Raw genomic sequence first — 279,716 nt, forward strand, 5'->3', positions numbered from 1 at the left:
GCCCTGTGCTGTGAAAACTGTACACTTGGTTAGAAACTGTGCTGTACGCATCTCACAAGCACCAGGTAGAACTGCCACTGTGGAAATGGGCACTATGCTGGGGTGTCTCCGTAAAGCCATAGTGGACTCGAACCTTCCAGGTCAGAGGATAAAGCAGCCCTGCTCAGTTCGGCCCCCGAGGGAGAAGAGCTGTGACAAAGTGGGAATCTTCTGTAATATTTTTATGAATCTTGTGTGCCTCAGTTTCCCTCTGTACTCTGCGTTGCTAGCCAGTTTGGGAGTGAAGAGTTAAATCTGCTCTTGGGGGGCAGTGTGGGGCAGGAGAGGGGTTGTATGTGAGAGACCTTTCTGACTGGGCCCCAATGAATAGGGTCATCAGGGAACTGGTTGAAACTGACCCAGCTCAAGAAAGGGTCCTGAGGGACAATGGGAAGCCCTAAGGACTGGACACTGGACAGCAGGCAGGACTGTGAATTCTGCATGGCCTTGCCTGGAGCCAAAGGATTGGGAGGTGACCAGTGGAGGACCAAGAGTAGGCTTCTGGAAGAATTGGCCCGACTAAGGATGCCAGAGAGAGACAGTGCCTGAGATGGAATCCACTATAGCGAGGCAGGTGGGTCGCTTGGGCTTGGCCAGAGGGATTGTGCTTTAACCTTCCTTTCTCTGGGCTACCCTCAAGACTTGGAAAGCCGTGTGCCAAGGGACTAACCAACCCTTCTGTGGTTGGAAAAGCTGCCCTGTGTCACTGCAGACACCGGCTGGGGTGCATCAGAGTTACACATCCCTAAGAGGACGTCTGGCTCAGTTGGCCTCACTGGCCAGAGCTCACCACATGAGGCAGGAAGACTGGAGCCCAGAGGCAAGTGAAGTTGTGTGGCCAGCCCTGGAGGAAGAGTGGGACCCCCTTGGGGGCCTGGTCCACTGAGCAGAGTCCCCCAAAGCATTGGTTCCCAATGTTTTTCTCTGCCGTGGTGGCACAACTTGATACCATCAGTGACTCCTGTAACGTCAAGTTCACATGACCGTGGTGTAACATTGCGTCTATCATAGGCCACTCTTAATTTTGACTCATGAATATTCAGGAACCAATCCAGAATGAGGCTAGTAGGGTTAAAATCAAAACAAACACTTCAGCTAGTGTTAGATCGCGATCTGTTGTTTGTGCCAGAATAATGTTTTGAGATGACAAGCAATTAATAGTTAATCATTTCTGCTCATTCCCAAAATAGTCTTCCCAAGTGCGTGTCACTTTCTCCACTGTTTTTAATGCGATATAATTACTTATAATGCTGTTCCAGGTCTGGCTCGTTCCAGCTATTACCCTAAGTCAAATGTAAATTTAAAACTTAGGCTTAAATTCTATGTCTTTGTTTATGTGCATCATCATCAAAGACTCATTGCAGCACACTGCATTCATCAGGGCATGTCTGTCTGTGTTTACTTTTTCTCCCTTAGCGTTACTTTGGGGAATGGAATGTGAGCTTTGCATAGTATTTGAAAGGGGCCTCGTCCCGGGAGCAAACGTACAGACTGCCATCCAGCTCCAACGCTCATTAGAATACAAGGGAAGGTTTTTTGTTCTCACATGCCAGCTGAGAAAAATTCCACAGCCCAGCTGCCAGCACAGCAGTGTGCCATGGCACACCGGTCAGAAAACACTGCTCCAAGGGATTGTGGAAAAGCCAGGGTGTAACGCCGATCCTGTGGATCCGTGACGGAGGACAAATGGAAACAGCACCACTGTTAATGCTCTGTCATCGCCAGGCATTTTAGCAGAGCCATTCAGTGAACAAGGGGATGGGGTGGAGCTGGAGTAGTGAAGGGTTGGATGGTCTCCCCCACTCCAATCTAGCCACTGGTGGGGAGGGGGGATTTCCCTGACTTGGGGCAGGAGCAGGAAGGTGGGCACCTAGGGCAGCTCATGGCCTGGGCTGGAGGCGGAGGCCAGCACAGCACAGCAGCAAAGGCGAGCTGCGGGGACAGTCTGATTGGGAGTGAGGGGAGATTATCTGGGATCCCAGCTGGGGAGCAGGGCCTGGCCTAGTCAGAGCCTTAGCAGCCCCCAATGGGGTTGCCAACTGGGCATTCAGGCCCTGCCCCCTGGCAACGCACTGTGAGGGAGAGGGGCCAGCAGAGGGGCAGGCAGACCCAGAGGGAGGGGTCTTCTTAGAAAGGCCCATAAGGGAGTCGCGAGGGAACTTCCTGCTGACAAAGAAGGGGGGTCACCAGCTGTCAAGAAGCGGGGATCCACTTGGAGCTGCTCTGTCGCCCTGGAGGCTGGAACGGCGACGGTGATGGGGGGTGAGGACTCCCCTCCCCCAGGCCTTGTTAGCGGGAGGACAACATCATCACAAACTCTGAGAGAGACATAACGTGGGATCTGGAGTGAGCGAATACCAGTGCCTCCCTCTGCACATCCGGCACAACACAGCCTGACTGCACTGTCCTGTGCTGCCCCCCACTGCATCCCACTCCTCCACCCCCTGGACTGTACCCCCAGCCACGGCTCCCTCTACTAGGCTTCAGGATGCTGCAGCCCACCCCAAGCAAGTGGAGCTTCCGCAGCAGGGGGCAAGGGGCTGCAGGGGGGCTGTGGAGAGCAGGGCGAGGGCTTGGAGCAGCCAAAGGGCAGGAATCATGTCCCCGGGAGGCAGGATGCTGGGGGGAGATTGTCCCCTCCACCCCCCAGCCATCACTGCCCCTCCTCTCATCTGCCCCTCCCCAGTCCTAGCTCTGGCTCCCTCCCCTGCTCCAGCCAGTCCCACAGCAGGTAGCTCTGCCCCAGGCACCACCCACCCCAACCCTGTGAAAAAACAGCCCTCCTGGGGCTGCAGAAAGTGGGGCTGAGCCTCACCCTGTTCTGGAGGGGGTTGGGGGTGGCTCTTTAGCCCAGGGCCCTAGACCCTATAGCTCTGGGTTAAGGGCCCAGCACACAACTAAACACAAGGGGGAGAGCACAGACAGGACTGGGGGCGGGGAGTGTCACAGGAAGACACTGGCAGGGAGAGATGGGGGAGGTCTCTGCAGGGATGAGTCCTTGCTGCGGGGGCAGAGGAGGTATCCCCAGGTATCAGTGTGGAGGGAGGTGGGGGGGTCTCTGGCACCAGTGGGTGGGAGGCAGGTTCCCAAAGGCCAGTGCAGTCAGTGGGGGGAGGGGAGTCCCTGGAGTCAATGGGTGGGGGCTGCAGAGCATCTCTCACCGTCAAAGTCCACATGGCCGTCCCCATTGAGGTCAACATCACGCAGGATCTCCTCCACCTCCGGCAGCGGGACCTGCTCCCCCAGCAGGGCCAGGAGGGCGTCCTTCAGCTCTGTGCTGCTGATCTCCCCGTCCCCGTTCCTGTCCAACTGGGGGTGGGGGAGGAAGAGAACGGGGTGAGTGTGGGATGACCCGGCTGGATGGGTGCCAGCCACATCCTCGCCCTGCTCCCCCTCCCCCGTGAGCCCATGTTCCCCCTTCTTCCTACACCCCCATACCTCACGGAAGGCAATCTTGAGCTCACGCACCCCCACCATGTGGGCTGTCTCCTCACGCAGCTTCGGCCCCATCATCTCCACAAAGTCCTCAAAGTCCACGCGCCCACCCACTGTGGGAGAGACACGGAGATCAGTGCCCAGCCCCCGCAATGGGGAGGGGTCCCATGGAGGGAAGTCATGTGAGGGGAGGGGAGTCTCTCTGGGACAGAGGCAGGGTCCCATGGGGGAGCAGTGAGGGGGCAGAGGGGTCTCTCTGGGGCTGGGGTGGGGTGCCATGGGCTCTAGGTTTTTTGCCGCCCCAAGCAAAAAAATTTTTGGCTGCCCCCGACCCCAGCCCTGGGCTCCTCCCCAACACCCCCAACAGTGCCCTCCCCCCACCTGCACCCCCCTGCCGCCCCAGCCCTGGGCTCTCCCCCCTACCTGCACCCTCCTGCCGCCCAACCCTGGGTCACTGGTAACTCACTCCCAGGGCGGGTCATCAGCATCCCGCTCATGACACTAGCAGAGGCAGAGGCTGCATCCACTGGACTCCTTCCCGGCGCCCAGGGGGGCCCTGACTCCACCCGCTCCCCCCTCGCCTCCAGCCAGTCCGGCGCTGGCAGGGTCGGGGTAAGCAGCAGGGCTCCTGGGCCCCGCCTCAGCCCAGGGTCCCTCCAGCCGGGACTCCTGCCCCCAGGACCAGCCGGGAATTGGGAGGGCAGAGCCGGAGAGACCGCACCAGCAGGGGGCTGAGGAGCCGGGGCAGGGCAGCCTCAGAGGGAGCAGCCGGCGGGGAACAGAGCCGCAGAGAGCGGGATGTGGGCCTCGCACAGCAGCGCCCCAGGCATCGGTCCCCTCTATGGCCCCGCTGCTGCTCCTGGCCGCCCTGCCGCAGCCCCTGGGTGGCTTGGGCCACTTCACCCAGCCCCAGTGAGGTGCTGGGGGGTGGCTGCAAGCAGCCTGCGGGTTGAGAACCACTGCACTAGATACTACTATCAGCCTGGCCCTTCCAGTAGGGTAGGGCTCAGCCCAGCACTGCATATTGCACGTGGGTTCTAGCCAGCCTTGCAGTCTGCTCTGCTCTCCTCATGCCCATGGATTCCTGGCTGGAGGCCCCAGAGGATTCTGGATCTGTGCTTATGGGATCCCTTACTCTGCAGATGCCGGATAAGGAGCTGCTTCTGCCGCCTTACTATCTCCTGTGTCAGCTACCCTCTCTCCTGAGCTTAGCATATTCCCCTCTGAGCTACAGTGATAAGGGGAAACCACTAACAGATAGGGCCAGGGTGTTGTGGGACTGCTTCCTCTTTCACATCTGATAAACCCCACTGGCACTTGTTCTAGGTGGCTGATAAGCTGTTCACAGCCCCTGGTGATCTGGCCTTAACAGATCTTGGCTTTTTCTGTTGAGCAGAGCCGGCTCTAGGTTTCTGGCCGCCCCACACCTGCACCCCCTGCCGCCCCAGCCCTGGGTCACTGGTAACTCGCTCCCAGGGCGGGTCATCAGTATCCCACTCATGACACTAGCAGGGGTGGAGGCTGCATCCACCCGACTCCTTCCCGGCGTCCAGGGGGGCCCTGACTCCACCCGCTCCCCCCTCGCCTCCAGCCGGTCCAGTGCTGGCAGGGTCAGGGTAAGCAGCAGGGCTCCCAGGCCACACCTCAGCCCAAGGTCCCTCCTGCCCCCAGGACCAGCCGGGAATTGGGAGGGCAGAGCCGGGGAGACCGCACCAGCAGGGGGCTGGGGAGCCGGGGCAGGGCAGTCTCAGAGGGAGCGGCCAGCGGGGAACAGAGCCCCAGAGAGCGGGACATGGGCCCTGCACGGCAGCGCCCCAGGCATCGGTCCCCTCTATGGCCCCGCTGCTGCTCCTGGCCACCCTGCCACGGCCCCTGGGTGGCTCGGGCCGCTTCTCCCAGCCCCAGCTGAGGCGTTGAGGGGCGGCCAACCTGTGGCACTTGCAGGTGGCTCCATGTGCCCCGCAGGGCAGCACCCAGCCCAAGTGTCCCGCGCTCCATGTGTCGGAGCCTGCTGGATGGCTTGGCCATGGCCGGCAGCACAAACCACAGTGGCCCCAGGGCGCCCCCATGCATGACTCGCTGCTGCTGCTGGACCCCAGTCCCGGGGCCAGCTTTGGCCACCCGCTGTGGCTCTTCCACCTGGACTTCCGCGTCAGCTTGGGGGCCGGGACAACGTCTACCTGGGTGAGCGCCTGCAGGACCACCCACAAACAAACAAACAAACAAACAAACAAACAAACAAACAAAACAAAAACAAACAAACAAAATAGGATGGCCCAAATGCCACCCCTGCAAATGTGCCGCCCCAAGCACCTGCTTGCTTTGCTGGTGCAGAGAGCCGGTCCTGGCCATGGGGGGAGCAGTGTGAGGGGCAGGGGGGTCTCTCTGGGGCCGAGGTTGGGTGCCATGGGGGGGAGCAGTGTGAGGAGGGGGGTCTCTCTGGGGCAGGGGCAGGTCCCACGGGGGGAGCAGTGTGATGGGAAGGGGTTTTTGTGGAGCAAGGGCAGGTCCCACGGGGGAGCAGTGTGAGGGGAGAGGATTTGTGTGGGGCAGGGGCAGTTCCCACAGGGGGAGCAGTGTGAGGGGAGTGGGGTCTCTCTGGAGCTGAGGCAGAGGCAGGTCCCACGGGGGGGAGCAGTGAGGAGGGGTCTCATGGATGGGTGGGATGCTATGCGGAGAGGGACCCCTGGGGGTACAGCCATTCCCCACACTCACTCCTCATCTTGATGTGCTGGGAGATTTCGATGAGCTCCATCTCGGTGGGCATGTAGCCCATAGTGCGCATGCAGGCGCCCAGGTCCTTGTAACTCACAAAGCCATCCTGGTCTGTGTCGAACTCCTTGAAGGCATCCAGCAGCTCTGCCGAGGGGAAAACCCAGAGCCGCTCTCAGCACTGGGGTGCCTATCCCAGGCGTCCCTAGGGGGGCTCCAGGGAACCCGGCCACAGTGGGGTGAGGGTTGGGTCAGAACCAACCTAAACTGGCAATAAGTGTGTGAGGGGTGACCCCTTCTTTGGCTGCTGCACTGATGCCACCCAGTGTCCATGACCTTCCACCAGGACCCCCAGGGATGCACGGTGAGGGGTTCCACCACTAGCCGTGGTACCAGCCAGGGCGCCCCCTAGTGGTCATTCTAATCATAAAGTGGACAATGCCAAGTGGGCTCTGCTACCCTGAATCTTCTGCTGCAGGCTGAGCGTGCCTGGGTTTGCACAGATACGTTCTAACCCAGGACAGGGTTACAACTGGGAGAGTCTAAAAATAAATCCAGACCCACCTCCCCGGGCAGCAGGCACTGTGCCCTTCCTTGTGTGCCTGGTCTTCGACCCACAGGGGGCTGGGCATGGCTGAGAGACGGGCACAATCCATTGCCCCACCTCTGAGAGGGCAAACAGACATGCCCAGGCCCAATTCCCCCCTGCCAGAGGCAGCCCCCCACTCCTGGTCGAGAGCCCCGCAGTCACCAGGGCTCCTGCCAACTCACCATCCAGTTCTACTGGGGACAGATCCCGCTCCTGGGGGCAGAAACAAGGGCAGGCAGTTAGACCCCAGGAACATGGGGTGGACCCTCTTAGATAGGCTGCCCCAGTATGGAGCTTGTTCTAGGGAAACCCTCCCCACAAAACCCACCCCTAGGAGCCATGCAGGCAGGGCAAGCGGGGTCAAGAGCCAGGGTGGGCGACACCAAGAAAGTGCTAAATAGGTAAAACTGCCCCCATCCCAGGGCAAGCAGGGATTGAACAAGGCAAGTGGGGGAGGAGGGCAGAGCAGCCCCCCAAAGCAAGCAGGGGTGGAGGAGAGGGGCTCCATGTCCAGGGTGTTTCCGTGGCTCCCAGAGATGCTGGGAGCTCAGTGCGAATGCCCCCACCCGCTGCCCTTTGTAACTCAGTCCCCATCAGCTTCCCCACTAGGATGCCAGCCTTGAACAGCAGAGCTGCATGCCTCCAGCCCCACAGCACAGGGAGTGCCCCATGCCAGCCTGCCTCATCCAACTGGCCCCCCACTGCCCTGCGCCTGAACCTGCCTGTGCCCCCGCCCCAGGGCCGGCGCCCCCTAGAGAGGAAAGGCCCTGTGTTCCATTCGCTGCCCCCTGAGCCAGGCAGTCCCCCTGCCCCGGGGCAGATCAGAGACAGCACCCCCTAGAGGATTTTGGGCTGGGCAGTGATATTTTATTGGAGAAATGTGGGGAGGGGTCTCATCTCTCTCAGCGCACACCTCATTATGGGGAGGAGTGATGTGAAGGGGACAGCGGGGGAGGGAGGGCACGGGAGGTGCTGTCAGGGTGTCAACTTCATTTAGAAGTCACAGAAGTGGGTGAGAAATCCCAGCCAAAATTAACCTGCTGAAACTGAGATTAAGGAGATTGTGGGCAAAGCTGTGATCTCCAGCCCCAGCCTGGCTCAATGGCCAGCTCCCAGTGTCCCCCACCCCACCCCACCCACCCACCCACACTCCAGGCCTCCAATGGTTCCCGTTCAACCCCTACCCCACTCCCCCCAGTAGGGCCCTGCTCCTCCCTCCATCCCCTGAGGGCCCCTACTCCCACTCCCCTGCAGGGGACTGACCTGCTCCTCCATCTCTGACTGGCCCCAGCACTGGCCGCCCCACGCCCAGGGATAATGGGATTGGCAGGCTCCCAGCAGGGAGCTAAGAAGGGGCTAATTATACCAGCTAATCGGGGTGACAGGGTGCAGGCAGCAGGGCCATTGTTAAGCCCCATAGGCGCCATGCCATGCTGCAGCCCACTAAGCCACTGGGGCAGAGAAGGATCCGGAAGACAGGGCTCCATCGCTCCAAGCTCTTGGCCCCAGGAAATAATGAGCATCGGTGGGGCTTCCCCATTTCCCATCTGGGAGTGGGGACCACTGGCCCACCAAGGACTGCAGTGCCCCATTCTCCCCTGCCTCTTGGGCCTTCCAAGCCTGCCCAGTGCCTCCCCTCTCTAGAGGAGCCTGGGGGCAGGGTGCCTGCCCCCCAGCACCGTTCTGGGCATTGGAGAGCTGTACCCGCTGCACAGACACCCTGCTCAGCTGCCCCCATCCCACCCTAGCATGCCCCCACCATGATCGTGCCCACCCAGCCATGGCCTGCCCACCCCACCCACACAATCCAGCTAGTCATGTCCCAACCCACCCCCAAAGTACCCCCAACCAATACCATCCAACCAGCCATGACCCCACTGCCTCCCTGCTGCAGCTGCCCCTCCTCTCCCAGCCCACCCCCACACAGCAACCCCCAACCTCACGCCCACCCCTTCTCTCACCACTGCCTTGTCCTCTCCATTCCCACACTCCCCTGGCACCTTTTTGCCCACCTTTCCCCCTCTTCGTAGCCATGATCCACCCTCTCTCCTAGCGCCCAGCCCCCCCCGGCAATCCATCTGCTCCTCCTGCCCCCACACACCCATACCCCACCGCCGCACCTGTATCTCTGCTCCCACCCCCTGTGCCTCCATGCCCTGCCCCATCCCACCCCCATGTCCTCATCCCACTCTGCTCCCACCCCCCACCCCAGGCCAGCGCACCCTGCCGAAGACAGTGTTGAGGAAGGGCGAGTAGGCCTTGGTGGCGTCGGCATGGGCGTCAGCGTGATGCTTCTTGCCGTGCTTGCGCCCGTGGCTGGAGTGGGAGCTGCGGCGCGACTCGGAGCCGGGGCTCTTGCTGGCTTTGGGCTCCTCTTCCTCCTTAGGGAGTGCCTGCCCCCTCTTATTTGGGTCCTGTCCTTCTTTGCGTGTCTCCGACTCGACCTCGTTAGGCCTCTTGTGGGGCATGGGGCTGGGCACCGGGGCGCGGCAGCCAGCTCTGGGACAGGCAGCTCCAGGATGGGCACAGAGCAAGGGGATGGGAGGGCAGGGCCTTAAGAAGGAGTCAGAGAAATCCTCTTATTTCCCCACCTCCACGAGTACCAGGGCTGGGGGGCAAAGCCAATTAGCTGGGATTACAGGCAGGAAACTGGCAGCTCAGCTGCTCCAGCACCAGCCCCACTGGCACAGATCACTGCCTCCCACCAGTGCCCCCTGGCACCCTCCAGCTCCCTGTCCCTCCCCACTGCCCCCCACTGCTCCCCCCTCCTCTCCTCATCCCCTCCCCACCACCTCCCGTGGTTCCCCTTCCCCTCACTACTGCCCCCCAGCTCCTCTCCCCTCCTTATTCCCTCCCCACAACTCTCCAGCTCTCCTTCCCCACAGCTCCCCCTCTCCTCACTACTGCCCCCTTCTCGAGGGTCCACTCTCTCTTGGGGTCAGGCCCCTCCACCTCCTGGAGCCGCATCTCTCTGGGCCTTAGCACACCTGTTTCTTGCCGTGGGCCCCCTCAGGGAGTCCACTCGCTCTGGACCCCAAAGGGGATGATGCAACCCTGTTCTCTAGACTGCAGTGACTCTCTGCCAGCATAAAACAGGAGGGTTTATTGAGCATCTGAACACAGCATAGGAAACTCTCAGGGCCCTCAGACCTGGCCTCCCTCAGCACAGTACATCCATGTCTACACTGCATCCAAGAGGGCTCTGCCTGCTCCCCCTCTCCAGCCCAGAGTCCCCCTGCTTCCCAGCTGGTCATCTGATAGCACCTCCCCCAGGCCCCACCTCTGTCCATTGTCTTCTTTCCAAGTAAACAGGGTCTCCTGGGCCTCCTCTCCTCTCTTCTGTCCTCTGGCCCCTCTGGCTGGAACCGGCTGGTTAGGTCACCGGGGTCCTCTCTTTGCAGCCCATTGTCCTCCCACTGGCCAGAACTGGCTGCATCTCCTGAGCTGGGCCTCCAGGTCACCAGTCACTGGGATATTCATTCTCCAGGCCATCAGCCGGGATCCCAAGTTCCCTCACTGGTCCTCTGTAACAACAAACTCCCTCTCCCATCACCTCGTTAAACCAGTAACACCCGGGGAAACCGAGTCCCTTCCCCTCTGCTGCAAACCATTGGAAAAACAAGGAAAACACAAGACAATCCCCCATTTCATCACACCCCCTACCCCCAGCTCTCCTCCCTCCACCCCCAAAACTCCCCTTCCCTCCCTCCTCACCCCTGGCCCGCCCTTCCCCGGCTTCCCTTCCCTTACCATTGCACTACCCACAGCTCCCTGTCCCCTTCCCACTCTGCTGTCTGCCCAGCTCTCTGTCGCCTGCCCACTGTCCTCCTCTCCACACAGCTCACCTTCCCCTCAGCACTGCCTTCTCCCTACAGTCCCTCTGTTGTGCCCATCCCCACCACTCTTGCTGCCCCGCTCCTCCCTCACTCTTCCCAGCTTTCACAGCCAGGCCTAGAAGCTCAGTTCCACACCCCTGGGCCACTACCCAGTCCAGCCTGGAGAAACTGGGGGTCCCCTGCTGGGGAGGGCAAGCTCGGCAGTGCAGGCTCCTCCCCTTCCCTAGTGTCACCATACCCCCTGCTGGGGAGGGCCCCTGTGTTAGAGCCACTGCCTCTGGATACTCAATGGCAAATCCACTACAACCAAGGTAGTCTTCCCCCTTTGGTTAGGCATAGGACCCACAGTATCCAGTGCTCAAATGTGTCTTGTGTCAGCAACAAAGGGTGCAGAGGAACTCGCTGGGGTCCTGCAGGTCTCTCACCGCTGGCATCTGTCCCATGATCTGCAATAGTCTCTCACATCACCCTCCATCTCTGACAAGTAAAAACCCATCCTTCTTTAACCTCTCATGGGTCCTCTATGCTCCCACGTGCCCAGCCAAAGGGCAGTTGTGGGCCTGCAAGTGTTCACCACCACCCAACCGGCGCAGGGCAGGCACAAGTCTGCTTGTAAGGTTTCCCAGGGCTTTTGTTGTTCCCCAGGAGCTTCCCTGTACAACCTTCCTGCCTCTTCAGAAACCCTTTCCCTGTTTCCCCTCCCTGGGGTTCCCGAGGGGTGGCCCCAGATGCTTTCTAGATTTGGGGCCGCTCTCTGCTCCAGGCTGGTAGCTGCTAGCTGGGACAGTGTCTTCAGTTACAGGGGTTAACTCCCCCGCCCAGCCCCAAGGCTATGCTGCTTTCTTCTGCTACTTGGCACTTGGTATCAGCCTCTGCCACACCTGAAAGCACACTGCTTTCTCCTGCTGAGTTGAAGCTGGCTGCACCCTCCCCACCTCTGCCAGTGGTTTCTTGGTCTTTACCATTTCCTTCTGGGATCAGAACATTGCGTTTTTGCAGCAGGTTACGGCATTAACAGCTTTCGTCAGCGTTCAGCCATCCTTTCTCACCAGCCCTTCTGTTGGAACACAATCCAGCACCCCCACTTTTAAGGTACCCACCAAACCTTCTCATTCCAAACAAGAGCAGCGGAAACTATCTCAAAGTAGGGGGGACCATGAGCACCCGAACTGTGTTTCCCCTCATGCCAGACATTGCCACTTCTCCCCAAGCCTCATCCTTGTGCCACCCCATCTTCCCAAGCCCCCAGCCTTCACTTGCTCCTCTCTGCAATGCCGGCTCCAGGTACCAGGCGAGCAAGCTCGTGCTTGGGGCAGCAGATTCTACGGGGCGGCATTCACCCAATCCTAGGGCGGCACAGCAGGTGTTTTTATTTTTGGTTCCCTGATCTGGCCGCCCTGTAGGGGGCGGAGGAGGGGAGCGCCTTGCAGCAAACTCGGCAAGGCAGCCCGTGTCCTTCTCTCACAGCCAACCGGAGCAGCGCAGAGGCCTCCCGGCAGGCGGCGCAGCAGTTGGGGCCATGGGGTGAGTGCCCCGCTGAAGCCCTGGCCAACACCCTTCTTTCTCTCCCCCCGGTCCCTCCCCGTCCCCCTCATTAGACTGGGCGTGCACTCTGCAGCACAGGCAGTCCCCCTGCACCCTGGCTTTGGCCGCCTTGTAGGGTTTTTTTGTTTTGTTTTTTTCTCCCTGCTTTGCCGGCCGCGCCATTTCCCCCGCCCCGTTTGCCACTCCCGCTGCGCCATTTTTTGGTCCCCGCTCCGCCCCCCCCCCCCCCCACTTTGCCGCTCCGGCTGCGCCGTGTTATTTTTTTTTCCCCCTGCTTTGCCACTCCGGCCATGCCGCAGGTTTTTTTTTTCCCATGCTTTGCCGCTCCAGCCGTGCCGTGTTTCCCCCACTCCCCGCTTTGCCGCTCCAGCCGTGTCGTCTTTTTGTTTTGTCCCCCCCACACACCCCGCTTTGCTGCTTCAGCCACACCGTGTTTTTATTTTTATTTTTCCCCTGCTTTGCCGTTCTGGCCGCCCCACCCCCCCCCCTTTTTTTTTTGTTTGGGGCGGCAAAAAAGCCAGAGCCGGCCCTGCCTCTGTTCCTCCTTCCTCCTCCCCATCACTCCCCCTTATGGCTGGTAACAAGTGGTGGGTCCATGGCCCCCTGATCCCCCTGAATCCAAATGCACTCTAGCAAAAGGCACAGGAGTTTTCTATTGCCCTAGTGCCAGGAGATCTACACTTCCTCCCTGCAGTTTGTCACAGTCCCTGACCATCCTTCCTTTGACCAGAAAAATCTGGGCCCCACTGTCTCCACCCTCAGCATTCTTTACCATTCACCTTTCATAAACTCCAGTGGTGGAGACCTCACAAAATTCATCAGGCATCCCTCAAGCACCTCTGTGTTAATGACAGCTGTATTAACCTGGGCCGAACAGGACATAGGTGTGACACACAGACCTGGTTGTGGTTCAAACTCTGTCAGCAACTCTTGGCACACCTGACACTCTCGCTACACCTAATGTACAGTTGTCACGCTTTAGAGCCAAAAGGTGGCATGTATGATATCACTGGAAAAACAAACAGCTCACTGGTCATTAATATCCTTGAGTGATGTATGTCTGGGTCTGGAGAAAGAGTTATAAATATAGGCCAGAATTATGTTCTCAAAATATGTTTGGCTAGCAATGCGTAAGCCTAGTCTGCCCTGGACAAAGAAATGGGTGTTTCTGTGTCTGACCAGCCTCATGCTCAGGCACAGTCAACGAAGGCACCTTTACATAAAAAGTAAACAAAGCCGTCAACCTAGCAAGTAGGGGAGATAGCATCTTAGCTGTAAAGACAGGGGGTCCGGACCTCAAATGAATCAACTGATTTTCCACAATATTACTGTATTACCAAAGCGGATCAACAAACGTCTTTTATGAAAGCTAATGACAAACTGGTGATTAATATCATTGTGAGATGTCAGTATTAACACTCTATGGGGAATTATGGATGCTCACTGATGATATGCTTTAAAATCTGTGACCACATAAAGAGAGAAACAGGTATTTTTCCCAGACAGTAGGGAAGGCAGCTGGCTACCTGTCACCAAGAAAATTAAGCAATATATGACCAAAAGCAATAAAAACCCAATTTACATATGAGCCAGCAGGGGGATGAGAAAACCACAGGACAGGGAGAACAGCATGAGGTCATCCTGAGCCGGGGGCAAAAACAATGAGTTTAGGAAGATCTAAGGAGACAGAAGAAGCCAACATTGCATCCATCACTGGACAGACACAAGGGGCCAGAACTCCTGCAAGCTGAGAAAGATAGGCCCTTCCAGGGGCGGCTCTAGACCCCAGCACACCAAGCGCGTGCTTGGGGCGGCATGCCGCGGGGGGCGCTCTGCCGGTCGCCGGGGGGGCGGCAGGCAGGCAGGGTGCCTTCGGCGGCACGCCTGCGGGAGGTCCACTGGAGCCGTGAGACCGGCGACCAGCAGAGCGCCCCCCACGGCATGCCGCCGTGCTTGGGGCGGCGAAATGTCTAGAGCCGCCCCTGGGCCCTTCAACCAAGGGGGTTGGCTTCTCCTGGGAATTGAACATAGGTGAGAAACCTGCTTAGTCAAAGATATTTCATCTAGGAAGACAAGGGACACCAGCCCCTTGTACTTCAGTGGAAGGTCCTGAGAGAGAGAGAGAGAGAGGTGGCTGGAAAGAAATACACCATGAACCAAGGCTGTAGCTCATTAAGTCTTAGCCACTGGAAAGTGTATTTTACTTTTATGTGCTTGTATCCACTTTGTCTTTATCCGTTGTACCTGAACTCACGGAAAACCTCTGTCTCTTTGTTAATTAACTTGCTTTACTTGTAATCTGAACAAACCATGTGCTGTGCTCGAATTGAAGTGATTGCTAACACTAGTTAAAGCACAAAGCTGAGCTTTTGTCTTCTCCTTGGAGTGTTCCAGGAGAGGGCCGGACATTTCAGGGTAGATGGTTTGGGGGAAATTTGGGACTGGGAGGCACTGGGGTCACCCTGCAAGTAGTAACCAAGGCTGGTGGAGACCAGGGTGGGGCTGTTGTGTTACAGGCAGGCTGCCAGGGCCAGAGTGCTGAACAGGGCGGCACAGCACAGACACTCAGGGAACTGCATGCTTGCAGCAGAGCATTTAAGGCACCCAGGGTTACAGGGCAGGCAGTGACAACCTCTCGCTGGTCTGGGTTGAACCCCCTAAATATGACAATGGGCTTAGTTTCTTTTCACTTAGAGCAAGCGTGTCTCATGCGCTCAGTCACTCCCATAGGTAACACATTCCCTCATACAGATGGTCTACGAGTGAGATTCCCAAGGTGAGTGCCTGGGCTCCCAACCATACTTCTTTTTCCCCAGAGGTAAACCAGGCTCCCCCCTTTACATTGGGCTTCTGCCCCTCCCTTTGCAGTTTGCACTCGCCGGATGCTGTAGCTTGCACATAATCATCAGTGAGATCGGCTGCTTCTTTGATAGAATCCAGAGGCTTATCCCAAATGGCTTGCCTGATCTCCTCAGAACAACATGCTCAGGAACTGTTCCTGGGTGAAGAGGTCAAACAACTGGTCCTAATTCTCTGACCCTGTCCCCTTGGCCCATTTTCTCGTCAAATTACACTATTTATACACAGTATCAGAGCGGTAGCCATGTTAGTCTGGATCTGTAAAAAGCAACAAAGAGTCCTGTGGCACCTTAAAGACTAACAGATGTATTGGAGCATGAGCTTTCGTGGGTGAATACCCACTTCGTCAGACGCATGCGAAAGCTCATGCTCCAATACATCTGTTAGTCTATAAGGTGCCACAGGACTCTTTGTTGTTATTTATACACACATTCCCTAAAACTCATCTTGTCATTTGTTCTGAGGCCTCAACAATTCATCTAAATGCTTCAGGAGTAATTCACATCCTTTGCAATGCACCCTTTTAAAATTCATCATATTTCAAAGCTTGGTCAATTGGCATCTCATTAAATACATCCAATGCTTTACCGGAGAGCTTAGTAATCAACATTGCGTTGTTCTTCTGCTCTGGACCTTTATGGACTTCACAGAGCCTTTCAAAAGTAGTAAGGAATTCCTTAATACGGTCTACTCCTCTGTATGCTGGGCACAGCTTATCCCAGCTGGGTATCCCTTGGGGAGAGAGCACCTGTGGATTGGGGGAATCTGTCCACGCCTTTCCTGCTCTTTCAGCTCCATTGCTCATTGGTGGGCAGCCGCTTCCAGTTCCAGGGCCCACCGATGTGCTTCTTTGGCTCTTCGCTCCACTTCCCATTTTGGGTAATCACACTTGCTCTCTCATTGTTCAGCTTCCCATTCTGGTGTCCTCGTGCTGCTTGCTCAGCATCTCTTGTCAGAGCTTATTCCTCCTTTTCCAGGCTAGCCAGTTCTTCTTTGTCGTTGTTTCACTGTCACTCATTTGAAACTTCCTTTGTTCTATTTCCACACCCGAAATAAACAGAAAATAATCAAACTGTAACCATTCTTTGATTTGTACTTGGGCATCACTTACAACTATTCTACAAAAAAAATGGCCAAACAGACCAATGGTCCATCTAGCCCAGTATCCTGTCTGCCAACAGTGGCCAATGCCAGGTGCCCTGGAGGGAATGAACATGTAAGCAGAGTCAGGATGAGCCCTACCCTGACATCTGGTGGTAAATTATGAGGAGTGGGCAAAGGAATTTCAGGAATGCACATTTGCATTGGTAAACCCACTCCACTTAGCATAACACACAGCAGCATGGGATGGTTATTTTCACAGCTGTGGAATCCCCAATTTCTTTGTTATTGGGGCAGGAAGGAAAAAAACGGGCTGTTACCTTAATTATGTGAATGAGGAACTATGAGACTGCTTTATGACAGAAATGACTCAACCTACATTAAATAGTACTTGCTAGACAAGGGACAGGGGTCCCAAAACCCAGTGAAGGGAGAGAGGTTGGGGACTGGTGTGTGTACCTCATGGTATGGGCCCCTTTTGAGGGCCTGGAACACCAATTGCACTTCCTCCTCTCTCCACTGTTAAAGAGCAGAGCTAATTTTTAATCCTTTAGGAGTCCATTTAGAGGTTGCTGACCTGAATTCATGTTGGGCCATGTGGCACTGGGGCTCTCCTACTACAAGTTGAAATCACTAAGAGCTGAAATCACTAAAAGAGCTAAGCTTACTGAGCTGAGATCACTGAGTGCTGTGTTAAGTAGTGGGAGAGCCTGAAGATCTATCACCAAGCAGCTGGCAGAGCGGAGCAGTCTGCAGCACGTTGGAGCAGCCCATGGAACAGTGAGCAGTGTGGAGCGATTTGCGGGGACGGCTGACGTGGTTCACGGGTCTGCTGAAGGAGCGGCACAGCTGGTGGAGTGGAGCCAGTCGTGGTGAAGGCTGCAGCAGAACTCCACGGAGAAGCGGGGCAGTCGGCCCTGGCCCACGTAAGGTGTCCCTTAGCACCTTGTGTGCGTGACCCCTCTCCCCCCATTTCCACCCAGGCTGGGGGGGGGTAAAACTCTGCAGATAAACTTTTGAACTCTGGGGTGGCACTGACCAGAGACTGAGACTTTTGGGTTGTTGGACTTTGGGGTGATTGGACTTAAGACCCTAAGGACAGTGCCAAATGTACTTGGAGGTGGGTTTTGCTTATGGTTTGTGTATAGTCCTGTTTGTGGTGTCTCTCCAACGTGATGCCGCATTGTTTCCCTCCTTTATTAAAAGGATTTTGCTACACTCAGACTTCGTGCTTGCGAGTGGGGAAGTATTGCCTCCTAGAGGCGCCCGGAGGGGTGGTAGGTAATTGTCCCAGGTCACTGGGTGGGGGCTCAAGCCGGTTTTGCATTGTGTTATTGAAACGGAACCCCTGGATACTGAACACGGCCCTTGTTGCTGCCAATTTAGAGGGGCAGAAGGGTTACAAACAGAACAGTGCAATTATCCAGTGACCCATCCGCTGTCATCCAGTCCCAGCTTTTGGCAGTCAGAGGCTAGAAACACCCAGCACATTGGGTTCCACCTCTGCTCATCCTGGCTATTAGCCATTGTTGTCAGATGTTACCGGTGTGGTGCTCTGCTCTATTCAATGTTGATAACAGTCGGCTGCGTGTGTGTGTTCCCCAGGGATGTTTCACGCCCTAGGCAAAACTTCCACCTTAGAATCATAGAATCATAGAAACTCAGGGTTGGAAGGGACCTCAGGAAGTCATCTAGTCCAACCCCCTGCTCAAAGCAGGACCAAACCCAACTAAATAATCCCAGCCAGGGCTTTGTCAAGCCTGACCTTAAAAACCTCTAAGGAAGGAGATTCCACCACCTCCCTAGGTAACCCACTCCAGTTCTTCACCACCCTACTAGTGAAAAAGTTTTTCCTAATGTCCAACCTAAACCTCCTGTTCTGCAACTTGAGACCATTACTCCTTGTTCTGTCATCTTCTACCACTGAGAACAGTCTAGATCCATCCTCTTTGGAACCCCCTTTCAGGTAGTTGAAAGCAGCTATCAAATCCCCCCTCATTCTTCTCTTCTGCAGGCTAAACAATCCCAGTTCCCTCAGCCTCTCTTCATAAGTCATGTGCTCCAGCCCCCTAATCATTTTTGTTGCCCTCCGCTGGACTCTCTCCAATTTATCCACAACCTTCTTGTAGTGTGGGGCCCAAAACTGGACACAGTACTCCAAATGAGGCCTCACCAGTGCTGAATAGAGGGGAATGATCACATCCCTCGATCTGCTGGAAATGCCCCTACTTATACAACCCAAAATGCCACTTTCCCCTCCTTTAAGTGGTTCAGAATTGATTCCTTGAGGACCTGTTCCATGATTTTTCCAGGGACTGAGGTGAGACTGACTGGCCTGTAGTTCCCTGGATCTTCCTTCTTCCCTTTTTTAAAGATGGGCACTACATTAGCTTTTTTCCAGTCATCCGGGACCTCCCCCGATCGCCACGATTTTTCAAAGATAACGGCCAATGGCTCTGCAATCTCATCGGCCAACTCCTTTAGCACCCTCAGATGCAGCGCTTGTGCTCGTCCAGCTTTTCTAAATAGTCCCGAACTCCTTCTTTCTTCACAGAGAGCTGGTGACCTCCTCCCCATACCTTGCTGCAGAGTGCAGCTGTCTGGGAGCTGACCTTGTCTGTGAAGACAGAGGCAAAAAAAGCATTGAGTACACTAGCTTTCTCCACATCCTCTGTCACTAGGTTCCCTCCCTCATTCAGCAAGGGGCCCACACTTTCCTTGACTTTCTTCTTGTTGCTAACATACCTGAAGAAACCCTTCTTGTTACTCCTAACATCTCCGGCTAGCTGCAACTCCAAGCGTGATTTGGCCTTCCTAATTTCACTCCTGCATGCCTGAGCAATACTTTTATACTCCTCCCTGGTTATTTGTCCAATCTTCCACTTCTTGTACGCTGTTTTTTTGTGTTTAAGATGAGCAAGGATTTCACTGTTAAGCCAAGCTGGTCGCCTGCCATATTTACTTTTCTTCCTACACATCGGGATGGTTTGTTCCTGCAACCTCAATAAGGATTCTTTAAAATACAGCCAGCTTTCCTCGACTCCTTTCCCCGTCATGTTATTCTCCCAGGGAACCTTGCCCATCAGTTCCCTGAGGGAGTCGAAGTCTGCTTTTCTGAAGATCAGGATCTCTGTTCTACTGCTCTCCTTTCTTCCTTGTGTCAGGATCCTGAACTCGACCATCTCATGGTCACTACCTCCCAGGTTCCAATCCACTATTGCTTCCTCTACTATTTCTTCCCTGTTTGTGAGCAGCAGGTCAAGAAGAGCTTTTCCCCTAGTTGGTTCCTCCAGCACTTGCACCAGGAAATTGTCCCCTACACTTTCCAGAAACTTCCTGGATTGTCTGTGCACTGCTGTATTGCTCTCCCAGCAGATATCGGGGGGATTAAAGTCACCCATGAGAACCAGGGCCTGTGATCTAGCAACTTCTGTTAGTTGCTGGAAGAAAGCCTCGTCCACCTCATCCCCCTCGTCTGGTGGTCTGTAGCAGACTCCCACCACGACATCACCCTTGTTGTTCATACTTCTAAATTTAATCCAGAGACTCTCAGGTATTTCTGCAGTTTCATACTGGAGCTCTGAGCAGTCATACTGCTCTCTTACATACAACGCAACTCCCCCACCTTTTCTGCCCTGCCTATCCTTCCTGAACAGTTTATATCCATCCATGACAGTACTCCAATCATGTGAGTTATCCCACCAAGTCTCTGTTATTCCAATTACATCATAATTCCTTGACTGTGCCAGGACTTCTAGTTCTCCCTGCTTGTTCCCCAGGCTTCTTGCATTTGTGTATAGGCATGTAAGATGACTCACTGATCATCCTGGTGTCCCAGTATGGGGCTGGAGCCCTCCCCTCTTGCACTCACCTACTTGTGCTTTCTCCCGATATCCCACTTCCCCACTTACCTCGGGTTTTGGTCTCCTTCCCCTGGTGAACCTAGTTTAAAGCCCTCCTCACTAGGTTAGCCAGCCTGCTTGCAAAGATGCTCTTCCCTCTCTTCGTGAGGTGGACCCCGTCTCTGCCTAGCAATCCTTCTTCTTGAAAGACCATCCCATTGTCAAAGAATCCAAACCCTTCTCTCCGACACCATCTTCATAGCCATTCATTGATTTCCACTATTCAACGGTCTCTACCCTGGCCTTTTCCTGCCACAGGGAGGATAGACGAGAACACCACTTGCGCCTCAAACTCCTTTATCCTTCTTCCCAGAGCCACGTATTCTGCAGTGATATGCTCAAGGTCATTCTTGGCAGTATCATTGGTGCCCACGTGGAGAAGCAGGAAGGGGTAGCGATCTGAGGGATTGATGAGTCTTGACAGTCTCTCCGTCACATCATGAATCCTAGCCCCTGGCAAGCAGCACACCTCTCGGTTTTCCCGGTCAGGGCGGCAGATAGATGACTCAGTCCCCCTGAGGAGAGAGTCCCCGACCACCACCACCCTCCTCCTCCTCTTGGGAGTGGTGGTCGTGGAACCCCCATCCCTAGGACTGCGCATCTCATGCCTTCCAGTCAGTGGAGTCTCCTTCTGCTCTGTTCCCTCAGATGTATCATCCACTCCACTCTACTCTCTGCACTAGTACCTGCGGAGAGAACACGAAAACGGTTGCTCACCTGCACCTGTGTTTCTGGTACATGGACGTTTCTGGTACTCTTTCCTCTTCTGGAAGTCACATGCCGCCAATTATCCTCACTGGCCTTCTGTCCTCGCTGCGTAGCCTGCTCTGAATCTTCAGAACATTGTGCCCGCTGAAGCTGATCCTGACGTCTATCACCTTGCACCCTCCCCAAGCCCCCACCCTGAGGCGCCCCCTGCGGCAGCTCCCCCCCTCCGCCCTGAGGTGCCCCCCCTTCAGCAGCTCCCCACCCTCCGCCCTGAGGCGCCCCCTCTGCCCCAGCTCACTCCTGCTCCACCTGAACCCCGAGCACGCCGTGGCTGCTTCACTTCTCCCGCCTCCCAGCCTTGCGGCGCCAATCAGCTTAGGCGCCGCAAGCCTGGGAGGCGGGAGAAGTGAAGCAGCCACAGCGTGCTCGGGGAGGAGGCGGGGCAGGGGTGATCTGGGGCGGGTAGTTCCACTGCGTGCCGCCCCCCCCCCCTTACTTGCTGCAGGCGGCCCTCCCTGCGCTCCCCTGCCCCAGCTCCCGCCGCCTAAATGCCGGCGGCGACCGGGGCAGCTGAAGATCCGGCCACCGCGGTCGCTGCCAAAGAAAATGCCGCCCCCCAAATCCTAGTGCCCTAGGCAACCACCTAGGTCACCTAAATGATTGCACCGGCCCTAGTGTTCCCTCTGTCTGATGCCCCAGCTCTGCAGATCACTGGCACAGCAGACCCTGAGAGAACCCTCAATGACCACAGATTCTGATAAGGTACGAAGGCACCCGGCCAGGTTTATTGCCAAATGAAACACAGTCTCTAGCTCCCCAGATCAGATATCTACAGTTCTGCTAGTACATATGTGCTCCCTGACAATGGACACAACTCAGTCAGTGGCGGGACACTCCACTGCCCCCTAGGCTGGACAAAGACACTGCCCCAGGCGTGCATTCTTATACACAGGTACAAACATGTTACATATCACTCCTGACGCATAGAGGTACAACCCCTGTACGTGTGAGGGTGTTGCCGGCACAGAGTGCCCGAGGGGGGGCAACAGCGGGGTTCGTTGCCCGGTGTGCATCGCACTAATTAACACACCAGGGTGGAGAAGCTAACACAAGTTTATTTGAGCTCAAATAAGGTGCAAGGGAGAAATAGCAATCTCAAATCCTGCACACCCGCACGCAGGCAGGGTCCCAGTATTTATACCCCCCTTTGTTTTGTTTTGTTTGTACTTTTTTACTGTGTGGGCTATTTTTTTATGCATATAACCTTGATTACAGCATTTGCTTTTTGCCTATTTTATTTAGTATTGGCTGCATCTAGTGCTAACCGGCCTTGGAGCTGCTAGCAGTCAGCACATAGCACAGGAGGTTACAAAAGTTTAGTAAGGCTAACAGAAGCGCTTAACATGGAGGTACTTTGGTTCACATAGGCCTAGAGCAAGAAGTCTTCATTGACACTCATGGTCTTCCATCCTCCCGAGTTACCTAGATTTATGCCTAGTGACACCAACAAGGGTGCCGCCTCTCACACAACAACTCTATCATATTACCTTCCTGCCCCTGTCTTTAGGATAGGTCAGCCTGTTCCTGTTATCTGTGGGGAATGTGCTCTGGTACCATCCTGACATGTGTTTCCATAACTAGTGCCCAGTACCTTTTAGATATGTGTATTTTTGCAACATCAGCCTCCTTCTTGCCAGATTCTGTGAGCAGGGCCTGCCTCTGGACCACTGCTTAACTTTGCTTTATGTTAACAAAGTCTTGATCATTACTTTAGTTCAGGCCTTAGGCTTTATACCAGGCCTCTGAAGCAAGAGTTTATGTTTCAGGGCCTCATCTTACTACAGCCATTGATGAACCAATCCTCCATGAATTTATCTAGTTCTTTTCTGAACCCTATTATAGTTTTGGCCTTTACCTCATTGCCAGGGGATGTTTTCCACATGTTGATTGTGCATTGTGTGAAGAAATACTTTGTTTGTTTTTAAACTGCTGTCTAGTCATTTCAGTGGGTGAAGTTGCTTAAATTCATTGGTATGTTATATGAAAGCATAAATAACACTTCCCTATTCACTTTCTCCACACCAGTCATGATTTTATAGACCTCTATCATCTCCCCTCTTAGTCTCTTTTCCAAGCTTCACAGTCTTTTCCATCTCTCCTCATGTGGAAACTGTTCTAGACCCCTCATCATTTTTGTTGCCCTTCTCTGTACATTTCCCAATTTTAACATTACTTTTGCATTACTTTATATTTAACATTTTAAAACTCTGAACCAGAGAAGTATTCAAGATGTGGGCACTCCAGGGATTTTACCAGTGCTTGAAGTGCAAACCCCAGTCAGATAGCAAGCTGTGTGTGTAAATCTTGTTTGACTACACTAATGTGATGCTTGGGGGGTTCAACCCAGATCAGTAAGGGGTTTTGTCATCACCTGGGTAATCCTGGTAATCCTGGGTGCCTCTGTTTTGCGCAGCTTTGAATCAGTGCCCTGACACCAGCAATGGGTATAACCAGGGCCTCCAGCACATCCTCTCCCAGGTCCCCCTTCCCCACAGCATTCTCTCCTATGGGATTCAGGGGGTGGGGCCCTGGAGCAAGGGGGGGGGGAATTTCTCTCAGGTGCCACCTCCCCAGACTGTGGTTAATGAGCTGCAGAAGCAGATTTACCATAAAACAACCCATGCGGTGGCACAGGGCCCCCAACAACAGAGGGCCCCCAAAATGCAGGACAAATCTCATCTGACAACCTGTCCCTGAATCCTGGCCGGCAGCGCAGAAGGGCTCAGGCAGGAGGTTGGGGTTCAGTATGGGGTGGGGGGGTCGGTAACTTTATTTTCATTTACTTCCCATTACTTATAATATAGGAGGAGGATGAAGAAAAAAATGAAAAACTGGGGGGAGATAAAAGAGAATGTTCTTTTTTCTAGGCTGGTTCCTGAGGGGGGCCCCCAAAAATGAAGCTGTGCACAGGGCCACTAACTCTAAATCCGCCACTGATGAGCTGACACTCAGATGCAGCAAGGATGGGGCTGGGGGTGCTGGAGTACAGTGAGGTTCACAGATCCTTATATATCCCATTGCTCCCCTCACCCCAGAGGAGACCCCAGAACTTGCCCTCTCCAGGGCCCATCCTCCCCTCCGCCTCTCTGCTGGGGCTGCCCCTGGGGAACAGTTAGTGGTTGCTGTGGTGGTGAGTTCTCACCCTCCCCTCCAGGGACCACACACCCAAAGCCCTGCACCCTCATGCCCAGCCTTGCTTTGCCCTGGCATCCTGTCCAGGGCAACAGACCTCCCTGGGTGATGGGGCCAGCCCTGCAAGAGCCTCTCAGCTGGGGTCTAACTGTGGTCTGGAGGGTTACAGCACTAGATTGGGCCTCAGGTGGCCTGGGTTCAAGCCCAGATTGGCCAAAAACTCCCTGTGGGACCTTGGGCAGGTTCCTGTATCTCTCTAGGCCTCGGTTCTCCAGGTGCACGGGGGAGTCAGGGTTGCCATGGGTGGGTATGGGTAGTAGCACACTAGATCAGTGGTTCTCAACCTATTTACCATGGGGACCACATATGCAGCTCCCTAGGTGTTATGTGGGCCACTTCCACACAACATATATACTACCTGTATGGCTGTGAGGATGTCACGTGGGCTGTGGCTGTGTGCTGATTGGGCTGCAAGCAGCCTGCAGGTTGAGAACCACTGCACTAGATACGACTATCAGCCTGGCCCTTCCAGTAGGGTAGGGCTCAGCCCAGCACTGCATATTGCACGTGGGTTCTAGCCAGCCTTGCAGTCTGCTCTGCTCTCATCATGCCCATGGATTCCTGGCTGGAGGCCCCAGAGGATTCTGGATCTGTGCTTATGGGATCCCTTACTCTGCAGATGCCGGATAAGGAGCTGCTTCTGCCGCCTTACTATCTCGTGTGGCAGCTACCCTCTCTCCTGAGCTTAGCATATTCCCCTCTGAGCTACAGTGATAAGGGGAAACCACTAACAGATAGGGCCAGGGTGTTGTGGGACTGCTTCCTCTTTCACATCTGATAAACCCCACTGGCACTTGTTCTAGGTGGCTGATAAGCTGTTCACAGCCCCTGGTGATCTGGCCTTAACAGATCTTGGTTTTTTTCTGTTGAGTTGAATTTGTGACTGGGGTAGGAGATGCCAGATGGGCTGGCTAGGGAGTGGGGCTGTGACCGGAGTCCCAGGGGAGTCAGCTGAGGTCACTCATTTAGGGTGAACGGCAAAGAATGGGGCAGACAATCCCCAAAGCTAGTGGATATTCCAATACTTAGATTTACCAAACCAGCACAGAACAGCTTCTATAATATCTCACTGGTTACCCAAAAGCCAACTGTGATGGGTTGGATCACAGAAACCGTCGTGGGAGCTGCCACCTAATGTGCCAAGACTACTTCTACCCCTGCTTTCCCTGCCAGCTCAGGACCCCAGCACCCTGTCTTGCTGAGCCAGACATGCCCATCTGCTCCAGCACAGACCCAGGGTCTGAATTACTTGCCCCAAAGCTGCAGACTTAACTGAAAGCAGATAACAGAAGTGTTCTTGTCTTTAACACTCGGATGCCCAAATCCCAATGGGGTCTAAACCCAAATAAATTCGTTTTACCCTGTATACAGCTTATACAGGGTAAACTCATAAATTGTTTGCCCTCTATAACACTGATAAAGAGAGATGCACAGTTGTTTGCTCCCCCAGGTATGACATACTCTGAGTTAATTAATAAGTAAAAAGTGATTTTATTAAATACAGAAAGTAGGATTTAAATGGTTCCAAGCAGTAACAGACAGAACAAAGTAAGTCACCAAGCAAAATAAAATAAAACACACAAATCTATGTCTAATCAAACTGAATACAGATAAGATCTTCACCAGTGCCAGAATGCTCCCCTTTTACAGGCTAATCTCCTGTTAGTCCAGGTCCAGCAATCACTCATACTCCTTACAGTCACTGCCCTTTGTTCCGGTTTCTTTCAGGTATCTTTGGGAGTGGAAAGGCTCTCGCTTTAGCCAGCTGAAGACAAAATGGAAAGGTCTCCCCTGGGCTTAAATAGACTTTCTCTTGTGGGTGGAGACCCCGTCCTCCTTCCTATGCCAAGTCCAGCTACAAATGGAGTTTTGGAGTCACCTGGGCAAGTCACATGTCCATGCATGACTCACAGTCTTTACAAGCAGAAGCCATTGTCCACATGGTATCTTGTATGTCCCCAGGAAGATTTCTTATGTGGATTGGAGCATTCCAAGCTGCATTGTTCCCCAAGTGCTTCCTGATTGGGTACTTAACCTTGTGAATTCCTTTCTAAAGAAGCTGACCAAATGCTTAGGCCTTGGCTACACTTGTGAGTTACAGCGCAAGAAAGCCGCCCACAGCGCTGTATCTCACTCCCCATCCACACTGGCAAGGCATGTACAGGACTGTATCTCCACGGCTACAGCGCTGCTGGTACTCCACCTCCCCAAGAGGAATAAAGATTATTGCGCTGCTGCTGCTGCGCTGTGGCACCAGTGTGGCCACCCAATGCGCTCTGATTGGCCTCCAGAAGTATTCGGCAGTATCCCACAACGCCTGTTCTAGCCACTCTGGTCATCAGTTTGGCCTCAGGTGACCAACCGTCAGACCCGCCCTTTATATTCCCCAGGAATTTTAAAAATCCTCCTCCTGTTTGCTCAGCCAGGCGTGGAGTGCTATCAGTGAATCTTTCCAGGTGACCATGTCTCCATGCGCCAAGCAAGCCCAAGTATGGAACAATGGCGAGTTGCTGGACCTCATCAGTGTTTGGGGGGAGGAAGCTGTCCAGTCCCAGCTGCGCTCCAGCCGTAGGAATTACGATACCTTCGGGTAGATATCAAGGGCCATGATGGAAAGGGGCCATGACTGGGATGCATTTCAGTGCAGGATTAAAGTGAAGGAGCTGTGAAATGCCTACCACAAAGCTCATGAGGCAAATAACCGCTCCGATGCTGCTCCACGACCTGCCAATTCTACAAAGAGCTGGATGCAATACTTGGGGGTGACCCCACCTCCACTCCGAGTATGACCATGGACACTTCAGAGCGGGGGAAGGAAGAGGAGGTGGAGGAAAGTGGGAGTGAGGGTGCTGGGGTGGGGGGAGACACCCTGGAATCCCTGGAGGCATGCAGCCAGGAGCTCTTCTTGAGCCAGGAGGAAGGAAGCCAGTTGCAGCAGCTGGTACTTGGTGGAGGACAAACAGAAGAGCAGGTTCCCGGTAAGAGGCTTTTTTTTTTTCCGGGACGGAATTTTTTTGGTGCAGGCTCTTTGGGAGAGAAGGGTTAGGGCTGCATACATGCCTAGATGTGGAATAGCACATTGATGTGGTCTATCACATCGCGGTAATTGGCCTCAATGATCTCTTCGAAAGTCTCATCCAGAACGTGGGCAATGCGCTCGCGCAGGTTTCTTGGGAGAGCCACTGTGGTCCTTGTCCCAGTCCGGCTAACATGTCCACACCACTGTGCAGTGAGGGGCAGGGGGATCATTGCTGCACACAGGCAAGCTGCATATGGGCCAGGGCGGAAGCCGCATTGCAGTAGAAGGCCCTCCTTTTCTTCCCAGGTCACCCTCAGCAGCGAGATATCTTCCAGGACAAACTCCTGTGGAAAATGTTGGGACAGTGTTCAGTGTATGTGCCCCCTGCAGCTGTTGGCTCTCCCCAAGGCACAGAAACCCAGAGGACAGTACAACCATGAAACGAAACCCAGAGGACACTACAGCCATGAAACAATCAGTCCCCCTTACTCACCATTTTGTGGCTCCCGTGGGTTATGTGTGCTCTCTTTGGGATGGGAAAATTATGCTATTGTGTAGCTTGTGTGTGCCCTCCTTAAGTGTGGGGGAATCATTACTCTGTCTGGTATAAACAATGCTGCTTCTGTTAAGTGTTGCATTTTGCCTTTACAGATGCAACCTTGAGATCTAAGCAGTCCGTGTTATCACCGGCTGAGAGACTGCAAAGACTCAGTAAGAGGCTGTGAAAAAGCAAAGAGATGCTGCAGGAAGTGATGCATCAATCTCTTAAAGGGAATCAAAAAGCACAGGAGTGTAGGGAGAACGAAAGCAGGATCCGCCAGAAAAACGCAGCGCACCGTCAGCGAAGCACGAAGCACCAGCAGCAAAGCACAGATCGGCTGATAAGCATCATGGAGTGCCAAGCAGACTCTATCCAGGCGTTCGTAGCCAGGCAGGCAGAGCACTACCCCCACCCCCACCCCACAGCCCTTGTCCCAGAACTCTTTCCCTTGTGCCCCCATGTCACCCTAACCCACTTTCCCCAACATCCGGGTTCTTACCACCACCAGCTGCCTCCAACACCTGTATCTTCACCACCCAGCTCTGAAAACTACGACACTTACCCTCCGCGCTCAACCCCCATCACCATGCAGTATAGCCATCCTGAAGTGCAGCACACATTGCACAGCACTCCAGACAGGACATACGCCACCCCACCCCCTTGCCCTTTCTGATTCCCAAGAAGTTGTGTTTCTTTTCAATATTTGAATTTTCTTTTCAATAAATGGATTCTTTGGCTTTGAAAACATTCTTTATTATTGTATAAAGTAAAAGATACCTTAGCCCAGGAAAGAAACAGGCACTGCAAATAAGCTTAGCAAACACAGATTCCTACTAACATTGTAACCACTGCACTTCACTCCCGTGCAGGGCACCAGACATTACTGCTGGTATTCAGCCTCAAATTACTCCCTCAAGGAATCCCTAATCCTTGCAGCTCCGCGTTGGGCCCCTCTAATAGCCTTGCTCTCTGGCTGTGCAAATTCAGCATCCAGGTGTTGAACCTCGGAGGTCCATGCCTGACTGGAGCTTTCATCCATCCCTTCACAAATAATATGGAGGGTACAGCACATGGATATACCCACAGGATGCTGTGTTTGGCCAAGTCCAGCTTCCCATACAGAGATCGCCAGCGGCCCTTTAAATGGCCAAAAGCACACTACACAGTCATTCGGCACCAGCTCAGCCTGTAGTTGAACCGTTCCTTTCTGCTGTCAAGGCTCCCTGTGCAGGGTTTCATGAGCCACAGCATTAATGGGTAAGCCGGGTCTCCAAGGATCACAATGGGCATTTCGACTTCCCCTACTGTGATCTTCAGCTGTGGGAAAAAAGTCCCAGCCTGCAGCTTCCTAAACAGGCCAGTGTTCCAAAAGATGCGTGCATCATGCACCTTTCCAGGCCAGCCTGCATTAATAATGAAATGCCCACGGTGATCCACTAGCGCCTGGAGAACCCCTTCCAATTAATGATGCTAGGTGGGGTGGTGCCAGAATAGGAATATGCATCCCATCTATCGCCCCTCCACAGTTAGGGAAACCCATTTGTGCAAAGCCATCCACAATGTCCTGCACGTTACCCGGAGTCACAGTTCTTCTGAGCAGGATGTGATTAATGGCCTTGCAAACTTGCATCAACATGATTCCAACGGTCGACTTTCCCCACTCCAAACTGGTTCTGGAGTTGCCAGCTTCCAGATTGCAATAGCCCACCCACTTCTTCACCGGCAGGGCAACTCACAATCTCATGTCCTTGCGCCGCAGGGTGGGGGCGAGCTCCTCATACAGTCCCATGAAAGTGGCTTTTCTCATCCGAAAGTTCTGCAGCCACTGCTCGTCATCCCAGACTTGCATGACAATGTGATCCCACCAATTGTTTCCCGAGCCCAAAAGCGGCGTTCCACAGTGCTGAGCATGTCCATGAATGCTACAAGCAATTTAGTATCGGACGCATTAAGCGACTCGATATCATCATCAGACTCCTCACTGTCACTTTGGATCTTAAGGAATAGCTCGACTGTCAAACGTGACGTGCCGGCGAGACTCATCAGCATACTCCTCAGCAGTTCAGGCTCCATTTCCCACAGACCAAAACAGAACACAGATCGCACTGCACAGAAACCATTGAAAGATGGTGTTGAATGTCCAAATGTGGACGGAAACACAGGGATTGCTGGGATGAGAAGTGATGCATCATGGGGTGTTGGGACAGGACCCAGAATGCCCCGCACCCCCCGCACCCTTGCCACAACCCACGGTGCCAGAATGGGAAGAGGTGCTCTGTGGGATAGCTGCCTATAATGCACCGCCCCCAATGCCGCTGCAAACGCCTCAAATGTGGCCACGACAGTGTGCTGGCAGCTGTCAGTGTGGACAGACTGCAGCACTTTCCCTCCTCAGCTGTACGAAGGCGGGTTTAACTCACAGCACTGTACAGCTGCAAGTGTAGCCATACCCTTAGAAATCAAGCAAATATACAGCCAATATTCTTAACCTCACGTACAAAATGGATATATGTGTACAAATAGGATGAATAGATATAGTAGACCATAATCTTTACAGCGAGATGTTACATGGCACAGGCAGCACAAAACATATTCCAGTTATGTCATATTTCCATAAAGCATTATGGGGTACAGCGTCACATCAACAACACAGTTTCCGTAAAGTAACCCAGTCTCAGGCCTCCACCAGGACACCCAAGTCAGGTATGATAAGGATTAATGAAAATTGTATTCATCATATAAAAAAGTTCTACCAATCCCAAAGGATCGGACACATTACCTCCCAGGTTAATGAATATTCCAGATCTTACCCAAATACATGCTTACAGCTAATTCTTATTAACTAAACTAAAATTTATTTCAAAAGAAAAGAGAGAGAGAGTATGATTAAACGATCAGCATACATACAGGCACGAGTACAATTCTTGAGATTCCGATTCATAGCGGAGGTGGTGAGCTTTGTCGTTGCAAAGAGTTCTTTCAGAATTAGTCCATAGGTTATTGTCCAATGTTTATATTCACAGTGGTCCAGTCAGTACTGGGATCTCAGTCCTTGGGATTGGTAGAACTTTTTTATATGATGAATAGGATTTTCAGTAATCATCATCATATTTGACTTAGTTCTGTCTCATTATCTATTCCTTTGTCAATGGTTCCTAACATTCTGTTAGCTTTTTTGATTGCTGCTGCATGGTTTAATGGCAGGAGTATTTCAATACACCTAGAACTGAGAGTCATTGTGTTACCCCTCTTCCTCAGCAACAGTGAGCTTTTTTGGCAATGAGACCATGTGTCAGCTCCCAGCCTGTCTGCTCTCCCAGCAAACTCCTCAAGAGGCTGCCAGTCCAAACCTTGCCTTAGTAACAATCAGTCCACCCCAGTCCCTGCGTTCCCCAGGGATGTCTCCCTGCAGCGTCCAGTCCCTCTCCCGGGACACTCACTGAAACCGCTATGTTTGCTGCCTGTAGAGAGACAGAGCACACACCAGCCTCATAGGTTAGCTGGGGACTCACACCTACGTTGGTACAACAGCCCTGAGATGGTTTATGGGACAACGAATATTAAGTTAAAGAACAGAGGGTTAAGTCAGGGGTTCCCACTCTGTGGGATGCGATACAGTCCTGGGAGGTCTGCTGGCAAGGGTGGAGATGGGGGATGGGGCATGTAGGGGCATTGCCCCCCCCTCCAAACTACCCTGGCCCTTCAGCACGGCTCCAGGGCACACAGCCCTCTCCACCTGCCCTGCCTGACAGAGCCTGCCTGGAGACCATGTGTGGGGGGAGTTTGAGGGGAACTGCCTGGAAGAAAGGGATTTTACAGGGTGGGAAGCTGGGGTCGGGGGAACAACAGAGGTGCTGCTGGAAGGTTTCCTCCTCCCTTCCTCAGCATCTGGCTTGCAGGCATCGGGGCAGGGGGTGGCTATTTTGCAGTGGGGAGATTTGGGGCTCCCCCTACTGGTGCACCGAGCTGTCCCCTCCATCTCGGTTGCTGGTGGTAGGGAGTGAGTGTAATGTTTTGCAGTGGGGGGGGGGGTCAGGTATCCCCCTCCCCAGAGCACTGACCTGTCTCCTTCCCCCCTCCCATCTCTGCTGTCCGTGCTAGGAGGCACTCACCCCCTCCATTGCAGGGTTCCCTCCCCACCCATCCATCTCTCACCAGGGTGGGGCATCCTCAGTCTGTCCTCCTTCCTGTTGCAACAACATGTCTTTGTGAAGCTGGATTTTCAGCACCAGCAGCTATCAAAAAAGCAAGGCTGAAAATTGAAGAGGAGATCAGGATGAGCCTCACTTACACACACACCCAGCTGGAAAAGCTGTGCAAGAAGAAACAGGCATGTCCACCCTATTAAGAAGACTGCTGGTCCGTGAGTAATTTTATACTTTTATTGACAATCTTGGGCAACAACTCTTCTGTTTTAAAAATCAACAAATAATTACACAATGTGTTTTGTTAACCATGTTGTTAACATTGTTTGGTTGCTTATTGTTCAGTTTGGTACGAACTTGTGTTTCCCCTGTTTGAACACCATATTTTGCGCTCAACTGGTTTTTTTAAAGTGTAGTCTGACTAAAACTGGTTTCAAAGATCTTGAAGCATTTCTCAGGGGCGTATTACTAAGGACTTCTCTCATTACAAGAGCTTCCATTGAAATGAAGAGGAAACACGTATATTGTTTAGTTACAGCAGGGATTGGCAACCTTTGGCACGTGGCCCATCAAGGAAATCCGCTGGCAGGCCTGGACGGTTTGTTTACCTGCAGTGTCCGCAGGTTCAGCCAATCACAGCTCCCACTGGCCACGGTTCACCGTTCCAGGCCAATGGGGGCTGTGGGAAGCGGCTTGGGCCTAGGGATATGTTGGCCACCACTTCCTGTAGCCCTGATTAGCCTGGAATGATGAACTGTGCCCAGTAGGAGCTGCGATCGGCTGAACCTGCGGTGGCTGCAGGTAAACAAACTGTCCTGGCCTGCCAGCAGATTTTCCTGATGGGCCACATGCCAAAGGTTGCCGATCCCTGCATTACAGCGTGAGAGTAATAATTAACATTCAGAATTTCCCTCCAGAAGTGCCAGTAAGTGAGCTGCAGGGAGAGAGGGCCCATGCCTGCCAATAGTGGAGGGGGAGGGCAGCATGAGGGCAGCCAGCTTCAGCAGTGTCACTGAGCATGCTCAGTCCATGTGAGCATGCTCAGTTCAAGCCAAGCAGCAAATTGGGAGGGGGAACATGACCCCACATGCATCACCGTGCCTATTGCAGTTGTACCGGTGGGTGTCAGGGAAAAAATTTGGGGAGCCCTGCTTTTAATGATACTACGCTAGAGGAAAAGACAGGGCACAAGTACAAAAAAACAAAACAAACCCGCTTCCTAGGGTCCAAACCTTTGTTTTGGCCAGTCACAATCTTTGTCTAAGCAGTTTTCTTACTCACACCAGGTTGCCAGCATCTCTAGCCCCACAAGCTAATGGCTCCAGCTTTCACAGGCTCTGAAGGCGCGTTACCCTATGCCTCTGAAGTGATGGATAACTAGGGGGTCTCTCCCCTTCTTTTTCTAGTCCAATAAACATTTTACCAGTATTCTTTGGAGGGTTTTCTCCCCTGTGTGTGTGTTTCCTATGGATTTCCCATCCCCCTGCTGCCTCATATGTAATTGGGGCTTCCATTGTTTAGGGTCCACAATGACCCATGTCCATTAGAGACAGGAAGACAGCTGCCCTCCCTGCCCACCTGCGGGAAAATCTGTTTCTCCTTTTGTTTGGTCACAGACTTTAAAGCTTAATGTCCATGAGTATCCATGATTCCACATGCAGTGATATTACAGACTGTGACCCGAGGTGCCTAGAGTAGCCTACATTGAAAATGCCAGGGTCAGGGCAGGCAGCCAAAACTGGTGGTTCACAGTGACATTAGATTCACCAACCTGTCACAAACTGCTCCTGATTTCCCCCACGCTGTTTATCAAGAAGCTGCAAAAAAGAAATCAAACAGATCTCTTTATTGCATTCCAGTTCTCTGGCTCCCAACTGGCTCATAGATCCGGTAAAGCAAGAAGTTACTTAAAACTCTATTCATTATACAAAATGTTAGTCTGATCCCAAAAGGGCAAGCTACATTACCAGATCAGTAATACTTTGGATATTACCCAAAATACCACGCTGCCAGCCAATCCTTTGGTATCTAAAACCAAAGGTTTTATTATAAAAGGAAAGAACGAGAAGAGAGTTGTTAAATGGTCAAAGCAATCAGATACAGACATATGACTTCAGAGTCCATATATCAGGTTTTTAGCAGCATTGGTGAGTTTGCTGGCTTGTAAAGTCCCTCTGGAACACATCCAAAGCTTGGATGGGTCTATCAGTCCTTTGTCCAAAACTTCAGTTTGTAGAGAAATTGCTCCGAGGTGAGACGCAGGATTGAAGACAAAATGGATGTGATGCAGCTGCCTTTTTATATCCTTTGTCATGTGGCTTGTGCATCCTTGGTCCCAAACACAAGCTCACAGCATATGGGCATGGAAAAGTGTTTGCAGTTCCCTGTCCACAGGCATGTCCCTACATGTCCTGCTGTCTCATAGGCTTGATAGGCCATCAAGCAGGCCAGATAGTGCTGATGCTAATCTGTCTGGGAGTGTCACCCAGATACACAGCACAAGTTTGAGATATCACATATTTGCACTCATTATACAAAGATGATACATACATATAAACAAGCTTATCATATTTAACAAATTGTACCTGTTCCACTGATCACTTACATCGCCTATCCGGTATAAGATTCATTGCAATTTTGTGATATTGGTATTGATAATATTATAAATGGTCACCCATATTCCATACAGTGTCACACAGACATCTCACAATTATATTAATCACCAGGGTGTCCCCAGCTTCCTTAAAAGACCTTACTCACTACACTTTTATAAGTACAATGATATTGTAGACAACCAGTTGATTCAGTTGCTTATTCTTTGGGGTTTAGATCCCCGCTGGGGTGCCTCGCCCCGATTGTCACTTATCCTTTTATGTCATGATAGCTCATGACAATAGAAGCCACCGCCCAAGGCAATCAGTCACCAGGCAAAGCCTGAACTGAGTTAAGCTGTGTGGTTGGAAGGGTTTCCCTGGCTGGGATTGACGGCAAATACAGGGGGGGTTGCTTGGCAAATTGTGTGAGAGGCAGAAAGGCAGCAGACAGCAAGGGCAGGAGTTGTGAGCATGGATGTGAGGAGCTGAGCTCCTTGGGGCACAGGACTGGTTGGAGAGGCAGGTTTTGGGATTTCTGAGCAAGGAAATGGCCAGCTGCTGATTGTTCCTGTTGGTGCAGGAGCACAGGACTGTGTGGGAGAATTCAGTAAATAAACAGGACTGCACCAAGGAAATGAAATTGGAAATAACCCAGCAAGGCCCCAAATACTGGAGGGTGGAGCAAACTCTGGGACAAATCTGGTCTCATGGTATTGCTGTCCCCCCGCCTGTAGCAGTGGTTTCTAACAGGCACTAATCGAGGATCCTGTGGGTTGAGCTTCCCTTTGATTGCTCAATTAATAAACCCACCTGCTCCCCCCTGGGATCTGATTCTCTGAAATGCTCCCTCTTCCTTTAACCCAAACCCACATTTTCCTCCCCAAAATGACCCCTTCTCGACCTGCCTCTCTCCATCACTGGTTGCTGAGCAACACATGTTTTTTCTCCTCCTTTTCTCCCTCTGCTCTCAGCCCACAGCTCAGATCAGCGTGCTCCCCGGGCCAGGGACGGCTCCTTTGTTTAACCCCACACTGATCACCTGGAGCCAACCCCTGGCAGCTGATCAAAACCTCCTGCCATTTCCCAGTCTCGCTGGTTGGCAGTTTTGTCTAACCACATGCCTGCTGCGTGATATGGACAGAGTCGGGTGGCAAATTTTAACTCACCTGCCTCAGGACCTCCAAAGGAGAGGAGAGGAGCAGGCAGCAGACTGGCAGCACCTCCAGGACCCATCTGAGATCAGTCCCATTCCTCCCCTCCCCCATGCTGGGTGCTGTACAGCCATCCTGTGAGACAGCCGCTGCCCCAAAGAGCTTACAGTCTAAACAGACCAGCCAGAAACAGAGCGGGAGAGGAAAATGAGGCACAGGGCAGGGAAATGACTTGATCCTAGTTACCCAGTAGGCCCTGGGCAGAGCAGGTCTCCTGGCAGCCAGTCCAGTGCTCTATCCACTAGGTGACACTGCCTCTTAACTCATGTTATTCCCCAACTCTCCCAACCAAGACACTTGGTCCCAACATGCTGTCCCTGCAGACACACTCCTAACCCCATGAATTCCCCACCCCAGACTGGCAGGTGCCCTGTCCCTGTCCACAGGGGCCATCCTTGGGCTTTCACTAGACGGAGTCTGCAGCCATGGGTGAAGCTAGCTGGACATGTGAGCACAGGATCCCAGGCTGGACGTCAGCTCTTCCCAACCCAACTGGACCCAGGGGGCCTGAGGCTTGGGGGTGGGGCCTGGAGGTGGGCTGCGGCAAGCGCTAGCTGGACTACCACAGTGTTAGATGGTATCTGCCTCCCCTCCTCACTGGTTCACACCATCTGTCTCCACCCCACACCCCTCCCCTGCTTCTTCCTCCCCTGCCACCGATATAAATCAGCGTCCTGCTCCTGCTGGCTTTCCTCCTTCTCCAGTGACCGGGCAGCAATTGGACACCAGGCGGGGGTTCACTCCATCCTAACCCCTGCCTGACTCTCGCTGCAGACACTTCAGGTATGTCCTACATTATCCCCCCTTCCCGTGAGTGACCTCCCAGCCTTTGGTGGCAGGTTGCAGGGGGGATTGAGACTCACACTTCGTTAATGGCACTAATTAGCTGGCACCGGACCCTGCCTGGCTGGCTCTGCAGCCTTGTCCTGCTCTGACAAGTCATGACCAGGGAGCGTGTGACTGATGCCCAGGTGGCCCTGCCCATGGTCTCCATCTCAGGGCCAGACAGTGCATCTTGGCATTGGTGGGCACTTAGAGCCAGGGGGCGACAAGGCTGGGGCCAGGGCAAGGGAAGTGGAGCAGCCTGGGGCTGCTTTGCACTGATTCCTGCCGCCAGTGAGTGCGGGGGGCGATCCTTTCCCTGCACTCACCGGCGGCGGGAAGCGGAGTGCCGCAGCTGGGAGCTGGTGGAGTAGAGCGGGCTGGGGCCAGGTTGCTCCGCTTCCCCCCACTGCCGGTGAGTGCGGGCATCACTGGGGGAAGAGGTGGAATGGGGGCGGGCCGGGGCAGAGCAGGGGGAATGGTAAGAGGCAGGGCAGAGGGAGTTGTCTGGGGCCCCACATCCTCCTAGGGAAAGCCCTGCCACTTGCAGGAGGGGCCGGCTGAGGGATGGGGCTGGTCACCGGGACTGGTGCTGGCACGTATGCAGCACGCATCTGGCTAGGGCATCGTGAAATATGAGGCAATTTGGTGCCCTACGTAGCTGCATATGCTGCGTATGCCTAAGGATGGCCCTGGATGTGGGAGGGGAGGAGGGGAAGCCCCATCCCAACCCCTCCTGCTCTGGCTCAGGAAGGCGGCCCCCACCCCGAGATGGGGAACCCCTGCAAGCCACCTTTTGGCACCTCTCCACCCAGGACCTTGTGCCTCCTGCTGCTGCAGTCCTCCCACCCACAGGAGACCTCACTCAGCATGGGGGCAGGGCAGCCCCTGCTCTCCAGAGGGGGAAACTGATGCACAGTGCTCATCTGGCCCATCAGCAGCAGAGCTGGGGATAGGACCCAGGAGTCCTGACCACACCCTCCCCTCACTCCTAACACCACTGCTCGCTCACTGTTAGGGGCTAGGTCTCTCTGTTCTCCATACCCTGGGCACCCCCTCACTGGACCAACAGTCCCTGATTGGCAGGTCTATGCTGCCCCGCAATGGGAGGGAGGGAGTGGGTCAGAGCCATTCTGTGCTGTCCAGCTGGGAGCTAGTTAGAGCAGCCCTGAGGCTGGCACAGCCTGGCACACCTAGGGCAGGTCTCAGATCAGAGCCCCGCTGTGCCAGGGGCTGCGCAGGGTAAGAGACAGTCCCTGCCACAAAGAGCTCATGGTTTAACTAGACAAAGGACGGCTCATCATTCCCTATGGTTGCCTGTGGGAGAGGCAGACATTGAAGCCAGATCTCCTGGGTTCCACCCCAGTGCATCAGCCACAAGCCCAGCTGCCCCCGTCACGCTGTCTGGAATGGCTCATGAGATTGTGAGTGCCAACCTCAGGGCAGGCTGTCAAACACAGGGCAGACACCCCAAACTGGTGGAGTATCTATCATTAGATTTCACCAACCAAGTTTCAAATGTAATCTCCTGGATCACTATACCAGTGTTCCCCCAGAGTCATAGACAGTCCCTCAGACGCTCCACTCTATCTTGTCACCCAGACAAACTGAACTTAGTGATAAATGGACACTTACACCAAAAATCACAGGTTGCTCCCAGTCCCAAGAGACCAGTCACTTACCCCAGATCAGTTGGTACCCTAGATCTTACACCAAAGACAACGCCCTGCAATAAACTATCTAAAGGTTTATCAACTAGGAAAGAGAAATAAGAGAGTTATTTACAGGTTCAAGCAAAGCAGATGTAAGCAGAGTCTGAATGAGCTTTCCCCTGACATCTAGTGGTGAGCTGTGGAAAAAGACTTCAGAATCTGATCTCGTTTGCATGGACACACCCACCCTGCCAAGGCGCTCAGCATGATGGGATTGCTTCCCCAAATGATCACTTGATGGTGGTGTTGGATCCCCAGTCTCCTTGTTATTGGGCAGGAATAACAGGGGCAGCTCTAGCGATTTCACCGCCCCAAGCAGGGTGGCATGCCGCGGGGGGCGCTCTGCCGGTCACCGGTCCCACGGCTCCGGCAGACCTCCCGCAGGCACGCCTGCGGATGCTCCACCGAAGCCGCGGGACCAGCGGACCCTCTGCAGGCACGCCTGCAGGAGGTCTGCCGGAGCTGCCTACCGTCCTCCCGGCGACCGGCAGAGCGCCCCCCGTGGCATGCCACCCCAAGCACATACTTGGCGTGCTGGGGTCTGGAGCCGGCCCTGAGGAGTAATAAAGAGTTGTTATCCTTATTGTGTGAACCTGGCATAGCCCAATGGAGGGACTCACCCTCAAATTAAATAGCATTTGCTAGGCAAGGGACATGGGTTCCACAGCCCAATGAATTGAGAGTGGCTGCAGGTGAATGTTTGCCTCTAGTGCTTTGGGTTGTGTGTAGGTTGATCTGACAACAAGTGTGAAAAATCAAGAAATGGGCTGGGGGGTAATAGGAGCCTATATAAGAAAAAGACCCCAAAATTGGGACCATCTGTATAAAATTAGGACATCTGGTCACCCTAGTTGTGTGTAGGAGTTGTAGGTAATGTTTGGCCTTTTTTTTTCTCTTGATGATGTAAAAAGGGTTAATTGAGTGTCTTGTTAACACTGAAACACCTCTACCTCGATACAACACTGTCCTTGGGAGCCAAAAAATCTTACCATGTTATAGGTGAAACTGTGTTATACCGAACTTGCTTTGATCCACTGGAGTGTGCAGCCCCCCTCCTCCCCCAGAGCACTGCTTTACCATGTTATATCCAAATTCATGTTATATCGAGGTAGCAGTGTACTTTAGACCTAGTTTGGGACAGTGTCTCTATTGTAAATGCCTATCCAGTATGCATTGACAATGAGGCTCCCCCAATAACAGCTGAAATCACTGAGCGCTGAGTTAAGGGGGAGCCTGAAGACATCTTAGCAAGTGGCCATCTGAGCAGTGGGGCATGTAAGGTACTTCTCCCCCTGCCCCCTCCCGAGTGTTGGGGAGTCAGGGCCTTGCACCCCCCACTTCCTGTGATTCATTGTGACTCTCAGCCAGCCAGTAAAACAGAAGGTTTATTAGACGACAGGAACACAGTGTAAAACAGAGCTTGTAGGTACAGGGAACAGGACCCCTCAGTCAGGTCCATCTTGGGGGTAGGGAGCCCAGATCCCAGTTCTGGGCCTCCCTCCATTTCCACAGCCAGCTCCTAACTGAAACCCCCAACAGCAGTCTCACCCAACCACACCCCCTTTGCTCCTCCTCCAGACTTTGTCCAGTTTCCTGGGCAGAAGGTGTCACCTGGCTCCAACCCTCTCCTGGGCTCAGGTTACTTGCTCAAGTATCATCCCTCAAGTGAAGTCACACCCTGATATCCCACCATCATCTAGTATCAATGCAGACAGTAAACTAGTAAAATTCCCATGCAACATTCCCAGGTTAATACTCCCTACTCCATCCCCCCCCCACCACCACCTCTCCCCGACACACACACATACAGATAGGGTAGCAGGTGAGCTCTGCAGATGAACCTCTGACCTCTGGGGCTGCACTGGCCAAGGACAGCAACTGCAAGTGGGGTACAGAGAAGGGATGGGCACGTTAAAAGGACTTTTAGGTTGCTGGACTTAAGAGCCTGAGGACACTGACCAACTTACTTGGGGGTGGGTTGTTTGTGTTTATGAACCCTAGTTGCAGTGTTTTCCCAAATTAATGCTGAGTTATTTCCCTCCTTTTATTAAATGTTTTCGCTACATTCAGACTCTGTGCTCGTGAGAGGGGAAGTATTGGCTCTTAGAGGCGCCCCAGGGGTGGTGTGTAATTGTCCCAGGTCACTGGGTTGGGGCTCGAGCTGCCTTTGTGTTGTATTGTTGAAAAGGAAACCCTAGTTACTGAACCCGGCCCTTGTTGCTGCTGGCTCCACCTGGCAGAAGGGTTACCCAAACATGTACACACCAATGAGTTACGATTAAATCCTAAAAGTGACAGAGTTGTTGAGAGTTGTCATTTCCAGGGCCGGCTCTACAGTTTTCGCCGCCCCAAGCAGCGCACCGAATTGCCGCCGCAAACGGCGGGGGCAGTCCATGTGCCCTTAGGGCGGCAGGTGTGTTTCCGCGGCGGTGGCAATTCGGCAGCAGCTTCTATGTTTAGCTGAAGCCACCGCGGACAGCTAAACATAGAACCTGCTGCCGAATTGCCCTCGCTGCGGAAACGCGCCTGCCGCGCTAAGGGCACACGGACTGCCCCCGCTGTCCACGGCGGCAATTCGGCTGCTGCTTGGGGGCAAAACAACAGGGACTGCCACCCCTTGCAGATTGCCACCCCAAGCACCAGCTTGGAATGCTGGTGCCTGGAGCCGGCCCTGGTCATTTCAAAGGGTCTTTCAGGGCAGATCCAGGAGGCAGCCCGAGGGATCTCTGACTTCAGAGTTCAAACAGCTTAAAAAAAAAAAAAAGATGGAAAATTTTCCTATGGCTTTTATTTTTTCCATTCAGCTTCCAAGCCCACATGACCAGCTTCCCGGCACATAGCATTTCCCAGGTCTGACAGGGCCATTAATGAATCATTTGTATTGCGAGGGTCCATGATTTCCCCATCCCGGGGGGGGGGGTGGGGGGGCTGTGAGGACAATTCCCAGGCCTGACTGCACAAGCTCAGACCAAACATTTTCAAGGTTATAAAGTAAAACTTACATATTTCCCTATAGCAAGGAATGCTGCCATGGCAAGTGAGATGAATGTAAGCAGCGACTCACAACCATTTCACAGAGTCTAAACACTAAGTCTATTCTTGAAAAACTAATCCCTGTTTTGAGCATACTGTACAGGTATGACCTGATCTGGGCTCCAGTTGCGAGGGTGTCAGTTCTTCACTAACATCAGCAGCCTGGGCAAGAGCTGGCATCTGGCCTGCCAGGGTCACACCCGCTGGCATTTCTGCGACAGTGGAGTGGAGGGGCTGTTCTCGGCGTGTGGTGAGGAGGGACAGAGGATGCAGGCTCTGGGCCCCCATGGTCTCATGGTCCCCATGGAAAGGCAAAAGTGGGTGCTGTGATCATCCAACCGAGACCCCCTGGTGACACAGCCTGGGAGCTTCCCGCACATCAAGGCCAGAACTCCATGGCAAATACCCCAGCCTCTCCCCGGGCTCTGGCGGTTCTTCCCCCAACAGCCCCTGCTTCCCCTCACCATTTTCCCCAGCCCCGTTGCTTCCAGGCAGCTCATCAGGGGCAGCCTCCCAAGGCATGAGGCACATTCTGATCCGCCTGAGGGACGGGGAATCTTAGCTGATAGCAGAAGCAGTGGCGTGAGGCCAGGACCACCACAGATTAGCCTGCCTTGCCCCACCACAGCCTGGGAAAGGACACCTCCCCCACACTGGCGATGAGAGCTAGAGAGCTCCAGTGAGGTCTCCCCCCACTGCTGGGATACAAGGCCTCTGAGGGGCTCAGATTAGACAGATCAGTCACTGCCTTGGGGAGAAATACCTCGATCGGCTGCCAGGCAGGCGGGCATGGGTCTATCTAAGCGTGGAAGGAGGAACTGAGGAGAAACTGAGTCTCCAAACTAGGTTCTGCACACGGTCAGGGGCAGCTCCAGCTTTTTTGCCGCCCCAAGTGGTGAAGAAAATAAATAAATAAATAAATAAATAAAAGCCATGATCAGCGGCACTTCGGCGGCAGCTCTATCACGCTGCTTCATTCTTCAGCAGCAATTCAGCGGCCAGTCCTTCCCTCCAAAAGAGACTGAAGAACGTGCTGCCAAATTGCCACCGAAGACCCCAGACATGCTGCCCCTTTCCATTGGCCGCCCCAAGCACCTGCTTCCTGCGCTGGTGCCTGGAGCCGGCCCTGTACATGATGAGGCCCAGAGTTCCACATGTCCAGTGGCAGGAAGTTCCACTGGATCCATTCACAGTGCCGTCATCCTACGGGACCATGGCCGATATGTGTTGGCATCTCTCTGGGATCCCTGGGGGTACATATCCTGTGAAGGTTAGGGTGATGCATTTGCAGTGATCTGTGTGGCTGTACAGCCAGGCAGCTGTGCTACAGCTGAAATCTTTTCACATTGTCCCCCAGTCAAAATAAGCCAGGCTGCAATGGCTGGATCCCTCCAGACAGGTCCATATCCCTAGGATGGGGCGACCTCTGCTGGCCAGGGAGTGTTTTGAGACAACATGGCTATTTGAGTACCATAATGAGAGGGCTGTGGGGTGGCAACGCGGCCCAGTGGATCGGGACTCAGGGACCCATCTCTGCCACCAAATCAGTGGGTGATCTCAGGTAAGTCGTTTCCCACCTCTCTGTGCTTCAGTTTCCCCTCTCTAACTGTCTCTTTGGGTTGTTGAGAGTTTTTAAGGGCAGGGACTGTCCCTCTGCACAGTGCCTGGTTCAGTCAGGTGCAGATCTCAGCTGGGGTGCTAGCACAATGCCATTGACAAGGTAAACATTTATTCCTAATCCTGACTGCCACCCTGTAGAGGCCCCAAAGGGGCTGACAAACCAGCTAATCCCACAGGCATCAGAGTGAAAAGGGTGGCGCTGTTGGATGGAAATCCCTGTGGTGCCAAAGCTACACAGGATCCATGACAGGAGCAGCTGGCTGCAACGAAGCACCCGGGAATAGGACCCAGGAGTCCTGACCTCCCCAACCCCCAATACCTCCCTTCTCAGGACATGTGCCAGCCTCTCCCTGATAGTGAGTTGGGGAAAATTCCCCTGGAGACAGGGGTGTGATTACCAGGGGCGGCTCTAGAGCCCAGCAGGGCAAGCACCCGCCTGGGGCGGCCATTTCCCAGGGGGGCGGCAGGCTGGGCCGGTGGACCTGCCGCAGTCATGCCTGCGGGAGGTCCACCGGAGCCCCGGGACGACCGGACCTGCCGCAGGCATGACTGCGGACGGTTCGCTGGTCCCGCGGCTCGACTGGACCTCCCGCAGGCATGACTGCGGCAGCTCAACCGGAGCCGCCGGACCAGCGAACCGTCCGCGGCTGCGGGAGGTCCAGCTGAGCCGCGCGACCAGCGGAACCTCCGCAGTCATGCCCGCGGCAGGTCCGCTGCTCCCGCGGCTCGGGGGCGCCTCCCGGGCATGATTGCTTGGGGCGGCCAAATTTGTAGAGCCGCCCCTGGTGATTACTATTCCTAGCACTTGGAAAGCCTGCGATAGACAGGCCCTCCTGCAAAGAGCTGTCAAGGTATATAGACTCAGAGTGAGGAAGGGAAATTGAGGCACCAGGGGGAAGTTATAGGCTTAAGTGGCCCAGGCCAGTGGCAGAAATAGGTCTCCACCTGGTGATCTAGCCACTAGACCACACTTCCGCTGCAGGAGATGAAGCTGGCAGTGCCCATGTCCTAGGGGCAATGGTTGGGTGAGAGGCCCTGCCCTGATTCCTTCCTTGTCCCTTCCATTAGCAGGTTGGCCTGCCTGGCGCTGCCCCCACTGAGACTGCTGGGAGCGGGATGGAGCCATTTAACACCTCACGCTCCAACCAGACGGAACCCTTTATACCGGCATCATGGCGAGCAGCCTTCCTGATCGCCACGCTGGCCATCGGGCTGCCAGCCAACGCCTTCATCATCTGGCTGACAGGGTGGCGGCTGCGGCGCCGGGGCCTGTCCGTCTTCATCCTAAGCCTGGCCACCTCTGACTTCCTCTTCCTCTCCACCACGGTCATGCAGATCATGGAGACCTTGCTGGACGACAACTGGGTGCTGGGCACCCCCATGTGCCGCCTGCGCTACTTCCTCTACGACTTGACCTACCACTGCAGCCTCTTCCTGCTGGCTGCCCTCAGCGTGGACCGCTGCCTGCTGGTGCTGCTGCCCCTCTGGTACCGCTGCCACCGCCCCCTGCGGCTCTCCAGCTACATCTGCTTGGGGGCCTGGCTGGTGGCCGCCCTGCTCAACATCAAGAGCTTCATCTTCGCCGACGTCATCCGGTATTCAGACGGGATGCTCGTCTGCTCCAGCGACCGGGGCAAATACGAGTGGCCCCTGCGCCTGCTGGAGGTGCTGGTGGAGGGACTCTTCCCCTTCGTTGTCATGGTGACCACCCATGCCGCCACCTTGTCCCGCACCTTCCGGCGCCACACCCGGCCCCCCAGCAAGTTCTACCGCATTGTGGCCGCCACCCTGTCAGCCTATGTACTGCTCAACCTCCCCTTCCAGATCGTCCAGCTGCTCTTCCTGGTCTCCTGGGAGCATGAGGAGTTCAACAATCGCATCTTCCCCTTCATGGTCTACTTTAGCTACCTGATCAACCTCAACAGCAGCATCAACCCTCTCATCTACATCTTCTTCGGCTCCAACATCTGCACGGGCTGCGGCCGCCACACAACCTCCTCCCTTGCCACGGCCCTCACCGAGGAGCAAGGGAGGAGCCCTGGGAACACGCCCAGCACGTCCTTCTCAGCCTAGCCTTGCCAACAAGACCCTGCTCTCCTCTCCCTCCATGGCTCAGCCTCTGCTCTGGCACAGCTCCAGTTACCAGTCAAGTGATCACTGGCTCCCCTCACAGGGCCTGGCCACAATGCAGGGGGCGGGCTCTGTGCACGATTGTAGGTTCACTAGTGCAAAGACTTGTGTAAATTGGTGCAAGGTGGGGTTTGGTCAGGAGCAACCAGCTCCTGGAAGCTACCAGGAGAAGTCACACCAGTGCCAAGGCCCAGTTTGCCCCATTTCCCCAGCTTAGACAAGCTCTAGCAGGGACAGATCCTCAGCAGATGCAAAGCAGGCCCATCTCCACACAGGTCAATGGCCCAGGAACACCTGGCCCTAGGCAAGGCAATGTAAACACTGACGTGGCTGCAGCTGCCAACCCACAGGTGCCAGGAGACACTGCGGTGAAGGGGACTCTGCCCCTTTGGGCCTATTTGTGCTTAGCAATCTTGCCTTTAGGTGTGGCTCCAAGGTCACTGTGTTCTAATACAATGGCTGTTCTGCACACTACAGCCAGATACCCAGCGCTGAGGGTACAGGTGCCCCCCTAACTCTGTCCCCTTGGGCCCCTGCAGCCTGACCGTTCTGACCTGCTGAAAGCAGGCCCAGGCTCCTCTTAGCACACATGACCATGACACAGAAGCTGCAGCCCAAGTGTATGTTGGGAGAGGGGGCTGCAGCTTTCCAGGTGAGTGACCGCAGGTAGGGGCATGGGGGATCAAGGGGAGAAGGGTTCCCCCTGCTGAGCAATCTCAGCCACACTGACACTGGGCTAGGGGGCTGAGAGCTGCATCACAAGGTGTTGGAGGGGGAAGTGATTTTTCTCCTACCCCCAGCTGGGGGCTCACCCACATTTCCAAGGAACTGCCCAACTGCATGGCAAAAGGGGATCCATCGGGGGCCTTAGGATCCAGACCCCAATTAGTCTGGATCTGCCCAGTGACCCCAGTAGGACGAGACAGGAGCTGCAAATTCATTCCTGGAGTGAAGAATGAGGAAGCAAGACAACAGCCCCTCTTTCCCACACAGGCCATTGGCAGGAGTGATTGAACCTGTGACCTTGGGAGCTAAAAACATAAACCTCAACTGCTTGAGCTAACCTCCCCACTCTAGGAGGGGAGGGGTTGCTACTAACAGTAATTTTCCCTCTGCTGATACTCACCCCTTCTTGTCAACTGTTTGAAACGGGCCACCTTGATTGCATTTGGCCTCCTTAGCACTACAAAAGTAATTCCCTTCTCCCCCTTGGTAGTCACCCCTTCTTGTCAACTGTTGAGAATAGGCCACTTCCACCTTAATTGAATTGGCTTGTTAGCACTGACCCCTCCCCCCCCAGGCAACTCCCATCTTTTCATGTGCTATTATATTCTGCTTACTGTATTTTTCACTCCATGCATCTGATGAAGTGGGTTTTAGCCCACAAAAGCTTATACCCAAATAAATTTGTTAGTCTCTAAGGTGCCACAAGGACTCCTCATTGTTTTTGCTGAGACAGACTAACACAGCTGCCCCTCTGAAACCTGCCCCCTGCTCTGTTAGCACAGGTGGAGCAGGCCCAGCAAGCTGTAGCTAAGGCCCAGGTACCCCAGCAAGAGCAGAGCACCATGCAGAACGGGCCTGAGTCACAACAGCTCCCCACAGTCCAATTCCACTCCCCTCCTTGGGGCCACATTCTGCCCCCACAGGCCACCAGTCGCCTGCTACAGTCACAGTTGCTGCACTTTCACGGCCCCATCTCAGGGTTCCTTTTACCCAGTGATGCCAAGCTAAGGTGAGGACCCCATCTGTGCGTGTCCTCCTGGTCTGCAAGGAGACTGGGATCGTCCATTGCATTTGCTGTGCTGCCATGTCCAGCACCAGTGGATTTGGTAGCCATGTGGCTCGGAGTGACTGGTACAGATGCTGCTTGGCCACCTGCTGCACCCCATATGTTAGTAAGCTTTTGCTCTGCTCTGAGGTGGCTATGCCAGTCCAGCTAGGGACAGGGTAGCGATAAAGCTGCTGTCACCCCCAGGGAGGAGGCATCACACACCAGTCTTGAGAGGGACATCCTGTGTCTGACAGCCCACAGCGGGTCTGCCCCCTGTTGGCCCAGGCTCCACGGGTGTGATGTTGTTTGTCCTCTTTTTGGTTTTATTAAATGTGTTCCTGGAGAGGGTGTCCTGTGCTTCTTTGGGGACCTCCGCAAAGGGACGTGGAGAGCCATGTATCTGGATTGGAGCCAGTGTCGCCTGGAGGGGAAAAGCCCTGGCTCTCATTTCCTGGTTCCTGGAGCCAACCAATCCCCATCACACACTGGCCTCTCTCCCCCCCGTGGTTTGACAGAGGGAGCCCAGAAGGGGATGCTCCATCTCCTCAGTCCCTGGGGTGTGGGGCGGTTCACAGCAGTCAGGCCCAGCCCCTCATGGGTGTCTGAGATGACAGGATCCATCCTCACCTCCCTGTGGCTCCCCTGAACTGGCCCATCCCCCACATGTTGACCCATTGCTCCTGGTCCTGACCCATTCCCCCCATTCTGGCCCATCTCCCTCCCACTGTCCTGACCCATCCCCCTATGTTGGCCCATCCCCGTTCCCCACCCCTCCTGCTGGCCCATCCCCATTCCCTCCGCCCTGCCCATCCCCCTCCTACTGTCCTGATCCATCCCCCGCTCACTGGCCCATCCCCCTGCCACTGTCCTGACCCCATCCCTCTATATTGGCCCATCCCCATTCCCTGTCCACCCCCATCCTCCTCCTGCTGTCCTGACCCATCCCCCCACGTTGGCCAATCGCTGTTCCCTGCCCCTCCTGCTGGCCCATCCCCATTCCCCGCCCCGCTGGCCTATCCCCACCTCCAGCTGACCCCCCTCTTCGCTGCCCGGGCCGGGGCGGGGCGGGCCGATCTCGGCGCAGCCAGTCCCAGACCCGGCCCGGCCCACGCAGGTGGAGGGAGCGGCCTCCCCCGCTACTTCCTGCCGGCCTGGCCCGGCGCCTCCATCCGCCAGGCAGCGGCCCCGACCCTCAGCCCCCCGCACGGCCGGTGAGTGCGGCCCCCAGGGGAGGGGGGGCGCTGGGGTTTTGGGGGGCCCTTAATCCCGCTCCGGGCGGGGTCGCCGAGCGTTCCGGGGCGGCCCCGGCCCCGCGGGGGGGTGTACAGGGAAGTGGGAAATGAAATCCTGCGGGTAAATGGTGAAACCGGGGGGGGGAGCGCAGGTTACAACGTGCTTCCTCCCCCACCCTTCAGTTTCGCTCCCTCTGGCCGGGCAGAGTTCATGGCATTTTGCCCTCCCGTCTCCAGGGTGTGCCCCCCCCCGCGGCTTTGGCAGGGGCGGGGTTTGCCTGGCTGGCTCTGGGGCGTGTCTGATTTCCTGGGCATCGGTTTCTACTGCGGGTGGGAATCAGGCTGGGTTTCAGCCCGGACCCAGCAGGCCCCTTTGCCCTGCGAAGCTCTGGGCTGGTAAGGGAGGAATTCGGGGTTATTTTGTGGGGAGGCCTTCACCCCTTGCCCTTTCCCATGGGCCCCATGCTCCTGACTATGCCCCAAGTAGTAGGATTGATGCTCCCCCCCACACACACACATCCTGTAGATCAAAGTTGGCGGGACCTAGCCCAACCGTACTGCCCACACAAGGCTCCAGCAGCAGTTTCTAGGAGACCTTGTCTCCGCTTCCCGATTCCCCCATACTGTGGCACCAGATACTCCATTCACTTCCTGCTCTTTAGACTCTTGTATAATATGGCTGTGCTGGTACAGCTGCCGGGCTTCACCCCAGAGGCAGCTGCATCTGGCATTGAGCAAGGGATCCTGTATATAAAGCAGTTGCACTCCACCTCAGAGACAGCTGCCGCTCAGCGTTGGGTGAAGGGTCCTGTGCTTATAAATCGACTGCCGTGTCCTACCCCAGAAGTGGCTGCATTTCAGGCCTGGCCTCTCTGACTCTTGCCCCCCACCCCCACCCCCAGCCATGTCGTTCAGGAAGGTTGTGCGCCAGAGCAAGTTCCGCCATGTCTTCGGGCAGCCCGTCAAGAATGACCAGTGCTATGATGACATCCGCGTCTCCCGCGTCACCTGGGACAGCAGTTTCTGTGCCGTCAACCCCAAGTTCGTGGCAGTGATCGTGGAGGCCAGCGGGGGAGGGGCCTTCATGGTGCTGCCAGTGCTCAAGGTGACTGGGGTAGCGGGGGGCAGGAGCTGAGTCCTACCAGCTCATTGCACTGGTGACACTAATGTGCTTTAAGCCTCAGGAGAGATGGAAATGGGGAGAACTGCGGTTAGCAGTGTGGGTGGAGAATGGGTCTGTGAGGGACTGTTCTCCCCCGTGCCTCCGGCTGTTTGCCCCTGGCATTAAGGGGACAGTGTAGTTGGGAAGGTGATGTCCTGGAATTTTGTAGTTCACAGATGTAATGAGTTTGTTCTCAGCTGCATCACATGTGCATCCCTGCAAATACGCCCCTCCCCTCGACCCTCCCCCCCCCCCCCCCAAAAAAAAAATCAACAGGATTGCAAGTGTATAGGAGGAGTCCAGGGCTGGATTAGTAGGGGACTGCGGGTCAGGGTGGAGGGGCTCTGGCTGTAGATTGGGAAGGAATCTCCTGTGACTCTGCCCTTCTCCCCCAGACAGGGCGCATCGATAAGTCGTACCCCACAGTGTGTGGGCACACGGGCCCTGTCCTGGACATTGACTGGTGCCCGCACAATGACCATGTCATCGCCAGCGGCTCCGAGGACTGCACCGTCATGGTGAGAGGGCTGAGGGCAGGGGTGGCCCTATGTGGGAGAAGGGTTTGGGGCAGGGGCAGCCAGCTCTGTCTGGATTCGGTGTGATTAGCAATCTGTCTCCTCCCCATGTGTGTCAGGGCATGCCCGTGGTGGCAGGTGGAGCAGATGCTTGTGTCAGCCAAGAGCGTTCTCTGGTGGGGTGAGGGGGCACAGTGGTGGGGGGGGGGGGTGCAGGCTTCCCACAGGCCCCCTCTAACCTCTGTGCCCTGACAGGTCTGGCAGATCCCAGAGAATGGACTAACACAGCCCTTGACAGAGCCCGTGGTGGCCCTGGAGGGGCACTCGAAGCGCGTGGGCATCGTCACCTGGCACCCAACCGCCCGCAATGTCCTCCTCAGTGCAGGTACAGCCTCCCCTCCCCATGATTCTGTGTGTGGGGTGGGGTGGGGCAGGGTCCCTGCAGGGGAGCAAGGGGAGCAGGTGGGGCTGTATGTGGAGGGCTCTATACCAGATGACTGGCGGATAGTTAATGTAAAGCCTTGTTTGTTTGCTTTGGTTTTAAATGGCTTTGAAGCAATAAACCTAACTTCAATCTCAAGCAAATTAAGGATTAGCAGACGCATAGATGTTAGAGATATGTTAGGGAGAGTCAACACTTTGTAAAGGGAAATGATGCCTCACCAATCTATTAGAATTCTTAGGGGCGGGGGTGTCAACAAACATGGACCAGGGTGATCTAATGGATATAGTGTACTTGGACTTTCAGAAAGCCTTTGTCAGAAGTCTCTCACCAAAGGCTCCTAAGCAAACTGAGGAGTCATGGGATAAGAGGGAAGTTCCTCTCATGAATCAGGAACTGGTTAAAAGAGAGGAAGTAAAGGGTAGGAATAAATACTGTTCTTCACTGTGAAAACTGACTAAAGAGCAGCCCCCCCCCCCATGCATCTGTACTGTGTTCAGTGCTGTTCAACATGTTCATAAGTGATTTGGAAAAAGGGATAAACTGAAGTGGCAAAGTGTGCAGACGATACAAAATTACTCAAAATAGTTAAATCCAAAGCAGACTGTGAAGATTTACAAAAGGATCTCTCAAAACTGGGTGACTGGGCAACAAAATGGCAGATGAAATTCAATATTGATAAATGCAAAGTAACGTCCATTGGAAAACATACTAACTATACGTACAAAATGATGGGGTCTAAATTAGCTGTTACCACTCAAGAAAGAAATCTTGGGATCATTGTGCATAGTTCTCTGAAAACATCCACTCAATGTGCAGCAGCAGCCAAAAAAAGCAAACAGTATGTTAAGAACCATTAGGAAAGGGATAGATAGTTTGTTTTATCATAATGCCTCTATATAAATCCATGGTATGTCCACACCACGAATACAGTGTGCAGCTCTGGTCTCCCCATTCCAAAAGAAAATTAGAAATGGGAAAGATACAGAGAAGGGCAACAAAAACGAGGGGTCTGGACCAGCTTTCATATAAGGAGATATCAAAAAGAGACAACTAAGGGGGAATATGATAGTGGTCTATTAAATCATGAATGATGTGGAAAATACGGACGTGTTACCAACTCCTTCACATAACACAAGAACCAGTGGTCACCCAGTGAAATTAAGAGGCAGCAGGTTTAAAACAAACATAAGGAAGTGCTTCACATAACACAGTCAAACCTGTGGAACTCATTGCCAGGGGATGTTGTGAAGGCCAAAGTACAGGTCCATCAATGGCTATTATCCAAGATGGTCAGGGACACAACCTCATGCTCTGGGTGTCCCTAAACCTCTGACTGCCAGAAGCTGGGACTGCACAACAGGGATGGATCCCTCAATAATTTCCCTCTTCTGTTCAGTCCCTCTGAAACATCTGGTCACTGGCAGTGGCTAGGATACTGAGCTAGATGGACCATTGATCTGACCCAGTGGCCATTCTTATGCTCTCTGGAGTGGGGACAGTGGGGGTGGGTAATGCGGTGGTCGTGTGGAACATGGGCATGTCCAAGGAGTTGGGGATGGGGGGGAGCTGTCTCTGGGGGTCGAGGTGTGATGGACTGGTCCCCGCAGGCTGTGATAACATGGTGATTGTGTGGAACGTGGGCACGGCTGAGGAGCTGTACCACCTGGACAGCATGCACCCCGACCTCATCTACAACGTCAGCTGGAGCCACGACGGGAGCCTCTTCTGCTCCGCCTGCAAGGACAAGAGCGTGCGCATCGTGGATCCCCGCCGAGGGGTGGTCGTGGCGGTACGGACCCCTCCAGGCCCCCCCCCCCCCCCACAGTGTGGGCTGTAGATGGTGGGACATATCCACCCTGGACCCCAGACCCCCAGTTCCTGCATGATGGCCTCTGGGTTCTCCCTCACCCTGGCAGCATTGCCTGGGGGTTCCCCTCCCTCCTGTGCTCTGCAGACCCATTCTGCCCCCTGGCTGAATGTGGGGCCCAGAGGTGTTAGAAGCCTGATCTGGGGAGCGGGGAGTATTTAAAGGCACCAGCTGCTCCCATCAATGCTGAGGTGGGCAGTAAGTTTGTCATTGCCCCCTGGTGGTGGGGGTGAACCTGACTCCTTTACCCTAGTGGAGCTGAAGTTCTGGGGGGGTGGCCCCAGCACTCTTCTTGCCATGCAACAGTTGGCGGGTGGAGGGGGAAGCTGGTGGTTGGCGGGGGGCAGTGTGTCAGTCCGTCCCTCACCCTGCGGTCCTCTTGCCCCCCCCCCCCCCCTACAGGAGAAGGAGCGTGCACACGAGGGAGCGCGGCCCATGCGTGCCATCTTCCTGGCTGACGGCAAGATCTTCACCACAGGCTTCAGCCGCATGAGTGAGCGGCAGCTGGCGCTCTGGGACCCGGTGAGCTGGGGGCTTCGTGGATACAGGGGGCAGGGGTGCCCAGGAGGGGAAAGCAGTGGATGTTTTATTCCTTGACTTTAGCAAAGCTTTTGATATGGTTTTCCACTGTATTCTTGCCGGCAAGTTAAAGAAGTATGGGCTGGATGAATGGACTATAAGCTGGATAGAAAGCTGGCTAGATCGTCGGGCTCAACAGGTAGTGATCAACGGCTCCATGTCTAGTTGGCAGCCAGTTTCAAGCAGCGTGCCCCAAGGGTCGGTCCTGGGGCCGGTTTTGTTCAATATCTTCATTAATGATCTGGAGGATGGCATGGACTGCACTCTCAGCAAGTTTGTAGATGACACTAAACTGGGAGGAGTGGTAGACACGCTGGAGGGTAGGGATAGGATACAGAGGGATCTAGTCAAATTAGAGGACTGGGCCAAAAGAAACCTGATGAGGTTCAACAAGGACAAGTGCAGAGTCCTGCACTTAGGACGGAAGAATCCCATTCACTGCTACAGACTAGAAACCGAATGGCAAGGCAGCAGTTCTGCAGAAAAGGACGTAGGGGTTACAGTGGATGAGAAACTGGATATGAGTCAACAGTGTGCCCTTGTTGCCAAGAAGGCTAACAGCATTTTGGGCTGTATAAGTAGGGGCATTGCCAGCAGATCGAGGGACGTGATCATTCCCCTCTATTCGACATTGGTGAGGCCTCATCTGGAGTACTGTCCAGTTTTGGGCCCCACACTACAAGAAGGATGTGGAAAAATTGGAAAGAGTCCAGCGGAGAGCAACAAAAATGATTAGGGGGCTGGAGCACATGACTTATGAGGAGAGGCTGAGGGAACTGGGATTGTTTAGGCTGCAGAAAGAGGAGAATGAGGGGGGATTTGATAGCTGCTTTCAACTACCTGAAAGGGGGTTCCAAAGAGGATGGATCTAGACTGTTTTCAGTGGTACCAGATGGCAGAACAAGAAGCAATGGTGTCAAGTTGCAGTGGGGGAGGTCTAGGTTGGATATTAGGAAAACCTTTTTCACTAGGAGGGTGGTGAAGCACTGGAATGGGTTACCTAGGGAGGTGGTGGAATCTCCTTGCTTAGAGGTTTTTATGGTCAGGCTTGACAAAGCCCTGGCTGGGATGATTTAGTTGGAGGTTGGTCCTGCTTTGAGCAAGGAGTTGGACTAGATGACCTCCTGAGGTCCCTTCCAACCCTGATATTCTATGAGAGTCCCCTGGGATGGGAGGTATGCCAGTTTGCACCAACAGGGCTGCATGGCACTGCCCCAGGGCAGAGTAGTGATGTCCTGGCTGCCCTGCAAGGTCCTGGATTGCCGCACAGATGCTGACCCGCTGTCTCCTGCTACCAGCAAGGCCAGGAGCCCAGCCCTGCCCCTTCCCAAAACCACTTGGAGCCAGGGATCCATCATTGGCAGCTATACTGGTGATAATGCTGGAGAGGGGCTGATGGACTCCCTTTTGAGGGGGGGAGAGAGAGGGGGGACAGTGATCCTAGAGGTAGGGGGAGTTGTTTGGGGGAGGGCAGTGATCCTGGATGTAGGGGACTGGAGGGGGAGATGGGGGGGTGGGGGGCTGCAGTGATCTTGGAGATGCTGGCTTCCCCTAGCCTGTCCTCCATAAGGATGAGATCCCTTCCTGACCCCAGAGCCCTGAAGCATGTCTGTAGGTAATATCTTGGCTTTGACGGGAGGGAGGGGGTCTCAGGACGGGAGGAGTCTGGAGGGGCTTATCCTCTCCATCACCATCTCCTCCCTTCCCCATTCCACTGCAGGAGAACCTGGAAGAGCCCATGGCGCTGCAGGAGCTGGACTCCAGCAACGGAGCCCTGCTGCCCTTCTACGACCCCGATACCAATGTAATCTATGTCTGTGGCAAGGTAGGAGTCCAACTGTTGGGGGATGTCATGCCCCTGCCAGGCTAACGCTGTTAGGAGCAGCCTGTGGCCCCACAGGGAAGGGGCTGGGACCAGCGAGTGCTGATCCTTACAAGTAGAGGATGGGTGGGGGCAGGTGGCACTGCCAGTGTCCATGGGGATTGGGTGGTGTGATGATGCCCATATGCCGCCGCCCCCCACCACCCAAACATGCATGTACACTTCTCTCTGCCTCCCTCTTCACCCACAGGGGGACTCAAGCATCCGGTACTTTGAGATCACAGAGGAGCCACCCTACATCCACTTCCTGAACACCTTCACCAGCAAGGAGCCCCAGCGTGGCATGGGCTGGATGCCCAAGCGGGGTCTGGACGTCAGCAAGTGTGAGATTGCCAGGTGCGGGCTCCCGCAACAGGGCATGTGGGGTGTGGCTGGCAGTGATAGAGGGATGGGGGGTGGCAGTGATCCTGGATATGGGGGAAATCTAGAGGAAATGGGGGGGGGTGACTTCTGCTCCGCTAACTCCTATGCTCCCCAAATGTGCAGGTTTTACAAGCTTCACGAGCGCAAGTGTGAGCCCATCATCATGACAGTGCCAAGGAAGGTGAGTTCCTGGCATGGCAGGGGGAGGGGAATACTGTGTTTGGGGGTCAGACTGGGTGGGGGACATCCCTGTTCTGTCCCCCTTGGGAGCAGGGCTGGGTGCAGAGCAGTGGCTGTGGCAGGTCCGGTTGGAATGCTACTGCTGCCCCTCACAGGAAGGAGTTAACTCCCCCCCAACAAAGTCCTTTTCCAAGCCAGCGTCTTGGAGCTGGGAATCCCCAGCCTCAGCTCTTGCTGGCATGGGGCTGCCCATAGTAGGAGGGCTGCCTCCTCCCCAGTGGCTGGGAGATCCACAGGCTGGTGCTGTGTATGGCTGACCCTGTGTCTCTCCCCCTTGCAGTCGGACCTGTTCCAGGACGACCTGTACCCAGACACGGCTGGGCCAGATGCAGCCATGGAGGCCGAGGAATGGGTGGCCGGGAAGACAGCAGGTCCCGTGCTGATCTCACTGCGCGAAGCCTACGTGCCCAGCAAACAGCGGGACCTGAAAATCAGCAAGAAGAATGTGCTGCATGAGAGCCACCCAGCTCCCGCCTCCAGCACCGGCAGTGCCACACGCCTCAGTGCCACGGCCGCGCCCGCCACGGTGCCCAGCATCAGCATCAGCACTGCCCCCGGGGTATGTACAGCATCCCACTGTTGTCCTGACCTGGGTTCGAGCCTGCCCAGCCCAACCCTGTGACATGAGCCTGTGCTGTCTGGCCCCGCTCTGTGACGCCGGGGCTGTGATGCTGACCTGGGGCCGCTCCAGCCACAACCCTGGGCCTGTGCCTTCAGAGGCGGGGAGGCCAGCCGGGGGTCTGGGTGCGCTAGCCTGGGGCAGGGGCCAGCGGCTACAGTGGGGGCTGGGCTCTGGTGGGTATAGAAGGGGTGGGGCCTCGGGGGCTGGGGGGCTAGCCTCCCCATGTCTGGTTCACCCACTGCCCATGGGGTGGGGTCCTGGGCTTTGGCCCCATGGTTGATAGTCGGTCTGCAGGGAGGCGGGCGGATGGGGGCTGGGCTCTGTCTCCATGGCTGATGGTCGGTCGGTCTGTCTGTCTGCAGGGTGGCGGGCGTCTGGAGGAGGTGCTGCAGGAACTGCAGGCACTGCGGCTGCAGGTGAAGGAGCAGGGTGAGCGCATCAGCAGGCTGGAGGAGCAGCTGAGCCGCATCGAGAATGGGGATGTCTAGGGTGGGGGGGGTGCGGTGCTCCCTCCTTAAAGGGATCACATAAACCAGGGTTTTGACTCTTCACCTCGGCGTTGCCAGTAACTGCCCCCCCCCCGAGATGGGGGGGGCGGGGCCTGGGCCCCACTCCCACCTCTTCCCTTTCTGCTCTGCCATGGGGAAACTTCTCCCTCTTTTTATATGGCTGACCAAAACACCCCACCTCTTAAAGGAGCGGTTGGTTCTCTCTCACACCCCCTGCCTTAGGCAGCATCGCCTGCTCCTGGAAGCTCCTCCCAGTGGGCGGGGTCACTCACCCCAAGAAGCTGATGTGCTGGGGGGTGGTTTCCTGCCTCTCAGCCCCATGGTGGGGGATGGTGCTGGGTTCAGCTCTGTCCTTTTCTTCCCAGCCCCATGCAGGGGCCCCTCTCTGCTTGCGCAACCCCCTCCCCTCCCAGCACACATTTAGGAGAAACAAACGCTAAGCTCCACCCCCATCCGCCCATGCTGCTGGTGGAGGTTGGGTGCAGCCTGGCTCCGCCCCCCTCTTCCTGTGCCCATGGGAGCGCAGGGGGTGAGATCGATGGGTCGCTGTGCTCAGCCCTCCCCCTTAAATCAGACTTGGGTCTGCAGCTGCCACCACCATGCCAGTGCAGTGGGGTCAGAGCATGGCACGGGCCCTGGAACCCACCCCTGTTTTTATGTGACTGTGCCCTCTTTAATAGCCACAGGGGGGCAGTCATAGCAGGGACCATTCAGACCCAGCAAAGTGGCTTCTGCCTAGATGCAATTAAGGAAAAGAAAAAATCCACACACAGAGCCCTGTGCAGGGCCAGATCTATATTTTCATTCCAAATAAAAGGTCTTTATAATAAACACTTGGGCTGGGTATGTCTTACTGTGCGCCTGTGGGCCCCATGCTTCAGCCACTGTGCTGGGGGCCAAGAGCTGCAGCAGCTAACCAGGGCCCTGCAGGGAAACCGGGGCAGAGGGGGACATGAGCAGGAGAGCTGGCTGGGGGGCAGACAGTGGGTATATACAAGGCAGGAGGGGAGACCTTTGTACCAGCAAGGGGCGTCTGATGCCCCGGGAAGGCAGCACCCATATAGCTGTGCTGAAAAGAAATGGTTTGCTTTGCCCATGTGGGCATGTGTAACTCACTGCCACTGGACAGCACTGAAGTGCTTAGCCAGTTGCAAAGGCCTGCTCTGCTGGAGAATGAAAACAGGCAGTGCGTTGCCAGGGGCAGCCCCCCTCCTGCCACAGGTGAATGCGGTGGGGGGAGGGGGGGACTAGATCCTTCCTGCAGGGGCTGGTTATCCCAGAAGTGCCCACTTGGGGGCATGGGGCAGTTGGGGGCAGCCCTCCTGATTTCATTTGTTACTCAGGCTGGGCTGTTCCCCAGTCCCTAGGAGCTCTGGCACCATTTCCCCCTTTGGCTGACTTGTGTCTGTTGCAAGGAGAGCTCAGCTCCAGCCCCCAGGGCAGTGTGCCCCCACCACTGGGGCTGGCAGAGATGCAGTGGCTGGCAAGCACATCGTCCCCCTTTCTTCCCCTCCACCCCAGCCCCTCAGGGCCATGAGAACAAGGGGAAGAGATGGCTTCCCACCCGCGTGCTGAGCTCAGGGTCCTTCCTGTCACAGGCGCAGGCAGGGGCTGTGCAGGGGAGACAGGAAACCAGTGGTTGGGGCTAACGAGCCGATACGGCAGCAGGGCTGGGGCAGGCAGGAAAGGAGGCTGCAGTGAGCATAGTGTGGTGCTGGGAGGGTGAATTCAGGGCCCATCTGCCGAGCACTGTCTCTAAGCAGTAGCCCATGCCTCCCTTGTGGCACCCGGACAGAACCCAGCCATCTTACTTCCCTGGGGCAGCTACAGTTGTTTATCCCCCTGGGCAAGTCTGTCCTGTCCCTCTCCTGGACCTGTTAGACTAGAGGATAACAGCCTGCTGCTGCTACCCGTGCCTGTTCTGTGCCCAGGGGAAGAGGTGTGGTGGGGGTTTGACCAGCCTAGGAGGGGAAAAAAGAGGAAATGAGCATCACCTCCCAGCTTCTATCTGTGGGCACCATCCGCCTTGCGTTTCCCCCTCCCCCCCATGGCAGCTGTCGGTCCGGAGGGGAGCCTGTGGGCGTGAGCTGATGGGAGGGCTATGGGGCTCAACTACCCACAATCATCCCAACTCCCTGAGAAGTGTCCTGTGCTCCACCCAGCAATTTCCCAAAGGCAGAACCTGGAGGATACTGGGCTTCCTCTGTGCCCTGTCTTTCTGCAGCTCCACCTTCCCCACATGGGCCAGACTGGGCTGGCAGAGGCCACAGCAGATGAGTTGTACCCCATCCCCTGGCAGTCACTGGTTTGAATCCAGCCCTGCTTGGGTGGTAGTGGAGTGCCCCTCTACTGGCTTTTGGGAAAACCCCTTACATATGAGGAGTTGGGTGGGCCTCAGTTCCTACGCTCTCAGCCTCAGGCACTGCCCAAATGGGTGGGATGGGCAAAGATGCCAAGGACCAAGCCCCCTTGCCCAGACCTTTGGGGGGGGGGGGAGTTGGCTGCCTTCCCTGGAGGTGAATGAAACCTGTGGTCTATCAGCAGTTGAGGGCTCAATGCAAATCAGGGCTGCACAGCCCTTGGCCGCTGTTGCAGCCGCTCCTCAGTGCAGCGGGCTGGATGGGCTGGCAGGAAACGCCCGCCCACGCCTGCGCGCCTCTGCTGCTCCCCGCCAGTTGCACAGTCCCCCACCCTGCCAGGAGCTTCCAGCTGCCATCACCTCACAATGGTAAGGACCCTCTCTGGGGGCTGAACACCCCCCCCCCCCCGCACCACCCCCAGGGTAGGAGGGGGGGAAACTCCAGGGGAGATCGGGAGCAAGAAGTTAGATGAGGTTAATGGGCTTCTTCCCCTGGCTGGGCCAGGTATGTTTGGAAGGAAACTAGGCAGGGGGCTGGTTTCAAGCCAGGAATGGTCCAGGCGGGGAGGGTAGAGATGGGCACTCCCCACAAACACACCAACCAGCTGGGAACTCAACAGGGGCAGGGACTGGCCTGGGTCTGTGTTGCCCCAGACTGAGAGTGACAGCTGGGGCGGGGCCATCCCCATGCAGGAGTATTGGCAAAGGAGCACAGAGGCTGCCACCTGATTGCCAGGCCTCTCCTTTGGGTCAGGAGGCTGGAGCTGGAACTCTAGGGCAGTGGGGTGGAGTATGGGGTATCCTAACTCCTCCCCCATCCCTGCCGAGGCCCTGCTCCCAAGGTCTGGCACTCAGCCCAAAGTTTGTCCCCCCTTCCCCCATCTAGGTGAAGGGACCATGTACTGGGGGGGTGGAGGGGGTTGCCTTTGCTGTGCCTCAGTTTCCCCTCTTTAAAATGGGAAGGAGATCCATTCCTGGGTCTGTGGAGGAAAGAGCTGTGTAATGGCCACTTCTGCCCCTGCCATTCCCTGTGCCTCACCACAGCACGGGCTGCTCTGCTAACACCAATGGGCTCCCACCAAACCTACTGCTCCCTCCCCTCCCCTGCTCGCTGGTCTGCTCCTCTACCCCCTCCCCCAGCTCCCTATTAACTGTCCCTCCCCATGGGAGCTGCTGCTAGCCCTCCGGAGCTGCTCTGGAAGTGGGGCGAGGGGACTGTAATCTGTAGCCCTTAAACATGAGGGGACGGTGCCTGTGCTTGTGTTGTGCTTCCCAGCTTTCACTAGAGACGTGCAGTCTCTGTGCTGAGGGGGGGTTAGTTGGAGCAGCTTGGCAGGCTGTGATATGTCCCTGAGGTACCCTGAGCCCTGCTCCCCCTCCCCCTTTCAATGCATGTGTGCCTGGGGTGCATGAAGGCACCAGTCTGCCTGGTTTCAGTGCTGAGTTCTGCAGTAGCTGGGCAGTGGGTGTCTTGCCCCAGGGTCTGGCCACTCTGTGGTGCCATAGATGCTTCAAGGGAATGGGCCAGGCAGGGAGATAACAGCCCTAGCATAGCTGAGCGGTGGCACAGCAGCCAGGGTAGGCAGCTCCTAGTCGCTGTCCTAAAGAGAAGCTGTTGGCCTGAGGCCCAGCGAGCGCCGACCTGAGAGCAGCGAGCACCAGCCCGGGGGTCCTGGGGCATTGCTCAGAAGGCAACTAGTTGGTTGCATGGCAGAGAGGCAGGTACCTTGGTGCTTCTGCTCCTGGTTGGCAGTGGCTGAAGTTTAGTCTCTCCCTGCCCAGGAAGAGCACAAGCCAGCACGGGGCACCCTGCTCTTCAGGCCATTTCCGGCCCATGGGCTGTAAAGACTCATTTCTCAGCAGCCCAGCCCAGCCCACCTCCTCCCCTGCGCCCCCAGCGCTGTGATGAGTTAGTGCCAGCGCTGCCCCTGCCTCTCGGGCTGGCCGCACACCTATTCTACTTGGCCCAGCAAAGGACCGAGCCACCTAAGACAGGCCAGAGCCCCAGCCAGAGTCACCTGCCCCACTGAGGACAGGGCTGCTGTCCACTGAAAGCAGAAGCGGATCTGGGCAAAGATCAATTGCCCCCTCTGCCAAAGTTCCTGCTAGCCCAGCCCTGGTCTCACCCCATGCACAAGGCGGCTGCCCAGGAGGGAGCTGGAGGCAGAGACAGGCTGGGGCATGGGGGCAGTCGAAGTTAAGGTGATAAAGCTGCATTAGAGATAGGCCTTCTAGGCTCCCAAGTGTTACAATAGACCCCCTGCAGCCCATTCTGCCCCCACTGGGCAGCCCCACCTCCTCTCCTGGCCTCCCCCCCCCACCCCAGCCCTCAATGTTAGGGGCTCCTGGGCCTGCCCTGGGGCAGCTGCCCTCCCATCCCAAGCAGCTCAGCTTTTGGCCCTGCTCCCTCCCAGCCAGCTGGGATCTTCTGCCTCTCTGGGCACTGGCCAGGGCCCCAAGGGGCTAGCTGAGCCCCAGTGGCTGGCAGTGCGGTGGGCTTGGGGGCCACAGGAGCTCAGCAGAGCAGCTGCTAGGTGAGGAACACCATCCAGTCCCACCAGGCCTCCCAGCACCTGCACTGTTGGGCACCCCCCAGGCCCAGCACGTCAGGAGGAGAGCGGGCAGTTACAGCCTCTCAAATGCAGGTCTAAGGAGGAGCAACTACACACATACACACACCCTCCCCTCACTCTTCCCTACTGCTCCATTACATTGCAATAAGCTCTCCCAAGGGTAAATGCCTGCAAGCAGTAGGGGAACTATATCAAACCTCCACATGAGCAGCTCAGACTAAACGTACACCCCAATGCCACAAAGTCAGTTGAGGGCCAGATGAGCAGCCCCATGGCAAAACAGCAGAGTCAAGGAGGTGTCAGCAGCAAAAAGGCATCCTTTATATCAAATCATAGTGAGGTTAATAGGAACGAGCAAAATGTTAAGTGTGAAAGTGTAACTAGGCTGGCCAAAAATTGAGCCACAGCTTGCTAAAGAAGCAAAAAATAACAGCACGCATTTTTTTGAAGTACGTCAGAAGCAGGAAGCCTGCAAAACAGTGAGGAGATGAGACAGGTGCTAAAGGAGAACTCAAGGAAGACAAGGCCATTGCAGAGAAGCTAAATGAATTCTTTGCATTGGCCTTCACTGCAGAGGATGTGGGGGAGATTGCTCCATCCTGCCCTGGGAGCTAGCCTTTTGGGGGGGAAATCTGAATCATAGAATATCAGGGTTGGAAGGGACCTCAAGAGGTCATCTAGTCCAACCCCCTGCTCAAAGCAGGACTAATCCTAAAACAGATTTTTGCCCCAGATCCTCAAATGGCCCCCTCAAGGATTGAGCTCACAACCCTGGGTTTAGCAGGCCAATGCTCAAACCCTGCTTCCTCCTACCCTGAAGTACTGTCCCAAATTGATGCGTCAGTAGAAAAGGCTTTGGAACAAATTGGTAAATTAAACAGTAATATGGCCCCAGGACTGGATCTTATTCACCCAAGAGTTCTGAAGGAACACAAATATAAAATTGCACAACTACTAACTGTGGTATTGCGTTAATCATCCTCTGTAGCAGATGACTGGAGGATGGTTAATGTAATACCGATTTTTAAAAAGGGTTACAGAGGCAATCCTGGCAATTACTGGCCAGTAAGCCTAACTTCAGTATCGGGTAAATTGGTTGAATCTGTGGTAAAGAATAGAATTATCAGACACATAGATGAACTCTGTATGTTGGGATAGAGTCAACGCAGCTTTTGCAAAGGGAAATCATGCCTCAGCAATCTATTATAATTCTTTGAGGGTGTCAACAAACACGCGGACAAGGGTGATCTAATGGATGTTGTGTACTTGGCCTTTCAGAAAAATCTTTGACAAGGTCCCTTCACCAAAGGCTCCTAAGCAAACCAAGCACTCATGGGATAAGAGGGAAGGTCTGCTCATGGATCAGTAACTGATTAAAAGACATGAAACAGAGGGTAGGAATAAATGGTCAATTTCAGAATGAGGCAAGGTAAATAGAAGGGTCCCCTGGTATTGGAGCCAGTGCTGTTGAACATATTTATAAATGACCAGAAAAAGAAAGTGAATGGTGAGGTGGCAAAATCTGCGGCTGATACAACATTATTTGAGATAGTTAAGTCCAAAGCAGACTGTGCAGAGTTACAAAGATATCTCACAAAACTGGGTAGCGATTGGGCAACAAAATGGCAGATGAACTTGAATGTTGCTAAGTGCAAAGTAACGCACACTGGAAAAAAATAATTCCAACTAGACATACAAAATGAGGGGGTCTAAATTACCTGTTACCATTCAAAAATGATCTTGGAGTCATTGTGGTCAATTCTCGGAAAACATCTGCTCAATGCACAGCAGTGGTCAAAAAGGCTAACAGCCATTAGGAAAAGGATAGATATTAACACCAAAAATATCGTAATTACTAAATAAATCCATGGTACACCCACAAATCTCAGAGATGATATGGTTGAACTGGAAAAAGTTCAGAGAAGGTCAACAAAGATGATGGAGGGTCTGGAACAGCTTCCGTACTAGGAAAGACTAAAAAGTCGGGGGCTGTTCTGCTTAGAAAAGTGATTACTAATAGGGGATATGATAGAGGTCTAGAAAATGAATGATGTGGAGAATGTGACTAGAAAAATGTTATTTACCCTTTCCTATAATACAAGAACCAGAGGTCACCCAATTAAATGAATAGGCAGTAGGCTTAAAACAAACAAAAGGAAGCACTTCTTCAGACAATGCATCAGTGGAATTCATTGCCAGGGGATCTTGTAAAGGCCAAATGCATAACTAGGTTAAAAAAAAGAAATAAGTTCATGGAGAATAGGTCCATCAATGGCTATTAGCCAAAAGGGTCAGGGACACACATCCCCACGCTCTGGGTGTCCCTAAACCTCTGACTGCCAGAAGCTGGGATTGGACAACAGGGAATGGCTCACTGGATAATTTCCCTGTTCTGTTCAGTCCCTCTGAAGCATCTGGCCCTGGCCACTGTTGACTGACAGGATATTGGGATAGATGGACCATGGCCTGACCCACTATGGCAGCTCTTTATGTTCCTATTCCTTGCTTCTCAGAGCCCCCTGGCAACATGGGTGACCCTGTGCCCGCTGGCAGGGCCCTGCTGCCTGGCTGGCTGCAGTTCTAGGAAGGGCTGCTCTCTGGGGCAAGGACAAGTGGGGCCCAGCTCCGCAGTGGTCAGTACTCTGGCCTGCTGCTCCAGGGAGCCAGGCTCAGCTCACACTGAGAGCCCGGGATTGCTGCGCTGGGCCCAGTACCAGCCCAGAGAGCTGGAGCTCGGAACAAGCGGGGCTGGGCCCTGCAGCTGCTGCCAGCTGCAAAGCCACCTCTCTCTCACTACTGCTGTCACCTGCCTGACCGCAGCTTCCTGTTACCCTTGTCAGCCTGGTGAGACCTGCACCCCCAGGAGACACCCACACAGGCCATGTAGCATGTGATACACACCACCCACCCCTACCCCCCAGACACACACACGACAGGGTGGGGAAGCCACACCAGAGCGAGACTCACAGAATGAGCTGAGCAGAAACCGCTCCCCTCCCCCGACACACACGGCCTGGCAACTGCCTGCGAGGGGCATGGGACCCAACAATGCACCAGCCCGACCTGCACCCATTGCCTGAGGACAGGGGGGTAAGGCACCCCATACACTCACACAGCCTGCCTAACTCCCCACCCAGTGCCAACCCACAGCCCCCTGCACCCAACTCTGATCTCCCCCTCAACCATGCCTAATGCCCCCCTACCCCATGCCAACCAAAGTTCCCTGTAAGCTACATGGCCACAAAGCAGCCTATTTAGCACCACACAGGCACCCAAGGAACCCCCACACTGGGACCTGCTGTGGCTGGGGGAGGGGCACCTCTACCCCGGCCCCAACTCAGCCCTGGACCTCCCATGGCTGGGGGGGGCAGTCTGAACCTGCAACAGCTGGGGTGCCCCTCCCGCAGCCCCAACTCAGCCTTGGACCCAGCCCTGGCCCAGACCTGCCGTGGCTGGGGCACCCCTTCCCTGGCCCCTACTCAGACCCAGACCTGCCGCAGCCAGGTAGGGGATCCCCTTTCTCGGCCCAAACCCAACATCCGGCCTGAATCTGCCACGGCCCAGGAAGGGTGCCTCTCCCAACTAGCCCAGGTGCTGCTGTGGGGGGGAGAGATTGCTGAGCGGAGTCCTCTCTCCCCACCATAGCCTCAGACCACCCTCCTCCACCTGAAACACCTCATCCCCGGCCCCACCCTAGAGCCCTCACTCCAACCCTCTGCCCCAGCCCTGAACTCCCTCCCACACTCAGAACCCCTCAGCCCCACCCCCACCACATGAATTTTGTTATGTGCACCAATATGGAAGTGATGTTTTAGGTAAAATATAAAACAGATTTATTTACTACAGAAAGATAGATTTAAGTGATTATAAGTAGCAGGCATAGAGATTAAAGTTGGGTACATAAGAAATAAAAAATCTCACAGTCTAAATTCTACAGACTAAACAAGATTTGACTCAAGCAGTTTCTCACCCCACTGGATGTTTCAGGCAGTTTACAGTTTTTATTACAGGAGGGAATTTGATTCCCAGCCTGGGACCAATCTCCCCCATTCAAAGACTTTGCTTTGCAAACGAGCTTCCAGGTGTTGAGATGGGGGAGGACAGAGGCCAAGTGGTGATGTAATCGACTCTCACTTAGACTTTCTCTCCAGGTGCTAGAAAGATCCTGGCTGCAACACTGGGGTTAGGCAGCTCCCATTGCATACATGCCCTCTCTGAGGAGGCTCTGGGAGAGTGGCTTCTTCTTGATGGGCCATTAACTCCTGTCTGGCTGGGCCTGATTTAAATCTGTCTCACTAGGTACTGCTTTGATACCACTGAAAGGCTGGCTGTGGGCATGTCCCGCTTACCACATATTTCAGTACCAAACATATAGCAATACTTCATGTGCCATGACAGTACAGACAATCCAACCGAATAGCAATGTTCAATGGATCAAGACTTTATAAATGGTACATCACAAAGCATACTTTGTAAAAAACATATCACAATCACATCACAGTGGTGAATATGGGGATCCAGGGTGCTACTTTGAGATACAGAGTGTCATACCTCCCCCTACTGCAAGAGTGTTAATCCCTAAAGCAGAGACAGTGTGGCCATGGTCCTCTTTAGGTTTTGACAATATAATGCCCATGTGTTGCTAAACATTGTAGTATTACCCACATGAGCTCTTGCAAAGTTCAGTGTACCTTCTAATACTTTGTGGATCTGTCCAGTGATCTCAAAAGTTAGCAAGTGTGCCTTCTCTGGGTTGCTAGAAAGCATCTATTTGTATTTTTGCAGCATTGTTAGCCCTTCTGCTTCTCCCATTGGTGTTAGCTCAATGTAGATATTAATGTGTTCTATAGCATAGATATTTTGGCATTTAGCTATTAAAAAGATAAAACTTTGTCTGTTTCCCCTTCCATATAGCAAAACAGGTTTATTATGGTTTCTCTGCTGTGACAAGCTCCAAGTCTGTTTACAGGTATGAGCTCATAGACTCATAGACTTTAAGGTCAGAAGGGACCATTATGATCATCTAGTCTCACCTCCTGCACAATGCAGGCCACAGAATCTCACCCATACACTTCTATAACAAACCCGTAACCTATGTCTGAGTTATTGAAGTCCTCAAATTGTGGTTTAAAGACCTCAAGCTGCAGAGAACCTCCAGCAAGTGACCCGTGCCCCATGCTGCAGAGGAAGGCGAAAAACCTCCAGGGCCTCTGCCAATCTGCCCTGGAGGAAAATTCCTTCCCGACCCCAAATATGGCGATCAGTTAAACCCTGAGCATGTGGGCAAGACTCACCAGCCAGCACCCAGGAAAGAATTCTCTATAGTAACTCAGATCCCAACCCATCTAACATCCCATCACAGACCACTGGGCATACTTACCCAGTAAGTATGAAAAGCAGCATTGCCACAGAGCTTCTTAACACACGGTTTGATCTTATTTACCACTCCGAGCACGTTCAAAAGCTTTCCCCAAAATCATGCATATTGTACCTTTTCATCAGGCTTACCATCAGCCCCAAATTCTTCTTCACAAGGTTTAACATTAGCATAAAAAATTTTATCAGGAGGTTTGAGTAGCACCAAACCCTTTACCACAGATGGGTGTTTACAAGTAGCTTTGTCATACCATGTTCTCTATTTAGACAGTCTGGTTTGTTCAACACCCATTGTGTCTTTCAACTCCTTCCTGAACCTTAACATGTGTTCAGTTCCTGGCTTTTCTTTCCCTTCAGTATGGGTTCTCAATCCATTCATATCTTTGGGGCTTTGGTACTCCACAGTCTAGTGAGGTAAGGATGTAAGGGGATTCTGCATTTTGGCTGGTCCTGTGTGAAGCTGTCTCCCAATCCCAGTATGTCCATATGCAAGAAATCCATCTCCCCTTTTGGGAGCTTCCCCACCCCCCTTTTTTAGAGGCTCATGATTTGTATCTCTAAGTTACAAGTGCTTGCTCTTTAGTCAGACACACCTTTTTCCGGCAGCTCTCTGTCAGCTGCTTTGTGTGTCTTACCAGCTCTCCTCTGCCAGCTGAGTGATTTGCATGCTCACAGACCACCATTGCCTGGAAGCTTCCTGGACTCAGCTTCTTGGCTGTTACAGGCATGGGAGCTATATCTTGACTGGACTTTTCACAATCATATAAAGATGGTGTCCTAAAAACCTGGGACCTGGATTGGAGTACCTCCATCACCCCTTTCCCTGATAAATTAGCTACATGACTGCTACCCTTCAAAAGGTCCGTTACACAGCCCCTTCTTTGAACCTAAGTTGCAGGCGGCATGCCTAGGTGCACAGATGCTGAATCAGCCACTCAGTCCTGGGCATCCTCTCCCAAGTGACCAGTGAGATATCCGTGCTCCCACTATTCTTTCCCCATTTTCCTTCTCTGGGGTCCCCTCTAGGACACATCTCTCTAAGCTCTCTAGAACAAAAATCTATCCCTTGTTTAGCTGCAAAGGGTTCACAGCTAATAGCTGGAATAGTTTTCTCACTGCCAGGCACTCCACCCCTCTCTTCCTGAAAAGGTGTCTTCAGCTGTGGTGCAGGAGTTGGTCTCAATCTCCCCCCCACACACACACCCCTGGAATAATATTACTTCCCTTTGCTGCAGAGGAATCAAAGAGATTTTCTCCCTTTCCTTCAGCAGTTTCTGGGACTTTACCCTTTCTCTCTGGGGTCTCAGCAAAATATTCCTTCTTGCTGCAGGCTACAATAGAGCTATACAGAAAAAATAATTCCCAATAAACATATCAATGGGGATATCGTCCACTACTCCCATCTTTAATTCACTTTCTAACCTATTAGTTTTACTGTGCATTATGGCCAAAGGCACAAGAATCTGGAAACCTTCTACTAATAAAAGCTCTGCCATCTGTCCTGGCAATGTGTCACCTTCTTGAATTACATTCTACCTAACCACCGAAATCTCTGCACCTGTATCTTCTTATCCTAAAGTTTCCCTGCCATTAATTTTGACAACCTTTGAGTTCCATGTCTGCTTCTTCAGAGGCTAATCCCACAAAACCAATATAAGAAGTGTCAGGTGCCTCAGAGGATCCTGTGCTGAGGACAGTAGCATTAACATAGGCTACTTGTTGCCTTCTTCTCAGCATAGGGCATTTATTTCTCAGGTGATAGTAATTCCACTGATGATAGCACCTTTTGGGCTCTTCTATTTTCACAGGAGGTTTGGGATGGGGATTAGTAGAATGGTTTTGGGGTGGTGAGTGCCCAGCCTCCCTCTTTCTTCCCCGGGGCAAAATGGGATTCTCCTTTCCCACCAAAGGTTTAACCTCCCACACCACCCCCTTACTCTCAATAGATGCCTGGGTCTGCTCAAAGCCATCAGGTAGAGATACCATCTCATCTACAGTTTTTACATTTTTATTCCATAGACACTGTTTTACATCATCTTTATATACTGAGCAACAAGGTCAAACATTTGTTCAAAACTTTCAACACCTTTCTCCCTCACCCATTTTCCCATTAGATCTTTCATCCTGTTTACATATTCCCCATTACTCATATCAGCATTGCTCTTACAATTTCTAAATGTCACCCTCTGTGTTTAAGGGGTAATCTAAAATAATTTCAAACAGGGTTTTTTTTTTGTTTTAATTTACAGTAACCTAAAGCATCCTGAATTGGCATTTCATTGGAGTACATTAAGAGCTTTACCAGCTAACTTTGCAATCAGGTTGGGGACTTTCTTGTCATCAGGAATCACATGAGCTGCACACAGCCTCTCAAACGTAGTAAAATATTCTGATATACCCATCTCCTTATGTGCAGAACATAACTGCTCCTGGTTATAGATTTTTGGAGAGAGAGGAATCAGTGGGGTGAGATGGTTCTGGTTTTGCTTTTCTAGTAAGTCCAGTTGGTGTTTTCAATCTCTCTCCTTCCTCAGCCTTCTTGGTTTTCAGCTCGTCACTTGATGTGCTGTCTCCTCTCTGGCAGCCTTTTTCCCCCTCTCTTTTAGCTCCGGTTCTTTCATTTTCAGCTGATGCTCAGTTTCTCTCTTTTTCTGCTACCTGCAGTCTGTACAGCATTAACCTGGCAACTGTGTCACTCACTCATTCTTATGCCTTTCTCCTCCTGTTTCCCTTTCCCAAAATATGCAAACACAAAATAATAAAATTGTAATTCTTTCTTGACTGCATTGAGGCAGCCCACTTAAAATCTCTACACCAGTGTAAGAATTGCAAATCTCGGTCAGAACAAGCTGTGCATTTCATCCTGCTCATTGTGCCACTGAGACAGTATTCCTGGGGTACAACCTGGAACTTTCGGACCACTGTGCCCCCTTAACTCTATAACATAGGCTGTTTCTCACAAGGCTATGACAGTGACAAGCAGCAAACTCCTCCAGCTACTGTGATCACTCAGCCAACAGCACGTGGAGACCTACATCCAGCTAAACTGCATGAATGCTAAGTCACTCATGAATTGTACAAATCACCCTAGGCCTCAGCTTGCACCCCAGAAATATAGCATCTTACAAGCTCAAGACTTCCTTGGACAGTGCAAGCCCATTAATTAGTTTGCCATTCCAATGAAGGAATGCACCAGCCCTTGTTAACCTGAGATTTCCCCAGCACTTCAGCCGAAAACAGTTTTAGGAAAAATCTAAAACAATTTATTTACTACAGAAAGATAACATTTAAGTGATTATAAGAAGCAGACATAGAAATCAAAGTTAGTTATGTAAGAAATAAAAAAACTCGCAGTCTAAATTCTACAGACTAAAGCAAGATTTGAATCAAGCAGTTTCTCACCCCACTGGATGTTTCAGGCAGTTTATGGTTCTTATTACACTGGGGGAATTTGCTTCCCAGCCTGGGACCAATCTCCCCATTTCAAAGACTTTGCTTTCCAAATGATCTTCCAGGTGCTGACATGGGGGAGAAGAGAGGCCAAGTGGTGATGCCATCAACCCTCAGTGGCCTGATGTAAATCTGTCTTGTCAGTTGCTCCTATGTTACCACTGAAAGGCTGACTGTGCGCATGTCCCACTTACCACATATTTCAGTACCAAACATATAGCAATACTTCATAACTTCACATGCCATGATAGTACAGACAATCCAACTGAATGGCAATGTTCAATGGAACAATGATACCTCGCAAGGTGTACTTTGCACAGAACATATCACAATCATATCCCAGTGGTGAATATGAGGTCCAGGGTGCTGTCTTACAGCAGCACAAAGCGATTGTATTGAGCACGGGGAAGGGGTATCCATGCAGCGCCAAGGTCCCTGGCATGCCCACAAGCCTGGAACATCTGCAGTCATTAACCTCATCCCCTTTCCCTCCTTCCCCAGCACTCTGCCATTCGTGCCCCATGGGGCCTGCTCTCTGCAGGGCTGGCACTCCTGGTGCTTCCGGGACCCGCGCTGGGCTCAGACTCCAACCCAGACAGCAACTCCGTGGCTGTGGTCTTCCTGGTCTTCCTGCTCCTGCTGCTGCTCCTGGTGCTGGCCCTGGCCTGGCGCAAGCTGAGCCATGATTCAGATGGCAGGTATCACCCACGCCACCTGTGCCAGCCACACCACCTGCTAGCAGCCCTGGCCAGGCGCTGGCGTGAGCTGCGAGGGCAGGTGCCCCCTGAGAGGCACTGGCAAGGCAAGGAGGACGACGAGGATGAGGACGAGGAGGAGGAGGAGGAGGAGGAGACCCTTCAGCGGGATGAGGAGGAAGGTGGAGGAGGGCAGGAGCAGCAGAGCGAGGAGGAGGGCACTGCTGTGCCAGAGGGGACCCCACCCCGCGATGCCCCTGAGGGAGCCCTAGAAGAGGGAGGGGAGGCAGAGGGTGCCAGCGCCGGAGGCCTGCTCAGTGACCTGCACTCCTTCTCCGGGACGGCTGCCTGGGAGGACAGCGCCGCGGAGGGAGGCAGCCGCCAGCATGTCACTGCCCTCTAGGGGAGCTGAGGGAAGGACACAGACTACGGGGGGACTGCAGCCCCCCACTCACTGGGGAGCAACTGCAACTGCTCCCAGCCTCCCTGCAAGGAGCTGGGATGAACTGCTCCCCACACCCCACCCCACCCTGCAGAGCTCTTCACCCCTCGCCATGGGGCTGCAATGGCCCCCCCTGCACCCCACTTCTCCCCACCACCACCCTCACACCAGGAGAGCCAGCCCAAGCAGAGCAGGGAGAGCCCCCTCCCCCGACTCTGCACTGACTCTAGCACTCCTCCTCCCCCCGCCCCCACCTGCACCAGGATATAGGGTGTGACACCATGGCATGAGGGCGTGGCTCCACCCCCATGGGGAGCTGCTGATTGGCCCACAGGCAGCGCTACAGGCACCAATAAAGGAGCGACATTGCTCATAACCTGCCACAATCTGCAGCTTCATTTACCCCAGAGGGGAATGCTGGGGGTGGGGCTGCATGGGAGGGGCAGAACCCACTGTGAACCACACTCCTGGAAGAAGGGGAAGGGAGGGTGACCCCAGCCTTCTGGCCTCAAGGAAGGCTCGCTAGGCCCCCCTGCCCTACAACATGGTGGGAGCAGAGTATGAGGCTTCCCCATTGGACAATCTCCACAACTGGCTACCCACCAGCTGGAGTGACACCCCTCCCCCAAACACCATGGAGCAACTGGCAAGGGGGTGGTGGCAAACTACCTCCTCTCCCCCAGCAACAAGAAGGGAGGGCCACAGCACAGCCATATCCAGGCTTTAATTGGCACAGACCCAGCCGCAGAGAGGGGCTGTCTGCCCCCCCACACCTCACAAGGTGACACAGTGTACAGCAAACAAGCCAGCAACTCTCCCACCCAGAGGGGGCAGAGCATGGTCACTTCCCTTATACTCAGTACCCCCACTGTCCCCACCCCGCACCATGCCTCTCGAGGCTCTGCCCAGACAGACTCCCAGGGCTCTGAGCCTCACCCCCTCACTCCAGCACCCTAACCCCTACCACATACCCTGCATGAGGCCCTTCTTCACACAGGCCCCCCAGCCATGCTCTGCTCCCCCCCCCCCCCGACAATGCCTCTGCCACGCTCTACCCCCCACGCTCTGCTCTCCTCTCGCACTGACACACACCACCGTGCTCAGCCCCTTGAACCCGAAACATGATTTCGCACTGACACACACACGCATACACACACCCCGCTGTGCTCAGCCCCTTGAACCCGAAACATGATTTGTAGCAATAAAAACAGAGCACCAAGGAAGGGTTAAAAGCCCCATGGGTGGGAGCTGCAGCCTGGGGGCCATGGGGCCGCTCAGAACATGCCCAGCACCCCCTGCCCTCCCCAGCCGGGGCTGCCCCACCCGCTGGAATTGCAGCCCTGACAAAGCATCTCCTCCTGAGTCCATCCAGGCTGGGGACCCCGACACCCCCCAGCCTCACTCAGCTGTCAGGGGGCTATGTCCACCCCATGGGTCACCGACAGGCTGGGCACCTCCACGGGGAGCCTCCCGCCGGCCCAAGCTGAGTCTCCTGCCCAGGCAGGCGCACCATGCCTGCCTCAAGCTACCTTGCCACCCGGCCCCGGCCCCCCTTCTGCTTCTTGGTGCCTGTCGGCGTCTTGATGGGCAGGGGGGCCGTGCCCTCTGGTTGGGGCGGCAGCAGCGGCAGCCCTAGCTCCATTGGCTCCACCGCCAGGCTGGGCTTGAAGGCCTCGAAGGGAGAGAACTTCAACGGGCTGAAAGCAACAAGGGAACTGGGAGTGAGACCCCCATAGAAAGGGAGTGAGCTGGTCCCATCCCAACCTCCGTAGGGGGCCAGGCCTGAGAACCCTGCAATCAATAGCCCCAAGCTTTGGCACTCAACTCCCACAAACCCCAATCCACAGCCCGCATCCCAACCCCTCCACGGGAACCCTGTTAGCAACCCCACATCTTGGCACTGCCTCCCTGCCCACCCAGCTCCACATGGCAATACCATACAGAGAGAGGGGTATCTACTGTTGGGAAATCCCAGGAAGGGAATGCTAGAGCCACTGCCCCCTAGAGGGGAAAGGCCTCATATCCCACTCCCCATGCCCGAGTCAACCAGTTCCCCCAGCCTGGTGCTGGATTGGAGCCAGCGTCCCCTAGAGGGGAAAGGAGCCATGCCTGTTGGTCACCTCCTTTGGAGGTGCCCCTAGCCGTACCTGACGGGCGTTCTGGGGCTGCTATTGAGGCGGCGAGGGGAGCGCACCTTTGGCTGGAAGGAGAAGCCCTCCTTAATGCTCTCCAGCACCGACGGGGCCACATACGTGAAGCCCTGCAGAGAGCACAGAGGTCAGAGCAGCAGGGATGCCATAGTGCAAGCTCCACCCCCTCCCAGCTGTGACAGCACCCCCTGCTGGGAGTCCTTACCAGGAAGGCCTGGTTGGCACTCTCACTAATGGAGGCATCATCAGGGCTGTCCACGGGCGTCTGACGAGTGAAGCGGGTGTCAAACTGGCTGACGTCATCATCCGATTGCTGCAGGGCAGGAGAGAGGGGACAAAGAGGGGTCAGCCCAGAACAGGAGGGGCAGCCTGGCATCAGCGCCATCCACCAGCAGGGGGGGTGGCAACCAGGCTTGCCACATAAAGGATCTGGCTTCCCATTTGCCATCCAGGTTTTCCTCCCCCAAGGGGCTGGGAGCTGCAGGGCCTCATGAGGGCTGAGCGCCTTGCACAGCTTTCCTGGACATCTGGGTCCCATTCTCCAACACTGTGTCAGTAGGGCTGGGCTGCAAGGAGCCCTAGGTGCAAGTGCTCTGCACTGCCACCCGGGGGAGGGTGCTGGGAGCTGCAAGGCCCCCTAGGGGTGAGACATCTATTGCCACGTGGGAGAGAGCAAGGCAGGCCTGTTCTGAGCTCAGGCTGGGCTGGGCAAGGCAAGCAGGGAGCAATGGGCTGGCTCTCTCCTGCCATTGGGGGGTGGCTGGGGGCAGGGCAGTACCAGGCAAGGCCTGAAGGGTGGGTCCAGCTTGCGCGCCAGCAGTTCATCCCAGTTGACTTGGCGGAAAAATGGCTGCTTCTGTAGGGACAGATACGTAGGCAGGAAGTCAGAAGCCCAGCAGCTGCTCCCTTCTCCCCCCTTGCCCAGCTCAGGCCTGTGCCCTCTCCTGGGCTCCCCATGCAGATGCCCTGTGGTGCGGGGAGTCCTGGTCCCAGGAAGGCCATGGCAAGGCAGGGCTCGAGACTGTGCCCATGTGGAAAGGAGGCTCCGCCCCGTGCCCAGAGCCATGGAAGGGAGCCGCCTCCTGCCACCAACTCCAGTGTACCCATGGGTGCAGCTAGGGGAGAAAATCCCCCCTTCAGAGCATTGCATACTGCCCCTCCCCCACCTCCAGAGAGCACCCTCCCACCCCACCTACCTACCTGCACATCAGCTGCATCGCCCGTCCCGCCTCCAATCCTCTGGCTGGGGTTTCTTTTGAGGAACTGAAAAGAGAGAACGGAGTCAGGGGGCCCTCAGGAAACACAGCCTGACGGACATGGGACAGAGCGTTCTCCCCGCCCCCATCCTGATTCCACATCTAGTGGCAGCCATTTTGGTGAGACCCACACAAAAGCCCTGATTCAAGATCATGCCCTGCTGGTTCTGGAGCTGATGGGTCAGCAACTTTGAGGAGCAGAAGTGAAGGAGATGGCAACAGTGTCAGACAGGGGCAGATGCTGGTAACCTATTAGGGGAGTGGCACCTCCTTGCACAGGTCAGGAGCGTGAGGCGGTATCCTAGTTTGGGGCGGGGGAGCGCATGCAAGTAGTACCTTCTTGAGTAGATCCCGGGCATCAGGGGTCAGGTAAGGTGGCAGCACCAACTTCCCCTTGAGGATCTTGTCGATGGTTTTTTTCCGGTTCTCAGCTGTGAAGGGCGGCTGCAAAGGAAGCACAGAGGGGGCTGAGCACAGGGATGGGGCAAGGGGTGAGCACCAGCAAAAGGGGGATCCGGGGCAAGTGGGGACAAGGCATGGCTCAGCATCGGGGGGAGGGGCACTGAACCTGGTGCAGAACAAGGGTCTGGGCTGGGGCAGAGGGTGCAGAATGAGGGACTGCGCTGGTGTGAGGGAAGGTGCCGTTTGACAGAGCGACAGCCAGGCCCAGTACTATACCTGGGGAAAGGGGAAACACTCGGCCTGTGGCTCCGGCCCCCCACCCCCACGTTAACAGCATGAGCAGGACTTGCCGATCCAGTGAGCATGTCGTACATCAAGGCCCCGAGGCTCCACCAGTCCACGGCCCGGTTGTGTCCGCTCCGCATCAGGATCTCTGGAGCCCTAGGGGCAGCACAGACACCCTGAGCTGCGGGGCCAGCCACTGACCACCCCAAGGCCCTCCAGGGGAGCAGCATGAGGGGAGAGGGGATGTCTCTGGGGCCAGGTCGCATGGGGGAGCAGTGCGAGGGGAGGTGGGTGTCTCTGGGGCCAGGTCCCACAAGCAAGCAGTGTGAGGGGAGGTGAGTGTCTCTGGTGCACCTACATGTACTCAATGGTCCCACAGAAGGTGTGGGTGACGGCTCCCTCATGGATCGACTCCTTGCACAGTCCGAAGTCCGTCAGCTTGATGTGTCCTGAGGGAGACAAGACTCCATGGATCAGACCTCCTGAGCCAGGGCTCTCTGCACCCCGCATCGAACCCTGCTGCCCCCGGGCTCCATACCTTGGCTGTTCAACATGATGTTCTCCGGCTTCAGGTCCCGGTAGATGATGCCGTTGCAGTGCAGGTGGCCCAGGGCCAGCGTGATCTCGCTCAGGTAGAAGCTGTGGCACAAGCAGGAATGAAGCAGTCAGTACCACTGACACCCGCAGCTCATGGGGGCACTGCTCCCTAATGTGCCAGCCATGCAGCTCCCCCAGCAGGAGCCGCAGCTGACATGCCCGATCAAACCAGTGGGATGGCTCCCACCGTGCCAGAGAACTGGGCACTGCCCAGGGGCTACAGTCAGGCCCTGGGAAATGCTGGTGGGCACCCCCATGGCACAAGAAGAACCTCTTCACCACTCACAGACCAGTACGGTCCCCCTCTCCCAGGCTGGCTGGGCCCCGGCTGGCACTCCTCTCTGCCTTCCTGCGCCCTCCCTCCTGCTTAGCTCTGCACCTGTGCGGCCCAGTTCCTCCCCCCGTACCTGCCTCCCCCTTGCTGGGACCCCTGCCCCCCCCCAGCCCACCACTATTCTCCCTTGCTGGGACCCCCATGCTCCCCCCAGACCCCCACTACCTCCTCCCAGCCCTTGCTTGTCTCCACCTGGAGGAGACTGGCTGCCATTCGAACCAGTGGTGACCGATACTGTGTAACCAAGGGCTGTGGTGTTGACCATGGCGTCAGCAGGTCACAGTAAGCCCCGGGCTGCCCCTGGCAGTGTGCACACAACATGGGATGCTAAGTTATGCCAGTTATTATGTATTCCAACCTGCCCCCATTCCCTGCTGCACACAAACCCCCACCTCCCCTCAGGTCCTGGCACCAGCAGGTTGGCTCTGCCTTGGTGCTCTGGCACGGAGGCACCATCTGGTTTTAAACACAGCTCTGCACTCAGCAACAGCTCAGCGATCCCTCTGAAGAGCCCCGCTCTGTGGTGTGTTTGCACAGTGGGAGCAGGTCCTTTCCACACAGACTTTGGTCAACATAGCAAGGGTGGGACGGGCACTGGGCTGGAGATCGGGAGCCTACAAAAACATTACAACACAGCCGGAGCGGGGGTGGGGGAACAGTGTGCTCCCAGCTACTCCAGTCACTGACCATGCTGTGTCCTCCAGGAAAATGCCCTCACGCTCCAGCTGCATGAAGAGCTCGCCACCTACAAACCCAAAACAAAGAGGTACCTGAGCTCCCCACACAGTTCCTGGCTCCTGCCCCACTCCCCACTCCCAGAGAGGTCATGAGGGTAGAGAGGGGCCAGATCTGGCCAGATTGCAGGCCGACAGCACTATACAGTCTCTGACAACACTGTTCTCACATAGGTCACTCACATGCAGCCTGGTCTCTCCCCCAACCCTTGCCAGGGCTGAACCCTCCCAAGCCACCCCCAGCTCAGCCCTGCCCCGTACCACTCAAGCACTCAAGGATGAGGTAGAGCTTGCCACCCGTCTGGAAAGCGTAGATCAGGTCCACGATGAAGGGGTGTTTGATGGCCTCCAGGATGTTCCTCTCAGCCTTGGTGTGAGCCGTGTCCTTGGCGTTGCAGGCGATTTTGGCCTGGGGGGAGGCAGACAAAGAGAGGGGCATTAGGGTACCAGCAGAGGGTAGCTCCGAGCTCAGCAGCAGGAAGGGCTGGCCAGCTAGTTACCTTCTTCAGGACTTTCATGGCAAAGATCTTCCCAGCGTTGGTCCCCTGCACCTTCCGTACCTGGAACACCTGCAAGGGAAGAGAGGGATCTTTAGGGCAGGCGGTTGTACAGCTAGATCCCCAGTGCTGTGCCAACGGCAGGCAGGCAGCTTCCTCCGGCAACTCAGGGGACCATCTGGGAGGAGATGCCCCGATGGAAACAACATGACAGGATTCAGAAATGCAGCCATGGGGCCTCATGGGAGTTGTAGCTCAGTGGCTTTATGCAGCCCCTTTATAAGCCAAGCTCCCCAACCACACTTCATTTCCCATGATGCACTGGGGCCACACAAGAGCCACTTTGCACCGCCTGTCCTCCACAAGAATTGAGTTCATGGTGCATCCTGGGAGAGGTAGTCCAGCTAAGGACCCAAGTCCACAGAGGAGAACAGGGCCAGGAAGCATCTGAACTACACTACCCATGTGGCACTACAATGGCATGTCAGAATTTAAATTTCTGACCAGTTCTCTCCACCAGACAAGTTTTCCCCAATACAGAGCCCTAGAGCAGATCCTGGCATGGGTCCCAATCCCTCCCTCCCACCCTTCTCGTTCTCCTCCATAGAGGTTTCTGGCTAGCAGGGGTCCAGGAGAGAAATAGGGGTGAGTCAGTCCCACAGTGGCATCCCCCAGTAGAGAGAGGTGGAGTAGTAGGGACATGTGAGGCACACACCCTTGCCCCCCGCAGCTAGCCCCATCAGTCCCATGCACCTGTCCCTTCCCTACCTTGCCGTAGCCACCCTTGCCTAGGACGCGCAGCAGCTCGAAACAGTGGGGCCCGATGCGCTCAGGGCCATTGTTGACGCTGCTCTCTGAGATCTCGATCTCCTCATAGTGCCCCACCGGCCTGAAGGAGATGGGCAGAGACGTGAGCAGGGAGCACATGCTGGAGATGCCGTAGGGAACAGGGAGGAAGAGCCACCCAGGGAGAGGGCATACTGGGCCAGTGAACAGCTGGGGGAAAGCCCCTGGGAATAGGGCAGGTTCTGGCTCCTGAGTGCCCGCTCCCTCCACCCAGGGAGGCTGGTTCGATTCATCAGCTCCCCAAAGAAAGAATGACATTTGTCCAAAGCCCCTTCACCCACCCAGCCCCTTCCCTAGGCTACTTACTCCAGGCCATTCCCCCGCAGCTCCAAATCCATCTCCTAGGACAGAGGAGGGGAAATCAGACAAGCACATGCTGACAACCCCCACAAGGACAAGGGGTCACAGGGGTTAGGGGCAGTCTCCCAAGTGCACAGGGGCTAGTGGCATCAGAACTAGGATCAGGCACTTGGAGTCTAACGGGGCACCAGGGCTAGGAGCAGACAGCCAGAGGTTGGCCATGGGGCAGAGAGGTGAGGTGTGTACCAGGGCTAGGAGCAGTCTGCCAGAGAGTGCTAATGGGGTGGGCAGTACCAGTTTTCAGGTCTGGCTTCTGGGAGGTGCCAGGCTTAAGGTCAGGCTGTGGCATAGCAAGGGGACAGGGAGATGACAGCCTCCCCAGGGGCAGGGTGAGGTGCTGGTTTCGCTGGGGTGTTAGTCACAGGTAACAAGGATGCTCCGTGATCAGGGTGAAGTCACCTTCCAAGGACATTGCTCATCATGCTGTCCAGAGTCACAGACTGTGGGGAGATGGGACAAGACGCAGGGGGGCGAATTGCTCGCACCCCTTCCTTGGGGGGTGGGAAAATCACATGCTACCCAGACACTGGGGGCAAGCGCAGAGGGAGATCTTAAGGGGCGGGGGGGAGAGGAGCCCAGAAGCCCAGCGGGTGGGGGCAGGTGCAGGGCGGCTGGGGACTCTGTAGGGGGAGCAGGGTTGAGAGGCAGATGAGGGTGCCGGGGGCAGAGGGGGAGCTGAGGAGCAGGTTGCGGGGCCCAGAGGTTCAGGCAGGGGATACATGGGGGCCCTGGAGCACCAGGTTGGGGGCCAGTCAGGGGACAGGTGGGGGCCCTGGGGGGCAGGTGGGGGGTCCCGGGTCCGTGGCTCTGTCCATTCCCCGCTCTCACCGCCCCCAGCTCGGGCTCGTCCCCGTCGCTCCCCTCCTCGGTCTCCAGGTCGATGTCAAACACCCCGGCCATGGCGGCGGCGGCGGCCCCGGGCTCCCCCGGCCGGGCCCCGCCCCCTCCTTCCTAGTGCTGCGTTACAGCCCCGCGCCCGCCACCGTCCCGGGCCCCGGGCGTAGTGTGATGACGTCCCCAAGGCTTCTGGGAACTGTAGTCCTGGCTCGCTGAGGGGCTCGGAAAGGGAAGAGACCCGGCCGCGGGGGCTTCTGGGAAACATGACCTCGGGGTCGGAGTGTGTGTAGCTGCGCGCTTAGCCCCCTGCCGCAGGGGTCCCCCCACCCACCGCTGCCTCTTCCCGTCCCTGGGCGGGGCTCGCTCCGTGTTTCTGCCCCGGCTGAGAGCCCGGCCCGCCACGTCCTGTAACGCGGGCTGCATTAACTCTCCTGGGGCCCGGGGCGCTTCGGTTTTGTGGGGCCCCTGGGGCTTGAGGGCAGTGGGGTGGGGGGGCAGCTCTAGCTGGGGGGTGGGGCCTGGGATGCGTCAGCGGGGTTGGGTGTGGCAGGAGGTTTGAAGTGAGGGCTCTGGGAGGGAGTTTGGCTGCGGGAGGGGGCTCAGGGCTGGGGTGGAGGTGCGGGGGAGGGCTCTGGGAGGGAGTTTGGCTGCAGGAGGGGGCTCAGGGTTGGGACAGGAGGCTGGGGTGCAGGTGGAGGTGAGGGCTCTGGGAGGGAGTTTGGCTGCAGGAGGGGGCTCAGGGTAGGGACAGGAGGCTGGGGTGCAGGTGGGGGCTCTGGGAGGGAGTTTGGGTGTGGGAGGGGGCTCAGGGCTGGGGTAGAGGGTTGAGGTCTAGGGTGCAGGCTCTGGCCAGGAGGCACTTACCTTGAGCAGCTCCTGGTTGGTGGCACAGCAGGATCCCTACTTGCCTTGGCTCCATGTTGCTCCTGCCTCAGGCTGTGGGGGGTGTCGAGGCTCAGGGACCGGTGTGCGGCCTCTGGCATGGAGACTTGCCACAGTCTGGGTGAAAAGAAGCCACGGACCGCATCCTGGCCTGTGGCGCTCCCCCTTAGCCTGAGGCTTTGGGCTGCAGCCCCTACATTAATCCGGCCCTGCCTGTAACAAAAACAGATGCCCTGGGTGCCAATGCTGTGAGGCTTTGCTGGCCTGCCTATCTAACCCAGCAAAAGCCTTGACTGAGCAAGGGGTAAACTGTGATATTCCCCACGGTACAATCTGGGTCTGAACAGCTCTGCCCTCTCAACTCTCCAACCTGGGGTGCTTCACTGTGAGAACAACCACTCCCGGTCTGCGCACGCACAGCCTCCAACATGTAAAATCACTCCCCGCTGCATTATGTGAGAGCTTCTAGCCAGCCACTCCTGAATTATGTTACAGAGCAACACCAGTAAATTCCCAGTCCCAGATTTGTGCATCTTGTACTGTCCATCTCTTTCCTTCGGGGCAGTACAAGCTCATAGAAAGTCTGTCATTTCATTCATTGAAAATGATATGCACAAACCCTTTTATCTCAAATGGAGTTTCCCAAACCATTCAAACAGATGCTGGTTTAGATAAAACAATAAAGCAAGTTTATTAACTACAGGAAGATAGATTAATGATAAGTGATGAGGCATAAAAGTAAGAACTGGTTACAAAGCAATAAAAAGTAAAACACAAACTAATATGTAACTTAACAAGCAAAGTGAATTTAAAGCAAAAGATTTCCCTCACCATATGCTTACAGTGGTCTGGCTGGATTCCTTCAGCCCTCCCCCAGTTCAATGATGCTTCTTTTGTCTTTTAAACATTATTGATAGAGATGAGGGGAGAGAGGTGATTTGAGGCCTCTGTTCCTCATTTTTATATCTTTTCCTCTATGAGAATCATCTCCAGCTGGGGTTCAGGGACAGCCAGTCTGTCAAGATGTAAATTTCTCACTCACACCCTTCTTCCTACCAAAGAATGGCTGATTTAGGTGAAAGTCCATTTGATTGTGTGTTCTATCATTATATGTGAAGTTATGAAGTTTTGCTATGTGTGTGGTACTGAAATATGTTGTGACGTTGGGAGATGCCCACAGACAGCCTTTCAGTGGCAACAAAGGAGCAGCTATAAGGCAGATTTACATCAGAATCAGCCAGACAGGTGTTGATGACTCCTTCGAGAGGGTATGTACGCAATGGGGGCTGCTTAGCCCTCAAGTCACAGCCTGGATCTTTCTAAAGCCCCTGGAAAGAAAGTCTAAATGAGGGTTGATGACATCACTGCTTGGCCATTCTGCTCCCCAATGGAATCATAGGACTGGGAGGGACCTTGAGAGGTCATCTAGTCCAGTCCCCTGCACTTATTGCAGGACTAAGTATTATCTAGACCATCCCTGACAGGTGTTTGTCTAACCTGCTCTTAAAAATCTCCAACAATGGTGTGATAAATGGGGTGGGGAGGGACGGTTGTACACCCAGTCAGCCAGTTAGCTACAGAATCCCTGTTAGTAGCTATTCTCTACTTGCTTTACCTATAAAGGGTTTAAAACAAAAAAGCCCACAGGTAAAAGGAAGGGAGTGGGCACTTGACCAAAAGGGCCAATGGGAGAGCTAGAACTCTTTAAAATTGGGAAAAATCTTCCCTTTGTCTGTCTGTTGTTGCTGTCTTGGGAGAGGAGATACAGACCAGCAGTGCTGTAAGAAGCTTGCGCCAGGTATGAAAAAGCATCAAATCATACTTAGAATTATTCATTTGAAACCCCAGCTATGTAAGTAGATCAGGAAATGTCTAGGAAGATGTGATTAGGTTTCTCTTTTTTATTTCTGTAGGGCTTGTGGACTCCTTTGTACTAACCCCCAAATGCTTTTGTTTTGCTGGTAACCATTAAGCTGGACCTCAAGAAAACCATTCTTGATGCTTAATTATTATATTTCCTCTTTTAAAATCTAGCAATAGCCTAAGTTCCAGATGTATTTTCTTTCTTTTTGTTTTTAATAAAATTTACCTTTTTAAAGAACAGGACTGGGTTTTTGCGCCCTAAGAGGTTTGGGCATATGTTGTGTAATTAGCTGGTGGAAAGCTGATTTCCTTTGTTTTCTTTCTCAGATCTTCCCCAGGGTGTGTGTGTGAAAGAGCTTGAGGGTACCCCACAGGGAGGAATGCCTTCCTGGATTCAAAGGGTTTTGTTGTTGTTTTTGCATTTGGGTGATGGCAGCATCTACCATCACAGGTCAGAGAGAAACTGTAACCTTGGGGGTTTAATACAAGCCTGGTGTGGCCAGTATTAATTTTTAGAATCCTTGCGGGCCCCCACCTTCTGCACTCAGAATGCCAGAGTGAGGAATCTGGAGATCCCACAATGTCCCTAGGCAATTTAGTCCAGTGCTTAACTACCCTGACAGGAAATGTTTCCTAATGTCCAATCTAAACCTCCCTTGATGCAATTTAAGCCCATTACTTCTTGTCCTGTCCTCAGAGGTTAAGGCGAAGTTAAAAAAACTTTTTATGCACACGAAAACTTATCATGTCTTCTCTTAGTCTTCTCTTCTTCAGACTAAACAAAGCCAATTTTTTTCTGTCTTCCCTCATAGGTCCTGTTTTCTAGACCTTTAATCATTTTTGTTGCTCTTGTCTGGACTTTCTCTAATTTGTCCACATCTTTCCTGAAATGTGGTGCTAAGATGTTTGCTTTTTTCGCTTCAGTGTTACACTGTTGACTCATATTTACCTTGTGATCCACTATGACTCCAGATCCCTTTCTGCAGTACTCCCTACTAGGGAGTCATTTCCCATTTGGTGTGTGTGCAACTGATTGTTCCCTCCTATGTGGAGTACTTTGCATTTGTCCTTATTGAATTTCATCCTGTTTATGTCAGACCATTTCTCCAGTTTGTCCAGATCATTCTGAATTTTAATCCCGTCCTCCAAAGCACTCACAACCCCTCCCTGTTTGGTATCATCCACAAAGGTTATAAATGCAGCAAAGAATCCTGTGGCACCTTATAGACTAACAGATGTTTTGCAGCATGAGCTTTCGTGGGTGAATACCCACTTCTTCGGATGCAAGCAGTGGAAATTTCCAGGGGCAGGTGTGTATATATAAGCAAGCAAGAAGCAAGCTAGAGATAACGAGGTTAGATCAATCAGGGAGGATGGGGCCCTGTTCCAGCAGCTGAGGTGTGAAAACCAAGGGAGGAGAAACTGGTTCTGTAATTGGCAAGCCATTCACAGTCTTTGTTTAGTCCTAAACTGATGGTGTTAAATTTGCAGATGAACTGGAGCTCAGCAGTTTCTCTTTGGAGTCTGGTCCTAAAGTTTTTTTGCTGTAGGATGGCCACCTTAAAATCTGCTATTGTGTGGCCAGGGAGGTTGAAGTGTTCTCCTACAGGTTTTTGTATATTGCCATTCCTAATGTCTGATTTGTGTCCATTTATCCTTTTCCTTAGAGACTGTCCAGTTTGGCCGATGTACATAGCAGAGGGGCATTGCTGGCATATGATGGCATATATTACATTGGTGGATGTGCAGGTGAATGAACCGGTGATGGTGTGGCTGATCTGGTTAGGTCCTGTGATGGTGTTGCTGGTGTAGATATGTGGGCAGAGTTGGCATCGAGGTTTGTTGCATGGGTTGGTTCCTGAGCTAGAGTTACTATGGTGCGGTGTGCAGTTGCTGGTGAGAATATGCTTCAGGTTGGCAGGTTGTCTGTGGGCGAGGACTGGCCTGCCACCCAAGGCCTGTGAAAGTGTGGGATCATTGTCCAGGATGGGTTGTAGATCCCTGATGATGCGTTGGAGGGGTTTGAGCTGGGGACTGTATGTGATGGCCAGTGGAGTCCTGTTGGTTTCTTTCTTGGGCTTGTCTTGCAGTAGGAGGCTTCTGGGTACACATCTGTCTCTGTTGATCTGTTTCCTTATTTCCTCATGTGGGTACTGTAGTCTTGAGAATGCTTGGTGGAGATTTTCTAAGTATTGGTCTCTGTCTGCGGGGTTAGAGCAGATACGGTTGTACCTCAGTGCTTGGCTGTAGACAATGGATCTTGTGTGTGCCCGGGATGGAAGCTGGAGGCATGAAGGTAGGCATAGCGGTCGGTAGGTTTTCGGTATAGGGTGGTGTTAATGTGACCACCACTTATTTGCACCATGGTGTCTAGGAAGTGGACCTCCCGTGTAGATAGGTCCAGGCTGAGGTTGATGGAGGGGTGGAAGCTGTTGAAATCATGGTGGAATTTTTCCAGAGTCTCTTTCCCATGGGTCCAGATGATGAAGATGTCATCAATGTAGCGTAGGTAGAGAAGGGGCGTGAGTGGACGGGAGCTGAGGAAGCGTTGTTCCAGGTCAGCCATAAAAATATTGGCATATTGTGGGGCCATGCGGGTGCCCATAGCGGTGCCACTGATCTGGAGATATATATTGTCATTAAATTTGAAATAGTTGTGTGTGAGGATAAAGGCACAGAGCTCAGCAACCAGTTGTGCTGTGGCATCATCAGGGATACTGTTCCTGACAGCTTGTATTCCATCAGCGTGTGGGATGTTGGTGTAGAGAGCCTCTACATCCATGGTGGCTAGGATGGTGTTTTCTGGAAGGTCACCAATGCATTGTAGTTTCCTCAGGAAATCAGTGGTGTCACGGAGATAGCTGGGAGTGCTGGTAACATAGGGTCTGAGTAGAGAGTCCACATATCCAGACAGTCCTTCAGTGAGAGTTCCAATGCCAGAGATGATGGGGCGTCCAGGATTTCCGGGTTTGTGGATCTTGGGTAGTAGATAGAATAACCCTGGTCGGGGTTCTAAGGGTATGTTGATTTGTTCCGGTGTTAGTGTAGGGAGTGTCCTGAGCAGATGGTGCAGTTTCTTAGTGTATTCCTCAGTGGGATCTGAGGGAAGTAGCCTGTAAAATTTGGTATTGGAGAGTTGTCTGGCGGCCTCCTTTTGGTAGTCAGACCTGTTCATGATGACAACAGCACCTCCTTTATCAGCCTCTTTGATTATAATGTCAGGATGGTTTCTGAGGCTGTGGATGGCATTGCGTTCTGCACGACTTAGGTTGTGAGGCAAGCGATGTTGTTTTTCCACAATTTCTGCCTGTGCACGGCGGAAGCATTCAATGTATAGGTCCAGACTGTCATTTCGACCCTCAGGAGGAGTCCATGTGGAGTTCTTCTTCTTGTGCTGTTGGTGGGAGGGTAACTGTGTATCAGTGCGCTGTTCAGTGTTGTCCTGGAAGTATTCTTTGAGTCGGAGACAGCGAAAGTAGGCTTCCAGATCGCCGCAGAACTGTATCATGTTGGTGGGGGTGGCAGGGCAGAAAGAGAGTCCCCGAGATAGGACAGACTGTTCTTCTGGGCTGAGTGTGTGGCTGGATAGATTGACGATATTGCTGGGTGGGTTAGGGGTATCACGGTTGTGGCCCCATGTGGCAGGTAGGAGTTTAGACAGCTTACAGTCCTTTTTCCTTTTTAGAGAGGTGAAGTGGGTAATGTAGATCTCCTGTCTTATTTTAGTGAAGTCCGTTTGTATGGAAGTTTGGTTATTGATGAGAGTCTCTAGGTTGGAGAGCTCTTTTTTGATGTTTTCCTGTTTGCTGTATAGGATGCTGATCAGGTGGTTCCTCAGTTTCTTAGATAGAGTACAGCATAATCTCTCACTGTGGTCTGTGTAGTATGTAGATAGCAGTGGATTTTTTACCTTTAGTCCATTAGGTATGATGTCCATCCGTTTACATTTGGAAAGGAAGATGATATCCGTCTGTATTTCTTCATGAGGTTGATGGATTTCCACTCCATACGGCTAAATGCAGTGCCTTGCATGGTGTCAAGTATCAGAGGGGTAGCCGTGTTAGTCTGATTCTGTAGAAGCAGCAAAGAATCCTGTGGCACCTTATAGACTAACAGATGTTTTGCAGCATGAGCTTTCGTGGGTGAATACCCACTTCTTCGGATGCAAGCAGTGGAAATTTCCAGGGGCAGGTGTGTATATATAAGCAAGCAAGAAGCAAGCTAGAGATAACGAGGTTAGATCAATCAGGGAGGATGGGGCCCTGTTCCAGCAGCTGAGGTGTGAAAACCAAGGGAGGAGAAACTGGTTCTGTAATTGGCAAGCCATTCACAGTCTTTGTTTAGTCCTAAACTGATGGTGTTAAATTTGCAGATGAACTGGAGCTCAGCAGTTTCTCTTTGGAGTCTGGTCCTAAAGTTTTTTTGCTGTAGGTTATAAATGTATTCTCTATGCCATTATCTAAACCATCTCAACACCTGGAAGACTCTCTGGACGACAAAGACTTTGAGAGGGAATGCAGCCTATATATAAAGAACTGTAAGTTGCCTATAATCTCTCTTAGGCCTTGTCTACACTACAGGACTATTTCAAATCTACTTAAGTCGAATTTGTGGATTCGACCTTAATAAGTCGAATTTGTGTATCCATACTAAATACACAAATTCGAACTTCTGAGTCCACATTCACGGGGCCAGCTTCGACTTTGGAAGCGGTGCACTGTGGGAAGCTATCCCACAGTTCCCGCACTCCCCGCTGCCCATTGGAATTCTGGGATTTCCCCCCAATGCATGCTGGGGGGAAAAATGTGCCGACGGTGGTTTTGGGTTAGTGTCGTCATTGAACCGTCAATCACGCCCTCCCTCTCTTCCTTGAAAGCGCCGGCGGGAAATCTGTTCGCGCCCTTGTCTGGTCGGTTACAGCGCGGACGCCACAGCACTGCGAGCATGGAGCCCGCTGCGATCATCGCTGCACTTATGGCCGTTGTCAACTCCTCGCATCTTATCGTCCACCTCTTCCATAGTCAGCTGCTGAGAAACCGGGCGAGGAGGCTCCGGCAGCGTGGTGAGGAGAGTGGCACAGACCTCTCAGAAAGCAGGGTATGCCACGCAGTGGAGATCATGGTGGCAATGGGTCACGTTCATGCTGTGGAACGGCGATTCTGGGCCCGGGAAACAAGCACAGACTGGTGGGACCGCATAGTGCTGCAGGTCTGGGATGACACAGAGTGGCTGCGAAACTTCAGGATGCGTAAGGGCACTTTCCTTGAACTGTGTGACTTGCTGTCCCCTGCCCTGAAGCGCCAGGACACAAGGATGCGAGCAGCCCTGAGTGTGCAGAAGCGAGTGGCCATAGCCCTCTGGAAACTTGCCACGCCAGACAGCTACCGGTCAGTAGCGAACCACTTTGGCGTGGGCAAATCTACCGTGGGGATTGCTGTCATTCAAGTAGCCCACGCAATCGTTGAGCAACTGCTCTCAAAGGTAGTGACTCTCGGAAATGTCCAGGTCATCATAGATGGCTTCGCTGCGATGGGATTCCCAAACTGCGGTGGGGCTATAGATGGGACTCACATCCCTATCCTGGCACCAGCCTACCAGGCCAGCGAGTACATTAACCGAAAGGGCTACTTTTCAATGGTGCTGCAAGCACTGGTGGACCATAGGGGACGTTTTACCAACATCAACGTCGGGTGGGCGGGCAAGGTTCATGACGCGCGTGTGTTCAGGAACTCTGGTCTGTTTAGACGCCTCCAGGCAGGTACTTTCTTCCCGGACCACAAAATAACGGTTGGGGATGTGCAGATGCCTACAGTGATCCTCGGGGACCCGGCCTACCCGCTAATGCCCTGGCTCATGAAGCCCTATACAGGCGCCTTGGACAGTGAAAAGGAACTCTTCAACTACCAGCTGAGCAAGTGCAGAATGGTGGTGGAGTGTGCTTTCGGACGTCTCAAGGGGAGATGGCGGACCTTACTGACTCGCTCGGACATCAGCGAAAAGAATATCCCCGTAGTTATTGCTGCTTGCTGTGTGCTCCACAATCTCTGTGAGAGCAAGGGCGAGACCTTTTTGGCCGCTTGGGAGGTTGAGGCAAATCGCCTGGCTGCTGTTTACGATCAGCCAGACACCCGTGCTGAGAGAATATCCCAGCGGGAAGCGATATGCATCAGGGAGGCTTTGAAAGCGAGTTTCCTCGCAGAGCAGGGTAACCTGTGACTGTCCACTTGATTTTAAGAGAGCCTGATCACAAACCAAGTTTCCCCCACTTCCAAAGGACGTTTTAAAACTAAGGACATGTTTCAGTAATTAATAATAAATCTTTTGTTGACTTTGCATTTCTGTTTCTTGGTTGAAACATGGAAGCATTCTGTGCTGGGTAAGGTGTGCACTGATGGGTGGGTTTGCAGGAAGGGGCGAGGGGTGCCGTCTTTGGATAGGGGTTAACATGACGGCTGTGGGTTTGGGCGTTGGAAGGGGTGAGGGGTGTGGGGGAAGGGTGAGTATCTGCCCCTGGATGAGGTCTCTTTTTGGGGCTCAGGGCACCGGGGAGGATCGTGGCTACGGTCCAAGTGCATGTGAAGGGAAGCCTGCCTTTACATTCGGGGATGGCAGGCACCAGGACCCTGGACAAGCATACACATCAAGGAAAGACCCGGGGCAGCATACACCACACAGACTGTCCCTGGTGCCTAGTGACTGCAGTCTGTGTGTGCCCTGCAGTTGACCCTGCACCCAAGTCTGTACCATGGCACTGTGGGCTATGCACTGAAATTACAATTCAACCCCCCCACACACACCCACAGAAAGTCTTCTGACACCAGAAACGTGACGGAAACAGTGAGTAACACCAAACCGCTTTTAATAATGTAGTACACAGTGGGGGGTTTAAACTTGGAGTTGGGACTGGTTGATGCTGTAAGGAAAGAGCTTGTACAAATTTACAGCGCCAGAGTTGTCTCGAACATTATCGGTCTGCTGCGGTGCAGGGACAGTTCTCACGGCCCCTACCGCCCCTCCTTCTTGTAACTTTGGGTGAGGGGGGGACAGGACTTCTTGGCGTTGGAGGGCGGTTGCAGATGCACTGCAGGGGGGCTCTCTCCTCCTGACTGCGGTCTTGCAGAACATCTACAAGGCGCCGGAGCGTGTCCGTTTGCTCCCTCATTAGACCAAGCAGCGTTTGAGTCGCCTGCTGGTCTTCCTGCCGCCACCTATCCTCCCATTCCAGGTGTGTGCGATGCTGCTGACACAGGGTCTCCCTCCACTGTCTCTGCTCTGCCGCCTCCGCTCTGGAGCAGGCCATCAGTTCCTGGAACATGTCGTCCCTAGTCTTTTTCTTTCGGCGTCTAATCTGAGCCAGCCTCTGCGAGGGGGATGCCGGGGCAGTCCGGGAAGGAGCCGAAGCTGTGTGATGCGAAAAAGTAGGTGATTTCCTTGAACACATACATGTTTGCCAACAGTAAACACAGTCTAGTCAGTTTCAGTTAACAAGACCAAAGAGGGAACCAAGTCTCAGGAGATCTCAGAACTAGTCCGAGATTTCGGAATACGCTCTCATTGGCGGCGCCATTGCACTGGATAGCGCACAAGCGAGGAGAGACAGCTGCATCCCTCTTGCACAAAGTCCTGGTAAGCCTTACAGTACATACTGCTTATCAGTTACTGGTTAGCTGTGCTCTCCTGCTAAAGGCAATGTGCAAAGCAGAAAAGATGACCCTTTTGCAGCCCCTACCGCCAGTGCACGGGAAAGATCACTGTATGCTTTTCCTCTGTGGCATCCAACACGTGGCTGTTAAGCGAGGGTCATTCTTATGCAAAGGAAAAGTCTGTTAAGCGAGGGTCATTCTTATGCAAAGTAAAAGTCTACCATTCACAATAGTAACAGTACACTAATTCCCCTAATTAGATGCAGCACTTCCAGAACGACATTACCCTGAGGCGTGTCAGGCGGACTCAGAGAGAGCGGATGCTAACAGAAGCCCTGCACAGACCAGGACCATACGCTGCCATGCTCGTAGAGGCGATGCTTCCCCTTTACCTTCGGATGGCCTGGCGCGGAAGAGTGTGCTTCCACGGAGCACCCAATAAAGCACCTCTCCCAAGAAACCTCCTGCTGAGGCTTTTCCAGCTGCTCTCTGAGAGCTTTTTTGAACTGTCCCCAGAGGATTATTGCTCGATCCCTATATGTGTAGACCTACTGTTTGTATAGTTTGATATTTAAAAATTTTTATATAGTATTTCTATTTTTTATATATATACCTGTTTCTTAAAAAATAAATGTTTCCCTGTTTGTAGCACTTACTGCCTGATCCTTCCCCTGATTCTGAGTCCGGGTTCACGGGCGGGGACGGTTGGTAGGGGATCTCTGTGAGGGTGATGAAGAGATCCTGGCTGTCAGGGAAAGCAGGAGTGGGTTCGATGTCGCCTGCGCCATCCTCAAAAGACCCTTCCTCATCTTCCCCATTGGCGAACATGGAGGAGGAACTGTCCCGGTACACTATTCCGTCCTCGGAGTCCACCGTCACTGGTGGGGCAGTGGTGGCAGACCCACCTAGAATGGCATGCAGTGCCTCGTAGAAGCGGCATGTCTGTGGCTGGGCTCCGGAGCGTCCGTTTGCCGCTCTGACTTTTTGATACCCTTGTCTTAGGTCCTTCACTTTCACGCGGCACTGCATCGCATCCCGGCTGTATCCTTTCTCTTTCATGGCTTTAGAGACCTTCTCAACGGTCTTCGCGTTCCGCTTGCTAGAGCGCAGCTCCGAGAGCACAGACTCCTCGCCCCACACAGTGATCAGATCCATGACTTCCCTGTCAGTCCATGCTGGGGACCTCTTTCTATTCTGGGATTGCCCGGACTCCTCTGCTGGAGAGCTCTGCATCGTTGCAAGTGCTGCGGAGCTCGCCCCGATGTGCAACCAGAACGTCAGATTCAAACCGCCCAGACAGGAAAATGAATTCAATTTTTCGCGGGTCATTTCCTGTGTGGCTGGCCAGAGAATCCAAGCTCGGACTGCTGTCCAGAGCGTCAACAGAGTGGTGCACTGTGGGATAGCTCCCGGAGCTACTAAGTTCGATTAGCATCCACACCAAGCCTAATTCGAGCTAGCAAGTGCGAATTTAGCGTTACTCCACCTGCCGGGGTGGAGTACCAAATTCGAACTAAAGAGCCCTCTAGTTCGAATTAAATGGCTTCCTGGTGTGGACGGTTGAGCGGTTAGTTCGAATTAACGCTGATAAATTCGAATTAAAGTCCTAGTGTAGACCAGGCCTTAGGGTGAGAAACTGCTTGATTCAAATCTTGCTTAGTCTGTAGAATTTAGACTGAGTTTATTTTTATTTCTTACATAACCAACTTTAATGTCTATGCCTACTACTTATAATCACTTAAAATCTATCTTTCTATAATTAATAAATCTGTTTCCTATTTTATCTAAAACAGTGTGTTTGTGGTTGAAGTGCTTAGAGAATCTCAGAACAGGTTAACAAGGGCTGTTGCATGTCCACTACCCTTTGTCAGAGTGGCAAACTAATTAATGAGCTTGCACTGTCCAAGGGAGTTTTGAGAAGTGTAAGATGGTATACACCTCTACCTCAATATAATGCTGTCCTCGGGAGCCAAAAAATCTTACCGCGTTATAGGTGAAACCACGTTCTATCGAACTTGCTTTGATCCATCGGAGTGCTCAGCCCCACCTCCCCAGAGCACTGCTTTACTGCGTTATATCCTAATTCATGTTATATTGGGTCGTGTTATATCGAGGTAGAGGTGTATTTCTGGGGTGCAAGGCTGAGGGCTGGGGTGATTTGCTGATGCCTCTGTCTCTATAATTCATGAGTAGCTTGGAGAGCCTTCATGCAATTCAGCTGGGTGTGGGTGTCCACATGCTGATGGCTGAGTGATCACAGTGCCTGGAGGGTTTTGCTATTTGTCATGGGCATAGCATTGTGAGAGACAGCCCAGGCTGGAGAGTTAAAGTGGCACAGCAGTTCCAGGTTGTACCCCTGGGGATCCCATCACAGTGGCACAGCAAGGAGGGTGAAATTAGGGTGACCAGATGACAAAGATGAAATATCAGGACGTGTGGGGTGGGGGGAGTGGAGGGGAAAAAAAGCCACTGGAGCGCACACACCCCCTGTCGCAGCCGCTAGAAGCTGGACTGGAGCAGTTCGCAGGGTGAGTGCTGGGGGCCACCCCCTCCCTCCAGGCTTGCGCTGATCAGCTGTATGGTGGCGCAAGCCTGGGAGGAAGAAGGAATGTGGTGTGCTTGGGGAAGAGGCAGGGCCAGGGCAGGGATTTGGGGAGGGATCCAATGGGGCCGTGATGGGGTGGGGCTGGGGGTGGGGCCAGGGCAGGGATTTGGGGAGGGATCCAATGGGGAAGGAAGGGGCAGGGCCGGGGCGGGGGGCAAGAGCCCCTCTGGGCTCTGCCTCTGCCGGAGCGGAGGGCAAAATTGCTTGTTTGTCCAGTGTCCCAACCAAACATCGGTCGGGACGCGGGACAAACAAGCAAATATCGGGACAGTCCCGATAAAATCGGGACGTCTGGTCACCCTAGGTGAAATGCACAGCTTGTTGTTCTAATCAAGATTTGCACTTCATACACTAGTGTCCATATTTTAAGTGAGACTTTAAGTGGGTTGCCTGAACACAGTCAAGAGAGAATTACAAGTTTGTTATTTTCTCTTTGCTTATTTCAGGAAAGGAAAATAGCAGCAGAAAGGCATAGTGATAGTGGTGAAGTTGCAAAGTTAGAGCTGTACTGCAGGTAGAAATCTTGGAGCTAAAGCAGGTGGAGGTAGAGAGAGAGCTGGGCAGAAAGGAAGCAGCGCACAAATGAGCCCTAGAACTCCAAGCCAAAGAAGCTGAGGAAATGGAAAAAGAGCGGAGTCACCAATTAGACTTGCTAGAAAAGCAGAACTAGAACCATCCCACCCTAATGATTCCCATCTCTCCAAAAATCCACAAATGGGAGCAGTTATGTCCTGTACATAAAGAGACAGGTGATGTCACAGAATATTTTACTACTTTTGAGAAGCAGTGTGCAGCTCATGTGATTCCTGATGACAAGTCCCCACCCTGACTGCAAAATTAACTGGTAAAGCTCTGAATATACTCAGTGAAATGCCAATTCAGGATGCTTTAGATTATTGTAAATTCAAAGAAACAGTTTTGAAATGACTTCAGATTACCCCTGAAACAGGGTGACATTTAGAAATCTTAAGAGAAATGCTGGTATGAATAATGAGAAATCTAATGGGAAAATAGGGGAGGGGAAAAGGTGATGAAAGTTTTTGAACAAATGTTTGACCTGGTTGCTCAGGAGCATTTCCTAAGCATATATAAAGATGATGTAAAACAGTGTCTATGGGATAAAAATTTGAAAACTGTGGATGAGATGGCATCTCTGCCTGATGGCTTTGAGCAGACCCAGGCATCTATTGAGAATAAGTCACAGAAAGGGGGGGTTAAACCTGGTGGGAAGAGAGGATCCTGTTTTTCCTCTGGGAAGAAAAAGGATGGCTGGGCTCTCACCTCCCCAAAACCATTCCTCTATTCCACATCCCAAACTGCCTGTGAAATAGAAAAGACCAAAAGATGCTAACTAATTCTACTGATCACCTGCTGGGAGGAAGCAGGCAACAAGTAGCCATGTTAATGCTGCTGTCCTCAGCACAGGAGACCCTGAGGTGCCTGACACTTGTAATATTGGTTCTGTGGGATTAGCCTCTGCAGAAAGAGACATGGAACACATAAAGGTTATCAAAATTAATGGTGGGGAATATTTGGGATGGGAAGATACAGGTGCAGAGATTTCTGTGGTTAAGCAGAGTGTAATTCAAGAAGGTGACACATTGCCAGGACAGATGGCAGAGCTTTTATTAGTAGGAGATTTCAGGATTCTTGTGCCTTTGGCCAGAATGTGCATAGAAACTGGTGTGTTAGAACGTGAATTAAAGCTGGGGATAGTGGATGATATCCCCATAGACATGCTATGGGAAATGATTTTTCCCTGTAGCTCAGGCTGTTAAGGTGTCTTCCTGCAGCAAGAAGGAATATTATTCTGGGGCCCCAGAGGGAAAGGGTAAAGTCCCAAAAACTGCTGAAGGAAAGGGAGAAAGTCTCTCTGATTTTTCTGCAGCAAAGGGAATAAGCATGCCTTGGGGGGTGGGGGTGGAGTTTGAGACCAGCTCCTGCACTGCACCTGAAGGCAGTACCTCCTCCAAAGGGTGGGGAGTGCCTGTCCCTGAGAGAACTGTTTGCAGCTGAACAAAGAGAAGATCCTGCTCTAGAGAGCTGTCCTAGATGGGGGCCCAGAGAAGGAAAATGGGGTAAAGGATTTCTGTGGGAGATAAGCACGCCTTTTAGCAATTGGCATTGTCTAGCCAGTAACATGGGGAAAGAATAGTGGGAGCACATGATCATAGACTATCAGGGTTAGACAGGACCACATCTAGTCCAACCTACTACTCAAAGCAGGACCAATCCCCAGACAGATTTTTGTCACAGATCCCTAAATGGCCCCCTCAAGGATTGAACTTGCAACTCTGGGTTTAGCAGGCTAATGTTCAAACCACTGAGCTATCCCCCCCATGATGGTGCCTCACAGGTGACTTGGAAGAGGATGCCCAGGACTGAGTGTGATTCAGCAGCTGTGCACCCAGGCATGCCACCTCTAACTCAGGTTCAAAGAGGGGACTGTGTAACTGACCTTTTAGAGGATAGCAGTCACGTGGCTAACTTCTCAGCGACAGAGAAGGGGGTGATGGAGGGTACTCCAATCCAGGTCCCAGTTTTCCACAACACCAGTCCTAATATGCTTGTGGAAATTAACTGTCTCTCTTTAAGACAGGATGCAGATTCTACTGAGGAAGTGGTGGTTGTCTGTGATCATGCAAATGACCAAGCTGGCAGAGAGGAGGGTGTCTTCCTCCAGTCTGGTAACTCATAGAAAGCAGCTGAGGGAGAGTTGCTGAGAGAAGGTGCATCTGACCAAAGAGTGACACTCTTAACCCAGAGAGGACAGATCACAACCATCTAGAAAAAGGGGGCTGGGAAAGTGCTAATGCTGGGACTGGGGAACGCAGGGTAACCTCAGGAGGGGAGATGGATTTCTTGCATATGGGCAGTCCTGGGGTTGGGAGACAGTTCCACACAGGGCCAGCCAATATGCAGAATCTCCCTACAGCCTTACCTCTCCAGACTCTGGAGGACAAAATCCCCAGAGATATCACTGGATTGAAAACCGACACTGAAGGGAAAGAAAAGCCAGGAACTGAACACATGCTAAGGTTCAGGAAGGAGTTGAAAAACACAGTTGGAATTGAACAAACCACACTGTCTAAACAGAAGGCGTAATATGACAAAAGCTACCTGTAAAGGCCCATCTGTGATACAGGGGTTGGTGCTACTGTTAAACCTCTTGATAAAAATGTGGATGCTAATGGTAAACCTGATGACAAAAATTTTGGGGCTGATGGTAAGCCTGGTGAAAAGTGCAATATGCATGATTTTGGGAGAAAGCTTTTGAATATGCTTGGAGTGGTAAATAAGATCACACTGTGTGTTAAGAAGACCTATGGTAATGCTGCTTTTCAGCTAATACCTGTGAACAAAGTTGGAGCCATAGTAAACCTTGTTTGCTGTGTGAAAGGGGAAACCTAAGCATACCACCAGGGGCGGCAGGTTTGTATAATTTTTGGTGGTGACCAGAACCGGTGGTGCAAGAAGGGGTTTGGGGTGCAGGCTCTGGAAGGAAGTTTGGGTGTGGGAGAGGTGCAGGCTCTGGACTGGGGCAGGGGGTTGGGGTGTGGGCTCAGAGGGAGTTTGGTTGCAGAAGGGGGTTTGGGATGCAGGCTCTGGGAGGAAGTTTGGGTGCAGGCCCTGGGGCGGGGTTGGGTGCTGGGTGCAGGCTCTGGGCTGGGACAGAGGGTTGGGGTGCAGGAGGGGGTGCAGGGCATGGGGCTGGGCCAAGGATGAGGAATTTGGGGTGCAGCACACAGGCTGCCCTGGGGCTGGGATGTGGGGCCAGAGAGAACTCTCCCCAGCCCTCTCCCCACTGGCAGCAGCAATACTTACTCAAGTCCCCCAAGGCTGTTGCTCAGGAGGTCCAGCCAGGATAAGACCTCCTGCCCCCGGAGTCACCTCGAAGTTGCCTGCTGGGGGGTGAGGGGGTTGCCATGCTCAGCCTGCCCCGGGCGCCACTCCCTTGTAGCCAGCCGCAGTAGCAGCCAGCGAGGGACCACAACACAGAGCTGCCTGGGGCAGCTGCCTGCTGCCTGGGGCAGGCAGGGATGCTCAGGGGAGGCATGTGGGGGTGGCAGGCAGGGCCAGCCCCCCAAATTTGCTGGAGCCCAGGCACCATGGGCCTATACAACTCGCTGTCCCTGCACACCACTTCATTGCTTTGATGGCTAAATGCCAAGGTATCTACACTTTAGAAAACATTAGTAACTCAACGTAGATAACACCAATTGGAGAAGCAGAAGCGTTAACAATGCTGCAAACATACAAGTAGAAGCTTCCTAGCAACTCAGAGAAAGCACACTTGCTAACTTTTGACATCACTAAACAGATCCACAAAGTGTTAAAAGGTCCACAGAACTTTGCAAGAGCATATAGGTAACAATACAATTTTTAGCAACACTTGGGAGTTATATTGTCAAAACCTAAAGAAGACCTTAACGAGGGTTGTTGCATGTCCACTACCCTTTGTTGGAGTGGCAAACTAATTAATGAGCTTGCACTGTCTAAGGGAGTCTTGAGCATTGTAAGACAATATATTTCTGGGATGCAAGGCTTAAGGCTGGGGTGATGTGTGGTGCCTCTCTCTGTATAATTCATGAGTAGCTTGGAGAGCCTTCATGTAATTTAGCTGGGTGTGGGTGTCCACATTCTGATGGCTGAGTGAGCACAGCGCCTGGAGGAGTGTGCTGTTTGTCACTGGCATAGCATTTTGAGAGACAGCCCAGGCTGGAGAGTTAAATGGCAACAGCGGTCCCACAGTTCCAGTTGTACCCTGGGGGTCCTGTCACAATACCTCACAAGGCCTACTTCGTACAAGATTTATCATAGTCCTCTAAAAGTGGTGAACATAAGGGTGCAGACTGTCACAGTAAAACACCCAGCTTGGGGCTGCATGAGGCTTGGGGACTAATCCCCTGTATGAGCATCACGGCTCTCCCAGCTCCTGCTGACTCGAACTGGTAGCTTGGGACTCAGTCCCTGTGACTCTCAGGGCTGGGGAGAATGGGTCTGTCAGTCCAGCCCACCCCATCTCCCCCTCACTGCCCCCAGCTTGGGCTTGGCCCCTTTCCTTTGACCCCTGAGCACACTCCCCTTGCTTTGGGGCCAGGGGCAGCCTTTGAGGGACATTGCTCATTGCACTGCCTGGGATCACAGACTGGCTGCATGGGGGACTGTGCTGACATGGGGATGGACCCACAGGAACAATGGGTCACTCATCCCCCTTGCTGGGGGGGCCTGAACACACTGCCCCTGCACTATTCCCTTGCCTTCACTTCCCTGGGGTCAAATTGCACCATCATCTAGATGTAATCGTGAGGCGGCAGACCCCTATACCACCTGTGATTTCCCAGTAGGGCCAGCTGTATTCAGGCCTTTGGAACCTAAACGAGCCTTTGTGAAACACAGCATCACTTCAGCTCAACAGCAGGGTGGAAGTAGAGCAAGAGTCAGGCTAGCTGTAACCCTAATAACGTGAGATTTGTAGAAGCGAGGATTGTGTGAGGCGAGTGGGAAAGAACTGTGTGAGAAGTTGTTGGGACCTTGTGTCGATCATGAGGAATGTAGACTAGCATCTAAATAGAAGTGAGAAAAATAAGATATCAGGATGGCCTATGTATAAACAAAATGCAGCTGTTGCTTATTATTGTCTGTAACAAAAAGTATAAATGCTGCTGGAATTGTTTACCTGTAGAGAGACCTGCCTAGGAGGGGGAAACCGTGTGTCCTAGCGCACTCTCTCCCTCTATGCAATTGCTTGAGAAAATAAAGTATCTGACTTTGCTGCACCCAACCAAAAAGCGAGAACTAAGCTTTTCTCTGACAACTGGGGGTTCGTCCAGGATGGCAACGCCCACGGAGACACAGGCAGCTGCTATGGATCGTTCCCCTTTGAACCCCATGGCACCACAATAGAGGTATGAGACCCCAATAGAGATTTCAAAAGGTATCAGAGGAGGACTGTCCGTGGGGCCGTCTGTCCCTGTTGGGCTTATGCCATCTGAACGTATTGACTGGGCAGCAAGATCAGATGCAGAGCGGTGCTGGGGAACTGTTTCGTTGCCCCCAATAAGGTTAGTTTATGTGGTGCTGGGGAACTGTTAGTTTGGCTGCCCCCAATAAGGTTAATGCATAAGGGAAATGCATTAGGTGCACTAGTGCTGAGGGGTTTTTACCACCTCAAGAGGGGTTGTTACCACCTCATAAGGGAAAGTGTATTGAGTCTGGACATAAGGTAGAGATGCATCATGGTATTTAGAATAGAGGCCTTGGTGTGTGTCTGTGTGTATACAGTGTGAATGAGAGTTGCCAAAAGACGCCCAGAGTATTCTATGAAGCGTAAACTCATGACTGTGTTCCATAAAAGAAAATGAGGATTTCTTGGATAGACGTCAGGATCAGCTTCAGCGGGCACAATGTTCTGAAGATTCAGAGCAGGCTACGCAGCGGGGAGAGAAGGCCAGCGAGGATAATTGGCAGCATGTGACTTCCAGAAGAGGAAAGAGTACCAGAAACGTCCATGTACCAGAAACACAGATGCAGGTGAGCAACCGTTTTTGTGTTCTCTCCGCAGGTACTAGTGCAGAGAGTAGAGTGGAGTGGATGATACATATGAGGGAACAGAGCAGAAGGAGACTCCACTGATTGGAAGGCATGAGATGCACCATCCTAGGGATGGGGGTTCCACGACCACCGCTCCCAAGAGGAGGAGGAGGAGGGTGGTGGTGGTTGGGGACTCTCTCTTCAGGGGGACTGAGTCATCTATCTGCCGCCCTGACAGGGAAAACCGAGAGGTGTGCTGCTTGCCAGGGGCTAGGATTCATGATGTGACGGAGAGACTGCCGAGACTCATCAAGCCCTCAGATCGCTACCCCTTCCTGCTTCTCCACGTGGGCACCAATGATACTGCCAAGAATGACCTTGAGCGTATCACTGCAGACTACGTGGCTCTGGGAAGAAGGATAAAGGAGTTTGAGGCGCAAGTGGTGTTCTCGTCTATCCTCCCTGTGGCAGGAAAAGGCCAGGGTAGAGACCGTCGAATCGTGGAAATCAACGAATGGCTACGCAAATGGTGTCGGAGAGAAGGCTTTGGATTCTTTGACCATGGGATGGTCTTCCAAGAAGAAGGATTGCTAGGCAGAGACGGGCTCCACCTCACGAAGAGAGGGAAGAGCATCTTTGCAAGCAGGCTTGCTAACCTAGTGAGGAGGGCTTTAAACTAGGTTCACCGGGGGAAGGAGACCAAAGCCCCGAGCTAAGTGGGGAAGTGGGATATCGGGAGAAAGCACAAGTAGGTGAGTGCAAGAAGGGAGGGCTCCAGCCCCATACTGGGACACCAGGACAATCAGTGAGTTATCTTACATGCCTATACACAAATGCAATAAGCCTGGGGAACAAGCAGGGAGAACTAGAAATCCTGGCACAGTCAAGGAATTATGATGTAATTGGAATAACAGAGACTTGGTGGGATAACTCACATGATTGGAGTACTATCATGGATGGATATAAACTGTTCAGGAAGGATAGGCAGGGCAGAAAAGGTGGGGGAGTTGTGTTGTATGTAAGAGAGCAGTATGACTGCTCAGAGCTCCAGTATGAAACTGCAGAAAAACCTGAGAGTCTCTGGATTAAATTTAGAAGTATGAACAACAAGGGTAATGTCGTGGTGGGAGACTTCTACAGACCACCAGACCAGGGGGATGAGGTGGACGAGGCTTTCTTCCAGCAACTAACAGAAGTTGCTAGATTACAGGCCCTGGTTCTCATGGGTGACTTTAATCACCCCGATATCTGCTGGGAGAGCAATACAGCGGTGCACACACAATCCAGGAAGTTTCTGGAAAGTGTAGGGGACAATTTCCTGGTGCAAGTGCTGGAGGAACCAACTAGGGGAAAAGCTCTTCTTGACCTGCTGCTCACAAACAGGGAAGAAATAGTAGAGGAAGGAATAGTGGATGGGAACCTGGGGGGCAGTGACCATGAGATGGTCGAGTTCAGGATCCTGACACAAGGAAGAAAGGAGAGCAGTAGAACAGAGACCCTGGACTTCAGAAAAGCAGACTTCGACTCCCTCAGGGAACTGATGGGCAAGGTCCCCTGGGAGAATAACATGATGGGGAAAGGAGTCGAGGAAAGCTGGCTGTATTTTAAAGAATCCTTATTGAGGTTGCAGGAACAAACCATCCCGATGTGTAGGAAGAAAAGTAAATATGGCAGACGACCAGCTTGGCTTAACAGTGAAATCCTTGCTCGTCTTAAACACAAAAAAACAGCTTACAAGAAGTGGAAGATTGGACAAATAACCAGGGAGGAGTATAAAAGTATTGCTCAGGCATGCAGGAGTGAAATTAGGAAGGCCAAATCACACTTAGAGTTGCAGCTAGCCGGAGATGTTAGGAGTAACAAGAAGGGTTTCTTCAGGTATGTTAGCAACAAGAAGAAAGTCAAGGAAAGTGTGGGCCCCTTGCTGAATGAGTGAGGGAACCTAGTGACAGAGGATGTGGAGAAAGCTAGTGTACTCGATGCTTTTTTTGCCTGTCTTCACAGACAAGGTCAGCTCCCAGACAGCTGCACTCTGCAGCATGGTATGGGGAGGAGGTGACCAGCTCTCTGTGGAGAAAGAAGTAATTCAGGACTATTTAGAAAAGCTGGATGAGCACAAGTCCATGGGGCCGGATGCACTGCATCCGAGGGTGCTAAAGGAGTTGGCAGATGAGATTGCAGAGTCATTGGCCGTTATCTTTGAAAAATCATGGCAATCGGGGGAGGTCCCGGATGACTGGAAAAAAGCTAATGTAGTGCCCATCTTTAAAAAAGGGAAGAAGGAAAATCCAGGGAACTACAGGCCAGTCAGTCTCACCTCAGTCCCTGGAAAAATCATGGAACAGGTCCTCAAGGAATCAATTCTGAACCACTTAAAGGAGGGGAAAGTGATCAGGAACAGTCAGCATGGATTCACCAAGGGCAAATCATGCCTGACTAACCTAATTGCCTTCTATGATGAGATAACCGGTTCTGTGGATGAGGGGAAAGCAGTGGATGTGCTATTTCTGGACTTTAGCAAAGCTTTTGATACAGTCTCCCACCGTATTCTTGCCAGCAAGTTAAAGAAGTACGGGCTGGATGAATGGATGGTAAGGTAGATAGAAAACTGGCTAGATGGTCGGGCTCAACGGGTAGTGATCAATGGTTCCATGTCTAGTTGGCAGCCGGTATCAAGTGGAGTGCCCCAAGGGTTGGTGCTGGGGCCGGTTTTGTTTAATATCTTCATTAACAATCTGGAGGATGGTGTGGACTGCACCCTTAGTAAGTTTGCAGATGACACTAAACTGGGAGGAGTGGTTGATACGCTGGAGGGTAGGGATAGGATACAGAGGGACCTAGACAAATTAGAGGATTGGGCCAAAAGAAATATGATGAGGTTCAACAAGGACAAGTGCAGAGTCCTGCACTTAGGACGGAAGAATCCCACTGCTACAGACTAGGGACCGAATGGCTGGGCAGCAGTTCTGCAGAAAAGGACCTAGAGGTTATGATGGACAAAAAGCTGAATATGAGTCAACAGTGTGCCCTTGTTGCCAAGAAGGGTAATGGCATTTTGGGTTGTATAAGTAAGAGCATTTCCAGCAGATCGAGGGATGTGATCATTCCCCTCTATTCAGCACTGCTGAGGCCTCATTTGGAGTACTGTGTCCAGTTTTGGGCCCCACACTACAAGAAGGATGTGGATAAATTGGAGAGAGTCCAGCGGAGGGCAACAAAAATGATTAGGGGGCTGGAGCACATGACTTATGAGGAGAGGCTGAGGGAACTGGGATTGTTTAGCCTGCAGAAGAGAAGAATGAGGGGGGATTTGATAGCTGCTTTCAACTACCTGAAAGGGGGTTCCAAAGAGGATGGATCTAGACTGTTCTCAGTGGCAGAAGATGACAGAACAAGGAGTAATGGTCTCAAGTTGCAGAGGGGGAGGTTTAGGTTGGACATTAGGAAAAACTTTTTCACTGGTAGGGTGGTGAAGAACTGGAATGGGTTACCTAGGGAGGTAGTGGAATCTCCTTCCTTAGAGGTTTTTAAGGTGAGGCTTGACAAAGCCCTGGCTGGGATGATTTAGTTGGGTTTGGTCCTGCTTTGAGCAGGGGGTTGGACTAGATGACCTCCTGAGGTCCCTTCCAACCCTGAGATTCTATGATTCTATGATTCTGTGACTAGAATTATTCTAAAGCAAGCCTGGTAACTCCACCTAGAGGATCTGTAGAAGATCTGACCCACAGTGGGCTGACTCAGCCTGGCATCGTCCGGTGAGGAAGCTACCTGGGTCTAGGAGTGTGTGAACCCATCTTCCCTCCCCCTTCTTCTCTCCGTGTGCCTCTCCTGTGCGAGTGCCCTGTAGGGTGAGATCCTTAGTTTATCAGCCGCTAGCGAACAGGGTGTTTTCCCTGTGTGGGATTGGAAAATGTGTGGGGGAACAGTCCAAGGATTCTCCCTCACCGCCTAAGGGTACCCCAGCATATTACATGTACATACATTATGGTCCTAAAACCTGCAGGTATTTAGACAATTGGAATCTTTACACACATGAAAATCCATCTAAACAATGTCCACTAGAAGGTACCTTCAATCTAGATAAGATCATACCTCTCAAGGGAGTTTTTAATCACCAAAAAAGTCTCTGACACACAGTGGGAGCAATTTGTCTATTGAGGAAAGGAACGGGTTAATTTGAAATTCAGCTTGGCCCAGAGATAGAGAAAGTTGCTCTGCGTTCAAGGTCAAGAATCAACGCAGACCATCCTAAGTACAAAGAAAAACTGCTTTCGGCCCCAGCTGGCTATGAAAAATATAGACAGAGGCAAACCAAAGGCAATACAAGTTACAGGACTGAGATTACATTTGCAAAGCTTAACTGTCCAGTGAGATCCAACAGTGTGACTTTGCGACCCTGGAGCCAGTGTGGCTTGGTGACACTGAAGAAGCCACAGGCAGCTGACCTGGACTGGAATCTCTGAAAGAGACGCTGCAGGAAATCCCAGGGTGTAAAAGAACAGCCCTCCCAAGAGCAGAAGCATGTTGGAAATTCTGGACAAGCTGTATACAGGATAATCTCCCGTCCACCTCTCCCCCTTCACTGAACATTATATACAGACATGGCCAGTCTGGACGTACGTGTGTGAGTATGAAAGTGGCTTGTGGCATTAATGTTTTTCCTGAGTGATGTGGGAGCGTTCCCAACACTCTCTGTTGTTGTTTTTTTATTATTATTAATGAAGCTTTAAAATTCAGTCATATGGTGTGTTTTCTTTATCTTCCCCCAACAATCCTGCAGTGTCAGCCTGATCACCTGGCACGAGAGATAGATTGGTAACAGAAATTTGTCACAGTTTGGTGGGCAATTGAGAAGGGGGGAGCCCTGCAGAATTCACACCAGCTATTTGTTTTGCCCTTGTTATTTTATGTTTGCTTTGCTTGGTACTGTTGGTGTTATATGTTGAGGATTGCATGATTAAAGGTGTGCCCACTCTCAGCTGCAGTAAGTCTGAGAACTGGAGAGGGGTTTAGCATTCCTCTCTCCACCCCGGTTGACCGGGAAGGATAGCAGGACTGGGCAATAGAGAAGCTGGAGAAAAGGGAAGAGATGTGTACTTGATAACTAGAATTGAGCAATTAAGAGCATAGATCATGAACCAGGCAGCAACTCAAACCTACGCCAATGGCAAGTTGCAGGCCTTGAGGCAGGACTTCCAGGTAGAAAAGGAAGCACTGGCTAAGCAAGTACCAGTCCTTCAGGGGCTTGTCAAAATTTAACCATTTGTGCTCAGCATACACCATAAACAGCTGTGTGTTTGCCACAAGAGGAAATTGAATAGTTAAATGCCAATTGGCTGTGCATTCTGTCCAGGTGGCAAGCCTCACGAAGGAGGACTTGGGTAACCTTGTGAGTAAGAATGTTTAAGGGAAGAGACCAGGAAGGGTGGGGGCTAGTTGAGAAGCCCACCCTCCTAGCTAAACTGGTAGTGGAACAAGCACATGGGAGGGACGGTTCAGCGAGAAAAGCAGGATCGGGCCCAAGCAGTCAGGCAACAGGTAGAGCGATTAGAAACCAGGTTGGAAATTTTGAGGGCATAGTGGAAGGAAGAATAAGTAAGTATAAGCATGAGGATTTCAAATACCCAGGACAATACTTGAAATGGTGGTTTGAGTTGATAAAAAGTGGCCATTGGGAGACAAGCAAGTGATTTAAGGAAAGAGTGAGAAGTTAACTCTGTAGTTGCTGGAGGGAACAGCAGTTGAACTTAGTAAAAATGCTAAAGGGGAAAGTTCTTGGTGTCTTTGAAATGTTTTGTAAATAAATCCAGGCAAGAAATTATTTGATTGCAATCATTTGGCTATGAACAATTTAGATGAATTAGCTAAAGAAATGTATACAGTGCTATGTAATTAAAACCCTGTTAGGCTCTAAGGGGCTACAATAAGTAGTGTTTTCTTTCAGATCACTATGTGTTTGAAAACAGAAGTTAGAAGTAAAAAGCCATCAAAATTCTGGTAAAGTTAATTATGTTCCTTTTAAAGTAAGAATCTTTAAGCTGTGGATAGCTTTGGCTCCAGAAACAAGCCAGAAAGCATCTGTATTAATGCAAATTATCTAACTGATAAGGTAGAAGCCACTGAAACCTGGAGTGTCTATGAAACAAATACAAGAAAATATGGGGTAATTCCTCTATTTTGCCTGAAATCAACAAGGGTATTTGTATCTTTTAAGCAATGACTGACTGCCCAGAAGGGGTAGACCTCTGTTCTTTTTGTCTTTCAGATAATCAGAGAAAACTGATGCCAGCTGAACAGCATTCAACGTACAATGCATTTACTGGCACAACAGGAATTATGTTCTGTGTTCTAGGTCCTGTCTTGTGGTGTTTGTCTCATGGCCAGAATTGTTGTGTTTAATATTTTCATCGGATAGTCTAGTTTAAAATCAAACAGAAGGGTTAAATCAAAATGCAGATACTTGTTTTATTCAACTTGAAATACAAAGTGTTTGGATAAATCAGGAAAATGTGATATACTAAAGTCTAATACATTTGCTTAAATAAGAAAAAGAAACTTCATTGGCCAGATCTTTTAATAAAGTTATTTTACTGGAAAAATTGTTGTTAAATTTGCATACCAACAGTCTTTGGAAGCAAGGACATGAAAAGTTAACCCACTCCCCATATTGCACATGGGATCCTTCTGGCTACTTCAGATTTCTAGCCAGAGGGCTGGGGAGGGTGGGAAGCTATTGGACACCAGAGGTTGTACTGAGTGGACTCCTCAAAAGTGGGTGTGCTTGTCCTGGCTTGTTGCTCCAAAGCTCTGTAATAAAGTTATTTTACTGGAAGGGTATATGTGGCATACATTGAATAATAAGACTAATGTACTGTATAATGGCAATGTTTATGTGTTCATTGTTGGGATAAAGTGTATGAGTGAAAAGTGGAAGTTTTCTTTGTAGGTTAAAAGAAGCCAAGAAGGGAAAAGAACAGACCGAATTAACTGGAAAAAAAATAGCTAGCAAGCTCAGTCCAAAGATAAGACATTGGCCCCATTCAAGGACACTGCTCACAGCTAAGGCTTAGCTGACAACCAAGAAAAGTGCGGGGGGCTTGAATGTGCCCAAGCAGCTATGAGATATGCAAAACACTGCCAGGCATTAATGAAATGTGTTAGGTTTCTTTTCTCACAGGTAAAGAAGCGCTGCCCAAAGACCCTAGCAGCCCTGCCACTCCTTGGAACCAGGAGACTGGATCTATGTAAAGGTCCATCAGCGAAAGACTGCTCTGGCTCCACGCTGGAAAGGCCCTTTCCAAGTCCTGTTAACCACCAACACTGTCGTGAAGTGCCAAGGACTGACTGCCTAGACCCACGCTTCTCACTGCAAAAAGACCCCTCCACCTTGGGAGGATTCTCCTACCGATGATTGGCCTATTTCTCCTTCTAGCTCTGCTGTGCCTTCTGGACAGCAGTGAAAAAGGACAAGGTGAAGTGCTAGTAACCTCTCCCTTGTCCACTGACAGACCTACTGTGCCTTTTGGATTTTTCTAGAAGATGCAAAACCATTAAAGGGTGATGTGCTGATAACCTCTCCCCTGTAGGATGCTGAACCATGATTGCTTCAGGAAAGAAGGAGGAACACTCGCTCCACTGAAATTGCCAAAGTCCAGGAATTCCTGACTACAAAAGACATTAAGAACTGACCCTGGTGAAGAAACAAAGAATTATACACTGGCAGGAAGAAATTTGTGGGACCCTTGCTTGGGAATGTGGTATTGATTGGATGTTGGGGTTTATTCTACAGGCTGTGCCCTGTGTTTTGGATAAATCCTTCAGCATGTATTGCCCTCCCTAATTGGATTTTAAATGACAAGTACCAAAGGCACCTTGTTGCCACTGCCCCCGCCATCTCCTCCATTACACTATTATCCCTGTAATACATCCAAATACAGACAATGCCATATATTTGGTAAAACCAATGGCCAAGGCCTTCACACTTTAGTGATTTGTTTGGAAAAAGGGTGGGTTTTTTTGTTTTTTTTTAAAGTTCAGGATATCCCACATAAGCGAACAATTGAGTGGAACAAGAATGGATCAGTGGAAATAGAAATCTATGATATCACTACAAATGAACCCTAAGAATCTGTAATTGAGATTGACGGGTTCCATAGTGAAGTAGATATGATGGCTGTTCCTGGAGTTTGCAGTGTGTTAGACGAAAGAGGCCCTTATTGTTATTTGGTCACCCAATTAGTGAATAATTAAACGAATACCCAAAGAGTTTGTTCTGCCACCGGAAATTTTACCTGTATTGAAATTATTCTAGTAATTAATAATGTAACCTGTACCTTATTGCAATACACCCTCCCCCCGCCCCCCAAGCTATTAATGTTAATGCCTCTTGAAAGTACCTGAGAAAGTTAAATAACAGATGTGGTATAGTACTACACCAAAGAGAGATGTATTAGGATATTGATGGACTGTGATTAATACAACACTAGGGACTGTCAAATTTACATTGCCCTTATCCAGTTTTCAGATCACCTCTACATACCCAAATTGCTCACAGGGAGCTGCCCTTAGATTAGCACAACAGAGGGCCTGGGTTATTTTCTCTAGAAAAAGAGGGACTTGACTGGATCCTTATGGGATGGGGCCAATGGTGCAGCAGCCATTTGGAATATTTTTAAGAGCCAAGAACATGATGAGAAATTGGGGCAACTAGAAAAGGCCACTAGCCTTGTTTCTGGAGCTCAGCTAACCCAAGTACAGGCTGGAGTGGGTGAGTTGCATGTTATTTCCACCCTTAGTTCAATGACCCAGAAGTTGCTAACAGAGATGGTATTGAATATCACTGAGTCAATGGATATTTTGGCCATTAGAACCCCCACGGCTTCAGTGTATACATAAACTAAAGCCAGGGGAAGTTGTCACTGTTCATGATTAACGTTTGCTGGGAGGATAGGGGACAAGGAACTACCCTGACAGGACCAGGGGTGGCTCCAGGCCCCAGCACGCCAAGCACGTGCTTGGGGCTGCATGCGCGGGGGGCGCTCTGCCGGTCTCCGGGAGGGCGGCAGGCGGCTCCGGTGGACCTCCCGCAGGTGTCCCTGCGGAGGGTCCGCTGGTCTCGCGGCTTCAGTGGAGCATCCACAGGCACGACTGCGGGAGGTCCACCAGAGCCGCGGGACTGGCGTGCCGCCATGCTTGGGGCGGCGAAATGGCTAGAGCCACCTCTGGACAGGACACCTAATTTTTCAAGCTAATGATAGCTGTGTGTATGTTAAAACCACCACATTGCAAGATATACATTTTAATCTCACTACTGCTGCAGGCAATCATATTATTTACTGGCCTGCAGATAGAATTTTACAAGTAGCCCTTAGGTTCCAGATACCTTTTAAATGGACTAGAGTAGTGCTTGATTGATTTCAAGATTTGCTCTTGTTACCAGAGGTTTAAAGAATCTCTGAAGTACAAGGGCAAATTCACATGCTTCAAAATATATATCAAGTTGAAAAGAATGCCTTTCATACAGCTTATAGAATGTCTGCTTTATGTACTAAGTATGATGTATTGTGCTTTGTGACTAAAATTGAACAACAACCCCATCATACTATTGCCATGGGAATGTTATTGCTTGTATTGTTGTTATTTAGTTTAGGATTATGTTGTTGTTGTTGTAAAGGATGTGATAATAATACCTTTCATGTCTAGGCTAATCATGCATTGTCATTACATCCAATTAATACCCCTAAGGTTGAAACATCTGATGTAGAATCTGAAATCCATGACTTAATGCAAATGGAGGTTTAAAAATGTTAGTTGTACTAGAAGTACAAAAGGTGGGGGGGTTGTGGAAGTAGAGCAAGAGTTAGGCTAGCTGTAACCCTAATAACACGAGATTTGTAGAAACGAGGATTGTGTGAGGTGAGTGGGAAAGAACTGTGTGAGAAGTTGTTGGGACCTTGTGTCAATAATGAGGAATGTAGACTGGCGTCTAAATAAAAGTGAGAAAATAAGATATCAAGATGACCTATGTATAACCAAAATGCAGCTGTTGCTTATTATTGTCTGTAACAAAAGGTATAAATGCTGCTGGAATTGTTTACCTGTAGAGAGACCTGCCTAGGAGGGGAAAACCCTGTGTCCTAGCGCACTCTCTCCCTCTATGCAATTGCTTGAGAAATAAAGTATCTGACTTTGCTGCACCCAACCAAAAAGCAAGAACTAAGTTTTTCTCCGACAGCAGGAACCCTACATGACAAGAGAGGATTAAAGCAACACAGGTCCTCCCCGAAGGACTTGTCTATGGAATGAGTGAATCAGAAACAGCTAGACAATCTTTGAACTCCATGTATGAACACTTATGTGCTGGAATAACAGAATGTGTTCCTGCTTAGTTTATCCCACATGGGGAGTTGATCAGGAATAGATATTGCACTTTAAATTCCCACCTTACCTTAATCCAAGTCAGCTTTCAAGTGGAGTCGAGATCTGAGCTGCTTAACTTAGTCCAAGACCCCAATTTTAGAGTTGGAGGGGGGCAGTCTGTTTCCCTATAATCCCTGTGTCTCTCTCTTCTCCTGCCAGCAGAGGCAGATCTTTTACCCCTCTCCAAGTTCCTTTGTCTGTCCCAGGCATCCCGAACCCAGTCAATCCAGGAAGGGTGTGGATAGACTTTCCAGCAGTTGTTCTTTGCATTGTCTTTTAACCATTGGTAAATGGGGTGAGGGGCTCTCTCCAGCTCAGTATTTACCTGTTGGGATGGGACATAGAGCAGATTGCAACTGTCAAATACTTGGGCAGCATTATGGCCAGTGCTGAAGGATTCTCAAAAGATGTGACCGTTCATACAACAGCAGCGACTTCCACATTACTGCAGGCCCTTTGGCAGCCTCTTTGGAGACCCCAGGACATCAAGCTTGCTATGTAGCTGCAGATCTATAGAACCACAGCAGTGAAATGTGGGTGCTGAGGAAGACTGAAGAGCAGCAGAAGCATTATTTAATTTTCATTGTCTCCATCAACTGCTCCATAGCAGCAGGTCAAGATCAGCAATGAGATTCATAGCTGAACCCAAGCAACTGCCTCCATCAGCACAGGTTTCTCTTTCCTGGTGCAGACACATTCTTAGGATGGAGAATGAGCGAATTATGAAGTGTGTTTACCCAGGAGTGCTGCTACCTTGCCAGCGATCACCATAAACCCAAGATCTTAAGGACCTAGCTAGAGATCAATCGGGGTGGCACATGATCTGTGAGGAGGCCACGTCCCTGGGGATTTGCCGGGGTGATGATGTGGGGGCTCTATGAGGTGTTTGCTTCTCTTGGAATGAACCACCTTTGTAATCACAGAAAGTAACACACAATTGAACGAGCAGAGGAATGTATAATATTCATAAAATACAGACATCTTCCCAGGGAGGCCACAGCACCAAAGAAATCTCCCCTCCTATTTCTGTTCCACAATTGCTTTGCAAGCCATGCTACGTCCCTAGCAATTTGGTGGCAGAGAATTTCATGAAGGATGATCAGAAATCAGTTCACCCTGTGGCACCCTTCCTCCCTGGCTCCCTCCTTTCCATGATCTTTAATCTGACCCCCCCCCCCACTCCTGCCTCTCCCTGTCAGGTGCCTGTAACTGGATCTCAGCCTGGCAAGGGCTCCAGAGAGCCAGCCACATGATACTGTGGGGCTGCTGGCAAGAACAGCTGGTGTCCTCAGGAATCCACTGAGTAGGACAGTTCTAAGCAAAGCTGATCCTGCTGCCTGTGTGTGTGTGGGGGGGTGTCTGCTCCTCCCTCTTCTCTTTAATCCTTCCCCTGGCGTATGTGGGGCAAGTTTCCCAGGGAAGCTGGGGGACCTGCCCTCCTTTTAGGATATTAGCAATCTGTCCAGAGGATATGCTGTAAATCAGCTTGTAAAAGAGAAGATCTAGGACCTGTGTTGGGGTGGGTCAAGCGAGATCAGGGAGATCAGAGTTAGGAGTATGCTCATACCATTCACGCGCTCTGTGTTATGACACTAACTGGCCCAGCCTCATTCTTCAGGGCTATACTTAACAGATGTTTTCAGCAGATGCCACCATTACATACTCTTAAGTATGCTAGCAAGTTCTGACTCTTGGGAAAATATACTGGGTGGTTGGTTGTTTTGGGTTCTGCAATGTTCTGGTAGGCAGTGATCCTGGGGGTGAGGGAGCTGGCTGAGCAGTGGGAAAGTTTGCTGTCTGCCTTGGGCTTTCACTGGAGTTAATTTCTGAAGGCAGAGTTGATCCTTGTGAACCAGGCACTGCAGTTGGGCTGAGCCACATGGAAGCACAGATTGCTCTGTGTGCTGTTTGACCACCTCTGTTTCAGGACTTGTGTATGTAAATAAAGTGAGTTACCTTAGACTCTATCCATACTCCACATCACTGATGTCTCTTCTGCTGGGAAGATGATCTGCAAGGTCTCAGAGGTCAGCTGCCCCCAGCAAAAGGGCTATGCTGGTGCCAGGACTAGGTCACTGATGTCAGAAGGGGCAGAGATACCATACAAAAACACTGTAGTCCTTTAGAGGAGGCTTTGTGGCTGGGACAGACCAGGATATGTTAGGGTTGGAACTAGCATGAGCACTGACTGGTAGGGGAGAGCATCCAGTGCTGAGCCCCCACCCTACTCCCTGCAGCACAGTACGTGTGCGCCTCCCAACCCACACACTGGGGAATTGGGGTCAGCACAGACTGCTGGGAACAGCACCCCGTACTGAGCCACCAGCATGCTTCCTGCAGCACAGCACCCCCCCCCCCCCCAGCACCATGCTGCTTCAGCAGCAGAAGGGAAAAAAATGAGAGGGGATCCATCACCCATAGTCAGAGCTCAGTCTCCTCTGCCTCTCAACATGCGGGGTTAGGGAGGCTCTGTGTCCTGCAGCTCCAAAGCCTTGGTCCTGTCATTAGGAGTGTCACCGGCAGGCTCAGCAGCAGCCCCATGAAACCTGCTCTGCGCTGGGCTGGGCACTGCAGGATGCTGCTGAAGCAGGGACATGAGACCATGCTAGCTCTGGATGCACAGCCGCCTCTCCCTAGGGGCTGCCTCTGTCCAGTGCTAGAGGCAACATCCTGCTTGCCCCTTTGGGCCACTGCTCTGCAGGGGAGGGGGGTACCCTCAAGGAGTTGGGCATTCCTCAAAACTGGGCATGGGGTAGCTCCCTGTTCCTGTCGCCATCCTGCTGGCATGTGAGGGGTGGTCTTAAAGCAGCAGGCTCCCCCACATCTTTCCCCAGCTGCTGGCGGGGCTTGGGGCTGCCCCTCCAAATGACATGGTCTAGGTAGCCTGCCCTTAACACTTGCCATGGCTGGAGGCAGGTGCAGGGGGGTCCAGGCTGGGTGGGGGGGGGAGCCCCAGGGCAACAATGATGCAGGGAGGGATTAGGTGAGTTTGGGATTCCTGCCCCCCTCCCTGCCCTCACATACCCACACCTCCACTTCCATCCTGCTTGCAGGGGGTCCCGAGTTGAACTGATGGCGTTGCAGGCCCCATGCCCAGGGGGATGCCCCTGGGAAGTGAAGGAAATTCTAGGGAAACCTAGCAATGCCTGGGTATGGAGGTGAAGCTAGCATGGAATTCTGGAATTCTGCCAACAACTGGTGAAGGCCAATGAGAGGTGGGTGGTGCTGCTTGCTGGCCTGAGCTGGCCTCCTGGCGGGGGGCAAACGGAAGTGTGAGGATTGGGAGCCACACAGGCACTGGGGAGACGGGCACCAGAGCTGACAGCAGCTCCTCATGCAGGGATCTGTGCCAGGGCCCCTGCTTGGCAGGGTCTTGAGAGATGAGCCCAGTTCTCCACTGCAGAGCTTTGCACTGTCCCCCATCAGAGCCAGGATATTGGTCTGGATGGATCCAAGGGTCTGATCTGGGGTTGGGGGGGCGGGGGCAGATATACAGGGCTGGCTGGGCCCATGGGTCTGATCTGCGGCAGTAATTCCTTCACTCCAAACTGGTCAGAACCCCAGCATTTTAGGCAGCCGAGTCTGAATCCCAGGGCCCTGGCTCAGGTCCCTTTAGGTAATAGCTGGGGAGGGGGCTGGATGGGCTGATGCTCCCTTAACCCCACATGCTGTTTGTGCCAGAAGTGCCAGGGTCTTGGCCTCCGAAAAGAGGCACTAGGCAAGTCTGGGGGCAGGGAAGGAGCCTGGTGAGGGATCCCAAGGCACAAGGTGACTTGACCATTGTTCAGAATGGAGCTGGGGCCAACTGGGGCACCCCAGGCTGCCTCCATTCTGGAGTGGGCTCCAAGAAGTTTGCTGAGCCGGGAGGGGAGGCCCAGGAGGTGGACGGGCACTATGGGCTCTGTCCAACCGCAGCAGCTGCTGGAAAAGACAGGGTCACAGAGAAGACAGGAAAGTGACCCCTTGGCAGAGCGGGCCTGGAGAAGGCTGGACACCACCACCATCATCTTCTCTGCTGTGGCGCCTCCAGTTGAGACCCAGGAGGGGAAGGATGGAGGGAGCTGGGGCCCAGGTAGCCCCAGGGGAATGGTGCTGTGGCTCCCATGGTGCAGGAGGAGTTGCTTGGATGGACCCTGCAGACAGGAGAGGCAAAGGGGAGGTAGCTGGCGGTGCCTCCTCATTTCTCTGCAGGCCACTGGCTCCCTCCACATCCCGTTCTTCCTTGGCTGCTGGATCTTCTTCCAACCCTGCTGCAGCTCAGGGTGCCAATAATGCCTCAAGGACCCACATATTTGCACATGGCATTTTATTGGGGAGGGACTACTTTGTCCATCTGCTGCCGGTTACAGAGGCAGCAGAAGGACACATAGGTGGGGAGTGTCACGAGGAACTCCAACCCATGCTGACAGGGGGACGGGCTTGCTAATGCCCCCGTCCTTGGGTACCTTGGCATGGTATGCCATGGCTACAAGCACCATGGTGATGTCACTTCCCATCTCCCACCCACCTCCCTCTGCCCTGGTTCAGGCCCTCTGCCCCTTTAAGACATCACAATTTCCAGATGCTCCTCCCCTCACCAATTATGTCATCATTCCCAATGATCTCACAATCTCTTGCTGTGACAGCAATAACACCAGTCAGGGAGGACGCAGCAGGAATCCATGGGCTCTTAAAGAGGAAGAGAACCTGACTAAGCTTCCTTTAGACCTGAGTCTTGCTTCCTTCTGCTTTTGCTAGTTTGTTATTGTAGGGTCACGGGAGCTGCACAGGCTGGTTTATTATTACGGAAGTCTTTCTAGGTGCCATGCACTGGTTTGTTATTGGAGAGTCACTCATGGACACTAGGGCTATGCATGCTGGTATGTTAATATTGTAGGGTCTCTCATGGCGCTGCACGCTGGTTTGCTTCTATAGGATAATTTAAGGATGCTAGGAGCTGTGCTTTCTGGTTTGATATTATTGTAGGGACACTCAGGGATGCCAGGGCAGTTATTGAAGGGTCACTCAGGCTGCTATGCACTGGTTTGTTATTGTAGGATCACTCGGGGATACTAAGACTATGTGCACTGGTTTGTTATTATTGTAGGGTCTCTCAGGGCACTGGGTCACTTATGACAGGGTCACTTATGGATGCTAAGGGCAATGCACACTGGTTATTATAGGGTCACTTAGAGGCACTGGGGCTCCACACGCTGGTCTATTATTGCAGGGTCACTCAGAGGCACGGGGGCTCAATGCTCGGGTCTGTTATTGTAGGGGCACTGGGACTCCAAATGCTGGTTTGTTATTGTAGGGGCACTGGGGCTCCACATGCTGGTTTGTTATTGTAGGGTCACTCAGAGGCACTGGGGCGCCACACGCTGGTTTGTTATTGTAGGGTCACTCAGAAGCACTGGGGCTGTATATCCACAGCCCTCAAAACTGCTGTGGGGTTGGGCCTGCTTTGTTAGTGTAAGGTCTTTGTCCTTCCCGGGGGCCAGGCCTGCTAGTTAGTTAGCATAGGGCTGCTCTGGAGCCCTGTTATTGCTTGTTAGCATGGCTAGGGTTCCATCGTCAGTGCAGACTCTTCCCGTGCTGGGGCTGCAGGCTCAAGGGGGTGAGTTCAGTGTCTCAGGTTCAGTGGCTTTGTAGGTTTCCTAATGAGGAGTTTGCATAGGGTATGTGTTATCGCAGGGTCCGTGCTAGGACTTGGCCCACAATTGTTTGTTATTGTAGGGTTGCTGACAAGCATGGGAGGGGTTGCATGCGGTGGTTTGTTGTTAGCTGGTGGGTTGCTGATGAGCTCGTGGGCAGGTTGCATATGGTGGTTTGCTATCAGTAGGGTTGAGTACCAGAGGGGTTGATTACAGTGGCTTGTTATTGTAGGGTTGCTGGCAAGGAGGGGAGGGGTGTACAGTGGTTTGTTATCGTAGGGTTGCTGACAAGCACGGTGAGGAGGTAGCATACAGTGATTTGCTAAGGTAGGGTGACTGAGGAGCATGAGGGGGGAGCAGGGAACATGCATACAGTTGTTAGTTACTGGAGGGCCACTTGTAGCCTTAAGTCTCCACTCCTGGAGGCTCCAGACCCTCAGTCCTTCCCCTCCCACCATGGCTGAACAGACACTCCAGAACCGAGCTCGTGCCCAGGAGACTGGGGCCCGTGACATACAGCCCTTCCCGGGGCTGGTGGCCTTGGTTGCGGGAGTCAACTGGAGGATCTCATTGGGGAAGAAGGGGGCAGGGAGGAGTCTGCAGAGAGGGTGGGGGACCCCTCCAGGGATGGGACAGGTCAGCTGAGGGAGGGAAACTAGAGGATCAGGATAGGGCAGCTGGGGTGGGGGGGAGCTGGAGGAGACCCAGAGGGAGCAGAACAGATGTCATACTGGTGCAATCCCATGTCACACACACATAGGTGGGCGTGGCTCTTACCAGAGATGACACTATGGGCCCCCTCCTGGGGGGGAAAAGGGGCAGATGTGGGTAAAAAAAACACACAACAGTGGGATACAGAGGAGCCACGTAATGCAAGCACCGGTGCCCCGGCTGGTGGGGACACACCAGGGAGGGGGAGGCCAGGGGGCTCCTCCAGGACCGGCTCTGAGCCCAGCAGGCCCTAGGGAGAATGGGGGGGAACAGGACAGAGGCAGTGGGGTAGCCCCCTCCCCGGGGGCTCCCTGGGTGCTATTTGAAGTGAGAGAGGAAGTGGGTGACAGGATAGTGGGGCGAGTCGATACCCAGCACCTGGCAGACACCCAGCAACTTGAGGCAGGCCTCGCGGCAGCTGGGGCTGGCACAGGCCACGTTGCAGTAGGGCTCTTCATATTCACGGGCAACGAGCTCATCCTCCAGCAGGTTGAGGCGGATGATGCCACGCTCATGCAGGGCCTGCAATGTCTCCACACTGGCTGTGGACTTGAGGGCCTTCAGGTGCTGTGACACCACGCACATGACACCCACCAGGTGGGTGCGTGGCTGGGTATGGGCGGGCAGCAGCGGGGGCACCCCACAGGCCACCATGACCGAGGCGAGCATGATATCCACACCGTAAATCTCCTGGATCCAGTCGCGCAGGTAGAAGCCGCCCATGCGGGGGTTGATCTCGATGAGCTTGGGCCCAGATGCCGTCAACTTGAGCTCCACGTTGAAGACGCCGTTGGTCAGGCCGCAGCCCAAGCAGCACTGGTAGGCGGCGCGCACCAGCTGGGCCTCGCGGTCAGGCGCCAGGCAGGTGGGCATGCTGGCCGCTGTCTCAGTGAAGTGGGGCACGCGGGTGGGCCCGTTGTCGGAGACGAAGGCGGCCAGCATGCGCCCATCATAGATCACAATGTCCACGTCGTGCTCAGTACCGGAGACATACTCCATCAGCAGCATGGCGTTGCCCCAGCCCAGCCCGATGCCTGGGTAATCCGTATCCTCCCGCAAGTCCCGTGAGATCTTCTCGAAGTGCAGGTGGCACTGCTGCACGTCCTCCACCAGCTTGACCCCCACGGCGCCCGCCCCGTACTCTAGCTTCATGACGCCGGGGAAGGAGAGATGGCGGGCAGCCCGCTCCACGTCAGCGTGGCTCTCCAGGTGGCAGCAGGGAACGGCATAGAGCGCCTCTGAGGCCCAGCCAAGCGGGGCTTCCTTGCGCCGGCGCAGCAGGTGTTGGTGGGTGCGGCTCTTCTGCTTGGCCACCCGCATGGCAGCCACCGGGCTGCAGCGCAGGCCCAGCTGCTCACACACCAGGGCTGTCAGCACCATGCAGTCGTCCCAGTAAGAGAGGCAGCCATCCAGGTGCAGGCCCCGCTCCCGCACCAGCGCAACCAGCCGCTGGGCATGCTCCTCGTCCCGATTGTGCTCCGTGGTATCATAGTGGATGAAGGTCTGCACCAGCTGCGAGGCAAAGTGGTTGGGGTCCGACTCCACCAGGTGAATCTGGAGCAGGTGTGGCGGGGGGGCACACAGAGAAGGAGGGCGGGGGGAGAGATGCAGAGAAATGGGAGAGAGACCAAACAGGGGTCACTAAGGACTGGGGCAGGACAGGCTCCCTGCCCCCTCCCCCAAGCACTACAAAAATGAGACTGTCCTTGGGGATGGATCCATACCCCACGGTGGGATGCAAATAGGGTGTTCTATTCATATCCAGAAACCCAGTGTGGGGGAGATGGAATGGTCCACGTGCATCCAGACCCCACTGGGGGCAGGAGATGGAGGAAAGGTCCAAGCATTTTTAAGAAGGGAGATGGAATAGTTCATGTGCATCGAGGGAGGCCCCAGGGCCGGTGCAACCATGGCCCCAGGGCCGGTGCAAGGATGTTTCACGCCCTAGGCAAAACTTCCACCTTGCACCCTCCCCCGTCCCCGAGCCCCCACCCTAAGGCGCCCGCGGCAGCTCCCCTCCGCCCTGAGGTGCCCCCCCTGCGGCAGCTCCCCACCCTCCGTCCTGAGGCGCCTCCTCCGGTCCAGCTCACCCCTGCTCCGCCTCAACCCTGAGCACGCCGTGGCTGCTTCACTTCTCCCGCCTCCCAGGCTTGCGGCGCCAATCAGCTTAGGCGCCGCAAGCCTGGGAGGCGGGAGAAGTGAAGCAGCCACAGCGTGCTCGGGGAGGAGGCGGAGCAGGGGTGAGCTGGAGCGGAGAGTTCCCCTGCGTGCCACCCCCCCCCCCTCTTACTTGCTGCAGGCGGCCCTCCCCGCGCTCCCCTGCCCCAGCTCCCGCCACCTAAATGCCGGCGGCGACCAGGGCGGCCGAAGATCCGGCCACCGCAGTCGCGGCCGAAGAAAATGCCGCCCCCCAAATCCTAGCGCCCTAGGCGACTGCCTAGGTTGCCTAAATGGTTACACCGGCCCTACATGGCCCCATGAAGTGGGGAGGAGAAACAGAACGGTCCATTCACATCCAGGCCCCATTGGGTGGTGGGGGGAAAAATGGTCTACTCTCACCCAGGTTCCATATGGTAGAGGGGAGGAAATGGAACGGTCCACTCCTGCCCAGGCCCCATTCAGTGGTCCACTCACACCCAGGATGGGTGGGAGGATATGGAATGGCCCACTTGTGTCATGGAGAGAATGAAATGATCCACTTGTGCCCAGGAGGGGTGGGACTGGGAATGGTCCACTTGTGCCCAGGCCCTGTGGGGTGCGGGGGAGGAGATGGTGTTCATAGGCCTCATGTGCCCAACCCCATGGGGCATTCCTGGGACCCAACGCAAGAGGAGATGGGACGTTCCGTCCAGGTTGGGGGGGCGAGTACATCTGCACATTCAACGCTTTTCACGAACAAGCCCAGTGTGGTTGCTTCCAGTTCTGTGCAGGGGCTTTGGGACGGGACCAGCCGCCAGAGGGGCGGGGCCAGCACTGACATAGAAGGGCACCCCAACCTGCCTAGGCTGGTTGCCACCCTGGGCACAGAGGACCAAATCCCAGCCTGGAACCAACCTGGAGCTGCTGTCAAGAAAGTAGAGCTGGGGAAGTACACAGGAGTGCCCATAGCCTAGGAAACTGCACTCAGCATTAGTGGCAGGGATACGGGGCTGTGCCATGGGATTCCTTTACTCACATCTCTGAGCAGAGTCAATTTGCTTGGGATTTGTGTGTGGGGCATTGGGTGGGGGGGTGTTCCTGAGAGAGCCATGAGCTGGCCTCATGAGATCTTTAACTCCAGGAGCTAACAATGTCAAGGCTGAGGAGGGGGATGTTAACTCCAGAACCTAATGATCATAGTGTGGAAAATGTAACTTCCCTCCCATAAAGTGTCCACTCTGGAGCCCAAAGACAGCAGCACTATTAATTATTCCACTGCTGATCAATTTTCCAGGAACGTCCTGTCATTCCAGGGCTGTGGGCAGAATTGCCCACTTTTCCCCCCTCCCCTCCGCTGGGGCTGGAGATGGGCCAGACTACTTGCTCCTACTTGCACAGTGGTGTGACACTGGGCTGGGATCAGACCATTCCATTACACAGAATGCAGCAACCATCACAGACTGTATTTGACTCAATTCAGTGTGGGGCTGGGACCTGGTTCTCCTCTGTCTGGGGTCAAGCACTCATCTCCCCTGCCCCACACCACTCCCATCCCATCCCTAGTATTCCTTCCCCGGCTGACATTCAGGCCCACCTCCCCACGTGCCCGGACAGCCTCAAAGCAGAGGCACGAGAGGGCACGGTGAAGGGAAGGGAGAGTGAGAGCTGCAGGCTATATGAATGGTCCCCAGTGATTTAAAACAGAGAGGTTCCTGGGGGGGAGATGAGACACCAGTGGGCCAGTGACCTGGGACTGTGGGCCAGATTGGCAATGGATCTGATGGTGGGTGGACAGCCAGGGGTCAGAGTTAAGGGGGCTCCCTGATGTGCCCCTTGATGCATTACCACCCCCTCAGTAAAGAGAGGTCTGAGCTGTAGCCCTAGGCGATAGAGCTGAAGTAGCCACCTGCACAAAAGTAATCATGGTTAACACTGGCTTATGTCCCTTCCAGGGCCTGCTCAGCTCCCAGGACTTGATGCTGCACACAATGGGCATGGAAAGCTCAGCACTCCAGAGATCCTGCCCCCAATCAGTTCCCACATTACCCCAGTGCCGGACCTCCAGCCCGCACCCTGACAAGGGTCAGGACAGACAGGACGATAATCCCCGGCTCACCCTCGGAGAAGCACTTTCCCATCCACTTGTGACCTGGGCTGTGCTGCAGCAGCCCCATGGCAGAGGCTGAGGTGCGGTTTCTCTCCAGCTGGGATGCAGGGGGGAGCTCCTTTGTGGCTGGGATGTGGGGAAGACTCGGGGGAGTCACCCCATGGCTGGGATGTCAGAGGGGGCTGGCTGGGATGCAAGGGAGGCAGTGAGGAGTACTCCCATGGCTGGGATGCTGGGGGCTGGCTAGGATGTAGGGGAGGGGCAGAGAGGATTCCATCCTGCAGTTGGGGTGTGGAGGGTACATCCCCACCCTCCTCCGTTGGCTCTGTCTTTCCTGATGCAAGCCATGCCATGTTGGGTCGGACCCATGGCTATGGAGAGCCATCTCCCTCGGCCCCGCTCCATGGCGGAGGGCGGGGGCTGCGCTGGGCAGCGTGGGGCCCGGTTTCCGCATCTTACTTTTAGCCCGTAGGCCCTGGCCGCCTCCCAGACGAACTTTTTGCTGACTCCTCCGGCCCCGATCACCAACACGTGCTTGCCCTCCATGAGGTGACACTGTGTACGCCGCAACATCGTCTCCACCAAAGGACGCGAGGACTTGCCCGCCGGCATCCCCACCGCCTGACCCATGGACTCGAAGAGTGCGCAGGTCTCCAGGCACAGCTGAGAATTCATCTCCAGAGCTATCAGCTGCAGCACCTGTTCCGACGAGGTCAGGAGGAAATCCACGCCTGCAATGGGAAACAGCCAAGTCAAGGAAACAGCCAGGATGGGTGTGCAATAGCAGTCAGGCCAAACTGGAAAGCACAACACGAATTCAGAGACCCTGCCCAGACCCCCACAGGAATTGCAGAAGGTGCTGGATCAAGCAAATTCATAGATTCCAAGGTCAAAAGGGATCTCTGTGATCATCTAGTCTGACCTCCGGTACAGCACAGGCCACAGAGCTTCCCTGAGCTAATTCCTGTTAGAATGAGAGTGGATCTTTCAGAGAAACATCCAATCTTGATTTAAAAATGGCCAGCGACGGAGAATTCACCACAGCCCTGGGTAGGGTGTCTTCTGGCCTTAAACTCTATGAAAATAAAGGGGGTAGAGAAGACAGGTCAGGGAACCTCTCCTTTCCCCCTCTCTCGTTATATAGGGACAGATCGATGAACCTGAAAGGTGGCAAATTCATAACTGATCCAAGGAAATACTCATTCTCAATTGCCCTGTGGGACTCATTGCCACAAGGTCTCAGTGTATCCAAAAGCTTAGCAGGATTTTTAGAAAGAGGCCTGGACATTTACCTGGCTGAGGAGACCATCCAGAGTTATGTTAAAAGGAAAATTTTAAAGTCTAACTCCTTAGAAAGTTTCACAGGGGTGGGTTATTCCAGAACACCCCCTAGGACAGGGGTTCTCAACCTTTTTCTTTCTGAGCCCCCCTTCCCAATGCTATAAAAACTCCACAGCCCAGCTGTGCCACAACAATTGTTTTTCTGTATATAAAAGCCAGGGCTGGCGTTAGGGGGTAGCAAGCAGGGCAATTGCCTGGGGCCCCACACCACAGAGGGCACTATAAAGCTAAGCTGCTCGGGCTTTGGCTTCAGCCCAGGGTGGTGGGGCTTGGTGCCCCAGGCTGCAGTCCCATGCAGCAGGACTTCAGCTTTCTGCCCTGGGCCCTAACAAGTCTAATGCTGGTCGTGCTTGGCGAACCCCTTGAAATCTGCTCACAGCCCCCTAGTTGAGAACCACTGCCCTGGGAGGCTCCTTCTCTGGCTGCTTCATGGCAAGGTGCGTGGGTATTGTCAGAGATGGGAAACCAGGCTAGATGGGCCACTGCTCTGGACATGCACGTGTGGCTACAGGCCTTTCTGAAGGTCCCAACTGGTCAGTGAATCCCTGCCCATGAAGGTGCCATCCTCCCCTGGTCCTGCCAAGGGCAGCAACGCCCTGACCCTTTAACAGACCATGGGCCAAAGAACTAGGGCCCGGTCCCTACCCCAGCCAGGCTCTTCGTGCTGGGGCAGTCGAGGGCAACTTTGGCCTGCGAGGGGGAGGGTCTCTGCTGGGGCTGAGGCAACACAGCCAGCTTCGCCCTACACCGCCCATTGTGGGGTGCACTGGGAGGGAACCCCTGCTCTGGATCCTCCCTGGCCGGATGAATAATGATCGAGTCCCTGTGAATCTGTGACTCCCCCTAAATAGTTAATGGCAATGATTGAGAAGGCAGCTCACCAATCACATCAGTCTGGGCCCATCGCCCGCCCCGCTGCTCCACCGACAGCCCCGCCTCCATCTCCAGGAAGGCCGTCATGGCGGCCTCGGCCTTGTGCTTGACCTGGGCACAGATGGCCGCAAGCTGGGCCTCATCTGTCATCCCCTGCTGCCGCAGGCCGCTCTCCAGGCTCTGGGGCACCATGGCCTGGTGCTTCAGGGGCTTATCAGCCCGTCCCACGCCGCACACCACCTGGGGGGGGGGAGGGGGGGAACAAAACCCGATGCCATGAAAACCCCGCACCTCCCCCCTGCCACCACACACAGTAGGAGGTGACTGTGAGGTCATCCAGTGAACAAGTTTGGTGCTAACCAACCAGATCCTTTGCTTGCCTCACTGTTCCAAGAGCCCTGATTGGCTGAGGCTCTTTCCTCCCGCTCAGGAAATGGAATGTACCATGTGCAAGAGTGGGTGGAGGGGGAACATGAGACAAAATAAACCCAGCCCAAAGCCAGCGGCACACTCTGCAGACAGGAGGATAAAGGTGAGCTTATGACCTTTGACCCCCACCTGGCCTGGATTCAAAGGTCACAAGTGACAATGATGATAAGGTTTTTCATTTTGAGATTTTTGCCCATCATATTCAATACATTGTTTTTTGGACCAAGTTAGTCATGAAAGGTTCCATATAACTTTACCCATTGCCCTGAGCCAGCCAGTCGCCCACCTGGGCCAGATCAGAGCCAGCACCCCCTAAAGAAGAAAGGCCCCATGCCCCATTCCCTGCCCTCTGAGCCAGGCATTCCCCCCACCCTTGGACCAGATTGGAGATGGTGCCCCCTAGAGGTGAAAAATATCATATCCCATTCCTCGCCCTAGCCAGTCCCACCCTCTTTGGCCTGGATCAGAGCTGGCACCCCCTAGAGGGGAAAGGCCCCATACTACATTTGCTTACACCCAGGGATGCTGCTGTATTTGTCTCTGTCAGGGCAGGAGTGATCACCAGCTTCTCACCGTATCAACCATTGCCCTATTCTGAGGCTAAGTGGGGGCATGGGACCCAGCCAGCTGCATTGGCAGGGCGGGGTGAGGGGCACGTATTCACGGCTGCCCCATTACCTGGCTCAGCAGAGGCTGGTCACCCCAGGATCTGCAGACGACAGTGCAGATCCGGATCGCCAGGTCAGGCCTCGGAGATGTGCTGCCTGGGAGGGGTGAGGTGAGGAGGGTCAGAGGGGTAGGAAAGGAAAGAGGGAGAGGGGGAGAGAAAGACCGATAGATAGGGAAATGGAGGACAGAGAGAGAGAGATGGAGAAAGAAATGTGGGGATGGAGAGAGGGGAGAAAAAAAGAGATGGGGTGGAGAAAACAAAGGGAAGGTATGGAGGGAACAGAAGAGAAAAATGAACGGCAGAGGAATGGAGGGGGGTGGAAGGAGATGGAAAGAAGCAGCAAGGGGGGCAGAGAAAGAAATGGCATCGGGATTCATGCAAATCAGCTGCACAGAGTGGTGCCCTCCATCCTGAGGGATTCTGGGATTCCGGTAGGGCCACCACCCACTGAATGTATGGCAGCTGTCCCCCACTGCCCAAAGGGATTCTGGGATTCCAATATGACAGTGGTTCCCCCTGCCCCGGGGCAATATGGCAGTGACAGCCACCCCAGGGGATTGTGGGATTCCCAATATGGCACACGCCCCTTCCCTCCTCATGTCCCAAGCTAACCCAACTGCATTCTGCTTTTTCCCAGATTTTGCCCCATGGCGCCATCTCCAAAGGCTGGGCCAGGGTGGGGATTGGAGGTGGGCTCAGTGCATCATAACGGCAGCAGGGACAGGTGATGAGGTGTGAGCCTCTCTGGCCAGGGGGGTCCCTTACTTGGGGAGGTGCTGTTGGGGGATTCGGGCTGAGTGAGGCGGGCAGTGGGGATGAAGGCCTCCAACAGGGCGCTCTCCTCCTCCTCCAGGGTCTCCAGCAGTGCCAGCACAGCTTGGAGCATGGCAGCCTGCTCCACCTTGGCATGGAAGGTCACAGCATGGGCCCCACTCCAGCGCCAGCCCGATGGCTTCACCACCACCTGCAGGGGGCGACAGCACACTGCTCAGTGGGGCCAACCAGGCACAGCCAGTGCCCCCAGCACTAGGCCCCTCCCATCCCTACCCATAGGGCTTCCCTCTCGCCCTTCCCCATGGATCTCACCCTCTTACAGTGCCCCCTTCCTCAGCTGAAGGGCCCCCCATAGACCTCCCCTTCTGGCTGTGGGTCCTGCCTCCCAACAGGCTCACCTGACTGCAGGGGTTCCCCCAACTCCTGGCTGTATGCTCCACCCCCAACAGACTCATCTGGATGTAGGGCCCTGCCCCCTTCCCTCGCCCCCAGCAGGCTCACCTGACTGCAGCCCCCTCCCAACCCAGCAGACTTATCTGGCTGCAGAGCCCTGTCCCCGTCCCCGTCCCCCAATTCCCGGCAGGCTCACCTGGCTGTAGGGCTCCATGGCGCTACCCTGCAGGAAGGCCTCGATCTCATCCTGGATGAGGTTCTCCTGGCCCTCCTTGCCGCTGAGCTCCACCATGCGGACGGAGCGCTCAGTGGTGACGTCCCGCAGTGGGCGCAGCCGCTTGAAGGTGAAGGCCAGCGTGGGTGGCACCCCCACCTGGGCCCGCTGGTCCAGCAGCTGGCGTGTCAGCAGCTTGTCCTCCAGCAGGCGGGCCAGCTCCCCCGAGCCCCCCGTGGGGCAATCCAGGTCACGTGCCAGCTCCCCCGCTGACTGCCCGTGCTCCTTGCATGGCCCAAAGGAGCCCATGAAGTAGGTGACACGGCGCGGGGGCGAGAACTCATCCAGGCATGTGCGCCCACCCAGCTCGAAGGAAACAGCCTTGGAAACCAGCAAGGACGACTCGCCGGGGTGCTGCTCAGAGGGCACCTTGGCCAGCCAGCTGGGCGACAGGCACAGCAGCATGTTACCTGGGGTGGGGGAAGAGATGTGGAGAGATGGGGAAAGGCAAGGGGATACAGAGAAATGGAAGGGGGAGGTCCATGGTGAAGGACGGGGGAGAGCAAAGAGGAGGGGGTAGAGAGGAGGACAGTCTGTTACCATTACATCACCAGCAGCCAATCAGAAAGCCAGAGAGCTGCTATTTATACAGCAATTAACTGACTTTCCTCTCCTCTCCCTACACCTCACAAGGTAGGAAGGTGCCAGCCTGTTTTGTACTTGGGAGTTCAGTAGGGGGTGCTCTCCCCAAGCACTCATTGCTTCCCCAATGCTCCAGCACCCCCCAGCATAGTATTATGGGGCACTATGCTGCAGGAAGCAGGGCAGGGTGCTCAACAGGGGGCGCTCTGCCTTTGCAGTCTATGCCCCCAATGCCCCAGTGCAGAACTAGGGGGCACTATACTGTAGAGCGTGGGGGGCACTCTCCCCTTGTACTCAGCACTAACTCCCACTAGGGGGCACTGTGCTCCTGGTGCCACCTTAAATAAGAGACACAAACCAAGATCTTTAACCACTTGTAGCACTCTGACATGTGGAGGAGTCAAACTCCCTTCATTGCATTCTAGGCTTCCCCTGTGGCTCTTGTCCTGCTGTGGGGTGGCTCAACAACTGCCAGACCCCAAAGGTGGCTGCACTGCAGGGCCATGAGAGGGACCCCCTGGACAGCATGTGTCAAGCAGCTGGATTCTCCCCAGCGAGCAAAGAAAGCCCTTGGAGCTCTTCCTTATCAATGACTGATGGGGCTGAGCTGCTAATTGTATTTCCCCACAGAGCTCCCACCCCGGGCTCCGGCTTCCTGTCAAGGGTAAGCGGCTTTAACAAAGGCAGGAATCATCCCGGGGCCAAAGGGAAACTTGAGCTGCTTGGCTCCAGTTCCCAGCACCCAGCGAGGGGGAGACCAGGCAGGCGAGTGCCAGGAATGTGGAACAACTGCTGACAGCCCTCCACTTGGGCCCAGGCTGGAGTCCTTCAGCCCAGGGACCTTGCTAGGACAAGGTTACAGCTGAGAGGAGAGGCAGAGCCAGAGCCAGTCAGGGGTGTAACAACAATCTTCAGCCTGCACAGAGAGCTAGGGGCGGCCAGACCAGGATTACGCTTGCTCCTGCTTCCCCATTCCCCCCTGCTCCAATCCACCCCACACACACACCAGCTCCTCCCTCCACTCAGCCCCCACATATCAGCCCCTCTCCCTCCCCATACACCATCCACCCCACATACACGCTGGCTCCTCCCCCACCCCCCACATACCAGCCCCTCCCCCATCTGTCTCCACCACACATACACCAGCCTCTCTCCCTACCCACCTCCCATATTAAACCTCCCTCTATCCACCCCCACACACAGACTATTCCCCATCTACCCTTATCCACCCCCTGCCCATGTCCACCCCCCTTTGCTCCTATCCATTACCCCCCACCCTTTGGCCTATATACCCACCAGCAACCTCTGATCCTAGACATCCTCTGGTTCCTCTGACCACCTCTCCCCCTATGCTGCCCTTGCCCTGCTCCTCCCCCCTTTGATTCCAGTCAGTTTCCTCCTCCCCCGCTACTGGGGGGGCAGGGTTCTTCATTGAGAGCACAGGAGAGAGAGTCCCCCAGCTCTCAGTTCTGGTGCCTGGCACCACCACAGCTGGGAGCAGCAATGGCTGGGAAAGCCCCGCTCAGCCCCTGCATCCCCAGGCTGGAGCATGCCCAGTCACTCTGTGGGGCTGACACATGTGCAGCCTGGCGGAGTGGATGGGATGGGGATGCTAAGTGAGGACGGAGTCCACAGAGGATTTAGCTGCCCAAATCCTTCCCAAGCACACGCACGCTCCGATTTTTCAAAGGCTGATAATTTGGCCAAATTTGGTTGCCTTCCCACAGGGCCAGCAAAAGGCAAGTCCCTGACACCAGGGCGACCTGTCTCTCCCTCCCCCCCCACCCCACCAAATTTCTAGTCCAAGCTCCAAAGCTGGGGGTGGGGGACTAGAGCATTTCAGAGAATTATTTTTTCACAACTTGTTCCCTCCCCTCCCCTAGAAATGGCTAAACCATTTGGGCTGAAATTTCCCCCCAAAAAACCAGCCTGAATCAGACACCCACCATGGAAGAGTTCTGCAACTGAAAACAGGGTCTTAGAATGGAAAGTATCAGGCAAACTTTTTAGGCAAGTGCTACTTGCTCCAGGGCCCTTGGCTGGGTCTCATGTAGAGCGGCTGCCCCAACTCAGCTGGGGAGCAGACCTGATCCAGCCATGTCCCTGTTTGCAGTGCCTCCAGGGCTAGGAACCCTCCTCACCAGCCAGATCACTGGGCCCTGCTTGAGGGGAGGGAGGGGAATCAGGAAGTGAGGCACCCAAGGGGGGAGGAGGAGCTGCCCTGAGCAGCCAGTGGGACTATTTTCTCAGACAGATTAACATGTATCTCTGAGGGCTGTGGATGCACCCGTGGAATAGGTCCTTGCTGACTCAGAAGTGCCATTTGAATAGAGAGATCCTGGCATTCAGTGCTACCCCTTTGCAGCCTCTCTGGACCTGCAGAGTCTATAAGCTCCACAGGGGCAGGCAGAGGAGCTGGAGTCAGAATTCCCCTCTCGAGGGGATAAACTCTCCTCGACGCTTGCATAGTTTGCAAATTGCAGTTAAGGGACAGAGCATCCATTTGCATACCTCTCCTGTATATATTTCCCTAGAACCCCTCACCTCACAAACAGTACATCCATGACTTTTTTCTGAACTGATTTTTACACCCTAATCTACCCACGTGTGTGTGTACATACACATACTGGTTTATATGCCCAATTATAAAGGGTAATATATATTTTTCCTTTGGCATTTATCCTAAGTGCAGTGTCCCACACACATTGGTGCTTATTTCTGCTGCTGCTGCCTAACAAAATGTGTAACACTTAAGAGTAGAACTGGACAAACTGTTTCGGCTGCTGCATTTTTGGCTGAAAAAATTTGATTTGGGTCAACATTTTGCAGATGTGTTAAATTTACCTAATTGTTTTGGTCAAAAAATCTTCCCTCCCCTGCTCAAAATTCCAAAATAATCAAAATATTTTGATTTTTTTTTATTAAATCACTTTTTGCTCAGAAACATACTTTGATTTTCTTAGAAATGTTCAAACAAATTAAATGTTTCATTCAGCCCCAACTAAATTTTTATATATATATATATATATTAGTTTACTGAATGTTTCAAACTTTTTTTCCAGACCAGCCAGCAAATGGAAAAATTTGTTATTCCCACAGCACTAATGAAGAGCCTTTGTTTCCTTTCATAAACCAAACAACACATAAGGAAATTCCTAGATTAAAAAAAATGTTGCTAACCCAGAATTTGGATGGTAAATAGCTCCAGTTGATTTAAATGGTGTTATTAGAACATCGTAGTTCAATTTTTTTTTTAAGTTGGAAAGTCAGGAAATTGGAAAGTTCAAGGAACACATCAAAAAGTCAATTCATAAATGGTCTCGGTTATTGTTCTACTGTCCCTATATCTTGACTCTGCTCCCAATGTAGATTGGGGGTTAAGCAGGCAGGTTTATAAGGGGCAGAGTTAGGATCAGAGGATGGTGGTCAGGATGTGATGCTAGAAACTGAGCTGAATTCTGACTGTGACACTGCACCCCATATTCTTCATAGAGATATTGTTATGGTATGGGTATGGCATAACTAAGATGTGTTATATGTAAGATGGGTCATGTGAGATATCATTGGAAAGGTTATGATGTACTGCATATGATTATCCTATTTGTATGCAAGTATCATTTTTGTATCTAAAGTTAGGAATATTGACTATACATCTGTACTACAAAAGTGTTTGCAGCTGGGGAATGCCCACTAGACAGAATACAATCAGTCTAGCTGGCTCCCTGTGAGGAAACGCCATTAGAAAGAACAACAGGTCTCAGAAGATGTTTATCACCCACAGAGAAGTCTTCCTGGGGACACTACAAACAACCTCTGACTCATGGCTGCTTTGACACTGCAGGGTCATGTGATCAAGTCATCTGGTACTGGATTCCATGATAGAATACCAGTATTTTTCCACTGGGGGTGTGAGAGTCCCGTCGTATGTAAAACCTATTTAAGGCAGGGGAGTGATATATTCAAGGTGGTTCTTCACTGAATTCTCACCCAGGATGACTGCTGGTAAGATCTAAGAAAAAAAGACTGAGTGGGGGAGAAGGACTGAGCCCAGGCTGGAAAGGTGTCTGGCCTGTGAAAGAAATACCTGGAGTTTTAAGCTGCAAGCAAGAGCAGCTCACCTTCAAGAATTTCTGCAATCTGCCTAAAACAACATTCTTCAGATGCATGGAGTGGGCTTTTACCCACGAAAACTTATGCCCAAATAAATCTGTTAGTCTTTAAGGTGACACTGGACTCCACGTTGTTTTTGTGGATACAGACTAACACCACTAGCCCCCTGATACTTGGTGAGAAATTATTACTTGTAACCAGTTTATTTAATAATTTAAGCTCAGCTTGCATGTTTGTTTTATTTGCTTGGTAATCTGCTTTGATCTGTTTGCTATCCCTTATAATCACTTAAAATCTCTCTTTTGTAGTTAATAAACTTGTTTTTGTTTTCTCTTAAACCAGTTTGTTGAATTCATAACTGGGGGGTGGGGGGAAGCTGTGCAGATCTTCCTCCACAGTGAGGGAGGGGGCAAATTTCAATGAGCTTATGTAACCCACCCACCTCCTGGGTGTGGTGTTCTGTAGTGGCACTTGAGACCACTTAGAGAGCAATTAATGAGTCTGCTCTACAGCCTTAGCTAACAGCCAGGTTAGATTATGCGGTAGAGGCTTGTGCACTAAGCGCCAGAGGTCCCAGGTTGATCCTGCCTGCTGATGACTGGGCTCTGTTGGCATTACACTTATGTTGCATAGTTCTGTGTGTGCAGCACACGATACAATTTTGGGTTTACACTCCATTAGGGGGGTGTACTTGAGTGCTGGGCAATTCCCTAGCTGAGCTTTCCCATGCAGAACTGATCTCAGTGTCTGGTTTTGTCCCTACTGGTGTGTGTGTGCTGGAGGAGGCTTTAGGGCCTGGCTCAGCAGGACAGTAACGGAGCCCAGGCTGGTGGGTCTGGCAAGCTCAGTAGTACCCAGTACATCAGGTGGCACCCCGGACGGGGCGGGGGGAACCCATCACACTGACATTTTCAAGTAGATAATAGGTTGTTACAAGAAGGAGGGTGAAAGAAAAACAAACAAACAAACAAAAAACACATTCTCCTTAACCTTGGATAGGACAAGAAGCAATGGGCTTAAATTGCAGCAAGGGTGGTTTAGGAAAAACTTCCTAACTATCAGGGTAGTTAAGCACTGGAACAAATTGCCTAGGGAGGTGGTGGAATCTCCATCACCGGAGGTTTTTAAGAGCAGGTTAGACAAACACCTGTCAGGAACGGTCTAGCTATTAGTCTTGCTGTGAGTGCAGGGACCTAGTTTAGATGATCTACTGAGGTCCCTTCCAGTCCTACACTTCTATGATTCTTCTATGATTTTGGGTTTAACACCATAACATCCTATATTTTATTACAGTCCCCTGGCTGTGCCAGGGTTGGTCCCAACTGAGCACGTCAGCCTGGGTATTCAGGGCAAATGGGGCACCGAATTCCCACCCATTCCTTGATTTAGGGGGAGGGGGAAACTCACAGCGCATGGGCAGGGATACAGGATGTGGCACTCACCTGGGCACTGGGAGCTGCCCTCTAGCAGCACAGACAGGTACGAGGTTGGGGATCCCAGGATGCAGATGGTTACATCCCCCGAGCTGAACCCTAAGAGATACAGGGGAGAAATTAACCACTTATTCCCAACAATGGCACTGTGCTGCCCTTTAGGCCTTGGTGCTAAGGGATGCCATGCGGCTGCCCTTCGTACCCCAGCCGTGCCCCATCTCCCAGCCTGGTGCTAGGAGGTGCTGTGATGCTGCCGCCCTTACCCTGACCATGCCCCACCTCTCAGCCCAGCACTAGAGGGCGCTGTGCTCCCAGATCCCCCTGGGTTGGTGCCACAGGAGGGGTTTCTGTAGGGCAGTGCTGTGGCCCCAGCATGCGAGCGATGGCACCCTGGGTGGGATGGCATGCACCTGTTCTGGGCTCCTTGGTGCGGTCGACTGTCTCCGGCAGCCCCTCCTGCTGCAGGGTGCATTGCAGCAGGTCGTAGTAGTAGGTGGTCCAGGCGTGTGCCTGGGTGTCCTCCGGAGAGAACTTGCAGTCCAGAGACACGTCCTGGCGCCAGGAGGGACACGGGGGGCTGAGCGATGGCAGGGGCTCCTGCTCAGCCCAGTCCAGCTCCTTCAGGATCAGGGGCTGATCTGCATTGATCTGATCCAGAGCCAGCTGCAAAAGAGATGGGGATGGGAGTGTGAATCCTGGCACTAGTGCCCTGGGGCGCAGATCCCCCTGGAGGCCAGGCTGGGAGTGTTAATCCTGGTGTCCCAGGGCATGGATCCCCCTGGGGGCGGGGCTGGGAGTGTTAATCCTGGTGCCACCCTGGGGATGGGTGTGTGAATGCTGGTTCTGGTGCCCCAGGGCATAGATCCTGCTGGGCAGGGGCTGGGAGTGTGAATGCTGGCACCCCAGGGCATGGATCCCCCTGGGGGCAGGGCTGGGAGCGTGAATGCTGGTGCTGGTGCCCCAGTGCGTGGATCCTCCTGGGGGCAGGGCTGGGAGCATGAATCCTGGTGCCCCAGTGCGTGGATCCCCCGGGGGCAGGGCTGGGAGTGTGAATGCTGGTGCTAATGCCCCAGGGCATGGATTCCGCTTAGGAGCAGCATGGCTCTGGCTGGGAGTAAATCCCACAGGGTGGGTGAGGCAGGTGCCAGCTGCCTGGAGGCAGCAGAGGCCATGGCAGGGGTGGGTTTTCAAACAAAGCATCTCTTTTTCCTCCCCAAAGGGGGCGGGTCACATGGGGCTGGAGCTAAGCGGCTTGAGGAACAAGGCTGTAAACAGATCAATCTGCCTGGGTCAGTGAGCTGGGGGAGGGAGGCAGGAGGAGAAGTAGGGAGAAGGGGAGAGATTTCTGCCTCCTGCTGGGACACCCCACTCCCCTCTTTCTCCACCCACACCCAGTGCAAGACCTCCCCAGAGCTGTTGTGCAACAGTGCCCAGGCACAGCACAGCTGGGGCTTCAGTGCTGTGATCTTCCCCACAGCATGCCCAGCCAGAGCCCCAGTGCTGTAAGCTTCCCCACAGCAGTGCCCTGGGATTCCTGGTGCTGCAGTCTTCCCCACAGCAGTGCCCTGGCAGTGCCACCTGGATTCCTGGTGCTGCGGTCTTCCCCACTGCAGTGCTCAGCCAGACCCTCATGCTGTGAGCTTCCCCACAGCAGTACCTGGCAGTGCCCAGCCAGACCTTGGTACTGCAAACTTCCCCACAGCAGTGCCCAGACAGCAGTATGGCTAGAAGACTCCCACACTGTTATGGTAATTTGCAGGAGTCTCTCCATGTCTGAGGGAATCAGACACCATTTTCCCCTTTATTAGCACTGGTACAGCAGGGCCTGCTTCAGACCTCCCTCCTCCCCAGCTGGACCCCCCCCACCCCACTTCCCTGCCTCCAAATCCTTCTGCTAAGCTCCTGGGGCCAAGGACACTGGCTCCCACTCAGGACTAGAGGGCCCAGAAGTGGTTTTTGGTGACATGAGGCAGGACAGGGGGCTGGATGGGGAAGAGGAGCAGGACAAACTCACCATCCTGCCAGCAAAGAAGCTGCAAGAGAAAAAAAAAAGAGAGAGGCACCAGTTGCAGGTTTCCATGGGCAAGGGGGAGCAGCCTGTCACCCCATCTTCCACCCACAGGGGATACCAGTTGCATGCACTGCTCAGCCCTCATCCAGCATTCACTGCACCCACAAAGCTGGGGCAGTTCCAGTGTCAGGCTCCTGCACCCACTCCTGAATACCCGAATACCACTGCTAGGATAGCAGGGGCTGTGGATCAGGATTGAGGGGCACCAGCATTGCTCTGTGTGGGGAGCCCAGGGCTGGGATAGCAGGGGCTGTGGATCAGAATTAAGGGACACTGGCAAAGCGGTGAGCTTTGTGACCCCCGGGTGTTTTAGCTGAGCTGCCCCTGCTCTGAGTGTCAGTGCCTCCTGTCTGGGCCCATGTCCCGGCTGCTCGCTGTGCAGTTCCTCCTAGCCACTGAGCTGAGACACTCCGAGGACAGAGTCTGATTAAGCTAAGCCCCTCAAACCCCTGGTGCTGGCTCAGCAGGGGCTACAGGGCCCCTCTCCCTAGCCCCACTGGCTCAGAGCTCCCTGCCCCTGGGATGTTGCTGAGGAACCAGTTTCCCCAGGCCCCAGGATCCCAAGAACCCAGGAGTCCGAGGCTGGTGTCACACCCAGCTGACAAGGCAGGATCGTTCCTCATGGGAGCAGAGCTGGGCCGGTGCTTCGGCCTCTTCCCTTGGGACAGGGCAGAGGAACCATGAGAACGAGAGGCTGAATTTATAGCACGTCCCTCACTTCCCTGAGCCAGGAACAGAACCCAGGAGTCCCAAGCCTTGGCCATCAGCCCATCCCTCCTTTCTTATCTTTTCTCCAGCAGCTGCCATTCCCTTGCTCTTCCCAGCAAAGCTATTCCAGGGCAAACTTCTCCCCCACACTCCCTCCTACCCCTGGCGGTAAGGGAAAGGTCAGCTGTCATGTGTAGCTCCTGGGCCAACTGACTGGTCACTGTGGGGCTCTTCTCAGACAGTCCCTGCCCTTCACCCACAAGGCACCACCCCCAGGGCTCTGGGCTGGAGCTGGGACACTGTGGGGATGCTTTGCTGCAGAGAATGGGGCGGTGTGCCATGAGATGCTTCCTTTTGGACATATACCACAGCCCTGTCCCCAGGGGTCAAAGGTCCCATTTGGACACAAGTGTCAGAGGGGTAGCCGTGTTAGTCTGGATCTGTAAAAGCAGCAGCAACGAGTCCTGTGGCACCTTATAGACTAACAGACATATTGGAGCATGAGCTTTCATGGGTTATGCATCTGACGAAGTGGGTATTCACCCACGAAAGCTCATGCTCCAATACGTCTGTTAGTCTATAAGGTGCCACAGGACTCTTTGCTGCATTTGGACACAAGTTGAGGTGTTCTGGGCAATTCCATTCTGCCTCCTCAATCCCCCCCAGAACCAGTCCCGGATGGTCTCTCCCCATTTCCTCTTCTGCACAGGTGTGCAATGGCACTGTGGGCTGTTAATCAGTGCCAGGCCCCACCCCAGAGGCAGCTACACCTCAGCACAGGGTAAGGCATTCCCTCTATACACAGCTGCCAGGCTCCATCCTAGAGATGGCTGCACCGCAGCACCTAGTGAGGGACCCCTGCCATGCTCATAGCACACCTCAGAGGGTGTAAGGGGGTGAAGTCATGGCTGGAGCTTCCCGCAGGGGCACAGGCATACCCGAGGTGACGCTTCCACCCCCAATGGGATTAACAGGGACATGCAGCTCTGCCAGGGGAGGGTGGGAATCCCATTACTGGGCATCCCCTCCCTCCCTCCATCTGTCTCATTCCCTTGCTCCCCGCCCAAGAAAACAATCACCGGGGAAAGGGATGAAAAATGGATTACGTGAAATTAAATCCGTGGCAGAGACAGCCCCTGCCCAGGAAGGGGCTGAGGGGACACTGGGGATCAGAGCAGAACAGAGAGGACCAGGGCAGAGACGTCCACTCCCTGGAACTGGACAGGATTGGTGGGTGGGGAGGGGGAGGCAGGATGTTACCTCTCTCCTCTACGGGGCCCATGGAGCCAGTCAGTGCAGCAAGGACAAGATGTGGATGGACGGATTCCTGGCCAGATGGACACGGCATCCCTAGCCAGGCCTTACGTTTCCCCATCCTTACTTCCTGGGGCCTGTGAGAGGCCAGGGCTGTGGGGGAAGCTTCAGGCAAAGCACCTTAGGAGCAGGGATTGATCTGACAGTATGGGAACCCCTGAGCCGGAATAGCACGCCCCAGCCCCAACCCGGCTTAGCAACATTGGAGTAAGAGGGAGGGCCTGGAATCAGGAGGATCCCTCCAGCACACAGCCACCTCTACGCATTCCCAGTCTGGCTCTATCTGTGCAGGCAGGACAAGCCCCTCTGCCTATGCAGTCCCTCAGCCCTACCATGTGCCTTTTCCTCACTTCCGATCACTCCCATGCCAAGTGCCACAGCACCAGGAAGCCCCTGCCAGCCAAGCGAGAGCAGGTGCCACCAATAAGTGGACCACAGGGGGCCAGTGACACCCCATCCTGGGCAGGTTGTGCCCTCCCCCGCTGGACAGAGGCCCAATCCGGTGACACTTGGCCAACCCCTGGCACAGCTTGCCATGCCCGTGAAGCCACATGGGGCTCTGCCCAACAGCAGCTGGGATGTTAAAGTGCCTCTCGCTCTGGAATCAGAGTCCCGGGCAGCCTTGATCTGTGCAGAGCCCCATGAGCCAGTGATGGTGTGGTGCCAATCAACATCAGTCCATCGGAGCCAATGGAGCCAGATCCCCAGCTGGCATCAAAATCAGCATCACTCCACTTGAGTCTGTGCCCACTTGCAGCAGCTGACACTCTGGTCCCACATGTTACAAACAAACAAACCCGCTCCCACGTCACCGACGCCACCTGGAATCACTCCCAAGGTGCAAGTGTGCGGACTCCCCTCCCCCTCACCTCCAATCTGTGGTCACCCAGTGCTGGGACAATGACACTTTCCCCTTTGTCTAGAATCCCTTTCCCTCCCTGCTTCCCTTTGCTATAGTGTTTGGGTTGCAAGGCCGTAGAAGGGCAGGGGATTGCAAATTCATCTCACATAACTGGTGGAACTGGAGTTTAATTATAGGAAACAAGACACATTATTCTGGAGGGGAAGGACGGGTTTGTGCTGAAGGGGTAAGGACGCAGGACACCTGTGTTTAATGCCCAGCTCTGTCACTGCCTCCCCTGTATGACCTTGAGCAAGCCCCTGAATGGTCATGCCTCTGTTTCCCCATCTGCAACACAGGGATAATGATCCTTTATTTAAATTGTAAGCACTTCAGGGCAGGTGTTGTCTCATTTTGTGCCTGTGCAGTGCCCGGTGTGACAACAGAGCCCCAACCTCGGTGACTCTATGTCCGTGTGCAGCACCTGACACGACAGGGGCCCAATCTCGGTTGAAGCACATACGCGCTACCGTCATACAAATAATACATTGACATAGAAAAGCATTTTGTTTGTTCTGTAAAGAAAATTTGCATTGGGGATCAAATTGGAACCAACTTTAAAGAGCATCCAATTTAGAACTGGAGTTTGAGATGTTGAAAGTCAAGCCAGGAATAAGCCTCATAACTTCTGAGAGCTTCCTGGGAACTGGATGGCTAAAGACATTAGTCAGCTTTGGAAACCACAAGCTTGACTTCAAAACAAGCTCCTTTTTTATCATCACAAACCCTGATGCCAAGGGCTAGAAAGAAATGGCTGTGATTCCATCACCCTTTAGGGTTATAAAGATTTCCCAAATTCCATCAGAGGGGATAATTCTTAGGCATTATAATCTAAGGCAGTGTTTCTCAGGGACAGGAGGGCACTCTATGGGAGAGCACAGAGAACTAACCAGGAGCCCAGAGTGTGGGCAGGGGGAGGGTTATGACAGACCTCAACTGTTCCCCAGTGTCCCAAAATTAATTTAAATAGAAGTCTCCAGCTGGTGTGGGTGAGAAGAAAGATTCTAAAATGTGATCTGAGGAGAAATGACACCTCAGTAACTGCCTGAGTTTGCACAGAGCCGAAGACAGTAGCTCTGAGAGCTACGAACTGCCCCAGTGTGACCGATGCAGCAGCGTTTGCCTGAATCTGCAGACAGTAACTCTGAGAGGCATGTCATGTCCCACTCATTTCAGGAGTTGCTAACTCAGAGGACGCTTTCAATTTTGACGCTTTTGTGGCAGCTTCCTGCTTGCAGCATCTGGGTAACATTGATTTAAGGCAAGGAGAGTAATGACAAAGTGCTGCATGGCTACACTGACTTGTTTTCCACCCAAGGCCTGTCTGCCTGCATCTTCCAGCCCCATTCTGGGCTCTACAAGTGAATCCCTCATTAATACACTCCCCGGTCAGTTGGGGTCACTCTTCACACCAGGGCTGCTCCTGAGGATCAGAGATGTGTTTACATTTAGCAGCCCAGTGGAGATGGAGGTGACTCAGCGATGCCAGAGCCAACGCACAGGTGTGTGGAGCTGAGTGGTGCCAGGTGATAGTTTGTACGCCCATCCCACAACCACAATCTCCTCTTCATGGGTAGAGCTCTGAGGCAGGGGAAGAGATCTGCCAGCCCAGAGCTCATGGCAGAATTGGGGCCAGGATCTGTCCCTAGGCTCTGTCCTACCCTGACATCTTCAGCCAGATGCAATCTGCACTATGTGCAGCTCTAGTGCTGTTATTATAGAGAGCCACCGAAAGACAAGCAAGGAACACAGTGACTGGAAGCGACAGACCCCTATGGGCACGGGCCGATCCCCACCTCGTGTCAATCACCAAGGCGCCATTGAAATCCGTGCTGATTTCTGTGTCAACCATGCACCCGGCTCAGGGGAGGTGCACAGGGACCTCACAGAGAGAGCAGAACCCCCCAGAAACGGCTCCGCCTGGCAGAATGTCCGCTCCAGCTGGGGATCGGCCCCAGCGCAGCTGCGCGCCACATTCTCCCCAGGAATCAGTGTGGCGATGTTGCGGGAGGGGAAGCTCCCGGGGATGCAGCGAGGGGCCTGGGAAGCTGCCAGGCCGCAAGTCCCCGGGCTCACTGCTCCCGCCAGCCCCGGCGTGGCCCTGCACCTGCTCCCGACGCGGCTAGGGCAGGAGCCCCGACTCCCTGACACTGCGCCTGCCCTGCGCCCCGCCACCCGGCCCGTCTCGCAACAGGCTGGGCTGGGGAGGTGACCCGGGCAGCTCCGTGCCGGGATGCTGCCTGCGACCGCAGCCCCTAGCCCAGCTCCTCCCCGCTGCCCCCAGCCCCCTCAGCCCTCCCGGCTCCCCTCAGCCCCCAGCCCAGCAGCCGGGGCACCACGACCCCCAGACAAAGCGGCTCCGGCCGGTGCCTCTCCCCGGGTGCGGTGCTCGGACTCCCCATAGCCGGGCCGGAGGCTCTGACCTACCCCCGGGCAGCAGCGGCTCCCGATCGGTGGCGTCTGGCTGGCGGCAGGAAGGAGGCGGCTGGCGACGTCTAGAGATTAAGGCAGGCGGGCTTTATATAGCAACCCAGCTGGGGCATGCCCAGTGCGGAGCGCCCGGCTGGCGAGTGGGGAGCGAGAGTGCCGGGGGGCCGCGCCGGCTATTGCCACGGAGCGCGGGCTGTAAGTGCGGTGCTGGAGCGTGAGTCCCAAGGAAGGAGTGTGCAAGGGGGCAGAGTGGGACTATCTGGGAGTGAGTGTACAAAGGGGGCAGAGTGTGAGTCTCTGGGAAGGAGTGTGCAAGGAAGGGGACAGTGTGTCTCTGGGAGTGAGTGTACAAGGGGGGCAGAGTGTGAGTCCCAGGGAAGGAGTGTGCAAGGAAGGGGCAGAGTGAGAGTCTCTGGGAGCGAGTTTGCAAGGAGGGCAGAGTGAGTCCCAGGAAATGAGTGTGCAAAAGGGGCACGAGGCCAGCCTGGACCTGCCCACGCCCCACCCCCATCATGCCCCCTTCCCTGCCACTGCATCCTCGATAAACACAGGGCAGTCACCGCCCAGAAGCTTTACCACCACAGGGGCAAGGTGCTGAGTAGTGCCCTGCACCCCTCCAGAACATCAAATCCACCTCTGTTGAAACCACTGCAGGACTAAGGAACATCCAGTTCTGCTACCTTAACTCAGGGGCGGCGTTGGATGCTTGCAACTCATGCAATCGTAGGGGGCCCTGAGGCAGCGAGGGCCCCCCCATGAGACCAAGATGCTGCCCGCTGGGCATCAGTTGCTCCGTCCTGCTCAGTGCCATACAGGGCTCAACATGTCACCCTCTGCACAGCGTGACTTCACATGCACTGTCTGTGCAAGGTCACTGGTAGCCCCCCCAAAAAAATCAGCTTTGGAGGAGCCTCACGTGACAAACACCACCCCTGCCTTAATTCTGTCCTCTGTGAATGATGCCCTAACCCATCCCCCACAGACTTGGCATACTCTGCCCTTCAGCTGAGATGGGGTGCTGCCTGGGTAGGCCACACGCAGAGAGCAGGATAAACTGACAGACCATGTCTTCGCTAAGGGAAGAATCTCATTTAGGGTGGGTTTAATGAGCATCAACTGGCTACCCCAGCTATCCCCAGCCACTGCATTGGCCACCCCAGAGCTGCCAGGTGGTCCCACTCCTTGACCTAAGGATTCCCTTTGGACCATCACCTGCTCTGAGCCCTGGCATCTCTACTTCAGAGCCCCAGCAGGAAGAGACCATTGTGCTCCTTTCCTTGCACAGCCCCCGGAGCTCAGCCTGGAAATGAGTGGTGGGGCACATGAGCCCATGGGAGGGCACGCCCCTCTCGCGTATCCAGCTGCCCCTAGCACAGTGCAGGGCAGCTGTGGTGCATGCAGACGAATGAGAATACAGTTCTGTGGGACACAGCACACCACACAGAGTGGCACATCTCCTCAGACAGTCCTCCTGGCTGCACCACACTGACTGTCTATGACCCCACTACCTCTTGCCACAGCACTGAGGAGCAGAGTTAAGGTTGGGGGGCAGAGCTGGGGTTTACCTTACCTCTGAATTTCCTGCTGTCAGAGGAATAAATGTACGTGCAGTGGATGTTCTGCAAGGATAAGAGATACTCCCTCCATTTCTGCTCTTATCCATCCATCCACTTGGAGGAGAGCACACTCATAAAATGTGCAGCTGATACCAGGCTAGGCGGGGCTGCAAGCACTTTGGAGGGCAGGATTAGAATTCAAAATGACCTGGACAAATCGGAGAATTGGTCTGAAATCAACAAGATGAAACTCAAGAAAGACAAGTGCAAAGTATGTCACTTAGGAAGGAAAAATCAGATGCACAACTACAAAATAGGGAATAACTGGCTAGTCAGTGGTGCTGCTGAAAAGGATCTGGTGGTTACAGTGGATCATAGCTCCAATATGAGTCAAGAGAGTGATGCCATGCCAAAAAGGCTAATATTCTGGGGCATATTAAGAGGAATGTTGTATTAAGACACTGTCCCCTCTACTCTGCTGTAGGACAGTGCTGAGGCCTCCGCTGGAGTGCTGTACCCAGTGCTGGAGGCCACGCTTTGGAAAAGATGTGGACAAATTGGAGAGATGCCGGGGAGAGCAACAAAAATGATAAAAGGTTTAGATAACCTGACCTAATAGGAAAGGTTAAAAAGAACTGGACATATTTAGTGTTGAGGAAAGAAGACTGGGGGGGGGGGCGGGAACTGACAACAGTCTTCAAATCTGGTAAGGGCTGTTATAAAGAGGATGGGGATCAATTGTTCTCCATGTCCACTGAAGGACAAGAACTAATGGGCTTAATCTGTAGCAGGGGAGATTTAAGTTAGATATTAGGGAAAACTTTCCAACTATAAAGGTAGTTCAACTCTGGAACAGGTCACAAAAGGAGGCTGTGGAATCTCCATCACTGGAGGTTTTCAAGAACAGGTGGGACAAACCCATCAGGGATGGTCTAGATTTACTTGGTCCTGCCCCAACACAGGGGGCTGGATTTGATGAATTCTCAAGGTCCCTTCCAGCTCTACATTTCTGATTCAATGATCTCTTAAGCAGTTTGCTCCATCTGCCCGTCTGTTTCTGCTTCCATCCACCCCTTAAGCAGGTCCATGATTCCATCCGTCCTGTCCCCACTCTTTCTGCTTCCATGCATCCATCCCTGTACACACTCATCTGTCCAGCAGGGTGCCCATCACCCTGGTATTAGGCAGGAGAGAGAAGTAGTTTGGAAAATTGGCAAGTGAGATGCTTTGCTCAGGTTTCTGCCTTTAAGTGGCCCTCAAGTTCTCTGACGAGCAGGTGGTTTAGGTGAGTGACTGACATTATTGACATGAACTGCCAAAGGCTGCATCATTACAGTGGCATAGTCATGCTAGGATCCACAGAACCAGGTCAATTAAGCTTTGGATCAGAACCCCACGCTATCCAAATTTGAATTTTGGGAATGAGAGTTTTGTTGGGTTAAAGATCAGTGACCATGAGTCAAAAAGCATCAGCAGAAGCAATGAAATTGCAAGTCTTGAGAGACAGCCTGCAATTTGAACATAATCAAAAACTGGCAGAAATTTGAATGAGAGAGAAGCAAGTCTTGGCCCAGCTGAAAAAAGAAGCTTAAAGGGGGTGTATGGAACTGATGGCTTCTGAGGAGAGGGTTTGCCAGATGCAACAAGAAACTGCCAGACTTAAGCTCCAAGTCAAAAAAGCAATGGTAGAACAGCAGAAACTGTATCCTCTTGAAAGTCATGTTTCTAACAATGTTGGGATGTTGTATTATTCTGAGCAGTTTCCTGTGTTTAACCCATTATACTATGACCAGGGGGAGGGGGATTCTAACCTGGTGGGAAATAGCTGTTTGTCTGTCCAAAAAGGCTGTTTGTCTGTGAATGAAGTTTCTGAATGTCTGTCTAGGCACTGAGGTCTCTAAGAGTCTCTTCAGCTGCCAGGCTCCAGCTCTCGTCTGGATCAGGGGCTGCCAGCTGCCCAGCAGGGGTCCCCACTAAGTCAGGGCTCAGGCAAGCTGGCAGGGGCAAGTGGGTGAGGAAGCCACTCAGGCCTTCTCTACAGATAGAGGCCCTAGAGCTCATCAATCTGCCCAGGCAAGGGCGCCCAGGCGGGTAGCTCCATATACAGTGGGTGGGGCTGGGCAGCAGGACCCCATTGGCATTGCGAAGCTCACTAATCCTGCTTCGTGATGTGGCCAAGATGCCCGGGATGCCAGCAGCTAGCCAAGGGGGCAGGGGCACTCACTCCCTGTCACCAGCCAAAGGGGACTTGCTCAGTTGCTCAGTAACTGGCTCCTCCACAGCCCCCAAAAGCCAGATGGGAGCTATTCACCCAGCCCTGCAAGGGGCCAGCAGTCAAGCCACAAGTGAAGGCCCCCTTTCATTGGCTCTGTTCCGCCTCCACTACCAGCCTCCTGCTCTATCCACTAGACACCATGCCCCTCCCAAAGCCCGGAGCAGAACCCAGGAGTCCTGGCTCCCAGCTCCAACCAATAGACTCCACTCCCCTCCCAGAGCTGCAATAGAACCCAGGAGTCCTGACTCCTGGTTCCCCCTGCTCTAACCACTACACCCCCTCCCCTCTCCAGGAACAGAACCCAGGAGCCCTGGCTCCCAGCCTATCTGGTCTAACCACTAGACAGCTCTCCAGTACTCCAGTGCCCAGAAGGTGCAGGGACCACCGCAGGGAAAACAGGCAGGCAGTGAAAATGCTGGGACAACGCTGCCTCTCAGCAGCAGGGCAGGGGGTGGCTCTTTGGCATTGGAACGTCCCATTTCTCCCACCCAACCCCATTGTGGGATGCAGATCTGGAGAGACGCGTGGGGACCTGGGGAGCCTGGCTGCCATGGGGCTGAGCATGGTCCACCCAGCTAGGGAGAGGGGCAGAGATGGGGGGTGGGGGACAGGACTAGAGGTGTCCAGGGGTGGGGCCACAGGCCTGCAGAATGGGCTGGGGTGGCAGCAGAGCCGGAGCCACCCCAGGGGATGGAAATTCCTTTGGGATCCTGCAGGCTTAGAAACAGCATCATGGCAACCACCATTGCCAGGAGCAACAGCATCAGAAGCTGTCAGTATAATGAGCTCCCCTGGCACTTCAGGGGGTGGGGGCAGCCACCCACTGGGTTGCTGCTGCTCCTAAGTGAAGGAGCCCTTGGGAGGCCCAGGAGTGCCCCCATGTCCAAGCCCCCAGGGGGTCTGTCCAGATCCCCCCAACCACAGGCCGAAAGAGGTGTTGTCAGACTGAATGCATTGGGGAGGGCAGCCTGGGCAATAACAGGGGAGCAGTGACCTCTGCCCCACACAGAGTGCCCTGCAGGACGCCTCGGGGTGGTGGGGAGTCGGCCAGTCTGACCCAGGCAGCACTGGGACTCTACTGAGGCTGCCCAACAACCCCCAGCCCCTTCTGTCCCATGCCGGGAGAGACCATCTCTGCCTGACCTCCCTCTGTCCCACCCCACCATGGGAGGAGGCATCTCTGCTCTTCTCGCACCTCTCCACCCACTAGATCCACCTCCGCCCTGGCCTGCTTCACCCCATCCTTCAGCCCCTTGGCACCCCCCAAGACCCTTTCTGCCCCTCCCCCTCTCTGCCAGTCCCTCTTGGGCCTGCCCTGCCCCCCAGGACTGCCCAGCTCTGTCCTTGGGAAGAGCTGTCTCCGCCCCTCCTTTAATTTCACATAATCCATCTTCCATCCCTTTTCCTGGTATTGTTTTCTCTGCTCAGGAACAAGACGGGGTGGAGCCCGGGAATGAGATTCCCACCCTCCCCGGGACTGAGCTATGTATCCCCATTTGTCCCATCAGGGCAGCTAGGGTCACCTCAGTCCCACACAGGGAACCCCCCATAGCCTGTCTCAGTGCCATGGCCCCAGAGCCCCCACATCCTGAATGGGGCCCTGTTCTAGTCCCACCATGGCCAGGCCTGGGGGTGACAGCCGACCTGGGGGGCGCCAGCAGTCTCATTCCCCCCTCAGGGGCCACCTAGGACCCACTGCCTGGAACCACACCCAAGTCACAGATCCCAAAGGCTGCCCACACCAGGCAGGACCACAAGGCTGCTGAGTACGTCCATGGGCGAGGGATGTTCCAGCAGCACAACTTCCACTCTCCCTGTTGCCTCCCTCCTCCCCGCAGGTCTGCAGCTCTGAGATAAATGAATGGAGGGGGGTAGCTCCCTTTTATGGACACCCAGCCAGCCAGTAGCTATAAAATCCCTCTTAGTAGCTGTTCTCTAATTGCTCTACCTGTAAAGGGTTAAAAAGTCTCACTGCTATGCATAGGTAAAAGGAAGTGAGTGATCACCTGGCCAAAAGAGCTAATGGGAAGTCTAGAACCTTTTAAAATTGAAACAAAGACTCCGCTTTTGTCTGTCTATTGTTGTTCTCCTGGGGAAAGGTGGACAGGGCAGAGCTATGCTGTAAGAAGCTTGGGGCCAGGTATGAAAAATCCTCAGTATCATACCTAAAAACTACTCATTTGAAACCCCAGCTATGTAAGTAGATCAGGAAATGTCTAGGCAGACACAATTAGGTTTATCTCTTTTTATTTCTTTATGGCTGAGGAGGTTGTGAAGGCTAGGCCTATACCAGGTTTTAAAAGAGAACTGGATACGTTCATGGAGGTTAAGTCCATTAATGGCTATTAGCCAGGATGGATAAGGAATGGTGTCCCTAGCCTCTCTTTGTCAGAGGGTGGTGATGGATGGCAGGAGAGAGATCACTTGATTATTATCTGTTAGGTTCACTCCCTCTGGGGCACCTGGCATTGGTCACTGTTGGTAGACAGGATACTGGGCTGGATGGACCTTTGGTCTGTTATGTTCTTATGCTAACCTTTGTGCTAACCCCAGGTACTTTTGTTTTGCTTTTAACCTTAAAGCTGGATCTCAAGAAAACTGTTCTTGGTGCTTAATCCTTATAGTTGCTCTTATAAAAACTTGCAATAGCTTGAGTTCCCAGATGTATTTTCATTCTTTTTTATTAATAAAATTCATCTTTTTAAAGAAAATAATTAGATTTTTGTGTCTTAAGAGGTTTGTGCACGTTGTTTAATTAGCTGGTGGCAATAGCTGATTTCCTTTGTTTTTTCTTTCTCAGCTCTTCCCTGGAGGTGGGGTGAAAGGGCTTGAGGGTTCCCCACAGGAAGGAATTCCTAAGGGCACCTTCCTGGGCTCTCAAAGGGGTTCTGCACTTGGGTGGTAGCAGCGTTTACTGATCCAAGGTCAGAGAAAAGCTGTAACCTTGGGAGTTTAATACCAACCTGGAGTGGCCAGTGTTAATTTTTAGAATCCTTGTGGGCCCCCACCTTCTGCACTTGAAGTGCCAGAGTGGGGAATCAGCCTTGACAGGCTCCCTGGCCCCGCTCCCAGCAGGCAGTGCGGCATGGGGGCACCTGAGGGCTGGCACACAAAGGCCCCTCTGTTGGCCTCGCTGCCCCGTGCTCCTTTATCCTTTGTTCCCAGAAAACACTTGCAGTTTGTTCTGGCAGGTCCCTCCTGCCACTGGCCTGAGCCCCTGGGTGCCAGCGCCCCGCCTGCTCCAAGTGTTTGTAAACAACAGAGTGGAGAGAAGCCAACCCCGCATGGCACAGAATGCCCCCAGGCCCCAGTGAGCCCCCCTAGTATGAAAATCCCCCCAAGTATCAGTGAACCCCCCCCGCATTATACAGATCCCCTCCAGGCCTCAGTGAGACCCTGCCCTGCATTATACAGATCCCCCAGGCTCCAGAGAGATCTCCCTTTCTACAGATCCCCCAGACCCCAGGCAGCCCCCCATTATACAGATCCCCCCAAGTACCAGTGAGCCCCCCATTACACAGATCTCCTCCAGGCAGCCCTCCCAGTGGTACAGACCATCCCTAGGCAGCAGAGGGTGTCTCTTTGAAGACGTTATCCCGCCCCCAACCAGCCTGGCAGTTCCCCATTGCTCAGCCCAGCAGCAACCAAATGGGCCCACTCCATTTTGCCTCGAGTCCCTTCCCTCAAATACTACCCAGGGGCAGCTCCAGGCCCCAGCACGCCAAGCGCGTGCTTGGGGCGGCAAGCCGTGGGGGGCGCTCTGCCGGCGCCGCAAGGGTGGCAGGCAGGCTGCCCTCAGCGGCTTGCCTGCGGAGGGTCCGCTGGTCCCGTGGGACCAGCGGACCCTCTGCAGGCAAGCCGCCGAAGGCAGCCTGCCTACCGTGCTTGGAGCGGCAAAATGCCTAGAGCCGCCCCGATTCTACCCCCACGCTTTGCAAGTGGGGCCTCCTAACCCTCAGGCCCTGGGCTCACCACACTCCTCACGTGGCCCTAAGTGGGTGAGGTCTGTGCTGGGACCCCATCTCCTTTGACTCCTGCCCCTGGGGCCAACACCCAAACCTTAGGCCAGATCCCCAGCTAGTGTGAACCACCATAGCTCCATGGGAATCAACGGGCCGGATCCCAGCTGGTGTGAATTGGCCATTGCTCCACTGGAGTCTCCAAACCCACTCTACGGGAATTGTACCAAAGCAGCTCATTCCAAATTAAGCTGAGATTTGGCATGCCTGAAAGGCAGATTCTGTCCTGAGACTTTGACTCCCCCTCTCCCTGCAGTCTGGCAGCACAAAGGGGACCCTGTGCTAGGCTGTACATTGGGGTGTGCTTACTACAATCATTGAACAAAGCTGATGGGTTTATCCAGCAGCTAAACCCCCTCCGGCTGTAACCCTACCAAGAGCTTTGGGCATAGGGTTGCCAGACCTCCAGGATTGTCCTGAAGTCTCTAGGAATTAAAGATGAATTTTTAATTAAAGATTATGTTATGTGATGAACCCTCCAGGGATACATCCAACTAAAATTGGCAACCCTATTTGTGCAAGGGGAGTTACCCAATGGAGCCCAGTTTGTAACTGGCCATTTCCCCTTTGGCCATCTCCCTAACACCGCTGCCAAGGGGAAAGCCAGGGGCTGTGGGAATTTTGAAGCCCTGACCTAAGACAATGTAGACACTGAGGTTTCTAGCACTGCACTAGAGGTCTCTGATTAACTGAGAACAGGGGCATTCCAGGCCTCTCTGGTGGATCCCAAGCAGGGGCGGCTCTAGACACCAGCGCGCCAAGCAGGCGCTTGGGGCGGCCGTTTCCCGGGGGGGCGGCATTTGGCTCCGGTGGAGCTCCCGCCGGCATGCCTGCGGCAGGTCCACCGGAGCCCGGGACTAGCGGACCTGCCGCAGGCATGACTGCGGCGGGTCCCGTCTTCCCGCTGGTTCGCTGAGCTCCCGCAGGCATGACTGCGGCAGCTCCGCTGGTCCCGGGCTCCGGTGGACCTGCCGCAGGCATGCCGGCGGGAGCTCCAACGGAGCCGCGGGAAGAGGGGACCCGCAGCGGGACCGGGGAAGGGCGGCGCAGCGCTCCGCGCTGCTTGGGGCAGCCTACTGTCTAGAGCCGCCCCTGATCCCAAGGACTCCAGAATAGTGTTCCCATTTGAAATGAAGCAGCCCAACATGCCTGAGTGACCCTACAATAACATACTAGCATGCACAGCCTCAGTGATCTCAACCAGCCCTACAATAACAAACCAGCTTGAGTGACCCTACAATACCAAACCAGCACACACAGCCCCAGTGACCATAAAACAACAAACCAGAGCAGCCAACCCCAGAACCCCACTGATCCTCCAATAACAAATCTATGCCTCAAGTCCAGCCCCTCATTGTACCACTGTCACCATTGTTCCACTGTCACTGCATCCACACTGGGAATGAGGGGTTGTACCACTGGATCTGCACACACTGGAAAGGGGGATTGTACCATTGTCACTGCATCCACAGTGGGCGGGGGGATTGTACCACTTTAACTGGCCCAGGAGGGTTACAGCAGCTGCTGCAGACAGGGCCAGGGCTGTGATTTGAAAGTGACATGGCCAGACCCCTGCAGAAGGCCATGTGGCTGCTCTGATTTCAGTTGAACTGCGGTTATTACTGGGTCAGTGAAGAGTCAGGCTAAGCCGCTCACACTGCAGTATGGGAGCACACAGGGTCAGGGGCGGCAGGTTATATGGGCTCAAGGTGCTCGAGCACCAGGAATATGCAAGGCTGAGGGCTGTGCTCCACCAATATTTGGAGCTGTGTTTCTCCCTCGGCCCTGCCCCTGCCTCGGAGCTTCCCTGCCTGAAAGAAAACAACCAGTGACTCTCTCCCTTGTTTGTGCTGCTTCTGCCTAAGGCTATAGAGATCAGCGGCAGGCAGCCTCTTGGAGTACCGGGGGAGGGGAAGAGGGAGAGAGGAGGGGGAAGGAGGCACACATGTGCTTGGGAGCCCTCTCCCCCGCCCCCCGGCACCCACGGGCAGCAGCAGGGGAGGCCACACGTGATGGCAACCCTCCGCCCCGGTACCCACGATAGGGGAGGCGAGTGGGCTTTCTGGACCTGAGAGAGTCCCTAGGAGCATGTGCAGTGACTGTGGTGCAGAGTGAGTGTGCTGCCAGGGGGGGGAGGGTGGAAAGGAGGGGTCCCTCCCCTGGAGCTTGCTGCTGCCAGTAAGGGGGTGGGGAGTCCTCTCTGGTCCTAGCCCTGGGGCAGCCTGTCTGCATCCCAAGTTCCTTATCCCCAGCCCTGCCCCACCCCAACCCTGAACACCCTCCTGCACTGTGAACCCCTCATCCCCAGCCCCACCCCAGACCCCTCACCTGAGGGGAAAAATGTGCAACTTAAATTTGGTGGTCAGTTTGGAGTATCATTGTGTTTAGCACAATACTTGATTATTTTACACCCTTTAAAGTATACAGGTGTTACAAAGTGGGAATGTTCTTAATGTTTTCTCTGAATACTGTGTGGGTGCCTCAGTTTCCCCTATGCATTTCTCAATAATCTAGATGGTGGGATAAGGGTGTGTGATTGTTGTAGAGCCCTAGAGTGCCAGTGTGATGCTGTCTGCACAGAGAATGGCCGAAACCCTGTCTCCGGGCAACTGATGGCCTGGGCCGCTCTCCTGCAAGGTGCCAACTGAAGGTGTTGGAGAACAAAGAGATCAGGTGGCCTCCTAATGCCTGGAAAAGAGACAAAGGCCAGAGGAGAGAGTGTCAGTGCCTGTGCGGACTTCCGGGAAGCACATGGTGTGGAAGGGGATGCTGGGATGCTTTGGAACTACTCCATATAAAGCCATTCAGGACTTTATATGGAGTAGTTGGGGGAGCCTCCTCTCTCTGAGCATACTGTCTGCAGGGCAAGAAGCTTACACCTTCCTGGGTCTGACCTCGGAGCATTCAGCTTGCCCTTCCACACCGTGCGCTTTCCGCAGCGAGTCTGCCCAGGCAGGTCCTGGGGCAACCTGAGGTCCCTGCACCCCAACTCTGCAGTCAGACGTGACTCTCAGCCAGCCGGTAAAACAGAAGGTTTATTAGACGACAGGATCACAGTCTGAGGGAACTGGGATTGTTTAGCCTGCAGAAGAGAAGAATGAGGGGGGATTTGATAGCTGCTTTCAACTACCTGAAAGGGGGTTCCAAAGAGGATGGATCTAGACTGTTCTCAGTGGTACCTGATGACAGAACAAGGAGTAATGGTCTCAAGTTGCAGAGGGGGAGGTTTAGGTTGGACATTAGGAAAAACTTTTTCACTAGTAGGGTGGTGAAGAACTGGAATGGGTTACCTAGGGAGGTGGTGGAATCTCCTTCCTTAGAGGTTTTTAAGGTCAGGCTTGACAAAGCCCTGGCTGGGATGATTTAGTTGGGTTTGGTCCTGCTTTGAGCAGGGGGTTGGACTAGATGACCTCCTGAGGTCCCTTCCAACCCTGAGATTCTATGATTCTAAAACAGAGCTTGTAGGTACAGAAAACAGGACCCCTCAGTCAGGTCCATCTTGGAGGGTGGGGAGCCTAGACCCAAGTTCTGGGCCTCTCCCCATTTCCCCAGCCAGCTCCAAACTGACACTCCCTCCTCTAGCCTTTGTCTCTCTTCCGGACAAGGAGGCCACCTGATCTCTTTGTCCCCAACACCTTCAGTTGGCACCTTGCAGGGGAAACTGAGGCACCCACACAGTATTCAGAGAAAACATTAACATTCCCACTTTGTCACAACAGGTGCAACAAAATATAATACCGTATATTGAAGCAGACAAGTGCTGCTTCTGACTTTCCACTTTTAATTGACCCTTGTAATCTTGTGGTGCCGACGCATTGTAGCTTCATTTTATATCGGCTTACAGGGCAGGAGCTGGGGAGAGGGGCAGGCGGGCGGGCACCACCATTTTGGGCACCACCAAAAATTATACAAACTTGCCGCCTATGCACAGGGTCCGTACAGTGGTTTACTAAACCAGCTCAGACGTGTGAGCGGCCAGCGCTGCCCTGAGCCAAAGCAGAGCAGGGGCCTATGGGATGGTGGCAGGGCCTGCGGGAAGGAGTGCCCCAGGAGCTCTAGGAATAGCACAGGCTGTAAAATGCCCTGACTAACGTGTCACTAGCCATAAGACAGAGCCCCACCCCTAAAACACACACACAGAGTCCACTCTCACACACAGGAGACACCACACACACACTCAAACAGTTCCCAACACCCACCCTGGCTGTTGCCAGTTCTGCAATGGCTTTAACCTTTCCAGTCTCTCTTCCCTTGCCTGCCCCCCAGCCACCCCCCACATTCTGGCAATGCCTAGAGCAGTAGAGAGAATGTGTCCCTTTTGGGGGGCTCCCAGTGGCTGACTCCCCCCTGCTAGAAGTGTTTCTCCCTGCCTTCCAGCAGCTAATGCCTCCCATCTCCCACAACGGTGCCCTGATATGTTATTGTAGGGTCACTCAGGGGCTGCTCCTGCTGATTTGTGATGGTGGGTGTCTCCCATGAGTATCAGGAGTGCCAGGGTGGTCTGCTCTGGTTTGTGATGTAGGGTCCAGGACAGCTGCTCTCTGATTGGCTAATGGCTCCTCACCTTTCAGGAGTCTAGAGGTCCCTTTGCTAGAACTGACTCAGCCCCTTGATGACATGAGTTCACCCCAGAGGCTTCTGGGTACTTATCCTGCCCTGCTGCAGAGTGTGGCATCAGCTCCCTTGAGGGACTCTCTCTCCTCCAGGGGGACAGCGTGAACCTTTAACCAGGCACTCAGCTTCCAGGCCTGGAGCAACCATGGGCTAGATCCAAGGAATCATGGGACAGCTAGCTCAGTGGCCATGTGTGACTGGGGTGTGTAGAGCCAGGCCAGTGCCACGCCCACGAGTACAGAACAATCAGGGCTGTCTGATAAGCCCAAAGCATGTGGGGGTTGTGGGAACAACTCCTGATCCCCACAGCTATCTTGTCCTTGTTCTCTGCCCCTAGTGTCTGACGCTGGCTCATGCCCCCTCATCCCCACTGCCCACCTCTGCTCCCAGACTCTCACTAGCTGGGTAAACATGAGGTAGAACCCATCATGTCCTCTTCCCCTTTCCTCCTTCCTCAATCAATGGGAACCGTCAACACCCACCTTCCTGCTATGGGGCTGCCATCAGGTCATATCTTCATCCATCACTGTCATTCTGCTCCCTCTTCCCCGGCCTCTCTGTCCCCAGCGCCCAGGCTTATGGGACAGATAAAAATCAGTGCTGATCTCATGCCAAGAGCTCCCAAAGCAATAAAGCACTTGGGACAAAACGAGCCATTAGCACCTTAACAAGTTCACATGGGTGTCCATGGAAATCAGACCTCAGAGACAATCAGTGGCAAAACAGGAATAGAACCCAGGGTCCTGGCTCCCAGCACTAAACACTAGACACCACTCCTCTACCAGAGCTGGGAGTAATAGCCAGCGGTCCTGTCTCCCAGCCCCCCTTACTCTGCTCACGAGATCCCACTCCCCTCTTAGAGCTGGGGTAGAACCCAGGAGTCCTACGCTGATGTTCCCTTCAGCACAGTGAAGGGTGTGTCTCCGGTTACCTGATCTCAGCGATGGACCAGCCTGCCTGGTTGTCATGGAGACAAGCTGGAGCAGGTCTGATGGGACAGGCAATGTCACTCGCAGTTGTACCAGGCAGGTGTCAGCTGCATCCCTGACACACTGTGTGTTGCCACCTGTAAGCCACTGGGTAGCTTTCCCCAGCCACCAGAGTACTGCTCAGCCAATGAGAGCTCACGAGATGACATCATGGTTGTTGCTGCTGTTCCACTGCGTCACTTTGTTATCACCCCCATATCCTTGCTAGGGCCTTAAGGTAGGAGGCTTCCTCTCTGAACGGGTCTCTAACGTGTATTTTACGGCTGTATCCAGAGGCCTCAGCTGAGATCAGGGCCTCATCATGCTGGCTGATGGTCAGAGTCACCGAGATTGAAGGCCTCATCATGCCAGACGCTGCACAGACACAGAGAAGGGGCTGCAGAGGAGCTGCATGACAGAGGCAGGGACAGAAGATCCTTGAGTGCGAAGAGAAGGAGGGATGGAGAAAGAGGCAGGACAGTCCAGTGGTTAGAGTGCTGGAAGACTGGGTTCAATTCCCAGCTCTTCTCGCGTAACACTGATCAAATCGTTTAGTGCCTCAGTCCCTCTGCCTCCATGGCAGGGCCCCAGTGTTCCTCACACTAAGGCTTCTGTATGTCCCCCATTCTCCCCTCATGGTAGGAGCTCTGTGTACACCCTTCTCCCTTCTCCCTGCCATCCTGTACCAGGTTCTCCTATTATCCTCCAATTATTCTCTGTGTGCCACCTCCCCCCATGTCAGGGCCCCAAGTTTGCCCCATGCCAGGGGGCTCTGTCTGCCCCCCCTTCCCCAGCTTCTCCCCATGAAGGGACCCTGTGTATCTCCTTCTCCCCTCCCCTGTACCAGGGTCCCCCATTTCCCCCCATGCCAGGGTGATATACACACCCTCATGTTCCCCATACCCTCCTTTTCTCCCAACCTTTTGGCAGGGAAACATTCAAGGTGTCAACATGGGAGAGGGGGGGTGTTATGCTGGCAGGTGTTAACTGGCACCATCAACCAGTAGTTTAACCAACAGACAATTGGAGAGGTGCCAAAGGCCATGGTTAATCAGGCACCCAGGGCTCTGGGGGTCCCCCCCCACTCAGTTTTTTAGCTGTCCCCCAGCTCACTAGAGCTCTGCCCCTAGATGTAGCACATTCCCTGTGATGCTGGCAGGGATCAGCTGCCACCTCCCACAGTTACTGCCTTGCACCCAGAGCAATGCTGTGGTGCTGAGGGTGAGGTCCGGCTCTCCCCCTCAACCGCTGGGTGAACTCTGCACCTGGCAGCACCAGTGCTTTACCTGTTTCACCCTGTAGCAAGGCGGTGGGATCTCCCACAGCCCCGTGGAGGGATGAGCCTCCCCTAGCACCGTGGGCGGAGTCAGCATGTCCTGCCCCCACCCACCAGAGGGCAGGGCGCAGGACAGGAAGTAGAAAAGAGCAACTGCAGAGCTCACTTGGAAGCCAGCCAGATGCTGATGGCCTAGCTCTGGGTTGGGATATGCCAGCAGTCTGCCGCCGACAGGAAGACTGGCCAGGCCAGGCCAAGCCAGCCTACCCTTGGCCAGCTACCCCAAGGAGCAGCCAAGCTTACCCCTCACCCGCTACCGGAACGGATGGTGCTGGAAACCTCCGAGGACACCGCCCTAACCCAGGTACCCTACAAGGGGGAGTCTGGAAGTAGCCCGGGGGCAGTCGGCCCTGGTCTGGCTGCAGCTCAGCCAGAACCCATGTCAGTCTGTTGTGGTCAGGATCCCCACTGACACAGCAGCAAGCCGGATTTATCAGAAATCTCTGGGCTCCTTCACGGGAAGATCTCGTTTATTCCTCCTTAGTCTCTACGGAATTCCACAGGAGGTGAAACCAGCCACACATGGCATAGGGGGCCTATACAAGGACACCAGACTGGAGAATGAATCTTTCTGGAGGGTTCTGGATCCAGCCTATGAATGGCTTGCCAATTACAGAACCAGTTTCTCCTCCCTTGGTTTTCACACCTTAGCTGCTGGAACAGGGCCTCATCCTCCCTGATTGATCTAACCTCGTTATCTCTAGCTTGCTTCTTGCTTGCTTATATATACACCTGCCCCTGGAAATTTCCACTGCTTGCATCTGACGAAGTGGGTATTCACCCACGAAAGCTCATGCTGCAAAACGTCTGTTAGTCTATAAGGTGCCACAGGATTCTTTGCTGCGATCCAGCCTATGGGATTCTGTAAGAGACAGAGAATTCTATAGGGTTACGCCCTAAGGGAGGGGGAGTGAGCCCTCAGCCTCTGAGCAGCTATGCAAGGGAGATCAGGACTCAGGGGCTTGTTCTATAAGGCATGGCTGATTTCAGAGCTGGGGGCAAACCAAGGATGAGACCAGAGTGGGGCCATGACCCCAGGTAGGAGGCTTTTCCTCTCTGTGTCTCAGTTTCTCAATCTTAGCCACCTGCTCACCTTACCAGACCCTGCTGTGGGCTCCCCCTCTGACCCATTGGCAGCCACAGGGCCCTGGGCCTGGCAGTAGCCCTCGTGGGGCTGCTATAACAGCCCCCCTGCCTGGCTCGGGGCTCCACCCCAGCCCTGTGGGCAGCGCAGAGATGGAGGCAGCAGCATCCAAAGCTTCTCCTGCCCCATTGCCTGATCTCTCCCCTGGATTGGCATGAGTTCTGGATGAGAGGTCATGGGCCCACATGGAGCAATGCGGCCCCATATATCAGTGCCTCCACCATAGATCAACATAGCTGGGACGATAAAGTCTAATCTTATCGCTGGGGAGGGAGGTGGCAGGTTGCACCCTGAGTGTGTGTGTGCTGCAGGGGGAAGTGCCAGGAGTCCAGTGCCAGGTGCCCGAGGAGCAACCAAAATCCCCACAGCCTGGGCAAAGTACACGGGGAAAATGGACCCATAGGGCAGCTCCAGGCCAGCGGGGGTTGGGAATGGGACACGGAGCCTTTCCCTTCTAGGGGGCACGGACTCCAGTCTGGTCCCAAGCTCCAAAACAATCAGGGATCTCAGCTGGACTTGCCCAGGGTTTCTGTTCCTTTCCCCCTGGAGTGGGGCACTTTCTCCCCCTTCCCCAGCACACAGCTCAGGCTCTGCAGGGGGCCACTGCTTCCAGTTCCGTGAGCCTCCTGCACCTGGCAGGGCCAGGGCCTAATCCCAGTGGAGAGTTAATGCTGTCTGGGGACGCAGGTGTCGAGGGCCAGCCTGCGGGCCCAGATTAGCATGGGGGAGGGCTGTGCAGGTGTGTGGCTGCCTGTCTATATATGGCAGTGTAATCTGACAAGGGGGCTAAGCTGGTTACTAGCTGCCCTTTGTGGAAAAATTACCAGCCCTGCTGTGACTGGATCATGCAGCCTTGGGCTGCTACCTAGCACTGACCCCACCGGGAGGCCAACCCCTCTGGGCGATAGGGAAGGTCCTTAGTCCCACCCCAATTTGACCACCACTGGGGGTAGGGCGCCTTCACTGCTGGCGGTCCAGGTTTCTAGCTCAGCTGGCTTCCAGGTAGAAAGCCACTGGGGGATCCTCCCACCCGACCCACAGCATGACCCAGGCCAGAGCAGTCTCCTGCCATTCCTGCCCTGGGGCATATTTCCTTCCTCGGGGCATATTTCCTTCCCCCAGTGATTCCTGTTGTTTGCCAGGTGAGAGCTGCGTAGAGGGCTGGGGCTATTTCCTTCCCCCAGTGTGTCTCCTGAACAAACAGGCTCCTGATTCAACACTTGTGATCGGCCTTTGCCTCCAGGATGAACTTTTAATACCATCTACACAGACAAGCTGCCAAGCAGTGGCTCATCAACCCCATGCCCCAGCCTGGCCACAGCTCAGGGGGTGGGGGGAGGGACCCCAGAAGGAAGTTTCATTTCCTTTTACGTTTTCAATCTGCCCCCCCTCCCCACTCTGATCACAGGCTGCAGTATTCACAGGGCGGCTGCTGAGGTACCCAGGGGCCTGGATCTCAGGCAACGAGCTGTGTGCCCATGGCACCTGGGCACTGACTGCTCTGTCAGGGCTCCAAAGGAGGGGCAAGCCCAGAGCCAAAGGACGGGCAGTGCATGTGAGTGAGCAAGGCCCAGGCAGGGGCCGGACTGTCCGTGTTGCTGACACCAGTAGCCAGATTGCAGTGAACAGGTTCTCCACTCACTAGGCTCCAGTGTGAATACTGACGGGGGCTGTGCGAGAATCTGGCCTTGCTGATCGGCGCTACCGGATGCTGGGGAGTCTCAATCCTCTAAGCCCAAGACCCCTTCCCTCTGCAATGCGATGCCCCACACTGTCTCCTCTCCATCCATTGAGCAGGCAGGGGGTGGAGTCTCTCTTGGTGGGGCAGGCTCTACCCCTGCCATTCAAAACAGGTCTCCAGCAAGGGGCGGAGTCTCTCTTGCTAGGGCAGGCTCCGCCCCACCCATTCAGAAATAGGTCTCCAGGTAGGGGGCAGAGTTTCTCTTGGCGGGGCCAGGCTCCTCCCCTTCCCCGCCCTCTTGCGCTAGGCTGAGCATGGGGCGCTGGGCCACGTGGAAAGTCTTGCCACGTGTGTCTGGTTTCTTCCTGCCTGGGGGCTTCTTCTTCCGAGCCTGCTTCTCGGCCGCCTCCTCCTGCTGGCGCCGCTCCTTCTCCAGCCGGCGCTGCTCCTTGGTGGCTGGTGGGGGGGGGTCCACCACAATCTCGGGGATAGAGAAAGCGGATGCTGGGTGCCTGCCTTTCCTGGGTTGCTGTGCATCCTCCAGCTGCTGGGCGTCGAAGACGGCTTTGGCGTTGGGCAGGCGCTGCTCTGGGCGGTACCTGAAATCAGGCCGGACCTTGCGCAGCTTGGCTAGCTGGATCCGGCACTCACGCTCCACGTCGCGGTCCGAGACGGCCACGTTGTGAACCTGCAGGAGATGGGGGTGGAGGGACATCATGGGGTCTGTGTCTTGTGGGGAGCCCCATGTGCACTGGTGTGAGACGCCTCAGCTTTGTGTGTGCAGGGAAGAGAAACAGCGGAGGGCACCATGACATTGGGTGGGAGGAGCCTGCAGCTGCCCAGCCCCGCCCTTCCCAGCAGGGAGCACTGTGCAGGGGCAGGACAAGGCAAGGGGGGAGATCAGAGCTGGGGAGGCGTCACCCTCAGGAGCTGAGTTGGGGAGGGGGGGACAGAAGAAGATAGCAGGGCAGAGCTAGGGAGTCCCGTCCCCGGGGGAATGAGTTGTGAAGAGGCAGGAGAATGGGGGAGGAAGGAGCTGGGGAGGCCTGGCCCTGTGGGGGCTGAATAGGGGAGGGGGACCTGGCCCTGCCAAGGACTGTGTTTGAGGCTGGTGAAGGTTCCTATCTCTGCAGCAGAAGCCCAGCCTGGTCCCCACCCTGCGCCTCACCTCGGCCATGAACGTGTCCTCCTGCAGCAGGCGGGCTGGGATGCTGCGCAGCTTTTCCAGTGTTTCCACCACGCCTGTGCAGTCCCGCAGATTCTCCGAGGAGCCCAGCGCCAGGCGCACCAGCACCAGCCCCACCCGGAACAGCACCTTCACCCCTGCAGGGAGACAGCAGCTGTCAGACCCCAAGCCAGCAGCAGGGGATGCTGGCACAGCCCTGAAACAGCCAGGAGACCTGGGGGGGGGGGGGGCGGTGGAGGGGCTGAAACAGCCAGGGGTACCTAGGAGGGAGCCATGAAACAGCCAAAGGCACCTGGGAGGGGGAGCCATGAAACTGTCAGGGGAGCTCTGTGTGAGTGAGAGAGAAACAGAGAGAGAGAATGTGAAACAACCAGGGGGACCTACGCAGGGAGACATGAACCAGCCAGGGGAGCTGTGTGTGGAGGACACCATGAAACAGCCAGGTGATCTGGGGGAGGAGCCTTGAAACAGTCAAAGGCCCCTGGAATGGGGAGCCAAGAGATGGGCGGGTGACTCATGAAACAGCCAGGGGACCTGCAAGGGGAGGAATGAAGCTGCCAGTGAAGCTGGGGAAGGTGGAGCCATGAAACAGGCAGCAGGCTTGTGGGGAGCTGTGAAACCGCCAAGACAACATGACCTGGCCCCACCCCTCCTAGTCCAAGGCAGCCAGGATGTCTCAGCCCTGGGGGAGCCATAAATCATGCAGGACCATGCCCCCAGTACAGCCCTGGCTACAGGCTGGCGGAGCTCTGGGCTGAGCCAGTACATCACGCACCCTCGCTGAGGAAGGCATCCCAGATGCGCAGCACGGTGGGGAAAGGCAGGGTGCGGCTGTAGAGGCACAGGAACCACTCAGTGACGTAGAGCAGCGGCCCCACACTGTGCTTCTGCAGGTGCTTGTAGGCCTTGGGGCAGACGCGCCGCAGCAGCGCCACGAAGACCTCACCATCCAGCAGCACTGCCTCCTGCAGGGGCAACCGAGAGTCCATCAGATCTGCCCGCTGCACAGCACCACCCTGCTGCCAAGCACGCAGGCTCCAGCCCCACAACCCTCTCCTACTCCCCTGCCGGGGAGGGCAGGGCTGGGCAGTCCAGGCTCCTCCCACTCCCTGGTGTCCCAGCACCCCTTGCTGAGGAGGGCATGGCCAGGCAGCTGCAGGCTCTTCCCCCTGCCTTGCTGACTCCTGGTTGCATCTCATAAGTGTCCATGACCCTGTAGAATTCCCATCCTGTGGGAAGGGTGCAGGGGGTTTCTCACCATCTCGGGGCTGTAGTAACCAGGCAGGTACCGCTCACTGATCTGCACCAGGCACCAGAAGGCTTGCTGTAGAGAACGAAGAAACATTAGCCAGGGGAGATGTTGGGGTTCCTGGAGCACATGGCGAGGGGGAGTGAATAGCGGAGGGGCACAGGGTTTATGCGAGGGGGAAGGTGTGTATCCTGTGTGGGGAGGAGGGGAACTGGTGGCCCTGGCATGCAAAGGGGCCTGAGGGTGGTGGTTAATGAGGGCTGGGAGTGGGGTTGGTGACCTGTGGGGGTGGGGAGGGTGGCCCGTGAAGGGATGGGAGCTGGCTGCTCCATACGGGAGGGCAATGGGGGCCAGTGCCCATGGGTGGACAGGATTATATTACAGGGCAGCAGAACAGTGGGGGAGGGTGCTCGACAGGGTGGGGCAGGACAGTGAGGGCAGGTGCCTGGTGTGGGTTCAGGATAGTGGGGACAGGGACAGGGCAATGGGGGTGGGGCAGGACAGTGAGGGCGGGTGACCTGCAGGGATGGGCAGGGCAGTGAAGACAGGTGCTGGGCAGTGGGGGAGGGGCAGGGCGGTGAGGTCTGGTGCTGCGGCAGTGAGGTGGGGGCAGTGCAGTTGGGGGGTGCCCCATGGGGGAGGACATGGTTCCCAGTAGCTGCTGGGCATGACTCACCTCAGCAGGCATGTGCATGAGCAGCACTGCAGCCACAGGGCCCTGGGCCTGGCAGTAGCCCTCGCGGGGCCGATACACGGTGTAGGCCTTCAGGAGCTGCATGAGCCCTCGCTGCCTGCATGGATAGGGCTGGGTGTTAGAGTTCGGCCAGGATATGGGGTGCACGGTGCAGAGCTCCCTCCCCATACAGGACCAGAACACTGGGCCCAACTAGCCCAGTATCATCCCCTGACCCCACCCCGTGTCGGATCAGACCTTTGGGAAGAGAACCCAGGTGTCCTGAGTCCACAAGGCTACATATATACAGAATTCTCTAAATAGATACCTAGCGGGGAGTCTATTGGGTGGATGGGTGGAAAAAGGGAGGGAGGAGTATGGATAGAGATGGAGGGAGGGATAGGTGGACAGGTCTGGCTTTAGGAAGTGTGGGGCCCAATTCGAACATTTTTGGCGGGGCCCCGGCAGGGATGACTAAAAAAAGAAAACATGTAAAAAAAAAAAAAAAGCCTTTCATTTCTTAGCAACCGATTCCCTCTAAAAAGTTCTGATTTAAGGGATGTACCACAGTATGTATTTTTTGTACCAATAGGGTTACCATACGTCCGTATTTTCCCAGGAGGACTTGTTAAATTTCAAAAAGTTCTCCCGGACGGCGATTTAAGCACCAAAAAGCCTGACATGTCCGGGAAAATACGGATGTATGTTAACTCTACCTAAAGTTCTTTTTTAAAAAGATGGGCCTGAACTAGAAATGAGCTCCGTTTCACATGTGTGGGTCCCCGCCACTCCCTGGGGGTGTGCTAGGGTGACCAGATGTCCCAATTTTATAGGAACAGTCCTGATTTTTGGGTCTTTTTCTTATATAGGATCCTATTACCCTCCACCCCCATCCTGATTTTTCACACTTGCTCTCTGGTCACATGTGTTGCAGGGTGTGCACATGTGTTGGTCCTAGCTACTCCCTTCCCCCCTCATTGAAGCAGGAGTGCTGGGTTACTGCCCTGGGAACTGCAGGGCACCAGTGGACATGGGGCTGGCTGGAGGTAGGGCAGGGGCTGACTGGAGCTAGGGTCTGGCTGCAGGCAGGACGAGGGGTGCGGGGTTGGCTGGAGACAGATGTGTGTGGGGTGGGCTGTCTGGCTTCAGGTAGGGCCTCAGGGAAGTGCGGCCGGGGTTGGCAGGGCTGGAGACAGAGGAGTGCAGGACTGGCTGGCTTCAGGCAGGGGTGTGTGGCAGGGGTTGGCTAGAGACAGGGCAGGGAGTGTGAGGCTGGCTGCAGGCAGGGCAGGGGATGCGAGGCTGGCTGCAGGCAGGGCAGGGGATGCGGGGCTGGCTGCAGGCAGGGCAGGGGATGCGGGGCTGGCTGCAGGCAGGGCAGGGGTGCAGGGCTGGTGCGGGCAGGGCAGGGGGTGCAGGGCTGGTGTGAGCAGGGGTGTGTGTGGGGCTGGCTGGCTTCGGGCAGGGCCGCAGGGGGGTGCGGCAGGGGTGGGCTGGAGACAGGGCAGGGGATGTGGCAGGGGCTGGCTGCAGACAGGGGCTGGCTGCGGGCAGGGCAGGGGGTGCGGGGCTGGCTGCAGGCAGGGGGTGGTGCGGGCAGGGGGTGCGGGTACAGGGGGTACAGCCCAGCCTGTACGGTAAGTGCCCCCTCCTCCTCCCTCCCACACCGGGGTAGCAGCAGCAGCCTGGGGCTCAGGGGATATTTAAAGGGCCCGGGGCTCCCCTGCTTCTACCACCCCTCCTAGCCGAGGGAGCCCTGGGGAAGCGGCTGGGCTCCGGCGGCTATTTAAAGGATCGGGGCGGCAGAGGCAGCTGGAGCCCCAGACCTTTAAATAGCCCCTGGAGTCCCCCGCTACCTCAGGGCTCCAGGGGCTATTTAAAGGACCGGGGCGGCAGAGGCAGCTGGAGCCCCCCCGCTACCCAGGGCTCTGGGGGCTATTTAAAGGGCCCGGGGCTCCCCTGCTTCTACCACCCCGGCCCTTTAAATAGCCGAAGGAGCCCTGGGAAAGCGGCAGGACTCCAGCGGCTATTTAAAGGGCTGGGGCGGTAGAAGCAACGGGAGCCCCGGACTTTTTAAATAGCCCCCAGAGCCCAGCAGCCCTACTCCAGGGCTCCAGCAGTGGGGCTCTGGTGGCAATTTAAAGGGCCTGGGGCTCCAGCCCCTGCTGGGAGCCCCAGGCCCTTTAAATTGCCCCCTGGGGAAGTCGGACCACCCTGGTACAGCGCACCAGCTCTTGCTGTGGCCAAACTTGGGCGTGTGGCCCTCTTAGGGGTGGGGCCCGATTCAGGGGAGTTGGTTGGATTGGCCTAAAGCCGGCCCTGGGTGTGGATGGGGATGGAGGGAGGGAGGGATAGATAGAAGGAAGGAGGAATGTGGATGGGGATTGATAGATGGATCACACACTCCCCCCTTCCCAGCGGTTTGGGGGTAACTCTGCTGCCCAGCTGGGCACTCCCCAGGGGGCACCGTTCAGTTGCAGGTTGCACCGGTGTGAGGGAATGACTCTGGCTCACGTGCCTGAGTGGTGCCCCGGCCGGTGCGATTTAATGTCATGGACCCAGCCGTGTTCCCCCTGCCCCTTGGACAATCCCTGTTCTCTAACTGGAGCTGCTGGGAGCTGGTGTCAGTGGGAAGACAGCGCCACTCAGTGGCGAGTGCCTGGAATGGGAATCACAGGCCCACTATAGCAGCGCTGCCCAGCTGGGAGGAACAGCCTGGGCTGGGGGCAGGACACAGCACCCTGCTCCGGCTGCAGGGACAACTCTGGCATCAGCCCCAGCAGGGCTTCCCCTCTGCTCCCCCAGCATTTGGCTGTGCCCCCGCCTTTCCCTTACCCGTGTCCTTCAGGCGACAGGAACATCTCGTGGAAGGGGAACTGGCGGTGGATGTCCTTCTCAATGGTCTCCAACCACTGCGGGTCGCCAGGTGACTGTTCCAGTTCCTACGACGACACAGCAATGGGTGACCATGGCAACAGGAAGTGGGCCACACCACCCTATCCCCGGGGCAGGGATTTAGGGTTAGCAGCAAGAGATCAGGGCCTGGGGCGGGTGTTAGCGGCTCCCTGCATGGTGGTTGTCTTTGCATGTGTAGTGTGGGCCAGGAGGGGTGCCAGAGCATGCCGGACTCAGCCCAACTGGATGCGGGTCCTTCGGCTCTGGCTGGGATCAACCCAGAGCAATGGAAACCCCAATGACTATCACCTATCAGCAAGGGCTCCCAGCAGGCTTGAGCACGTGAACTCAATTGTGGTCTCTCACCTAGGACTGAGGGACAAAGGACCAGGACAGAGAAAGGAAACTGCACGGCTCTCAAAGCAGCAGCATTGCTCACGGAGCCCTGGTGCGGGTCAGGACGGATGATGTCTTAACATTTGTCCCTCTGTTTCTCCACTCAGGACTCCCCACTCCATGTGCCAGCGGGCTAACGAACCCTGCTCTGGTTGGAAAAGCTGCCCCGTGTCACTGCAAACACTGGCTGGGGTGCCCGGGGCCCTAGAGAGGGTGAATATCTCTGACCAGGCGTCTGGCTCAGTTGGGACTCATGGGGCAGAGCTCATGGCACAAAGCAAGAGGGCTGGAGTCCAGCGGCTCCGTCTCGGGGGCATTGAGGCCTTGTGGCTGGCCCTTGGGAGACTGGTACACTGAAGGGTACCACCACAGCACTGTCTATAAGCTGAGTCATAGCACAGATGCAGTGGATCCGTGCCTCAAGATGTTCTATTCTGCTACTGACGATGACTCACCGTGGGGCCAGATGCTGTTTTCCTGCCAATCACCCCATGGCAGTCAGCAGGGTCAGGGAGAACAAGATTGGGCTCTTTCACCCTGTATATTAACCCCCTGTCCTCTGGCCCTGGGGAGTTGAGAGCTCCCTCCTGCCACTGCAACAATGCAGGTGCCTGCTGCAAGAGCTAAAGGAGCGCTCCTCTAGCAGCAGTGGTAGCTGGGATGTTATCCTCTCTGCACACTAGCCAATACAGGGTAGCCTTGTGCATATCCAGCGCCTAGAGCCAGGAATGCGAAAGTCTGGGAGGCAGCTGGCTCAGAGCTTGGGGGCATCGGCATGGATGCAGGTGGGGCAGAGTGGGTGGGTGGGGGGCAGAGGATGCCGAGGGAGAGTGGGAGCCGCGAGGGAGGCAGGAGGAGCTGATTACCTTGTACTTGCCATGGTTGCGGTCCATGCTGGTCTGCCCTCCACACAGCAGGGGCCAGCAGCGGGCGCGCATGGATGAGGGGATCCCTTTACGGCACAGAACCTTCACCTGGAGCCAGAGAACTGTATCAATCACAGCACAACCCACCACAGGGCAGGGCCAGGGAGAAGGGGCCCAGCATGGTGCCACACTAGAGAGAGCCAGGGCCCTGGGACACGGGATTCAGGGGCAGGGAGATCCTAGCTCCAGGGGGCTTTAAACTAGGTTCACCGGGGGAAGGAGACCAAAGCCCTGAGGTAAGTGGGGAAGTGGGATACCGGGAGGAAGCACAAGCAGGAGAATGCAAGAGGGGAGGACTCCTGTCTCAGACCGAGAAAGCGGGACAATCAGCGAGTTATCTTAAGTGCCTATACACAAATGCAAGAAGCCTGGGGAACAAGCAGGGAGAACTAGAAGTCCTGGCACAGTCAGGGAATTATGATGTAATTGGAATAACAGAGACTTGGTGGGATAACTCACATGATTGGAGTACTGTCATGGATGGATATAAACTGTTCAGGAAGGACAGGCAGGGCAGAAAAGGTGGGGGAGTTGCGTTGTATGTAAGAGAGCAGTATGACTGCTCAGAGCTCCAGTATGAAACTGCAGAAAAACCTGAGTGTCTCTGGATTAAATTTAGAAGTATGAACAACAAGGGTAATGTCATGGTGGGAGTCTGCTACAGACCACCAGACCAGGGGGATGAGGTGGATGAGGTTTTCTTCCAGCAACTAACAGAAGTTGCTAGATCACAGGCCCTGGTTCTCATGGGTGACTTTAATCCCCCCGATATCTGCTGGGAGAGCAATACAGCAGTGCACAGACAATCCAGGAAGTTTCTGGAAAGTGTAGGGGACAATTTCCTGGTGCAAGTGCTGGAGGAACCAACTAGGGGAAAAGCTCTTCTTGACCTGCTGCTCACAAACAGGGAAGAAATAGTAGAGGAAGCAATAGTGGATGGGAACCTGGGAGGCAGTGACCATAAAATGGTCGAGTTCAGGATCCTGACACAAGGAAGAAAGGAGAGCAGTAGAACAGAGACCCTGGACTTCAGAAAAGCAGACTTTGACTCCCTCAGGGAACTAATGGGCAAGGTCCCCTGGGATAATAACATGACGGGGAAAGGAGTCGAGGAAAGCTGGCTGTATTTTAAAGAAACCTTATTGAGGTTGCAGGAACAAACCATCCCGATGTGTAGGAAGAAAAGTAAATATGGCAGGCGACCAGCTTGGCTTAACAGTGAAATCCTTGCTCGTCTTAAACACAAAAAAACAGCTTACAAGAAGTGGAAGATTGGACAAATAACCAGAGAGGAGTATAAAAGTATTGCTCAGGCATTCAGGTGTGAAATTAGGAAGGCCAAATCACACTTGGAGTTGCAGCTAGCTGGAGATGTTAGGAGTAACACGAAGGGTTTCTTTAGGTATGTTAGCAACAGGAAGAAAGTCAAGGAAAGTGTGGGCCCCTTGCTCAATGAGGGAGGGAACCTAGTGACAGAGGATGTGGAGAAAGCTAGTGTACTAAATGCTTTTTTTGCCTCTGTCTTCACAGACAAGGTCAGTTCCCAGACAGCTGCACTCTGCAGCACGGTATGGGGAGGAGGTGACCAGCTCTCTGTGGAGAAAGAAGTAGTTCGGGACTATTTAGGAAAGCTGGACGAACACAAGTCCATGGGGCCGGATGCGCTGCATCCGAGGGTGCTAAAGGAGTTGGCCGATGAGATTGCAGAGCCATTGGCCATTATCTTTGAAAAATCATGGCGATCGGGGGAGGTCCCGGACGACTGGAAAAAAGCTAATGTAGTGCCCATCTTTAAAAAAGGGAAGAAGGAAGATCCAGGGAACTACAGGCCAGTCAGTCTCACCTCAGTCCCTGGAAAAATCATGGAACAGGTCCTCAAGGAATCAATCCTGAACCACTTAAAGGAGGGGAAAGTGATCAGGAACAGTCAGCATGGATTCACCAAGGGCAAGTCATGCCTGACTAACCTAATTGCCTTCTATGATGAGATAACCGGCTCTGTGGATGAGGGGAAAGCAGTGGATGTGCTATTTCTGGACTTTAGCAAAGCTTTTGATACAGTCTCCCACAGTATTCTTGCCAGCAAGTTAAAGAAGTATGGGCTGGATGAATGGACGGTAAGGTGGATAGAAAACTGGCTAGATGGTCGGGCTCAACGGGTAGTGATCAATGGTTCCATGTCTAGTTGGCAACCGGTATCAAGTGGAGTGCCCCAAGGGTTGGTGCTGGGGCCGGTTTTATTCAATATCTTCATTAATGATCTGGAGGATGGTGTGGACTGCACCCTTAGCAAGTTTGCAGATGACACTAAACTGGGAGGAGTGGTTGATATGCTGGAGGGTAGGGATAGGATACAGAGGGACCTAGACACATTAGAGGATTGGGCCAAAAGAAATATGATGAGGTTCAACAAGGACAAGTGCAGAGTCCTGCACTTAGGACGGAAGAATCCCATGCACTGCTACAGACTAGGGACCGAATGGCTGGGCAGCAGTTCTGCAGAAAAGGACCTACGGGTTACGGTGGACGAAAAGCTGAATATGAGTCAACAGTGTGCCCTTGTTGCCAAGAAGGCTAATGGCATTTTGGGTTGTATAAGTAGGGGCATTTCCAGCAGATCGAGGGATGTGATCATTCCCCTCTACTCAGCACTGGTGAGGCCACATTTGAAGTACTGTGCCCAGTTTTGGGCCCCACACTACAAGAAGGATGTGGACAAATTGGAGAGAGTCCAGCGGAGGGCAACAAAAATGATTAGGGGGCTGGAACACATGACTTATGAGGAGAGGCTGAGGGAACTGGGATTGTTTAGTCTGCAGAAGAGAAGAATATGGGGGGATTTGATAGCTGCTTTCAACTACCTGAAAGGGGGTTCCAAAGAGGATGGATCTAGACTGTTCTCAGTGGTACCTGATGACAGAACAAGAAGTAATAGTCTCAAGTTGCAGTGGGGGAGGTTTAGGTTGGACATTAGGAAAAACTTTTTCACTAGTAGGGTGGTGAAGAACTGGAATGTGTTACCTAGGGAGGTAGTGGAATCTCCTTCCTTAGAGGTTTTTAAGGTCAGGCTTGACAAAGCCCTGGCTGGGATGATTTAGTTGGGTTTGGTCCTGCTTTGAGCAGGGGGTTGGACTAGATGACCTCCTGAGGTCCCTTCCAACCCTGAGATTCTATGATTCTATGGCTCAGCTGTGTGGTATTACACTGTCAGGAGACGTAATGGGGGAAGCCCTGGCAGCAGCTGATTCCTTGGGGGAGTGGAGCACACTGGAGTGCCCTATGGGGAAACCGGTTGCTCCCTGGGGGGATTAGCATGGCCCTTTGGGGTGCCCCATGGGAGGACTGAGTGGCCCATTGGGCAATTGGCATGGTCCCATAGAGGGGTTGGGATTTCTCTGTGGCTCCTCCTCACCTTCTTGTACCTCCTGGCCATGGCCTTCTCCCAGAGCGATGTCATCTCCAGCCATCTGGCTTCCCGGTGCCGGATGAGCTCTACTGGGGGCTGGCCCAGGCTGGATGAGGGGAAGAGAATGGGTATCAGGCCAAAGGCCATCTCCTCCTCGCCCTGTGCCTCCATTCCTCCCATCTCTTTGTCCCTCTGGTGCACCCCTTCTACCTCTCTTTCATTCCCTCTTACCTCCTCCTTGTGCCTCCTCTGCTTCCTCATTCAGTAGCCACATGAGGCTCCCCTCCTGGGGCACTACTCTGGGAAGAGAGCACAGCCTCCTCATATTGCCCATCCCCTGTCCGCTCCTTCCTCTCCAGGTACTGCTGCCTCAGCTCCCTGTACCCCTACCCTACCCTGGGGCTGGGCAGGGGGAGGCAGGACCTGGGAATGTGAAAACTAAACACTGGGTAAATCAGGATGTTCCAACATCACCTTAACTCTGACCTCTCTCCTGCCTAACCCGAGCTACAGGCTGCTGGCACCATCACCCTGCCAACTCTACCCCCAGATGAGCCATAGAGCTGCCCCCCCGGCATCACCCCCACATTCTGCATGCCGAGGGAGCATTCGCTTAACCGTCTGTTATTGTTTAGAGACCCAGAACATTGCTTTTCACCCTCCATGTGCTCTGGAAACACCCCACAATTCCCACTCTCCCACCAGAAGCACAGATCTTTTGTTTACTGGGTTTGTAAATCCATGGGGCACATTCTTAGCAACCAGATCTGGATGTATTCCTTCTGCCATGGAGACCACGAGTTTGAGTAACACCAAGTAAGCAAGGAATAATAATTAACTAACAAGCGAGTAATGTCTGAGTAAATACTTAGTAATCCCCGAGTAACAAGTGAATAAACACTGAGATTAGCAAGTAATCGCTGAGTAGCGTCTGAGTAAATATCAAGTAACACTTGGGTAATGACTACATAAACCCAAGTAGTGGCAAAGGAGTGATCAAGTAACAACTGAGTAAACCATGAGTAATGGCCAGGTAAACACCAAATAATGATTCAATAAACACTTAGTAACAATTTAGTAAACCCTGACTACCGAGTAATGACTAAATGACCACCACACAATGCCTTCATAACCACTGAGTAAATCCTGAATAATGACTGAGTAAATACTGACTAAAAATTGAGCAATGGCTAAGCAAACAACCGGGTGGCATTTGAATAATAAGCAACTAAACAGAAGTCATGGCTGAGTAATGACCTAGCAAATACCAATAGCTCAACTCCCTGTTGCCCTAGGGCAGTGGTTCTCAAATTTTTGTACTGGTGACCCCTTTCACCTAGCAAGCCTCTGAGTGTGATGCCCTTATAAATTAAAAAACACTTTTTATATCGTTAACACCATTATAAATGCTTGAGGCAAAGTGGGGTTTGGAGTGGAAGCTGACAGCTCGCGACCCCCCATTTAATAACCTCACGAGGACACACGGGGGAGGTGCTACACTGTCTCTGACTGTTCTGTGCAAAGCTCCATTGGTCCACCGCAGCAGAGGCACAGTTGAAGCAGCCCCAAGGGTTGTTGTAGCCTGTGAGGAGGGCAGAACTGGCACCTGCTACAGACTGCCTGCCCTCCATCTGGGCCTATGTAACAACTGAGTAATGAGTGAGTAAACACTGTGGCCTGGTCTACATATAAAACTTAGGTCAACCTAGCTACCTCACGCAGGACTGTAAAAAACATCATGCCCTGTGCAACATAACCCCAACTGCAGACACAGCTAGGTTGGTGGAAGAATTCTTCTATTGGCCTAGCTACTGCCTCTCAAGGGGGGTGGATTTACTACAGCGACAGAAAAATGCCTTCCCTCATCATAGCAAGTGTCTACACTAAAGTGGTGCTGCTGCAGCAGTGCTGCTGTAGTGCTTCTTGTGTAGACACGCTGAGTCACGAGCAAGTAAACGTTGAGTAACGAGCAAGTAAACATTGAGGAACAAGTAAATATTGAGTAATGAACATGCAAAAGCAAAGTAATGAGTGAGTAAACAACATGGAGTAACAAGTGAGTAAGAACATAAGAGAGACCATACTGGCTCAGACCAATGATCCCTCTAGTCCAGTATTCTGTCTTCTGACAATGACCAATGCCAGGTATTTCAGAGGGAATGAACAGAACAGGGCAAGTACTGAGTGATCCATCCCATGTCATTCACTCCCAGTATCTGGCAGTCAGAGATTTAGGGATACCCAGAGCATGGGGTTGTGTCCCTGACCATCTTCACTAATAGTCATTGATGGACCTATACTCCATGAACTTATCTAATTCTTTCTTGAAATCAACTATACTTTTCACCATCACAACATCCCCTGGCAACGAGTTCCACAGGCTGACTGTGTGTTGTGTGAAGAAATACTTCCTTTTGTTTGTTTTAAACTTGCTGCCTGTTAATTTCATCGGGTGACCCCGGGTTCTTGTGTTATGTGAAGGGGTAAATAACACTTCCTTATTTGCTTTCTTCACACCAGTCATGATTTTATAGACCACTACCATAGCCCCCCTTAGTCATCTCTTTTTCAAGCTGAACGGTCCCAGTCTTTTTAATCTCTCCACATGTAAAAGCTGTTCCATACCCCTAATCATTTTTGTTGTAATGAGTAATGAGAACATAACACTGAGTAATGTGTGAGTAAACACTGAGTAATGAGCGAGCAGATACTGAATAATGAGCAAATAAACACTGAATAAAGAGGGAGTAAGTAATACTACCAGTGTTTTAACCTACAGAGCTTCCCTCTCATACTCTTATCAGGAGATGGGCGTGGGCAGCGAGGGGTCTGTTGGGCAGGGGAATTGCCTTCGGGGGCAGGTTGGCAGCCCCATTCCAAGTGATCTTCCCAGCAGCACAGAGCAGATCCCCGGGATGAGGCTGTAGGATCCTAGGGAAAACGGGGTTGGGGCTGAACAGGACTGTTCTCTCTTCTCTCCTGGGCCTGTTCACACCCTGAGCTGCTCGGTGGGGTAAGGTGGGGGAGGCTGGGGCGCTGACGTCCCTGACCACACACCGCTGCAAGCACGGTGTGCACATCACCATGGAGACGGGGACAGGATGTGGCCAAGCCATGAGCTGCTGAAACAGGAAGTGTTAGTTCATGCGGGTGGAGGGGTGCAGGGTTGGTGGAACCCACCCCTCCCTTAGCCCAGCACCAACAGTGCTCAGAGCCCTTCCCAGAGGGGTGAGGGGCTCTGGCTGACGTGGGCCTCACACCCCTCATTACCACACGTCCCCCCCAGAACCCCAAGAAAGGCTTGGGCCATGGAAGGTGTGAGCAGCCCAGAAGGAAACCATAGCTTCTGAGCTCATGTCCTCTGCAGGATCACTGTATGATAATGGGGCAGAGCTCCCCAGCTTCCCCCAGGGCTGGAGCATTCGCCAGGCCTCAGTGCCTGGCAGTCCTGAGGAGACATCCCTAAAGATCTCTAGCTCATCACAAGTTCTGGGATCAGTGCAGGAGTCACCCCAGGGCTTCACAGGAGATCAGACTAGACCAGTGGTTTTCAATCTGTGGTCCACAGACTCCTGTGGGGTCTGCAGATCATGTCTAAGATTTCCAAAGGGGCCTGCACCTCAATTAGAAATTTTTTGGGGGTCTGCAAATGAAAAAAGGTTCAAAACCACTGGACTAGATGATCAGAACAGCCCTTTCTGGCCTTCCAGCCAGGGATTCAGGAGCCTTCCCATGCCTCCGCGCATTGCATTGACGTCATAGTTTGCATTTAATTTCCTATGATTTTTGTAACGAACAGTAAGGAAAGGGAGGGAAAATCCCCTCCAAAGACAGAGCTTCCATCTCTGGTGTTCCCGAGCTCTACTCCTTTGCAGATGCACCTTGCAGATTTCAGAACTGGGATCTGTTTGGTTAGACCCTACCTAAACATGCCCCCCCCTCCAAGGGAGGACCCTGGAACCCTGACTGAGCCAGTAGTTAGAAAACTCCACCCTGTCATCTGCCTTCAGCACACTGTGCATTTAAACAACAACAACCACACAGACCTTAGCCTTGCCATGCTGGATAACCACCACTAAACCCCTTGGCACTAGCTACGCTTAGCCCTCATATTTGTTATCACCATCAGCTAGCCCAGTGTCCAGGGAGACACCCCAATAAGCCAGGTCCCCGGGAAGCAGGAGAGGATGTTATAGTAACATAGCATCTTTCATCCTGCAGCACTTTGCAGTCAATGCTGGCTGTGTGAGCTGGGGCAGGTCACCTGCCCTGCTTGGTGCCTCAGTTTCCCCATCTGTTCAATGGGGAGTAGGACACAGACCCTGCACCCCTCTCATTCAATAGGAGATGGAATGGCAGGTACTATGGAAGAGCTAGGTGTTATTGTGATCCTAGACATAGACAGTTATGGGGCTGAGGCTGCCTCTAGGGAGGAGGGCACACAGGACGCTGTGCTGCAGGGAGCGTGGTGGCAGCATGGCACACTGACACCAGGGTGGCATGGGCTCTTCCGAACCCCGCCCTGAAAGCTCCAGCAACCTCAGCTGACCCAGCCATGAGGCTGATGGCCTGAGCTGGCCCTGCCTGGATACAGTTTTGGGGCTGTACACCCACGCGCGATTCCCCAGCTGGGGGAAGTTACGGAGAGTGAACCGGGGTGCCCAGGGGCCATTGTGCCTCCCAGCAGAGGGCCTGCCCTCACTAACATTTTGGTTGTAGAGACCCTAAAGGGCACCCATGATATTCCCTGGTTCAGAGGATCCCCTACATCAGACTGTCAGGGAGATGGGGCTGGTGCACAGGGCCCTGATGCAAGAGTCCCAAACAGTCTTCTTCCCCAGCGCCTGAGACCCTCCTTCCCCAAACTCTGCCTCTTCCCTGCTTCTGCCCCACCCCCAGGGGGCAGCAGGACTAGGAGAGAGGTGGGGGGGGGGCAGGGCCACAACCACAAGCTGCTACACTTGGGTGTGGGCTGATTCCCCAGTCCCCAGGCCAGCTCCTCTGTGTATGTCCGTTCTATGGGCCTGAGCACCCTATATCCTCAGCTCACAGAGCGGGGAGATGTTGGATCAAGGCTCAGAGCCCAGGGGATTGTCCTGCAGGACTCAGAATGCGGGTATCAGCCCAGCACCCACAATGGCTCCAGGGAGCAAGAGATCAGGACAAGGAATGGGAGTTAGGCATCTGGGTCAGCTGTGCAGGGTACTCACCCCTAGGGGACACAGAAACACCCTTTGCAGCACCCCTACTCCCTCTGCAATGCCCCCTTTGAGCACTCCCATGCCCAGACCTGCTCCACTCACCCATCCTGGGTGCCACTGGCCCCGAGGAAGCCATAGCGGTCGGTCTGGCGATAGGGGGCAGCCCCGTTCAACTCAGAGTCGGAGCCCAGCGAGCTAGAGTCATCATGGCACCCCAGGGCTGAATCGAAGGCGTCGGACAGCTCCTCCAGGGTACTGAGGCTGGAGGAGTCGGCGGAGGACATGGGGCCGGACGCCATGCCCACAAGTCCAGCACCCTGCAAGGGGAGGGAGGGCAGGGAGAGGGGCCCTCAGTCAGTGCCCAGCATGGCCAGCCCAGAACAGAACACCCCAGGAGACAACCCCAGAATCTGACCTGCCCAGGGCCCCGCATCCCCATCTCCCCTAGGGCCTGCCCCCCTGGGCCCCTCATCCCCTCCCCGCTAGAGTCTGCCCAGCCTAGGGCCCCTAACCCGCATCGCCCCAGGGTCTGACCTGCCCAGGGCTACACAACCTCATCCCCCTCTGGGTCTGACCCACCCAGGGCCCCTCATCGCCCCAGGGTCTGACCCGCCCAGGGCCCCTAACCCCCATCGCCCCAGGGTCTGACCCGCCCAGGGCCCCACAACCTCATCCCACCAGGGTCTGTCCCGCCCAGGGTCCCTAATCCCCATCACCCCAAGGTCTTCCCCGTCCAGGGCTACACAACCTCATCCCCCCAGGGTCTTCCTCGCCCAGGGCCCCACAACCTCATCCCCCCTGGGGCTGACCCGCCCAAGGCCCCTAACCCCCATTGCCCCAGGGTCTGACCCGCCCAGGGCTCCTAACCCACATCGCCCTAGGGTCTGACCCGCCCAGGTCCCACAACCTCATCCCCCCAGGGTCTGCCCCACCCAAGGCCCCTCATCCCCAGCACCCCCAGGGTCTGCCTCTACCAGAGCTCCACACTCTCATCTCCCCCTAGGGTCTGCTCCACCCAGGGCCCCTCATCCCCTCCCCCCCAGAGTCTACCCAGCCCAGGGCCCCTCACCTCCATTCCCACCAAGGTCTGCCTCTACCAAAGCTCCGCACTCCCATCCCGCCCAAGGTCTGCCCAGCCCAGGGCCCACAACCCCATCCACCCCAGGGGCTGATCTGCCCAGGGCCCCAAACCCATCCCTGCCCAGGCCCTGCCCAGCCAGGGCCCCAAAACCCCATTTCCTCCAGTCTGCCCAGCCCAAGGCTCCAAGGCCCCTCACCCCCATCCCTCCCAGGGTCTGCCCCACCCAGAGCCCCTCCCACCAGTGTCTGCCCAGCCCAGGGCCCCGCACCTCCATCCCCCCAGGGTCTGCAGAGCCCAGGTCCCCTCACCCCCATCTTCCCCAGGATCTGCCCCACCCAAAACCCCACACTCACATCCCCTCAGGAACTGCACCGCCCAGTGCCCCACATCTCCATCCCCCAGGGTCTGCCCCACTCAGGACTCCTCCGCACCATCTTTGCTTCCAGTCCAGGCCCCCCCACCTCCATCCTTGTTCCCCAGGTTCCAGTCCAGGCCCCCCCACCTCCATCCCCGTTCCCCAGGTTCCAGCCCAGGGAACCACACCTCCATTCCCCTGCCCCGGGGCCCAGCTCCTCCAGCCTCATGTGTACTAGGGGGAGGAATCCATGGGGGCCTGGTTTCTGGTCAGGGAGCGTAACACGCTCACACACAGAGCCCCAATTCTCTTGTGTCTATCCCGGGGGTAACTTTGTGCAGCCCTTGTCTCCAAACCTGGCCCCCCGGCACGGCACGGTTCCTAGGGAATCTTCCCACATGGCCCCCAAGGAGCCCTCCCCGTGCTCCGTTCCCTTGTTCCCACTCACCTTCAATGTGCCCAATCCTCTTAGCTTGTGCACTGTGCTGGGGCCATTCCCAATGGAGCAGTGCCCAAGTGGCACAGCCGTGCATTCGTCCCTTGCCAACACCTCAGTCCAGTGCGCTCCCCATGGGCGCTGCAAACTTATTTCCTCTTTGCTGTCATTTCCTTTTGCACCTGACAGGGCTGAGGCAGCATGCGGGTGGGGGGCGGGGGGAGGGGAGCCTGAAGCCACGGGGAGTGTGTCTGTGGGGCGGCGCTGCCACCCCGCTCCCTGCAGCGCCCCCTGCTGGGAGAGGCTGGAGCTGGAATAGCTGGGAGCTCCCCCCACAGCCAGTGCCCCCACCCCGCTCCCTGCAGTGCCCCCTGCTGGGAGACGCTGGAGATGGAGTAGCTGGGAGCTCCCCCACAGCCAGGGCCCCCACCCCGCTCCCTGCAGTGCCCCCTGCTGGGAGACGCTGGAGATGGAGTAGCTGGGAGCTCCCCCACAGCCAGGGCCCCCACCCCGCTCCCTGCAGCGCCCCCTGCTGGGAGACGCTGGAGATGGAGTAGCTGGGAGCTCCCCCACAGCCAGGGCCCCCACCCCGCTCCCTGCAGCGCCCCCTGCTGGGAGACGCTGGGGCTGGAATAGCTGGGAGCTCCCCCCACAGCCAGCGCCCCCGCCCCGCTCACCATAGCCCCCCTGCTGGCAGAGGCCGCGCTGCGGAGCCGTGCCCCTCCCTCGGGGCTCTAGGCAGGTGGCTGCCAATGATCCCTCCACTCCTCTAGGGGGCCTGCGCTCCCGACCCGCCTCCTGGCTGAAAGCGGCCGTCAGCCAGTCAGAGCCAGGCTCTCGGTCCAGACCTCGCGGAGCCAAGCAGGCGGGCGGGGGGCGAGTGCAGTGTGAGGAACCCAGGAGTCCGGGTCTCCCCCCTGCAGAGCCGCCATGTCGGAGGGCGAGAAACTCAACTTGGACTCCATCATCGGGCGGCTGCTGGAAGGTGCGAGGGGCCTGGGGCCGGGAGAGGCCCTAGCATGGGGGGCCGGGAGGGGCCCGAGCGGGAACGATCGAGGGCGTGGGGTGGTGCTGGGGGTTTGTCCGGTTGGCTCCTACCCCCACCCCCGGCACAGGCTGGGCTGTGGGGGGCGGGAGCCCCGAGCGCTGTGGCTGGAAGGGCCCGAGCCGGGCGCTCCGGGAAGTTCCGTGTTGACTTTCTGGGTTCCTTTGTTTTCGCTCGGGTCTCCCTGCCTGCAGCGCGCTCCTGGGCGGGGGTCGGGGCTGGCCCTACGCAGTGGGGGAGACCCGGGCTCTGGTAGCGGCCCGGCCGCTTGCTGCTTGCCCCACGCCCGTCGGGCCCATGGCTTGTACATTTCATGGCAATCTCGGGTGGGACGCGCTGTTCCTAGGCCCCAGGGAGGAGCTAGGGACTTTCCCATTCCCGGGGGCGTGGTGGGGACTTGATCTCAGCTAGAGGGGGATACCCGGGGGCGTTTGTGGAGGGAGAGACCCGGTCGTCCTAGTGCGAACTCTGCTCTCCCAGTGCTGCTAACAAAAGGGAGGGGGAGAATAACTGTTACTTCCTTGCACCCTTATAATACATGGGGTGTTGCGGGGGGCGACCCTAGCTATGCTTTCTGGGGGGTAGTTGACCCCTGGGGCTGGACCCTGGACCGGAGTAGTTGCTGAGCGGTAGATTATCTGGTCTCACATCACAAAGGGAAAGCAAAAGCATCAGTCCTGTGTACCATATGGGGAAACTGAGGCACAGAGGAAGGGAGTGGCCCAAAATTACAGAACAGTTCAGAGCTGGGGAAAGAACCCAGGTGCCTGGTGTAACAGTCCAGTATCAGCTGCTAGGCCACGCTGCTTCTTAAAGCATGTGTATTCTGCAGCCTGCAATGTTGAAAATGACTCTAGTGTGACCAGGAGCCAGGGGGGTGGGGAATGGGATACAGGACCTTTCCCTCTAGTGGGCACCAGCTCTGATCCTGCCCCAGGGTGGGGGAACTGGCTGGCTCAGAGGGGTGAGGGAATGGGACATGCTGCCTTTCCCCACTGGGGGTGCTGGGTCCAATCCTGTCCCAGGGTGGGGGGATTGGCTGGCTGAGAGGGGTGAGGGAATGGGACACAGGGCCTTTCCTCTGTAGGGAGTGCCACCTCTCCTCTGACTGGCCAAGTGTCTGAAGATCCCATCTGGGTTCTGGCCAAAGGTCCCGTGTGAGATGCCCGTGGTGGGTCTGGGTCCAGCCTCACTGCACCTCTTGAGCCAGCTGCACAGAGTGGGTGAGGACCGAGGCTGGGCCAGGGCTTGGTGCCTCCTCCCCCTTTGCTGGTCATGAGTCCACCTGTTAACCTGCCCTTGTGGGTGGAGGGTGGTGGTGGTACACAGGCTGCCCAGAAAAGCCTCAGGCGGTTCAGCTCTGTAGCCCCTTAGAGCATTCCAGCTGGAGCCGGGGTCTTGCCCTGAGCTGTGGGTGGGTCTGTGAGCAGTGCAGGGGCTATGACCGCGGCCCGGCAGAGATGTCCACTGTTCTGTGTTGCAGTGCAAGGCTCCCGACCTGGCAAGAATGTGCAGTTGACGGAGAGTGAGATCAGGGGCCTCTGCCTCAAGTCACGGGAGATCTTCCTGAGCCAGCCTATCCTGCTGGAACTGGAAGCACCACTGAAGATCTGCGGTGAGTGAGCGAGGTCAGGGGGTTGGAACCTTCCTCCCAGTGGCCATGGGGGAGAGGCTGGGGGGATTCCCTGCACCCCTTGTTCACTCTGGGGGGGTTCAATGGCTCAGACTGGGTGGAGAGGCCAGGGGTGGATCTGTGGCCCCCTTGCTGACTGTTTCCGGAGGTGGGAGGGATCCCTGGGTCTGTGGGGAGAGGACCCAGGCTCTGAGGGGGAGGTGGGTTAGGCTTGGCTGTGATAGCTGCTATACTCACCTCCCGCCCTCTCCAGGTGACATCCATGGGCAGTACTATGACCTGCTGCGGCTCTTCGAGTACGGGGGCTTCCCACCTGAGAGCAACTACCTCTTCCTGGGCGACTATGTGGACCGGGGGAAGCAGTCGCTGGAGACCATCTGCCTCCTGCTGGCCTACAAGATCAAGTACCCTGAGAACTTCTTCCTGCTGCGCGGCAATCACGAGTGTGCCAGCATCAACCGCATCTATGGCTTCTATGATGAGTGTGAGTGTGCCCCCACCCGGCTCCCTGAGTCCCCCCAACCCTGCTCCCCTCACCCTTATCACGAGTGTGCCACCATCAACTGCATCTACGGCTTCTACAATGAGAGTGAGTGTGGTCCTGCCCGAACGCTCACCGCCCAGCCCCCCGAATCTCCTCTCACCCCTACCACGAATGAGCCAGCATCAACCGCATCTGTGGCTTCTATGATGTGTGCCTGCATTGCTCTGCCCCGTACTCTCCATATCCTCCACTGCCCCACATCTGTACTCTTGTACCCCCTCTGCCCTGACCACCATATCCCCTACACCCCCAACCATGAGTGCGCCAGTGTCCATGGCAGAGGGCAGCCTCTGCCCCATATCCCATGCGCCCAGTAGCTAACCCTGGAGTCAGACTGGTGCCCCCTACAAAGGAAGACCCTGTGTGCTGTTGCTGCACAGTTCACTTGGCTCCCTGTATGGCCTGGGTTTCTCCCAGCAGGCCAGGGCCCAGCCCTGGAGGCGGGCCCCTCTCCCGTGTCTCCCTCAGTGGCTGGGCCCCCATCCCCCCCCATTGTGTCCCACAGGCAAGAGGCGCTACAACATCAAGCTGTGGAAGACGTTCACCGACTGCTTCAACTGCCTGCCCATTGCCGCTATTGTGGACGAGAAGATCTTCTGCGGCCATGGAGGTTTGGGAGGGGCCGCAGGGTGTAGTGGCCAGTGCTCTGTGACCCTGTCCCCAGGAAGGAGGGAGACAGCATAGTGGGATGTTTCAGGAATTCCAGTGTGGGCTTCGTCCAGTAGAGGGTGCTGCTGGGGAAGGCGGAGGGTGCTAGGCACCATGGGGCTGTGGGCACTTGATCAGGGCAGGGTGTTGTCATGGGGATTGGATGGGGGGGTGCTGGGGCAGGGCTAATGGATGCTGGGAGCTCACTCTGCTGTGGAGGACACATCTGGGGTGGAGTGCTGCAAGGCAGATATTGGGAGGGCAGGGAGTTGCTATAGGGGCTGTGTATGGTGGGATTTACCAAAAAATCCCCAGATTTTACAAAAAGTATTATTCTTTTTCAGATTTTCACCCTACTTTTTGTATCATTCAAATATATATAAAAAAACTTGTTTGATTAGGAAAATACAAAGCTTTGCATGAGCTATATGTATCACGATAATACATTAGTCTGTGTGTATATGCAAAGCTGCCTGTTGAACTAAGGCTATGTATTGGTCTACAACAGGGGTGGGCAAACTACAGCTCGCGGGCTGGATCTGGCCTGTCAGGGCTTTGGTTCTGGCCCGCGAGATTGCCACTCCCGTGGCGCCACAGGCCCCACACCATTGCTGGAAGTGTCCGGCACCATGTCCCTGCAGCCCCTGGATGGGGGAGGAGGCAGAGGGCTCTGTGCGCTGCCCTTGCCTTCAGGCACCGCCCCCCGCAGCTCCCATTGGCCAGGAACAGGGAACCGTGGCCAATGGGAGCTTCCGGGGAGGTACCCGCAGGGGAGGGCAGCTCACAGAGCCCTCTGCCCCCCCGACACCCCCTCCCTCCCCCTGGGGCTGCTGGGATGTGGTGCCAGCCGCGGTGCGGCACAGGGCCAGGGCAGGCAGGGAGCCTGCCTGAGCCTCACTGTGCGCCGCTGCCATCCCGGAGCTGCTCCAGGTAAACAGCACCAGGACAGAGCCCGCACCTCAACCCCCTGTCCTGAGCCCCCTTGTACATCCTGTGCCCCAACCTCCTGCCGCACCCCCTCCTGCACCCCAGCTCCCTGACCTGAGCCCCTTCCTGCACACCGCACCCCCTCCCACACCCTGCATTCCCTCCCGCACCCCAACTGCCTGCCCCAGCCCTACATTCATGGCCCTACATGCAATTTCCCCACCCAGATGTGGCCCTGGGGCCAAAAAGTTTGCCCACCCCTGGTCTAGAAGATACACACAAGAAACGAACAGGCAGCATGCAAGTTCTGAAGTGTGTGCACATCTGAACATACTGATGAATCTCATGCTCACCACGTACACATTTCAAGCTGTTAGTAGATAACAGTTTAAAGATCTGAGACACTAAAATGGTAAGAAAATGAAAATCTGTGTCAGAATACATTCAAAAGTTTTCAAAAGCAAAAAGAGGAGAAAAGGATGAAGTTGAGTGTATGCGCTGCAAATCGTGTGGCTCAATTATTAAAAATAAATATTTATAGGCTAATAGTTCCAAGTCTACACCAGTAAACTGTTTATTCAAATGAAAAGCTTTATTTGGGGATTAGAGATAATTGTTTTCTTAAACTCAGAGGTGGCATTGTGTTTTGAGTTCTGTTTTAGTTCTGCAGCAAACCACATTGATGAATGCAATTGACAGCATTAATCTACTAATACTTTTCCCCCGTCCTTCCATCCACCAAAACAAAACCGATATTTACCCAGAAAAATTATTTTTGCACTGATTTTCACCTGGCTTTGTTGTTGTGGTAATAAACACTGATAAATTCCTGGTGAAAATTAAATAAAATAAAAACAGAAAACGAAGGGCCCTATTAATATGCTACCATAGTGGGTGGGGCTTCTGTGAGGGGCAGAGTCTAACAAACTGATTTCCTCCCTCCCTTCAGGACTCTCACCAGACCTGCAGTCGATGGAGCAGATCCGCAGGATCATGCGCCCCACGGACGTGCCGGATCAGGGCCTGCTGTGCGACCTCCTCTGGTCCGACCCCGACAAGGATGTCCAGGGCTGGGGCGAGAATGATCGCGGTGTCTCCTTCACCTTCGGCTCTGAGGTGGTCGCCAAGTTCCTGCACAAACACGACCTGGACCTTATCTGTCGGGCACACCAGGTACCAGCCTGCGGGGAGCCCAGCACTAGGGGGATTGAGAGGCATCAGAAGGGCTGGGATGTTGTCATGGAAGAGCATCATCAGAGTGGATGGGTGGGGTTGTGGGTGTGGATGAAGGGCATCATCAGAGCTGTGTGGGGTGCTCTGCTGGTAGGGTTACCTTGGCTGAGGTACAGGAACCTGCTGGCTGGGGGTGGTTTGCATTCTTTGGATCAGTCTGTTCCCACACTCCAGCCCACACCTCAGTCCCCTGCCCTGAGCCCCCTTGTACATCCCACACCCATCCTGTGCCCCAGCCCCTTGCCCTGAGCCCCCTGCCGCACCCATCCTATACCCCAACCCCCTGCTGCACCACTCCCACACTCCACATCCCCTCCTGCACCCCAACCTCTTGCCCTGAGCCCCTTCCTGCACACTGCACCCAGAGGCGGCTCTAGGTATTTTGCTGCCCCAAGCACAGCAGGCAGGCTGCCTTCGGCGGCTTGCCTGCGAGAGGTTCCCGGTCCTGTGGATTAGGCGGCACACCTGCGGGAGGTCCACCAAAGCCCACGGGACCAGCGGACCCTCCGCAGGCATGCTGCCGAAGGCCACCTGCCTGCCGCCCTCGCAGTGACCGGCAGAGCACCCCCCGCAGCTTGCCACCCTAGACACGCACTTGGCGTGCTGGTGCCTGGAGCCGCCCCTGACCGCACCCCCTCCCACACCCCTGCGTCCCATGTGGGTGACAGAGAGGGGTTAGTCTGTGGTACCAGGCTGTGCCTGTTTGGGGATGGCAGCGTCCAGCAGAGCTGGGGGCATGGAGTGGGATGCCTGGGGTGGGTAAGGCCAGACTCTACCTCCTGTCTCCCTGCCCCAGGTGGTGGAGGATGGTTATGAGTTTTTTGCCAAGCGGCAGCTGGTGACGCTCTTCTCAGCCCCCAACTACTGCGGCGAGTTTGACAATGCAGGCGCCATGATGAGTGTGGACGAGACGCTCATGTGCTCCTTCCAGGTGAGCCCGGGGCACGGCAGTGCCGTGCCCAGCCTGCTGGGGCAGAGGGCATGCGGAGCCAGCACCATGGGGCAGCCCTGGCCCTGCAGCCTGAGCTGCCTGCCAGGGGGAGTGTGGGTGGAGCTAAGAAGGGTGTTAGACCTCGGATGGGATAATGGCGAGTGGGGGAGGAAACCTCCTGCAGAGGACAACCCCCCTTCCAGTAACAGCCCAGATGGGGAAGGGTCTGGGCCTTAGAGGAGCTGTGGGGATCCCAAGTCTGGGCTCCATGGGGCTGAAGGAGTGTGGGGCGGTGTCCCTATGGCAGCCATTTCTTCAGACAGGGGGCGGGGCTCTGATTTCAAGAGCAGTAGAGCAGCCCCTGGGCCGTGGGGGCTGGCATGGGCCCTGGCCCAGCTCTTGTCAGGGCAGGGCACAGGTCCCCCTTCCGCACATCCAACCTGCCTCTCCTCCTGCAGATCCTGAAACCGGCTGATAAGAACAAGGGCAAGTACGGGCAGTTCAGCGGCCTGAACCCCGGCGGCCGCCCTGTCACACCCCCGCGCAACTCGGCCAAGGCCAAGAAGTAACCGGCTACTCCCCCTGCCCTACCCCGTGGACTGGGCCCCCCCTCACTGCCCTGCCCCTGGCTCTCTGCACGGAGGGGTTCTGCTGTCCAGTGCCTGCCTGGGGCAGAGCTGAATTATTATTTTTAAACTCCTGAAGTTTGATACCAAAAATCCTGCTCTGGGGAGAGGGGGCCAGGGAGGGCTCTTGATTTTGGGGGAGTGGGTTTAATCTTTTTGGATCAAGTCTATTTTGCCAGTTGAGCCCCCCACCCCTCCCCCCTAATGCTGAGGTGATTTCTTTTTGAATAAATATTTGCCAGAAATTCTTACCCTGCTGCCTCCCTGTTCCTCTGTTCCCAGCCTGTGGCTATGCAGGGAATATCCTGTCCTGCCCCATGCTGAGGCTCTAATACTCCTGGGAGTGGAGAATGGTATTTCCCCTCAGCCCCTGCAGCCAATGCCACAAGGGACTCCTGCCTGACCTGTGAGCAGGGGCCTAGCCCTGGGCAGGTGCCTTCCAGCCCCCAGCATCTCCTGACTCCTCTGGGGCAAAGTGCTGATGTGCAGCCACTTCTGGGGAGAGCCGTACTGCCCCTACACCATGAGCAGGCTGTGTTATGGTGGAGCCCTAAACTATGCTGTGATCAACCTTCCTGGTATGATGGAGGAGAGCAGGGGGCCACAGCCCCTGCAGGGACCTTGATGGCTCCAGGAGCCAAGGGGCCCCTGACAGGAAGGGGATGTTGAGGGTGTCAGAGGCAGCTGAGCCCAGACTGCCCCCTCATTAAGGTGGGAGGAGGAGGCAGCAATGTGGACCTCAGGGGGTGAACTCAGCTCCCTGGGAGGGGGTATCACAGCCATTACAATGGGGGGAGGGTGTGCTCTTCCTGTCTCCAGTGTGGCTGGGAAGTAGCAGGGCTGATACCAGCCAGGTGGCCTGGAGCGGGACCCAGCCCCCCAACTCTGCCTAGTTTGTGCCCCACAGCAGAGGGGGACAGTGTGGCAGCTTCCCTCAGCTGAGGTAGGCACCCTGAGCACTGGCAGCTGCAGATTTCCAGGCTTTTCGCCAAGGAAAGGGGGTGGAGGGGATGACTGGTTACTGGGCCCCAGGGCTGGGCAGGATTGTGCTCCTGGGGCAGTAAGAGGGTTCCTGTGTGCCTCAGCCTGCAGCCATTGCTAGCCCAGCTCCATAGCCAGCCCCCTCACAGCCAGCTCCAGCAGCTCCCAGGAATTCACCCTGAGCAAGGACAATCCCCACAGGGCAAGCTGGGGGAGATAGATACACCCCCTGCCCCAGCCTCAAACCCACCAGCCCTGCAAGTAGGACCTAGGCAAGCAGCAGGGAGCTTGGCTACAGTAAGAGGCAGTTGGGGGCTGGAATAGCCTGCCTCCTACTCCTGGCCCTGCCTCTGCAAGGTGCAGGAGGGAAAGGATCCTGCCTGCAGCACCCCACCCCCCACCCGCTGGGGGTGTTCTGCCCATGGAGAGGGGGGAGCTGAGCTTCTCCAGCCCCAGCAGCAGCTCTACAGGCGGCAGACTTATTATAAAAGCTTTATTTACAGGGCCATGTCTATTCACAGTGGCTCAGAAGCAGCAGCCCCGCCTAGTCTTCCTGCCGTGCTCCAGCAGAGGTGATGAAGTTGTAAAGTCCAGCTTCTCCACGCAGGCTCTTGGGGACTTTTTGGGGGGGAGGGGGCTTGGAGCTGGGCTGCAGAAGGTGACCTCTCAGGACTCTCCCTCGCTGTCCTCAGCCAGCACATCCTGGCTGGGCCCTGGATGGGTCCCAGCCTGAGACGGGGTCAGCACCGACCCAAAGAACAAGGAGCGGAACTGAAAGAAATGCAGCAGGATGTGGAAGGAAGGGGGAATTCCCCAGCTTCTCCCTCCACCCACATGGTCCCATTCCACCCCCAGCTTCAATACAGGCCTTGCCATCCCCCACCAGCAGCTGGGAATCCACACAGCTCCTCTCCACAAAACAGCCCCAATGCCTCTCCCCCCTGGTCACATACCTTTTTCTGTGGGGGGGTCCCTGGCACAGCCCCCTCCAGGTCACTCTCCATGGCACTGCTCTCTGACTCCAGGGCAGCGCCTGGATGGGGGCGTCTCTGGGGAAAGGTGGGGCTGGAGGGCAGCCCTGGCCCCTCTTCACATGTGGTCTCCAAAGCAATCATGTAGGAATCAATGTCATCACCTGTGAAGTCGTCATCAGGGGTAGCCGTGGGAAAGCCACTGTGGAAGAAGGGAGCAGGGCTGGGGCCAGAGTCAAACCCTGCCTCTGGAGATGGGGTCCTTACCTCTCCCAGCTGGGGCCAGCCCAGTATCCCAGCTCTCCCACCCTTAGGCTTCCCCACAGAAGCTGCTGCTGCCTGAGTCTGCAGACAGCCTGCAACAGCAGCCCACGAGGGTGGTGGCAGCCAGCCAGTCCAATGGAGCTGTTCACACTGACCTCTAATGACAACTGTGAGTGCCACTGTCAAACTCTCAGGCCTCTGCTTACCCATTGGCTGGACGGGCCTGCAAGGTTGTGGAGTGGACTTGTGAGCTGCTGTTGGGGTCTGACAAGGTGGCTAGGACCAGGTGCACTTCCAGCAGGGGGTCCGACAGAGTGAAGATGGCTGGCCTGCAGGGATATCACAGGAGAATGAGACAGATGGGGAGGGGAGGTCCAGGACTCTACAGGGACAGCACAGGGTGAGTAGAGAGAGAGAGAGTTGCAGCAGAGGGCTGGGGAGTCCACATGGGACCCCAACCAATCCAGAGAGCCAGGGCCAAGGAGTGAGAGTGGCAATGAGCACATGATCTCATCGGGGGAGAGCCAGCTCAGGGCACTGAGGTAGAGGGAGCATCCCCACACCACAAGGGGCTGGCCTGGACATACCTGCCGGGGGAATCGAAGTGGATGTTGAGGGGCAGGTTGGAGGACTCGGCGAAGCTCAGGAGACCCTAGGGACAGACAAACAGGGTCAGTGAGGCAGCCCCACCCTCTGGGGCTAGAGCAGAAGAGCTGGGGGGGATGGGCGGGGGGGCAGGTTGGCTCTGCTAGCTCACTCTGAACTCCTTGAGGCAGAAGGTGACATGAGACTGCTGCTGCACCTGGACCTCCTGGAACTCGTCCTCGGAGAGGCACAGCTCGGTCACCATTGTCCTGCTGGGTTCTGGGGACAGAGAGGGATCTAAGCATCAGCTCCCCGGTGTCCCCACACTGCCAAGCCACTCCCCAGGACCCACTGGCCACACACTATAAACTGCTGCCAAAACCTCCCTCCCCAGAGATGCCAGCCAACCCAGACCCCAGGGCTTCTCGAGTGGGACATGGGGCCCTTCCCCTCTAGGGGGTGCCAGCTCCAATCCAGCCCCATGGCAGGGGGACTGAGCCATGTTGTGTCTCTTTGGGATGAGGCCCATGGAGGGTGGAGCTGGCTCACCTGTCTCCTCATCCAGGTAATTGCGGAAGCTCACCTTCCCGGCAGGGCTGACCCCCAGCGTCACCTCAGCCAGCGTCACCGGGAAATGGACCACAGCGTCCACCAGCACCCTGCCACCAGAGGTGAGCAAGCTGTAAGCCCCACCCTACAGATACAGCTGCATCCTCCCACCCCCTCTGTGCCAGCCTAGACAGCCAGCTGTGTCCCCCAATCCTCACCCCCTCTGTGCCAACCTAGCACCCGAGAGCCAGCTGTGCCCCTGATCCACCCCCTCCATTCCAACCTAGTGCCCCAGAGAGCCAGCTGTGTCCCCGATCCTCCCACCCCTCCATGTCAACCTAGCACCCCAGAGAGCCAGCTGTGCCCCTGATCCACCCCCTCCATGCCAACCTAGTGCCCCAGAGAGCCAGCTGTGCCCCCGATCCTCCCACCCCCTCTGTGCCAGCCTAGCGCCCCAGAGAGCCAGCTGTGCCCCCAATCCTCCCACCTCTTCTGTGCCAACCTAGCGCCCCAGAGGGACAGCTTCTGCCCCATTGATCTTCCCACCCCCTCCATGCCAAACTAGCACCCAAGGGAGCCAGCATATGTCCTCAATCCCTCTGCGCTCTCCTCATCTATACCTGTGGTTCTCAACCAAGGGTCTACAAGGGTCCATGGGGCCCTGCAGCTGAAGCCCGGAACCCCAAGTCCCTTTCCCCCACGGGGCTGAAGCCAGAAGCGAAGCTGCAGGACTGAAGCCTGGCGCCCCAAGCCCCGGTGCCCCATGAGGCAGAACCCCCCTGAACTCCTCCCCCCATCCAGTGGCTGAATCCCAGAGTCCCAAGGTCCCACACACACTGCAGCTGAAGCCCCTGAGCTCCAGCCCCACAGGGCTAATGTCTGTCCCGCCCACAAGAAGCCCCTGCTCGGGCAGCTGAAGACTGGAGGCCTCCCCACTGGGCCCTGGAGTTTTTATAGCATGCAGGGAGGCCTCAGGAAGAAAAGAGCTGAGAATTCCTCAGCTATACTTCATGCTTTGCTTCCTCTCCCCCCACTCGGCAAAGCCCACTCACCGGGCAGGGGCGCGCAGCGTGTTGGCACACAGCTCCTTGTCAAAAACAGCCTGCAGCAACTCGCACTCTTGGAATGACAAGTTGTGGGTCTTGGTGACTCCTGCCAAGGGCATCAGGACAGCAGCTCAGGGCCAGGGCCACCTTTGGCCCTGCATCAGGACCATCACCAGCCCAGGACCCACCCCTGCAGATTCTCCCCAGTACATCTCACCAGCCTGGCCCTATGTTCAATAGGGAACCAGGCTGGGGGTCTGACCCTTGGAAACTGCACCCCGCCAGCTTCACACACACACACACACCCCCGCTTCTGCTTTCCGGTACCATTCACTGCAGGGCCCCCTCTGCCCACCTGGCTCCCAGCTCTGCCCCAGCCCTCCAACCTAACTCACTCCATCCAAGGCCCCTGCTACCTTTGCTAGACCCCTGAGGTGCCCCCTGCCATTAGGGGGCCCTCCAATCTCCCTCCTCCACCCTGCTAATGGGGCTCCCTGGATGTCCCTTCTTGCCCCAGCAGGGCCACCCAGATCCTTGCCCCCTGCCCCACTAGGGGGCTCCCCAGCAGCAGTGCACTCACCGTACTTGCAGTGCAGCTGCACGACCAGCCGGCTGGCCCGGGGGTTCAGGGAAATCAGACACTTCTCCACCATCTTCTCCAGGGAGGGCAGCGAGCGGAACACACCCAGGAAGGACTGGGGGGCCACAGACACCACCCCGTCACCACCTGCACCGCCTACCACGCAGCTAGGAAAATGGCTCCCAGCTCCCCTGCTGTAACCACAAGACACCTATTCCCCTCCCAGACCCAGGGAGGGAATCCAGGAGTCCTGCAGATTCACACCAAGATTCTTTCCCATGGAACAGGGTGGTCCCAAGCCCTGATCCCTCCCCCCCCCACCACACCCTGTGCCAGCTACACTCACTGTCCAGGGCAAAGAAAGCCACAAGCTCCTGCCCCCTGCAGGGGAGCCCCTGGGACACAGGGACTGGGCACACAGGCTGCTAGGAGACAGCACAGGCCAGGGTGCAGCCAGGGACACATCCCTGAGCCCAGCTCTCCCCTCTTCACCCTCCACTCCACACCATAGCGCCAGGGCCTTCTGCTGGGCTTCCCATATCCCCGATATCCCTGGGGCATCCCTCTGAGGCCCACCCTTGACGCTCCGGCACAGTAATCTCACCTTCATGAGGACCTTGCAGCGGAAGGTCTCCCCATCAGGGTCCAGGCTCCCCTCCTCGTAAAGCTGGAAGAAGAGCGGGGCGAACAGGAAGCAGGCATAGGCTGAGCGGGAAGAGTTCACAGCACGCAGGGAGAGCTGTGGAGAGGAAAGCCAGCCCCATCACTGACCAGCCCCCCCCCGCCCCCCCCAGGAGAGCCAGCCCCATCACTGACCAGCCCCTCCCACCCCCCCCAGGAGAGCCAGCCCCATCACTGACCAGCCCCCCCTGCCCCCCCCAGGAGAGCCAGCCCCATCACTGCCCAGCCCCCCCTGCCCCCCCCAGGAGAGCCAGACCCATCACTGACCAACCCCCCCGCAGGAGAGCCAGCCCCATCACTGACCAACCCCGCAGGAGAGCCAGCCCCGTCACCAATCAGCCCCCCCCCCGGAGAATCAGCCCCTCTACCTCCCCCATGGGAGAGCCAGCCCTGTCACCGACCAGGGGGTGACCCAACTTGCTCCTCTTGGAGCTCAGTGATAACTCCAAAACCCTGTTTGGAACCCCCTCCTTTCTCTGCTGACAACCCCTTCAGTTCTCCCCCCCCTCAGATCAGAAGAGTGCTCCCCACCAGTTAAAACAACACCCCCCCTTACCCCATCCTCTGTGGGCTCTACGTAGAGCTCGTCTCCGATGCGGGACAGAGAGTGCACAGCCTTCCCTATGACTGGGGGGGGGGGGAAGGAAAGAGATAGTGACCCAGGGCCAGACCCATCCCACCCCCACTCCTCTCAACTCCTGCTCTCTGAGGCAGGAAAATCAGCCATTTGGAGGCTGTGCCCCCTAGAGGCGAAAGGTCCTGTGTCCCATTCCCCACTCTGCTGAGCCCAGTCCCTCTGCCCTGGGACCAGATGGGAGCCAATGACCCTTACGGGGAGAGGCCTCACATCCTATTCCCCACCCCCATGCCCAGCTGGTAGCCCGGCACGCACCTTTGACATTGCCCCCGGTAACAAGGCACCTCATGGCCACAGAGTAATGCAGCTGGGCTCTCCCCACTCTTGGGGGGGGTGTCAAACCCCAACCCCAGTCAGAGCACCATGAACCCCGAGATAATCCAGCCCTGTGGTGGGGAGAGTCTGTGTCTTCGGTGCTGCACTGGGTCCTCTGCCAGGGGGTAATCAGTACAACATGCTGGGAAGAAACAGGAGAGAGACCACACCCTAAATAATCAACTCAACACATCTCCAACTCCTTTCCCCTGAAGGATCCCAAAGCACTTCCCCTGTATGCACAGGGATCCCTCACCCAGCACTAACATGCAGCCACTGCTGGGGTGGGGCTGGGCAGCTATTGAACAGTCACACAGGAGTGCTTAGCAGGAAGTGAAGGAGAAACCCTGTCAGACTGATGCTCCAAGAAGAATCAAGGGAAGTAGATTCACTTTCTTAGTCACCTGCTGGAGCTCCTAATCTTGCCCCTGCCCTGCACGTTACCCCTCTCCCTCCCTCATTCCCTTGCCCTTAGGCCAATTACCCCCTCCAACCGCCTTCCCTGGAGTCTCCCCCTCCAGCTCCCTGCACAGTTTTGTGGCTCTTCTCATGCCCTGGGGTTTGTCAATCCCTTTCTAGTACCGAGAGGCCCAGCTCCTAAACACAACATCCCAACTGCCTCAGCTCTGCACAGAACAGGGCTTGTTCCTGCTGTGGGAGACACACACACAGCATCAACCTGCACTAGCCTTTCCTGCAGCCACATCCTATCACAGACCCAGGTGGTCTCCTTTGCCACCTGCTCCTTCTGGCCACTCTGGCTGTCCCATCTCCCAGCCAGGTTCTGGCTGGCAATTCACCCCTCCCAGGTGTCCCAGCTGCACCTGCCCATTCAGCGCCTCATTTTGCAAGTCACTGCCCACATTCCTAACCTCTCCCCTTCTTTTAGTCAGCCCCCTCCTTCCCCAGGGAGCCTTTCTGTCCTGTGCTGATTGCAACTCCTGCCATTTTCACAGCAGCCAGAGGTCTCCTTAGCGAGCTGGGTGCGCCCTCTTCCTGGGCTCCGGCCACACCAGGGTAGGAAGATGGTTTAGTCTCTGTTATTTAGCCATCTAAACACCCAGTCAAGAGCAAATAAACTGTACTTTAGATGTTTAGCATGCGCTGAGCCAGTCAATGTAATGCCTGGGTTTGTGAGACTGAGCTAATCTAATGCCGTTTAAACCATCCCTCTCCTAAATCCTAGATTGGACATGGTCCAGATCACTAACCACACTGGTCACCAAGGCCATACTGAACTGGGATGCCTGAGGTTGGGATTGGAGACAGGTGATGAGGGTCCCAGCCCAACCCTCCCTACAGCTCTCTTTGTTAGCATAGAGCCTGCACCCCTACTGTCAGTTTTTGCTACTCTCCATCTGTATCCCCATCCAAACGGGTCTGAAGGGCCTATTGATCATGCCAGCACAAGAGCAGCCCCCCAGCCAAGGAAACAGAAGCTGAAGGGGCAGATGCTGTTCTCACTGCAGGTATGCCACTGCTGGGGGCATTAACAGACTCTGCAGCACCCAGTCCTTCCCACCACACACTGCCCCTCCTTGGTACCTGTCTTGTCCCTGCCCCCCACATATTGTCCCCCAGCAACCTGTCCTGCCCCACCCACATACCACACACTGCCAGACCTCCACACCATCTCCAGCACTCTGCCCTCTCCCCCCACACCTCATGCACCCTTTCTTGTCACACCCCCACACCATCCTACCTCCCGTATCCCATGCTGCTCCCCTCCCTATCCATCCGAGCCCCATACCACACACTATCCAGCTGCACCCAGTCATATCCCTCCCCTCTCATTCCCTCCACCCAGCCGGCCACGCATCACGCCCTACCTTCACCTGCCCTGCCAAATCCTATCCCAAGCCACTTCATGCGTGGGCCACCATGCCTGCCAGTGCCCTCCCAACCTCTCTTAGCTCTGCCCATCCATCGTAACCCCACCCACCTTAGCCCCACCCCATCACACCTGTCCCCAGGGAGTAGGGTGACCAGATGTCCCAATTTTATAGGGACAGTCCCGATTTTTGGGTCTTTTTCTTATATAGGCTCCTATTACCCCCCACCCCCATCCTGATTTTTCACATTTGCTATCTGGTCACCCTACTGGGGAGCGCTCCCCATCCCTGCTCCGGGCTGCCGGGTTCCCAGCGCAGAGCGGGGCGTCCCGGTCCCGCCACTCGCCAGGCGGCTCCCGAACACGGGGCGCCGGGGCTGCTGGAGAGACAGCACCTCTTCCCGATGGTCTCGCCCAGCACCCCCGCCACTCACCCCCAATGGCCGCGCCCGGCTCTACTTCTTACCCGGCTTCTGGGGCAACCCACCTCCCCTCCCCCGGCCGTCTTCCTATTGGCCGAGCCCGGCCTCGGCCCCGCCTCTTAGCCCGTCCTATTGGCTCATGGATCACGTGGAGGGGGGGAAAGTCTTCTCTTCACGTGACAAAGTCTCCGGAGAGGAGCAGTACTGGCCCGGCTAGCGAGCACGTGAGCTCCTTGGGTGGAGCCTTGTTCTGGCCGTTTCCGCGTCACCCAGGCCGCTTCGCCGGGTGGGCTCGTCCCCTCCTGCCATTGGAGGAGCCGAATGACGCTGATTGGCTGGGACGGCGGAGGGACAGAACTACCAGACAATCGGGCCTCGAATGTAGGCGGTAGAGTGCCGGGGTCTGCCCAGAGCCTCATCCCGACCTAGGCTCCCTCCCCTACTCCCCAGGGTGCCCCTTAGAACCCCCCCAGCGCAGGCTCCTGGCTCCCCCCCAGCTCAGGTCCTGCCCTTGCCTGCCTGCCCTCACAGACCTTCCCTGGGGCCCAGACAGCCCCCACCCGAGCTCGGTCACCCACTCTCCTCCCAGAGACCTGCTCCGAAACACACCCCACTAGGCGCAGGCTCCTTTCCCTGCCCCATCTCAGAGATATCCCATCCCATGAGGCCGAGGCTGTCTCTCTGCCCCCCTCCTCAAACACACACCTCCCCCCACCCCCAGAGTCTCCTCCCCTGAGCCCAAACTCTTTCCCTCCCCCTGGGCTGCCATCATTCTCCTCTTGCAGACTTTGAGCTCAGGTTCCTTCCCCAGGTTCCAAACTTGCTACCCCAGGTTTGCTGGAAGCTGTGGTCTTCATGGGCAACCACAGTCTGCCTCTTTGTGGCACACAATCCAGGTGGCAGCCCATCTGGCACCTCATCTGGGTACAAGCTGCTTGTGCTGAGGATGAGGACAAGAAGCAAAGAGGCCAGGAGGAGCCTTTGCAAGGGCTTTCCTAGCCTCTTCCCAGCTCGGGATCCTCTGTCAGGTATGGGGCTGAAGCTCCATCCCTGTGCCCCAGCTGAGCAGGACCTCGCAGCCTTCCCATCACAGCACAGGGGAATGATGACTCACTGCGCAGCTCTGTTCTGGTGAGTGACTGTCAAACCCACCTCCTGAGGCTCTGTATTCATCATCTCAGTGACACAAATGCCTCAGACTCCCCAGAAGCTAGGAGCCATGCTAAGGTCTTCCCCGCCTTGTAGCATCACCAGCAAGAATGATTCGGCAGGCCATATCCTGACTTCTGTGCAGTCCCCACCCAAACTGTCCTGTGACCTTCAGGTCACACCCTCAGGTGAGTAATGTGCAGCCACATTCCCCTCCCCCTCCTCACCTTTGGGTCCTGCCCTCAGGTGAGCCACACAGCCCTAACCCTATTGCCTTCATTAGATTGCTCAAGCATAACCAAGAGCACTTGGCTCATCTAACCATCCTACTGGTGATGTGTGAGCCAGACTAGCCTCTGGTTCCTTCTCCTGTCACTGGGCTGAGTCTATGGGGCTAACAGGAAGTTTTGTTTCCCTGAGAAACGGGAGCTCTGACTGTTACCTCCAACGGGCGTTCTGTGCAGCACAAAGGGACTGTAATGCCAGAGGTACTTTTGCTAACTGCAACTGGTAATGGAGCTGGCCTCTGTCCCCTCCTTTCTGTGATGCCAGGCTTCTGGGGCCTTGGTAGTCCCATACCCCCTCTCAGCAGCTGTACATGAAGATTCCCTTTAGCTGAGCAGCCCCTCGGGTTTCAGCATTTCCAGACTCTGGGAGTGCTTCTGTAGGGTTGGGAGATGTCTAGTTTGCCATATTAGAGTTTTGCCTTGCTGACGCTGTCCATCACTGTTGTCCTATCTGAGCACCTTCCACACAAAAGATCAATAGCAATAAGGACGTCCCCAGTGACAGGCAGCCTAAGTAGGAAGTTAGGTCCCATTGGTACCCTCACAGGTGGGGACATCAAAGCAGGCATTCCGTAACAGATCAGTGGCTTCCCTATGCTTCCGGAACCCATCCTGGCCCCCTGTGTAGCAGCAAAGATATGGGAATTACACACCTTGAGGGACCGGCCCACGGTTTGAGGGGGGCTAAAGAGATGGGAACTAATGATGTTGGGTAAAGGGCCATGGTGTAGAGAGTCTGTATAGAAAGGGAAAATAAAATGCTCTAAAAATAATGGGCAGCAAGCCCAGGATCACGTGTTCCTGGGAAGGAACCTTGAGGGAGTCCAAGGGATCTGGTTTGATAGGGAATTCTAACCAAAAAATACCTTATGTGGGACCTGCCTGTTGTGAGGCTAGGTAACTGCAAGAATCCCTCATTACTATCCTCCTCGCATCCATCATGTTCACTTGTTGTATTGGCTTTTAATAATGATTGGAGCTCTTTGGAGTAGGGACCGTCCTTTATTCTGTGTTTGGGATGTCTGTGCACTCTCATGAAATGGAGCCCTGATCCTGATTTAAGCAAGAGAACCACAGGGTTAATCCCCTGCAGAGCCAGAGGAGAGATGCTGAGATTATTTTAATTTAAGACAACATAGTAGCCTTATGCTTAATACTACCACTCTTCGCTTGGAATAAATTTCACAGCCCCTTGAGGCATAAATATGTGTCTGAGGCATTGCCCCTCCTTTCTCTCCCACCTCTTTTCCTTTCCTTTCTTTTCCCCATCTCTCTCTGGTTAATATGTTCAGAGTGTGTTGCTTAGTTTGGGGCGGGGGGGGGGGGGGATGGAGGGGATGACAGGTTGAGGTGAGAACCCTGAAGTCCAGAGCCCTCTCTGAATCCCCTAGAACAGATACAGCCAGGGAAGTTGGAGGGCCGAGTCCCCACCGTCCCTGAATTAGCTCATTAACTCTCTGGCACAGTAACTCCTTGGCTTCTCTGCTGGGAGCCCATTAGGTGGTGCCCATTAGGATTGTGGATGTTGAGGACTGGGTTCAGACACACCAAACGTGTTACATATGGGATTTCTGTGCCCACCATAGAATGGGCTCTGGATGCAGTCCTGCAGAGAGGTGAAGAACCAGAACTGTATCCCTGTGCCCCTGCAATGGGATCTGGGTTTAGCCTTCAAAAGGAGGAGAAGAACTGGAACTGGACATTAGTGGCCCCTGGAAGAGGCTCTTGGCACAGCCCCTTTTCTTCCCAAGAGGAGGAGAAGAACCAGATTTGGTGTTTAGAGTGTCCGTTCCAACTCTTGAACAGCAACTGGGCTCCTATGGAGCGAGCATCCCCATGAGGATCCCTGGCCTCGGGGCTCAGAGTTTTATGGAGCTGTGGATAGGACACAGCTGGCTGAGATCGTGATGCACACACCTCTGCAGTGTCCAAAGCCATGTGTACCCCTCCCCTCCCAGATCCTGCACTGACTAGACACAGGGGAGGCTAACACTAGGCGAGGAGTAGGGGGGGGGCTTGAGTCTGTGGAGCCCTTAAGTTAGGTCAGGGAGAGTCTATAACCCCCTCTGGGGGAGACTCCCGCACCCACACAAGGTCAGTCTCATCGTAGTGTGGCCTTCCCAACCAACCAATCTACTCACACTGGGTCAGCTCTCCCAAGCGCCACCATTAACTTCTCCCCCACTCCTCATTCACACAGGGTCAGTCTTGCCTATTCCCCAGAACAGCCCTCCGCCCCCCTGCCTGCAATCACACAGGGTCAGCACCTCCTGCTCCCCAGAACTTCTCCCCTATCCCACATTCATGCAGGGTCAGCACCCACTGCTCCTCAGCACTGATCCCCCACCTCTCACACAGGGTCAGCTCCTGCTGCTCCACAGCACTGATCCCCCCCCACATTCAGCTTCCCTCAAGCACCATTGACTATACTCTCACAGGACAGCCCCTGTACTACTGCTCCCCAGTACTGCATCTCCACACTCAAACAAGGTCACCCCTCACTCTCCAGTACTGCTCCCCTATCCCACCCTCTCACAGGCTCAGCCATCACTGCCCATCATGCTCCCCCCACACACACACACGCACTCACTCAGGGTCAAGTCACATGCACTCCAGAACCACTGGCTCCCTGCAGAGACTGTCCTGACCAACACAGCAGCCAATCCATATAGATCTTTATTTATTTTCTGTGGGCTTTGTTTTGAGAGACAGACAGATACAGCTGGTCTTTCGGTCCTGACAAACTGTTGCATTTCATGTTTTGTCCAGCAGGGGGTGACAGGTGCTTATTACAGCACTGAGAAATGGGAAAGCCAAGTGTCTGCTCTGTGTGTGGAGAAATCCCCTGGCTGGCTCCCAGCAGAGTCACCTGGAATCCCCTTGGAAGTGGGAGGGAACAGAGCTGCAGGCTGGGCCCCTGAGATCCCAGCCCCAGGTTCTCACTTTGGGGAGGGAGCGTTTTAGAGGCTTGGAGAGGATTTAAAGTAGGAAGTTGAAGAGTCACCAGAGTTCCAAATCTCCCCTCTGCAGAGGTTCCAATGTCTGGCTCTCTGGTCTCAGGGGTAGGGGATCTGTAGACTGCTGTCCCACATATCCCTACGTGTCTCACTGTGAGGCCACTCTTCTTTCTCTGATTCCCATATCCAAGGGGACCTATAGACTCAACTTTCACTCCTTCAGGGGTGGGATGACGGCATGGAGGGAGCTCGGGGGTATTCAACTATCGCCCAAAGCAGAGAAGAGAGAGGGGCTGATGAGAAGGCATTAGAGATGGGTAGGTGGCATGGGAAATTGATGAGAAGGAAGGAGAAATGGGCACAGCCTAGACAGGAGAGTGGAGGGGTCAATGGGAAAGGGAGGGAAGGTGGAGTGAGCAGGGATGGGAGCGAGTCCAATGGAAAGGTCAGCAAGTGGGAGGCTTGGCTGGCTGGTGGCGCCGCTGGAGGGCGAATGTGCAACTCACGCTCTGCAGAAAGTGAGGTCAGCCTCCCACAATGCTTCCTGTGACGTCGCCCAGGAGTGGGGTGCCTGGAGGGCGGGCAAGAGGAGCTCAGCTCGCCTGCCAAAGGGATAGGAGAGCTTGGCAGCCTGCCAGGGCGTGAGTTACCCACTGAGCCAAGCTGGCCAGGTGGAGCACTTCACTCTGTGAGTATCTCCTCCCACGCAGAGGACGTCCCATCCCAGTGCCATGGAGACGACCAATGTCCTAAACAATGCGGCCGCCAAGCAGAGGAGGCAGGCTAGACTGGGAGCAGGCTGCTCAGACACACATCCTCTGGAGACTGCCTGCTGTCACATGGCTCTCATCCCTGATTCTGTGAGCCCCATCACCATGGCTGGACTGAGCCACTCCTTGGAGGGCCAGTGGACAGTCCATCTGCATGAAGAGCAGCTCATGGCTGGCCTAGAACCCACAGGCAGGGCCTGATATAGCCATTGCACTCCTGGTTCTTGTGCTGTCTGTCTCTAGAACAACTATCAGCATGGCATCAGGAGTGGTGCCAGAGTTTCTGGTGCTCTAGGCAGAATTCGTTGGGCGGCATTTTGTGCGCTCCCCATGGGGCACGTGGAAGCTTCCGGTTCCACTCCCATCGTGCTGCCAAAGAAGGACCCTCCGCCGAAATGCCGCAGGCAACAGCGGCAGTCATTGAGCTGCTCAATTGCCTGCCGCTGTTTTCCGCGGCACGTCGGCAGAAGGTGCTTCTTCGGCGGCGCAACGGGAGCGGAACTGGAAGCTCCCTTGCGCCCCGTGGGGAATGCACAAAATGCTGCCCCCCGAATCCTGGCACCCTAGGCGACCGCCTAGGGTCGCCTTATGGAAGCGCCGGCCCTGCATGGCATATAAGCTCTATCTTCAAGGCTGGCCTGGAACTTGTGGGCAGGGCCTGAGGCTGTTCCTGAGCCATTGAACTTACCTGTGTTTTGTGTAGTGTTTTGGGTACAAATTGTCTCCCAAAGTGCTTCACAATTAAAGAATCTACCTGTGATGTTCCCAAGTGAGGAGAGAGTCAGGAAGAGTGATCAACGGAGGCTTCTACACAAGGAACATGGGATTTTAGGTAGGAGGCAAAAAGGAGAAGACTTGTCTGAGTACTATGAAGAGACCAAGAGGAGACTGGTGCCAGATGAGTGGATAGTTGCTTGGAGTGAGCCCGTGGGAAGCTTTAAAAATGGGGTTGAATTGCATGCAGAGTGGAGTCTGGAGACAGTGTGAGAAATCTGGTGACAGGGCTATGTCAGGACACTTGGAGTCACCCACTCACAAGGCTAGTCTGTAATCATCATTCAGTGTCTGCTGCCATTCTTGGGTCTGCTGGATTGGTACACTCTTGGGACATTGCTAGGTATCAGTGCCTTAGGGAACCAGCCTTGCGGGTTCAGTTGCCCTTGTTGGCATGGGGCATCTCTTCCTCCTTTCCTAAAAACACCCTTCGCTAGATGTTGTGAGTTGCTCCATGGGCTGAGCACTGGATAGGAAAGAGGAGAGCAGCCCCCAGGAAATGACTCAGCCCATTGTCATTGAGCAGACAGGACAGGGAAGCCTTCTGAAAACAATGGCCTCTTCCACTGGCACCCCAAGAGGTGGGACTGGAACAGCAGCTGTGACTCCAGGCTAGTGCCTGATGGGCAGGACTGGAATGGTGGCCAAAATCCTGGGCTGGCACCCCAATCAGGCTGGACTAGAACAGTGGCCTTGACTCCGGGCTGATGCCCCCAACAGATGGGATGGGATGGCAGCTCTGACTCTGGGCTGGCACTCCAGTGGCTGGGACTAGAATGGGAGCCATGACTATGGGTTAAGTATCAGAGGGGTAGCCGTGTTAGTCTGGTTCTGTAGAAGCAGCAAAGAATCCTGTGGCACCTTATAGACTAACAGATGTTTTGCAGCATGAGCTTTCGTGGGTGAATACCCACTTCTTCGGTGGGTATTCGATGCTGGCTTGCATCCGAAGAAGTGGGTATTCACCCACGAAAGCTCATGCTGCAAAACATCTGTTAGTCTATAAGGTGCCACAGGATTCTTTGCTATGACTATGGGTTGGCATCCCAATGGGGTGGGCTGGAACAGGAGTCCTGGCTTACACTCCATGAGCTCTGTAATGGTCCCAAAGGGGAAGGACTGAAATGGCCTCAGTTGAAATGGAGAGTTCCATTGTAATGCCTCCTGAGGGGGGAATTGTAAGGAGCCCAGGGCAGCAGGGGGAACCTGCTGCCGCACTGGTATGAGGGGAGTGCTGTCTGCCAGCTGGAAGGGAACAACAGGGAATGAGCTTTACAGACTCTGAGTTAGCTGACTAGCTCCAAGGGCTCTCTGTGGAGAAAGCCCAGTGAGAAGTGACACCAAGGTTCGAAGCCCAGCTTCCTGCCTCTGGTCTGGTGGAAGGGGAGGGAGCAGCCTTGAAACCTGCCACCAGCAGTGTTACCCAACAGTCTCTCCCAGACAGAGTCTGAAGCAGCCAGGGCCATGGGGCGTCCAAGTATCACCCACGTGAGCCACATACCAGGGATGCTCTACCCTATTCTTAGATATAATCTGCCCAAGCGCCCTCTGGGATACACAAAGAGCCCAGAAGATGGGCGGGGCTTTGGAGGGGTGACCCTCCCATCAGCTCTTGTCTGCAGGGCAGCTCCAGCCCACCAGCTCCAAGGCTGCTGAGAGGCCTAGCATGACAGATGGGGCCAGCAGGCCCCCATCTCAAACCTGTTGCTCATCCCAGACCCTGCCAAGCAAAGCCTCAGTGCCAGTAGCCATGTCCTGGCTGGAACCTGCCCAGACCCAGCTTTCCTTGTTAACATCCCCAAAATGGGGAGGATCCAGACACCGCCTGGGACTGCTTGGGGAGGAGTGGGAAGCTCTCTCTCTGGGTGAGGAAGGGCTTTCCTCTCCCCTCCACTCTAACAGCCCCACCACTGCTCCAGGCAGCCGCACAGACAAGGGTCAGGATGACACTTGATTGGGTTCAGGGAACCGACCCCCCCCCTCCCCCATGGCTGCCCCATCAGCCACCACTTCCCACCCAGCCAAGGGGAGGCAGTTTATTGTGAACCCCAGCTTCTCCAGCCTAGAGCCCTTTCACTGCAAAACACAGCAGCATCAGCCCCATGTGGTGCCAAGGAAGGCTGGGGAGGATCCCTTTTAGGGTACAGCTACACTGTAACTGGGAGCGTGCTTTCCAGCACGGGTAGACAGTCACGCACTAGCTCTGCTCGAGTTATTACACTAAATATAGTAGTGTGACCACGGAGTCATGAGTGGTAGCTTGGGCTAGCCACCTGAGTACAAACCTGCCCGACCCCCTGGGTACATTCTCAGGGGTGTCTAGCCTGAGCTTCCGCCTGTGTTGCCATGGCCACGCTAGTATTTTCAGTGGATTAGCTCGAGCAGAGCTAGAACGTCTATCTGCCCGCACTGGCAAGCACGCTCCCAGTTGCAGAGTATCTATTCCTTAGTCTCCAGCCTAGCTCTTGCACCCAAGGCACCAAGACTTCAGACAGCTACCTGACCTTTGGCTTGGGTGTTTCAGCTCCCTAAGATTATGGCTGCACCATGGTGACCTCTGGACACAGGAGACTTAAGTGCTTCTTTCCCCAGCTGTTAGCTGTAGGGGGCTTCCCTACCAGCCTGCTGGAAGGGGAGGCCAAATACCCTGCAGCACCATTAAGAAGGCCAGGCAGAAATACACTGTTGGCGGGGGACTGTCCCATATTGACATGCACAAGGAACTACACAGGACTGGTTGAGCATCCATGGTGCTTAAATAGTGGAGATGGCAGCATCCCAAGGTGGGGGAAATGTCTGGGGTGGGGGAAATGTCTGGGGTGGGATGGGGTCCCTGATGCAGTGAAGTTTGGGGTGTAAAGGAAATAGCCAGGCAGGGGTAGGAGTTGAGAGAGCTTCTCCCACAGTGCTGCCCCTCACCTAGAGACTTGGGACTGAGCCTCTTCTCTTCCCCCCCCCCCCCCGCTTGAATATAAACTGGGACATCCTCAGAGCAGGTTATACCAGCCAGAGTAAAAGTGAGAGGGGCTGAGGGTGACCCCACTTCCCAAGCTCTGGTACTGTGATACCACATCTCCCAGGGAGGGACTTTTCCCTATGTTGAGTGAAGGAGGGGAAGAGGCTCCAGGAAGGACAAAGTTACTATCAGTTTCAGTAGCTTTATTGGGATGAGAAGATATTTTATTAAGCTAATCCAGTGAGCTTCTCTTGCCCTGTGTCAGGGCTGCAATCGTGGCAGGGTCTGTTTGACTGGAACTGGGAAGCAGTTCCTTTTGGTAAAAGCAAAAAGACCCCAATTCAGTCAGTCTGTGCCTGAGAAAGGGATTGCTTCTAGCTTTCAAAGTTTGTTCTTCAGCCTTTGCTCTGTTTGTCCCTCTGCCCCTTCATCTGAATGACAGAAAATGAGAAATAAAGGGATTTCTTCCCCGCTCCCCCAGTCTGTCCCACATTCAGAGATCTTGTTCTAGGTTACTGGGGATTCCACCGCCTCCCCGGGTATTACAGGGGTATAGAGTGTGACTCAGTCCTAAAGAAAAGAGTGGAATTGGGGAACCTTACAAAGAGGCACCTTTTCTTTTCTTTTCTTTTCTTTTCTTCCCACTCCCCTCCCTCTGTCTCTTGTTACCTGTGGCTGGCAGGCATGTATGCTGAAAGCTGGTGTTGTGCAATGTCCCTCTGCGGAAGGGTAAACCCCCAGTTTTCCGAAGCCAAGAAAAGAATTTCCTTGTCTCTAATTGCTCAGCAATATCAGGGGGTCTCCAAAGCTTTCCTAGTGGCATATCGCGCTGCCCCATTCCCGCCTGCCAGCTCTGAGCAGTTTTTTTTTAAAAAGCATTCCCTTGGATTGAGAATGAAACAAACACAATTTGAGACGTGCATTCTGGGCTCACATTTTGCCTGTTAATGTTGCAAAGGAAACAATCCCCCATTTTAACCAGCCTGTAACCTACATTTCCCTACAGTCAGATATTGTGTATCTAATAGAAACATGGGGTGGAATAAGGATATTGGGGGCGTATGTGTACACATTACACACTTAGAATTGTGTTTATCTAAAAAGAAATACAGAAATGTACATAAATATGTCAGTGTTTGTGTTGTAGATATTAATATCATTGTATGTATTGCAATATAGGCTCACTTAAATCTGTGTATTTGTTACGTAAATCAATATACACACATGTATATAAATGATTATACATAAGTTGTAAATGATAGCAGAACTGCTGTTTAAGAAATGGCAGAAAACTTGAGTTATTCACACTCTTGTGGTGAGTACCACAAAAGTGAAAAAGTAGTTGAAGAACTTTCAAACAAAAATGTTGCGATATTGAGAGGTTTTAAAACCCTGGTTGTATTTTAAACTACTTTTTGGGAGCTTCAGGCACTGTTTAATTGTGTCCCTAAGTGCCTTTGTTTTACACAAAGCATTAAGAGAAAACTTGGAAAAATGAATGCATTTCTCCCCCCGCCCCCCAGTTAAAAGGATTGTAATTGTTTTTTTCTTTTCCACAAAGTATAAATACTAGTAAAGTTTTAACAACAACAGCAACAAGTATGGTTGACAAATGAAAATAATTTTGAATCCATTGATTGTATTTTGTTCTACAGAACAAAAAGCTCTCCCTGCTTTTCTTGTTTGAAAAAAATGTAAATATTTACTAATGTGAATAAACAGGGTTTGGGATTTTTTGTCTGTTTTTTATTTTTGCTTTTTTTGCTTTTCCCATATCCCCAACATACCAAGTTTGATAACATTTGATAGTTTATTTTAAATGCAAAGTTTATTTCCAAAGTTCTCATCTAGTTTAGAGAGACACCAAGAGCAAAGCTTGTCCCATAAATGAGGCTAATTAAAAACAAACTCTATTTTAGCTGTTGCACTATGCAAAAAATAAATATTCTTGTTTGCAAATCTTTTAAGAAAAAAAGTCACGCATCTATATTAAACCAGACTGCTAAAACCAAACAAAACTGAGTTTTTACACAGATCTTGAAGCTTTTTATGTCATTCTCTAGAGCAGTTATTCAGAGAGGGAAAACTCACTGAACTTGGACACCAGTGCTACACAATACTGCAATGAGTTTTGTATGTATTTTGCAAACTGGTGAATGGGAATTTTGCCCGAGGAAGGACTGAGGATTGGGCCCATATTATTATGTAGTTCTTGTGCCCGCACAAATATATGTGTAAATGCAAAACAAGGGAGAAACAGAATGATGACTATAAATGTCTGCTGAACCTATTAGACTTTTAAATGTATTTAAATTTGCATTGGGTGTGTATATATTACATAAGTATTTACTGTACATAAAATATTCCTGGAGGGAGGGAGGGATGACGTCTTTTTGGACATTGGTCACCTGTTTTAGGGAGAAAATATTTATTCTGCTGCATTTAGATTTAGCAAAATATTTTTAATTCTTAAATATTTCAGATTTTGAATGCAGAGACATTTATTTTGAAAAATACCACCAAGCAGATGGGAAAGCTGCCTCTGCATCTAACTTTGTAAAAAGTTGGAGCCTAGTGCTGAGTCACAATATGCAGTTGAAAGGTCTTGTGTTGAAATGGGGCTATGATGCCTTTTGCTGATTAATGAATCACAAATCTAACCCCCCCCCCCCACACACACACAAAGGGAGAAAGAAAGAATGAATGAAAAATAGAAAATGTGTGAACTTTGTGGGGGGGACGGGACTCAGAATTCAACCCCTCCAAAAACCCCACAACTCTCCTTTCATCAAAATATTTGCACTCACCCCCATCCATCCCATTCTGGTGTCTGTCGCCTGGTGAAATGCTTAGCAGGGTTAGTCACCTGCTGGTGACTAAACCACTGCACGCGGCTTCCTTTCTCTCTTGTTTAGAGAAAACAATTAAAAAAAAACAACAACAATCAACTGTATTTGGTTTCCCATGAAAGGTCAGCAGAAAGGGGAGAAAAAAAATGAATGAACCAGTATCACTTTTCCAAGTCCAGCATTTGGGCTGGGGCAAGGGAAGAGGGCTGCCTTTGGGCTTGTAGGGTTTCTTCTTATGGGCAAAACTTAAAAAAAAAAAAAGTCTGGAATGTGAGGAAGAGAGAGAAAGAGGAGAGAGGGGCTGAACATTATAGAAAGGAGAGGAGAGACTGAGACAGTTTGTATCATCTATCTAATCTCTCTCTCTCTCCATCTTTCTCTGACTGTACCCTTCTCTCTCACTCACCGCCCCCCCCAATCTGTCTGACACGCCGACGTTTCTGACACAGGGTGGCACCGCATGCTTACCTCACCCCTCCTACTAAAACTTTCTTTTGTAGAAAAGAGAATAACCAATCTGCCTCTACCTCTCCTCCTCTCCCCCCCTTTATACCCCCCCCCCCCCAGGGACTGGTGTTTCAGCTTGTGGTTAAAGCTTTACACGTCAGGAAAAAAAAAGAGGGCTAAAGAATATCCTCATTTAAAAAAAAAAAAGAAAGAAAGAAAACCACACACCAACCCAAACCAAACCCTAAATGAGTGGGATTGGCAAATGGGATTATTAATCCTGGCCAAAAATAAAGGACCGCAGACTCTGTGCAGCCCCCTTGGAGAAAGGAAGCACTAAATCACAAACCTACCTTGAAGGGCTGCAAGTCCTGAGTGTAGCTTTGGCTTTACCAAATGGATTTCAGAGCAGGTAGGGAGACCTCTGCACCTTTCCCAACCTCCCCTTCTCCAAAGGGAAGCCAGCCCTCCCCCTCCTCCTTGCCTGCTGCGTCCCATCTCCCCTCCCCACCCAGCGCGCCCTCCACCCACAACTCTTTGGGAAACACTTTAATTTTTCGCAATTTCTTTCCAAAATGCCACTAACAAAAGCTTTGCAACATCCAAAGATCTGGGGTGTGTGTGGATGGGGTGGCATTCCCCCCTACCCTCTAAGATTTAAAATGTCTCTTTTTTTTCCTCCTCCTCTTGCTTTCAGAAAAGCACGTCGCCCTTTAGTTCCATAGTTCCCTACCTTTGCCCAAAGCTGAAGAGCCAAGGGGGGGAGGAGGGGAAAAAGAGAAAAATGAATGGAGCCTGCTCTTGTGTACAATTGCATCAAATACATTCTTGAAAGCAACCTGGTTCTGCTTAACACTTGAATTTAAAAAAAAAAAAAAAAGCAAGCAGCTTGGAGAGAGGGTGTATGCAATTTTTTTTATTCTTGCATTCCTGGACACCAATCAAAAGAGCAAATCAAGGGAGGTGGAAAGGGGGAGAGAGCGAGAGAGCATGTTTAAAACTTTGCGCACACACACACACCAAAAAAAATATCCGAGACAGCTTTTTCCACCTAACACCCAAGCAAACACAAACCAAAACAAATAGGGAAGAGGAAAAAGAGAGAGAGAGAGAGAGAGAGAGAGGGCAGAACGAACAGGGAGAAAGTGAGGCTTCGCCATTCGCTTGGGGCTTTGGGTTTAGAGTAATAACTAACCAAAAAGTTTGTTTTCTATTGAACAAATTCTGCAGCCTTCCTTCCCCCACCCCAACCCCACAATCTGAGTCTACTATGCTATATGTTTCTGGGGAGATTTCAGGTAAGACCGAAGCGTCTCTACTATTTTGGCAGGGGATGGGGGTGTAGGGGCGGGGGTCTTGCTGTGCGTGTCGTGTTTTTCTTTTCTGAACCGCTGCTGATTCTAATTTGATTTGATTAAAACGTCTGTCTGGCTTTGTGATTGATTTAAGACTTTCCCCCCTGTTTTTTTTTCTTTGCTTTCTCTTGTTCTCTTTTCCATGCATGTTTGTGATTACTGTGGGGGAAATGCCGCTTAGCACGGAGAATTAAAATCCAGGACTGACAGAGAGAAGAGGAAAATGAAAGTCACCAGGACTTAGAGCAGAAAGATATTTTTTCTTCCTATGGCTTGATTTAAGCACTTACACCAAAAAAAGAGAAAGGGTTTGGTTGCTAAAATAGACTGCATTTTTTAATGGATATTGAAGCTAGGTTTCAGGGATACTGAGGAAATACCCCTTTTTGGAAGGCATGCACTCCCCCTTCAAAATTCTCCAGAGCTTTTCTTGGTTGTGAATGACTCTTTTTTTTTGTTGTTAATCTTTGGAGTTTTAACATTTGAAACCTAGTTAGAAAAGTCCCTTTGTGGCGGAGCAAAAAATGTTTTCAAGGAAAGGAACAGTCCCAGAGCATGGAGGGTGTAATTTGTATAAGCAGTAGGGGTTTTGTGTTTTTCAGACTACACTGCAAGCTATCTGGAAAAGAGGTTGCCATTAAAATAAAATAAAATTGTAAAAACAGCCCTTAAAAGGTCAAAATCTTGACTTTCCTAGACTCGCTCTTTTGACAATTATGCTGTTAGGTTTGGCACATGAGATTAGGTGAGATTCTCCTCCTTTGGATAGAGTCAGTTCTTTGAAAAACAAAAAAATCTGTGTTTGTTTTTTGTTCCAGACTGGAGGTGCTGGAGTGAGTCAGGAAGGGCATAGTGGGGAAAGTGGGGGAGAAAGTGTGAGGACAGAAAGACTTAAATCTATCTATGGACAGACAGAATGAAACCCAGGGCAGGATTTGCCCTTCAGATCTCTGAGGACTAGAAATCTGAATTCTCCATGCACAATCCCCAGAAACATGCTGTCTGTCTGTCTGGTCTGAAGCTGGCAAGGGCTGTTTTTTGGCCAAGAGTGCGGAACAACCAAAATCTCTGGGCGGATTAAGGAGGGAAAGACAAGCTGAGAAATGGAAGAAGAACAATGTACAGAGGAAGGGGAGATGGAGAAGGGCAAGTGTCTAGCAAAATCCAACCTTGTCCCCATCCCATTCTGTCTCCCCAAGTACATGATGCTGGGTGAAGTTGGATTTTCTGTCTTTGGGGAGGAGGGAAGGGAATGAGTCCTAGAATGAGCTGTGAAGCTCGGAGCTTCAAAGCCCTCGGCTTTGTCACTCATCAGAAACACTTGGATCCTGACAGGAACCGATGTACCCAGCTCCTATTTGGCAGGCATAGCAAGGGCACAGCCCCTGCGCACATCTGGGCTACATTAGCCACAAACCAAAAAAAGCCTCCAAAGGGAAATGCAAAGGGCTCTCCTTGCGGGACTGGCTTTGGGGAGGATTTATTCCCTGCTAAGTGGCACATTTTTCCGTAAATTAAAACCCTTCCCCACTGTACCTGCACCTACACTCACAAGGCAATTTTTCTCTCATACACACATGCACACACAGAGAGCTGCAGACACACACACTGGTGCACACATGTACATACACTGGCGCGCACACACACACACTCAGGCAAACTCACACACACACATGCAAACTCCCCTACACACATCCTCTATATACACACACAGGAAAACTCTTTCACATACCAGCACCCACAGAGGTGCATGCACTGGCAAACTCTCTCACTCACACATACTCCTATGCCAACATAAACACAGGCAAACAGATGGAAACACACCAACTCCAATCCACGTGCGAGGCGGGATCTGCAACAGCACAAACAGAAACTACAGGTTGCATCTGCAGTTATTCAGCACCTATGCAAGTGCTAGGGTAGGCAGGGCTCTGACATTTTAGCACTATGTCACCAAGGTCTGTGTGTGTGCATGCTGTGTGCACGCATGCAGATGCATGGCTTCAGGACACTGACCTGGAGAAGCTGGAGCCCTGACCACACTAGTGTTGCTCCCTTGCTATCCCCAGGGCAGCTGCACTGAGGCTGACAACCAGACACTAAGTTTGCTCAAGGAGGAACCTACCCATCCCAGGCCTGACCTGACCCCACTGAAATCAACAGCAAGACTGGTCTGCAAACTGGCCATGGGTGAGTGAGTAGAGGCACACGACAGGGCCAGGGCCAGCCCGATGAGCCATCAGAGAGACAAAGGACGTTATGTGAAGGGTCTAACTAGGGGAGATGCTTGAGAAATGGCTTAGAGTGCGCAGGTCCTGACCACTGTTAGAGTCTGGGTTCCAGCCGCACGGGCAGGTGGGCTAATCCAGACAGGCACATCTTATATGTCTGCACAACATGCTTGCCTGAGCACACATGCTGACATGCTCTCACTCGCACGCTCATGCACGTACACACACACTCACATGAGCATACACACTGACGTGCTGCCACTTGCAAGCTCAGGCCTGCAGACATGCTCGCATAAGCACACATGCTGACATGCCCATGCCCACATATACCTGCTTGCAATACGCACATGGTCCCAACTCACAATGCACATGCTTGTGCTCACATTTGCATGCTCATTCATGCGCACATGCTGACATACTCCTACTCATACACTCATGCATGTGCATACATGCTGACATACTCCTACTCATGCATGTGCATACATGCTGACATGCTCCCACTTGCATTCTTATCCATGCACACACACTGGCAGGTTCCCACTCAGACACTTATGTATGTACAACACGCTCACATGACCACACGGGCTGACATCTCCCCACTCATGCATGTGCACACACTAACATGAGCACACACGGTCACATTTGCATTGTCATGCATGTGCACATGTATTCACGTGAGTGCAGATGCTTGCATGCATGCACACATAAGCACGCACACACACCTGAATGCCCAGACACACTTCCCTGCTCATGGATGTGCATACTCACATGCTCACACAAGCACACATTCACATACACTGACATGTTTATGCACACACACACAGAGGCACACATTTCCTGTACTTACTGTCTGAAACACTTGGCTTAGCTTTGCCGCTAGCAGCATGGAGATTAGGGGATACTAGGGTTATGTCTGCACTGCAGAGTGTACCTGGGTCTGGGTTTGCCAAGCCCACTTGCGTTTGCCCCATTCCTGGGTAGCCATGTCTACGTTGGCACAGCAGTTACACATGTTTGGCGCTAGGATTTCCAGGATATATCATAGGGTTCTTTGTGCCTCATTAACTTGAGCCACTTTAGGAATTGGTTTGTGGTGTATTGTGAGCTTCTCTTCATATATAGGAGGATCCTGTCTTCACTGCAGAGTTAACTCAAGTCCCATCCACACACAAAACCGCTTCACTGAGTTTGGTGGTGCTTTCAGCTTAAGCGGCCTGACCAGTCAGGGAGTATCGGTTACACTCGAGTTAGTACAACTTGTCAGCTGCTAACATGACCACTCTGTGCAACTGGGATGTTATTTCGCAACCTAGCTGTTCTCACTTGAACTAGGCTAACTCCAGAGGAGTTCAATCCAGAGTAGATAACTGTGGTTAATTCTGCAGTGAAGACATAGCCAGGTTAGTTTACTTCTGGCAGAGGAGGTAGAGGGGGCACAATGGTTTCTATGGTTGGCTTGTTTGCTAAATTCCTCTGCATGGTTTTCTCCCCTCCTCTCTTATCCTCTCAGGCTGGCATGAAAAGCAGGGAATATGCCCTAATGTTTGAGTCAGGACAGCTAGGTTGTGTTCTCTTTATTCACTGTGCCCTAGAGCAGGTCTCCTCCCCTCTCTGGGCCTCAGTGTCACCCTGTGAAGATAGTGGACTTGGCACAGGGAGGCTTTGGCCCTGTTTGTGAGCAATTTGAGTTCCTCAGGTGCTAGGTATGGGTAGAGAGTTGGTGAGTCTTAGCTGAGGAAGTCTGGTAGCCTTTCTCAGGAGGATCCCATTGATTCATGGCATGGGGGCATGTTCTGGGCTGGCCTGGTTGCTCGGCTCCCTTTCCCTTGCCATCATCACTGTCTTTTCCCCTCCACTCTGACCTTTGCAGGGGAATCTACTGCAGCGCTGTCTGGGTTCAGGCCTGGCCCATATGTTTCAGGGCCATCAAGGGATGCTGCAGGCACTGGCCTGGGATCTGCCCAAGGGGCAGGTTAAACACGAGCAGCTTGGATTGAGCATGGGCCATGCTGAGGAAGGGAATGAGGGCAAAGTCACTGAATGTTGGGGCGCAGGCTGCAGAGGAAGAGAAATATTGCCGGCAATGGGTTATTATCCTAGTGTAGGCAAGGCGCATGAATGTGTGTATATGCATCTGTGACTCGGTGTGTGTCTCAATCAGTTTGTGTGTGGGTCTCTCTCTGCCACTTGTATGTGTCTCAATCACAGTTTGTGTGTGTTTGTGTCTGTGTGTCTCACTGTGTGTGGGGGGAGTGGGGGGAGAGAGAGCGCGAGAGCTGGGAAGTGCCTTTCCCCAGGCTCACAGGTCTGGATGGAATTAGGGGCCTGCGCACCCATGTTAAACAAGTTTGTTTCCATCATGCTCCTGGCTGGAGCCGGTGATGGGAAATCCAGGCCCAGCTAATTACAGGCCTCGCTGGAGTCTCCCGTGCTCTGATATATTTATAAACATATAGAGGAGACAGGATGTAAACAATCAGTGCGAGCGAGCTCCAAATGTATCGACGGGCGTGTGTGCGAGACAGAGGGGGGGACATGAGGCACAGGGGGGAAGAGGGAAAGGAGGGGCATGGAGTAACCTCACACTCAGACACTAATTCACACCCACACATTCATTCACTCAGTCTCGCACACTCGCGCACACATGCACAGAGGAATGTACTGTATATGGTGATAGGAACTAGAAAATGCAAAAAAACTCAAACCAAACCAAAAAAACCAACCCAACCCTCACTACACCCAATCTGAACCTACAAAGGCCAGACATATGAGAGATGAATGTGGCCCCTGCAGATGCACAGGTTCTACCAGAATCTCTCCCTGCATGATCATATAATACTGGGCAATTGCAAACAGAACATGGGGCTGGGGAGGAGGGGTAGTTCAGTGGTTTGAGCATTAGCCTGCTAAACCCAGGGTTCTGAGTTCAATCCTTGAGGGGGCCATTGAAGGATCTGGGGCAAAAATCTGTCTGGGGATTGGTCCTGCTTTGAGCAGGGGGTGGGACTAGATGACCTTCTGAGGTTCCTTCCAACCCTGATTATTCTATGATTCTAACTGTGCCACTGCCTTCAGTCCTCATCTGAGGAACCCTCTGCTATCCCAGCCCTGGGCTCCCTACACACACAACTCTGCCGATGCCTCTGTATTTCAACTACCAGGCCCCCTGCTAGGCTAGCCTATCCCTGGACTTCTAACCCCCCCTCCCCCCCACACATACAGCCCCAGCTGTGTTGGTGCCCATCAGTTCCAATCTGTAGGCCCCAGCTAATCTAGTCTTGGGTTCTCCATACACACAGCTCTGCCAATACTCCTCAATCCCATCATACAGCCAGGAAATTAAGAGCTGCAGGGGGTGGACAGGGATTCCCTACAAAGAGTGTCATAGCTACAGGAGACAGAGGGATATCTGTGGGGATTCCCTGTGTGTGTGTGTGGTGTTGGTGGACAGCAGAGTGGTGTGACCTGTGTGAAGGTTCTGAAGAGTTAATTCCCCATCACATGACAGGGTCAGTAGCCAGTTACTGCAGTGGTGGCTGTTACATCTGGCTGTGAGTCCATGTTTTGTTTGTTGAAAATTAAATAAAATGTCAGCCAAAAATAACAATCACAGAGACATTTAGCCCATTTATAACATTCCATATAGAAACACCTGGCCTGGAGGTCAGGGTTGATAGCTCAGCCCCAGACAGATGAGAGGACTACTCAGCCTTCTGACAGTAAATGCCTTCTCTGAGCCTACCTGGCTTCTAATTACAAGCCTGTAAGCCTGACTTCAGTACCGGGCAAACTGGTTGAAACTATAATAAAGAACAATATTGTCAGACATATAGATGAACATAATTTGTTGAGGAAGAGTCAACATTGTTTTAGTAAAGGGAAATCATGCCTCACCAATCTACTAGAATTCTTTGAGGGGGTCAACAAGCATGTGGACCAAGGAGATCCAGTGGATATAGTGTACTTAGATTTTCAGAAAGCCTTTGACAAGGTCCCTCACCAAAGGCTCTTACGCAAAGTAAGCTGCCATGGGATAAGAGGGAAGGTGCTCTCATGGACTGGTAACTGGTTAAAATATAGAAACAAAGGGTAGATATAAATGGTCAGTTTTCAGAATGGAGAGAGGTAAATAGTGGTGTCACCCAGAGGTCTGTTCTGGGACCAGTCCTATTCAACATATTCATAAATGATCTGGAAAAAGGGGTAAACAGTGAGGTGGCAAAATTTGCAGATGATACAAAATTACTAAAGATAGTTAAGACCCAGGCAGACTGTGAAGAGCTACAAAAGGATCTCTCAAAACTGGGTGACTGGGCAACAAAATGACAGATGAAATGTAATGTTGGTAAATGCAAAGTAATGCACATTGGAAAGCATAATCCCAACTATACATATAAAATTATGGGGTCTAAATTAGCTGTTACCACTCAAGAAGGAGATCTTGAAGTCATGGATAGTTCTCTGAAAACATCCACTCAATGTGCAGCGGCAGTCAAAAAAGGGAACAGAATGCTGGGAATAATTAAGAAAGGGATAGATAATAGAACAGAAAATATCATGTTGCCACTGTGTAAAACCATGGTACACCTGCATCTTGAATACTGTGTGCAGATGTGGTCGCCCCATCTCAAAAAAGATGTATCGGAATTGGAAAAGGTTCAGAAAAGGGCAACAAAAATGGAACAGCTTCCATATGAGGAGAGATTAATAAGACTGGGACTATTCAGCTTGGAAAAGAGATGGCTAAAGGGGAAATATGATTGAGGTCTATAAAATCATGACTGGTGTAGAGAAAGTAGATAAGGAAGTGTTGTTTACTACACTTCACACATTTCTTCACACAACACATAGTCAACTTGTGGAACTCCTTGCCAGAGGATGTTGTGAAGGCCAAGACCATAACAGGGTTCAAAAAAGAACTAGATAAATTCATGGAGGATAGATCCATCAATGGCTATTAGCCAGGATGGGCAGGAATGGAGTCCCTAGCCTCTGTTTGCCAGAAGCTGGGAATGAAGGACAAGGGATGGATCACTTGATGATTACCTGTTCCCTCTGGGGCACCTGGCACTGGCCACTGGGCTAGATGGACCTTTGGTCTGACTTAGTAGGGCCATTCTTATGTTCTTACATGGCCATCTCTTTATTATTTCTGTTACAGTGCCACCAATCAGGACTCCAGTCAGCTTACAGGGCCCCATTGTGCTAGGCGCTGTACAGACAAGTAACACAAAGGGTATGTCCACATAGCTGCCCAAGTACAGCCCTATCCCAGGTCCTAGGTATGTACTCGAGTTGGATGGATTTTCAGACAATCAAGATTGGTATCACTGGCAGAGCAAAGACAGGAATAAGCCTTGTGATAAGAAATTCAATAGGAGAGGTGAAGTGGGGCTGATTGATGGACAACAGTAAGGACAAGAACCTAGTGTTTGAAGAAAGGGGAGCCAGTGATGGACGCAGAAGTGGGCAGGAAGATCAGAATGACTGGCCAGGAAGATGAGCCTACTGGCAACATTCTGGATTAATGTAATGGTGAGCAAGGCAGGAGGCATTGAGTCCAAGAGGATATTACAGTAACCAAGGTATAGGAGGACAAAAGTCTGAACAAGAACTTTGGCAGCCTGTACAGAGAGAAAAGGCTGGGCCTTTGAGATGTTGTAGGGGAAGAAGTGGCAAGATTAAGACATGGCCTGGACAAGTGGGTCTAGGGTGAAACCTGAGTCCTGGAAGAATCTGGAGTTATGAATATGAATGACAGAGAGGATGGTTGTGTTGTCCACCATGATAGAAAAAGAAGGAAGAGTGAGGAAAGGAGATCAGGAGCCCTGATTAGGCCATGTTAAGTTTGAGTTGCTGGCTGGTCATCCACAAGGAGATGTCGGAAAGATAGGATGGATGGAGACAGGTCTGGGTTAGAGAGAGAGGTCATGAGAGGTCCTCATCAGAGGAGTACAATTCTGGAACAGCCTACCGAGGGAAACAGTGGGGGCGAAGGACCTCCATGACTTTAAGATTAAGCTGGATAAGTTTATGGAGGGGATGGTATGATAGGATAACGGGTTTAGTCAATAGGTCAATAATGTGCCACACTGGTAATTAGTACAAAGGATCAATGTTGGGATATTGTTAGCCTTTTCCAGAGGGTCTGGCTGGAGAGTCTTGCCCACATGCTCGGGGTTCAGCTGATCGCCATATTTGGGGTCAGGAAGGAATTTTCCTCCAGGGTAGATTGGCAGTGGCCCTGCAGGTTTTTCGCCTTCCTCCGAAGCATGGGGCAGGGGTCGCTTGCTGGTGGATTATCTGCTACTTGAAGTCTTTAAATCATGATTTGGAGCATTCAACAGCAGAGTCAAGGGAGAGAATTAGTTCAGGAGTGGGTGGATCAGCTTATGTGGCCTGCATCTTGCAGGAGGTCAGACTAGATGATCATAATGGTCGCTTCTGATCTTGAATTCTATGATTCTATGATTCTATGAGTCATCATGATCAAGAGGGTGTAAAAGCCTTGTTTGTAGCTAAGATCATCCAGAGATAGGGGGTAAGGGAGAAGAGGAGGGAATCAAGGACAAAACCCAGGAGCCACTGCAAGCGGGAGAGAGGAGGGGGAGGAGCCACTGAATGAGACACTGACAAGGTGATCTGAATGTTGGAGGAGAACCAGGAGAGGACAGAGTCAGAAAAGCTAAGGGATGATAAGATAAGAAGAAGAGAATAGCTGACAATATCAAAGGCAGCTGATAGATCTAGGAAGAGGAAGCTGGAGTGGAGGTCCTGAAGTTTGGTGATAAAGGGGTTGTTAGAGATCTTGATGAGAGCTATTTCAGTGGGAGGGGGTCTAAAATGGAGAAGAAGGAAAAGAGCTTAAAACTGTGGGTGTAATCTGCATGCCCAGTGTATTTGGATATAAGGGGAGAAGGGAGAGGTGGGGTCAAGTCTGGGGCTTTTATAGTAGGGGAGACCAATGCATGTGTGTATTGTGAGGAGAAGGAGCTGGGGAGAGTGAGAGATTGAGGGCAGGCATGCGAGTAGTTTCGAGGAGGGTCAGGAGACTGGATGGAATGAGGTCTCTGGGGCTGAGAGTGGGAAAGAGGAAGGAGAATGTGATAGAGGAGGGATAGTTGGGAATTAGTTTTTTCTTTGATTTTTGTGTGTGTTCTTGCTCTCAGAATGGCTTGTTCCGTGGTGGCATGTTTAGCCAGCCCTCTGGAGATCTGCCCCGGAAAGCTGTGTTTGCTACTCCTGGTGTTTTTCATTGTCAGTGACTGAGTGGGCATGCATTACTTCTGTCAGCACTCAAGAGCTGATAGCATTCTGGATGTGCTAAAGGGAGGACATCAGCAGCGAGCTAGTGTCGCCTTGGTTTTGTTTAAATGCCTCCTGTCAGATTGGCCCTTAGGGTGGTTATGACGTTGGTGTGGATGGTGCAACTGTTGCTTTGGTATGTTACTGGCTACTTTCTGTTTGGAGTCTAATGTTCACTCCCACTTGCAATAGGGGTCACTGTTGGGAAGCCTGTCATAGTATTTTCTGTCTGGCTCACAAAGCTCCTTAGGTGCTGCCACTGAAGCATCTGTCGTCCTGCCCATGAGTCTCTGACCTAGTAAGTCTAATGAAACTTTGAGAGGTGTGTTGGGGTATCCTAACAGTGCTAAGTATAGATCCCTTAGATCTGTCAGGAGATTTCTTAAATCACATCCTTTGCTATTGTACTGACTTTTCAGCTAACCCTTTTGACTAAAGTAAGGGCTTGAACTGAGAATTGAAGACAATTGCTGAAAGAAGTCACTCGTGAATTGGGGACCATCCTCTGTTGTTAACTCATCTAGAAACCTATGGTGTGCAATTTATGATTGATGTTTTGTGCAACAGTTCAATTTAAAAATAATTAAGTAGAAGTCAATTAATAAGAGTTAATTAATAATTAACTTCCCTGTTAAGTTCAACTAGAACTGCACCAACTTTGGACAAGGGAGTTCAGGAATCTCATATGGTTTTAGTTCTTTTGCATTCTGTTTCCTGTATCGATTGCAGCCTTCAAGCTCAGATATGTTCTCTTTAATGGCAGCATTCATGCCTGGCTACAATAGGGCATCTTGGTCTCTATTCTTACATGGTTCGATAGCCAAATAAGTACTGTGGAAGATGCTTTGCATTTGTGATTTCATGCTTATGATATGATGTCATTTGGACAGAATGCCATCTGATGCAACAATTCCATCTCTGGCTGCAATAAGTTTTTATACTTGGAGGTGGTTGGGCTTTTTCCACTGACTATCCGTCTAGAATTCTTCTCTTCTGTTCTCATGAGGTTGGGTCATTTGGTGTTTCTCACTGGAACTTGTCAACTTTTGTTATGGAAATGAATGGGTCATATTACTTCAAACTTCTTTTCCTGTAGCTCCTTGTTTTCACTGTTGATAGGAGTTTAAAAGTGTGCCTAATATAAAAAGCTCCTCATGGGTCTGCATTTCACACTCAATGAATTCTTTTGCAATTTCACAATCACTGTCTGAAGCCTGGACATTGCTTTGCACAATGGTTTTGGTAAAAGCAGCAAAGAATCCTGTGGCACCTTATAGACTAACAGACGTTTTGCAGCATGAGCTTTCGTGGGTGAATACCCACTTCATCCGATGCAAGTAGTGGAAATTTCCAGGGGCAGGTATATATATGCAAGCAAGAAGCAAGCTAGAGATAACGAGGTTAGTTCAATCATGGAGGATGAGGCCCTGTTCTAGCAGTTGAGGTGTGAAAACCAAGGGAGGAGAAACTGGTTCTGTAGTTGGCAAGTCATTCACAGTCTTTGTTTAATCCTGAGCTGATGGTGTCAAATTTGCAGATGAACTGAAGCTCAGCAGTTTCTCTTTGAAGTCTGGTCCTGAAGTTTTTTTGCTGCAGAATGGCCACTTTAAGATCTGCTATTGTGTGGCCAGGGAGGTTGAAGTGTTCTCCTACAGGTTTTGGTAAAGTCGCTTTTAATGGCTTATGGTCTTTCTCAACCTCAATAGGTTTCTGTCCATAAACATACTCATGAAACAGCTCAAAATCATGCACAATTGCAGCATTTCCACTTCAATTGAGCATAATTTTGTTGGGTTTTAGCCCATGCTTTGTCTGCATCTGCTACTGGGTGATCATCTGGCAGAAGGGCAGCTCCTGTCCCAGTAGAGTTGGTGACAGTTGAGATCTTAGGCTCTTTATTAATTTCAAAATATTTCAGTACTGGTGCTTCTGTGACATTTTTTAATTCCCCAAAGGTTTTTCTCTTGCCAGTTACATCCCAGTGCCACTCTGAACTGGCCTCCATAAGCATTCTGAGTAGAGCCCCTAACTGCGCAAATGAAGGATCAATTTGCTTAGCTATGCTAATCCAACAATCAGTCTATGTAAGACCTCTTTGTCTCTTTCTATTTGTCCAGTCCCTTCCATCTTTCCTGGGTCTGGTTGAATTCCTATGTCACTGAGTATGTGTCCTAAATAACACAACTCATTCAGCCCAATTTGGCATTTCTCCTCTCCAATACTGTGACCCATTGCAGAATGTGTCCCATCCTGACATTTTGTTGATCATTTTCAACCCAACTTAGCAGATCATTGATTAATACTTCCACTCTATCCAGTTCCCCCAAGATCCAGGACACAAGGCAAGGCTGAAAGGACATTGTTTGAACATATGTCTACCAAAATGGAAGTCGGACGTTCAGAGTTTTGCAGTTTCACTGCCGAGTTGGACCTGCCAAAATGCTTGGCTTGCTTCCAAAAGTGAATTATTATTACATTTTGAAGTCTAGACATGAGCTCCTCAACTGTCCTCCTGGGGAAGCATTCATGTTTGGTGGCCTTATCCAAAACTTTTGGATCTGTAGAAATCCTGAATATGTTTAAATGTAGAATGTAACATGGCGACCACACTGTTAGCCCAATAGTGCCTAACTTAACCATCTGGCCAAGTTCAGTTTTTATGTTATCTCTCAGTGCTAATGGGACTTGACTCGGTGCACGTATTTTTGGTGGTAGACTGGGATCTATATCAGCATGACGTATAATATCCTTAAATGTGTCCCAGTCCATTAAACAGCTCATGAAACTCTTTAATATCTTTTGCATCCTGTTCTGTAGACAAGTTATACACCTGTTTGATCATCTGTATTTGCAGCCGTCTCCTTAACCTAAGCACACACGAGGCTTCCTGTCCCATTATTTCTGAGTGGTATCTGTTCTTAACAATGCCAGTGGGGCTTTGCCTGCTTCATTTTGCTCCTGCTTTATTAAGTTGTATTTTTCTATATTAACATTGGGCAGTCACTAATCATTTTTCATATGTGATCTGTGATTATCTTGGCTCCGCTCCAGGGTCAATTTTGAAATTCACTTGTTCCTGTATTTCTAATGTTGCAGGGCAATCTGCCGTAGAACCTTGCTTTGTAAATATATTAAGAGACTCAACAAAAACTCTTGCTACTAAATCATCAAATAGTCAAACTGATAAATTAAACAGTAATAAGTCACCAGGACCAGATGGTATTCACCCAAGAGTTCTGAAGGAACTCAAATATAAAATTGCACAACTACTAACTGTGGTATGTAAGCTATCACTTAGCTAATGTAATGGCAATTTTAAAAAAGGGCTCCAGAGGCAATCCTAGCAGTTACAGGCTGGTAAGCCTAACTTCTCTACCAGGAAAATTGGTTGAAACTATAGTAAAGAACAGAATTATCAGACACATAGATGAACACTATATGTTGGGGAGAGTCAGTATGGTTTTTGTAGAGGGAAATCATGCCTCACCAATCTATTAAAATTCTTTCAGGGTGTAAACAAACATGTGGACAAGGGTGATCCAATGGATATAATGTACTTGGACTTTCAGAAAGCCTTTGACAAGGTCCCTCACCAAAGGCTCTTAAGCAAAGTAAGCAGTCATGCAATAAGAGGAAAGGTCCTCTCATAGTTCAGTAACTGGTTAAAAGATAAGAACCAAAGGGTAGGAATAAATTGTCAGTTTTCACAGTGGAGAGAGATAAATAGTGGGGATTCCCATGGATCTACTGGAACCAGTGCTGTTCAACATATTCACAAAAGATCTGGGAAAAAGGGTAAACAGTGAGGAGACAAAGTGTGCAGACAATACAACATTGCTCAAGATAGTTAAGTCCAAAGCAGACTGTGAAGAGTTACAAAGGGATCTCACAAAACTGGCTGACTGGGCAACAAAATGGCTGAAGAAATTAAATGTTAATAAATGCAAAGTAACGCACATTGGAAAACATAATCCCAACTATATACATACAAAATGATGGGGTCTAAATTAGCTGTTACCACTCAAGAAAGATATCTTGAAGTCCTCCTGGATAGTTCTGTGAAAACATCTGCTCAATGTGCAGCAGCAGTCAAAAAAACCAACATAATATTAGGAACCATTAGGAAAGGAATAGATAATAAGGCAGAAAATATCATAATGCGACAATATAAATCCATGGTACCCCCAACCTTGAATACAGTGTGCAGGTCTGGTTGTCCCATCTAAAAAAAAGATATATTAGAAATGGAAAAGGTACTGAGAAGGGCAAAATAAATTATTAGGGGGCTGGAAAACCTTCCATACAAAGAGAGATTAAAAAGATTGGGACTCTTCAGTTTAGAAAAGGGATCACTAAGGAGGGATATGATAGTGATCTATAAAATCATGAATGGTGTGGAGAAAGTGAATAAGGAAGTGTTAGCAACCTCTTCACATAACACAAGAACCAAGGGTCACCCAATGAAATTAATTGGCAGCAGGTTTAAAACAAACATAAGGAAACATTTGTTCACACAACTCAGTCAATGTGTGGAATTTGTTGCCATGGGATGTTGTGAAGGCCAAAAATATAACAGGATTCAAAAGAGAATTAGATAAGCTAAATTGGAAGATAGGTATATCAATGACTATTAGCCAAGATGGTCAGGGATGCAGCCCCATGCTCTGGTTGTCCCCAAACCTCTGACTGCCTGAAGCTGGCACTGGACAACAGGGGATCTCTCACTTGATAATTGCCCTGTTTTGTTCTTTCCCTCTGAAGCACCTGACACTGGCCATTGTCTGCAGACATTATACTGGACTAGATGGACCAATGGCCAGTATGGCCATTCTTATGTTCTTGTGATCATGGTTTTGTCCTCCAGCTGTATGTTGAGTCTTAATCTCCCTGATCTATGGAAAGTTACTCTGGTGTGACTTTCCTGTTTAGACAAGGCCTAGCTCTCATTCTTTCTCCCCTCTGTATGTCCATTCCTCTTCTATGTCATTCCTCTCTCTGTTCCCCGTCCCTCTATGTCTGACCCCACCTCTCCCATCTCTCTTCCTCTTGCCTGCCGTGACACAGCTTACCTCAGAACTGAAAAATCCCTGGAAAGCACAGCCATTGTCTGGTTAATTTCACAAGCCGTTTTCTGCACAGCCGGGAAACCTTTATTATTTATACAAATGAACTTCCCATTTCTAAGAGCAAGAGACTCCAGGGCCCCCCACACACACATGGTCACTTCCAGCCTTTCCTGCTCTCTCAGCCCGAAATATGCTCAGGGGTAACAAGCAGATGCAGAGACAACCATGATGTGTAAACCTAACCCCAGGCAACCCCCTAACTCCAACCCCACCTGATCATGGACCTTCATTCTAAACCCAACTGACAGTCCAGCCCCTGCCTACAACCTAACTTAACCCCCCCCCCCCATTCTAACCCCAGCCACTGCCCTAATGTCCCTTGAATGCTTATCAATACCTAAATCCATAACCACAACACTCCAACTCTAGCCGTCACCCCAGCTCACACTTAACTCTCAGCCAACCCCAACCCACAGCCTAATGCTAATCTACTCCTGAGCCAAGCTCATGCCTTGATGTCATTCAAACCCTCGCCTGAAGCCTAACCCTCAGGGCGGGTGCAAGGATGTTTTGTGCCCTAGGCGAAACTTCCACCTTGCGCCCCCCCCCCTCGAGCCCTGTGGCAGCCCTCCACCCTAAAGTGCCCCCTTTCCCCCCCCCCCCCCCGCGGCAGCTCCTCTCGGCCCAGGGAGCTGTGCGGCAGCTCCCTGCCTCAGCTCACCTCTGCTCCGCCTCCTCCCTGAGCACACCATTGCTGCTCCACTTCTCCCACCTCCCAGGCGCTCGGCGCCAATCAGCTGTTTGGCGCCGCAAGCCTGGGAGGGAGAGAAGCAGAGCGGGGTGGCATGCTCAGGGGAGGAGGCGGAGCAGAGGTGAGCTGGGGCAGGGAGCTGTTCCCCTGCGTGCCACGCCACCCCTTACTTGCTGCAGGCGGTCCTCCCCGCGCCCCCCTGCCCCAGGTCCCTCCGCCTAAATGCTGACGACGACCAGGGCAGCCGAAGATCTGGCCTCCGCGGTCGCCACCGAAGGGCCTGAAATGCCGCCCCTCAAATGCTAGTGTCCTAGGCGACCGCCTAGGTCGCCCAGTGGGTTGCACCAGCCCTGCTAACCCTAAGCCTCACCCTGATTCCATCCAGCCCACATCCTAACTGCAGCCACTGTCCTAACCCTCACCCCACATGCGAACACAACCCTAATCTCACCCTAACTCCGACCTCAATCCCACCCCAACCAATACCCTAACCTGCAACCAAGCCCACACATCATCTAACCCTCACATTCCCTTAAGCCCACCTCCAACTCCCTCCCACCACCAACATATTAACTCTTGCCCCAGCCGACATCCTGTCCCTTAACTAGACAAGAAATCCAACCCACATTTTCACTGAAACCCAACCCTAATCACCCTGACCCTTCCCCAATGCTTCCCTATACCCTAAACCCAGCAAACAGCTTTATCTGCACCCTAATACTCACCTACACCTGGGCCCTCCCCCAATGCTTCCCTAAACCCAAGCAACAGCTTTATCTGCACCCTAACACTCACCTATAATCCAACCTTAAGCACAATGTCACCTCCACCCTATTCCCAATGATTTCCTCTTTGCTCTCACCTCAACCCTCCTCTGACCCCATCCCTAACCACATTCACTCTCATTCCCCCTCAATTCCATTTCTAACCCCAAACCTATTCTCAATGCCAGCACCAGGCCCAGCCCCAAGCATAATGCCATCCCTCCTACTAGTCCTAGGCCTACCCCTTTCCCCTTCGGCATAGACCTGCAGCGCGGCCCCAGGAGGTCTGGAGGGGTACGTCTACACTGCAATTAAAACCTGTGCTTGTCCCGTGCCAGCTGACTTGGGCTTGCGGAGCTCAGGCTGAGGGGCTGTTTAAGGTGTAGACTTTCAGGCTTGGTCTGGAGTCCGGCATCTAGAACCCTGCAAGATGGGAGGGTCCCAGAGCTCGTGCTGCAGCCTGAACCAGAACATCTACACTGCAATTAAACAGCCCCTTAGCCCGATCTGAAGTCAGTATGGGCCAGCTGCAGGGATCTAACTGCACTGTAGACATACCCTAGAAGTGCTTTGGATGGGAGCTGTGGCCCCCAGTGCAGCAGCTTCTCCCCAGCCCCTCTTTCTCACTCTTCTGTTTTACTGCCTTGGCTCTTTCTCTCCTGTTCCCCCTCTCTCCATCCTCCTCACCAGCTCTGTTTCCTTCCATTTCACTGTGTTTGTATTTGGGTTGGAACGCAGCAGGCGTAAATGTAGGTCTCACCGTGCAAGGCAAGCTATAGAAACCTGACCCTGCAGTGGGCGCAGGATCTTGTCCCAGCCCTGTCTGCACAGCCCTCCCTCATGCAGCAAGCAGGAAAACATGTCAAAATGGGCCATTAAGTTCTGTGCTGGGGCTCACGCCACCATGGACTGGGCCAAAGCAAACACAGGAGGCAGGGGGAGTTATACATTTGCACTCCCCTCCCTGCACCCCCCGCCCCACACCGGTGAACAGCTCCCCCGCACACACTTGTAGAGGCAGGGGTACACACATACACAACCTGCCTGTGCACTCCCAGGCCCACGCACACCCAGAGGAGCTCTCCCATTCACCTCAGGGGAGCAGTCCTTGCATAAAGCACCTCAACCTGTCAGCACTAGAGAAGAGCCCAGCCAACCAAAGTGGCTAGATGGATGTACTCACTCCCGGCCCAATGTACTTAGTGTAGAGGGAGCTTTACTTTCCTTGCAGCTTCCAGTGCAGGATCCTGCCTCCCACATTTGGGGGCAGGGTCCCACAGGGGGACCCATGTGAGGGGCAGAGTGAGGGGTCTTTTGGGGGCAGGATCCCATGGCGGGAGCAGTGTGAAGGGGTCCCATTACAGAGCAGGCACAGCCAGATGGACTGGTGCCAGCAGGGAGAGTTCCTTCCCAGATGCCCATGTCATTGTAGCTTGACTAGTAGTTTGTTTCTTAATCTCTTTGCATCTTTGACTGTGAAATCTGATGTGAAAGGGCATCACGTAGCTTCCATCTGTAATAACCATCCTGGTACTTACACCAGCAGGGCAGCCAAATACTCCCAGCTGCTGGGATACAGAAGAATCGCAGTAGCAGGGAGGCTGTGAGTCAGGATTATGGGCATCTATTGAGCTATGTGGGGGGGAGCCTAGAGCTGGTATGGCTGAGGGCCTGTGGGTCAGGATTGAGGGGCATTGGCAGAGCTGTTTTTTTTGTGGGGGGGGGGTAGTCTAGGTCTGGGATAGCTGAGGGGCTGTGAAGCAGGATTTAGAGGTATTAGTGGAGTGGGGGGGAGGGGGAGTCTGGGCCTGGAATAGTTGGGTGGCTGTGAGTCATAATTAAGGGGCATCAGCAGAGCTGTGGGGGAGGGGAGCAAAGGCAGGCTGTGAGTCAGGGTTGAGGGGCATCAGCATTGTCGCCCCCACCACGGGAGATATGACGGGGAGATTCCTGGGGCTGTGATGGGAAGTGGAGTCTGGGGAAGGCAGCTCCCTCGGCTGCTGAGTGAGGTGCCAGTTGGACGGGAAAAGTCTTGGAAACGAGACGTGACCTTTATAAAATAACAGGCTAATTGGTTTGTCTTTCATAACCTGCCCCTGACGTCAGGGAAGATGACGGGATCCCAGGCTGCGGTTTCCTGCAGGCCTCTGCAAAGGTCATTGTGGGCCACTCCCGGGCCCTCCCTATATTAGGGTCTCCCCCCTCACCCAGAACAGCTCCCAGCTCCTTCCCAAGTTGGGGTGTCCCCCCATAACTCCTGGGGACAGCTCTCAACTCCTTTTCAAGTAGGGGTCCCCCCTCACTTCTGGAGTGGCTCCCAGCCTCTTCCTGAGTCTGGGTGCCCCCTTTGGCTTCAGGACATCTCCTAGTCCCTCCCCAAGTCGGGGTCCCCCCTCATCCCTAGGATAGCTCTCAGCCCATCCCTGAGTTGGGTTTCCCCCCTCACACCCTGGTAAGCCTCCCAAGCCCTCCCCAAGTCAGGATTCCCCCTCATTCCCTGACAGGGCTCTCTGGCCATCCCCGAATAAGGGATTCCCCACCCCTAGCAGTCTGGTTATAGCTCCCAGACCTGCCTCGAGTTGGAATCTCCCCTTTACTTCTCACTATTCCTCCTGGGATCTCTCCATGTTGGGGTTCCCTCTTACCTCTCAATACAACTCACAGCTCTTCCCCCAAGTCAGAGTCTCTCCTTGTGCCTCAGCATGACTCCTCCCTCCCAAGTTGGGCTCCCCCATCATTCCCAATATGACTCAGACCCCTCTCTGAGCTGGGGATCTCCATGTCACACCCCAGTATGACTTCTGGCCCCTCTCCAAGTCAGGCCTGGCCCCTGACTATCAAGTACCACTTCTTACCCCTGCTAGCATTGGTATACTAGCTGAGAGGTCTTCGCATGGTGTCCACATTGCTTACCAAGGGACCTTTCCCTGCCTCTACCCATCTCGGACTCCTGTGAGCTTTCCATGTGTCACCCCAGCCCATCACGCTCCGCTGGGGCTCATCTCAGCCTGGCCTGGATGCCTCTCCTTGAAGGGAGTAGCAGGGGGCTGAGGCCAGGGCTGGGATGCATAGAATTCGCTTGACCCTACTGACACCTGTCTTCCCTGCCAAGGCCCTCCACCATCCCCACAACCTGCCTCAGAGAGACCCCACCTCCTCACACACTGCTCCCCTCATGGGAACCCCAACCCTGCCCCAGAGCCCGCCACCTCCCCACACATTATTCCCCCTGTTGGACCCTGACCCAGAGAGATCCCCTTCCCCCACACTGTTCCCCCCATGAGACCCCCCACCATGCCCCAGAGAGACCCTCCCTCCCTGCACACTATAGGATCAGGTTCAAGGGCATTGCAGGAGATTCTCCCCCCCTCCCTCCCTCCCTCCCGGATCTGTCACATTAGTGAGGTCTGTTTAGTCTGTGGCTCCCTAATCACCTCGAGCTGGGCTGCTCTCTCTCTGCCTCTGTAAACATCTGTCGGGATCAATCCATCCATGGGCCCAGCCAGGCACTGGCCTCCCCCATCCATCACCCCCTCTACCATCCACATCCCGCACAGCCAGCCCTACCCTGGGCTGACATGCAGAGAGCAGGCACCAAAGGGGGCTCTGCCTCCACCCTCCAGCCAGTATTCCCCAGAGCCTCCCCTTTCTGGAGCTGACCAGTGTCACCCTCATAGAATATCAGGGTTGGAAGGGACCTCAGAAGGTCATCTAGTCCAACCCCGTGCTCAGAGCAGGACCAATCCCCAGACAGATTTTAGCACCAGATCCCTAAATGGCCCCCTCAAGGATTGAGCTCATAACCCTGGGTTTAGCAGGCCAATGCTCAAACCACTGAGCTATCCCACCCCCCACTCCAGTGAAACCCTGTCGTGGGGATCTCCCAGCCCCAGTGTATATCCCCCCAGAGATTCCCCTCTGTACAGCTCTTCCCCCCACCCCCCACACACTTTAGAACAGGACTTGAGGCCACCACCTACACTGGTTGGTCACAGGGAGGGGGCGTTGGTGCCTCCCTCTGCTCAGATCTTGTTTCCTTTGTCTGACTGTGGCCTAAGATGGCAGCTCCATAACCAAGGCTGTTTCCCCCCACCTCGCCCCCAAGAACATCCTGCAGAGAGGCCTTTGCCTTTTAATGAAAGTTAACATCGTTTATAGGAAAAGAGAGGGCTGTATCAGGGTTGAGGGGAGCCAGCAGAGCTGGGAGTGGGGAGCTCAGGACTAGGACAGCAGGAGGCTGCATGTCAGGGTTGAGATGCACTGGCAGAGCTAGGGGTAGGGGGGAACCTAGGGCTGGGGTAGCAGATGGCTGTGGGTCAGGGTTGAGGGGCACTGGCAAAGCTGTGGGGAGGGGCAGAGCCCAGGGCTGAGGTAGCCGGGGGTGGTGTGCTGAGACTGACACATCTGCAAAGCCTTGCAAGGTGCAAATGAAAGAACCTGGAGCCTTCCTCACCACAGATGAGGAATGCAGAGATGTTGCGATTAGGAGGGCAACAAAGTCTGCCGCAGCGTTAATAGTAGGTGACTCGGAGTACCCAAATATAACCCGTCCAGGCGTCCCGTCGGGAATGGCCTTGGAGAAATGTTTTCTCAAGACCATATAAAGGATTGTTTCTGTGTCTCTCGTTGTGGAGCAGCTAAGAGGAGAGGCTGCTTTGGACTGAGTTCTGAGTAACCCAGCTGGGTCAGGTCAGGGAGTCGCTGGTTCACTGGCTGCGCTGCTGTGTAATTGAGTCTGATGTGCTGGCAGGAATAGTGTTGCCCGCAGTGGCCTGGTGAAAGCAAATGGCCAGGAGGGAAGCAGAACAAACTGCCAATGTTTGCAAGAAGCAGCCCAAAGGGGAGCAGGAGGGAACGAATCCTTCGAAGCAGCAGGGAGATTGCTGAGGGCTCCACTGCTAGAGTCACTGCCCTGAAGGAGAAGCAGGAGCAACTACAGTAGCAGCCAGTGGGCAGGTACGAGAACACAGCAAGGCCCAACCCACGTCCTTAGGGATCAGGAGATCAGGGGGAGGGCAGCGGGGCCTGAGGAGTCATTTCCAGAAGTCATTTCCTACCCCTGCATCACTACAGAGTGATGACTCTATTAAACAATGCAGTTAGCCTATGGAACTGGATGGCAGCGAGGCTGAGAGCTCAGACCAAAGGATCAGATAAGAGATTCTGCTGCTGCATTAGGCCGTCTGAATGTGTTTAAGGGGCCTAAGCCCACCTGCAAACCACTAAGGATTTGTCTAGATAAGGGGGAAAGGGTCATGGTTAGGTCAGGACTAGTGAGCTACTTCCAGCTAACCCTGCCCCACTTCCTTTATAAATCTAGACATAACCAAACCTAAACGTCTCCTTGGGCAGGTTCTTTGAGGGCCTCTGTGCTTCCTATTTGTGGGGCCTAGTGCCCTTGGTGTCCAGCTGTGGAACTGCCCAGAAAAGCCGTGTCTGCAGGAGGGTGCATGCGATATCTCGTGTGAGAGTGATGTAATTTACTCTGTGTAAAGGCATATACCCTTCTCTGTGGTGGCGGCGAAGGACTAAGGCAATGAGCTAAAGGAACTTGGGCTAGAGGCTCTCTAACCCTAGCTTGATCTTTCCTTGTAAACAGCTAGCTTTTAGGGTAGTATAGGTGATTCCATTGGTGATAGCCCTTCCCTTGTCCCTCACTGGGGCTACATCGGGCCCCACAACAACTTCAAGAGACGTGCCTCTTGTCCAGCAATTATACCAGAGACAAACACCCACATCTGGTGCCTCCTATGCCATGGTGAAACCCATTGGGTAACTTTATGTACAGTCTGTCATGTCTTTGTACCCCATGACAGACAGCAGAGATACTGGAGACTTCTCTGGCTTTTCAGTGCCTGCAGCCTGATACCCTTGATGGACCCCTTGGAGTATCGAGACCAGCCTCTGTGCTGCACTTTTCTGACACGGGAATACACACATTACCACTTCAGCTTCAGCACTGCCTTGAATCACAGGCTCAAGATGGGAATCTTCTCAGCCTGCTGCATGGTGCGGATTCCTCACTCAGTGTCACTGGGGGCAGTTCACTCTAAAGTGACAAACTTGGCACTGCCTACTAAGGCCTCAGTAGCCTTTGCACTAATGCAGAAGGCACTAGCCTCAACACCTACTCGACACCAGGCACCATTACCCTCATTATCAACCCCAGACCTATCATCTGACACAACAAACTAAGAGCAAACTCACCCCAAGGGTCATATAGTTGCTCCTTTTTCACTTGGAGAGGTCATGATATCTCAGACACCAAAGCAAGAACAATGGCCACAGGAATGGTTCTCAGGAGGTACTCCTTGCTGAAGTACAATGGCGTAACACCTGCCTCCCCAGGGAAAATTAAAGACCTGCCTTTGAAGGCATGGACCTCTTGAGTGACAGACCTGACAAGGCCCTAGCCTCTTCCAAAGACAGGCTCCCTCACAGCACCAAGGGACACGGTCTCACAGGTGATATCACCTGCCTCCAAAACCTGCTCTGGCCAACAACCTCAGCAGCACTGGAGCAGGATTCCTCACCACACATCCTCAGCCCCCAGCATCAGCCTCTAAACAGCAACTCTGATGGTGCAGCCAAGAGCTGTATACATCACATCACCAGTCCTTTGTCCCTCATTCTCTCTCTTCTGACCTTGTCTCTCCTCCTTCCACAGTGCCCGATGCATGATTACTTCCACTCTCTGGGTACTAGACATCATCTACAGCAGATATTCCACCCACTTCTGCACCAGGCCACCTCCCCCTCTTCCCTGCCTCTTCAGGCACTTGTCTCACCAGAGAGTCCCATTGGAAGAGCTGGATTCCCTTTTCAGGAAGGGAGCCATAGAGGTCCCACAGATCTCCAGTGGATATTCTGTTCTCCAAGAAGAGCAACGATCTGAGACCCATCCTAGAATATCAGGGTTGGAAGGGACCCCAGGAGGTCATCTAGTCCCACCCCCTGCTCAAAGCAGGACCTAATCCCCAACTAAATCAAGCCTGACCTTAAAAACCTCGAAGGAAGGAGATTCCACCACCTCCCTAGGTAACCCATTCCAGTGCTTCACCACTCTCCGAGTGAAAAAGTTTTTCCTAATATCCAACCTAAACCTCCCCCTCTGCAACTTGAGACCATTACTCCTTGTTCTGTCATCAGGTACCACTGAGAACAGTCTAGATCCTCTGATCCCCAGAGTCACAAGGAAGAGCAGACTGGACAGAGCCAATGTTTTACTAAGAGCCTTTTTGTGGCCTCATCAGCACTATTGTCCAGATCGCATTGCAGCTGACCAAGGAGTAACCTTATCTGCTTGCCTCTGTTCTCAGGCCTCCTGAGTCAACTGCAAGGGAGGAGTCTGCATCCCAACCCACAGACACTCCCCTAGCAGTGTGAAGGGTAGATGACCTGCTGACCAATGTGGACTGTTTCAACTCTTGGAGGGCCCAAGCCGTTCTCTTACAATCCGGAAAGGGCTCTGTCCTCAAATGAAAACTATTGCCATCTGGCTGCAGGTAAAGGGCTCACTCCATCATGAGCTGGGGTCCTTGCAGTCCTAGAGCATCTTCTACCCCCTAATTCCCAGGACTTCACCTCCCTATGGCACAGTATCTATCTTCTCTCCCTGAACAGTCTCCATGTTCCTTAAGGGCATGGTAAATGCATTTCCTCCCATGAGGAGCCCCCACCTTTATGGGAGCTCAGTCTTGTCCTAACAAAGCTGAGGGGCCGTCCTTACAGAGCTCAGGTTCTAAGGCCCACCCCGCTCCCTGTGCTTCAGAGCCTGAGCCACAATGTCTACACTGCACTTTTTAGCACTGTAGCGTAAGCCCAAGTCTATAGACCTGGGCTCTGAGACTTGCTGCCCCGTGTTTTTAAATGCAGTGTAGATGGACCCTCAGTGTTCAGTATGGGTCCCCAGTCTTCTAAAACAGGAAGGTAAAGAGACATAAAGGCAGAGTCAAGACCATGAGGTCCCACTCGGGATAGAGGACAGTTGAAGGCAATCCACCTACCATAGGATGTTACTACGTAGGCAGAAGGAGAGAAAGGGCAGGGCACCAAACTAGACATCAGGACTCCTGGATTCTCTCCAAGTTCTGCCACTGTGTGACCTGAGGCAAGTCCCTTCCCCTCTGTGTGCCTCGGTTTCCCTGTTTGTAAGAGTGGGGCATAAGTGATCCTGACTGGCTGACTCATGGGATTTGTGAAGCTACATTCCTTTCTAAAGAGGCCTCTCACAGCCTCCATCCCTGCCCATGAGGCTCTTGCAGTCTGGACGGTGCTGTTGAAAGGCAAAGTGTTGTTAAATGTGGAGTCCGGGGAGCAAGGGAGGGGCCCTGCTCCAGAGACAGTAGGCAGTAGAACAGCTGGAGTTGTTGAGGGCAATAAATCCCTGGGAGCTGATGACCTCACCAAGAGTGACAAGGCTGAACCACTCACAAAACAGTGTCAGTGAGGGGGGGGTCTGCATCACCCCAGAGCAGGAACCCTCTTACTCTTAGTACTACCATGCGAAAGAGAAGAGACCCCCTGCTTGGGAGTAGGAGAGGGACACAGCAGCCTGGCTGTTGGGGGTGGGCAGGATAATGGGGCCCTCTCTAGCTTCACTGAGTCCTTGGAAAGGCTTAACAATAAAGCTCCCTCTCTGGATTTTGTGTGGAATCCTGGGGTGCCGCCGAGATGGGTAAAGACAGAGCAGTTATCAGAGCAGGGGCACATCTAGCTTGGTATCCCATCTTTGACAGTGCTCCATACCACCTGCTTTTAAGGGAGCTGCAGGAAACCCTGGGGTGGGGAGTTACGGGATAACATGCCCACCAGTGTAGTCTCTAGCTCCCATCAGCTGGGGGTTGGCTTTGCCCTGCAGAAGGAGGGGTTTGGTCCCTCCCAAAGCTCTTGCCTATTTTGAATCATTGCTGTTCTAATTGGATGTTCTCATTCTCCCTAGAAATGCACTACCCTTTTATTAATCCTGCTGAGCTCTTAGTTCCAGTAACATCTCGCAGCAGTGAGTTCCACAGGCTAAGTGTGCGTGGTGTGAAAAGCTGTTCCTCTGTGCAAAAGTTGCTAAGAGAAGAGGATCAGGGAATAGGAAGGAAGGGTATATCACTGGCTGGGAAGAGTAGACTGCCTGAGAGAGTTGGATTTGGTTATGTGATTTAAGGAGGAAGGTTGGGCTTGTGATTGCACTCATAGGCTGAAACCCACCAGAGGTGGGTTCAATTCCTCACTCTACTACAGACTTCCTGTGGGTGCATGGGCAAGGCTCTTCACCTCTCAGTTACCAGTAAAATGAAGATAATGGTCCTTTTTTGTGTGTCTGGTCTTTTAAGACTCAGTTCTTTGGAGCAGGGACTGTCACTCGCTGTGTATCTGTGCAGCACCCAGCACAATGGGGGCCTGATCTTGGTTGGTGCCTCTAGGTGCTGCTATCATCATAGCATTACAGATAAAAGCAACATATAAAGGAGGAGGAGGATGCATAAATGCTGAGGTTTGGCCAGGTCTTAACACAGTGTTTCCCAATGTATTGAGTGTGGGGGGCTGAAAAACTAGTTTGGAATCAAGGGGCATCAGCTGAGCTGTGGAGAAGGGAGCCTTGGACTGGGATAACAGAGGGGCTGTGGGTCTGGATTGATGGGCACTGGCACAGCTGTGGAAGGAGCCCAGGACTGGGATAACAGGGGGCTCTGGGCAGATAGGCAGGCCTCCCAATTGTTCCCAAGGATGCCAGCTTTCATTTAAAAAGAGTAAGGCTCCAGCTGTTCTGGCTGGGAAGAAAACCTTGTAAATATGAACCAAGTGTAACTGATGCAGCCTGAGTTTGCAGAGAGCCCCAGAGAAAGGTGCTGAGGTGTGAACTGCCCTGCTGGTTTCAGTGGGCACTCACTCACATGCCCAAGATGCCACTTTAAGTGTCAACATTGTTAACTCTTTCACTGCTGGTCAGAGCATGTCAGAAAGAGTTTGGGGGGGAGCATATTTTTCAGGCGTAAGATTATATGGGTAGGCCCTTAACCACAAGGCGGATGCTATTGCTTGTATTTGCCTGAAGGGGGCACCTGGTCTTCCGAGGTTTGGGGAACGTGTTAACACCAGCCAGTGATGTCAGTTTAATTAGGACATGGGGACAATCTGAGGCATATTCCCTCCAGACCTTTCCTCGAATTCAGCTGCTGCAGGGCAGGTGCAGGGGGGACACTCTGGCAGCCAGAATTCCATGCTGCAAAGAAGTTATCTGTAGGCACTGACAGGCCCTGAGTCAGCATGGAAAAGACCCAGGCACCATGCAATGGTGTCTGTGGGGAGGCCCAAAAGTGTTTGGCTGCCAGAATGGGGAAGAGACAGGGCCTGCTCGCCAGCATGGGGATATGCCAGGAGAGGAGAGAGACTCAGGCTGGTGTGGGGAGATGTGAGCGAGGGGCTGGGATGGACTCTCACCCATCATCAAGGAGCACTCAGACAAGTGTTCCTAACTGATCCTCCACCTGCGGGACTCACTGCTGCAGTTTGGTCCTGAGGCGGAGAGCTCTCTGCACTCCTAGAAGAGGGGATATAGGCTCATGGGAATAGGGAGAGATTTTAGGGAGGGGAGCTAGGTGGGCTCTGCACTCTCAGGCTTCTGGGCCTGAGCTGATTCCCAGCTGGGGAACAGGAAAGAATTAGGCACCATGGCACAGGACGGTGCAGTGAGGTGCATTGGGCAATTTGTAAGAAACAGATGGAGGGAGGCAGAATATCAGTCTAGGGCCCATTGGTCTGATCCAGCACAGCAGGATGGGAAATGGTACTTACTGGGCTAGAAGGGCCCATTGGTCTGATCCAACCTGGTGTCTGTGGGGAGAGATACCAGCTTAGATGGGCCCTTTGGTCTGACAGGTAGTAGCTGGGCTGGAGGGAGAGAGGGAAGATCATGCTGGGTGGGCTGGTTGGTCTAATCTGGGTTTGGTAGGAAAGGGGATTGTCTGATTTAGTGTAACAAGGAATGGGCATGGGGTCCTGGGCTAGGGGGCTTATTGCTCTGATCCAGCATGGCATGGAGAGGGGTGGGGGCTAGACCAGCCCTGGTGTGATCGGGTGCAGCAGGGGGTTGAGGGACAGCAGAGTAGATGGGCACATTGGCCTCTTACAGTGTCGGGGGGGGGGGGGGGGGAGGAAGGGGGCAACGTCAGGCTAGCTGGGCCGTTTGGTTGGCTCTCCTGGCGGTTCCCTAGCTGGTCAGCACCAAGGTAGGAGTGCATGTCCCCCAACCCCCAGTACACACATGCACAACACTGGGGAAGCTGCTGGCTGCAGCCTTTGGGTCTGTGCCTCCCAGGCAGCTAAGCAGACTGGGCTCTTAAAGGGAAAGCACAGCGACTGCACAGGCCAAGTGACCCAGGTGAAGGAACATGTGACACCTCGCTTTAATGGGCTGCCTGTTTCCTCCCCTGAACTGGGGCCAGCTCCACTCTGGGCCCATGTTCCAGCGCTCGCTCTGCCCTGCCAAACAGGCAGGGAGGGGCTGCCAGAAGGTTCACTGCAGGGGGTCGGGAGGGAGGGAAAAGGATGGGGGGAGGAGGGTGATGGGGAACAGGGGAGGGGGCAAGCGGGAGAGGAAACCAGGGAAGGAGGCAGGAGAGGGATTGTGCAGGGAGCAGAGGGTGAGGGGAGAAGTGGGCCAGAGAAGAAGGGGGGCTGTGGAAACAGAACCCCCTGGCAGGTGACTCCTTGACCTGGCTCTTGGCCTGGCCCTGCTGTCTAGCCCCTCCCCACACTGGGTTAGAAATCACTGGGCTCTGCCAACCCCAGCTCTGGAAAATAGCTCTGCGAGCGTGACACACTTTTTCGATTAAGAGTTGGCAGGAGTGCATTCCGTCCCTCAAACTGCTGGCAGGGTGCAGAGGGGATGAAAGGGAGGTGAGGCAGCGGGGCAGGAGGGAAGAGGCCTGCTTGCTGCCTGCCACCCCCAGCCCTCCCTGCCCTCACCCTTCACTCCCTCCGATTAGTTAAATTCCAATTGCTGTTCTACAACATGTCCGGGATGTTTCTTTTGTTAACGTGTGAGGAGGCTGTGATATCAGAGAGGCCTCAGCCAGTCAGCATGGAGCTTACCATAACTCATTAGCAAGCTGTCAGCCTATTGATTGCTTTGCAGGGGCATTGGGGCAAGGAGAGATCTCATGCTATGAAGTCACAGCCTGATGTCATCTCTGATTCATTTGATTTTATTCCCGTTGGGGTGTATGACAGAGACTGTTGCCATCTGCTGAGCTGAATTGGAACTGTTCAGCTGTATGTCATAGGTTCTGTACTTCTGATAGCAAATGGGGATTCTCCATTAGTTCAGTGGCCCACACATGGGCTTCATCAGTAGGAGGATCCAAGTGCTATACCCACTGATGCTGTGATGTTGAGAGTAGCCATATTGTCCATGGAGTGCTGGCTAGTCCTGGCTTAGTTAAAATAGCTGAGATGCAGCTGCCTCTGGGGGGATGTAGCAGCTGTTTATACAAGGATCCCTTGTCTGGTGCCAAGATGTAGCCACCTCTGGGTTGGGGCCCAGCAGCTGTATAAACAGGGATTACTCATGCAGTGCTGAGATGCAACCTCCTCTAGAGTGGGGCATGGAGCTGTTTATCAGCTGTTTTTCAACTGTGATGCTGTCTAGGAGAGGCCATCTCCAGAGGAAGTGCAAGGGGTGTAGGGAGGCAGAATGGAATTGCCCAGGTTGGGATTGGTCCAGGGCACGGCGTGAACACCTGACTGAGGCAAAGTGCTGCAAGATGCTTTTTAATGAAGCGTGCAAGTGGCCAGGGCCTGGGCTTTGTGTCTCATGGGTGATTCATCGCAGGTGAGAATCACCTTCCTGAGCAGGATTCACGCACCAGCACGAGTAATGGGCACGTCCCCTCCATGGCCAAGAGCCAGCAGCCTACGCAGGCGTGTCTCCCTTTACAGCTCCTTCCTGCCAAGCCCAGCGGAGCTGCAGTGAGACACTGGAACACTGCATGGTTCTGGAGCCTGAAACCACCATGCTCTTGAACCTCTAAGCCTACAAACCTTGATGGCTCCCTACACCCTAAAGCCCCAAGAGCTCCAACCACAGCTGCTGAGCTCCTGATGGGCCCTGCACCCCTGCAGCACCCACTACCCCACGCCTCCAGTGGGCCCTGGCCCCACGTTTAGCTGAGCATCAAACCAAATCACGCATTCTGAAGCAGTAAGAGAGTCCTTTACCTCCAGCTCTGAACCCTCTGATCCCCCTTTCCCTTGGGGTTTGGGACCCAGAAGAGATACTCAGCCCTGGACTGGGCAGGCGGGGAGGAGTGGAGGTGGCCAGGCACACATTAGAAGGCCTGTTAGACCAGTTGGGCCTCGACTCCCCGACACCCACAGCATCTGCCTCTTGCTCCCAGCTCTTCCCTGAGTGCTCTACAGGCTTTATCATTCATTTGAAACAGGTGTGTGAGACACCCATAAAAATACCTGGCTGAACAGCTGGGGCTGGAGGCCTTTCAGGGCTGTGTGGAGGAGAATGTGAGACATCCTGCCTCCCTGGGCCACTGGGCCGGGGAACTGGCCTGGATGGCCCCGGAGAATGCACCCCACCTGCCTCTCCTCAACCGCCAGCCAGAGCACATTCAGACCCAGCCTGAACACAGCCCTGGGGCAGAGCAGTGGGGTGACAGCTCCAGAGACAAATTCATGTCACAGCACCCCCTGCTGGAGAGGGCAGGGCTAGGCAGCCACAGGTTCTTCCTCCTACCCAATGTCACAATAACCCTGCTGGGAAGGATGGAGCTGGGCAGAGGAAGCCCCACCCTCTCTCTGGTGTCACAGTGCCCCCTGCTGGGGAGGGCAGGTCTGGGCAGTCACAGGTGCCTCCTCCTACCCAATGTCCCAGCGCCCCCTGCTGGGGCGGGCAGGGCTCAACAGAGGTAGGCTTTGCCCTTGCCTGTGTCAAAGCGCCCCCTGCAGCCCCCTGAGCTGGTCATTGTGTTCCCTGCAGGAGATTCTTGGGGGATCTTTGCCTTCCTGTGTGCCGCACTCTGGAACCTGCCTGCGATCCCCGCCCTGAACAGCACAGACGAGGTGGGCGCCGGCCAGTCCATCCAGAAGACCTACGACCTCACCAGGTATCTGGAACACCAGCTGCGCACACTCGCCGGCACCTATGTGAGTACAGGGAGGGCTATGGAGCAGGGCACAGCCTTGTGACCCCATCTCCCCTTTCCTCGCCCATCTCTGCCTGTCCTCAGCTCTCCCCCTCTCCTGCCCCTTTCTCCCACCCATGCCTCCTGTGCAGTCGCTCTCCTCCCCTCCCCCAACTTAGATGTCTCCCCAGAGGGGTGGGGGGTTGATTCCTTTCTGTCCTCCTTGGGAGGGTCTTGGTAAATGACAGGCTCCCAAAAGTGATTCTCCCACCCAGGAGACCTGGGGGGGGGGCGGGTTGTAACTCAATTCCCCCCCCCCCCCAGCACACGAGGGAGCAGGGATGACAAATGGCTGAGGCATGTTCTGTTATAGGATCTGGCTCTGTATTGTGCTGATGTGGTCTGGGGGCTGAGTCAGGAGGCAGCTCTTGGAGTGCAGGGAAGAGCTGCAAATCCTCTGCCTCTCCCTGATTGGGGTCTCTGTCTCATCCCCAGCCCCCTCTCTATTCTGGGCCCAGTTCTCTGCCCCCCACCCCGCCAACATCCCCTTCTGGGGACTGGGGCTCCCACTCTCCCTGTCTGCACCCCCTACCCCTGCTCTGTCATGCATATCTCCCAGCTCACACCCTTCCCGCTGCGTGGCTCTAGCCCTGGCAGGATGCCCTGCATCATGCCCCCTCCCTGTCCTCGGGCACCGGGGGAGTCTCCCACTGTTTACACTCTGTTGTGCTGTCTCTCCATGGGGTGAGGTGAGGCCCGTGTGTCAGAACTCGCCTGGGAGACGCCCCGGCTAGGCCACGCTCCACCACGCACAGAACAGGCACCCAACCATGGCAACGGGGGACACCGCCCGCATCAGACCCACGGGCCTATCCAGCCTGGTATCCCTCTCCCCGCTGCTCTGCCAGACCAGACCCACAAGCCCATCCAATCTCTATCTCCCTCCTCCGTGCTGGGCCAGATCACACCCTTGGGCCCATCTAGCTTTGTATCCCCCCACATTGGATCAGACTTATGGGCCCTTCTAGCCTCATCTCCCTGGCAATGCCCAATGCCAAAACTTCCCATGGATATTGTCCAGCCTGGCCTGTAGATTCCACTTCCCTCTAGAGTTTTGTGCCAATGAGTTATAAGGAGCCCTGGGTAACTATAGGCCAGTTACCCTGACACCGATCCCGGGCAAAATCATGGAAAGGTTTAGATGGTATACAACAAAGAATTAAAGGGTGGTACCATGATGAATGCCAGGGAGCCGTGTTTTGGAAAATAGGGCGTGTCAGACAAACCTGATATCCTGTTTGTTGATGAAATCACAAATTTGATAGTAAAGACAACTATGCTGATGTAACATACATTGATATCTGTGAAGCAGTTGGCTTAGTCCTGCAGGATAATCTGATTAAACAGTACGGTGCAAAATCAGCCTAGCCCATATTAAATGGATTAGAAACTGGCTAACTGATAGAGCTGAAAAGTAATTATAATTGGGGAATCCTCATCCAATAGGGGTGTTTCTGTTGGGGCCCTGCAGGGATCCCCTCTTGGCCCAAAGCCGTTTGATATTTTTATTATTGATCTAAAAGAATATACAAAATTACTGGTGGTAAAGTTAGCACATAATACCAAAATTGGCAGTGGTAAATACTGATGTGGACAGGTTAGTTAGACTGACTGATCTGGATTGCTTGGTAAACTGGGCCCGTGTGAACAAGGTGCGTTTTAACAGAGCCAAATACAAGAACATACATTCTTTGTTCCTAGGTATAGGCCATGCATACTGGAGGAGGGACTGTATCTTGGAATGAAAAAGGACTAGGGGGTCATGGTAGATAACCAAACAAACATGAGCTCCCAGTTCAATGCTATAGCTCATGTGATCCTTGGATGCACAAGCAGGGGAATGTCCGGCAGGAGGAGGGAGGTGGTGTTACCTCTGTGTATGGCATTAATGAGGCCATTACAGGAACAGCATGTCTGGTTCTGGTAACCATATCAGAAAAACTGGTCAGGGTTCAGGAAAGAGCGAAAAGAATGAGGCAAACTCTGGGAAAGTCTGTTTGATGTTATTTATCTACCTGGGGTTGTTAAAGAGAAGGTTAAGGGGTGATTGACCCTGGTCAATAAGTACCTAGATGAGATGATGATTCTGGTGCGGGAGGGCTCTTTAGACTAGCAAAGGCAGAATGAGATCCGATGGATGAAGTCAGCAAAGCTCAAACTGGGAACGAGGCGCAACCTTTTCTGAGGTTCCGTGAATACTATTGACAATTTCACAGTAACTGTCACACAGCAGCACTTTTATTTTTTATTCCAAATTCTTCACACATTTTTCTCAAAAATGTTTGGGTTGGAAAATGTTCGATTCCCTCCTCCTCCTTTCATCGTGTTTCCATTTTGACACGGAAAATGCAGATGAGAGAGGAAAACCTTTAAAAATCCAACCTCAAATGTTCATAGGGGGGAGTGATGAAAAATGGAAAAATTTGAAAAAATGAACATTAAGGGGTGAAAATAAGCATCTCTGGGACGAAAGGCCATTTTGGACACTGATACAATTGTTCAGTAGGTCGCCAGACTCTAAGCAATGTGCCATCCTTTGGGGCAGCTTCCCACAGGGCATGGCAAGCAGGTTCCTCTCCCTGGATTCTTTCTTCTCACAGTGGGGCTCTTTCTAAAGGATCTGCTCTAGTGCAGCAGTTCTGGGCTGGAGGCAGGAATCCCTGGGGATGGCTCTCTGGCCTGGGTTATGCAGGAAATCCGACTAGATCAGGGGCAGGCAAACTTTTTGGCCTGAGGGCCACATCAGGTTTCCAAAATTGTATGGAGGGCCAGTTAGGGGAGGCTGTGCATCCCCAAACAGCCAGGCATGGCCCAGCCCCTGCCCCCTATCCGACCCCCATTGCTTCTGGCCCCCTGCTGCCCCCCCCGACTCCTACCCCATCCAACCCCCCCATTCCCTGACAGCCACCCCCAGACCCCTGCCCCATCCACCCCCATTCCCTGTCCCCTGACCACCCCTGGAACCCCTGCCCCTGACTGCCCCCCACAGCCCCATCCAACCCCTCCTCTCATTCCTGACTGCCCCCAGCCCCTGCCCCATCCAATCTCCCTGTTCCCTGTCCTCTGACTGCCCTGACCCCTATCCACACCCCTGCCCCCTGACCACCACCCCCAAACTTCCCTGCCCTCTATCCACCCCGCCCCCTTACCACGCTGCCTGGAGCACTGGTGGCTGGCGGCACTACAGCTGCGCTGCCTGGCTGGAGTCAGCCATGCCACCGCGCAGCAGAGAGCACTGGGTCAGGCCCCAGCTCTGCAGCTGCGCTGCCCCAGGAGCTCATAGCCCCACCACCCAGAGCATTGCACCAGCAGGGCAGTGAGCTGAGGCTGCGGGGGAGGGGGAACAGCAGGGGAGGGGCCGGGGACTAGCCTCCCTGGCCAGGAGCTCAGGGGCTGGGCAGGAGGGTCCTGCAGGCTGGATGTGGCCGTAGTTTGTCCACCTCTGGACTAGATGATCTCAGTGGCCCCTTCTGGCCTTAAAGTCTAGGGCTGTCTGAGTTCTCGGCAGCCACAGTGTAGGACCTGACCCTATGACATCCCTTGTCAGCTGCCTGCACCCTGGAGATGTCCTTGGCCTTTGCTAGATCTCTCCTTTCTTCTAGGGTCATGGGGTAGGGTTGGAGGGCACTCAGCAGGGGGAAATCCAGCTTGTGTCTCTGTTTCACCTCTCTCCCTCTGGTCACATGTGTGAGGCATGCTCCCTGCTTCCATGTTCACATGTCAGTGCATGTTAGTGCTCTTCAGTCTCTCCGCTTTCACTCCAACTCACTCTGTGTCTGCCCCCCCACCTCTGTGTACGTCTCCCCCTCTGCTCCCGTCCCCTCCCCCACTCTAGGGTGCTCACCTTGTCCCTGCGCCCCCACCAGCTTCCGCTTAGGCTTGCGCAACGGATGGGGAGAGACGTCTCCATTCGCCTCCGGGCAACACTGAGGAAATTAATTCATCTCCTGAGCTTGTCAGATTGTTCAGATGCCCGCACCGCCCCACCCGCGGCATTGACACACCTCCTTGATTCTCCCTGAATGCCTGCTAGGGCTCCCCTGCTGCGGGGGCTGCTCCCCATGCCGTCCTGGGGGACGGGGAATCCCTGGGTGTGGGGAGGCAGGGGAGTAGCAGTTTGGAGGATGGGTATGGGAATTTGCATGTGTGGAGGCATGTTAGCAAGCATGTGTGAGAGAATGAGCACGTGTGTTGAGGGTGAAAATGGGCATGTGTGTGGGGGGGTGCGCTCATCTGGGGCTGCACGTGTGACTGGGGGGGGTGCATGTGGGTATGTGTTGGTGTGCATATATGTCAGTGTGTGTGTGGGAGGGGTGTCTGTATGAGGGTGAGTGTGGGCATGCGTGTGTCACTGTTCAGATGTGGGGGGGTGATAACACGCAGGTATGCAGGATGTGCATGGGTGTGAAAATTGTTATGTGTGTTATGTATGTGTGTGAGATAATGGGCATGCATGTGGGAGTGTCTGTCACTGCATGTGTGTATGGCGTGTGGGAGTACCTGGGCATGAGAATGTGCACACGTGTGAAATATACATGCGAGAACGTGTTTGTGGAGGGTCAGTGTGTGTCTGCGTGGGGTGGAGGGTCAGTGTGTGTCTGTGAGGGGCAAGGGGGGGTCAGCGTGTGTCTGCATGGGGTGGGGGGTTAGCATGTGTCTATGTGGGGCGAGGAGGGTCAGTGTGTGTCTGTGAGGGATGAGGGGGGTCAGCATGTGTCTGTTGGTTGGGGCATCAGCGTTTCTGTGAGGGGTCAGTGTGTGTCTGCATGGGGTAGGGGGGTAGCATATGTCTGTGGGGCGAGGAGGTCAGCATTTCTGTGAGGAGTCAGTGTGTGTCTTCGTGGGGGAAGCAGGGTCAGCATGTGTCTGCATGACGGGGGTGGGGTCAGTGTGTGTCTGCATGCGATGAGGGAGGGTGCTGGGGCTGACTAGTTTCCCCAGCCCGGCATTGTCCTCCATCCTGTGTATAGACTTAGGTGGAGAACACACCCCTTGCCCCGCCCCCCACTTTCAGTGTCTGTGGGGGGCACACCTGGACCCCCGTCTCCAGCAACACCACACTCCGATGGCCTTGGTTCACCTCCACTTCCCCACTCAGCAGCCCGTAAATTACCTCATCCCTGGGGCCGACAGCTGGTTCCTCCTGCCGCTTCCTAGCCCCGTCATTAGGGCCTCACCTGCGAGACAGGGCCCCCCTCCCTCCATCATCCCTGGAGGAATTCCTGAGAGCCGCCCGCCGTGCTCTGAAGTGTCCTCGCCTGCGCCAGGGGGCACAGGAAATTCCACAGCTCATGATGAGGCAGAAGCAGCCCTTCCCAGGGGGCACAGTCCCTGAGACTTACCACCCCCAAGGCCCAGCAGTGCTTTCCCCGCCTCATGGCATTTTGGTGCCAGTGTTCCCACCCCTTCCCCTGACAGGGGTTCCCCAGCTCCGTGCCCCTGCCTTGGTTGGCCATACCCTCTGGCTGCAGGGCTCTAATCCCACAGGCCTTTATCCCCCCCACATCCTCTTTCATGCATCTCCTTCCAGCAGTGGACAGGGCTGAGCTGTAGGGCTCTTGAGTATCACTGGCCCTTTCCAGTGCCTCCCCTTTACCCCCAGGCTCTCCCAGGAGGGACTTGTTCCCGTGCCTCCTCTGCTGAACATCTCCTTGGGGCCACTTAGGAGGGCCGAGTGGCAGCTGGGGTGTCCACATGCTGATCCCCTCAGAGTCTCTGGCCATCCTTGGGTCAGGCCTGACCCTGGCAGGAGTGTCCGAGGGTAACATTGAGTTCTGTCTGGGTAAATCTAATGCCCTCTCTCCCCTCTCTCGCCCACTGCAGCTGAATTACCTTGGCCCACCCTTCAATGAGCCAGACTTCAACCCTCCCCGGATGACAAGGGCTGAGATGGTGCCCAGTGCCACTGTGGACTTTGAGTTGTGGCGCAGCCTGAATGACAATGCCCGGCTGGCAGCCAATTACCGGGCCTACACGCACCTGCTGTGCTACCTGCGCAGCATGGACGGGCAGGTGGCCAAGGCCGAGCTGCGCAAAAACCTGGGCCACTTCTGCACCAGCCTGCAGGGCCTAGTGGTGAGCATTGCCAGCGTCATGTCCTCGCTGGGCTACCCACTGCCCAGCCCGCTGGGCAGTGCCAACCCCACCTGGGCCCAGGGGCCAGGCGCCACGAGCCCCCACAATGACTTCCTCAAGAAGATGGATGACTTCTGGCTGCTCAAGGAGCTGCAGACCTGGCTGTGGCGCTCCGCCAAGGACTTCAACCGCCTCAAGAAGAAGGTGCCGCCTGCTGCCCTCATGCTGCGCCTCGAGATGCGGGGTTTCTGACCCCTGCCCCCCCACATCCCATCACCACGCTGTGCCTCAAGGTGCGGGGCATCTGCCCACTCCCACCCCACTCATCATGCTGTGCCTCGAGATAAGGGGCCTCTGACTTCCACCTCCCCTCAGATCTTCCGCACCTCCAAACCCAGGCTCCACTGTGCCTCCCACCCCTTACCCCTCTCTCTCCCTTCCATGGTTTCCAGCCTCCTCCCCATCTGTGATGCCATGCAGCATGTCCCCATCCTTCTCCCTCCCTCTCTGTGCCCTCCTGCCCCTGCTTTTTCCTTATTCTCCAGCAAGGGACCTATTTGCTTTCCAAAATAGGGAAATGACCCTCATTCTCCCAATACAGCCCAGAGCAGCACTAAACCCCACCCCCAGATCTGGACAGCAATAAGCCCATCTCAGTTCACCCAGAGCAACAATAAACCCCACCCCCATGTGCTCTGGGCAACAGTCAGCACTGTCTATTTACCATGGGCAGCCCTAAGCCTTGTCTGGCTTTGTCTCTTGCTGCGTCATACTCTGTACCTCTGGTTTGATCCAATTCTTCCTCTGCGTCCCCCTCCCCTGCTGCAATCCCCCACCCCTCCTCTCATGCACAGAGACCTGGACTCATCCAGCCTTTCCTCAGGTTCAGAGCCCCTGACACTGGCCTGCAGCCTGGCCTCCATGTCTCCTTGGGTGCTTCCAGTTCTGCCCTACATGCATCACTTTCCTCATGCCTGGGGGCAGGAGCTGAGGTGAGCAATGCCAGTGCCAGCCCTCCAGTCACACCTATGAATGGGGCAATCTCACCCCATGACACTGCAACATCGTGGGGCAAGACGGATTAGAAATAGGAAGGATCAAGGGGAGACCAGGAAAGTCTGGAGATCTAAACCAGGAAGGGGCAGGATTTGGAACAGGAAAGGTTGGGGTCCAAACCAGGAAGGGGCAGGGTTTGGAAGAGGAAAGGTTGGGGTCCAAACTAGGGGCAGGGTTTGAAAGCGGACCTCCAGCATTTCTCCAATTGCAATGCTGCTGCATCTTTTGGCCCCATCTCCTGACAAAACACCCATGAGGGCCAGGAAAGCAGGGGAGCTAAACCAGGAAGGCGTGGGGCACTATCCCTCCGCCCTTTCGTACCATGACACATGGAGCATTTCCTTAAAGTTTACATTGTCGCCGACGTAGCATTTGGGCAGATGTGGGGGCTCTTTACCTGGCATAAGCCCTGCTGCCCAGCCCCCTCCCCATGCTCCAGGTGTGGGATCAGGGTTAAGGGCCTATCACCCCACCCTTCTTAAACCCCTCCCCCCCCCACATTCCCCCTGTCGGGTTGTGTTTTTCTTGGTTTATCTATATTAATATTTATTTATTTGGAAATGTTATTTATTAGATGGTATTTATTGCAGAATTTCTATTCTTGTATTAACAAATAAAAGGCTTCCTCCATGAGCTTGGCTCACTGGCACCTTGGGTTGGGACTGGCTGAGAGCTCACTGGCCTGCTAGTGTTCACCGCACCCCAATCAGCTGCCCCAGATTCTACCACAAACTGAGCAGCCACCCCAGATCCCTAACCCATGTAAATACAACCCCAATCCACCCCCACCGCATCCTTCCCCAGGCCCCTGCCCCTGATCCAGGTCCTGATCTGCCCCCCACACCAGCACCATGTGCTGTGTCACACACACTCTCCTGGACGGTTGGCCATCCTGAGGCTTTGGGGGTAAAGACGGGGGTTTCCTGGCAGGAAGGGAAAGAAATGGGGACCTGAGGGAGGGGCATTACCTGTAGGGTCAAGGAGAACTGGGCAGGCAGGAGAGCATGGGGCGGGGGGGGGAAGAGCGACAACATGGCTGGGGCACTAGGGGTGGGGAAAGAGAATGTGACAGGGTGGGGTGGGGGCAGATGGCTCATCAGCATGGAACAGTAATGTAGGGAGTGGCCCTGAGATGGATGCAGGGGTGGGGCTGGATGGAAAGGCGAGTCCCAGGCCCCTTTGCCCATCCTGGCAGCTCCTACCTGTACAACATGACATGTCTGACAGGGAACAAGCCCTCCCCATGTGTGTCTGACAGCAGGCTCCTTATGTCCAAGGGGGAAACTGAGGAACAGGGAGGGCATAGGGCCCTTCACAGCCAGTTAAAAGCAAAGCTAAGAATAGAACCCAGGTGTGCTGGCGCTCACCCCACCCCACCCTGCCTCTGCAGCTCTACCCACTAGACCCCACTCCTCTGCTTCATAATTAAAATGTCATAGTTGGGGGAGCTGACACGGCTGCACCTGCTCTGAGGATAAGTGGGAGGTTCAGGCCCATTGCATCTCCTACCAGTGTAGAACTCACCAAAGAGTTCAATATGACGGGGATTATGGGGACAAAACACCTGCTAGCCCCCTAACTCCCTGCTTCTGGACCTAATCTAGCCAGCCCCTACACACCCATCCATCTAGGCATCCACCCACCCATGTACACATCCCTCCATCCATCCCCATACACATCCCTCCATCCATCCATCCCCAATACATTCCTCCATCCCTCCCCCAATACGTCCCTTCATCTGTCCCCATATACCCCTCCATCCATCCTGTAGTGGGCTGTTCACCCACTCCTGCCTGGAAGGGCTTAAAACAGCCCTGGAGAGGGCTGGGACAGGGGGAAAAGCTGGGCTGATTGGGAAGCAGCCGCGGCTGAGGCCATGCCCCAAACAGACCCAGCTGGCCCTATAAAGGCCAGGGAAGCCAGAGGTAGAAAGACTCTAACTGAGAAGGAGGGACCTGGCTGCAGGGAGCTGAGAGAAGGTATCTGGAGTGGAGCAGGGCTGGGAGAAGGCCGAGGGAGCTCTGGCCTGGAAACCCCCTAAGCTGCAGCCTAGTGGAAGGCCAATTAGGTATGGGGGTTGCAGTGGGTAGCCCACAAGTAGGCAGAGGTAGCAGATCCAAATGCCCCTTGCCTATGATGAGTGGCTTTTACACTTCAGTTTTCCCAGGTGAGTGAGGTTAGATGGTGACTGGCAGTAGCCCATGACTGAGGCAAGGTGGGGATAGAAGGTTGGGGGTTCCCCTGGGTGGGAAGACCCTGAGACTGCAGGGGTATTGCCAGGGGGCAGCACCCCAAAGGCAAGGGGAAGTGGGGTCCTGGGAGGGACACAGGGGCTAGCGGCAGCAGGACACCAGCCTGCAGAAGGCACTCTGGAGGCTGGAAATGCTAATTCCCTGAGATGACCAGCAGGAGGCACCACAGGGGTGAGTCCTGCACTGTGACATATCCCTGCATCCACACCCTGACACGTCCCATGAGGTTGACATACAGAATTGTGGCTCTTGCTCATTTTCACTTGAGTCAGTGTCTGGGGCAGGTCCCCAGCCTCTCCCCTTCTCGCTGGCTGGGTTCGCTCTGCATGTGGAGCCCCAGGGCTGCCTTCATGCCTTGTAAATTCACCCTGCAACTGCAGCAAATCAGTGGGGGGGGAGCCCCTAAATATAGCTTTGGGCGGGGGGAGGAATGCAGCACGTACACACACTGCAGCCTGGCATAATTTACACCTGGTGCAGGGAGCCCAGGGCTGGGCTGGCAGGGGCTGTGGATCAGGGTTGAGGGGCTGGCATAGCTGGGTGTGTCTGTGTGTGCTGTTCAAGCCCACTGCCCCCTTCTCTTGGTCCGCAATGGGCTCAGAGTGGGGCCTCCAGCCTGGCACCCTCCGAATGCCCCTGGAAGGGGAGAGGGGTGCTGGGATATCAGACCCCTGTGAAGGCTGGGGAGAGTGGGGAGTCCTGGCTGAGCTGGGTGACCCTCTCATGGCTCCCCCTAGGAGTTTTTGTGTCTCTGTCCCAGCCCCTCGCTACCCCATGTGGGGCAGGGGGGCAGCAGTTTGGGATTGAGGGGCACCAGCAGAGCTGGGGGGGGGGAGGCAGCCCTGGGGGCTGGTGGTGACTCAGTGCCATGTTGGATGCCTCACCCCCAACAGAGGCAGACTGGGGCTGGGGTCAGTGCCCCCTGCTGCTTCCCTTTGTCTCCCTGGAGCCAGGGCTCCCGGAATCCGACTGACTCAGCCCCGATTCCCTCCCTGTTCCTGGCAGGGGACAAAGCTGAGGCTGCCCTGGGTCAGGGATGGGGGGCGGGGGGGAGGGGAGGAAGGCCAAGATCCCAAGTGAGTCACTGTGCCCCCCAGACCACAAGCTCTGCACAGCCCCGAAGCTAAGCGGGCTCAGGGTAGGCTAACCCTAGGAAGGAGACCACCCAGTTTCTATGGCATCAGCCCCAGACCCAGGGCCCCATTCCCCTACCCCTTCTGGTTCATCCATTCTACCTCCTTCAGTCGCCCTGCTTTCCTCAGTTGGCTGCACTCATTCGCCATCGCTTCTGGTCTTAAAATAATCAGCAGGTGTAGAACAGATGCTGGGGCCCTCCCCAGAGGCAGCTGCATCTCAGCACTGGGTGAGGGATACCTGTATAAACAGCCTCTGTGCCCCATCCCACAGAAGACTGTATCGTAGTGGTTGGCAAAAGATTCCTGTATAAACCGTTCTTGCACCTCTCCCCAGAGGGGGCTGCATCTCAGCACTGGGTGAGGAGCAACAGAGAGATTAGAACTGGGATAGATTTCACTGTGTGAAACTGTTTTTTTCAGGATGGGGCCTCTCTGTGTGTTTGTGCAGTGCTGGGGACTCTGGGTGCTGCCCTAATATGCCATCCTCTTTATACTGAAATCCCTAAACTGCCCACATAAAAGAGCTTTGAAATGAGCACATGACTTTGCAGTGATGGGGGGGGCAGTTGGGCCTCTCAGTGCCCGAGATGGGGGGGCAGTTTGGTGATGGGGAGGATGTGGCGCACATCAGCTAGACTTGTAAATGATCAGCTATGAAAGTGTTAACAATACAGGCATTTAATCTGGAATCACTAGGCTTCAGAGTTAACAATGCAGCAAAGTCTAGAGCTGTGAAAGAATGGGGCATGGAGCCAGAATAACACTGATGATATGGGCATAAGCTTTCGTGGGTTGAACCCCCGCCCCCCTTCAGATGCAGATACTAACATGGCTACCCCCTGATACTTGACTGATGATAGGGGGAAGGGGGGAAGGCTACATGGGCCAAGGGGGAACCCATGACTGGTGACCAGGTTTGGGAGGGCCCCATGTGATCTTGGGGCATCACTGCCAGCCTTGTGCCTCAGTTTCCCCTGTCCTGTGGGGGTGAGGGGCTCTTGTATTTGCAGCAGGCCTTGGAGAGACATGCGGACAAGGAGTCACAGAAAGCAGCGCCCCAGAACCAATCCAGCTAATCAGCCACTGGCGCCCCGCCCTCTCAACCCCGGCGGGTCCAGTATGGAAGCGGCAGCAAGGCCTCGGCGGGGAGGGGGTTAACTCCGAGCCGTCCGCTTCCTCCCGGCCAGAGAGCTACGAATCCTGGAAGTAACAGTGACACCCAGTGGCCAGATGGGATAACGCGCCTCGCCCGCGCAGATATCCCCAGGAAACCCCCAGCCCTGTGCCCCCGACCTGCAGCCTCCTACTAGCCCAGCCCTGGGCTACCCCCAAGCTCTACCGATGCCCCTCACTCCCGCCCTGCTGCAGCCCCTCCCTCCATCCCCCGCTAGCCCAGCCCTGAGCTCCCCCACAGCTCTGCCTGTGCCCCTCAATCCTGCCCTGCAGCCCCTCCCTCCATCCCCCGCTAGCCCAGCCCTGAGCTCCCCCACAGCTCTGCCTGTGCCCCTCAATCCTGCCCTGCAGCCCTCCCTCCATCCCCGCTAGCCCAGCCCTGAGCTCCCCACAGCTCTGCCTGTGCCCCTCAATCCTGCCCTGCAGCCCTCCCTCCATCCCCGCTAGCCCAGCCCTGAGCTCCCCACAGCTCTGCCTGTGCCCCTCAATCCTGCCCTGCAGCCCTCCCTCCATCCCCGCTAGCCCAGCCTCAGCTCCCCCACAGCTCTGCCTGTGCCCCTCAATCCTGCCCTGCAGCCCTCCCTCCATCCCCGCTAGCCCAGCCCTGAGCTCCCCCACAGCTCTGCCTGTGCCCCTCAATCCTGCCCTGCAGCCCCTCCCTCCATCCCCCGCTAGCCCAGCCCAGAGCTCCCCCCCAGCGCTGCCTGGGCCCCGCAATCCAGCCCTGCAGCCCTCCCTCCATCCCCGCTAGCCCAGCCCTCAGCTCCCCCCACAGCTCTGCCTGTGCCCCTCAATCCTGCCCTGCAGCCCCTCCCTCCATCCCACGCTAGCCCAGCCCTGAGCTCCCCCACAGCTCTGCCTGTGCCCCTCAATCCTGCCCTGCAGCCCCTCCCTCCATCCCCCGCTAGCCCAGCCCTGAGCTTCCCCACAGCTCTGGCTGTGCCCCTCAATCCTGCCCTGCAGCCCCTCCCTCCATCCCCCGCTAGCCCAGCCCTGGGCTTCCCCCTGCCCCCCCCCCCATTCTGTTGGTGCCCCATTCTCTCTAGGGAAGGGATTCCCTAGCACAGAGGGAGCCCAGCATGCTCCCAGGCTGTCCCCAGGCCCTGCCGTGTGCCCCCCACCCAGTAGCACTTGCTCTGCTCCTTCCCCCCACTCACCTGCCCAGGGGCAGTGGGGCCCTTCCAGCACTGAGTTTAGTCTCGAGTGTGTAGCTGAGCCCCTGCCCCACTGCGGGGGTAGGATGTGAGGGGCGCCTCTGGGGCAGAAGGAGAAGCAGCACCAGGTCAGTAGGGGGCACTGTAAAGAGCTGATGCTAAACTGTCCACCTCACACACACTTCACTCTGCAGGGGGTGGGTTGGAAAGGCTCAGTGGGGGACCCTGTGCTGTGGGGAGCAGGGCAGGATCTCAATAGGGGGCACTGTGCTGTGGGGAGCAGGGCAGGGGGCTCAGTGGGGGGCCCTGTGCTGGGAGTGGGGCAGGGGCTCAGTGAGGGGCCCTGTGCTGTGGGGAGAGGGGCAGGGGGCTCAGTGAGGGGCCCTGTGCTGTAGGCAGGGGTGAAAGTAACTTAAAGGATTTATCAGTACGCTGGAGTCCTGAGCATGGGCGTGGCCTCAACCGGAAGAGGTGGGGCCTTTCAAGATTTAAAGGTGCTGGGAGCCCCAGGCCTTTAAATCACCCTGGAGCTACCAGCTGCAGAAGTGGCTGGGAGCCCTGGGGCTCAGGGGTGAATTAAAGAGCCCAGGGCTCCGGGCCCTTTAAATCACCCCTGGAGCCCTGCTGCCACTGAGGTAGCAGTGGCAGGGCTCTGGCTGTTGCGGGGAGCCCCAGGCCCCATAAATCCCTGCCTGAGCCTGGCTGCCAGGGCTCCGGCAGCTGGACTTGTGTGGAGATTTAAAGGGCCTGGGGCTCCTGACACTGTGGGGCCCCCCAGGCCCTTTAAATCACCGCTGGAGCACTGCCGCCACTGGGGTAGCAGCGGCAGGGCTCCGGCCACTGTGGGTACCCTGGGCCCTTTGAAGTGCCGCTGGAGCTCCAGCAGAGCAGCTTGGGTGGTGCTTTAAACATGTCTAGAGCCCTGGGCCTTTAAATCACCACCGGAGAAGCTGGTCCAGTTTGGCACGGCGTTCCGGCTCTTGCCAGTACGCTGTACCATACCATACCATGCCGGCTTACTTTCACCTCTGGCTGTAGGGAGCGGGGCAGGGGCTCAGTAGGGGGCACTATGCTGTGGGGGGGCAGGGGCTCAATAGCAGGTGCTATGCTGTGGGGAGCGAGGCAGAGACTCAGTAGGGGGTGCTGCGCTATGAGGAGCAGTGAAGGGGGCTGTGTTGTGGGGGGCAGGGGCTCAGTAGCAGGTGCTGTGCTTCGGGGAGAGGAGGGCTTAGCATCTTTTGGATACAGGACACAGCTTCTTCCATTCCCCAATGTTACATGGTGTACAAGCACTGCTGTCCCCCCTCCCCCTTGGAGTTGGTCATGTCATCTAGTCCCTGTGGGGCAGAGAGGCCCCTGCCATCATCACCAGTGTACAGGACCCAGGGAAGTCCAGGCAGTGCAGGGGGCTCAGGATGGCTCGGCTCAGCCTAGCAGCACAGTTCTCATGTAGCCATAGGTCAGGGAGTCCCGGAGGACCCAGAAGGTAGGGATCCCCAGGCAGGCTGGCCAGGAGGTGCTGGGGAAAGAGTGGGTCTGGGTGCCTGGGTAGTATCAGCTTTGTCTGTCACCCTCAAAGCTGCAGTTGTCATTGAGTAGCTCTGGCATCAGGGGAGAGGGACACTAATGCTGAAGGGGAGCAGGGGCTGTCTATGCTGGGAGCCTCCCCTTCCAGAGGGCACATCCCTCTAGGGTCAAGTCAGACTGCCCCCTCCCCCCGTGCCATCCCCTAAGTCGAAGGGGAGGAGTCTGTGCCAGGCCCTGCTCAGACAGTCACTGAGGTTGGGGACCCATCTTGTCAGGCATGGGCCTGACATGGAGTCACTGAAGTTGGGACCCCGTTGTGCCAGGTGCTGCACAGACATGGAGTAACTGAGATCGAGGGCCCAGTTGCCCTGGGATAGGGGTGATCTGGCTTAGTAGTTGGTGCAAGAGTCATTCCTAATGGTTGGAGCGGGAGCCAGGAAATGGAGCTGAGGGTCAGAGTCAGAGGGCAGATCTTCTATCCTTTTTGACAGAGATAGACACATCCAGCCACTAGAAAATCTTTGACACCAAATTTCAGGTCTTGAAGTGGCGGAAGGGACCAACAAGACATGTATCACAGCGTAACCTCAGGACCTGCAACTGAAGTTGTTCCTCTGGGACATAAACACGGCCTTTGTGGTAGAGATGTCCTCCTGTAATCTGAACTTGGCAATGGGTTGGGTACTGGTACCAGCCAAGGCAGGACGGATTTGAGGGGTGAATGGGTCAGCAGACAGCAAGAAACAGACGGAAAATATCAGGTTGCTGTCTATTGTCCCATTAACAAAATTGGATGCCTTAAGAACTGTGGAAGGCGTTCCCCTGGCAGAGTCAAGTTATTCCTCCTTACGGGACAGTGTGTTAGCCTTTCTGTCTCTGTCCCCCAGACAATAGGTGACTATAAAACTGAACTGGGCAAAGAAGAGGCATTGGATCTGACGTTGGTTAAGGTGCTTGGCTGTCCAGGTATATTCCAGGTTCTTGTGATTTGTAAGGATCTGGACTAGGAGTCTGGCCCCCTCTAGTCAATGGCATTATTCCTCAATGGCTGCCTTGATGGCTAACAACTTCCTCTCTGCCTGGGTTAGCTTTTATGTGAGAAGGCACAGCGGTGCAGTCAGCCATGGTTGGGGGGAGGGCCTGCTGGCTGGGATAACACACCATGCCCAGTGTAAAATTTGCTGTGTCAGCCTTTGCTGTAAATGGTTTTGTGGGATCAGGATGAGTACTGAGGTGAATCTCTATTTTAGTTGCTTGAAGGTGGGTTGGGCTTCTGGAGACCATGTGAACTGGGCTCCCTCATGCAGAAGGGCAGCCATACGCTAGAAAACACCTTTAATGAATCAACTGTAGAAATTGGCAAAGCCCAGAAATTGCTGTATCCCATGGTGTCTTTTGGTGCAACCCAGTCGGATATGGCTATCATCTTGCATGAGTCAATGGTTTGCTTCTTGGGATGATATACCCAAAGAATTCAACTATATCTTGGTCAACCTTGTACCTCTCAGGTTTAGCATACAGAGGGTTCTGACAGATTCTCTCTAGGACTCTGCATACACAATGATTGTGAAGGGCCTGGTCTCCCCAAAATATGAGGCTATCATCATTGCAGATAAGTACAAAATGGTCTAGCATGTCCCTGAAGATATCATTGCTGGAAGGTCACCAGAGCATTGCACAGGCCAAATGGCATAACTAGGTACTAATGTCTGTATCGGGTACAGAAGGTGGTCTTCCACTCATCTACCTTCCTAAACCAAGCTAGATTATAAACTCCATAGAGGTCCAACTTCATGAAGTCCTTGGTGGAACAAAGTCATTCAAAAAGCTCATTGACAAGGTTAAGGGGTTACTGATTCTGGATGGTGACCTTGTTTAGCACCCTGTAGTCCACACAGGGATCCATCCATCTTCTTTACCAAGAAGATTGGTGAGATGTGGATGGATGGATGAAACCCTTTTGAAGGTAGCTCCAGAGTGCCTATAGCTCAGGCTCAGAGACAGAGTAGATGTGGCTGAAAGGGATCTCTGCTCCTGGCTGAGGGTCAATGGGGCAGTTGTAACTATGATGGGGCAGAAAGGTGTCCACAATCTTCTTATTGAACATGTTCATGAATTCTTGGTATTTAGCAGATATCGCTGAGGTGATAGGAGATGTGGAGGGTGCTGAGATTCCATGCAAACTAATGGCTTTTGGATTCTCTGAGAAGGTAGACAGAGGTGCAGATGGCTTCTGGCCCATGAGTTGGTTATGGGAAACAAGACTCCTGACAGTACCAATGGATATGCTGTTTGTGGGCAGCATGCTGAGGATAAGTGGAGAGTTTGTGGTTTGGATGAGCCCAGATTAGAGGTTTCTTGATGACCCTAGAGGGCGGTGACCTCCCAGGGGCAGTCTGGTGAGTAACCAGGCCTGATAAGGAGTCATCCATCAACAGACTCCACCAAGTCTGAAGAGCTTTTTTGCTGCATGGGGACCATATGTGAAGGATTGCACAAAATCCAAGTCCATGAGCTCAAAGGAAGCACCTGAATCCACCACCACATTCAGGTGGGCCTCAGACATGGTGGGATGTTGAAGTTGGAGAGGGAATCCCAGTGGGTGACAGGTCAGGTTCTAGTTAGCACCAGTAGTGCCAGGTGCTGCACAGACAATAATTGATGATAGGAAGAATACACCGGCCAAAGGCCAGGCCACAGTCAGGGAGCCAGACCCAGACTAGTGCCCACAACACTAGTAGGAGCTGGAGCTGGGGAGCCCAGGGCTGGGGCTGAAGGGCATTAGCAGAGCTTGGGGAGGGGGGGGCCCTGCTCTCATAGTCTCACTCTGCCCCCAACCCTGGTGCATTCTGAGTGTTTTTGCATTTCCCTGGGGGCCCCTCCATCTATGACCAGGGAAAATGCCCGATCGTGCCTTGCAGCTGCAGGAACATTGCTGTGCCCGGCTCTGGGCCAGGCACAGACTCTGTTAAGGTTCATTTGCTCAGGGATAAGAGGCTGGAGCAACCCCCAAGGGAGAGATCCATCAGGATGGAACAGAGAGCAGGGAAGGTCTCTGTCTTCCCTGGGAGATGGACTAAAGATTGGGCTGGGGAGGCAGGCACCTCCCACCAGGTGCTGGCTGCTCTCCCAACTGTCCCCTCCCCACTTGCTCCTTCTGTCTCTCAAAGTCCAAACCAATTCCTGCTGCTCACCCAGCAAAGCCAGCGGGACCTCCCTAGCCAGTCATAGGACAGGTAGGCTCCATATCAGCCAATTTACAGCACAGGTGGGTGCTATGCCAGCCAGTCACTGCATGGGCAGGCTCCATGCCAGCCAAAGACCAGGGTAGCTCTGGCTCCCTCCATGATTCCATGCCATCACAGGGCTCAAGTGTGTGTGTGGGGGGGGGGGGTCACCAGCCCCTTTCCCCCCCTCCTCTGCGCTCAGGGTCTCCCCTGCAATACTAGGCCAGGGGACACAACTCAAAGGTCATATCCCAAAATCAGGAGAGTAAACCTGGGGATGGGGGAGGTAGGCCCCACAACTTTCCCACATGTACGCCCTGCCCGGTGTCTCCCCTCAACACTCACCCCCTCCACATACCTTCCCCCTCCCTGCCCCTCACACTGATCCCTAGTGTCCCCCCCACATCCCCTCTCCTTGCTACTCCCCACATACCCCTGCCCACTGTCTCTGGTCCTCAGAGCCTGGGGCAGCCGTCTTCCCTGGCCTTAGTCCTCTGAACTCATTGTGAGGTGGTGGCCGTTTTGACTAAGGGCAGCCTGTGGTGGCCACCCTCTCCCATCACTGCCAATGGGGCTGACATGTTGGAGAAAGAAGAAAAATCTCCCCCAATGTGCAAAAGATCATAAGATGCTGGAAACCTCCCCAATAAACACTGGGAGGCTCCTGACAAAGTTGTGAGTTCAAAGCTGCCTTACCCAGCCGCACAGAAAGGTGCTGGCCCTAAGCCACCACGGTTCACCTGGGGAGCCTGGCTCTCTTCAGGGGGTGGGGACTCCAGGGACCAGGTTGGCTCAGAAGGGAAAATTGGGATTTGGGGGCCCCCTAAAGAGGAAGGACCCCAAGACAGAGGCCAGGCTGGCTCAGGGGCTTGGGAATGGGACATGGAGCCCTTCCCCTCTAGGGGGCCCCAAGGCAGGGGCCAGGCTAGTTCAGTGTGGGGGTGGGGGACAGGCAGATCAGTCATTCCATTGGGAGTTCCTCACTCTGCTCCATGTCTCCTCCAGCAGGTGGCATCAGATGACCCTGATTTCTATACCACCACATATGCATCGTTCTACTGGGACCTGGGTGCCTACTGGGCCTTGCTCAGCAGGGCCATCAACTGGGGCCAGGCCTTCTGCATTTATGGTAACATGGGCCCCACAACACTGGGGAGGGCCCCACAGTGACTGAGCATATATGTCCTGTCTGGGCCCAACCCTAGGATTCCACCCTACTGTGCCAGCCCCAAAGCCCTCATCTCCTCTCAGGCTGCCAGCTCTATGGGGGGCAGGAACATATGCCAGGGCTGGGCTGGGGTCAGCTCACCTGACCACATTCTCTTCCCTTAGGGTGTCCAGTTTTCAACTGGAACACCTGGTCAAAAAGGGACCCTGGCAGCTCTGGTCAGCACCACTGACCAGGCCATTAAAAGTCCAGTTGGCAGTGCTGCTGGGTGAAGGCAGGCTAGTCCCTACCTGTCCTGGCATCGCTCTGCACCCCAGAAGTTGCCAGCAGGTCTGGGTCCTAGGTGGGGGGCCACATGGCTCCACATGCTGCCCCTGTCCTGAGCACTAGCTCCACACTCCCATTGGCTGGGAACTGCTCATTGGGAGCTGGGGGTCGGTGCCTCTCGGCAAGAGCAGCATGCGGAGCAGCATGCGGAGCCTCCTGGCCTCCCCGTCTAGGACTCGGACCTGCTGGTCGCTTCCAGGGCACAGCACAGACCCACGACAGGCAGGGACCCTGCATTAGCCCTGCTGCGCTGCTGACCGGGAGCTGCCAGAGGTAAGCCTGTGCCCCAACCCTGAGGCTCCCCCAAACCTGGAGCCACCTCCTGAACCCCAAACCCCTCATCTCTGGCCCCACCCCAGAGCTAGCACCCCCAGCCCAGAGTCCTCACACCCCTGCACCAAAACTCCATGCCCCAGGCCAGAGCGTCCTCCCACACCCTGAACCCCTCATCCCTGGCCCCACCCCAGAGCCCTCACCCTGTCCTGCACCCCAACCCCCTGCCTCACCCACAGCCCCCTCTCGCACTCCAAATCTCTCAGCCCAAACCTGGAGCCCCCTCCTGCACCGTAAACCCCTTAACCCAGAGCCCTCACCCCCTCCCACACCCCAACCTGCTGCCGCAGCCCAGTGAAAGTGCATGAGGGTAGGGGAGAGTGAGCCATGGAGGGAGGGGGAATGTAGTGAGTGGGGGTGGGTGGGGCCTTTGGGTAGGGGCAGAGCATGGGCAGGGCCTCTGAGAAGGGGCGGGGCTAGGGTATTTGGTTTTGTGCAATTAGAAAGTTAACAACCTTCTCTTCCCCGAGGGCCAAGAATGGGGGGGGGGTTGGCAGCTCAGACTCTTGCACCTTCCATCCCCTGTGCCAGGCTGGGCTTCTTTCTATCTATCTATCTAGGCCCTTTCCTCACCACCGTTCAGTCCCTTTCCACACTGCTCACGGCCCGTTGCTGCCCCCTGCAGGGCTCCAGAATGGGGTGTATGAGGCCTCCAGGAACATCATGGAGGCTAAGGAGATCCAGCTGGAAGCATCCTGCTACTTCACCTACCTCCATCCCTGAGATCTGGTCAGTGTGTGCCTGTGCCAAGTGGCCTCATGGGGGAGGGGGTGGCAGGGAAAGGGGCAGCCTGAGAGGTGGGGGCATTGGCCAGCATGGCACTGATATTCCCAAGGCCTGGCCCTGCTATTCCCCAAGCAGGGCCTGGGGCACTGTTGCCACCAGCAGAATCTCAGTGGGATTGGCACTCAGCCCAACCTTCCTCAGGGTATGGCTACACGTACAAATCTGCAGCGCTGGTAGTTGCAGCGCTGGTCGTCCAGCTGTGCAGGGCCAGCGCTGGTGTGTGGCCACATTTGCAGCGCTGTTGGGAGTGATGAATTATGGGCAGCTATCCCAGCATTCAAGTGGCAGCAACGGTGCTTTTCAAAAGAGGGGGGTGGAGTGGAGCGTAGTGTGACAGGGAGCGGGGGGGAGAGAGAGAGAGTGGATTTTTGGAGCCAACACTGTGTGTTAGCTTCCTGCCTTGAAAAATCAGAACATGTTCCCGATCCCTTACCCTTAACTCTTAACTGCAAACAGCCTGCAGCCAACACGACTCCCTTTCTCCCCTCTGCCCCCGCTGTTTCTGTCAAGCAAACACTCACTCCCTGATTTGATTGTTCACAGATTGATCACAGCAAACAGGAGCTGTGTTTGTAGATAAACAGCTCCGGGATCAACGGATCAGAGCTACGGAGCTCGGAATTCACAACAAAACAAAGAGAGGCTGCATAACAAAACAAAGAGTAATTTATAAAAGCATTCTGGGATACATCCTTATACCCTGGAGGCCAATCACAGCGCTGGTGTGTGGCCACACTTGATGACCAGCGCTGCAGCACCAGCGCTGGAATCCTTATTCCCCATGCCGAGTGAGGTATACGGCCAGCGCTGCAGCCAGGGAGTTGCAGCGCTGGAAGTGCCCTGCAGGTGTGGCCACTTACTAATTGCAGTGCTGGTGGAGGCTTTCCAGTGCTGCAACTTGCCAGTGTAGCCATACCCTCAGAGACCCTGCAGGGACTAGGGAGTGTAGCCATCGAGTGGGGTCAGCCATGGGGAGGGAAATCCCTCTTCAGCTCCTGTACAGGGCCCCCTGCCTCTGCCAGGAAACCCTGATGCAAATGGCTTCTGTGCCACCAATGGGGTCCCACCTGTGCCTCCTCAGGACCAGGCACTCCTTCAGTCAGCCATCAGCCCTGGCAGGACTTGGGCAGCGAGAGGCTGTGCTCCCCCTATCTTTGCACCATGTCGCACCTGGCCCAGGATGGAGAGGAACCTTCCCTGTCCACAGCCTGTTCAGGACCCAGGGAGGAGCAGAGTAGATACCCTGGGGCATTTTTGGGATGGGGGCGGGGGTCTCTGTCAGGAAGGGAAATGAGACACTCAATTGTAATGAGAAGGGACAGTAGGCAGCACTACCATCGTGTGGGTTAGTGGGAAAAGGCCCTGTGTCCCATTCCCTCCCTTCCCCCACCTCCAAGCTAGCCTGTCCCCTGCCCTGAGGCTGGATCTAAGACAGTGCCCCCTAGAGCAGTGGTTCACAAAGTCTAACAACCTGTGGACCCCTTTCACTAAATTGTCAAGTCTCATGAACCCCCTCCTAAAAATGAATATTTCCAGAGATTTTCTCCTTTACCTGAGTATAAATTATAAAAGTGGTGATTGTGGGCATATAAAATTTGTTTTTATTACATGCTTATTACACACTATTTATCACTACAGTATTTTTATTACATTATGAAAATGGCAACACTCTTCCAAGATCTCACCTTCCGAGCCTGTATCAAGGCTCCTATGTTTCATCAAGGAGTATCAGATGTGAAACAGCATGAAGGTATTTAAAAGGCCTACTGAAAGAGTTCCCCCTACACAAGCATTCAGGTCTTGAGCAGTCCAGGCAAACAACGCACCTTACAACAAAGCTTAAACTTGTTCTTCACAATAATTTAAAAAACAGCACTAGCTGTCTATTTAATGTTAAAAACAGCAAAAAATATCCACCTCCCTTTCCATTTCTTATAAGGAGTCTTGAAGTTAAAATCTCCTCAGTGTGATAGATATGCTTGCTTTGATTGCACCCTGGTTCTCATGGGAGACTTTAATCACCCTGATATCTGCTGGGAGAGCAATAAAGCGGTGCACAGACAATCCAGGAAGTTTTTTGGAAAGTGTAGGGGACAATTCCCTGGTCCAAGTGCTGGAGGAACCAACTAGGGGCAGAGCTCTTCTTGACCTGCTGCTCACAAACAGGAAAGAACTAGTAGGGGAAGCAAAAGTGGCTGGGAACCTGGGCGGCAGTGGTCATGAGATGGTCGAGTTCAGGATCCTGATACAAGGAAGAAAGGAGAGCAGCAGAATACAGACCCTGGATTTCAGAAAAGCAGACTTTGACTCCCTCAGGGAGCTGATGGGCAGGATCCCCTGGGAAAATAACATGAGGGGGAAAGGAGTCCAGGAGACAAGGGCGGCTCTAGAGATTTTTGCCGCCCTGGTCCTGCGGCTCTGAAGCCGTGGGACCAGCGGACCCTCTGCAGGCAAACCACCGGAGGCAGCCTGCCTGCCGCCCCCGTGGCGCCGGCAGAGCGCCCCCCGCAGCTTGCTGCCCCAAGCACACGCTTGGCGTGCTGGGGCCTGGAGCCGCCCCTGCCAGGAGAGCTGGCTGTATTATAAAGAATCCTTATTGAGGCTGCAGGAAAAAAAATCCCGATGTGTAGAAAGAATACTAAATATGGCAGGTGACCAGCTTGGCTTAACAGTGAAATCCTTGCTGATCTTAAACACAAAAAAGAAGCTTACAAGAAGTAGAAGCTTGGACAAATGACCAGGGAAGAGTATAAAAATATTGCTCAGGCATGCAGGAGTGAAATCAGGAAGGCCAAATCACACTTGGAGCTGCAGCTAGCAAGAGATGCTAACGTACGTGAAGAAACCCTTCTTGTTACTCTTAACAAGAAGAAGAAAGTCAAGGAAAGTGTAGGCCCCTTACTGAATGAGGGAGGCAACCTAGTGACAGAGGATGTGGAAAAAGCTAATGTACTCAGTGCTTTTTTTGCCTCTGTCTTCATGAACAAGGTCAGCTCCCAGACTGTTGCACTGGGCAGCACAGCATGGGGAGGTGGAGACCAGCCCTCTGTGGAGAAAGAAGTGGTTCAGGACTATTTAGAAAAGCTGGATGAGCACAAGTCCATGGGACCAGCTGCGCTGCATCCAAGGGTGCTAAAGGAGTTGGCAGATGTGACTGCAGAGCCATTGGCCGTTATCTTTGAAAACTCATGGCGGATGGGGGAGGTCCCGGATGACTAGAAAAAGGCTACTGTAGTGCCCATCTTTAAAAAAGGGAAGGAGGATCATCTGGGGAACTACAGGCCAGTCAGCCTCACCTCAATCCCTGGAAAAATCATGCAGCAGGTCCTCAAGGAATCAATTCTGAAGCACTTCGAGGAGAGGAAAGTGATCAGGAACAGTCAGCGTGGATTCACCAAGGGCAAGTCATGCCTGACTAACCTAATTGCCTTCTGTGAGGAGAGAACTGGGTCTGTGGATGAGGGGAAAGCAGTGGATGTGTTATTCCTTGACTTTAGCAAAGCTTTTGATACGGTCTCCCACAGTATTCTTGCCAGCAAGTTAAAGAAGTATGGGCTGGATGAATGGACTATAAGGTGGATAGAAAGCTGGCTAGATCATCGGGCTCAACAGGTAGTGATCAACAGCTCCATGTCTGGTTGGCAGCTGGTTTCAAGTGGGGTGCCCCAAGGGTCGGTCCTGGGGCCGGTTTTGTTCAATATCTTCATTAATGATCTGGAGGATGGCGTGGACTGCACTCTCAGCAAGTTTGCAGATGACACTAAACTGCGAGGAGTGGTAGATACTCTGGAGCGTAGGGATAGGATACAGAGGGACCTAGACAAATTAGAGGACTGGGCCAAAAGAAACCTGATGAGGTTCAACAAGGACAAGTGCAGAGTCCTGCACTTAGGACAGAAGAATCCCATTCACTGTTACAGAATAGGGACCGAATGGCTAGGAAGCAGTTCTGCAGAATAGGACCTAGGGGTTACAGTGGACGAGAAGCTGAATATGAGTCAACAGTGTGCCCTTGTTGCCAAGAAGGCTAACAGCATTTTGGGCTGTATAAGTAGGGGCATTGCCAGCAGATCGAGGGATGTGATCGTTCCCCTCTATTCAACATTGGTGAGGCGTCACCTAGAGTACTGTGTCCAGTTTTGGGCCCCACCCTACAAGAAGGATGTGGAAAAATTGCAGTCCAGCGGAGGGCAACAAAAATGATTAGGGGGCTGGAGCACATGACTTAGGAGGAGAGGCTGAGGGAACTGGGATTGTTTAGTCTGCAGAAGAGAAGAATGGGGGGGGGGGGATTTGATAGCTGCTTTCAGCTACCTGAAAGGGGGTTCCAAAGAGGATGGATCTAGACTGTTCTCAGTGGTACCTGATGACAAAACAAGAAGTAATAGTCTCAAGTTGCAGTGGGGGAGGTTTAGGTTGGATATTAGGAAAACCTTTTTCACTAGGAGGGTGGTGAAGCACTGGAATGGGTTACCTAGGGAGGTGGTGGAATTTCCTTCCTTAAAGATTTTTAAGGTCAGGCTTGACAAAGCCCTGGCTGGGATGATTTAGTTGGGAATTGGTCCTGCTTTGAGCAGGGGGTTGGACTAGATGACCTCCTGAGGTCCCTTCCAACCCTGATATCCTATGATCTGCTTAGGTCTTGGAAGTCCAGGTGCTCCGAGCTGCTGGCCCTTGCTGCCCAGGGTTCCTAGGGACAGCTCTGTCCATCATTATGGAATTTTTTTCCCCGAGAACCCCCTGTAACATTTTGCAAACCCCCAGGGGTCCACAAACCCGTTTGGGAACCACTGCCCTAGATGGAAAAGCCGTGTCCCTCCAGTGGGAACCAAAATCACAGTCCTATCTTTGGACATGTTGGCCACAATGCTTGTCTCACACACAGGGCACGGGGAGTTCAACACTCCCATGACAGACCAGAATGTCAGTGTCATCTGTTTGGTAAAGAATATCAAGATTCTCGGGGGTCTGACTCCTGATCACGGATCTTGGGGCCTGTTTCCTGCTGCTCTCTGCTCCCCTAGGCTGGACTTTGCCATGAGGCTCTTGTCCCTGGACGTCTCCCACTCTGCCCTGCTGAACCAGATATAGCCCTATGGGGGGACTGAGCAGAGCCGGTGGTACCTGGCCAACCTGCTCTGACGCTTTCCCGTTTCTGCCTCCTGGATGCCATTAGCCACCCTGTCAGCTGGCGCCTCATGGACCCCTTTGGTACCATGGCACATGGCTACGCTCTGCCCCAGCACCGTGGGCAGGACTATGTGCAGGTGCTGATGAATGTCATGGTCAAGCGGATGCATGCATGCAGCTATCCCAGCTACTGCCATGTGGCCCTGGACAACCACCCTACAAAGAGGCTGCAGAAGAGGCAGGACTTCCAGCGCCAGCCCAGCCTGTACCACTTCATCCTCCACAACCCAGCGCCAGACCTGCCCCCAGCCCAAGGGAGGGAGTTGAGCTTCTCCAGGGATCGGTGCTGGGCCTAGTTGGACCAATAACATCCCCCAGCTCCCATCCCACAGGGTCTGTCTTCTCCCAGAGCCAGCTTGATAGGGTCTGTCCTACTCTCCTGAAACCCATAACCTGCCTTCCTGAGCAGACCCTACCCCTTGATTTTGTAGCACATTCCCCATACTGGCTTCCCTTTGCTGCCCCTGGCTTCCAGACACCCTAGCAACAGTTCAATGATCTTCCACTCAGTAAAGCTACAAACACCTGCCTCTTGCATTTGTTCTGCTCCTCCTCTGCCCCTTTCCTCTGGAATAGCCAGCTCAGTGTGTTGTGTCCAAGTCCTTCACAATTGCCATGTTCTCAGCTTCCCCCAATAGAGTAGCACCCCCATATACTCCCTGAGAAAGCTGATTCCCCACTTTGGCACTTCGTGTGCAAAGGTGGGGGCCTGCAAGTAGTCTAAAAATTAATACTGGCAACTCCAGGCTGTTATTAAAAACCTCAAGGTTACAGCTTCTCTCTGACCTTGGATGGGTAGATGCTGCCACCACCCAAGTGCAAAAACCCCTTTGAGAACCCAGGAAGGCGCACTTGGGAATTCCTTCCTGTGGGGTACCCCCAAGCCTTTTCACCCCACCTCTAGGGAAGAGCTGAGAAAGAAAACAAAGGAAATCTATGGTTGCCACCAGCTACTTAAACAACAGGTGTGCAAACCTCCTAAGACACAAAATCCAATCCTGTTCTTAAAAAGGTAAATTTTATTAAAAATTAAAAGAAAGAAATACATTTGAAAACTTGGGCTATTGCTAGATTTAAAAAAACTCACTTACAAAAATTCAGCATCAGGAATAACCTTCTTGAGGTTCAGCTTAAAGGTTACAAGCAAAACGAAAGCATTTGGGGTTAGCATGGCAGAGTCCACAAGCCATAAAGAAATAAACCTAACCGTGCCTTTCTAGACATTTCCTGATCTACTTACATATCTGGGGGTTTCAAGTGAGTAGTTTCTAGGTATGATTCAGGTGATTTTTCATACCTGGCCCCAACCTTCTTACAGCATAGTTCCAGCCCTGTCTCTGCCTATCTGTGTTGTTCTCAGAGTGAAGCAAAGGGGAAGTTTTTTCCCAATTTTAAAAAGTTCTAGCCTTCCCATTGGCTCTTTTGGTCAGGTGCCCACTCCCTTCCTTTTACCCAGGCAGGGACACAATTTAACTCTTTACAGGTGAAGCAAGTAGAGAACTACTAAGGGGGGTTTTATAGCTAACTGTTTGTCTGGGTCCATAAAAGGGAGCTACCCCCCTTTTCATTTATCACACTTCCTGTCACCCCGCTGCTGCCCTGGAATTTACACTTCTCTCCCCACTGCATCCCGCCTTCATTAGGTCTTTTCACTCAGTTTTCTTCGCCGTGGGAGCCCCAGGGAATCCCAAGCTGAGGTTACAATCAAAAGCAATGCAAATGTGTTGCTAAAGCACCCAAATCCCCTTAACTGCACCCACCATGATCAGCAGATTGCTGGAAGCATTTTGGGGTTTGTGATCCCATCTGTGATTAAACTGATTGTTGAAGACACTTTTGAGTTTTCTTCCTTTGTGGCATCGCTCCCTGGCATGCCTGGGACCACGCGGGTGAGGGGGATGGCAGCTGTCATAGAATCATAGAATCATAGAATTCAAGATCAGAAGGGACCATTATGATCATCTAGTCTGACCTCCTGCAAGATGCAGGCCACATAAGCCGATCCACCCACTCCTTAGCAAGTGAACCCTGCCCCATGCTTCGGAGGAAGGCGAAAAACCTCCAGGGCCATAGCCAATCTTCCCTGGAGGAAAATTCCTTCCCGACCCCAAATATGGCGGTCAGCTAAACCCCGAGCATGCGGGCAAGACTCTCCAGCCAAACCCTCTGGAAAAGGTTATATCATACCAGGCACATAATTGACCTATTGACTAAGCCCGTTATCCTATCATACCATCCCCTCCATAAACTTATCTAGCTTAATCTTAAAGTCATGGAGGTCCTTCGCCCCCACTGTTTCCCTCGGTAGACTGTTCCAGTATTGCACTCCCTGATGGTTAGAAACCTTCGTCTAATTTCAAGCCTGAATTTCCTGACTGACAGTTTATATCCGTCCTCGTGTCCACATTAGCACTGAGCTGAAATAATTCTTCTCCTTCCCTGGTATTTATCCCTCTGATATATTTAAAGAGTGTAATCATATCTCCTCTCATCCTTCTTTTGGTTAAGGAAAACAAACCGAGCTCCTCAAGTCTCCTTTCATACGAAAGGCCTTCCATTCCTCGGATCATTCTAGTGGCCCTTCTTTGTACCTGTTCTAGTTTGAATTCATCCTTCTTAAACATGGGAGACCAAAACTGCACACAATACTCCAAATGAGGTCTCACCAGCGCCTTATATAACGGGACTAGCACCTCCTTATCCCTACTAGAAATACCTCGCCTAATGCAACCCAAGACCGCATTAGCTTTTTTAACGGCCACATCACATTGCCTACTCATAGTCATCTTGTGATCAACCAGGACTCCTAGGTCCTTCTCCTCCTCCGTTACTTCCAACTGGTGCGTCCCCAGCTTATAACTAAAGTTCTTGTTAGACATCCCTAAATGCATAACCTTACACTTCTCACTATTGAATTTCATCCTCTTACTAATACTCCAGTTTACAAGGTCATCTAAATCTCCCTGGAGAATATCCCGATCCTCTTCCGAATTGACAATACCCCCCAACTTGGTGTCATCCGCAAACTTTATCAGCCCACTCCTACTCTTGGTTCCCAGGTCAGCAATAAATAGATTGAATAAAATCGGACCCAAAACCGAGCCTTGAGAAACTCCACTGGTAACCCCCAACCAACCGGACAGTTCCCCTTCAATACTACCCTCTGCAGTCTCCCTTTAACCAGCTCCTTATCCACCTCTGGATTTTCACTTCGATCCCCATCTTTTCCAATTTAACCAGTAATTCTTCATGCGGTACCGTATCAAACGCCTTACTGAAATCCAGATATATGAGATCCACCGCATTTCCCTTGTCTAAAAATCTGTTACTCTCTCAAAGAAGGAGATCAAGTTGGTTTGGCACGATCTACCTTTCGTAAATCCATGCTGTAATCTATCCCAGTTGCCATCGGCCTCATGCTCCGAACCACTCTCTCTTTTAAGATTTTTTCCATGACTTTGCATACTACAGATGTTAGACTAACAGGCCTATAATTCCCGGGTCACTTTTTCCCCTTCTTGAATATAGGAACTACATTAGCTAATCTCCAGTCAGTCGGTACAATCCCGAATTTAGGGATTTATTAAAGATTATCGCTAACGGGCTAGCAATATCCCTCGCCAATTCCCTTAATATTCTAGGATGAAGATTATCCGGGCCCCCCGATTTACTTCCGTTAAGCTGTTCCAGTTTGGCTTCTACCTCAGCTACCGTAATGTCTACCCCCATATCTTCATTCCCATCGGTCCTCTATCACTATTCCTTAGCCCTTCATTAGCCTAATTAAAGACCGAGGCAAAGTATTCGTTCAGATATTGTGCCATTCCAAGATTATCCCTAATCTCCACTCCATTTAAAGTTTTAAGCGGTCCCACTTCTTCTTTCTTGGTTTTCTTCCTATTTATATGGCTAAAAAACCGTTTGCTATTGGTTTTAATCCTTCGCTAGATCCATCTCCACTCGTCGCTTTGCCTTTCTCACAGCTTCCCTGCACCCTCTGACCTCAATAAGGTAGGTTTCCTTGCTGATCCCTCCCATTTTCCACTCCTGGTACGCTTTCTGCTTTTTCTTAATGACCCGTCTAAGACGCTTGCTCATCCAGCTCGGTCTAAAACTGCTACCTACGAGCCGTTTCCCCCTTCTCGGGATACATGCCTCTGACAACTCCTGCAACTTCAACTTGAAGTAACCCCAGGCGTCATCTGCCCTTAGATCCCTAAATATGTTAGCCCAGTCCACTTCCTAACTAGTCGCCTTAATTTAGTAAAATTAGCCCTTTTGAAATCATACACCCTAGTCTCAGATGCACTATTGATTATCCTCCCATTTATTTGGAAACGAATTAGCTCATGATCACTCGAGCCAAGGTTGTCCCCTACAACAATGTCCTCAACAAGGTCCTCGTTACTCACCAAAATCAAATCTAAAATGGCATCCCCCCTCGTCGGTTCAGCAACCACTTGATGAAGGAATTCATTAGCTATCACGTCTAGGAAAAGCTGAGCCCTATTATTATTACTAGCATTTGTTTCCCAATCTATATCCGGGAAGTTAAAGTCCCCCATGATCAAGCAGTTCCTATTAGTATTTACCTCCTTAAAAACATTAAAGAGCTCTCTATCCATCTCTAAGCTAGATCCCGGCGGTCTATAGCACACCCCAATCACTATCCTGGATGAGGCTCTGGTAGTTTTCTTCCCCAATGTGACCATTGCCCAAACAGACTCTGTATTGTCCATTGCAGCGCTAGTTATCTCATTACATTTTACCTCATTATTGATATACAGTGCTACTCCCCCACCTTTACCTTTGCATCGGTCTTTCCTAAACAGCACATACCCTTCCATACCTGTACTCCAGTCATGGCTACCGTTCCACCATGTTTCTGTTATTCCTACGATATCCGGTTTCAATTCCCGGACCAGGAGCTCCAGTTCCTCCATTTTGTTACCTAAGCTTCTCGCATTGGTGAACAAACATCCTAATTTTTCCTGTTGGGCTCCTCTCACTCTTTTCACCCAACTCGGTAGGGACACAGTACTTCCAGTATGACTTGTAGATCTAGAATCTGTCCCCCCCCTCTTCCTTACACGTAACTGCCCCCCTCTGGCTATATCTGTTATCTTGTTGTCCTCACTCCCAATGTGAAAATTTGGTGTGGAGAGCACTAGGACCTCTCCCGACCGTCTCCCCCCAGTGTCTAGTTTAAAGCTCTTTTAATCAGATGAGCCAGCCTCCCTCCTAGAAGTCTACTTCCTTCCCTACTTAGGTGGAGCCCATCCCTTGAGAACAGTTGTCTGTCCCTAAAAGCCTCCCAGTGCCCATACATCCCAAAGCCCTCCTTGTAACACCACTCCTCAGCCAACTATTAATCATCACGATCCTCTCACCCCTTTGGCGCCTTCCCTAGGGACAGGTAGAATCCCACTGAAGATCACCTGAGCCTCAATTTCCTTGAGCGTCTTACCCAACCTGGCATAGTCTCCTTGATCCTCTCTAGCGAGAATCTAGCCGTGTCATTCGTTCCCACATGAAGGATGATCAAAGGGTTCTTACCCGCTCCTCTTAGGATCCTTTTCAACCTCAGGTCCACATCCCGTATTTTAGCACCCGGTAGACAGCACACCCTTCTGTTCTCCGGATCGGCCCTGGTCACAGGCCTGTCCAACCTTCGCAGTATGGAATCCCCAATCACGTAGACCTGCCTTCGCCTGGGGACAGCACGGTCCTCTAACCTATCCCCGTCCCCCTGGTTGCAAGCTCCTTCCATTCCTATCATCCCTTGTGGTTCCCCTTAAGCCATCCTGTATCTTCCTGGGCCCAAACTTGGTGCTACTTCCATCGACTCCCCTTTATCTATGGGACTGGCCGCTCGCCTCTTTTTCTTTGGCCTCTCACCGTCAGTTACCACTTGCTGTACCCCTTCCTCATTCTCCAGACCTTCAAACCTGTTCCTTAGCTCAATTTCCCCCTCACTGGCTCTCCTTTTCCTTGGCCTGCTTCTCACGGTCACATGCTTCCACCGCCCATCTTCCTCCTCTGGTGGTCCCCCTTCCTTGGCCTCAGCCCCTGCTCCCCCCTGTGCCCCTGGGCGTTCCCCCTCCGTTACTGCTTGCCATTGCTCCATCAGCCTCTCAAACCCCCTTCTATTCTCTATCAGGGTTTCCACCTGCAGCTCTAGGCCCTGGATCTTTTCCTCCAGCAGCTCTATTAGGCGACACTTCATGCATATATAGTACTGTTCTGGGTCCCCCGCTAGGACCAGGTACATACCACAGCTGCTGCATGCTCTCATCCTCGGTGTGTCCTCTGCTGCTTGGCTCATGGCTGCTGGCTGCTGCTGTCTAGGCTCCGCTTGGTGTTCTTCCCTGGGGGGCGCAGGGCCTCCCCTTCCACCTCCCCCTGCCAACTCCCACGCTAACTCCCCTGTTGGCAGCCCTGTTTGCTGCCTCCTGTGCCGCTGCCTGGCTGGGCGGCCGCTTTTATAGGCCCCTCCTAGCCTGGCTCCTCCCCCTACTCAGGGCTCAGCCAATCCTGGCTCAGCTGCCCCTTCAGCAGCCTGCCCCTCTGGGCCTCTACAGCGAGATACAAACACTACACAAACAGACGCAAAGACACTCACCTGCTCCTCCAATGGCAACTCCCACGCTAACTCCCCTGTTGGCAGCCCTGTTTGCTGCCTCCTGTGCCGCTGCTCCCTGTCCAATCAGGGCTGCTCAGAAGTGCTCTGGTTTTGGCAAGAAAATTGGGGTTACATATGAAATTTTGCCACACAAAGGGTCTGCATCGATATTTGATCAGAATACAGGAGCCCTGAAAAAATAGAGTTTATAACCCCAGCTGCTGGGTGTTGGCTGAAGCAATTAGTGGAAATTCAAATATCTAGAGCAGGGATCGGCAACCTTTGGCACGCAGCTCGCCAGGGTAAGCCCCCTGGCGGGCCGGGCCAGTTTGTTTACCTGCCGCGTCCGCAGGTTTGGCCGATCGCAGCTCCTACTGGCCGAAAACCTATGATGGCAGCAGAAAGCCCCATGGAGCATCTGTTCCTCTCCAGGAGCATCTGTCCCTGTTCGCCGCTCCAGGCCGATGGAGGCTGCAAGAAGGGTGGCCGCTGTCAGTCAAACCTGCGGACGCGGCAGGTAAACAAACCGGCCTGGCCCGCTAGGGGGCTTACCCTGGCAAGCCGCATGCCAAAGGTTGCTGAACCCTGATCTAGAGACTCCTGAAAAGTAACATATACTTCTGGCTTGAGCCCCACACCCAGAATTTCTGGGATCACTAAACATCTCCCTTAGGCATCCTTAATAGGTAAATACTTCCCCCCACATGAGCACTGAGTCTGTGTATGAAACAAGGAGAGTTTTGTAGAGGGAAAGGGATTCCAGTATCAGCATGGGAAAGCATGGCGATACCAACTCGACTATATATAGCCATACACATGCTAAGTAAACACCCACTACCCCATCTCATGCTATAGGCAGCTCTGACTCAGTTTGCCACCCACTGGTGTGAACAACCTATAATAAATATCCCAGGCCATGGTGCTTCATGGGAAATGTAGTCTAGCCAGCGAGCCCATAGAAGAGAATGAGAGCATAAGGCAACCCAACTACAACTTCCATGACACATTGTGGCACCATTTTGACTCAATCTATTATAGTGTTTGGCCAATCAACCTGTTAGGCCTGTGGCCTGATGCTCTAGAGGGGGAGCTCACTGCTGCCACCTGTTGTTGGGCATGGGGAAGAGCAGCCCAGAGCTGCTTGAGAACACCAGAGGGGCAGATGCTCCATGGGGCTCTCTGCTGCCATCTTTTAGTGTCTGGGGGAAGAGACAGAGTGAGCCTAAAGTTATTTGCGTTTTATTACTCATTGTCCCAGCATGAACGTTTGAGTCATTTTGCTTAAAATTCTTTTATGTTTTAGGTTTGGGCTCAATAAACTGTTATTTTCCTTATTGTGCGACAGCTGGTTAACAGAGCTGTGCTGAGTATACCCTGAGGGAGCGGGTCACTTGAACCAAAACACAATCATGCATCACTGGTTTTGGCATTGTGGGAGGCAGGGGTATTTAATCTAAAAAGAGAAAAAATGGTGCTTTTTTGTTATGGCCACATGCTTTGTGGTAAGTACTTTGTTCAAGTTTGTGGGGTAGTGTGGATCTTTTTTTCTGGGAGATTTTGCAAAGAGGTGGGCTAAGTCCTTGTTCTGAGGTAGTGAAAAGGTGGTGATCATTTCCTGTAGTTACAGGAAGTGACACTATGGCAGAGTGAAGTCTAATGATGCCCTAATACCTGTGCTAAAAAGCTACAATCACCATAGGTGGTTTCAGAGGTGGAACTTATAGAGCAGGGGTAGGCACCCTATGGCACGTGTGCCGAAGGCGGCACGTGAGCTGATTTTCAGTGGCACTCACACTGCCCAGGTCCTGGCCACCAGTCTGGGGGGCTCTGCATTTTAATTTAATTTTAAATGAGGCTTCTTAAACATTTTAAAAACCTTATTTACTTTACATACAACAATAGTTTAGTTATATATTATAGACTTATAGAAAGAGACCTTCTAAAACATTAAAATGTATTACTGGCATGCGAAACCTTAAATTAGAGTGAATAAATGAAGACTCAGCACACCACTGCTGAAAGGTTGCCGACCCCTGTTATAGAGTGTGCTCAAAGACTCTGGGGTAATACTACCAGCTGCCCCAAACTGTGAGTGGGGCATAGCAAAGGAGGGAGGGGGGAAGGAACTTTTGAAGGGACACTTGTATTTGGTCATTCACACCAGTGGGGGAGAAATGTGTCAGAGGACACGGCTGAAGATACCATGCAGTGGGAGCGGGTGTTTACTTATTATTCACGGCATGGATACCTACTGTTGCTGTGCTTTCCCAAGATGATGCTGGGTTCCCTTTCCCACCATGGAAGCCCTCCTTGTTTCATACATAGATTCAGGGCTTGGGAGTGGGGAAATATTTGCCTCTTAAGGGCTCCCAGGGAAGATAATTAGTGACCTCAAAAATTCTGGGTGGGGGCTTGAGCCTGTGGTATTCACTAGTTTTCTAAAGGAAGGGCTAGATAGTTGAACCTGCCCTCATTGCTGCAGACAACACCTTCAGAAGGAATGACACACCCAGAACTCTTTGAGAGAGTAGGACAGACCCTGTAAGGCCAGTTATGGGGCTAGGGGAAGGGCAGGCCCCATGGTGATGGAGCTGGAAGATATTATGCATCCCACTGGGCTCAACGCTGACCCCAGTACTATGCAAACTCTCTCCCTTGGCTTCCTTGGCCCCTGTCCTGGGACAGAAATAGGTCCATGAGGTTCTAGCTGATGGGCTGGCACCATCCAGGAGGAAGCAGCAGGGAAAGTGGTGGATCAGGCCAGAGAGGCACCACTAACTGTGCTCGTTATGCCTATAGTCCCACATCTTGTTCAGCAGGTCAGAATGGGAGATGTCCAGGAACAAGAGCCTCATGCTGGGTACAGCCTCGGGCAGCAAGGCCCTGCCCCCATGGTCAGCAGTTGGCTGTCAGGCCCCAAAATCTTGAGATTCTTTACAAAGCAGATGACACTGTGTGCTCCAGTCTGTCTGAGGAGTGTCAAACCCCCAGCTGCCCAGCCCCCACAAGTGTGGGTGAGACTTCTAGGGCTCCCAGCACTCCAAAATGTATTACGGTGATTTGGGCTCCCACTGCTAGAGCTCCTGCCTCCACATCTGCCTAGTCTCCACGTGCCCATCTGTTCTCCATGGGCTCTAGACAAGGGAAGGTTCCCCTCCATCCTGGGCCAGGTGAGATGTGGTGCAGGGATGGGGAGAATATGGCCACTCCCTGCCCAAGCCCTCCCATGGCTGATGGCAGGAGTGCCTGGTCCACCAGGGGCCCCTTCAGTGGCACTGAATCCATTTGAATCAGCTTTTTCCTGGCTGAGGATGGGGGGCTCCTGTGCAGGTGCTGAAGCAGGGATCTTGCACCCCATGATTCTGCCCCAGTGGTTATGCTCCCTGAGGGAGGCAGGGCTAAGTGCTAATCCTGCTGGGATTCTGCTGATGCCATAAAGACCCCTGTGCATAGGCCCTGGCATGGAGTGAAGGACAGAGACAGCTGGCCAGATCTTGAGTGATTCTCAGGCTGCCCTGGGCTCCTTCCCACCCTACAGGAGCTGCGTGGTGTGGGCAGATGCTGACCTGATCTCTGGCATGATGCTGTGCTCTGGATGGAGGCAGGGGAATCCGTGGGACCCCTCACCATCTCAGCATCAACGTTGGTGATGAGTTTGCCTTGATGGCCTGTTTTGCTTAGCAATAACACAGCAAGGCCTACTGAAAAATTTACTGGCTGGGGTAGAGAGGCCAAATTTATGACCTTGCTAGATAAGACAGTGCTTGCTGAGTCTGGGAAAAATGCTTGCAGACACTTTGTGAAGAAACTTGTACCTTTTTTAAGCTTATCAAGAAATAACAGTTGCTCTTTGTTTTTCTCTTGTATGCTGGGAAAGTATAACTGGGAAGGTACAGTGATGATGCAACGTAAGTGATGATGTGACGGAGCAGCTAATAAAAGCAATTTGAATTTGTAGAAGCTCCTAGCCCCACATCTCTCCATCTCCCATACAGCAATTCATCTTGCCCCATCAGTTCTGTCCCCCAGTCACCCATCAACTCTGTCCCCAGGCCTGCCTGCCCGCCCATAGAATCATAGGGTTGGAAGGGACCTTAGGAGATCATCTAGTCCAACCCCCTGCTCAAAGCAGGACCAATCCCAAGATTTTTACCCCAGTTCCCCAAATGGCCCCCTCAAGGATTGAGCTCCTAACCCTGGGTTTAGCAGCCCAGTGCTCAAACCACTAAGCTATCCCTCCCCAGCCTCCCCTTTGCACCTCGTGGTGGTGTTCCACCCCTCCCAGCCCTGTGGGGGCTGCAGCGAGCTCCCCTCTCCCAGGCCAGGTGTCCCAGGGAAGGGGGAAGCCTAAGCACTGTCCTGTCCCCATTGCTCACAGCAAGGGATGGGGAATGGAAGCATGTCACCCTGAGATGCTGAGCAATTCCTGCTGCCTCTCCACCCCCACCCCCACCCCATGACATGGGTGTCACATTACTGCAGGCAGGGGCAGGGGCAGGGAACTCTTACTGCAGCAGCTCTGAGAGGCAGCCAATCAGAGGGGGCTTCCCCCACAGACAGAGGGGAATTCCCATGGAGGTCATTGTGAGACCCAATCAAACTCATGGGACACAGGAAAGGGGCATGCTGTAGCCAAGTGGAGGGGGGAGTTGGCTGGCTAAGGGGGTGGGGAATGGGACACTAATCCACACAGTGGCAGCTCTGCCTAATGTCTCGTTAGAACTGACTGTCTTATTTCCCTTCCTGGTAGAGACCCCCCCTTCTACAAAGCACCCCCGGGAATTTGCTCCTCCCAGGATTCTGGGTGAGGAGCTGAGGTGTGAACAGGCAGTGGACAGGGAAGGTTCCTCTCCATCCTGGGCCAGGAGAGATGTGGTGAAGGGACAGGGTGAGCAGAGTCACTCACGGCCCAAGCCCTGCCAGGGCTGATAGCTTTTTGCAAGAGTGCCCTTCCCCAGGGGCTGCAGGTGGGGCCTCATTGGTGGCACAGAAGCCATTTACATCAGCCTTTTCTGGCAGAGGCTGGGACCCTGTGCAGCAGCAGCTGAACAGGGCCCTCCCCATGGCTGGCCCCACCCAATGGCTACGCTCCCCAGCCTGGCAGGGTCCCTGAGGGAGGTTGGGCTCAACGCCAATTTCACTGGGATTTTGCTGGTGGAAACAGGACCCCAGTGCCCCAGGCCCTGCATGGGGAATAGCCAGCCAGAGTGTGGATATCCCAGTGCCATGCTGGCCAATGCCCCAACCTTTCAAGCTGTCCCCTTCCCTACCACATCCCCTGTTGGGCCCTGAGACGCAGGCAGACACTGACCAGACCTCGGGCATGGTGCTGGGATCTGGGTGGAGGTAAGTGAAGTAGCAGGACGCTTCCAGCTGGATTCCCTTAGCCTTGGTGATGTCCCTGGAGGCCTTGTACACCCCGTTCTGGAGCCCTGCAAGTGGCAGGAATGCACTGTGAGCAGTGGGAACGGTGGTGAGAAAAGGACCCATATGTGTGGGAAGCCCAGCCTGGGACAGGAGTCTGAGCTTCCAATCCCCTAGCTTTGGGGCTGGCACAGTAGGGCGGGATCCAGCGGTTGGGCCCAGACATGACTTATATGCTCAGTTGCTGTGGGGCTTATGTTACTGTGGATGCAGAAGGCCTGGCCCCAGTTGACGGTGCTGCCCAGCAGGGCCCGGTAGGTGCAGGGGCAGCTCCAGGCCCCAGCACGCCAAGCGTGTGCTTGGGGTGGCAAGCCGCTGGGGGCGCTCTGCCGGCGCTGCAAGGGCGACAGGCAGGCTGCCTTCGGCGGTTTGCCTGCGGAGGGTCCGCAGGTCCCGTGGCTTCGGGACCAGCGGACCCTAGGCAGGCAAACCGCCGGAGGCAGCCTGCCTGCCTGCCATGCTTGGGGTGGCAAAATCCCTAGAGCCACCTCTGGGTAGGTGCCCAGGTCCCGGTAGAATGCCGCATACATGTTGGTGTAGAAATCAGAGTTGTCTGATGCCACCTGCCAGAGGAGACATGGAGCAGAGTGGGGAACTCCCAATGGAATGACCAATGTGCCTGGCTACCCTGAGCCATCCTGACTGTGGGGGACAGGGGTCAAAGCGGCTGGTGACCCCCCCACACACACTTGAGCCATGTGATGGGCATGGAACCATGGAAGGAGCCAGAGCTACCCAGTTCTCTGATTAGCTGTCATGGTGCCTGCCTGTGGTGTGATTGGCTGACACGGAGCCAACTTTCCCTGTGATTGGTTGGGAAGGTCCCACTGGCTACGGTGGGTGAGCAGCAGGAATTGGTGCTGGGTTTGGACTTTGGGAGACATGAGGGGTGAGGAAGGAAGTGGCTGGGAGAGCAGCCAGCATCTTCGGGGGAGGGGCCTGCCCCTCCAGCCTGATCTCTAACCCATCTCCCAGGGGAGTCAGAGGGACCTTCACCTGCTCTCTGCCCCATGGATGGGGGTGGGGAGGGTTGAGTCCTGGCCCTGGGCTGCGGGCAGTGTGGCTAGGAACAGGCATGTCACCTACAATGTCTAAGGCAGGAGCCTTCATAGTGTCCCCTCCAGCAGCCGCAGCTTGGAGGAGCAGCTGAGGATCAGCATCTCTTTTGAGATGGGCCCTTGGCAGCTTCCAGTGGGTGTGGAGTGGGGGGCACCTGCCCAGGTGGGGGAGAGAAACTCATCAGTTACCTGTGTCTGTCACCACAACGTCACCCCAGAAGCAGGCAGGGTGTGCGTAACCTCCCACCCTGCAATAACAAACAAACAAGTCTGTGTGCAGGCTCTATGCTCTCCAGAGACCCTACAATAACAAACCAGTCTGTGTGCAGCCTCTGTGCTCTCCAGAGACCCTACAATAACAAACCAGTCTGTGTGCAGCCTCTGTGCTCACCAAAGATCCTACAATAGCAATCCCTGTCTGTCTGTCTGGCTCCTGCCATACCAGGGCTGGTCTGCAGGACTCAGGTGGCCCCAGTACCCCCCACTCACCTGAGAAGTCTCTGTGCCAGGGTAAGGGGCAGCCTCTGGGAAGATAGGGGGACAGGGTGTCTGTGAGGCAGTGAGGTCCCTGCCTGGCAGCAGCTGGTTCTGTCCCTGCTGGGTATCTCCCCTGGAGGCTGCTCCACCCTCTTATCCCTGAGCAAATGAACCATTAACAGAGTCTGTGGCTGGCCCAGAGCTGGGGCAGCCAGGTCCCTGCAGTCACAAGGCACCACTGGGTTCCTTCCCTGCACAGGGAGGGGCAAGAGGGTTTCCTGGGGCCAGCTGAGTAGAATTCTGAGGAAATATGAGCACTGCCAGGATTGGGGCATGGGCAAACCAGTTCTGCTGGTGCCCCTCAATACAGACCCTGCTGTCCCAGCATGGGCCTCCTCCACTCCAGCTCTGCTGATGCCCCTCAATGCCGAACCACACCATCTGCTGTCCCAGGCGTGGGCTCCCGCATAGCAACTCCTTCCTAACTCTCAGTTTCTGTTTATTCCTTTGGCTCAGGGTTGTGCTAGGAGCTCCCAGTCTGTGCCCCTCTCCTTGGCTTTCTGCTTGCCTCTGCTCTGTGTCTCCCCCAGCCTTGTCCCCCGAGCATGTGTGCCCTAGGAGGTTCTGTGCCTCTTTTGCCCATGCTCTGTCTGGGATCTCATATTGGTCCCTATTGACATTGGGGAGTAGCCACGGGCTCCAGGCTGAGCAGGTTTCTACCTCTGATGGAATCTCCTTGACAAGGGGCTGTCACAGTTCGTTACCTGCGGGGAGTAATGCAATCCATATCTGCAGCAACTCATCATCACATTTGTTACTTTAACTGCAATCTGGCATCAGAGAATCCTCAGGTTAGCTTGGCAAAGCCGAGCTGAAGGCAGAGGTCGTGTTGGCAGCAACAACTGCCTCAATACCCCCAGCTCTGTGGGATCCGTCTTGGCTCTCCCTCCTTTTGTCTCTGGGGTTCTCACAAACACAGTCACCTCCCTCACACCCTGTGACTTTGTTCCAAGCTTTGTTCCAAGCTACAGCAGAGCTGTGTCCACATCTCCTGCTCCCTTGTATGCCAGGCAGTCAGTGCTAAGTCAAACTGTGGAGTTAACATTGTGGAAGGGCATGTGGAACGTCTAGGCCAGTGGTCCCCAACCTTTTCCGGGTAGTGGGCGCCGGATGACGAGCCACCGAGGACCGTGGCCGGTGGACAAGCATCTGCCGAAATGCTGCCGAGAAGCGGCAACGTCAAGAGGCATTGCTGCGGAAATGCTGCCGAAAATCTCTTGGTGATGCCACTTTTTGGCAGCATTTTGGTGGATGCTTGTCTGCTGGCTAGTACGCGGGCGCACATAGATGCGTTGGGGACCACTGCTCTAGGCAATGTCGAGCCCAGCAAAATTCACACGTCTGAAAACCAAACAATGAGGAGTTAAGGTGCCTGCCAATGGTCCTTATCTCTGCCCCTGGAGCTGCCAAGAACCCCCAGGCTCCAGCTGTCCTCAGCGCTGTAAGTGTTGCTGTATTGAATGGAGGAGGGGTTAGCTGGACCAGCTCGGCAGAGCTGTGACTGAGTCAAGGTGGTTTTGGGGGCTGTTCCCTCAGTGACAGTGAGACTCATAGAATCACAGAATAGCAGGGTTGGAAGGGACCTCAAGAGGTCATCTAGTCCAACCCCCTGCTCAAAGCAGGACCAATTCCCAACTAAATCATCCCTGCCAGGGTTTTGTCAAGCCTGACCTTAAAAACCTCTAAGAAAGGAGATTCCACCACCTCCCTAGGTAACCCATTCCAGTTCTTCACCACTCTCTAAGTGAAAAAGTTTTTCCTAATATCCAACCTAAACCTTCCTCACTGCAACTTGAGACCATTGCTCCTTGTTCTGTCATCAGGTACCACTGAGAACAGTCTAGTCCAGGGGTCGGCAACCTATGGCATGCGTGCCAAACATGGCACGTGAGCCGATTTTGAGCGGCACGCAGCTGCCAGCCGCAGTCCCGGCCCCCAGCCCCACTCAGCCCCCCTGCCCACCGCTCTTCCCTGCGGGGGCAGGAGGCAGAAGCTTGGTTCTGCAGCAGCCAAGCTTCCTCTTCCCCCAGGATGGTGCTTTCCTGCCCCTCTCCTTCCCTGCGCCAATCAGTTGATGGCCCTTGCGAGGGGGAGGGGGAAGAGCAGCAGCGTGCACACAGCTCCGTAGAGGAGGCAGAGAGAGGTAGGGATGGAACCTTGGGGAAGGGGGTGGAACAGGCATATCCCTTCCAGCCCCCTGCCCTGAGCCACTCAGGGCAGGGGGCTGGGAGCACCCCTATGAGCCGAGCACCCCAGCCCTTTGCCTTGACCCCCCACTCACCCAGCCTTCTGCCCTGCATCCCCACAGCCCCATCCCTCTGCCCTGAACCCCCCCACACTCAGCATTCTGCCCTGCACCCCAACCCCAGCCCTCTGCCCTGACCCCACACACTCAGCCTTCTGCCCTGCACCCCCATACCCCCAGCCCTCTGCCCTGACCCTTGAACCCCCCCACACCCAGCCCTCTGCCCTGACCCCCCACACACACTCAGCATTCTGCCCTGCACCCCCATACCCCCTAGCCCTCTGCTGTGACCCCCCACACACTCAGCCTTCTGCCCTGCACCCCCATACCTCCTGGCCCTCTGCCCTGACCCTTGAACCCCCCCCCACACAGCCTTCTGCCCTACACCCCCCACCCCCCCAGCCCAATGCCCTGAACCCCCACCCCACCCCAACACACACCCAGCCTTCTGCGCTGCATACACACAGCCCCCTCCCTCTGCCCGTAACCCCCCCACACATCCAGCCCTCTGCCCTGCACCCCCACAGCCCCATCCCTCTGCCCTGACCCCCCCACACACACTCAGCCTTCTGCCCTGCACCGCTACACCCCAGGCTCTCTGCCCTGAACCCTCCCACCCCAACACACACCCAGCCTTCTGCCCTGCATCTCCACAGCCCCATCCCTCTGCCCTGAACCCCCCACCACACCCATCCCACTGCCCTGCACCCCTACAGCCCCATCCCTCTGCCCTGACCCCCACACACACTCAGCCTTCTGCCCTAACCCTTGAGCCCCCCACACCCAGCCTTCTGCCCTGCATCCCCACAGTCCCATCCCTTTGCTCTGAACCTCCCCACACCCCGAGCCCTCTGCCCTGCACACACCCCCACACCCAGCCTTCTTCCCTGCACCCCCAGCCCTCTGCCCTGATCCCTGAACCCCACCTCAGCCGTCTGCCCTGCACCCCCACATCCCCCAGCCCTCTGCCTTGACACCTGAACCCTGCCCCCCCAGGTCTGGCGTCCCGGCCACAGGCCCTGCTCAGCCCGCTGCCGGCCTAGGTGAACAGAACCCCAGGCTGGCAGCAAGCTGAGCAGGCTGGCAGCGTAAGCTCAGCATTCTAATTTCATTTTAAATGACGCTTCTTAAACATTTTGAAAACCTTGTTTACTTTACATACAATAGTTTAGTTATATAATATAGACTTATAGAAAGAGACCTTCTAAAAACGTTAAAATGTATTACCGGCACGCGAAGCCTTAAATTAGAGTGAATAAACAAAGACTCGGCACACCACTTCTGAAAGGTTGCCGACCCCTGGTCTAGATCCATCCTCTTTGGAACCCCCTTTCAGGCAGTTGAAAGCAGCTATCAAATCCCCCCTCATTTTTCTCTTCTGCAGACTAAACAATCCCAGTTCCCTCAGCCTCTCCTCATAAGTCATGTGCTCCAGCCCCCTAATCATTTTTGTTGCCCTCCGCTGGACTCTCTCCAATTTATCCACATCCTTCTTGTAGTGTGGGGCCCAAAACTGGACACAGTACTCCAGATGAGGCCTCACCAATGTCGAATAGAGGGGAATGATCATAGAATCTCAGGGTTGGAAGGGACCTCAGGAGGTCATCTAGTCCAACCCCCTGCTCAAAGCAGGACCAAACCCAACTAAATTATCCCAGCCAGGGCTTTGTCAAGCCTGACCTTAAAAAGATTCCACCACCTCCCTAGGTAACCCATTCCAGTTCTTCACCACCCTACTAGGGAAAAAGGTTTTCCTAATGTCCAACCGAAACCTCCCCCTCTGTAACTTGAGACCATTACTCCTTGTTCTGTCATCTTCTACCACTGAGAACAGTCTAGATCCATCCTCTTTGGAACCCCCTTTCAGGTAGTTGAAAGCAGCTATCAAATCCCCCCTCATTCTTCTCTTCTGCAGGCTAAACAATCTCAGTTCCCTCAGCCTCTCCTCATAAGTCATGTGCTCCAGCCCCCTAATCATTTTTGTTGCCCTCCGCTGGACTCTCTCCAATTTATCCACATCCTTCTTGTAGTGTGGGGCCCAAAACTGGACACAGTACTCCAAATGAGGCCTCACCAGTGCTGAATAGAGAGGAATGATCACATCCCTCGATCTGCTGGAAATGCCCCTACTTATACAACCCAAAATGCCGTTAGCCTTCTTGGCAACACGGGCACACTGTTGACTCATATCCAGCCTGTCGTCCACTGTACCCCTAGGTCCTTTTCTGCAGAACTGCTTCCTAGCCATTCGGTCCCTAGTCTGTAAAAGTGAATGGGATTCTTCTGTCCTAAGTGCAGGACTCTGCACTTGTCCTTGTTGAACCTCATCAGGTTTCTTTTGGCCCAGTCCTCTAATTTGTCTAGGTCCCTCTGTATCCTATCCCTACCCTCCAGCGTATCTACCACTCCTCCAAGTTTAGTGTCATCTGCAAACTTGCTGAGAGTGCAGTCCATGCCATCCTCCAGATCATTAATGAAGATATTGAACAAAACCGGCCCCAGGACCGACCCTTGGGGCACTCCACTTGAAACTGGCTGCCAACTAGACATGGAGCTGTTGATCACTACCTGTTGAGCCCAACGATCTAGCCAGCTTTCTATCCACCTTATAGTCCAATCATCCAGCCCATACTTCTTTAACTTGCTGGCAAGAATACTGTGGGAGACCATATCAAAAGCTTTGCTAAAGTCAAAGAATAACACATCCACTGCTTTCCCCTCATCCACAAACCCAGTTATCTCCTCATAGAAGGCAATTAGGTTAGTCAGGCATGACTTGCCCTTGGTGAATCCATGTTGACTGTTCCTGATCACTTTCCTCTCCCCTAAGTGCTTCAGAATAGATTCCTTGAGGACCTGCTCCATGATTTTTCCAGAGACTGAGGTGAGGCTGACTGGCCTGTAGTTCCCCGGATCCTCCTCCTTCCCTTTTTTAAAGGTGGGCACTACAGTAGCCTTTTTCCAGTCATCCGGGACCTCCCCCGTTCTCCATGAGTTTTCAAAGATAATGGCCAATGGCTGTGCAATCACATCTGCCAACTCCTTTAGCACCCTTGGATGCAGCGCATCTGGCCCCATGAACTTGTGCTCGTCCAGTTTTTCTAAATAGTCCCAAACCACTTCTTTCTCCACAGAGGGCTGGTCACCCTCTCCCCATACTGTGCTGTCCAGTGCAGCAGTCTGGGAGCTGACCTTGTTTGTGAAGACAAAAAAAATCATTGAGTACATTAGCTTTTTCCACATCCTCTGTCACTAGGTTGCCTCCCTCATTCAGTAAGGGGCCCACACTTTCCTTGACTTTCTTCTTGTTGCTAACATACCTGAAGAAACCCTTCTTATTATTCTTAACATCTCTTGCTAGCTGCAGCTCTAAGTGTGATTTGGCCTTCCTGATTTCACTCCTGCATGCCTGAGCAATATTTTTATACTCTTCCCTGGTCATTTGTCCAATCTTCCACTTCTTGTAAGCTTCTTTTCTGCGTTTAAGATCAGCAAGGATTATACTGTTAAGCCAAACTGGTCACCTGCCATATTTACTATTCTTCCTACACATCAGGATGTTTTTTTCCTGCAACCTCAATAAGGATTCTTTAAAATACAGCCAGGTCTCCTGGACTCCTTTCCCCCTCATGTTATTTTCCCAGGGGATCCTGCCCATCAGCTCCCTGAGGGAGTCAAAGTCTGCTTTTCTGAAGTCCACGGTCTGTATTCTGCTGCTGTCCTTTCTTCCTTGTGTCAGGATCCTGAACTCGACCATCTCATGGTCACTGTCTTCCAGGTTCCCATCCACTTTCGCTTCCCCTACTAGTTCTTCCCTGTTTGTGCGCAGCAGGTCGAGAAGAGCTCTGCCCCTAGTTGGTTCCTCCAGCACTTGGACCAGGAAATTGTCCCCTACACTTTCCAAAAACTTCCTGGATTGTCTGTGCACCGCTGTATTTCGATCCCAGCAGATATCAGGGTGATTAAAGTCTCCCATGAGAACCAGGGCCTGCGATCTAGTAACTTCTGCTAGTTGCTGGAAGAAAGCCTCATCCATCTCATCCCCCTGGTCTGGTGGTCTATAGCAGACTCCCACCACGACATCAGCCTTATTGCTCACACTTCTAAACTTAATCCAGAGACTCTCATGTTTTTCTGCAGTTTCATACCGGAGCTCTGAGCAGTCAGACTGCTCTCTCACATACAGTGCAACTCCCCCACCTTTTCTGCCCTGCCTGTCCTTCCTGAACAGTTTATATCCATCCATGACAGTACTCCAGTCATGTGAGTTATCCCACCAAGCCTCTGTTATTCCAATCACATCATAGTTCCTTGACTGTGCCAGGACTTCCAGTTCTCCCTGCTTGTTTCCCATGCTTCTTGCATTTGTGTATAGGCACTTAAGATAACTCGCTGATTATCCCGCTTTCTCGGTCTGAGACAGGAGTCCTCCCCTTGCACTCTCCTGCTTGTGCTTCCTCCTGGTATCCCATTTCCCTACTTACCTCAGGGCTTTGGTCTCCTTCCCCCGGTGAACCTTGTTTAAAGCCCTCCTCACTAGGTTAGCCAGTTTGCTTGCGAAGATGCTCTTCCCTCTCTTCGTTAGGTGGAGCCCGTCTCTGCCTAGCACTCCTTCTTGGAACACCATCCCATGGTCGAAGAATCCAAAGCCTTCTCTCTGACACCACCTGCGTAGCCAGTCGTTGACTTCCACAATTCAATGA

At 53.8% G+C, this 279,716-nt stretch overlaps 10 protein-coding genes and 1 pseudogene across 39 annotated transcripts; 6 read left to right on the forward strand and 5 right to left on the reverse strand.

Annotated features, from left to right (window-relative positions):
* Positions 1-2,126: 2,126 nt before the first annotated feature.
* Positions 2,127-10,102, reverse strand: LOC120393470 (calcium-binding protein 2-like). Its single transcript, XM_039518067.1, has 7 exons — positions 10,056-10,102; positions 8,998-9,328; positions 6,958-6,988; positions 6,190-6,333; positions 3,478-3,587; positions 3,201-3,348; positions 2,127-2,357 (listed from the first exon to the last, which is right to left on the reverse strand). Exons 2-7 carry the CDS (start codon positions 9,241-9,243, stop codon positions 2,329-2,331), a joined length of 708 nt encoding a protein of 235 aa, XP_039374001.1. The 5' UTR covers positions 9,244-9,328; positions 10,056-10,102; the 3' UTR covers positions 2,127-2,328.
* A 21,621-nt stretch (positions 10,103-31,723) lies between these two features.
* Positions 31,724-45,992, forward strand: GPR152 (G protein-coupled receptor 152). 8 transcript variants are annotated; one of them, XM_039517915.1, is made up of 4 exons: positions 31,724-31,901; positions 35,249-36,271; positions 42,413-42,616; positions 43,744-45,992. In XM_039517915.1, exon 4 carries the CDS (start codon positions 43,792-43,794, stop codon positions 44,746-44,748), a length of 957 nt encoding a protein of 318 aa, XP_039373849.1. In that variant the 5' UTR covers positions 31,724-31,901; positions 35,249-36,271; positions 42,413-42,616; positions 43,744-43,791; the 3' UTR covers positions 44,749-45,992. The 8 variants fall into 8 exon arrangements, 7 of the variants coding, with proteins under 7 accessions (XP_039373849.1, XP_039373850.1, XP_039373851.1 ...); XM_039517916.1 differs by lacking the exon at positions 42,413-42,616; XM_039517917.1 differs by lacking the exon at positions 35,249-36,271.
* Positions 45,993-47,620: 1,628 nt separating this feature from the next.
* Positions 47,621-56,828, forward strand: CORO1B (coronin 1B). The gene is made up of 11 exons (XM_039517913.1): positions 47,621-47,790; positions 48,714-48,916; positions 49,369-49,491; positions 49,744-49,873; positions 51,541-51,722; positions 52,203-52,322; positions 54,100-54,204; positions 54,452-54,597; positions 54,748-54,805; positions 55,145-55,423; positions 55,849-56,828. The coding sequence occupies exons 2-11, from the start codon at positions 48,716-48,718 to the stop codon at positions 55,972-55,974; spliced, it is 1,470 nt and encodes a 489-aa protein (XP_039373847.1). The 5' UTR covers positions 47,621-47,790; positions 48,714-48,715; the 3' UTR covers positions 55,975-56,828.
* A 1,787-nt stretch (positions 56,829-58,615) lies between these two features.
* Positions 58,616-71,266, forward strand: LOC120393413 (protein tyrosine phosphatase receptor type C associated protein). The gene is made up of 2 exons (XM_039517922.1): positions 58,616-58,723; positions 70,255-71,266. Exons 1-2 carry the CDS (start codon positions 58,721-58,723, stop codon positions 70,849-70,851), a joined length of 600 nt encoding a protein of 199 aa, XP_039373856.1. The 5' UTR covers positions 58,616-58,720; the 3' UTR covers positions 70,852-71,266.
* On the reverse strand, positions 68,296-79,355 carry RPS6KB2 (ribosomal protein S6 kinase B2). Of its 11 annotated transcripts, none has more exons than XM_039517902.1 (17): positions 79,180-79,352; positions 78,298-78,332; positions 77,914-78,034; positions 77,149-77,217; positions 76,910-77,057; positions 76,602-76,659; positions 75,522-75,622; positions 75,342-75,432; positions 75,049-75,139; positions 74,633-74,740; positions 74,241-74,303; positions 73,819-73,896; positions 73,246-73,353; positions 73,038-73,150; positions 72,420-72,587; positions 69,706-69,821; positions 68,296-69,033 (listed from the first exon to the last, which is right to left on the reverse strand). In XM_039517902.1, the coding sequence occupies exons 1-16, from the start codon at positions 79,249-79,251 to the stop codon at positions 69,740-69,742; spliced, it is 1,506 nt and encodes a 501-aa protein (XP_039373836.1). In that variant the 5' UTR covers positions 79,252-79,352; the 3' UTR covers positions 68,296-69,033; positions 69,706-69,739. The 11 variants fall into 11 exon arrangements, with proteins under 11 accessions (XP_039373836.1, XP_039373837.1, XP_039373835.1 ...); XM_039517903.1 differs by having other exon boundaries at positions 68,296-69,038; XM_039517901.1 differs by having other exon boundaries at positions 68,296-69,821.
* Positions 79,356-113,425: 34,070 nt separating this feature from the next.
* CARNS1 (carnosine synthase 1) lies at positions 113,426-138,114 on the reverse strand. Of its 2 annotated transcripts, XM_039517942.1 has the most exons (10): positions 138,025-138,114; positions 132,618-132,636; positions 131,014-131,266; positions 130,613-130,702; positions 124,401-124,888; positions 123,803-124,001; positions 123,046-123,131; positions 121,947-122,178; positions 120,184-120,455; positions 113,426-117,032 (listed from the first exon to the last, which is right to left on the reverse strand). In XM_039517942.1, exons 2-10 carry the CDS (start codon positions 132,618-132,620, stop codon positions 115,797-115,799), a joined length of 2,859 nt encoding a protein of 952 aa, XP_039373876.1. In that variant the 5' UTR covers positions 132,621-132,636; positions 138,025-138,114; the 3' UTR covers positions 113,426-115,796. The 2 variants fall into 2 exon arrangements, with proteins under 2 accessions (XP_039373876.1, XP_039373877.1); XM_039517943.1 differs by lacking the exon at positions 132,618-132,636 and having other exon boundaries at positions 138,025-138,077.
* A 16,486-nt stretch (positions 138,115-154,600) lies between these two features.
* On the reverse strand, positions 154,601-173,660 carry TBC1D10C (TBC1 domain family member 10C). The gene is made up of 10 exons (XM_039517925.1): positions 173,437-173,660; positions 171,655-171,869; positions 166,358-166,457; positions 162,886-162,993; positions 161,564-161,670; positions 158,732-158,846; positions 158,065-158,130; positions 157,582-157,771; positions 156,789-156,943; positions 154,601-156,308 (listed from the first exon to the last, which is right to left on the reverse strand). Exons 2-10 carry the CDS (start codon positions 171,849-171,851, stop codon positions 155,847-155,849), a joined length of 1,500 nt encoding a protein of 499 aa, XP_039373859.1. The 5' UTR covers positions 171,852-171,869; positions 173,437-173,660; the 3' UTR covers positions 154,601-155,846.
* Positions 173,661-174,222: 562 nt separating this feature from the next.
* PPP1CA (protein phosphatase 1 catalytic subunit alpha) lies at positions 174,223-181,262 on the forward strand. Its single transcript, XM_039517940.1, has 7 exons — positions 174,223-174,409; positions 175,953-176,084; positions 176,356-176,586; positions 177,152-177,256; positions 179,171-179,394; positions 180,251-180,385; positions 180,844-181,262. Exons 1-7 carry the CDS (start codon positions 174,355-174,357, stop codon positions 180,952-180,954), a joined length of 993 nt encoding a protein of 330 aa, XP_039373874.1. The 5' UTR covers positions 174,223-174,354; the 3' UTR covers positions 180,955-181,262.
* Positions 181,263-182,067: 805 nt separating this feature from the next.
* Positions 182,068-190,100, reverse strand: RAD9A (RAD9 checkpoint clamp component A). 10 transcript variants are annotated; one of them, XM_039517930.1, is made up of 12 exons: positions 189,918-190,100; positions 187,561-187,762; positions 187,225-187,295; positions 186,592-186,726; positions 185,988-186,102; positions 185,414-185,513; positions 184,362-184,471; positions 183,985-184,091; positions 183,815-183,879; positions 183,434-183,556; positions 182,946-183,165; positions 182,068-182,763 (listed from the first exon to the last, which is right to left on the reverse strand). In XM_039517930.1, exons 2-12 carry the CDS (start codon positions 187,592-187,594, stop codon positions 182,659-182,661), a joined length of 1,185 nt encoding a protein of 394 aa, XP_039373864.1. In that variant the 5' UTR covers positions 187,595-187,762; positions 189,918-190,100; the 3' UTR covers positions 182,068-182,658. The 10 variants fall into 10 exon arrangements, with proteins under 10 accessions (XP_039373864.1, XP_039373860.1, XP_039373868.1 ...); XM_039517926.1 differs by having other exon boundaries at positions 189,886-189,954; XM_039517934.1 differs by lacking the exon at positions 189,918-190,100 and adding an exon at positions 189,847-189,869.
* CLCF1 (cardiotrophin like cytokine factor 1) lies at positions 189,964-241,754 on the forward strand. 3 transcript variants are annotated; one of them, XM_039517937.1, is made up of 5 exons: positions 189,964-190,254; positions 190,685-191,004; positions 191,119-191,210; positions 233,519-233,685; positions 239,547-241,754. In XM_039517937.1, the coding sequence occupies exons 1-5, from the start codon at positions 190,195-190,197 to the stop codon at positions 240,048-240,050; spliced, it is 1,143 nt and encodes a 380-aa protein (XP_039373871.1). In that variant the 5' UTR covers positions 189,964-190,194; the 3' UTR covers positions 240,051-241,754. The 3 variants fall into 3 exon arrangements, with proteins under 3 accessions (XP_039373871.1, XP_039373872.1, XP_039373873.1); XM_039517938.1 differs by lacking the exon at positions 191,119-191,210 and having other exon boundaries at positions 233,519-233,645; XM_039517939.1 differs by lacking the exons at positions 189,964-190,254; positions 190,685-191,004; positions 191,119-191,210 and adding an exon at positions 203,322-203,360.
* An 8,447-nt stretch (positions 241,755-250,201) lies between these two features.
* Positions 250,202-259,423, forward strand: LOC120393391 (annotated as a pseudogene).
* Positions 259,424-279,716: the final 20,293 nt, after the last annotated feature.

This window comes from Mauremys reevesii, unplaced genomic scaffold, assembly GCF_016161935.1.
Source record: "Mauremys reevesii isolate NIE-2019 unplaced genomic scaffold, ASM1616193v1 Contig2, whole genome shotgun sequence".
NCBI classification, from domain to species: Eukaryota; Metazoa; Chordata; order Testudines; family Geoemydidae; genus Mauremys; species Mauremys reevesii.

Bases quoted from the DNA above. Each gene is read 5' to 3' on its own strand.
- LOC120393470 (XM_039518067.1), bottom strand. From the start codon at position 9,243: ATGCCCCACAAGAGGCCTAACGAGGTCGAGTCGGAGACACGCAAAGAA. The intron at 6,334-6,957 runs GTGAGTTGGCAG...TCCCCTCGGCAG, and splicing joins GTCCCCAGTAGAACTGGATG to AGCTGCTGGATGCCTTCAAG. The intron at 3,349-3,477 runs GTATGGGGGTGT...CCCCACCCCCAG, and splicing joins TCAAGATTGCCTTCCGTGAG to TTGGACAGGAACGGGGACGG.
- GPR152 (XM_039517914.1), top strand. From the start codon at position 31,871: ATGTCCACCCTATTAAGAAGACTGCTG. The intron at 31,898-43,743 runs GTCCGTGAGTAA...CCCTTCCATTAG, and splicing joins CCCTATTAAGAAGACTGCTG to CAGGTTGGCCTGCCTGGCGC.
- CORO1B (XM_039517913.1), top strand. From the start codon at position 48,716: ATGTCGTTCAGGAAGGTTGTGCGCCAGAGCAAGTTCCGCCATGTCTTC. The intron at 48,917-49,368 runs GTGACTGGGGTA...CTTCTCCCCCAG, and splicing joins TGGTGCTGCCAGTGCTCAAG to ACAGGGCGCATCGATAAGTC. The intron at 49,492-49,743 runs GTGAGAGGGCTG...GTGCCCTGACAG, and splicing joins CCGAGGACTGCACCGTCATG to GTCTGGCAGATCCCAGAGAA.
- RPS6KB2 (XM_039517902.1), bottom strand. From the start codon at position 79,251: ATGGCCGGGGTGTTTGACATCGACCTGGAGACCGAGGAGGGGAGCGAC. The intron at 75,433-75,521 runs GTATGGAGCCCG...TGTCTCCCTCAG, and splicing joins CATCATGTTGAACAGCCAAG to GACACATCAAGCTGACGGAC. The intron at 74,304-74,632 runs GTACTACTTGCA...CTCTCTTTTCAG, and splicing joins CCCGGGATCTACTCAAGAAG to TTCCTCAAAAGAAACCCCAG.
- CARNS1 (XM_039517942.1), bottom strand. The intron at 123,132-123,802 runs GTAAGGGACCCC...CACCCCTCCCAG, and splicing joins CCCCAACAGCACCTCCCCAA to GCAGCACATCTCCGAGGCCT. The intron at 122,179-123,045 runs GTAATGGGGCAG...CCCCCCCCCCAG, and splicing joins ACCAGCCTCTGCTGAGCCAG to GTGGTGTGCGGCGTGGGACG.
- TBC1D10C (XM_039517925.1), bottom strand. From the start codon at position 171,851: ATGGCGTCCGGCCCCATGTCCTCCGCCGACTCCTCCAGCCTCAGTACC. The intron at 156,944-157,581 runs GTGCGTGATGTA...GTCTCCCTGCAG, and splicing joins GGATGCCTTCCTCAGCGAGG to GGGTGAAGGTGCTGTTCCGG. The intron at 156,309-156,788 runs GTGAGGCGCAGG...CATCTCCTGCAG, and splicing joins AGGACACGTTCATGGCCGAG to GTTCACAACGTGGCCGTCTC.
- PPP1CA (XM_039517940.1), top strand. From the start codon at position 174,355: ATGTCGGAGGGCGAGAAACTCAACTTGGACTCCATCATCGGGCGGCTG. The intron at 176,085-176,355 runs GTGAGTGAGCGA...CGCCCTCTCCAG, and splicing joins AGCACCACTGAAGATCTGCG to GTGACATCCATGGGCAGTAC. The intron at 176,587-177,151 runs GTGAGTGTGCCC...TGTGTCCCACAG, and splicing joins CTATGGCTTCTATGATGAGT to GCAAGAGGCGCTACAACATC.
- RAD9A (XM_039517930.1), bottom strand. From the start codon at position 187,594: ATGAGGTGCCTTGTTACCGGGGGCAATGTCAAAG. The intron at 186,103-186,591 runs GTGAGATTACTG...GTGGCCCCCCAG, and splicing joins GCTGCAAGGTCCTCATGAAG to TCCTTCCTGGGTGTGTTCCG. The intron at 183,166-183,433 runs GTAAGCAGAGGC...CTTCTTCCACAG, and splicing joins CAGGCCCGTCCAGCCAATGG to TGGCTTTCCCACGGCTACCC.
- CLCF1 (XM_039517937.1), top strand. From the start codon at position 190,195: ATGACGCTGATTGGCTGGGACGGCGGAGGGACAGAACTACCAGACAAT. The intron at 190,255-190,684 runs GTAGGCGGTAGA...TTCCTTCCCCAG, and splicing joins CAGACAATCGGGCCTCGAAT to GTTCCAAACTTGCTACCCCA. The intron at 233,686-239,546 runs GTGAGTACAGGG...CGCCCACTGCAG, and splicing joins GCACACTCGCCGGCACCTAT to CTGAATTACCTTGGCCCACC.